Source organism: Lissotriton helveticus, chromosome 7 (assembly GCF_964261635.1).
Source record: "Lissotriton helveticus chromosome 7, aLisHel1.1, whole genome shotgun sequence".
Taxonomy (NCBI): Eukaryota; Metazoa; Chordata; class Amphibia; order Caudata; family Salamandridae; genus Lissotriton; species Lissotriton helveticus.
The window spans coordinates 1,850,535,581-1,850,750,556 of NC_136068.1; the positions used below are offsets into that span (position 1 = coordinate 1,850,535,581).

Genomic DNA, 214,976 nt, shown 5'->3' on the forward strand with positions numbered 1-214,976 from the left:
ATGGTTGATTCTGCTAAATCGCTAGGCATTACCTTGGACAAATACCTTAATATGCAAGCTCACATCAGTGCTACTATTAGGATTGCCAACATTTGTCTTAACACCAATAAGAAAATCAAACCTTTACTTCCGCCAGAAGAGTTACAGCCTGTAGTACAATCCCTGATGATCTCACATCTTGAATATGGTTTGGTGACCCTTGCGGGGCTTCCTAAAGCGAGCTTGGCCCCTCTCAGAGCAACGTTCAATGCATCAGCTAGGCTTATCACAGGCTCAAAAAACACAATCACATCACACCTGACCTTGTGCAGCTTAACTGGCTGTCTATTGAAGCCAGGATTTGTTTTAAAATAGCTTGCCTCACACATTAAGCCCTGCATTACACCACTCCGGCCTATCTGGTAAACAAGCTTGTTCTTTCTGGCTCCGGTCGGAACTTAAGAAGTATGTCCACACTACTCTTGAAACCTCCTAAAATCAAAAGGAAAAGTACTAACAAACGTGCTTTCTCTGGCCTTGTGCCTAGAATTTGGAATGCTCTTCCAAGGAGATTATAGTCAATCCTTCCACAGTTTCTTTGAAGAAAGAGGCCGAATGACTTTTCCTGAGTGAAGATTACCAGCATCATCCAGTCCCTTTGTTGACAGATTTGACATTTATCCCAACATATCTTTGACTGTTTATTTTTGATTGGTTGGTAAATTGTTATTTTACATTAGGGCCCTTCTGGAACTATACTAGAAGAATACATCTTGGGCCGATTACAGATTTGTCATTTATTTTACTATGTTGTGACGAGCCAATCTATGATCGTTTTGCTGAATGTTACAGGAAGTATATTGCACTCTATGAGAAACTGAACTAGCAGGGCCCACTACCCTGTACCTAAAGTTGATTGTTTACTCCTGTTTGTTTTACAGTTTTGACCTCCATTGTAGTGAGTTTATTCATGTTTTTTCCTCAGTGTACAGAGCTCTGATACCCGCAAGGGGCATGTTTGACTTTATAAAACTTTTCAAATTAATAATGAAATAGGTGACGGTTATTTTATTTTATTTTATTGCTTCAGTCATATGGCAACCAGGTTTAGGCAGTGACATGTTTTTTTCTTCTTTTTATTTTTATGGCAAATACTTGCTTTGCAATATATAACCATTGCATTAGATAGCCAAGACCAGACCTATTTTCGTTGCCAAGGTGTATTAAGTGTATTTTGGCGTTGAGTGAAAGCCACTTGAAATCTCTGAAAATAGGTGTTTTCATGTATTTTTGTTTATTAAGTAGGTGTACAGCTGCATTTAGACTGACCTTCCCAAGTGTCAGAGGAGTGTTGTTGAGGTCCTCTCGTAGAGTATTGCAGCAGTTGGGATTTACTAAAACCGCGGCTTCTAGCACATGTGTATTCATTAGTCGGTGTACCTGTGTACCTGCATGCCAAGTAGTCTGCAGGCATGTTTTTTTAAGTTTTGCATAGCACATTTTCGACATGAAGGAATTAGAGCACTTTACAAGAGCATCAGTTAGATTACAGAAGGACCATAAACAATCAATGGCCTGCCCCTAAACACTCTGGGGTCGGAGACCCCTAGTTGTTAATATATTGCTAAACCAGACAGAGGGTACTCTACAGCCTTCTATCTGTGTGTGCTGATCACAGTCACTCCTTTCAAAAGTAAAAACTTTAAAACACAGTATGTGTATGCATGAAACCCCAGTGCTATCCTCACACCTCACTGAACCTTTCTCCTGTGAAAAAAGGGGAGGGAAGGTTGGCAGAGCCTCACGGGAGCAACACCCGGGGGAGGATATGGCAGACTTGTACTCGCCTGGATCCTCACGTTCTCATCATCAGCTACTGCCAACCAAAAAAGAATGGGGATAAAGGCTGTGCAAAGAAAAAACAATTATGTGTTCCAAGTGTTAGTGACCCACTGCGATATGCCAAACCTCCTGTGCTCGAGATCTGGACCCACCACCTTAAAAAGAGCTGAGCTATACTGGCAACTACAACTTTATTCCCTGCTGTATGCCTGCTCTAATTAAAAACAATCTGTTTTTTATCCCCATTCTTTTTTGGTGAATAATTAGGGATCTCACACACTATGATAAATGTTTTAAAAGAAGGTCGACATGTTTCAGCCATTAATTGCCTGGTGAGGTCAAGTGGGCTTTCTTCAGGACCAAGTGAAGAGTGTAGAGACCAAGGGCGTCTCTGTGAAAGTGATCTCCGATGAACAGAATTGACTAATCGACGAAGAAGTGGAAAGATGGATATATTAATCCATCTTCTGATGAGGTCTCGTAGGTACCTGTAATACACAATTAACAGACATACAAATTTATTTTTAACATTAACTCGAATCCAGACCTAATAAAAGACTAATACCTGGCTGTACGAGTTTTTTTTAATTGACATACCCCATCCATCACTGATCACTACTGCGGTAACCAGGGGTAAACCTCCGGCTGGAGGATGCATAACCACTAACCCAATGATTATACAAACATGTGTCTAACAAGTGGAGAATCAAGATATACCGCTTCAACGCAAGATCTGACACGTGCATGAGGGTTTTTAATTGGGACACATTGGTACGCAACCTGCATACCCAGGTTATGCAGGACAAGTGATTCATCCCTATCTGATTTTTTGAGCATTTGAACTAGACAACATAGCGGGTACCGACGGAGGAGAAACAACATTAGCACCACCTGACCTGCATAAAGAACAACATTTTCTACCAGTCTGTTATTTATATTTTCGGAGCAATTGTTGGCTTTAAATTCCGCTGGCGCGTGCAGTCTGTGCAGTCCAGCCCCAGGAGTGCAGATTCACAGGTGGTCACTAGATTCATTCCTGCTGGACTGTGACCAGTTTGCAGATTCACACCAGAATACCTAAAATACACTTTTAAACCCTGCTCTCAAAATCAGGCTCACACATTATACGGCCTCATTAGAAGGGCCAAGTTACATATCCGGTAAATTCACACCCCTACAATTAGCATTACCGGGCTCCCCTTAAATGTGTGAGTGTAGGATTAGCAGGTATTCTCAGTGGAACCCTGAAGTTCTACTGACAAATGGGGAATTACTGGTTGACTCTGCAATGCCATGTGCAAGTCATCCAGTAATTCTGTATTCCGTCCTACATTTCTTTAGGGTGTTCAGCTCTTTTGAGCATCTAAATACTTTTGCGCAAACAAGACCCTTCCGCAGGGTCACAAGATCCCTGCACCCCCTGGTGATTCATAATAAGGCCCATGAGGGGAAAATCACACAACACGGGCACATATATCTGAATTGTAAGGCACCGAGGCGCCATCTTCATTATTCTCTGCGTCACTTGCTATGTTTGTAGATTATGTGATGAAAATTAGCATTTTAATGAACACGAATGAATAAATAAATCTGTATGTTTTGTGTTTTGATGCTTTTATTTGGACATTATCTCTGAGGTCGACACGGGCCCCTTCTCCAGACCCACAGGACCCGGCGCAGCCTTAAAATATGATGCACAGAAGTTATCTGGTATTTATTTTGCTGTGTTTTGAAGCAAACAAGCTGGTACCTGAACAAGGCTATTGGGTATTGATTCTGCTAGAAGAATGTCCATCCAGCCTGGTGACGTTTGCCAAGTGGAAAAGCAGGGGTTAAGGCAGATGTCACTGAATTTGAGTCTGGACAAATTAACACCTCGAGGTGCTGCACCCAACACCTCCGTGACTTTTACACTGGAGGGGACACATGCTTTCCTAGTATTTTATTCCCACCCAAGGGATTGACGCCCACCCTGCTGCGGTTTCCTTGATGCTGAAGTCTTCGACTCCAGCTTCACACCCTGGAGATGGAGGTCTCCGCGTCCTTCTGGCAGATCCAGTAGGCACTGTTGATGCATCGTGAGGATTCAATGGAGCCGCTGTTCACCGATCCACACCAGTCTCCATCAGCAGAGCCCAAGACACTGAACCTGCAGAAACAAGGACATTAACATGAGGCGGAGGCTGTCAATCATAGTAATATAGCCTCTCATTATAGAACATGGGGCTCACAGACATAAAATGTAAAAATCCTTTATTGACTAATTTTATAACAAAAAGCTGCCGCCTGTGTATGTTTCAAGATATCTAAAGATGGGCGCGTGTTCCCCTAAACTGGGGGACATCGGCACATAGAAGCCAGGGATCAGCAACCAGCTTCAACCAGTTACACTATCATGGCAGGACAGATTGCTCCATGTTGGTGGGATCCTGATTTATTTACACAAGTCATTGTTATGTGGTGTGTTAGTGCGAGTAGTTGTATTATTATTAAAGGCTACAAGACCCACAATGCACTTATTTATGAAATGGAAGCTCTGGCAGCCATAGACCACCTGCCCCCCCTGCACATTAATGGCTAGCCCTTGGACCACCAGTGTCATTATGTATACCCTGTTACAGCCACGTGCACCTTCACTTACAGCGGCGGCTGGTCAGCTCCAGAGTGGATTGAATCTGCTCAGACTTAATGACGAACAAGAAAAAGAGGCAACCTTGTCTTCCCCGGGGTCTATTAGGAGCAGGGGCGAACCTCTCCATTTTACTGCCGCCTCTTTTCTAAAATCACTTTGTTAATGTGGTACAACTTTAAACATCACAACACAACATCACAACACAATGCGTCCAAACTCAAGCCCATGCAAACTCAAACCACCTCAGGCAGATTATAAGCGGCAGTTTAAATTAAACACAACAATACAATAAACTAATTGGCTCAGGAACAGCCAGGTGACATGTCATTAGATGAGGGGCATTAACTGCAGTAATGACACAGAGACAGATCACCAATCATGGCCTGAAACAACACTAGTGCAACTGCTGCAGATCACCACCGACCCACAAGCAGACACAGGGCTCACTCTGTGAAAGAATGAGTGCAGGTGCCAAAAGCGGTGCCATAAGCTCATGTTAGCGCCTGAATACCAAGGCTGCATAATCTTCAATCCACCTCAGGCCTCTTTAATCCACTACCAGACACCCCCTTCCACTACCTCACTCTTGCAGATTCCTACTGTCTCTCACTGGCAATGTTTTTTCTGACTTTCTGTTCTTCCTTCTAGCTCCTTTGAGTGTTTTTTCTCTCTTGCTCTCTGGAAATGTTGGATCAGGATAAATAAGTGCCAGTCCCTAGAAAGGAGTGTTGGTGGCTCACACCAGCAGCCACTGGCTCAAATTAACCACAGAGCACACAGGAGCTCTGGAAACAGGTGTCATATGCCATGTGTCAGGTGTGTACAAGGGAAACAACACTGAAGGACCGTCAGTCTCATCACCTGCAGCCAACCAACCAGATCAGACACCACGGTTCCCACAGCCCTACACTCCAGACCAATCAATTGCAGCTCCTGTCCTTCTTGGTACCCCCTACTGAGTAACATCCGGCCAACAAGAAGCATTTCATGATTGAGAAGAACAGTAATCCCAAGCCTCACTCAGTCATACTTCCGTCAGACCTCAGAGTTTCTGCCACACCTCATATGGGAAACGTTGTAATCCTTACTACTCCAACAACACCTGGCAAGACCACATCATGCACCTCATAGTCCTGGAGTAGCTTCATCATCTCCTTCAGTTACTCACCATCTGGAATCCACAGTGCACTTAAGCTCTTATGATGATTGGTTTGAGGGAAGGAGTAATTTATTGCATACAATAAAACCCAACACCTGCATGTAATACATTGCACCTACAATAGGCTCTTGGGGAATAATATGCAGATGTTGGTGCTGCCCACATTGAAACCGCATGTCACGGTAAATACCTATTTCCCTTATAAAAATCTGGGAAGCTGGACCTTTCAAGAATTAACAAAGGGGTCAGGAGTTTATCCTACCTGGTGACTGTCAGTAGGGTCTAGTGGACTTATGATCTTGGAAATGCTCCTTTTGTTTGTCCTTGTTGGATATTTATGAAGTGACTTCGCCCATGCATTGGGCCGTCCTTGCACCTTCTTCTTGCTAACTGCAAGGTAAGCCTGTTCGGCCTCCCACTGACTCCCCCAGAGGACACCATGAGAGCTTTACTATGGGTGGGGGTCTCAATTCGTGCAATTCTTCAATCTGGCTCCTAAATCGCTGACACAACGAGGGATTATTTGTGCAGTGGGGGTGGAGGAATCAACGTACAAGGAAGCCCACTTCTGTCCATCTTGCTCAAAGCTAATGTAACGTTCCTACGTTCCTAGACTAAAATATGCATTGCTAATTATACAATATAAGCATATTATAAACCACTGAGGTGAGATTTATTACCACGACACAAAGGTATGTTCTATGCATTTCACTGCGACTTTGGATTGATATTCCGATGCCAAAACCTACCAATAGAATTTAGTGTGCCACATAGATATCTGTCATTAAACCTTAGAATACTTACGGGTCATTGATCTAGAGGTTCTCCTGTTCTTTTAAGGGGCTCTAGTGGTGGATTTTAAAATGCCCCTGGGGAGCAGGGGTAGTTTAAAGACAGATGCCTCAGTGCTGGATCCAGCTTCACTGTCATGGAGGCAGCCTCCTCCTGTGTCATTGGGACAGGCAGAGAGGGTGACAAAGATACCCCTTTGTTTGCTCCACAGCAGTCACTATGGTTTATGGGGCCTCTCTCCTCCCACAAGTGGCATGGAAGGGGTAGAAGGGGTGCTTTGAAATCCAAAAGGTAGTGGTAGTTAAGAGTGCAAGGTGCAGGAAATGTACCAGTCCTTGTATAAAAATGTACTTATTGCAGACTGCATGAACGATGGGTTCAAACTGATAACTTCAAATTCTGCTTAGATTGCTAGACATTTCTTCTCTTCATATAGTTAATCTGATATAAGCCCCAATCTTTCAGGCTCCAACAATGCAAATCCACAATAAATTCTTAAGGGTAAACATCCGTTTTTTAATTCATCAATTACTTATTCATTGATAAATATAAATACCCCATTGATACATGAAAGACACTTCATTTCTATTCATTTCATCAATAACATAGTAAAACGGCACATTAAGAAAGACAAGTGATTACAGTGTGACATAACATGCAAAGAGTAACATTCAAGGTGTACTTATTAAACAGTGATTTTGTGTGAAGATGAACAAGGAAAAAAACAAATGTAGTTGGCCAGTTTTAAACTTTCATCTATATACATTCCAGTAGTTTGATTTATTGTTTTGAAACCGGAAGCACTCTACTGGTCCCATCATTAAAAAAGCGTCGACGTTCCGACGCTCTGGACGCCTTAGTTGTCGGGTCTTCTTCAGGACATAGAATAGAGGTGTAGTGCCACAAGGAAAGAATCTTTCTAAACTTGGACCTGCAATGCAGTAGTGTTGATAGATTTAATCACAAGTATCAGATTAACTATATGAAGAGAAGAAATGTCTAGCAATCTAAGCAGAATTTGAAGTTATCAGTTTGAATATGACAGAACCGTTGTTGATATTACATTGTATTGCCCAGGTTCTGAGGGATACTGGGTTACCCCATGGTGATTTGCAATGCATGAACGATGGGGTCTTTTGTTGCTTGTGGGTATTTTGCAGACTACGAAAACATTTACCACCCTGAAATGCACAAGTTGTACAATAGTGTGCATTAAACTCCAGTTACAATGTTAAAAATGCATCTGGTAAACATACAGCTATTCATTCAGAGTAGATCCATTGACCCAGGTCCAGTGTCTTCCTGTGGGCGTGATGAAAAGACCAATCCAAGTCTGGGTGGTCAATCCAGATGTGAGATAATCCTAGACACAATAAAGACAAATATAAGTTAGGTACAAGCTGCACAGTCACCTTTCCCTCCTCATGGACACAGCTGCGTCAATGCGACAGGATTCATGGAAATTAGTGAATACATTAAAAAATAGAAATTGATGCTCTTGTGCAGAGATCTACAGTGTGTAACCCCCAGCCCCAGGAGCATCCTTCTTAGGTTGTTGTGGTACAAGAGAGGGGACGAATATCTCCTCCTACAAGTCAAGAATAGACAGATAAGTCCATGGATGATGAAGAACTTGTAACCGCTTCTAACTTTCATTTTACAGATTGCAATAAGTTGTAATACTCCAGCCAAGCACGCAAGGACTCCAACTCCAAAAATGTGGGCTAGAAACACGGCATATGGTCAGCGAAAACACTAGCAAACCTACCTGTGCAATGCAAATATGTAAATTGTATTTGTATTATTTGTTCCAACTGTAATTTTGCGTATACTATATTGACAAGTTTATCTTTCTTTTCTTAAAGAAATAAATGTGCTTTCACATTTTACAGAAAAGTTGACTGATCATACATTCATACATAAAATCTTTATTTGGATTGTATAAATCCATAAGAGCATCAACCATCTCACAGATCGGAATTTTATTGCACATGAAAACATTATTCGATAAATATTGTAATTTATTAAGATACCTATGCAGACAATATCAGTGCATCATTTAAAATCTTACCACAATTATACAATAATTTCGCCCTCCTGCTTGAAAGTGAAACTTATGAACAAACCCTTTTTAAATATCCCTGATTACTTCATCTCAAAGCTCTTGCTGAAAAGCTGTTATGTGCACATATGAAGCTACGAAAAACCCGTTTGTATCTCTTTCTAAGTGCTAAGCACATCCTTAGAAAATTAAGGACTAGCCAGCAAACTTCTTTGCTTTCCATACCCTAGGCCTGCCAAATGAATTCTAACGTTCTATAGTAAAATATGAGGTAAAAATCATCGCCATGGTGCCTCATACAAAGGGCAGGACAGGATCAAATGGCATGTGCTCTGTGTGAATGATTGATCACACACAAGGAGGTAGATCAAGGGACCAACTACTGTGGATGGGACAGGCTACCAACAAAGGAATTGTGTAAAATCTAAAAAAGGAGAGATGTGTTATCCAAATTAAATAAGGTTCAATCTCATGATTAATTTCTTGCCAGGGCTGACATACTTTGCACTTTCCTTAACCTAGTGTCAATACAATAACCTAAGAATTACGTTTTACTATCTCTTTGGCGTTCACAATAATAGGAGATGGATTTACTTACAATTCTTTGATGCCTAACACTTAAAAAGTCTTCTTTGCATTTGACAACCAAACGATCTCCCTCACCCTTGATAGCCCCGAGCACTCCTTAACCCATCACAATAAGGGAGAAAGATTCAGGAGATCCGTGAAGTATGAGAGTCAAGCTCTTCATGGCATGATACCTTTGCTGTGCCTTGGGGGACCTGTAGTAGTCTCCTCAAAAAAGACTTTCCCATCAAACGGTTTACATTTGTACATCCCCATAGCCAGCTCCAGATGATTCTGCTGAAACACCTTTTGTTTTATTGAGATGAATGAGCTCTTTAATTGGTTTGTGTTCTAGTTTCTGAGAGAATCTGAACATTGCTTCAGCATCACTTCTGAAATGATTTGCCCTGACAGTTAGTAGCTGTGTTCATGACTGAGCCAAGCTAAATAAAATTCCCAAATAATTAAAAGTCCGAACGTTCTCTACTATTGTACTTCCCATTGTATAAGTTTTAGGTTTTTGTATTTTGTTTTCTTTATAGTTAATAGTTAATTTTAAGGTCTAAAGTGGACATATAAGTTACAAAGCCATCCAGTAATATTTGCAAGCTGTTTGCTGTTTTTAACACGGCATCGACTGCATATAAGAAAATGGGTATTTGATAGACCCCCCCATAACAGGGATATCTTGTACTAAACCGGCTAAATGTTTGGCAATGCCATGTATATATATATAGCAGGAGAAGGATTGGAGCAAGAGTCCTTCCCTGCCTGACTCCTCGTGTAGATTTTATCGGGGACGTTAGTTCACCCTGGGGACCATAGCGCACTTTCACACTTAAATGCTGATGGAAACGCTTAAGTTGCAGTAAAACATTATTCTCTACCCCCATCTCCTTCATCAGTGACCTTAGCTTGGCGTGATTTACCACGTCGAGGGCCGTAGATAAATCAATAAAGGCTATGCGCAGAGCTCCTATTTTAGCTGAGATATATTACCTGCAACCAAGTACAGGTTTAGACATTAGTCCATTGTACTTACTCCTGGTCTAAAACCAAATTGCGAGTTTGAAAATATATATGGTTTCCAGGCGCTCTAACATGACTCTGCCCTGGATTTCCACGCTTGAGTCAATTAACGAAATAGGCCTGAAGCATATTGGGGAATCCCTATCTCCTTTTTTCATAAATTGCGTCAATTGTGGCCATGTTCAATGATTCAGGCGTAAAACCTCTAGCAACATTTCCAAAAACATTGGCTACAAGAGGAGCCCTCAATTCTTTGTTCGGTTTAAAAACATTAGCTAGAACGCCATCAGGTCCTGGCGCTTTCCCCACTATACATTTTGTTATTGCTTCCTCCACTTCCTTGTCCTCGAAACATAAACAATCATACAGAAATCAGGCTCCATACTGTACTGTATTTTTTATTTACCGTATCGGTATCTTGTGGGGGTAATATCTGAGGGGGTGGATACTGGAAGAAAAATGGACACAAAATGCGCCCCCCATTTATCTGCAGGTATTACTACTTTGATTTTGGGTGCATTAGTAAATATGCTTATTTACTATTTTACAAAAGAGTCTATTATGATTTAATAAGCTGGCATTCTGTATGTCATTGCATGCTCCCGTTCTAATTTCTCTTTTCCTCTCTTCCAACTTTTCTTTTTATTGACATCTGGGGAGGATGTTTGCAAAGGGGGTTTGAATTTTCTATGGGCTGCTGACTAAACCTGACGTGAATTGTAGTTCCTGCTTAGTCTGGGTAGATACATCTAAAGACCATTACACATTTTTTAATACTTCCTTAACTTTTTTTCAATTGGCTTTTTCCCCTGTTTCTAAATTTAAGTGTCCATTTTCTTTTTTTTATATTTTTCTTGAATATTTTTGAACCCTTTTTAAACAAGGCAATATATACACTGATAGCAACACAAGATTATGATACTTTTCAAACAAAATTAATAACAATTAATAGGCCACACACATAGAACAAGAAAACATTGTCAAGCTTTTAAATGGGCAGAGTTTCCCAGACAATAAATCAATGTTCATACAACTTAACATTTTCCTTAATATGCCAACCCAAACAAGTAGGATCAATTTGTAAAGCCTCGCATAATTAAACTATTTTATTAGATCCATTCTGATATTGGAGTCCAAATTTTCGCTCCCATGACTCTTTTCCTTCTCCCTTTAGTTTTATGAATTGATAATTCGAGATTGTACATGGCTAAAAGTCTTGAGCGCCAGTTTATAAAAGTGGGTGGATCAGGACTGATCCAATCATTAGTGATACAAGCGCGTACCACCGCCATACTAATAAATAAAAAAGAAGTTATAGCTCTAGATCTTATATTAGCCACCCTATCCAACCCTACCCCAATAAGTACTAATTTGACCGTTATTTTTCACACGGGATCCCATTATTAAACCCAAGAATGTCTCAATTTCCTTGAAAAATTCCCCTAATTTAGGACATGAAAAAAACATATGGATTGAGTCTGCTGCTGATAAGCCATACCTATTGCATTTGTTTCCAACTGTTGCCCTCCATCTAGCAATCTTCCTTGGTGTATAATATAAATCATAAAGGGTCATAAAATTTTGACTGCGGATTCTTTCCGTAATTAAAACGTCGTTATCAAGCTCAAGAGATTCTTTTATATTAATATCCTCAACACCCAATTTATTGTTCCATTTTATTTTCCAAAAATCCAAATCATCCGGAAATATTTCCACTAATTGTTGATAGAATTGACCAATTGGTGTTTTTTTCATCATTTTTTCAATCATAGGAATCTTGACAAACTGTTGTCCATTTCTTGACCCCAGCCAAGCCAAAAAGCTACGGATTTGAAGATATTTAAAGAATTCATGTTTACCTAATCAATATTTCTCCTGTAGGTCTGAAAATGCTAGTAGTTGGCCCTTATCACTTATATCCCCTAAGCATCGTATTCCTTTTAAGCCCCATCTGATTGACACTTGATCCAAAAAAATTATAGGTAGCAGCCCAGAATCCGAAAAGGGAGTGTAGGCATTCAAATTTAAAATTCAAATCTTATGTTTAATTTGTTTCTAAACGACATAGGCTGCCTTAAGTATCTTACATTTTGTTTTTTTAAATAACTGGGCTCGATTACTTTAACTAAGCACCCATTAATCTAATCCCCCAGCCCAAATTCGTAAATTGATGGTCTATGACATTGCAGAAGCTCGGCTTTAGCCCCAGCTACCAAAGGACTGTTGTATTGCATCATAGCTGCCCAATAATACATCATGAAATGTGGGATACCCCAGCCCCCATGGTGTCTAGGTAACACCATCGTCTTGAATGCCCTTCTCTGTCTTCGGTACCCCCACAAAATCTCGAACAAATCCTCTCTAATTTATTAAAATACGAGGAAGAAAACTCTAAAGGGATTGTTCTAAACATATATAAAAATGTTGGTAGGACCAGCATTTTTAATACGTTACATCTCCCATGGAGGGATAGATGAAGGTGATCCAACCTTTCCAAAGTTGCATTCACCTTCTCCATCACTGAGTTGATATTAATATCTGGAATCTTTTCCACCGAAGTTGTAATTTTTATTCCCAGATATGTTACTTCTGGAACAATTGCGATGTTTACCGGGGGGTCAGTACCTGAATAGAGAATTTGAGTTTTCTCTATATTTAATTTATAACTGGAAAAACAACTGAACTTAATGGCCAATGACTTCATTGCAGGAAGAGTGGTAACAATATCACTTGTGACTACGGCTATATCGTCGGCATAAGCCAATACTCTACACTCAATATTTTGAAGGCAGACTGGCTCAATAATTATATGCTGGTTTAATTTATTCCCCAAAAATCAATATATAATGCAAATGAAAGAGGGGAGCACGGGCACCCTTGCCCTGTGCCCCTGCTGATATTAAATGACCCGGACTCCTGTCTGGATATTCATATAGTGGCTACTGGGCGTATATAAAGAGTCTTAACTGCTTGACAAAGCTGAGGGCAGAATCCTTTCAATCACAAAACATCTCGCATATATGGCCAGGAGACCCTGTCAAATTCCTTCTCGGCATCCAACAGGATCACCCCCTATAATAATTCCGTTGCCTGAGCCCAGTCCAGAAAGGCTATTACCCGTCTCACATGATCAACAGTATCCCTTCCTGGGATAAACCCATGCTGAAAATTAGAGACTAAAGCAGAAATGACCAATACCAAATCCTGAGCAATAATTTTAGAAAAGATCTTACTGTCTGAGTTGATCAATGAGATTGGTCTGTATGATGATGGAAGCAACTCAGGTTTGTCTTTTTAAAAACAGTTCCACCTTGCGCAGCAAGAAACAAAGTCATAAGTTCTGGTGTTAAAACTTGGCAGAATGTCTTATAAAGTTCAAGGGAGATGCAATCCGGGCCTACAGCTTTTCCTGTTGTGAGTGACATTATTGCTCCCTCCACTTCCTCCCAAGTTATATATGCTGCTGATTCCTCATTTTGGTCTTGTGTGAGTTTTTTTAGTTGCAATGTTAGAACTGAATTCCTTCATTTTCTCTTCTGTATTTATTGTTTCATCTTCTGTGTATAAGTTGTGATAACATTTGCAAAACACATTCAGCACTTCGCCTGAGGTATCCTGTATCTGGCCGAGAGGGTCCTGAAACCTATTGATTTTATTAGCAATTTCCTTCTGCTGTAATCTTTTCGCTAAGATCCTACCAGAGTTTTCACCCGCTTCATAAATTTGAGACCTAGGCGTAGCCAATTTTGTGGCTATTTTCATAGCAAAATGTTGATATATATTCATTTTTGGATTGCAATGGCCTTTAAAGTTTTTTCCGTATTTTGTTGCCTGATTACTTACCCCATAAGTTCTATTCCTGATAGCCTTAACTGACTCATCCCATCCTGAATTTCTACCCGGATTTTGCGCTGCTTAGCTATAGAATAGCATAATGTTTCACCCCGGACCCCGGCCTTAAATGTATCCCAGACAATAGAATCCGTAGAGGTTCCACGATTATTTGAAAAAAAATTCCTCAATCCAATTACGCATATGCTCACAATATACAGGATCCAGTAGGAATCTGTGCTCAAAGGTCCATGCCTTTGACTGGGGCCTAGAGCTAATGTCAAGTTCTAATACAACCGGATAATGATCTGAAATGATCCTGGGTTTAATCTCAATCATAGCACTTGCTACCTTTTCAGCTGATATGAAGAAGTAATCCAAGCGCACATGTTTTCTATGGGGAGCCGAATAAAAAAAGTAGCACCAGGAACACCTTTTTTTATGAGCGCACCATACATCAGCCAACCCAAGTTCTTTAACTAGGCCTTGAGTGACTTTAAAAACTGTAGTTTTTTCCCCTCATATAAACAATCACTAGTAATATCAAATCCACCCTCCAAATGAAGATTAAAATCTCCACAAAGTTTTAAAAGGATTGGCCACGCCGCTAATTTAATGCTTAAGTAATACATCAACTCCGGATCATCCAGATTGGGACCATATATGGAAGATATCGTCATTAGGGAGCCATTAAAAAATATTTCAACAATAACCCAGCACCCCCAGACATCGTCCTTTACCCGTTTACAGACAACCAGGCCATATCTCATCAAAAAAGCAACTCCTCTTGTGATTGAACTCTGTCTAGTGCAGCCAAGTATTTCCATGTCCAAGTCATTCACCTACTTTCGATTGTTCCACATGATATGAGTTTCTTGTACACAAAGCAGATCCACCCGCATCACCTGCATAGTTTGAGCCACCAACCCCCTTTTCCTTTTATCGTTTAAGCCACAAATATTAGAAGAACAAATATATAATAACCAGTCATTGTTATACAGTTGAGTTAGTCATTCCTTGTCTGCTCTGCCCATACCCTAAGCTACGTTTCATAAATAAATAAAACATTGTCCCTGACATGAAAATAAGTACAATAACTTTGATGCCTAATAAACAACACAAACCAAACGTGCCTTCCCTCACCCCCACTCTTGCCCACCCAAGACAGCCAAACCCCTCCACCTCCCCCACCAAATGAGGCATAAAGGCTGAGTAAGTCCTCTTGTGATGGAAAGTGGATTAGGAAGACTCCCACAAACCCTCTATGAGAAAAAAAAACACAGCAGGGTGATACCCCCTGGACCATTAGAATGGGGGCACCCAAAATACTTAAGAGCACTCTTATACTCTTATTACTAGATTCATTTTATATTGTACTCAGAAATTCCTTTGCTGCTATTTCAGAAACAAAAAATTGTGTTGTGTCCTTATCGATAATTTTTCATTTAGCCGGATTGAGCAGAAAGGCCTATGCCCCTTTAGCCTGAAAGAGTGGAATCATTTGGTACAAATACCATCTCTTTTGCACTGTGGCCTGACAGAAATCCTGTGGTGAACAAAACATTCACAACCCTTGCCCCTTCTTTTCCTGTCCGGCCTTGCTAATTCAAATATAGATTCCCGAAGCAAAAAATTGTTAAGACAAATTAGTATGGCCTTAGACTTTTCATTTGGCCCCCTGTTCCACCTCGTAGATGAAATGGGAAAATATGTGCTCTCTGAAGTTCTACTTCCCACTTCCAATGCTTAAGTTCGGGGAACGCTTCTGAAAACAGTTTGATGACAAACTGCCTAATATCTTTGCCTTCCCTCCCTTCTGGTATCCCCAAAATGCATAAATTGTTCCTTCTAGAACGGTTCTCCAAATAAATGAGCTTCCAGTTTGTGTTGTCTTTTAAAGTGTGCAGAGATGCTATCGTTGCTTTCTGCTGCACTCTTTCATCTTCCATCGCTGAGATCCTTGCCTCAGCTTCCCCAATCCTTGTGGAGATCTCTTTGCAAGTCTTTGCAACTCGATGCATAGTGTTTTGTAGTTTGCGAACAGCACCCTGAGTACGTAATCCCTCCGCCTTAGTCTCTTCCTGGTGCGCCATTATAACTTGATATATGGTACTGAGGGTAATCTTACTGGCTGACATTGTGCCAGCCCCAGCAGTTTCTCCAGAATTGTTACCAGAACCTCCATGTTCGCCAAGCTGTGGGGAAAACGAGTAATCCCAAACTAGTGATCCAAATTTGTCTGAAGTTTCTTTCGATAGAGGATTGGCAGTGTCCCTTAATTTGCGCACGGTCACCTTATCAATGGATGCGTCCAAACTCATTTCCTCATCATCCTGCTGGTAATTACTAGTGTCGCTCTTATCATCTGCCCAATCCCCCCCTAAACTCTCATTCTCAGAAGAGTTAGAAGGGTCCGACAATGAATAGAACTCCCCCCCCCGAACCCCCAGAATCCAAATCTTTAATTAGGTTTTTATCAGGATTTTCCATATTTTGAAAGTCCCCACCCTCCTGGTAACTGTTTGCAAGATTCTGGTTATCAATACTATGGTTTTTATGCTCTAGGATCGGGGCGTCTCCCTGGGATTGAGCAGGCAACATTACTGCTGGTATAGGATAGGGCTGATTACATGCCTTGAGTATCTCAGGTACTTCTCCCAGCTCTTTTTTATTATCCAAAACAATGTTGCCTGATGAGGGTGCTTCTCTCTGAGACGGAGTAGCTTGATAAACAGCAGCCCCCCCTAGCCACGGCATCATTACACCGCAAATTCTCACTTGCACCCCCAGCGTTGAGTATTAAGACACCGTCTTTATTAATTGTCGAAATTGCTGACCCAGGTAAGGTTGGTGATATTTGTCAGTTTCTGCCCTGATACTACTGCAGATACTTTGTTGCAAGCAGCTGTCATTGCAGGAGCCCCTGGAGAAACACTTATGTCAGAATCAGCCGCACTCTTACCTCTACCCAATTGTTTCTTAAAAATCCCGGGAACTGTTTGAAGCTTACGAGTGGTGCTGCCTCCCTTCTGAACAGAGCCGGGAGAGGAGCCATCAATCTCACAGCGCGCTTCGACGTCACTGCCTCGCCCGGCAATCTCGTTTCCACTCTCAGCAGGGGAGGAGGCTGGGGAAGCCAGGACCATGGATGCAGCCGCAGCGCCCCCCCCCCGGGAATTGACGCCTTTGTTGGTAATCTTTGGAGCCATTAAAATCCCTGTGTACCGCGCAGAGGATTCGGCCAGCCACCAACGCCGATGCCACGGGTAACGTGATCCTGGATTCCACTGAAGCCGCAGAGTAGAACTCCACTGTCCACTCCGATCAAACTGCGAAGCACAAGGTAATTTGAAAAACAGGTATTGCCACAGCCACAGCATTACCCGATCAGTCTAGCATAATATTCCTTTCTCAGGAGATAAGCAGGGGGGAGTCTCTCGGAGGAGCATCCACAACCAACACACTTGATCGCGGCAGCGACCGCCATCTTGCCTCTACAAAAACTGAGTTTCAGGCTCCATAGTGTACTGTATTGCTATTAACCATATCGGTATTTGTGGGGGTAATATCTGAGGGTGTGGATACTGGAAGAAAAATGGACACGAAATGCGCCACCCATTTATCTGCCGGTATAACTACTTTGATTTTGGGTGCATTAGTGAATATAAAATATGGCTTATTTACTATTTTCCAAAACAGTCTATTATGTCTTAAGCTGGCATTCTGTATGTCATTGCGTGCTCCCATTCTACTTTACCTTTTCCTCTCTTCTAACTTTTCTTTTTATTGCCATCTGGCGAGGATGTTTGCAAAGGGGTTTTTAATTTTCTATGGGCTGCTGACTAACCCTGACACGAATTGTAGCTCCTTCTTGGACTAGATGGATACATCAAAAGACCATTACACATTTTTTATTTCTTCCTTAACTTTTATTCAATTGGCTTTTCCCCCATTTCTAAATTTAAGTTTCCTAAACAGTTTTTGATGCACACCCTGGATGCCTGCATCTTTGACACCCTTTGCAGGCCTGAGCTGCTGAAACTCTGCAAAGAGCAGTGACTGAAAGCAGACAAGAAGACTATCATACTAGATCTGCAGGTCGCCCTCAGGGGCTTTGAGAAGGGGCAAAGATGGCAAGCTACCTCGGAGGAGAATACGGGGGAAAACAAGTGGGAGGAAGGAGCACTGACAGAGGATGAGGAGTGGGAGGACCCAGATCAGCTCCACGGAAAGTCTCAATCTCCCCCAGCAGATGATATGGATGCCCCTTATGCTCAGGATTGAGTAGGGTGCAGTGTATCTGAAAGAGGCCTGTCCCACAGGAGCTGGAGGACAGGAAAGTGGAGAGGAAGCTTACAATGGAGCTAGCCAACTTGAAACTAGAGAAGGAGAAAGCTGAGGCTGATAGAGCCTTAGAGGAGACAAGGCTGGACGTGGAGGAAAGGAGGATGGCCCATGAGCTCAATCTCAAAATGCTGGATTTAAGAGCTATTTACAACAAGGGGTGGTGAGGGACAGAGTCTCTGAATTAAGCAGAATACTCTCACCCAGTCAAGAGATCAGGGCTAGATCCAACACCGTTTTTTAGCTCATTGCACCATCCCAGTTTCAGAACCTGGCTGTATGCAAATTAGTCTGTTCCTGTCCCAGTGCATGATGTATGCATGGATTTAAGAGCTAAGCAGATTAATTCCAGCACTAATGGTTGCAGCATACCTGCAGTGTTCACTGGAGAATGAAGGGTTTGTATCTCAAAAGATTTTGTACCGAGTTATGGGGTGGAGGATGACATTGATAAGTGACTCACAGCCTATGAAGTGACTCCAAGGATGTACAAGGCCCCTGAGAATTCCAGAGGGTTGGGAGGGGTAGCTTGTGGAGGTACATACTCACAGTGGGGAAGGACACACTCCTGATATTAGAGGTACAGGACCAGACACAATACACTCTCATGAAGGCCATGCTTGTCAGTAAGTTTGGGTTGACCCCTGAGAGATCAAGACAGAATTTCAGGGCCGGTCACAAACTTCCCACACAGACCTAGGTGGATTCTCTTGATTATTCCAGCAAGGCACTGAAGGGCTGGGTTAGGGTCAGAAAGTTAAAAGATTACAATGGTCTGTACAACCGAATTATGAGGGAACACATGCTTGATATTTGTTTTCTAGAGCTGCACCAACTCCTGGTTTGTAGCAAGGAAGCTTGCTGAGGAGATGGACATCTGGATCAGCACCAGAGAGTCCAAGAAGGTATCTGGTGGGGAGATTCCCAAAATTTTGGTCCGGGTTCCCACCAGACTAAGGAGAGGAGACAAGGCATTGGCGCTGCTGCAAGGATTGAGTGCATCACATCGCCAACTGTGCAGCACATTGACTCCATCTTCAATGTATCACACAATTTGCATGGTTCAGAGCCAGCGCATCACCTCCATCCTAAGGATCAATGATGACACATCGCCTCCTCTGCCCCTCCCATCGCCCTCGACGTTGATGCAAACAAGGTACTTTGCAGCAGACCAAGGCTGGTTCCTGTATTTGACTGGCCCTCCATCGTGGTCGACCTGAACATTTGGACTTGACCCGGTGTAGCTCAACCAGACAGCCCCACTTAATGCTGTAAGCTTTAAAGCACTACATCTTAGTTTATTCTTAAACAATTCATACCTCTGGTTCTACTTATCAGCTTTTTGTCCATGTGGTCTTGTTTTATTCCTAACATTATTCTCTATTTTCCTAAACTCGTGTGGAGTCTTTTTGTGGTGTTTATACTGTGTTACTGTTTGGAGTGTTGTAAAAATACTTTAGAAATTGCCTCTTAAGTTGAGCCTCACTGCTCTGTGCCCAGCTACCAGAGCATGAGCACATGTTAATTTAGGGTTTGTTTCTGAATTAACCTGACTAGAACTGTGGTCCCTGCTTGGACCGGTACATACCTCTGCCAACCAGAAATGCAATTTCTAACAGATAGTTTCTATGATGAAGAGATAACGTTCACATAACAGCTATCTTAAAAGAATAACACCTTTACAGCTCTGTGTGATCAATGTTAAGCCGTTATCAGTGCTGTCTTACGAATTCTGCCTTGTCCTTTATGGCTTATGTTTTGGTAGCTCTGTCTTTGCTGTATCACATAAGTCTCTTTTTGGGGGGGGGGATATTTTTATTAGATTTTCTGTAACAGTACAGCAAGATGATAGACCAAAGATAGATTAGATATTGGGGAGCAATTGGACTTCTGATCACAATATACATCAACTCAATTCGCGGCCAAAAACGTATCATTAAGATGCAACAAGTCCATAGTTCATTAGTACCTGAGTCATCACTCAATACGAGTCTGTGTGTTTCTGAACTGCTCAATGCCACTTCCTAGGTCAATTCCACGGTGGCGTAGCCAGGGATCTGATACTCTGGTGAATTCCCTTGGGCACTCTCTTGCCTTACATGTGTTTTTCTCACCGGCCGTTTAGTGATCCATCCAGGCTTTCCATTCTTGGAGCTTTGGGGGACTAGACACACCCCAATGTTGTACTATGTCTTGCTTACCCACCACTAGGCCTATAATGCTAAACAGAAGTTTTGTCTTGAGAAGGTCTACTTCCATGGGGAGGCTCAACAATATATATTTGGGATCCATCAGTATTGTTTACTGGGTATCGTATTGAGTTTGTGTGCAAAATCGGTCCAGTGTTAGTGGATGCTAGGGTATTCCCATATTGTGTGTATATATATATAACCCATGCTTCACCCCACAGTAAAGGCAACTAGCGGAATCACTCCTACAGAAGCTATGCAGACGAGCCCCCTTATAGCAGACATTATGGAGAATTTTGAATTGGATCAGTCAAAGTTGTGCTTTAAGTGCAACCTCCCTACGGTGCATAAGGGCAGCATTTCAGTCAAGGTAATCGAATACTACACTTTGTTTTCCCAGCGCTATCTTAAGTTCATTCATTGGACTGTTAAGAGCAATCGTTCAATAAGTCCAATAACACCAATTTTTCTGGGATTTCCCCCATGAGACGTTTCCTTTCTACTGGGGCATATTATCACATATTTTCAATGTTCAGTTTCTCTGTCACACATGCATGGTGCAGCTTTAGATATTTGTAGTGCTGTGTGGTACTGAGTTGATACACTCCCTGAAGGGAGCTGAAAGGGATAAGGACACCACCTTCTATAGTGTCTCCCTGTTTGGCTGCATTTGGAGCTGTTCTGGGTAGAGGATAGGCGTCCGTGCATGTGATATACCGAGAAATACTGGATGCCCTGTCAATAATTACCTAACAAAACTACGCAGATCCGTGTGCGTGTCAGATTTAAAGAAGGATTTGGATACCTTTCAGTGCACTACTTTGATCATTACTGACAATTCCCATACCACCTACAGGACGGAATTATAACCGGCGCAGAGGTTTACTGTGAAGTTATCGCAACAAAGCAGCCCTGAGGAAGTCGTGAGGTTACTCCCGGACGAGGAAACACGTGTTGGCTGCATCAACGAAGAACAAAATGAAATCACAAGAAATTGAATAGTGTCATGAATATTTATGATACAATTAACAATAAGATAACTCGATGTATGCGTGCTTAAGCTTGCTGTTGTCAGCTGAAGGTATTTGTTGCACTGTGTCGTACTGAGTTGATACACCCCCTGAAGGGAGCTGAAAGGGATAAGGGCACCACCTTCTATAGTGTCTCCCTGTTTGGAGATCCCCTGGGTATACCAGGCACTGAAACCCTGACATTTCCTGAATTTCTTCAGGCATGTTCCTTCTCAGAGGGAGTCTCCCAAGTGATCCGGGTGTTCCATCTCATCCCTCCTAGCTTCTATCATACCTGTGTTGCTGGTATTAACTTTGTTACCCTATCCCACCCCACAGAAATAATGTATGCAAGTGTGTGTTTGGAATTAAGTCTGTTCAAGGGTATATCTGGGGTGATCTTCAAGCATGTGGCTCCATTCATTAATTACAACTAAGTGGGCAACCAGTAGTATGCCTTCATGTCGGGTAGTGCTATTCCCTCATTATACTGGTTTCTTTGTAGGGTCTGCAACGCCACCCTCGGGTGCCCTCAGTTTCAAAGGAATGTCCAAACTACTACTTTAGTTTTAGCAAATATTTCACATGGGATTTTATGGTAAGTATTTTGAAATGTATAGAGGAATTTCAGCAGTGTTATAATTTAAACATTGCTGTCTTGCCCAAGATCGCCAGGGACCTCCATCTCTCGATGTCTTCATGGAACTTTTTTAGGATTCTGTCGAGTTCTAAGCTTTCATCTCTATTTATGGTCATATATAGGGAAACCCCCAACACCTGTCTCAGGATATCTTGGGAATCAAAGTGTCTACCCGCCGGATATCAACTAGACTTATCTCAAATGAGCGTTTGTGTGCCCCGTATGTATGAAATATGTGAAAGAGCATAGGGAGAGCCCACAGGGGTATTTTGACATACAACAAGATGTTGTTAGAGTATAGGGAGATTTGTTTGTCTCCCAAGTTGTCTTCTTTTACCTGGAAGCCTGTGAGTTCAGGGTGGGTACATATAATGCATGCAAATGGTTCCAGCAATAGTGCAATTGATAGCGGGGGCAGAGAACATCCCTGGCATGCTCCTCCCTTGATAGGGAATATTGAGGATAATTCTATATTCACCCACACTTAGACAACAGGTCTGTGTATAATAGGGCTATCCATACTTGAAATTTAGGACCAAAAGTATATTTCACTAGGACTTGTCTTAGTGGACTGCATAAAATTCCTCCTTAGCATCTAAGGACAGTAGCATATGAGGATCCTCCCTATTTTGAATAGTCTCTAGCCAATTATATAATCCATAGAGGTTGAACCTTGTCTTCCTCTTGAGCATGAAGCCCGACTGGTCATAGTGAATTAGGTTGGTGATAGCCTTCAATATTTTCATGGCCAGGATTGAGGCTAATATTTTTGTCTTAGGATTTAGGATGGAAATCGGGCTGTAGGAGCTGCATTCTGTCTTGAGCTTTCTGGGTTGATGTATTACCATGTTCCAAAATGTGCAAGGGTCCCTTCTTGTCTGCACCACCGTGTATAGTTTGAGATTGTTTGGACTCAGTAACCCAACATTTTTCTTAAAGACTTCTGCCTGTATGCCATTAGGTTAGGGCCCAGGGTTTTTCTGGGTTTTAGGTTTCCTATGGATGTCTGCACTTTAAGTCTAATATCTTCTTCCACGGCATGGCAATCCTCAACCATGAGGAAAGAGTTGGGTATCTCCTCTGGAAATGTGTCTATTTGTGGGGTGCCTGCAATGGATGTGCCTTAAAAAGGGCTGAATAATATCAGGCAAACTCATGTGCGTTTTCCCTTGCATTTACAAACAGATTATGGATTCTACCCATTGTACCTTTCCCACTCATCGTCTCAACATACAGATGCCTCTGCAAAGCTAGGATAGCTGCTTTAGCCTACTGATGTGCCAAAGCCTGATACTCTCTGCGGAGTGCGTGATAAGGAAGGCTCCACAGGTGGCTGCTGTTGACCATCTAGTTGCTCCAGTCTTCCTTGTTGCTCACTCATGTGGCTGGATTCCCTCCCTTTTTGGAGGCGATTATGTTTTTTGCTCTATCTCGCAACACCGCTTTATAGGCTGCTGCTGAGGACATGGAGTCCTTATTTTCTGTAAAATAAAGTTATGTATCAACTTTTATCTCCCAGGCCACCTGTTCGTCTCGCAGATCCCATGCATTGAGTCTCCTCCCGTCCCTGTTCTATGCAAGTGTGACCCAAGGGTAATCAATAATGGTGAGTGAGTGGAGAGACCTGGGGCCAGATAATCTGCTTTAGCTATCTTTTCTACATCCCCAGCTGGGTCAAGGATGTTGTCAATCCTAGAGAACACTTTATGCGCCCAGAGTAATTAGAATAGGTTTGGGCTACCGTATAGTGACATCGCCAATGGTCTGACAGTCCCAGGGTCTTCATAAATTGTGCAAGTGTTGTGTCTCCCCTTGTAATCAGACCAGAGCCAGTGCAATCTAAAGTGGGGCCTACGACATTATTAAAGTCATCCCTTATAACATGTCGGAGAGATCCAGCTTCTAATAATAATTCTGCCACACTTTCCAGTGTCCACTTCTGCAGCCTTGAAGGTGCGTAAACAGTGCTATGTCTTTTTGCCTCCATAGATTCTTGACCGCTACAAACATGTTATTAGGGTCTACCCAGGTCTTTTATAGCCTAAATGGTAGAGTGTTCTTAATAAGTAGCGCTATACCTTATAGCCTGACATGAAGCCTGCATGCACCTCTCCCCAGGAACCCACAATTTGTGCCCAATAATGTGTCTCCTGTAAAAGAAGTATGTGAGGTTTCAACCATTTGACATATGTGGCCAATAATTCCCTTTTAATCCTGCTACCCAGCCCATTAATGTTCCATGACAGTATTGAGTATTGATCCAAATCCATTTTGTCAGCTCTGTTACTGTGTTGATGTGCCTGTTTGCGTTACTCCCCTGTACCATTGGTCAATCCCCTCTTCCCAACCATTAAACTAAACCCCAACCCCTAACCGCTCCCTTTCCCCCATGCACTTACCGCATTCCGTCAACATGAGAACTGTGTCGCAGGTAGGTTAGAGAGGTATGTCGCCCACCCTTTCCCTAGTCCTAAGCAGAACCCTCCCTTAAAAGTCTAGTAACCTCCCACTCTAGTTAAGTCTGAGGGGGAAAGAAAATCTAATAGTGAAGAAAAGTTAACTGCAACATGTCTCTATATTGGGAGCGTGACAAAAAGATGAAGCAGTGCCATCACCTCCACCCAGTCTCCCCCAGGCCTGTATGCCCGGTTAGTTTGCTCTCTCATCTCGATGTATGACAGTTGTTGTCTCTGAAGTCTTGACAATCAACGGATCTGCCTCCATGTTTGCTACAGATTTCAACAGTGGGTGATCCGACACAGAGTCATAGCATGAACTTCATCAGATAGGGCTGTAGTGGTGTCACCTTTGCGTTCCTCATGCACTTCCTTTCTCGCTCACCCTATCGCATCACTCTCCATGTCTGAAGACCTTCCGGGTGTGGAGAAATGTCATTTAGATGGGAGGAGGGTAGGCTTCCTTCTATTACTGGTCGCCTTCTGCTCCCTCTCTGCGGTTTGGGGCACGCGCTTTGTTGCTTTGAGCTGGGGTGACTGACCCCAATCGCTCCTTCCGGTCACGAAGGGGGCGCTCCTCAATCCAGGTCCGGGACTCCTCTTGTGTTTGGAAAAAGGTGGTTTTACCCTGAAACATGACCTTGAGTTTGGCAGGGAAAAGAAGCATATATTGCATATTTATCGCACAGCGTTTTGTTTTGACGGAGTCAAAGATGCGCCTCTGTTTCTGTACCTTGCAGGAGTAATCGGGAAAGACCATTATTTTGGCTTGATCATAGCAAATTTCACCCATTCTCCTAACTTCGCTCAGTTTCAATTCTGTATCCTGATAATTGAGGAAATGTGCAAAGATGGGGCGTGGATGCGCACCCGTGGGCGGCTTGACATTAACGAGCCTAAGTGCATGTGAAGAAGGGCACTGCAGGGAGCGAATCCCTCTGTCACCATTCCAGGAAGGACCTTGTGTCTGAGCCCTCTGCTCCTTCAGAAAAGAAAATGAAACACAAGTTATTTGTTAGTGCACGGTTCACAGCATAGTTCACCCTCCAGGCCATGTCATTCAGAGTTGTTCGTAGGTCAGTGACGTCTTTTCAAAGGGTGTTTGTCATAGCTTCTACTGTATATATACTGCCTTCTGCTTGTGTCACCCTCAGAAACCTTCTTGAGGTCTTGGAGCATCAGGGTAACCTCCGAACATACTTCAGCTATGCGCCCCTCAAGGGTCATTGTCGAGGCATGGATTGCTTGGAGGAGCGCTGCACTATCACACTAACTGAGACGTCTCCTCACCATCTGGTTGTTTAAGGGACCATCACTTCTGTATATCTGTCCATCTTGCCTCGTTTCTGCTATCTGGATTCTTTATCTTTAGCCATGATGTAATCATATTGGATGCTAAAAGAGGTGGAAGTTTGTCTGACTTCTCCAGTCGTCCAGGGAAAGGTCCAGGTATCACCCCCCAGGGCTTCACATGAGGGTCTCCAACAGAGCCCCCTTCAAAATGTGCCCATGGTGCAAGGCACTGATTCAGAAGATCTGACCAGTTGTTATGACCAGGTAAGGCAGAGCGAGGCCAAGGCGCAGGATGTAGGTCTCCACCACACAGTACTTCTTATGGTCTCTACATCAGCCCCTGTATTCAGTTCACGGGAACACCTTGTCTCTCCTCCCAAGCTCGGGGGACATCAGGAGCACCGACCGTCCCTCTGGACCCATCTGAGGGGAGCATGTTATAAACAGGGCTCTTGAGCAGGTACTCAGCAGTAGTCCCCATCCGGCGGGCCCCACTAAAGCTTTTAGTAAAAACAAGCACCTAAAAGATTAAAGCTTTAACCCCTGACATATAGTTGCATAAGACTGAGTTAAAGTTGAAAAATATGGCTGACCGCGAACGAGTGTGCTTCTGATACAAGGAGTGGATTGGGTCTGGTCAGCATTTACCTCCAGACTTAGAAGAGATTCTGAGAAAAAGTGTATGAGAGTGTAACGTTCAGCTGGGCAAGGCTGCAGGAGGTGTCCTGGAAGGAGAGTCGTCTTCAGTTGGCCTTGAGTCCAAGTCACAGTGAATATTTACACATTCGGACTTAGACTCTGAAATGGAAGTCAGAAATCTCCAGCAAGATGAAGCAGAGGGCTGTAGCCAAAGGCAGCTTCGGGGGGGTTGGCTACACCTTTGTTGAAAGGACCGTTGAAAAGGTTTTGCTGCTGCAGAGAACATAGCAGAAGAAGCTGCAAAGTCAATCTGATCAGCACGATTCTTCGGGTGGATACACGAGCAGGTTGGTCCCGGTCTCCTCTTGGTTCTCAGAGCAGTTTCTGTTGAACATATTTTTTACCAAAATGTTTCCAAGCCCACAGTTTGGAGATTTGGCCATCTTGGTACCTTTAGCACCACAACCAAGGGTGCACGATTGATGGGACATCTCTTGGGGTTGAAGACTCACTCAGACCGGGTCCAGGTGAGGTTCAAGACAGTAGACACTTTTATGTTCCTGTGGCTCTAAGCGGGAAGCCAGAAAATCAGCTCTTGGAATCACTTCTGGAAATCCTGGGTGAGGTGAAGATGCAGGAATTGGCTCTGAGGTTTCAAGACAGGCTCCAGACAGCAAAGCAGTCCTTCCAGGTACAGCAGCAGTCTGGCAGAGTGCACAGCAGGTCACAGCAACAGGCAGTCCTCTGAGAGTCCTTCCACAGGTCCAGTAGTCGTTTTTAACAATGGGTTTAAAGGTTCAATTTTTGTACCCCGTGGCTTTCTTATACAAGGGGGAAGAAGCTTCTGGAAAGGTTCTTTGAAGTACATGGAATTTCCTGACTTCCCTGCCCTGGCTCCAAGCTGGCTGTAGTGACAATGCAGAATTGTTAGGCCCTACAGGCTATTCAGGTGAAATTAGGGCTGTGCTCAGGCCTGCACTCCCATTCAGCCCTCAGATGTCCCATTGAGGCACACCTAATCCCTCTATTGTGTGGCTGACTTGGGGGAGTCGTGAAGTCTAACTGTCAGTTACAGCCGGTCATTTGACACAAGACAGGCTACAAGGAAGGAAAATGTCAAACTTCTAAAAGTGGTATTTTCTGAATTGAAATAAAAAAAACAATGTTACCATTAAATAGGGGTTTTCATTAAAGTTCCAAATACACCAAACATGGTATAGCGACCTGCTCCCAATTAGAAAAATTCCAGCATATTAAATGAATTAAGAAATCCCTAATGTAATCCTATGGGAGGGGTGGCCTCACAGTACTGAAAAGTAAATGTGAGAGTTTTTCACTACCAGGACTTTTAAAACTTAAAAGTACACGTCCAACCATTTAATTAATTACACAGCCCCTGCCCTGTGGGCTTCCTAGGGCCTTCCTTGGGGGAATGTATATGTAACAAAAGGAAAGTTCAAGGCTTGACAAGGGGGAGTTAAACACCAAGTTGATATTGTAAACTACATTCAGGATATAATGTCAGGCCTGGGACGTGTTTTTGGGGGTTACTTAAGTGGGTGGCACACTAAGTGCTGCAGATCCACTGGTAGCATATAATTTACAGGCCCTGGGTATAAGGCATACCACTCTACAAGGGTCTCATAAGTAAATTAAATATGTGAATTAGACACATATCAAATATGTTATGAGCTTATCTTTTAGGTGAGTGAGCATAATCACGTCATCACCTGTTACCTGTGGGAAAGTGCAGAGAGTCCTAAGCCCCAAAAGAATTCAGCAGAAAATGGAGTTAACTAGGCAAAATAATGAGAAAATCATATAGTTTATAATAATGTGGCGAATTAAATGCACAAATTGTAATAGACATCCACAATTACTCATACGAGGCCTCAAATGGCTGAAGCAACATTGCCTGAAAGGTTGACATGACTAAAGAATCATTAACATGCATAAAATATTTTTTTCCTTGACCTTTCCATGAACATGATTTTCATAATGAATAATTGTTGCTTAAATGCTTTCATCTAATTTTGCAAATGTTTCTTCTTACACAATGATTGCTGGTAACAATTAAATCTGTTTTGTTATTTTGAATGATTTAGAGGTGAAACTCCCTCAAGAGTAAGTCGTTTTTAAACAAGAAAGTGTATTACGAATATACAAGATGTTACTGCTAGATGATAAGAAATATATTACATTGAAAGCTACAGTGTAGAAGCAATTGTGTTTTCTATAAGAAGAGGAGTAATCCTGTTCCAAGAAAAATTATTGGCCGGCTGGAAAAATAAGAAAATTACAAGGTTCAACAATGATAAAATGCGTAGTCCTAGAGCAGACCCAGACTTAGAAGTTGGAAAATGTTATTCATGCTCGATTAATTAAAATCATTACATGTCAAGACCATTTAATAAAATAAAGATAAAATCATGAATGGTACAGCCAGCGGCCTATTATAAGAATTTTCAAAAGAGAGTGCAAATTAATTCCACTGATATAATAATTGGCAAGGATACTGGGCAAATAAGATTTAGCACTGTGAGCTTTAGAACAATGCTGTCAAAAGTTACAAGGATAAGAGTATAACGAGCAGTTTGCCTAGTGTTATTTTCATGATCCTCCTGCTGTTTGGGCCCCAACTGCACACAACTGGCTGCCACTGAATGCCACTGTCAAGCTTTTAAAATAACAGTGTCCGAGGTTGCAGGGGTAAGAGTTTGAAGTGCACTGTGCCTGCTACAAGCTTATAAGTCCTCCTGCTGTTTGAGCAGAATCTGCAGATGACTGGTCTCCGGGGCATTTTAAGTGCAATGTGTCAGATACTAGCTTATTGGTTCCCTACTCTTTGGGAACCAGCTGCACACAACTGGTATCCACGAGATGTTGGGAGAAAAGCTGGTAAGATTTCCCTGCACTCAGAGTTTCAAGGTTTCCTTTGGTGAGTGGTGGTTCCAAGCGGGTGTTTGCCAAGTTCAGGGCCTTGTAACCATGTGATACTCTTCACATGAAGCATGAAATAATCAGTTCTGGATTGACACAACTCCTATAGGCTAATGGCGGAGTGCGAGATCAATGTAGAATGGACAGTCACTGTTGTTGCTGCTTCAGCTAGTGAGAGGCAAATAAGGCTGGTGAATTTACCCAATCTGGCTAGGATCTGGGGAGTGTTTTTAATAAAGCACAGATCTGATGCTTCCCTGCAGCACTTAAAGGCTTTCAGGCGAAACAAGTGAAAGAGCAGGCGGTGTAGTTTCTCGGCCAGTTTGGAACAGCACAATAGATGAAGCCAAGATTCTTTGCGATATTCGCATACCTTGCAATAGGAATTGCTTCCTCTTGATTGGCCCAGGCAGGGTTAAACTCTGCGATTGGCAACGCAATTAACTTCATAAAGAGAATTTTCTTGCGAGCGTGGGAGGAGAGTGCAATTACAAATATTTCTGTTCCTTCCCTGTTTTTTATGATTTGTCCAGTGCCTCTGTGAACGGATTATACCGAAGACTTCCAATGTTTTGTTCAAAAGAGGTTAAAAGCACTTTCCTATTCACAACTTTTTTCCAGGCTGAGAATGGGATGTCTTGCATGTGCAGGCTTTCTGTCTTGACCTTCAAGGATCTTATTGCAGTTGCTAACTGTAATTGCCACAGGGATCCTATTTCATCAAAGATTGCTCTCAGGTGGTATTTGAGGGAAGACTCAGGGGCCCACAGGACCCTGAGATAATTTATGAGGTCCTCCTGTCCAGCGAGGTCAGGTCTCTCAAGGCCCAATTCGAAACTCTGCCTCGATCTGCTGCTCTGTTGAGGAACAAGTAGAGTTGTCTTGTGAGCCTTAATCTGGGACTCTTAATCTGGGAGTTTGTTACCAGACTCCGACTTCTATCATCAAGGCACCTCCCAGACACTCTCTGCAGAGACTTCTACTACCAGATCCTTGTGCCATTTTGTAAAATATTGTTTTGAGACTCCGCTGAGTTTCTTGAACCTCTCTTTATGAGCAGTTCTGCTCTGTTATATTTCTTGATTTATTGAGCTGACTTTTGATGCTTGAGCTTTATGCTATCTCACTCTCATGAAATGGAACTCTATATGGGTTCTGACTGACACTTTTTCCCTGAGTTGGATTAGGAATTATTCCCTTTATGTAATGTGCTAAATACATTTTATTATGATTTGTATTGTCTAATTTTGATTAGTGATTTCTGTTCATATTTGATAATTGAGATTAATAAGAATTAAATTCTGACCTTAATAAAGATGATTTACTAAATATTGGATTAAAAAACCGTTAAGCTCATACTAACTCTCTTAATTGACTGAAAATAGACTAATGATTGTCATTATAATGCGATGGACAACTCCTGATCTTCTCTAAAATAACAGCAAAGATCCATGGCCTCAGTAACAAAGAGCAGCTGGGGTTAGCATGATGCTGGTAAACAAAGCTTTTTACTTGGAAACAATCCCTGCTGCTCCAGCACACCCATGAATGGAAATCTTTTTCCATCACAGAACAGAAGGGCCTCCTTCATCTCATTAGTCAAGTAAGACATCAAGCTAAACTGTTTAGGTTTGTTGAATTATCTTATTAAAGCTCACATTTAATGTTACAATATCAGCAATTTCTCCCTCCCCTCTCTTCACTTGTCTTCTCGTGATGTGTTTAACCACTCTATACTCTTTCAATTATGTCTAACCTGCATTCCTTCCCTTCTTCCATGTTAACAGCGTTAACAGCTGTGCCTTGTCCTGTATAACTGATGCCTTTCCAGATCTGCCTGTTCCTGTGTCACAGATGCCTTACCAGCTCTGCCTGCTCCATTATCACTGGTGCCTTACCAGCCCTGACTACTCCTGCATCGCTGATGCTTTACCAGCGCTGCCTGCACCATTATCACTGGTGCCTTACCAGCCCTGACTACTCCTGCATCACTGATGCCTTACCAGCGCTGCCTGCTCCTGTAGGACTGAAGGTTTACCCCCTTGCTTGATCCTGTATCACCGATGCCTTCCCAGCTCTGCCTGTTCCTTAATCACTGTTGCCTTACCAGCTCTGTCTGCTTTTGTATCACTGATGTCTTACCAGCTCTGCCTGCTCCATTATCACTGATGCCTTACCAGCGCTGCCTGCTCTTGTATCACTAATGCCTTACCAGCTCTGCCTGCTCCATTATCACTGATTTTTAAAAAAAATATTTTTTTATTTAAGTGGTTTTATATAGCGCTAGCCAGACTGGGGGGTAGCAGAGCGCTTCACATCAGCAGAGCATAATGCAATAATGCAGGACAGACGTAATGACAATGATTGACTTGAAGGACTTGAAAACACCGCATCCAGGAGGGGTGAGGAGTCAATTGCAGGGCTCCAGCTGTCTCCATCTGTTCGCTAGGGCTCGATCGAGGAAGAGGGTTTTGAGCTGATTTTTTAATTACGGAAAGAAGGAGTAGTATTGATTTGAGGGGGAACACAGTTCCAGATTTTGGGCGCGTTACTAGCGAAGGACCTAGCCGCGGTTTTTTGTTTTGGAGATTTTAACGGGATGAGAAGTAGGTTGTCAGAGCTTCTGAGAGTTCTGTTCTGGCCTGCTTTTTTGAGTTTAGCCGCCAGATATTCAGGTTTGCCTGTGTGAAGTGCTTTATGGGTGAGGCAGGCTGTTCTGAAGTTTGCCCGCAATTCTATTGGTAGCCACTTGAGATCTTTGAGTGCAGGAGAGATGTGATCACATTTCTTTATTCCCATGACCATTCTGGCAGCCGCATTGAGGGTTGTTTTCAGAGGGACATGATGTGTTTTCGCTATTCCGGAGAGGACTGCGTTCCCATAGTCCAGTCTAGACAGCACCAATGCCTGGGTGGCTTGTTTAAGATCTTTGGGCGGAAAAAAAGGTTCGGAAGCGTCAGGTTAAGGAAAGCGCTCTTCACCGAGACCTTAATATGTTTGGTCATGTCGAGTTTTGAGTCTAGGCTGATGCCTAAAGATTTGACAGAATCAGCCAGGTTGAGGTTCCCATTGAGAACATCAAAAGCTTTTAACCACTGTAACATTTGTGGGTTCTCATCTTTGTTTGAAATGAGGAGTAATTAAGTTTTGTCCGGGTTCAGTTTTAAGTGGTTACTAGTCAGCCAAAGTTGCACTTCTCTTAGTGTTTCGTTGAGTTTTGAATGTCTTTGGCCGAGGAGATTTCCAAATAAATTTGAGGATCATCAGCATACAAGTGAAAAGGGATGTTGACTTTTCTGAGTAGGGAGGTGAGGGGTTCCATGTAAATGTTGAAGAGTTAAGGGGAGAGCACTGATCCTTGGGGTACTCCCCTATTGACGGGGTGAAGGTCGGACTCAAAAGTTTTGATTTTGATTCTCTGGAAGCGGTTGTGGAGGAAAGAAGCAAACCATTTGAGGACCACCTCGTCCAGACTGGCCCTGTCTTCGAGAGCCTGGAGGAGAAGTTTGTGGTCAACTGTGTCGAATGCTGCCAATAGGTCTAGGAGAATGAGGAGGCAACATTGATCAGAGTCCAATGATTTGTGGATATCATCGATTATGTTGAGGATCGCGGTTTCAGTGCTGCAACCTTTCCTGAATCCCGACTGATGGGAGTCCAGAAGGTTGGTATTGTCCAGGTGTTGGGTTAGATATTGGTGTACACATTTTTCTAGGATTTTGGAGAGTAGGGGAAGGTTGGAGACGGGTCTGAAGTTGTTCAGGTCGTTGATGTCAAGGCCTGGTTTTTTCAGCAGTGGGGTTACTTGACCCACTTTCAGACAATCCGGAATGACTCCGGTTTTTAGGGAGCTGTTAATAATCCTACACCAGAGTGGGGCTAGGTGGAGTTTCAGCTTTTTAGTGAGTTGAACAGGTAAAGGGTCTAGGGCATGGGATGACGGTTTGGAGGTGGAGATAAGTTTAGTTATCTCTTCCTAAGGGATGGGCTGGAAGAGTGACCAGGGTTTAGTAGTGAGAGAGGGAGCGCTACAAAACACCCCACCCGGGCTGCTACCGGAAAGGGGGGCGCAATTGGTGTCGCGAGAACGCTGGATCTTGGAGATCTTATCATTGAAGAAGTTGGCGAAGTTGTCGCACTGTTCTTTGGATGTAGGCCCTTGGGACGAATCAGGTTTGGAGGTTTGGCGTCTGATGATATTAAAGAGCTCCTTGGGTCTTTTCTTGGCGCTATCCAGTGCGGAGCGAAAGTACATGGATTTTTTGTTTTTGATATGACTGTTGTATTTCTTCCGGAAAGCTCTAAGTTGGTCAGGATGAACGGTAGTGGGCATGGTCCTCCATTCTCTTTCTGTGGCTCTTAGTTGCCTTCTTTCATCGTTGATGTCTGAGTCGAACCAAGAACTGGACGGAATAGGATGATTTTTTGTTTGTTTCAGGGGTGCAAGTTGGTCGAGCAAGGTTACCATATTCGAGTTATAAAGCAAGGTGAGATCAGTTGTGGAGAGCTCATTGTCGCTAGGGAGGAGCACATTTAGCCTCTCTACCATGACATCTAGGGGAATCTGGGAGATATTTTTAGACCATTTGGGGGTTCATGAACAGGGGGAAGGGTTAAGATTTTTTGGTTGATGTGGAATAAGATCAGACCAGTCAACTGGAAGAATGTTGTCGATCGTGATTGCGTCACGGTGGGCGATGATGGCGTCTAAGGTTGCTCCTTTGTTGTGAGTTTCTTTCGAACAGTGTTGGGAAAGGTTGTTGTCACAGAGGAGGGTATTGAGAGATTGAATTAGAGAGTTGTTGGTTTCATTCCAGCGCTAGTTAAGATCACCCAGGATTAGAGAGTAAGTGTATTTTAGTGTGCAATGGGCAATCAAGTCGGATAAGTGTTCACCAAATGTGGGTGCGTTGCCTGGAGGATGATAGAGAAGACGACAGCTAAAGGGCTGTTGTCCTTAGTCTTAATGGTGACAGAAAGACATTCAAAGGAGCTGTACTGGCAGGAGTCAGTTACAGTGATGTCTATGTCGTCCTTGTGGATGATGGCTACACCTCCACCGGGTTGATCTTTTCTATCTTTGTTGATGATGGCTAAACCTGGGGGTACGAGCATATCCAGACAGGGAGGGGAAATCTCATTTAGCCATGTCTCCGTGATGAAAGCAATGTCTAGATCATGCGAGAAGATGACTTCTGCCAGTTCCGTTGCATATTTGGGAGCAGATCTACAGTTAATGAGCAGGCAGTTAGTGGATAGTTTATTTTTACTAGGATACTTTCCTGATGGGGCCCTGGGTATGGAGGAGAGGGAAGGCGGGGGTCTTGAGGCTTTTAAGGGGGGGTAATCTCTTCTGAAGCCTCTGATCACTTGGATATTGGATTTAGGGGAGGCTGTGGGGGGAGAATCGAAAGTAGCGGCTAAGTCCGCTGCTTCTTCCGCTGACATTGCTGCTATGGTACTGGATGGTCTTTTAGTCTGGGTTTTCCCGTCCTTACTAGGGAGAATCTGAAGCCTGGACACAGGGGAATTGATTCTAGTGCAGGTCTGTGGCGGGATCTCAGCGTCGGTTTTTGTAGGCCTCTTGAGCCGGTTTTAGAAGGTGAAGGAGGGCTCGGAGTGGGGTTTTAGGAAGTTGGAGTTGGACGGTGAGGAGGGCCTGGTATGGGATTGCTGGGGCATTCGAGCCTTGTCTAGGTTGCATAAGATTTCGTCAAGGCCTCTGAATATTATTTCCAGCTGACATAACCTCGACAGACCGAATATCGAGTAGAAAAAATATCGATGATTAAATATCGACTACATTAATATCGAATACCTATACTTAAACAAGAAAATACATAAATATCGATTCCACAATATCGATAGTAAAACATATCGACTACAACAATATCGACCATCAATAATATCGCATGTAAAAAATATCGACTCACAAACCTTGACAAGAAACACAGCCAAAATATCAACCACCACAATATAGAATACAAAAATATCGGAAATTAAATAAAATTGACTTTACAAAATACAGGCTAAATTCAATTTCTGGTAAATATAACATGTTTTACACATCATAAATAAACTTAAAATAATTTAAATAATTAATACAGCATAAAAAATATTGCAACAATTTCTAAATAAACATTTACATCAAACACATAATTTTAATCACATAAACTATATTGCAAATATTAAAACATTGCTACATACACATTATAAAGATTGTTTCACATTAAAACACAAAAAAAACTTCCACCTTAAAAAAGAAGTAATTGGCATCAGGCATGCAAGGAAACCAACTGACAAAACAATTAAAACACCAATAAACTTCCAGAATCAATGTAACTCACGCTATAAAAAGAAGAATCAAACCACCTGAAATTCCACAGCAAACCAGCAACGAAAAGGAGGGGAAAACTCTTGCTGAGAGAAAACGAATTCACTTCATCAGAAAATCATCTACACCTATCTAAAGTAAGTACTACCAGTTTAATATATTTAAAAACGTAAATCTAAAAGTTCTAACCTGTATTAGAAAACAAATACCTAGAACAACTCTTTTAATTTTACTCTATTTCCTTCAGAGAGACATAAAAGAAAGAAGACCTGCACAACATCTGTACTTTAAAGAAAAATTTTAAAAAGTAAGTATATAATTTAGAAAATGACTGAAAACCCTAATAAACGCAACTAAAGAGTAATAAAAACTAGCTAGCAGGGCACAACAAAACAATCAAAAATATTTTTAAAATATGCTAACACATTTTATTCGTCTCCACAGATACTGATGAAATACACAGAAAAGAAAACGTAAAATAAAATAAACACCTCAATTCAACAAAGAAAGAAACTGGTAAATAATCAATGTACAAAACAGTGATTTTTTTATACAACATGCATAATTTAAATACTTTCCTAATATTGTAATGTTTAATGTCTTCTAGCTTCAAAAACAAAGCATGGCTGAAGAAGCTAAATTTGTGTGTTCTCAGAAAGGGAAAATGCTTCTTTGCTACATGGGATATGTTTATACTCAAGAGAAACAGAAAGATATGCAAGTATTTTGGAAATGCACTAAATACTATTCTTCAAAATGTTATGTTAGAGCTATAACTGAGGAAACTACTGTGACTTATACCAAGGAACATAACCACCCACCCAATGTAACAGAAATTGGGATTAGAGAAATGCTTGATTCCCTTAAAGAAGCGAGTACTAGTACTGATCGAACAACAACTGCTATTCTAAAACAGCATTTAAGTGTTCTGTCCCAACATGCCTCTAGGCAATTACCATCTATAGATTCAGTAAAAAGAACAATAGCTAGACAAAAAAGAGCTACATCAGCTACTCCTCCTACACCTACAACTTTTGAACAAGTACAAATTTCCCCTGAACTCTGTGTAACTCACAGTAATGACCCATTTATCCTATATGACAACAAATCTAAAGATAAAAGAGTAATAATATTTACTACTGTAGACACCATGACTAAATTACACCAATGCAGAACTTGGATGATAGACGGTACTTTTACAGTATGTCCTAAACCTTTTTACCAATTATATACCATCCATGGGCAATATCAAAATGCTAATATTCCATTCCTATATGCCCTTCTACCAAACAAACAGCAATCTACCTACCAAGAATTCCTAACCCAAGTCAAACAGCTAACTAATGACTATTTTCCTGAAAATATTATCATTGATTTTGAAAAAGCAATGATAAACAGTATCCTTAAAACATACCCTCACACAGCAATACAAGGTTGCTATTATCATTTTAATCAATGTATATGGCGCCATCACCAAAAATCTACATTACGGGCCCGTTACGATGTCGGGCGGATTGCCTCCGCCAGGCTGGCGGTGGCCATCGCCGGCCTGGCGGAGGCAATCCGCCCGACACTGTATCCTGAATTCCCCCCACCATATTAGTATGGCCGGGGGACCGCGGCGGACGAATAGACCGTCCGCCTTTTTTCCGCCCCTGTCGCCTTGTGACCGCGGTGGAAAGGGCTTAATATGGTGGCGGTGTCCAATGGACACCGCCAGCCATATTATGATGTGTGGGTATAGGTGCCTTTCCTCGGTGGCGATGCCTCCACGGAAAGGCAGGTGGTCTCTGCTTTGGGGGGCCCCTGCGGGCCCCCGTGGTGAAGGCCGAGGTGGTGGGTACAAAGGGGGGGTACCTGTGGTACCCCCCCCAGCATTCGCATACACAAAGCAGCAGGCACCGCGCAGTGCCTGCCGCTTTGTGTATGCAAATGCGTGCATTCATTTTTAAGATTGTGGCGGGCGATGCAGTGAGCACCGCCCGCCACAATGTTAAATATGAGGGATGCGCCCGCCACTGTGGCGGGCACATCCTAAAGCACATATCGGGACCCCCGCCCTTTAGGCGGGCAGTCACGTTTACCGCAAGGGTGGCGCCATCATAATGACCCCCTAAGTGTCCAATATGCCACAGACAGCACCTTTGCTTACCAAATTAAAAAAACTAATTTCCCAGGCCTATGTTCCTGTGACAGAGGGTGCAGAACACTATAATATGCTCATAGACAGCCCCTATTATAAAAGAAACGAAGAAAGACTGAGCCCTATGCTTGACTAATTTGAAGATACATGGGTAGGAAGGCTACATAGATCTGGACATAGAAGACAACCTAAATATCAAATTCCCTGGTGGAATGTCTACCTTAGCACCCTAAATAAGAAAGCCAAAACAAACAATGCAGTTGAAGGATGGCATAATACCTTCCAAGCAACCACAGGCAGAGGGACACCTACCCTTCACAAATTACTACAATCACTACAAAAAGAGCAGAGTTACCAAGAGCTCAGAATGGAGCAATTAATAACCCTGATTGGACCTAAGTTAACTAAGCAAACAAAAAAAATGTATAACACACTCCAAAGCCAAGTTACCCTTTACCAAACTACCAGAGGACTAGAATATCTCTCAATGATAGCTAAAATGATTCTCTAAAATATATCATAAATTAACATCAAACAATTAACATTTCTAAATATGTGTTCCTTCTTTTTTTGTATGTAACAATTTTTAATTAAATTATCAAACACATTTTAAATACATATATTAAATGTATTATGATATTTATTTTCAAACTGTTACATATAAATTAGCAATATAACAAATAAAAACAACTTTCCCACACACAAATATTTTGGAAATACTTACAGTTTCTGTAGCTGCTTGCAAAGTAATCCAATGATGACAAATCCATACCAAAGTGTTAAAAATATCCATACAATCCAAGGAAACCCCCCAAAAAATGAAAAAATACAAGCAAATCCAAGTCCTCTCCAAAGTAATCCACTCGATATACCCTTCAAAACCCGAAAATATGTATTTATAATAAAAAAAATGCTCCAGGAAAACCCGAAGAACAATGTATATGTGCAAAAACGTGAGTATATCATACTCATCACAATACTTTAAAAAAAAAATGTTGGCTCCTCCAAACACGTAAACATCTTCGACAACCTGAAAAATAGAAAAAAACATACCCACCCACACAAATACACCCATACACATATCTAAATACATTTTAGTACTCTAAACGTATGTATGTAATAACTATAAAACATATTTCAACACCTCACACACCTAGACTTCAAACGCGGGAAAAACAAAATATTGTAAACTCTACCTATCACCTAAAACACAGCGTACAATCGATAATATAATCTAACGAAACCTAAATACACCACACATACACTCAAAATAACTTTATTAAGTATGAAAATAATTTAAAATCAAACTTACCCCCTCAGACGCGATGCAGCATCCAAACGCAAGCTCAAATAAGGTACCAAATAACACAAAATAACACTACGCGGTCATAAAATAGTCCCTGTATATTAGAAAAGTCTATATTTTTCTATTTCTTAACACTTAAAAATTAAAAAAGAAGTGTTACATTATATGTTAATGTTCATATATTTTTTTTATTAATGATAAAATGTTATTGTCTAAAAAAAAATTTACACTGTTATTTGACTAAGTAATGAAGGGAAAATATCATTTATATGTACAGTTTATAATTAATTTAAATGTTGAAATTACTTCTACAATTAAGTTTGTGTTAAACAATATTTTTTACAATATGTACATGTTATTAATAAACTAACATATGCATTTAAATATGATTTTGATTATTTACCTCTGTAAAAATTAATATTATTAATATTTTCAATATTAATTTTATTACTTTCTAGGTTAACCTATTACCATTTCTTAAACAACAAAAATTTTACTATTTTATATATTTTTTTAAAATGTACCTATCAATGTTCTCTACTTTAAATGACAAAAAGTAGTATGTACAACAAATATTAAAATTATTTTCATCACGTATATCCTTATACTATTTCTATTTTGTGTTTCATATACAATAAATATATTTTCAAATATGTTAAGTCTTTAAGTATGTTTGTGATGTAAAAATAGATTTACACATATAAGAATAAACATAACAATTATTTGAATTAAATGTATCTTTTTTTCTCCAGCAAATATATACTTTCTATATGTATTTTGAATAAAGACTTTTTACTTATAAAATTATACTTCTAATAAATGATATTTCCTCTACTTTCCATTTCTTTACAACTTAAATACACTATTTATATTTATCTCACAAACCATCTGTGTATGTACTTTCTTAAATATGCTTTTAAAATATAATATGAAAATGATTTTAATTATTTACGAACACGTTTTTAAAATGATTAAATATTGTGATATATTTTTAAATGTATTAGTTGTCTAACAATATTTAAACTTACAACTGTAGTTATTATATTTTTGAAATTACTATTCCCACTCCACCAAGTTTAAATTTAGGGAATGTGCTGGACATTAAACCCATTTAATCTACTATTCCCACTCCACCAAGTATAAACTCAGAGAAGGGGCTGGACATTAAACCCATTTAATTTACTATTCCCACTCCACCAAGTAAAAACTCAGGGCAGGTGCTGGACATTAATCCCATTTAATTTACTATTCCCACTCCACCAAGTATAAACTCTGAGAAGGTGCTGGACTTTAATCCCATATAATTTACTATTCCCACTCCACCAAGTATAAACTCAGGGAAGGGGCTGGACATTAAACCAATTTAATTTACTATTCCCACTCCACCAAGTATAAACTCTGGGAAGGTGCTGGACATTAAACCCATTTAATTTACTATTCCCACTCCACCAAGTATAAACTCTGAGAAGGTGATGGACTTTAATCCCATATAATTTACTATTCCCACTCCACCAAGTATAAACTCTGAGAAGGTGGTGGACATTAAACCCAGTTAATTTACTATTCCCACTCCACCAAGTATAAACTCAGGCAAGGGGCTGGACATTAAACCCATTTAATTTACTATTCCCACGCCACCAAGTATAAACTCAGGGAAGGTGCAGGACATTAAACCCATTTTAATTACTATTCCCACTCCACCAGGTATAAACTCTGTGAAGGTGCTGGACTATATTCCCATATAATTTTCTATTCCCACTCCACCAAGTATAAACTCAGGGAAGGAGCTGGACATTAAACCCATTTAATCTACTATTTCCACTTCACCAAGTATAAACTCAGGGAAGGTGCTGGACATTAAACCCATTTAATTTACTATTCGCACTCCACCAAGTATAATCTCTGAGAAGGTGCTGGACATTAAACCCATTTAATTTACTATTCCCACTCCACCAAGTATAAACTCAGGGCAGGTGCTGGACATTAAACCCATTTAATTTACTATTCCCACTCCACCAAGTATAAACTCAGGGAAGGTGCTGGACATTAAACTCATTTAATTTACTATTCCCACTCCACCAAGTACAAACTCAAAGAAGGTGCTGGACATTAAACTCATTTAATTTACTATTCCCACTCCACCAAGTATAAACTCTGAGAAGGTGCTGGACATTAAACCCATTTAATTTACTATTCCAACTCCACCAAGTATAAACTCTGAGTAGGTGCTGGACTATAATCCCCTATATTATACTATTCCCACTCCACCAAGTATAAACTCAGGGAAGGAGCTGGACTTTAATCCCATATAATTTACCATTCCCACTCCACCAAGTATAAACTCTGAGAAGGTGCTGGACATTAAACCCATTTAATTTACTATTCCCACTCCACCAAGTATAAACTCAAGGAAGGTGCTGGACATTAAACCCATTTAATTTACTATTCCCACTCCACCAAGTATAAACTCTGAGAAGGTGCTGGACATTAAACCCATTTAATTTACTATTCCCACTCCACCAAGTATAGACTCAGGGAAGGTGCTGGACATTAAACCCATTTAATTTACTATTCCCACTCCACCAAGTATAAACTCGGAGAAGGTGCTGGATATTAAACCCATTTAATTTACTATTCCCACTCCACCAAGTATAAACTCAGGGCAGGTGCTGGACATTACACCCATGTAATTTACTATTCCCACTCCACCAAGTATAAACTCAGGGAAGGTGCTGGACATTAAACTCATTTAATTTACTATTCCCACTCCACCAAGTATAAACTCAAGGAAGGTTCTGGACATTAAACTCATTTAATTTACTATTCCCACTCCACCAAGTATAAACTCAGGGAAGGTGCTGGACTATAATCCCCTATAATATACTATTCCCACTCCACCAAGTATAAACTCAGGGAACGAGCTGGACTTTAATCCCATATAATTTACCATTACCATTCCACCAAGTATAAACTCTGAGAAGGTGCTGGACATTAAACCCATTTAATTTACTATTCCCACTCCACCAAGTATAAACTCAGGGAAGGTGCTGAACTATAATCCCCTATAATATACTATTCCCACTCCACCAAGTATAAATTCAGGGAACGAGCTGGACTTTAATCCCATTTAATTTACCATTCCCACTCCACCAAGTATAAACTCTGAGAAGGTGCTGGACATTAAACCCATTTAATTTACTATTCCCACTCCACCAAGTATAAACTCAGGGAAGGTGCTGGACATTAAACTCATTTAATTTACTATTCACACTCCACCAAGTATAAACTCAAAGAAGGTGCTGGACATTAAACTCATTTAATTTGCTATTCCCACTATACCAAGTATAAACTCTGAGAAGGTGCTGGACATTAAACCCATTCAATTTACTATTCCCACTCCACCAAGTATAAACTCTGAGAAGGTGCTGGACTATAATCCCCTATAATATACTATTCCCACTCCACCAAGTATAAACTCAGGGAAGGAGCTGGACTTTACTCCCATATAATTTACCATTCCCACTCCACCAAGTATAAACTCTGAGAAGGTGCTGGACATTAAACCCATTTAATTTACTATTCCCACTCCACCAAGTATAAACTCAAGGAAGGTGCTGGACATTAAACCCATTTAATTTACTATTCACACTCCACCAAGTATAAACTCTGAGAAGGTGCTGGACATTAAACCCATTTAATTTACTATTCCCACTCCACGAAGTATAGACCCAGGGAAGGTGCTGGGCATTAAACCCATTTAATTTACTATTCCCACTCCACCAAGTATAAACTCGGAGAAGTGCTGGATGTTAAACCCATTTACTTTACTATTCCCACACCACCAAGTATAAACTCAGGGCAGGTGCTTGGCATTAAACACAAGTAGTTTACTATTCCCACTCCACCAAGTATAAACTCAGGGAAGGTGCTGGACATTAAACTCATTTAATTTACTATTCCCACTCCACCAAGTATAAACTCAGGGAAGGAGCTGGACATTAAACCAATTTAATCTACTATTTCCACTTCACCAAGTATAAACTCAGGGAAGGTGCTGGACATTAAACCCATTTAATTTACTATTCGCACTCCACCAAGTATAATCTCTGAGAAGGTGCTGGACATTAAACCCATTTAATTTACTATTCCCACTCCACCAAGTATAAACTCAGGGCAGGTGCTGGACAATAAGCCCATTTAATTTACTATTCCCACTCCACCAAGTATAAACTCAGGGAAGGTGCTGGACATTAAACTCATTTAATTTACTATTCCCACTCCACCAAGTACAAACTCAAAGAAGGTGCTGGACATTAAACTCATTTAATTTACTATTCCCACTCCACCAAGTATAAACTCTGAGAAGGTGCTGGACATTAAACCCATTTAATTTACTATTCCAACTCCACCAAGTATAAACTCTGAGTAGGTGCTGGACTATAATCCCCTATATTATACTATTCCCACTCCACCAAGTATAAACTCAGGGAAGGAGCTGGACTTTAATCCCATATAATTTACCATTCCCACTCCACCAAGTATAAACTCTGAGAAGGTGCTGGACATTAAACCCATTTAATTTACTATTCCCACTCCACCAAGTATAAACTCAAGGAAGGTGCTGGACATTAAACCCATTTAATTTACTATTCCCACTCCACCAAGTATAAACTCTGAGAAGGTGCTGGACATTAAACCCATTTAATTTACTATTCCCACTCCACCAAGTATAGACTCAGGGAAGGTGCTGGACATTAAACCCATTTAATTTACTATTCCCACTCCACCAAGTATAAACTCGGAGAAGGTGCTGGATATTAAACCCATTTAATTTACTATTCCCACTCCACCAAGTATAAACTCAGGGCAGGTGCTGGACATTACACCCATGTAATTTACTATTCCCACTCCACCAAGTATAAACTCAGGGAAGGTGCTGGACATTAAACTCATTTAATTTACTATTCCCACTCCACCAAGTATAAACTCAAGGAAGGTTCTGGACATTAAACTCATTTAATTTACTATTCCCACTCCACCAAGTATAAACTCAGGGAAGGTGCTGGACTATAATCCCCTATAATATACTATTCCCACTCCACCAAGTATAAACTCAGGGAACGAGCTGGACTTTAATCCCATATAATTTACCATTCCCATTCCACCAAGTATAAACTCTGAGAAGGTGCTGGACATTAAACCCATTTAATTTACTAATCCCACTCCACCAAGTATAAACTCTGAGAAGGTGCTGGACATTAAACCCATTTAATTTACTATTCCCACTCCACCAAGTATAAACTCAGGGAAGGTGCTGAACTATAATCCCCTATAATATACTATTCCCACTCCACCAAGTATAAATTCAGGGAACGAGCTGGACTTTAATCCCATTTAATTTACCATTCCCACTCCACCAAGTATAAACTCTGAGAAGGTGCTGGACATTAAACCCATTTAATTTACTATTCCCACTCCACCAAGTATAAACTCAGGGAAGGTGCTGGACATTAAACTCATTTAATTTACTATTCCCACTCCACCAAGTATAAACTCAAAGAAGGTGCTGGACATTAAACTCATTTAATTTGCTATTCCCACTATACCAAGTATAAACTCTGAGAAGGTGCTGGACATTAAACCCATTCAATTTACTATTCCCACTCCACCAAGTATAAACTCTGAGAAGGTGCTGGACTATAATCCCCTATAATATACTATTCCCACTCCACCAAGTATAAACTCAGGGAAGGAGCTGGACTTTACTCCCATATAATTTACCATTCCCACTCCACCAAGTATAAACTCTGAGAAGGTGCTGGACATTAAACCCATTTAATTTACTATTCCCACTCCACCAAGTATAAACTCAAGGAAGGTGCTGGACATTAAACCCATTTAATTTACTATTCACACTCCACCAAGTATAAACTCTGAGAAGGTGCTGGACATTAAACCCATTTAATTTACTATTCCCACTCCACGAAGTATAGACCCAGGGAAGGTGCTGGGCATTAAACCCATTTAATTTACTATTCCCACTCCACCAAGTATAAACTCGGAGAAGTGCTGGATGTTAAACCCATTTACTTTACTATTCCCACTCCACCAAGTATAAACTCAGGGCAGGTGCTGGGCATTAAACACAGGTAGTTTACTATTCCCACTCCACCAAGTATAAACTCAGGGAAGGTGCTGGACATTAAACTCATTTAATTTACTATTCCTACTCCGCCAAGTATAATCTCAAGGAAGGTGCTGGACATTAAACTCATTTAATTTACTATTCCCACTCCACCAAGTATAAACTCAGGGAAGGTGCTGGACAATAAACCCATTTAATTTACTATTCCCACTCCACCAAGTATAAACTCCGAGAAGGTGCAGGACATTAAACCCATTTAATTTACTATTCCCACTCCACCAAGTATAAACTCAGGGCAGGTGGTGGACATTAAACCCATGTAATTTACTATTCCCACTCCACCAAGTATAAACTCAGGTGAGGTGCTGGACATTAAACTCATTTAATTTACTATTCCCACTCCACCAAGTATAAACTGAAGGAAGGTGCTGGACATTAAACTCATTTAATTTACTATTCCCACTTCACCAAGTATAAACTCTGAGAAGGTGCAGGAAATTAAACCCATTTAATTTACTAATCCCACTCCACCAAGTATAAACTCTGAGAAGGTGCTGGACATTAAACCCATTTAATTTACTATTCCCACTCCTACAAGTATATACTCAAGGGAGGTGCTGGACATTAAACCCATTTAATTTACTATTCCCACTCCACCAAGTATAAACTCAGGGAAGGTGCTGGACATTAAACTCATTTAATTTACTATTCCCACTCCACCAAGTATAAACTCAAAGAAGGTGCTGGACAATAAACTCATTTAATTTGCTATTCCCACTATACCAAGTATAAACTCTGAGAATGTGCTGTACATTAAACCCATTCAAATTACTATTCCCACTCCACCAAGTATAAACTCGGAGAAGGTGCTGGACTATAATCCCCTATAATATACTATTCCCACTCCACCAAGTATAAACTCAGGGAAGGAGCTGGACTTTAATCCCATATAATTTACCATTCCCACTCCACCAAGTATAAACTCTGAGAAGGTGCTGGACATTAAACCCATTTAATTTACTATTCCCTCTCTACCAAGTATAAACTCAAGGAAGGTGCTGGACATTAAACCCATTTAATTTACTATTCCCACTCCACGAAGTATAGACTCAGGGAAGGTGCTGGGCATTAAACCCATTTAATTTACTATTTCCACTCCACCAAGTATAAACTCGGAGAAGGTGCTGGATGTTAAACCCATTTAATTTACTATTCCCACTCCACCAAGTATAAACTCAGGGCAGGTGCTGGACATTAAACCCAAGTAATTTACTATTCCCACTCCACCAAGTATAAACTCAAAGAAGGTGCTGGACATTAAACTCATTTAATTTGCTATTCCCACTATACCAAGTATAAACTCTGAGAAGGTGCTGGACATTAAACCCATTCAATTTACTATTCCCACTCCACCAAGTATAAACTCTGAGAAGGTGCTGGACTATAATCCCCTATAATATACTATTCCCACTCCACCAAGTATAAACTCAGGGAAGGAGCTGGACTTTACTCCCATATAATTTACCATTCCCACTCCACCAAGTATAAACTCTGAGAAGGTGCTGGACATTAAACCCATTTAATTTACTATTCCCACTCCACCAAGTATAAACTCAAGGAAGGTGCTGGACATTAAACCCATTTAATTTACTATTCACACTCCACCAAGTATAAACTCTGAGAAGGTGCTGGACATTAAACCCATTTAATTTACTATTCCCACTCCACGAAGTATAGACCCAGGGAAGGCGCTGGGCATTAAACCCATTTAATTTACTATTCCCACTCCACCAAGTATAAACTCGGAGAAGTGCTGGATGTTAAACCCATTTACTTTACTATTCCCACACCACCAAGTATAAACTCAGGGCAGGTGCTTGGCATTAAACACAAGTAGTTTACTATTCCCACTCCACCAAGTATAAACTCAGGGAAGGTGCTGGACATTAAACTCATTTAATTTACTATTCCCACTCCACCAAGTATAAACTCAGGGAAGGAGCTGGACATTAAACCAATTTAATCTACTATTTCCACTTCACCAAGTATAAACTCAGGGAAGGTGCTGGACATTAAACCCATTTAATTTACTATTCGCACTCCACCAAGTATAATCTCTGAGAAGGTGCTGGACATTAAACCCATTTAATTTACTATTCCCACTCCACCAAGTATAAACTCAGGGCAGGTGCTGGACAATAAGCCCATTTAATTTACTATTCCCACTCCACCAAGTATAAACTCAGGGAAGGTGCTGGACATTAAACTCATTTAATTTACTATTCCCACTCCACCAAGTACAAACTCAAAGAAGGTGCTGGACATTAAACTCATTTAATTTACTATTCCCACTCCACCAAGTATAAACTCTGAGAAGGTGCTGGACATTAAACCCATTTAATTTACTATTCCAACTCCACCAAGTATAAACTCTGAGTAGGTGCTGGACTATAATCCCCTATATTATACTATTCCCACTCCACCAAGTATAAACTCAGGGAAGGAGCTGGACTTTAATCCCATATAATTTACCATTCCCACTCCACCAAGTATAAACTCTGAGAAGGTGCTGGACATTAAACCCATTTAATTTACTATTCCCACTCCACCAAGTATAAACTCAAGGAAGGTGCTGGACATTAAACCCATTTAATTTACTATTCCCACTCCACCAAGTATAAACTCTGAGAAGGTGCTGGACATTAAACCCATTTAATTTACTATTCCCACTCCACCAAGTATAGACTCAGGGAAGGTGCTGGACATTAAACCCATTTAATTTACTATTCCCACTCCACCAAGTATAAACTCGGAGAAGGTGCTGGATATTAAACCCATTTAATTTACTATTCCCACTCCACCAAGTATAAACTCAGGGCAGGTGCTGGACATTACACCCATGTAATTTACTATTCCCACTCCACCAAGTATAAACTCAGGGAAGGTGCTGGACATTAAACTCATTTAATTTACTATTCCCACTCCACCAAGTATAAACTCAAGGAAGGTTCTGGACATTAAACTCATTTAATTTACTATTCCCACTCCACCAAGTATAAACTCAGGGAAGGTGCTGGACTATAATCCCCTATAATATACTATTCCCACTCCACCAAGTATAAACTCAGGGAACGAGCTGGACTTTAATCCCATATAATTTACCATTCCCATTCCACCAAGTATAAACTCTGAGAAGGTGCTGGACATTAAACCCATTTAATTTACTAATCCCACTCCACCAAGTATAAACTCTGAGAAGGTGCTGGACATTAAACCCATTTAATTTACTATTCCCACTCCACCAAGTATAAACTCAGGGAAGGTGCTGAACTATAATCCCCTATAATATACTATTCCCACTCCACCAAGTATAAATTCAGGGAACGAGCTGGACTTTAATCCCATTTAATTTACCATTCCCACTCCACCAAGTATAAACTCTGAGAAGGTGCTGGACATTAAACCCATTTAATTTACTATTCCCACTCCACCAAGTATAAACTCAGGGAAGGTGCTGGACATTAAACTCATTTAATTTACTATTCCCACTCCACCAAGTATAAACTCAAAGAAGGTGCTGGACATTAAACTCATTTAATTTGCTATTCCCACTATACCAAGTATAAACTCTGAGAAGGTGCTGGACATTAAACCCATTCAATTTACTATTCCCACTCCACCAAGTATAAACTCTGAGAAGGTGCTGGACTATAATCCCCTATAATATACTATTCCCACTCCACCAAGTATAAACTCAGGGAAGGAGCTGGACTTTACTCCCATATAATTTACCATTCCCACTCCACCAAGTATAAACTCTGAGAAGGTGCTGGACATTAAACCCATTTAATTTACTATTCCCACTCCACCAAGTATAAACTCAAGGAAGGTGCTGGACATTAAACCCATTTAATTTACTATTCACACTCCACCAAGTATAAACTCTGAGAAGGTGCTGGACATTAAACCCATTTAATTTACTATTCCCACTCCACGAAGTATAGACCCAGGGAAGGTGCTGGGCATTAAACCCATTTAATTTACTATTCCCACTCCACCAAGTATAAACTCGGAGAAGTGCTGGATGTTAAACCCATTTAGTTTACTATTCCCACTCCACCAAGTATAAACTCAGGGCAGGTGCTGGGCATTAAACACAGGTAGTTTACTATTCCCACTCCACCAAGTATAAACTCAGGGAAGGTGCTGGACATTAAACTCATTTAATTTACTATTCCTACTCCGCCAAGTATAATCTCAAGGAAGGTGCTGGACATTAAACTCATTTAATTTACTATTCCCACTCCACCAAGTATAAACTCAGGGAAGGTGCTGGACAATAAACCCATTTAATTTACTATTCCCACTCCACCAAGTATAAACTCCGAGAAGGTGCAGGACATTAAACCCATTTAATTTACTATTCCCACTCCACCAAGTATAAACTCAGGGCAGGTGGTGGACATTAAACCCATGTAATTTACTATTCCCACTCCACCAAGTATAAACTCAGGTGAGGTGCTGGACATTAAACTCATTTAATTTACTATTCCCACTCCACCAAGTATAAACTGAAGGAAGGTGCTGGACATTAAACTCATTTAATTTACTATTCCCACTTCACCAAGTATAAACTCTGAGAAGGTGCAGGAAATTAAACCCATTTAATTTACTAATCCCACTCCACCAAGTATAAACTCTGAGAAGGTGCTGGACATTAAACCCATTTAATTTACTATTCCCACTCCTACAAGTATATACTCAAGGGAGGTGCTGGACATTAAACCCATTTAATTTACTATTCCCACTCCACCAAGTATAAACTCAGGGAAGGTGCTGGACATTAAACTCATTTAATTTACTATTCCCACTCCACCAAGTATAAACTCAAAGAAGGTGCTGGACAATAAACTCATTTAATTTGCTATTCCCACTATACCAAGTATAAACTCTGAGAATGTGCTGTACATTAAACCCATTCAAATTACTATTCCCACTCCACCAAGTATAAACTCGGAGAAGGTGCTGGACTATAATCCCCTATAATATACTATTCCCACTCCACCAAGTATAAACTCAGGGAAGGAGCTGGACTTTAATCCCATATAATTTACCATTCCCACTCCACCAAGTATAAACTCTGAGAAGGTGCTGGACATTAAACCCATTTAATTTACTATTCCCTCTCTACCAAGTATAAACTCAAGGAAGGTGCTGGACATTAAACCCATTTAATTTACTATTCCCACTCCACGAAGTATAGACTCAGGGAAGGTGCTGGGCATTAAACCCATTTAATTTACTATTTCCACTCCACCAAGTATAAACTCGGAGAAGGTGCTGGATGTTAAACCCATTTAATTTACTATTCCCACTCCACCAAGTATAAACTCAGGGCAGGTGCTGGACATTAAACCCAAGTAATTTACTATTCCCACTCCACCAAGTATAAACTCAGGGAAGGTGCTGGACATTAAACTCATTTAATTTACTATTCCCACTCCACCAAGTATAAACTCTGAGAAGGTGCTGGAAATTAAATCCATTTAATTTACTAATCCCACTCCACCAAGTATAAACTCTGAGAAGGTGCTGGACATTAAACCCATTTAATTTACTATTCCCACTCCACCAAGTATAAACTCAGGGCAAGTGCTGGACTATAATCCCCTATAATATACCATTCCCACTCCACCAAGTATAAACTCTGAGAAGGTGCTGGACATTAAACCCATTTAATTTACTATTCCCACTCCTACAAGTATAAACTCAAGGAAGGTGCTGGACATTAAACCCATTTAATTTACTATTCCCACTCCACCAAGTATAAACTCAGGGAAGGTGCTGGACATTAAACTCATTTAATTTACTATTCCCACTCCACCAAGTATAAACTCAAAGAAGGTGCTGGACAATAAACTCATTTAATTTGCTATTCCCACTATACCAAGTATAAACTCTGAGAAGGTGCTGTACATTAAACCCATTCAAATTACTATTCCCACTCCACCAAGTATAAACTCGGAGAAGGTGCTGGACTATAATCCCTTATAATATACTATTCCCACTCCACCAAGTATAAAATCAGGGAAGGAGCTGGACTTTAATCCCATATAATTTACCATTCCCACTCCACCAAGTATAAACTCTGAGAAGGTGCTGGACATTAAACCCATTTAATTTACTATTCCCTCTCTACCAAGTATAAACTCAAGGAAGGTGCTGGACATTAAACCCATTTAATTTACTATTCCCACTCCACGAAGTATAGACTCAGGGAAGGTGCTGGGCATTAAACCCATTTCATTTACTATTTCCACTCCACCAAGTATAAACTCGGAGAAGGTGCTGGATGTTAAACCCATTTAATTTACTATTCCCACTCCACCAAGTATAAACTCAGGGCAGGTGCTGGACATTAAACCCAAGTAATTTACTATTCCCACTCCAACAAGTATAAACTCAGGGAAGGTGCTGGACATTAAACTCATTTAATTTACTATTCCCACTCCACCAAGTATAAACTCTAGGAAGGTGCTGGACATTAAACTCATTTAATTTACTATTCCCACTCCACCAAGTATAAACTCAGGGAAGGTGCTGGACATTAAACCCATTTAATTTACTATTCCCTCTCTACCAAGTATAAACTCAAGGAAGGTGCTGGACATTAAACCCATTTAATTTACTATTCCCACTCCACGAAGTATAGACTCAGGGAAGGTGCTGGGCATTAAACCCATTTCATTTACTATTTCCACTCCACCAAGTATAAACTCGGAGAAGGTGCTGGATGTTAAACCCATTTAATTTACTATTCCCACTCCACCAAGTATAAACTCAGGGCAGGTGCTGGACATTAAACCCAAGTAATTTACTATTCCCACTCCACCAAGTATAAACTCAGGGAAGGTGCTGGACATTAAACTCATTTAATTTACTATTCCCACTCCACCAAGTATAAACTCTAGGAAGGTGCTGGACATTAAACTCATTTAATTTACTATTCCCACTCCACCAAGTATAAACTCAGGGAAGGTGCTGGACATTAAACCCATTTAATTTACTATTCCCACTCCACCAAGTATAAACTCTGAGAAGGTGCAGGACATTAAACCCATTTAATTTACTATTCCCACTCCACCAAGTATAAACTTAGGGAAGGTGCTGGACATTAAACTCATTTAATTTACTATTCCCACTCCACCAAGTATAAACTCAAAGAAGGTGCTGGACAATAAACTCATTTAATTTGCTATTCCCACTATACCAAGTATAAACTCTGAGAAGGTGCTGTACATTAAACCCATTCAATTTACTATTCCCACTCCACCAAGTATAAACTCGGAGAAGGTGCTGGACTATAATCCCCTATAATATACTATTCCCACTCCACCAAGTATAAACTCAGGGAAGGAGCTGGACTTTAATCCCATGTAATTTACCATTCCCACTCCACCAAGTATAAACTCTGAGAAGGTGCTGGATATTAAACCCATTTAATTTACTATTCCCTCTCTACCAAGTATAAACTCAAGGAAGGTGCTGGACATTAAACCCATTTAATTTACTATTCCCACTCCACCAAGTATAAACTCTGAGAAGGTGCTGGACATTAAACCCATTTAATTTACTATTCCCACTCCACGAAGTATAGACTCAGGGAAGGTGCTGGGCATTAAACCCATTTAATTTACTATTCCCACTCCACCAAGTATAAACTCGGAGAAGGTGCTGGATGTTAAACCCATTTAATTTACTATTCCCACTCCACCAAGTATAAGCTCAGGGCAGGTGCTGGACATTAAACCCAAGTAATTTACTATTCCCACTCCACCAAGTATAAACTCAGGGAAGGTGCTGGACATTAAACTCATTTAATTTACTATTCCCACTCCACCAAGTATAAACTCAAGGAAGGTGCTGGACATTAAACTCATTTAATTTACTATACCCACTCCACCAAGTATAAACTCAGGGAAGGTGCTGGACATTAAACCCATTTAATTTACTATTCCCACTCCACCAAGTATAAACTCAGGGAACGAGCTGGACTTTAATCCCATATAATTTACCATTCCCACTCCACCAAGTATAAACTCTGAGAAGGAGCTGGACATTAAACCCATTTAATTTACTATTCCCACTCCACCAAGTATAAACTCAAGGAAGGTGCTGGACATTAAACCCATTTAATTTACTATTCTCACTCCACCAAGTATAAACTCTGAGAAGGTGCTGGACATTAAACCCATTTAATTTACTATTCCCACTCCACCAAGTATAAACTCGGAGAAGGTGCTGGATATTAAACCCATTTAATTTACTATTCCCACTCCACCAAGTATAGACTCAGGGAAGGTGCTGGACATTAAACCCATTTAATTTACTATTCTCACTCCACCAAGTATAAACTCGGAGAAGGTGCTGGATATTAAACCCATTTTTTACTATTCCCACTCCACCAAGTATAAACTCAGGGAAGGTGCTGGACATTAAACCCATATATATAATCTTTCTTTATTCGGTTAATCACAGGGAAAACCATAAAAGATACAATCAGCAAATTCAATAGTACACAGTAAAAAACATTTCGAATAACAGTTAAGGTATGATGATAACAAGGAAATACATTTATTTTAAAAGTTTTAAAAGTTTTTTCTTTCTCTAGTGCATGTTGTTAAAGGTTTTTTCTGTGATTCATAATAGATTTTAAAAAATTTAAGACTAGGTAGCAAATTTCTTCAGACTCCAATGATTGTAGTCGATAAAAGGCCAGTTGGCACTGTCTGAGGCCCCACCGCCTGCATATCGGGAGAATCCAACGTTTTCTGTGGGGGTGGTAAAACTTACAGAACAGGACAGCGTGAATATTCGATTGAGTTGAAATCCCGTCGCAGGGGCATAGGGGCAAGTTTTTTTCCCAAGCTTTGTTTGTGGGAAAAGCTACCAGTCTGTGAAAAAGATTCAATCTGAACCTAGTCAGTAACATCCTCTCGTAAGTTTTGCTCTGTAGGGTAAGGTAGGGTTGAATGCCAAAGGTTTGCTGGATTATATTTGCGTGAATTACTGAGGGTTTAGCAGCGTCAGTTGACAATCTTAATGCTTCCAGATGACGTAAAGCGAGTTCCGTGAGTTCCTTTTTTGGAAGGGAGACAATTGACTCTGGTTGGAGAAAGTAATTTTCAAGCCCAAGGTCTGTAAGAAAATTTTTAATGTACTAGAGCCACTTCAGTCTAGAGGCGAGGTCAAGTGACATTGTATCGGCCACTATCGACTGAGATAATGTATTCACGTCCGAAACCCAGATACGCCTCCACAAGAGCAAAGGCTGAATTTTAATAAGATCCTGAAGATACGGTAGTCCCAGTTCCATATGAGAGGCGTAGATTGATGTGCCTTTTGGGGTCGCTAGGAGGAATCTTATGAATTCATTTTCAATTTTCTGCAAGGATTCGACGTTTGTGTGGCCCCAGACTCCTGCTCCGTAAAGAGCGATGGCCTGGCACTTGGCTTTGTAAATTCTCAGCAATTCTACTGGACGTCTCCTTCCCAGTTTTCGTGAGAAAGACTGCAAGGCTGCTGTAGAACGTTTAAAAAGATGACATCTGGAGTCCACCGCTGGTTTCCATGATAGCTTGTCATCTATCATCACCCCCAGATATGGATATTGTGTTGTGGTCTCAAGGGGTTGCTTGTCTAGGAAGATGTTTTTTGTGCCTTTCTTCACTCCCCCCGTGATCATTACAAACATTTTTTTTACGTTCACCTTGAGATCCAGAGCGTTCATGAAGGAGGTGTATCTATTGAGTGAGAGCTGGAGTTCGCGCGGAGTTCGGGCCAAAATGACAGCGTCGTCCGCGTAGAGGAGTGCTGGGATTGGTCTCTGTTTCATTTTTGGGAGGTCCTGGGCCCCCCTCAGCATCTCTTTCTCCAGGCCGTTGGTATAAAGCGAGAAGAGGAAGGGGGCCAGAACGCATCCCTGCCTAACTCCTCGCTCCACGTCGAAGGGCGCCGTCAACTCGCCGTTTTTTCCAAAGCGAACTCTCGCCGAGGCTCCAGAATAGAGCTCTCTTAGGAGATCCAGCAGAGCGGCGTCTATCTCCATTTTTCTTAAGACTGTCCATAGTTTGGAGTGTGAGACACAGTCGAAAGCGGCAGAGAGGTCTACATAGACCATATATACCGTGGATTTCTTGGCATGCATGTATTTTGCCATTATAAGGCTAAGATTGAGTGCCTGCTCTACTGTTCCAAGGCCTGCTCTGAAGCCGAATTGGAGATCTGATATGATTTCTTTTTCCTCACACCACAGTTGGAGTCTCTCCAGCATGACCCTTCCCACCACTTTGCCGATGGAGTCCAGGAGGGAAATAGGTCGATAACATTTTACATCCTGGCGGTCCCCTTTCTTGAAAATGGGGACCATAATTGATCTGGTCCAGGAGTCTAGGATTCCTTCACTGGCTGCAGCTGCACAAACTCTTGTTAGGATAGGTGCCCAAAGATCTTGATTGGATTTAAAAAGGTCGACAGGGACGCCATCGGGACCCGGGGCTTTTCCGGTCTTGCTTCTTTCCAGGGCCACCAAGATTTCCGAAATATCAAAGGATATTGGGATAGGGTATTGTACCTTGTTGGAAGAGTTCGTTGGAAGGTCTATGATTCCTTGATTTTTGAATATATTTCCGAAATGGGAGATCCAAGTTCCCTCGTCTATAGCTACCTCTATCTTGGGTGAGTTGTTCGCTGAGAGGTATGGGGATCTCACCGTTCTCCAGAAATCCTTGCTGCACTTTGATAAGGAACTCCTGTCAAGATCTTTCCATAGTTTCTCTTTCAGTTGTTGGACTCTAAGGGTACGATCCCTTTTGTACTGTCTTCTCAGAAGCTGAATCAGACCGACGTCTCTTGGTTTTTTCGAAGGGCAGATTTTAGATCAATTAGGGCCTTTGTGCAGTTGTGATCAAACCAACCTTTTTTCCCTGAAAGCTTATTTGTGATTTTTCCCGTAAGCAGCTCTTTAGCTACTGCCAAGATTTCTCCAAAGTTTGACAGGACTTCTGCGTGGTTTAGTGTTGGGTCCAGGCAGTTAATAATGTTCGGGTATGTTTGGTTGACTATTTTTTTTTGTAAGTTTTTGGGGGTCAATCTTTTCCCACTTTATGGTATAGCCGTTTTGTTTTCCTAATTGCAGTCTTTCTTGAGTGAGGGCTTTTGCTATATTCGTGACCTTTGATTTATGCTCTATACGGTAGAGTTCTAGCTTTAATGCATAGTGGTCGCTTAGTATATTTGGCATTACTTGGAAGTCTGCAGCCTTTGTAGCGAGGCCCTGGGATAGCAGGATATAGTCCACTGTTGTCTGATGGCCTCTGCCCACATAGGTTGCATCGAGTTGGAGTTCCTTCGCCTTTAGGGAATTAGCGATCACTAAATCAAATTCTGACAGGATATTATTCATAGTATTGCCAGAATTATTGTGGGCAAAGTGGGCTAATGGAGCTTCTTGTTCGTCCACAAACCCACAGCATTTGGAGACTGCCATTGAACATGGATGGAGATTAAAGTCCCCTCCCCAGAGTAAGTGGATCATTTTGGAGTTAGTCTCCCTCTGTAGTAGGGATCGCAATTTCTCCTGCAAGTTTTCAACAAAGATTAGGAAGTCGTGTTCCGTTAGGTTGTTGTATGAATTCACGAGCACTATAGTATCTTCGTTTGCAAGGGAGAGAAATAGTATCTGGCAATTGGAGTCAGTAAAAAATGTTGTCACTTTTAGGCGAGATATGCTGTTAGCTATATAGATTGTAAGTCCTCCTTTGGGTCTGCCCATTGCACTGCGGCTAGCTGGGGAAAAGTAGGTTTTATACCCTAACAGATGGAGCTCTGAGGTTGTCCAAGTCTCTTGAAGGCAAATAATTTTGCCTTGTTCGAGAAAATTCACTGCTAAGGGGTCGCCAATCTTGGAACGTAGACCCGCCACGTTCCAGAATAGGAAGGGTATTGTGTGATAGCTATCTTTTGGAATTGGAGTTTGTACAATCACCTCAGGGTTATTAGATAGCGGAGGGGGGGGGTGGGGAATTGGGAAAAGTGTGATCGGTGTCCCTTGGTGGTCAATCAACCATTTCCAGGGGACTAAATCGATTTGCTAGTGGGATGTTATGCCAAGGGTCCCATCTGGGCGGTTCTCTACGGGTCACCCTTTGCTGGTATCCCCATTCTCCCCAGTTTGAGCCCTGGTGGCGTGGGTTTACTACATGCCATGGATTCTCCTGCTCTCGGAAACGAGAGGGGCCATATTGCCTATTCTCATATGCTAAGGGTTGGCGCTGGGGTCGATCGGCCCAGGGAAAAACAGGGTCCTCAAAAAAATTGTTGTTTATGGGTTGGAGGATGGGGTAGAAAAAGGAGAGTGGTTTTATACTAATTCCACCAGTGACGTTGGGTTGGTCCCAGGAGATAATATATTCCGCTACCCAGGGGTCCTCGAATGTTATAATGATACAGTCCCCTGGAAACTGTTTTTTACCTTTCCCTACCCAAGGGGTCCTGCGTAAAGAGGAAATCCTTCCGTGGCAGTTAGTTGGCATGGGCCGATTTGTCTGTAGCCAATGGTGGACTTTATTTTTTAGGGACCATGGGGGTTCTGCCGTATTGGGCACTACTTCGGGTACACCAACCATGACTGCAACGTAGGGAGCGGCCTCGGGGGGGAGATCAGAGTGAGCTCTGATTTCTCCTGGCCCTCTTAAGGGGTTTCTTTGGGTTGGTTGAAAAGTAGAATTTTGTGCCGGGGTCTTGGGAGGAGCAGTTTTTCTTGGTGCTGGTTGTAAGGATAGATTAGTGGACGCCACATTATTAACTTGTTTTGTTATAGTTGGGGCTGTGGAAGTGGAGATTGAGGTATTTAAAGGCAGTGTAATGGGGAGTGTTGGGGTAGAGGGTAGTGTTGTCGATGTGGTGACCTGTGGTACAATGGTTTGCGGAGTTGTGGATTTTGCAGTGAGAGTCACAGGGTTCGGGAGGGAATTAAGAAAAGGGTTGGTGCCTCCTTTCTTTTGTTGGAGATGCCCCTGGTTATGTTGTGAAGGGGAGGTAAGCTTCAGGATCTGGGATTCTATCCTTGCTAGTTTTTGCTCTAACGGCAGTAAAAGTTGTTTAAAAAGATCAGCTAGCTTATTTATAAGAACAGAATTGTCATTTTCTTCCAGGCCCTTGTCTGCAGAAGGTTGAGTTGGTGAGACGAGTGATATGGGAGTGGCGTCTTTCAGTTGATCGCTATGTACTATTGCTGTGATCAGTTGTTGCTGTAATGGTGGTGGTACAATAGGTGGGGAGGGAGTTTTCGATATGACAGGATTTAATATATTGGATTTGTTTTTGCTTATTGCTCCTTCTCTCCTTCCTCTTTCTTGAATATCTTCCGGAGGTAATATTTGAGTGGGGGATTGTGGGGGGAGCTCAGGAGTTTTTTCGAGGTCAGAGCCTAAGGGGGAGTCTGCAAGCTCAGATACAGATAAGTCTACGTTGTTTGGTAGGCTGCGTCTCCCCTCGGTCGCAATCCCTGGGACTTTTTTATTGATGGTCGGCACAGGAGTTTTTGCATGTGCTAGATTTCCCAGGGAAGATCTTTTTGCGAATTCTAGATCTAGTGAGACTCTGTTTTCCATGAGGGAGATGCTTTGGTCAATGAAGGAGTTCGCTTTAGTAATAAAATCGTCCATAGGACCCAGTATATTTCCAACGCTCCCTGGTGCTACGGTCTTCTTTCCTCTTGTGACTACCATTGTGTTAGAGTGGAAGTCAGTATAGTGTTTCCCAGGTTGGCAGTAATTAATAAGATGCAAATAAAGGAATATAAAAATAAAAACAAATACAGTAGATACTTGCAAGGGGAGTGGCCCAGTCCAGTCCCTCCGGTCCTCGAACGGCCTCAAACGGCCCGCTCTTTGCCCGGTCTTCGCCCCGGCCTGCGACCCGCGCGCGTCCCGCGAGGCGCGTTCCGGGGGTCAGGCTAAGTAGAATGACCGGTTGTGGCGGCGTGGCACTGGGAGGGGGCGCGGCTCTCACGGGAAGAGGACCAGCTGGGGATGGTGTATGCTGGTCCTCGCAGTCCCGGGGCCGGCGCCTCACCCTCCTCTGCGGCCACGAGGTGTCTTCAGGTCACAGCCGGTCCAGCAGCAGAGCAGGGGGGTTGTTCAGCGACTCCAGTCGCGCTGACACGCAAACAGGGAACAAAGCAAAGCAAAGCCGGGCAGTCAATTAACGAGTGGCACCCGCAAAGCGGGTGCCGCGAGAAGTTAAGGGCTTGGCTGGAGGCGCGGCACTGGGAGGGGGCGCGGCTCTCACGGGAAGAGGACCAGCTGGGGATGGTGTATGCTGGTCCTCGCAGTCCCGGGGCCGGCGCCTCACCCTCCTCTGCGGCCACGAGGTGTTTTCAGGTCACAGCCGGTCCAGCAGCAGAGCAGAGGGGTTGTTCAGCGACTCCAGTCGCGCTGACACGCAAACAGGGAACAAAGCAAAGCAAAGCCGGGCAGTCAATTAACGAGTGGCACCCGCGAAGCGGGTGCCGCGAGAAGTTAAGGGCTTGGCTGGAGGCGCGGCACTGGGAGGGGGCGCGGCTCTCACGGGAAGAGGACCAGCTGGGGATGGTGTATGCTGGTCCTCGCAGTCCCGGGGCCGGCGCCTCACCCTCCTCTGCGGCCACGAGGTGTCTTCAGGTCACAGCCGGTCCAGCAGCAGAGCAGGGGGGTTGTTCAGCGACTCCAGTCGCGCTGACACGCAAACAGGGAACAAAGCAAAGCAAAGCCGGGCAGTCAATTAACGAGTGGCACCCGCGAAGCGGGTGCCGCGAGAAGTTAAGGGCTTGGCTGGAGGCGCGGCACTGGGAGGGGGCGCGGCTCTCACGGGAAGAGGACCAGCTGGGGATGGTGTATGCTGGTCCTCGCAGTCCCGGGGCCGGCGCCTCACCCTCCTCTGCGGCCACGAGGTGTCTTCAGGTCACAGCCGGTCCAGCAGCAGAGCAGGGGGGTTGTTCAGCGACTCCAGTCGCGCTGACACGCAAACAGGGAACAAAGCAAAGCAAAGCCGGGCAGTCAATTAACGAGTGGCACCCGCGAAGCGGGTGCCGCGAGAAGTTAAGGGCTTGGCTGGAGGCGCGGCACTGGGAGGGGGCGCGGCTCTCACGGGAAGAGGACCAGCTGGGGATGGTGTATGCTGGTCCTCGCAGTCCCGGGGCCGGCGCCTCACCCTCCTCTGCGGCCACGAGGTGTCTTCAGGTCACAGCCGGTCCAGCAGCAGAGCAGGGGGGTTGTTCAGCGACTCCAGTCGCGCTGACACGCAAACAGGGAACAAAGCAAAGCAAAGCCGGGCAGTCAATTAACGAGTGGCACCCGCGAAGCGGGTGCCGCGAGAAGTTAAGGGCTTGGCTGGAGGCGCGGCACTGGGAGGGGGCGCGGCTCTCACGGGAAGAGGACCAGCTGGGGATGGTGTATGCTGGTCCTCGCAGTCCCGGGGCCGGCGCCTCACCCTCCTCTGCGGCCACGAGGTGTCTTCAGGTCACAGCCGGTCCAGCAGCAGAGCAGGGGGGTTGTTCAGCGACTCCAGTCACGCTGACACGCAAACAGGGAACAAAGCAAAGCAAAGCCGGGCAGTCAATTAACGAGTGGTGCTGGACATTAAACCCATTTAATTTACTATTCCCACTCCACCAAGTATAAACTCAGGGAACGAGCTGGACTTTAATCCCATATAATTTACCATTCCCACTCCACCAAGTATAAACTCTGAGAAGGAGCTGGACATTAAACCCATTTAATTTACTATTCCCACTCCACCAAGTATAAACTCAAGGAAGGTGCTGGACATTAAACCCATTTAATTTACTATTCTCACTCCACCAAGTATAAACTCTGAGAAGGTGCTGGACATTAAACCCATTTAATTTACTATTCCCACTCCACCAAGTATAAACTCGGAGAAGGTGCTGGATATTAAACCCATTTAATTTACTATTCCCACTCCACCAAGTATAGACTCAGGGAAGGTGCTGGACATTAAACCCATTTAATTTACTATTCTCACTCCACCAAGTATAAACTCGGAGAAGGTGCTGGATATTAAACCCATTTTTTACTATTCCCACTCCACCAAGTATAAACTCAGGGAAGGTGCTGGACATTAAACCTATGTAATTTACTATTCCCACTCCACCAAGTATAAACTCAGGGAAGGTGCTGGACTTTAATCCCATTTAATTTACTATTCCCACTCCACCAAGTATAAACTCCAAAATGGTACTTAACATTGATCCCATATATATACTACTCACACTCAAATAAGCATATACTCTAACAATATGCTTCATAATAAACCAATACATTCAACAATAATAAATTGTCCATACCTTTCTAAAATGAATATACATTTTACATCAATTTTTTTGGCATTTTAAATTATTATTATTTGTTTTTTTCTATTTTACTTCCTTGAATATAAATATTATTGTAAATCAATTTTAAATAATTTCACAATAATGTGTCATTGTTATTAACACATCTATTAAATAAATTAGAGCATTGTTATTTTTTAACCCCACAAATTTATTAATATTTAAATTTAATTTTTTAAAAAAAATATTTCAAAAACAAAATCCAAATTTTAATAGTAAACACATTTTTTTTTTTTTTCCTAATTTTCTAATTCTACATTTATTTTTGAATAAATTTCGTTTAATTTCTCAAAAAAATGTCTAATTCATTTAAAAAATATATTATTTTATTTTATTCACATATTCAAAAACATTTTGCAATTTATTTCAAAATTTACGTTAAATATTTTAAAACACTTCCAACCATATTCCCCTAAAAACCCACAACCTAACCATAAATAAACGAATTTTTAAATAACATTTTAATTTAAAAAAAAAATTTAATTTTAAAAGTTATAATATATTTTCCAAAATAATTTTTATTTATTTTAAAAATCCACAACCCATACCCAAAATTTCTAACATTTTTTCAAAAATTTAAACTTTCAAATAACTTTACACATTTCTAAATTTTTTAAAATTTAAAAAAAATTAAATAATATATATTTTAAAACACTTCCCACCCTATTTCCCTAAAAACCCACAACCCACCCCTAAAAAATAACAATTTATATCAAATTTTCAAGTTTTTTTAGAAATTTTACACACATTTTAAGTTTTTTTGAATAATACAAATTTAAAATATATATATTTTAAAACACTTCCCACCCTATTCCCCTAATATTTATTTATATATATTTTTTAAAAATAGATAATTTTTTACATTTATAAACAATTTATAAAATTATTATATACAAATACATTATTAATTCTACATTATAAACATGCTATATATAACAAATAGATATTCTAACACTCTATATTTTAACATTCAATATTCTGACACTCTATATTTTGACTTTCGATATTTTTCACTAACACTAAGAAACAATATTTTTAACAATCGATATAACCTACTCGATATTTTTTACTTCGATATTTGTTTTTTAAACTTAAAAATCAATAAAACTTACCTTGATATTACTCACCTCGATATTACTGCTATCTCGATATTCTGCAGTTGATATTATGTCCAGTCGAAATAAAAAACTCGATATTAAGACTGCACACCCTCTCTAATAAGGTCAGCCGGTGCATTATGGTTTCCGGGGCAGGGGCAGGGGGCATGCAGTTGTGGGTATGGTCCGCCCTTGAGGAGGGGGGCGAGATCGCATTGAGGGGTCCAATGCTAATTGGGTCGCCCAGACTGCCACTATCCACGACCCTCAGTGAGGGGTTGAGTCCAGAGCTCTTCCTTTGAGGTTCTACAGGATTGAAAATGGGGTCAGTGGACCAGACTCTTGGGATGGTGATGGGGTGTAGAGGTGGTGTGAGTCTGAGGAGGTGAAGGGGACCGATCCACCTTGAAAGATTGATGGTCGTGGTTAATATGAACGGAGGAGTGAGAGGAGCGTCTAGTAGGGGAGCTGAATGGTCTCACCAGGGGGGAGGGAATGGGTATTTGCGTTCCCTGATGTGGAAGGGTGACCGGGGAAGGGGGTTGGGGTGGGGCAAATTGAAGGGAGTGCAGATGGGAGGAACGGAGAGCAAGGAAGAGGGAGTCAAAGGCCTCAAGGTTCTCGTTATTAGCTTGTATCAACACTGTACCATTTGAGTAGATGGTCACTGTTGTGCTCCTGTTTCTAGATATCTGATTGGGGAGAGCGGTCGTCAATTTACAGCTATGTGTGGTGGTCGTCATTTTATATATGTAAGTTGCGATATTAGTGTAGTGATCCAGTACTCAGGTCTGTCCGTGTACAAGATGAAATCCATCTTTACCTGTCCTTTGGAGGTGCAGTAGTAGGTGTCCACAAATAGTGATTCAGAGTGTTGTCTGATTAGATTGTGTTTGCGGTGTCTCACCAGCTCTGCCTGTTCCTGTATCACATGTTGCCTTACCAGCTCTGTCTGCTCTTGTATCACTGTTGCCTTACCAGCTCGTCCTTGTCCTCTATCACTCCCAGGCGGGAGCCCCTGGAGGAGCAGTCTTCATGGCTTGCGCTCCAATTCTTCTGATCTGTTATTTCTGGGAAGTAATAGCACTTCTGCCCATGCTGCTGCCAGTACAGAGGACACGTTGGCATAGGATGAGCTCGAGCTAGAAAAAGAAATTAAATGAATCGTTACTGGGGATTATTGATAAAAAAAATGAACAGCTTGTCCTAGGTTTTCAAAAGTATTATTTGCTCAATGGTGAAATCTTTGTGTGTGTCTGGCTTGTGGGTCACAAGTTACTGGCAGTACTGATTGGGGCTTTTCTTCCTTCTGAAGCCAGTGCATGTAGAACTGTGAAATGCTGTTTACAGTACTTATAACCAGAAAACATTTATAAAAAAAGGTTTAAAAACGAGCTCTTGACTCTGATCTGACCCAGCGCAGTGATGATGATGGGGCCCAAGAGAACCAACAATGATTACTCTGAAAGACAGAAGTTACCTTTCACCCTTCGAAGTGTCTCTGAGAAATATGAACTTTTATATTCTATTTAGTTTGGATTAACATAGTCGCATGTGTAAATAGTTTGGGGTCCATTATGATATCGGGTGGATTGCCTCCGCCAGGCTGGCGGTAGCCACCGCCAGCCTGGCGGAGGCAATCCGCCCGATATCATAACCAGATTTCCCCCTGCCATATTAGGATGGCGGGGGGACCACGGCGGACGGAAAGACCGTCCACCGCTTTTCCGCTCCGGTCGCCTTGCAGCCGTGGCGGAAAAGGAATAATATGGTGGCGGTGTCTAATAGACACCGTCAGCCATATTATGATGTCTGGTTTTCAGTGCCTTTCCGCGGCGGCGATGCCGCCACGGAAAGGCATGCGGTCTTCACTCTGGGGACACTGCCGGTCCCCAGAGTGAAGTACAGGTGGGGGTGCACATGGGGGGTACCTGTGGTACCCCTCTTCATTGTCATTTACAAAGCGGCAGGCACCGCGCGGTGCCTGCCGCTTTGTAAATGACAATGTAAAAGTGCATTTTCAGCATTGTGGCGGGCAGTGCAGAGAGCACCGCCCACCACAATGCTGAAAATACAGGATGTGCCCGCCACTGTAGCGGGCACATCCTAATAGCACCCCCGGGACCCCCGCACTTATGGCGGGCGGTCCCGATTTACAATGGGATGACAGGCGGGCAAAGTCCGCCCGTCATCCTAGTGAGGCCCTTTGTTCCAAATGTGTGAAATATACATCCTGCTTTGTTGCCAACCGAGACAGAGTCATAGAAATACGTTGGTTCCAGAATCTTTGAAGTTCTAATAGAAACAGAAGAAAGACAAGCAATAAACAGGCTCATCACAGAGTCTCTCAGACACCCACTTTCATTCGCCATATGTGTGATACCCGCACAGCAAGAATCTAGCTGCAAGTCAGAGGAGGTATTCTGCAAACCATAACTATGGCAAAATGTTACATCTCTGGCCGGCGTTTTTACAATTACCTTAATCACTGCTGTAATTCACAAGTGGCAGCAGCGGTACTGATCACTCTGTAGGTAAAGTGTTAGGGAAGGGTGAGATTCATTAGGCTGTTTGGAAGGAGTAGGGCGGAATAAATGTTGATGTTATGTTATGTTATGTTATTTTATTGGCATTCAGGTGCACTGTAAAGTCTGTCATCGGCAATGAGCCAATTAATCGAAAACATATATTACCGGTACTTTACATATTATCCGTCAAATTCTAAAATATAATTGAAATACTCTATGATTGGGCAAAATTGATGTATTGACGCGCATATAAAGTAAGAGAAGAATATCTGTGGTGCCAGAGATAAGTGAGTCAATCTGGTCACACAAGCAAGATAAATATAGAGAAACAGAGCCAGATGGATATGATTTTGCTGCGTGAAAAGCGACCACATCACACCCTAAACCAATATCCTGGAAAAAGTTGAGAAAATGCTCTTCTGCATTGGGTTTTTCTGACAATAGGGTTAATAGTTTGAGAAAAAAGGATTACGAGATTCCTTGCAGTTACATTTGCCAGTGGCAAAATGCCCAAACTGAACTCTGGATAGAGTGTTTATGGAACTGTGGCTCAAGAGTGCCTATATAGACTTCAAACTGGGAGCTGTATTAAGAGGTTCTCTGTGAGGTATGCAAGGGAGGTTGTGTTCTCTAAGATCCGAAATGTATCTATGGTTTTCTAGACAGAACCCAATAAATTTGCCCACAGACAATCGCAGTGTCCCAAATTGTGCAGCTGCTTGGAATGATTCTTTTGCCCTGCAAGTAGGATTGTAGCTAGATCAACATTGCTGCAACCATCCCTGTTTATCTTACTCTGTTTTGATTGTGTACTTGTGTCTAAAAAAGAAAGGTCAACCTTTCATCATTTGTGAACTTCAGCCTAAAACAAGACATTTTATTGCTAAAGTTATTTCATTTGCTGCATGACTTTGGCACGAACAGCTCATATGTAGGGACTTTGAACTCTCATTTCTGGTACCTATGGATTTGCTTTGCATTATGAATATTTGCAATCTCTACATTGTGTTTCTATTTGCCTAATATAATTTGTTTTCTAGGTCGAGCATAAGCATACGACCTCTTGTATACTTTATTAGATCGAGCATAAGCGTACGACCTCTTGTATACTTTATTAGATCGAGCATAAGCGTACGACCTCTTGTATACTTTATTAGGTCGAGCATAAGCGTAGGACCTCTTGTATACTTTATTAGGTCAAGCATAAGCGTAGGACCTCTTGTATACTTTATTAGGTCAAGCATAAGCGTAGGACCTCTTGTATACTTTATTAGGTCAAGCATAAGCGTAGGACCTCTTGTATACTTTATTAGGTCAAGCATAAGCGTACGACCTCTTGTATACTTTAGTATACATACATCTCATTTGTCTGTTTTAATGCCCTTTTAAAATCCCTGCTTACTAGTGGTTAGTCCTGCCTTTTTGTCCCTCCTTTTTCCTCCAAGGAACAGGGACTTAGTACAGAATCATTACGTTTTGTTCTGTTGATGTTTTGCAATTTTATATGATCTGTCGTGGAGGGACTATGTTATTACGTTTTCAACCTTGTGTTATTCTCAGGGTGCTCAGACATAGCTGTTTACATTTTATTTTAGCATTCAACCTTCCAGTTCCTTCGATGTGGCTGGCATTCTTTTGTATTCTTCCTGAAGGCAGCTCCCTGGCTGTCTTGGAATGCGAGCAATTAATTATTTTCTATTTGCTTACTGTCACTATTGTGGCACTCGTGCTTTAGCTGTAAACATTGTAAGCTAAAGCGCGGGTTCCGCGATTGGTAACAAAGTAAAGAAATTGAAAAAAAGTTGTTTTCTATTTCTTTACTTTTTAAGCAATCGCGGCACCCGCACTTTAGCTTACAATGTTTACAGCTAAAGCTCGAGTGCCACAAAGGCTTAGCACCGATGGGAAATTAATGTATGATTAAAATGTTACTTTTATCTTTAGCCATGGACCTCACGCGCGCCTGATGATTTATCTGGCATGTTATGAGCCAGCCAGCATGTCAGGAATGAGATGAGGGAATTTTTTGCATTGAGTGGCATTAAATGCATGGAGGCAGAGAACTTTGGGACATGCCTGTGAATGCATTAGGAAAAGGCAAGTTTGGATAATGCCTTCAGTGTGCAAACATTAATGGCCGTCTTAAATCTTTATAGGAGTTGAGCCTTCGAGTGAGCCTAACGGTAAAGCACTGGTTTCACGTTAATTTTGTGGGTAAGCTAGAGTAAAGCAGGAGGCAAGGGAAGAGTTGCACTGTTTGTACAGGGAGAATGGACACGAGATTGGACTCTGCAGCCATTAGTTTTGCCGGCAACACCGATTTGCTTATGTGAGGCATGGACGAATGTCAGGTGTAAATTATTGCAAATGTAATGTTAATGCCTGCCACTTTTTTCCATACAGTCAGACCTCAATACCCTTCCCTGTGAAATCCTGCCAGCCACAAAAGGCTGTCTATCATTTTATCTGTTACAATTAGATTTCTGTACTGTGTAAATTGAACTTTTTATGTGACTGACAAGAAGCACACAATTCCGCTGATAAATGTAACGCCTTTTTTATTTAGTTTGTTGCCCACAAAACAGCCTTACCTTCAAATTTGAACTTGGTTATTAGCCACGGAGAGTCCATCTATTTCAACATAGTTGGAAGCCTTAGTAAAAAATCTGTGCGTTGGTATGACTAAACTTGGAATAAGGTGCATGTGAGGAGGAGACCGGAATAGACGAGAACTGTACCTTGCGCTGCCCTAAAGACGGACTGCAACAACCACGCTCCTTTGCTGTCTCTCCTCAGGCACTCGGAAACGGTGAAGGTGGTGACCCGGAAGAGGAGAAGGAACAACCCGGAAACAGTAAGGCAGGATGAATGGGAGACGCCTACAAAGAGGCGAGGGCGTAGAAAACGGTCGTCCACGCTGAAGACGGAGGAAGGAGTTTACAGACGGAGACGGAGAGGGAAGACGCGGGACCCGTAGAAGAGGCAGGAGCCCTTGAAGACGGCACGGACCCGGTTCAGGAAGACGCGGGACCCGAGGAAACCCAGACAGCCCACGAACAGGACGTCGACGAAGACAGCTGGTGTGAGGACTGGTGGTGTCCGGTGGATGCTGGAGAGCGGTCGTGACTCTAGGAAGAGTTACGGCGGGGTCGGTGAGTGACATCGGCTCTAGGGAACTGTAGCGGGTAGCGGGTGGAAAGGATACGGGGAGGGATTGTTTATTTAGTTTGTTTATCAGTATCGGCGCGCATTGTATATATCTTGTGCAATAAGCGGACCACGATTTGCTACATAGTCTGGTTACACGCACGGCGCACTGCTGTTACTTATTTTTTTTCTTCATAACGAGCCAACTGTGAGCACTGCTATCGTTTTGCCCTAGGCACTGTAAACTGTGGAGCATTACTATTGTTTCACCCTAGGCACTGTAAACTGGCACTGTAAACTGTGTAGCATTACTATCGTTTTACCCTAGGCACTATAAACTTTTGCCCCATAGCCTAACTCTACCTCGGACTTTTTCTATGGTTTGCGTGCTCCGTCACCTTCCTACTGATTGACTGTAAACACTAAGGTGTGGTGAAGGGAAATACCTTCTTTCTGGTTTATTATTATCATTCTCACGGTTCCCTCATTTATTCCCACCCTTCTCTTATGAGCCACCGGGGAGACCAACCACGTCCTGAAGACAAGGCGAAGACCAAGCGAGACCCTTCATTCCCTGACACTTCCGCGGAGACATCAGAAAAAGAAGAAGAAGAAGAAAAGTATGAAGAGCCTTTACCAATCCCTGTCACATCGTCATTTGTTTTCAATAAACCTTCTTCCTTTAAACCACCACTACCGCCTCCACGCCTGTTTATCAAACCCGCCCTCTTACGGTGCAACATTATAATTTGTTGATTTAAATGGATCACATCTTGGGGATGGGATGAGCCCATTACCATATTCAGTCTTCTGGGCGCTGAATGTGAATCAAGCTGGCACCCAGTCAACACTCCTTTGGAGCAAGGCCCATATCAGTGTAAATCCCCATTACATTCGCCACTAATCAGCACACCTCCTAGAAGTGTGGACAGCGCTGCCACAGATCGAATGGGAACTCGAGCTGACCTCTCCCTTTTCCAAACTGGGACAGGTCCAGTGCACATCAACCAGGAGAGGGACACAAGGCAATGGGTGGCAGGGGAAGCTTGCACGTCCGCTGTATCCTACAGGCCTATTCACGAGAAGCTATCATTTTCTGGTATAGTCTCGAAGCCCAGCATTCACTTGAAAGTACAGAATACCTCATGTACAATGGAAAAATAAACAAAATAGATCGAAAAGGGGCAAATACTTCAATTGGTTTGGTTTGTTTTTAACATGGCTTGTAATGAAAGAATGAATGGAGTGGTGCACCACAGACAATAATCTGTTCACTATTGTCCAGATAATGAGTCCAGCCAAGTATCCATCTTAGACAACAGTTTTATTTAGTTGGTACAAAAGAGTATCATCCAGCCAACACGTTTCGTTCAGATCGGTTGATTGAACTTCATCAGGGCTGTGGAAAATTCATACATAAAAACATAAATATACACATAATGGACACATTTACACATGACCAACAAAAAATCTGTTTTACACTCAATTTACAGAATGTGCAATCACAAAAATACATTTAAAACTGACAAACCTCACAACATAAATATATTTTTATACATTTTTGACACACTTACTCGAAGAAAAGGCACATATAAATAAACAATACTGATGTGGGGAAACAAAATGTTAATGTTCTCTGGGATTAACCCTTTGAAAAACGTGCATACCACGAAACATACAAATACCAACACATTGAAAGGATTTTTACAAGTGTATTGAGACTGTACTTCAAACATAAACCCACTTATTGGGCACTGTGCAAAAGCCAAGTAAGAGGAGCATAGGTGTCAGAAGAAAGGGATTGTGCATTAGAATAAGCGATAGAGGAAACTGAAAAGGAAAACTAATAATATCAGACGTGAAGACAGTGTGAAGGGTAACTATAGCATCTGGACAGTAATGAACAGATTACTGTCTGTGGTGCACCACTCCATTAATTCTAATATGTTGTTCTGCATTTGCAGTTGCATCTAAACATGGTGGGTGCAGGAGTGTTTGTGCACTAATCATTGTTATAAAAAGGACACGGGAGAGCTTTCCGCTCCAAGTTGAAGATGAACAGTTCAACTGATGCCTCCATGCTTTACTGGTACTACAGTCCTTGGTACTCTTTGAGAATTCCAAGTGCAGTACTGCATGTGATGTTTGGAGTTTTTATTCTAGCTTGACATTTTCTTTCTTCAAAGGATGGACACTTAGTCCAGGTTGGGATTCACTTTGTCTCGAATCTGGTTCACTTTCTCAGGTTCTGTGGTTCTGAGACCTTTGAGCACTCTAGTACAGGTTCTTTTAGGTTCTCTTTCTCCGGTTCTAGACTTCTTTCTTCAGTCTTTTGCTCTGGTTGTGGGCCTCTGTTTTCTCTGTTCTGGACTCTCAGTCCCATTTTTTTAAATGTTATTTTATTTTCTGGTTCTGGAATTTTTTTTTCTCAGTTTTCTGGGTTCTCAGACCCCGTTGCTGGATCATCTTCCCGGTTCTTGACTCACTGAGACCTTTCCTCCTGCTTCTGGGACATTTGTCCCCTCTTGGTTCTGGGACATTTGTCCCCTCCAGGTCCTGGGACCTCCTTTGTCTTCTCCCGGTACTGGTTCTGAGACCTTTGTCCCCTTCAGGTTCGGGGCCCTTTGTCCCCTCCAGGTCCTGGGACCTCCTTTGTCCTTTCCCGGTCCTGTCACCTCCTGGTACTGGGGCCTTTGTCCCTTCCCTGTCCGGGGACCTCCTTTGTCCTCTCCCGTACTGGTTCTGAGACCTTTGTCCCCTTCAGGTTCAGGGGCCCTTGTCCCCTCCCAGTCCTGGGACCTTCTTTGTCTGCTCCCGGTCCTGTCACCTCCTGGTTCTGGGGCCTTTGTCCCCTCCCGATTCTGGGGTCTTTACCCACCTTCTGCTTCTCTGTCTTGGTAAGGGGTTCATTGACCAGCTTCCAGATGTTGGACGTTTGTCCCTGTTCTGGAATCTCTGACCTGCTTCTGGTCGCCGTCACGGTCATGGGCTCTATGCTCCTTTCAACAACCTTCATCCACTCCTTGTTCTGGGATGACCTTTGTCCCCTCTTGGACAACCTTAGTACATTTCTTTAACTGGGATGACCTTTGTCCCCTCCTTTTTCTGGGGAGACATTTGTCCCTTCTTGGACCTGCTAAGCCCTGCTTGTGGGCTCTTTACCTCACTTCTAGTTTTGGGACATATGTGCCGCTTTTACTTTTGAGTTGTGGTTCTGAGTTAACTGCCCTAGTAGTGAATTATTTTCTATGGTACTGTACTATCTTTGTTCTGAGCTCACAATCACTGTCCCTGAGAATAATTATACGCTGTTGTTGAAAATGACGCGCTGATAATGGCGATGGGCTTTGCTGCTGGAAGTATCTGCATCCTTTGGTCTTAGATCAGACTCTCTGACACGTTACTAGACTTTTCTCGGATCCTAGTTATAATGAGAAAAATCCACTAGGTGACATCCTGTCACACTGTTACGAATGTAAAGTTTTCAAAACATGTTTACAACTGTCGATGACTGATCGTCCATTAGTATACCTTCTTTAGGAAGTGTTGCTTCAAACTGTGGCTGCGATGAGGACAATTCGCAGACTTCTCTGATGTCGGGAGTGCTTCTAAAGAGTTATACTTCTCATCTCGTTGTGTGGTCAAACTGTTACGATCCATTAAATAACGCTGGGCCTGAACCCTGCCCTCGATTAGCACTTTTCAAGTGCTAATCCTCAGAGAACATAACCGCTTCACTCGTGCATCCAACCTTTTCTGCCACACATAAGTTTAAATGACACTGAGGCTGGTACTTGACGTGAAGTATACTTGCGAGTGGTTTCTTCTTGTTTCTTCAGTTACTCGTTTCCTAAGCACATGTTTATGGCAGCATATAGGTGGTTAGATGGGGGTTCTTGCTGTGAGGCACTGCCAGAGATAAGTAATTTACTCACAGTTGGAGGATTTCTTGTTTTCTTTTGTTAGTTTTTCCTCATTTTTCCAGTTTCTTGTTTTGACCATATTGTTGGTAGCAGATGGGTTTCTCCATTTCTTTTTCTTAATTTATTTATGTTTAGTTTCCTTTAGTTTTTCAGGTTTTTTCCTTCTTGTGGCCACGTTGCTGGCAGCAGATGGTTGAGTTGCCTTGGGTTCTTAGTGCGAGGTGCTGCTCAAAGCTGTGATGGTTTCTTCTCTGGTCTGGTCAGCTAAATTGTCGCAAAATTGTTGTAGATGAATCTCAAGACACTTCTAGTTAAGTTACATATAGATTTATTGTAGGACACAGCTGAGCGCACACCTCGCCAGCGGGCCAGACCATCAACCAACAAGAGTAGAACACTCCGGTACAAGTTAGAACACACATAGGTATTCTGTGAGGCTAAGGAGGTAAGAACACAAAGGAATGGCTAACGACCACTGTCAGCCATGTTACATGAAGAACTGATTTACAACAGTAAAGCATAAAGTGAGACCTGTACAGCTTTCAGTTAGGGATGATTTGAAGATGTTACTAGATAAACTGGTCAAAGAAGAAGTCATAGAACAAACAAATTCATCTGAATGGGTTTCAGCAATTGTTATTATTAAAAGAAGGAGTGCTGACATTTGTCTCTGTGCTGACTTGAGATCATAAAAAAAAATATCATTCTTGACTGTTGTCCTTTACCTAAAATTCAGGAAATGTTGTCAACAACCTCTGGTTCAAAATATTTTTCATTAATAGATCTCAAGTCAGCCTACCAGCAGGTGAAACTTTCAGAGGAATCAAGGGATTATACCACTTTGTGGCTCTTAGTTCATGATGTTAACTTTCAGCAGCTAATGGATGTCATTTTCAAAGCTGTTAAGGGAGTTGAAAAGTTCCAAGATGACATACTGATACAGCTAGCACTGTTGAAGAACACAATGACATATTGGATACTGTTCTTGGTTTGTTAAGGAAAACATGAATGACAGTTTCTCGGAACAAATGCAAGTTCCTAAAGACAGAGATTGATTATTTGGGTCATGTTTTGAGTCAAAATGGAAAAGGTGACTTCCAAGTGAAGGGAGCAGCAGGTGGAAGAAATGGGGAGTAGCGGCCCAAGTCCTTCCATCCTGGTGAAGTGGAATACTGCCCCGCAGTCAGGCTCTAAGTCCGGGTTGAAGAGACCATCGGCGAGTGGAGGTAGAGCTGCTCTGGGCCTTGGAGTGCGGTGAGAGCCGAGGTGAGGCACCGGAGTATTTGTTGACAGTCCCAGCACCTGCGCAGCCCGTGCGGTGTGAATGTCAGCTGTGGAGGGACCGGAGAAATCAAGACATGGCGTAAAGCTGTCGGCCGCACAGATAGGTATAGTAGACGAAAGGGAGGCAGAGCTGTTGCTTTCCCCGAGACACTGATAAGGCCTAGTGTGCCCCCCCAGCATGTCCACAAAGATAAAATCACGTACCGTGCTGAAGTGCCACATGCGCGGGCGTACCAGGTGGCCAGCGTGGCCGTAGTGAGGAGAAGGCCCGCTGACAATGGAGAGTAAAGGCGGAGTGTGTCCTCAAGCATGGCCGGCAAAGAGAATGGAGAATTGCTGCATGAACTCAAGCCGCTTGGACGACCAGCTAGGGTGACCAACTGGCATGGGTGCAAATTCAGGACGGTGAGTGTTAAAATTCAGGAAAAAGGGTCAAAATTCAGGACAAAAATTCAGGACAGGAGGTCAAAATTCAGGACAAAACTTCAGGACAAAAGGTAAGTTTTACAGACACATCAGAGGAGGTAGCGCAAAGTATATAAGTAAGCCCATCCATATCCAAACATAATCAACCATTTACAAACCTATACATTATGTATCTTTCCATCCATCATTTCACTCATCTATCCCTCCATCCACACTTTCACTCATCCATCCATTATCCATCCATCCTTTCACCCTATCCATCCGTACACTCACCCATCCACTGTTCCACCCATCCATCCAGCCATTTACCCATCCAGCCATCCTTTCACTTACTCATCCATCCACTCAGTCACTCATCCTTCCACCCATTCACCCTTTCCGTCATCCATCCATCCTCTTTCTCTCTCCATCAACCCTTTCACTTAGCCATTCTTCCTTCCATCCATCCACCCACCCACCCACCCATCCATCTACTCATCCACTCATGAATCCATCCATGGACCCTATCACTCACCCATCCTTTCTCTCATCCATCTACTCCTTCACTCATCTATCCATCCATTTGTCCATCTACCCTCCCTTTCACTCTCTCATCCATCCTTACATCCACTCTTTCACTCATCCGTCCATCCATTCACCCTTTCACCTATCAATTCATCAATCATTTCTCTCATCCATCCACCTATTCACTCGCCCATCATCCACCCTTTTCACTCATCCATCCATCCATCCACCCTTTTACCCACCCATCTACTCTTCCACCCATACATCCATCAATTTACCTTTTCTCTCATCCGTCCTTCCACTCAGTCATCCATCCATCCTCCCATCATCCATCCATTCACCCTTTCAGTAATCCATTCAGCCATCCGCCCATCCCTTCACTTACTCACTTGCCCACCTTTTCATATTAATTATGAGCTGAGCCTTTGTCTGCAGAGTTGCAGACAGAAGAGGCCCATCAAGAACTTCACCCTTGCTGTAGTTCCTAAAGCAAGGGGTGGGGTGGGGGAGGGTTCACTATGCCCCTGCACATAGGCAATCTGAAAAGTGGAAGGCATGAGTCATGCATGATGCACAGTGCCAGGCCATGAGGTGACTGTGACATGGTGTTGTTACCAGGACTTTAAGTGGGATGAAATAACTGGGGTGGGGGGGAGGCTCTCCAAAGGGGGTGTTTGATGTAATTAAGGGCGTGGCTCAAAACATCTAAGCCAAAAATCTGTGCCTAGCATAGTGTGCCGTCAGATGGTATTTTGCCTCTTCTGTCATTGTATCCAGATATATAACACACCAAGAAATGTTACATCTACAAGCCAGAACTATTGGCTTTGTCAATGGTTGTTAGTTGCATAAAATAAAAACAGCAGCAATCATGGCTTCCTTGAATATAATATTGAAAATGCATCTGTTCTAAAATGATGAGACTGAAAGAGCTCTAGCTCTTTCTTTTAATCTTCTTTCACCAGCTTCTTTTCTTTACCTGGATTCACATGTAGCAGCATTAGTGTTTTTGCACATTTCTTTCATCTGACAGAATGCGCTGCCCTAGACCGAGGCTGGGGGGGGGCTCACCTCATGCTTTTCAATTACGTGCAAAAGGTTCCTGTAACTTCTTTGTGCCTTAATCTGTAAATCTATTGTCAAGGCATCCCTCCTATTTAGTCATTTATGTGCCATACAGCCTACATTGAATAATACCCTATTATTATGAGGTATAGTGTATATATATTGAGAGATATATATCCCAACTACAGTAATGTAACTGCTTTGTTGTGGTATAACTCTTGATTCAGTTCTACTTTGTGATGAGAGCCTTAGAATAAGAACGCCTCTCAGATAGAAACCTAATGCATGTGGAGCAATACACGTGTATGTGAGCGTGTGGTATCCACATGTGAAACATTTCCAAGCCATACTTTGGCTTTCACATTATTACCAAAACGAGCAGTGTCAAAGGCAATAGATTTGGCTTTTATGGGCTGCAATCACTCAGGTACACCACTCATCTTCCTCTCATAAAGACAGGCCACCCACTTAACAGGTTGTTCACCCTACACTAACTGAGACACACTACCTACCCAGAACTCACAAAGGTGCACCATCCCGCTGGACTGAAATGACAAGCAGTGCACCCTGCACAAGCACTCCTCTCATCCTGCGCTATCACAGACATCACCTTACTCTGAACCCACCCCAGTACAGGCCTCACTCTGCATACCTAGTGCACACGGGTATCTCTGCATACATACTGGAAGGAATGCACCTCAAGCACGTTGTTCCCGAGGCACGATGCACTCACACTCGATGTTCAGAAGTACAGTGGCTGGGTATCCTAAAGCTGTTCTCATTGGCCCTGAAGCGCATCAGGGCCAATAAGAACACTCCGGTAGTGTACCAGAGAGCTCTAGGATTGGCTGATGGTATTTAACCCGATCCTAGATAGCTTTGTTTGCTGTGCACAGCAAAGATTGGAGCAACACTTGGTTATAGAAAAGGGACATGATTTGCTGTCACCCAAAAGCAGGTAAAATTACGGACAAATGGCGCCCGTTAAAGAAACCTTTACGGACAACGGACAGATGGCCGAAATTACGGACTGTCCGTGAAATTTACGGACGGTTGGTCACCCTACGACCAGCAGCATTCAAGGAAGTGTGCACTGATAGAACTGTTTCCATTCAGCCCCTACACTGCCCGTGTTGGAGTAAAGACTTACCGGGAGATGAAAGGAGGTTCTGCTGCCCAGACGGAAGTTCTCCTGCAGTGTGCATGCCTTTGGCGGCCTTCCCTGATGGTGCCCTACCCGTTGCCGGAGGACTAAAGGAGCAGTCCTGAATGGACCCTGCTGTCATCCGGTAATACATTCTACTGGCGAGGGAGAGGCCAGGTTTGCCCATGCTGCAAGGTGCCAGCAGCACCGGGCCTAGCTTCACAGGACCTGTTAAGGCCCTGCACAGAGTGAGAAAGTGCCTTGAAACCATAAAAAAAGTAGCTTCAAAAGACATTGAATGGAACAAAACTGAAGCGTGAACCGCAACGAGAAAAGGAGCAGTGGCCTCTAGTGGCTGTTTGGTGGGACGCTTTTAGGAAGAAAAGAGGATGTTTCTTCTGGACTGGCCTGAAGCAAATGGAAGACTGCTGTAGCCTATGATCAAGACAAGGAGAGAGGCAGCCACATCCCTGCTTCTCCAAAAGAAAAAAGATAAGAATAGTGGAGAAGCACTAGTACAATGACCATAGATAAACACTGGTGCAATGAATAGAAGACTGCATTACAGGCAACATAACATGAATGTGAAGGAAGAGGACGTTGTGTCAAGATAAGATAAATGGGCAGCCAGTGAATTGAGTACCGCAATTAACTAGATTCGACCCCCACTGCGTCCACGGGTAGTCTACCCTTTAAACATTGTACAGTGCTGATCAAGAGAGGCAGCATGGCCTGCCACGTGGAGGAATGTAGTGGCGGTCTAGTGTTCCGTCTCCGGAACAGGAAGTGCGGGAACGGGAAGCGGAAGACGGCCATCTTGTCAGAGGCGCCGACCGCTGGGGATAACGGTCACAGCTCTCGGCGCTCCGGTTAATAAAGAAGTTAAGCAAACTTCTTGCGTCAGTGTGGTGCTTTAACAACGTTACAATGGCGACGAGAGTTGGTCCCTAGACCCCACACACACACCGACGACGCAGAACGGCAACGCCGGCGAGGTGAACCGCCGCCGGCACCTGGAGCGTGGCAGAGGACCTGAGGGTCACCTGAAATAGAGCACGAAAACACGCCAGTGCTCCTGAAACAAATAAAAAGAGGAATAACGGACCAGAAGTAAGCCAAGGGGCATCACACCGCTGGGAGAGGCTGGGGGAAGTCAACTTCTAGTGCAGTGCAGCGTACTGGGCACAGGCAGGAGACATAGAGCCATGTAGTGGTTCACCCCACCCCTAGCTGTTGCGACGGTGTGCCCGGCAACCTGGCGGAGCAGCGGTCGGGCGAAGAGGTGCCTGGCTCGACGAACCCACCCAAGGGGAACAGCCTACAGGCGTTACCAGGTCCCTCTGAGAGAGAGGGGAGAAGATAGCGACAGTGATCGCGGTGAGGGGGACACAGCAGAGCAGCATACGCCGGGGAGCCCACCTGGTCGGACGATCCCAGTTCCTGCGAACCAGAGAGGTGCACCCAAGATGGCTGCCCAGTCATCCTCCCTCACTCAATTGGTGCCATTCCTGATAAAGTGCGGAGAACCGGAGATGCAATGGGAAGACTGGAAAAGATACTTCCTGAACTACCTTGATGCCCTGGAAGAGGAAGGTGATACCCCGTTCTCGAGTAAGAGGAGAAAAAAAATACTATTACACAACTTGGGCCCGGAAGGGATCAGAGTATATGATACCATAGTCAAAGGCGTGAGGGGCGCCACGGATACAGATGTCTTCAGCCACGCCGTTGCGGACCTTGACGCACATTACAGGCCGGTGGTGTGCGTCACGATAGACAGATACAACTTCTTTCAAAGGAAGCAAAAGAGCGGAGAGACGGTGGACGAGTACGTCGTAGCCTTGCAAAAGTTAGCCCTCACGTGCAAGTTTGACACGCTACACGACGACCTAATTAGAGACCAAATTATCATGCACACGTCCAGCACCCACGTCCAAGAGAAACTGTGGGTAAATGGAGACGCTCCCCTCAAAGAGATATGGGCGATGGTCAAGAAGGCGGAATTGTCAAGAAGTTGTGCGCAAGCGGCCAAGAAGGAAGCAGGGGGGACGCAAACAGTATGCAAGATAATGACGCCGTCGAGAGGAGAACGACCGAGGCAGAGAGACCTGCAAAGGAATCAAGAAGGTAGGAGACCCAACAACAACAACAACCAGATGGACAATAGGACGAATAAAGGGGGTCGGCCGAGCTGCTACAGGTGTGGCAGTACTTCACATCTGGGTAACGACAAAATGGGCCCTGGGTTCAGGGCCAAATGCTCGTATTGCAGTGTTTTCGGGCACTATGAGAAGGTGTGCCGCCGGAAGCCCAAAGGAGCGATGGTCAGATATGTGGACCAAGAGCGACAAGATGAGGCAGGCGACCAAGAAGACACTGAAGACCAGGAAGAGTTCCTCTATACTGATGTCCAGGTATTGGAAATGGAAGGATCGGAAACGGACAAACCCAGACTGAATATGCATATCGGTGGGATACCCATGGAAATGATCGCGGACAGCGGGGCTCCCATCTCCATCACACAGAGACAAATATGGGAGGAAAGGTTCGCATCTAAGATTGAGGAGAAACTGCAACCGATGGACTTAAGACCTGTCACATATACTGGACAAAGAATTCCCATGTTGGGGTACTGCCCCCTCCTGTTCGAGTTCAGGGGTCGCCACGCAAATTGCAAGTTGTACATTGCTGAGAAAGGCCCCTCAGTGCTGAGCTGGAAGGACCAAGGAGCGTTGGGTATACAACTCTACCTGGGGGGCATTGAAAAAATCCTACTAATGGACATGGAAGGGAAGGACGACGTGGAGTCATGGCAGAGAGCATACCCCAAAGTATTCAATGGACAAATTGGAGAACTGGCAAAATACAAGCACCTCATAAAGCTAAAAGAAGGAGCGAAACCCGTGGTACACAAGGTGAGGAACATCCCGTTCCGATGTAGGGAAGCAGTGCAAACGGAGCTGGACAGGCTAGAAAAAGAGGGAGTGATCAGAGCCATAGAGAGTGCGGAATGGCTTTCACCTCTGGTGGTAGCCCAGAAGCCCAATGGTAAAGTACGACTGTGTGTTGGTCTCAGAGAACTGAACAAAAACATTGTAATTGACAAATTTCCCCTGCCCCGCATAACTGAGATGCTAGCAAAGACTAAGGACATCAAGTGGTTCTCCACAGTGGACTTGTCGTCAGCATACCACCAAGTAAGACTACATCCATCTAGCAGCCATCTCACGTCTTTCATCACGCCCTACGGCTGCTACGAATTCGTGAGAATGCCGTTTGGCCTAGCATCAGCAGCTGCGGTCTTTCAGAAGATGATGCACAGACTACTGAAGAACGTGGAAGACGTACAGTTCTTTCAAGACGACATCCTGGTAATGGGTCGAACCAAACAGGACCACAACGAGAAACTCCACAAAGTTCTACGAACATTGCAGGACAATGGTCTAAATGCGGAATGGTCTAAGTGCAAGTTTGGAGTGCAGTCCGTCACGTACCTAGGTCATGAGGTGAGCGAGAAGGGGATAATGCCAAAAAGAGCCAACATGAAAGCCATTCTGGAAGTCCCCACTCCGAGCAAGAAAGAAGATGTTCGGTCATTCCTGGGAATGGCCGAGTATTACAGTAAATTCATTCCCCACTTTGCCACGAAAACGCATCTCCTACGCCAGTTACTGAAGGAAAAGAACAAATTCCTATGGAGCCAGGATGAACAGGCGGAATTTTAGGCCCTTAAACTAGAGATGAGTGCTACCATTCCCCTGAAGGGATTTGACCCAAGTGCGGAATTTATCCTCACGACGGATGCCAGTGACCGTGGCCTAGGGGCGGTTCTGATGCAGCAGTCGGAGAATGGTGAAACATCGACGATCAGCTTTGCCTCAAGGTCACTTGCACCCAACGAAGAAAGGTTTAGTGTCATTGAGAAAGAGATGCTGGCCGTGGTTTGGGCGATGGAAAGATTTAGGCAGTACTTGTGGGGAGCGAAATTCCTGGTGAGAACGGACCACAAACCCTTGGTCCGAGTGCTGACTTCCAGTGGCCATGCTCACGCGACCCCTAGAATTGCGAAAATGACACTTAGGCTGTTGGACTTCGTGTACGAAGTGGAACACATTCCGGGGCCGCAGAACAAAGTAGCGGACTTCCTCAGCAGAGCAGCAGCCATGGAAGAGGCGGATAGCCGTGAGGAACAAAGATGGGAAGGATATGTGGTGGCCACCATCCAGGATACTGAGAAAGTGATCAGTGCCCAGGAGTGGGAAGAAGCATACAAGGAAGACGTCGACCTGAAGGCCATAAAAGGGTATGTGGTCCAAGGGTGGCCGGAAAAGAGACACCTCAAAGAAGAACTGAAGAGGTACTGGGAAGTAAGGGATGAACTATCACTGGCGGAGAACCCGACATTCCTGCTCAGAGGCGACAAGGTGATCCCACCACAAGGCATACTGGATCATTTGATGACTTTATTGCACGAGGGGCACCAGGGCATCACAAAGACCCAGGCCCTCGCCAGGCAGGCATACTGGTGGCCAGCCATTGATGCGCAGATAGAACGATATGTGCGGCAGTGCGAGTCATGTGCCAAGGCTGACAAATCACAGAGCATGTTAAGACCAACCCTGGGAAAATTCCCAGTATCAGATGGACCATGGGAAATGGTATCAGTTGACATAATGGGCCCCATCCTCAACAAAGCAGGAACACAGAAGTATGCCGTAGTTCTCATCGACAAGTACTCCAAGTGGCCAGAGATAGAGGTGATGGAGAACGTGGACACGGAGGCAGTGGTGAGCTTCTTACGTGCCACGTTTATCAGAGAAGGAATCCCTAAAATCATCACTTGTGATAATGGGCCGCAATTCACCTCGGCGAAATGGGGTGCCTTCACAGCCAGGAACGGAATAGAGGTAAAACATACGCCCATTTACCATCCCGCTGGAAACGGTCAGGTGGAGCGCTTCAATCGAGTGATCATGGGCACCATTCAAGCAGCCAATAATGATGGACTGGACTGGGAGAAGGAATTGGAGAAGATGATCGGGGCCTATCGGATCACCCCGGGGAGCACGGGATACAGCCCATTTAAGGTGTTGAGAGGAAGAGAAGCTTTCACGAAGGTCACCGGCCGTGGTCAGAAGAAATCTAGAGAAAGCACAGGAAGTATACACGACACACTTTAACAAGAGACGCAACGTCCAAGGAGTAGAACTGGAGAAGGGAGACTGGGTGAGAGTGAAACTGGCCATCCTCAAGAAGAAAGGAGAAAGCAAATTTTCACCACCCTTGCAAGTGCTGGAGCCTTACGCCCGGTCTGCCCTGCTCAGTGACGGGAAAATATGGTCACAGGACAGAATGGCCAAATGCAGCAAGATCTTAAAGTGGGGAGATGAGACAGAAGAAGGGGCAGAGTATGTAGGAGATGAAGGCGAAAGAGAACGTAGTGGAAGGCGTAACGTGAATGTAGAAGAAGGAGTGCAGCAAGTGGAAGACAGCGAAGGAGAAGACAGTACGAGTGAAGGTATGAAGAGCGGGTGCAAGGAAGAACGCAGTGAGGACGTGATGGACAGAGAAAGAGAATGCGCAGGGAGAGAGTCGGACAGAAGGGAACCGGACGAAGAAGGAAGTATTGAAGTGGTGAGAACCAGAGTTGGAAGGACTGTAAAGATACCAGAGAAGTTCAAGGACTATGATATGAACTGGAAGTAAGGACTGTGTTGCTCAATGTTTTGTTATTGCATAAAGGGGGGAGATATGTAGTGGCGGTCTAGTGTTCCGTCTCCGGAACAGGAAGTGCGGGAACGGGAAGCGGAAGGCGGCCATCTTGTCAGAGGCGCCGACCGCTGGGGATAACGGTCACAGCTCCCGGCGCTCCGGTTAATAAAGAAGTTAAGCAAACTTCTTGCGTCAGTGTGGTGCTTTAACAACGTTACAAGGAAGTGGACCGCAGTACAGAAATAGCGACTGCAAACCCCCTTTGTCAAGGGAGGAGGACACTGGAACAAATGGAACCCAGAGGACAAAGGCTGCCAGGACCTGGGAGAAGGAAGGCAGTGACACCTAGTGGCCACAGGTGGTCATTTGCAACAGCAAGAACACCAGAAGAACATGGGTGGTACAGGACAACAGCCCAAAGCAGCAAGTCTCCGAGGAACCAAACAAAGCGCACAGGTTGCGTGCCCGAAGGCAAAAGGATGCCACCGCAAGCAGGGGCGGATTGGCAATGCGGGCATTTGGGCATGGGCCGAAGGGCCGGTGTCTTCTTGCCCTCTGTGGGCCGTTTTTTTTCTCCCCTTTCCCAGCCGCACAGTGAAGCTGCATTCATTTCTCTGTCTCTGTGGACTAGGAAAGGAGAGAAAAAAAAACAGCCCACAGAGGGCATGAAGACAGAGACAGAAAAAATTAATGCAGCTTCACTGTGCGGCTGCAGTGATGATCTGCTGTGGCCTCTCCTTCACCCCCTGCCCAGCAATCACGCTGAGGGTGGCTGGGGAGGGGGTGATTGCAAAAATCGGCCTCCCTTGGGGCCAGGTGTTGCTCAGGCCTTTGAGCCATTTTCACCTCGGCCCCCCAGGGGCCCACGCAGCACATACACAGTGTTAGTTTTAACACCTCGCCCACAGCCCTTCACATTCAGGGCATAGTGGGCAAGGAAGAATGGGTCTCGCTGTGGGGGCCAGGTGAGGTTCGGAACTTGCACCATCTTCACCTCAGCCTCCCCCTGGCTACCATGGATGACCCAGCAGCTGTGTTTTGTGCACCCCTGCCAGGACATTGCCCTGAGGCCTAGAGGGCTGGGGAGGGCTGATCAATTTACTAATTGCAGGGGCCTTACTGCTGTTCATGTGCTCCGGAGCTGAAGGTCTGGGGAGGGCTGAGTAGGTTAGTAATAGCAGGGGCTTCCTGCTTATTAGGTGCTCCTTCCCTGGAGGGCTCGAATAATTTTGTGACAGAAAGGGGCCTTGCTGTTTTTTTAGTTGCTCAGCATGTAGGCCATTGTCACCTTGGCCCTGTGTCCTGTGCAAGAGGAGTATCCTCTAACTTACATTCCTTGTCTGTGCCAAACATCTTAAGGATTTTGGGGGCCCTGGGCCAAACATATTTTTGGGCCCCTGTTCGGAACAGATTTGAATTTATAATCCAATTTCTGCTCTTTGAGGCCCTCTTTCAGCTGGTCACTGGACAGAGCACTACCATACTAGTCCAAATTCTTAATGTGTTTACATCTAATATTCAAGGACATTGACGTGTGTTTTCAATATTACAACCCAGTAGCAGCTCACTAAAATTACTGAAAATATTCTGTTACATCCTCCCATTTCTCATATGTGATGGCCTGTTTGATCTCAAAGACATTTTTTTATGGATGTTGCATGAAACAAACACATTTTTCTGCAAAATCTCTGTGATAGGTTCTTACTCATCGCCCATATTAAAAATAAATTTGAAAAAATGGTATTTAAAACAATCTGTTTAAGGAGTATGCACGGTCATTAGGGCAAGATTCTCTGCAGAACAGAGCTGGCTCTATCAGGGGGCTCCCTGAAAGGCTGGGGCCCTGGGCCAGAGCCCACATTGCCCATGCCTTAAAACGTCTCTGGTCTGTGCATAGGCATATGTGGCCTGACCCCAGAGTTGCAGAGATCGGGATTCAAATTCGAGTCCCAGCGTCTGCTCAACAACCTGCGATTCTGGGCAGATCACTTCATCGCCCAGGCCCTTAAATAAAAAATCTGATCATGTGTACTGTAATTGGTACTCATAAATAGAACTGTGTTTTTTGTATATGGACATCACCTGCTGGTTGTGAAATACATTTATGACTAGATTGTGCAGATAAATTTTCCAGCATTCTTTACACCCCAGACTGCCTTTTCCTCGTTTGTGAATTCTGAATTTTGTTATTACATGTTCTATTGCCAGAGATTCCAGTCTTACCCTTTCTCCTTGACTTTGTGCTAGATTTCTGATTAATGTGATGATTAGAGTCAAGGACATAGCTGGTTGGGAAAGACTATCTAACGGCATTGTGCAGGGCGTTAGGACTGCAAGTAAGTATTCAGTTATCAGAACTGGTCACATAAATAGTCAGCCCCCACTTCCCTATGGATCAAATTGGTTGGGGCAGAGGTAGATAGACAGAGGAGTTTTTTAAGGAAGATATTTTCTTCCGTCTGCAAACTGCCTACGTTGGAATAACCCCACAACCCGGCCCCTTATAATGCAATCGAGACACTCCTTGCCTTATAAATCTGCATCATATCACCGATTCGTCTATCGCCGATTTTTGAGGCGAATTTAAATATTCCATAGGCACTTTTTGACATTTTAGACTTTACATTAACGAGCTCCTGGGACCAGCTACCATCCCTCGAAAAGGTCACACCCAGGTAACAGAACTTTTCAACTTGCTCCACTTTCACCCCTTCTATAAAAAATGTATGTTTTTATTAGTCCTAGCACCACAGATCATCGTATGGGTTTTACTCTTGTTAATGAATAATTTCCTTTCTTTTATAAAATGAGAAACCGGTCCATCAGGCACTGGAGTCCTATGGGGGTCCGTGATAAAAGCACAGCATCATCTGCATAAAGCAGTACTGGCACTCCTGACCCATTTACCTGAGGCGCATCAGCTTTGACTGTTTTTAAAATTATATCAACAGCATTTACAACAAGCATTTACAATGCAATAGGTTTCGCATTGACGTGAGTTTGAGCTATTGACATTGCAAATAACAATGCCTTTTTTGTTTTTTAAAACATAAATAAAAGGCATTGTTATTTACAATGTCAATAGCTCAGACTTGTGTCAATGCGAGACCTATTGCATTGCAAATGCTTGTTTTCATTGGAGTCTAAATGAGCATCTTAATCTGTAGCTGGACAATTATTCTGATCTAATTAGCTTGAGTGGGGATGGGGCAGGTGGCGGTCTGCTCTCTGGGCGAACCACAACCAGGTGTGTTCTGTGCTGGAACAGAGGCGCGTCAGCCGCTGCCCCGATAATTCAGAGGGACATAGTTATGCGTGTAGCAGGTGCAGTGACGCCGGGGCAGACTGTAGAAAGAGCCCCAGTCACCGTAAAAAGGAACCTGTTGCAGGAAGTGGAGTGAGGCGCTGCTTCTAACTTCCGGTCACACATTTCTCCGGCCCCTGTATGCCCGCCCCCCACCCTGGGGCACCCAAGGGCCGTGCGGGGGTTATGGTGCCTCTTGAAAGGTTGTTTTATATCCTATAAATATGCCTGTTTTGTTTTTACATAACCGCGTTATTGTAAATATAAAAACACTAGTCAGAGGAGCCCTCGCATTAAAATATCCCAGAACCATTTGTGGAAAAATAGATGCCCGTGATGCCTTCACCTGTGGTATTCTCCTTTGAATCGCTAAACTCGCCCCATTTAACGTAAAAGAAATACGGGAGCACAAACCTCTATCAAAGCAGGGGGGAGGTCAGATTGACATGGTGTTCATCTAACAATGTGTCCACTGTATGGTCAGGTGAAGTGTAATAAATGAGTAAAATGACAACTCAACGGGCGCCGAAAAAGTCTGCATTCTTTCAAACCCAAGAAGGCAGCGCCTGGCTCTGAGCCAAGAAAATATGGAAAACAAACAGATTTAAAAAGAAAAAAATATGAGGGGAGGCGCTGAAACTCAGTGCACAATACCGTTCACATGGAGGGGCAGAGATTAGGCCGGTTGGTTTCGGACTGTAGTTTTGGTGTCCCATGGAGATGAGGTTGGCACAGGGGATAGCGGGCGAGGCATCTAGAGTATGGCGGGAGTTCAGGAGCGCAACTAAAGCAAAGCACTATATGTGCATTGGGTTCGGGGGGGGATTTCTTCATACATGACTTATATGTAACACCGAATCACTACATCTATTTATCATTTCGATAAACTATATTTATCTGACAGGATCACAGCTCTCCGCGCACTGTGAACACCAGGTCACTTTTACCAATATAAAGCGTAACTTTTAGCCAACTCAATAGTACTTTATTAGCTGTGAAGGATGAAAGACTGAACCTACCCCGCCCGGATTCCAACCAGTGGCCGGTCATACGCAAAGACAGATGCCTCACATTAGACTCACGCCCCACCAAGCAATATGTCCCTAAGTGACCTGTGTGCTATACTGCTCGCTCGGGGAACTCTTCAAGAAGCAGGGAGAAAGCTGCGTAATTGCTGTGCAGCTAATCAAGTGCCAGTTGCCGGCAGTAGAGCCAATGGCAAGGTTAGGCCACGAAACCGAAACCACGGTTGTAGCGCAGGAGACGCCGTCGCCGTGCGCGTGCACGTTGGCTGTCCCTGCGCAAGCTGTGATGAGAAGACATGCCGAGCTGAGGTAGGGGATGTGTGTGTGTAAGCGCCGGGGGGCCAGGGGGTTCTGTATGTATGTGTGTGTGTGTGTGTGTGCATGCATGTGTGTATGCGCGGCTGCGGGGAGGGGTGGGGGGGTTCACTATATGTGTGTGTGCGTGTGTGTATGCGCGGCGGCGGGGGGGTTCTCAATGTGTGTGTGTGCGTGCGTGTGTGTATGCGCGGCGGGGTTGGGGGTTCTCTATGTGTGTGTGTGTGTGAGTGTGTGTATGCGCGGCGGCAGGGGGGGTCTGTATGTGTGTGCGTGCGTGTGTGTGAGTCTGCTTCCAAGGAGCTATGGGAGACAGGAAGCGCGCGTGACCTGATCCGTTTACGCGCGCGTGCACATCACTTGTCTCCTGTCTCCCTTGACTCCTGGAAAGCAGAAACGATTACAATAGAGTCTTGCAGCGGCGATCGCTTCGCGATCGGTTCGCAGTGCGAAACCTAAAAACGGAAAAAACCGTGACGGAAGATATTTAAAAAAAAAAAAAATCTAAAGCTGAAACAGAAGGCACTTGAAGAAATCGAGTAAAAGGTGTGGGAGAACTGTGTAATACCTACATTATTATTAAAAACAAAAGAGGGACGACTATTCTACAAACGAATACGGACAATTTAACACCTTTTCACCGACCAGCACCTGCCCCCCTGAATTTGGTAAAATGTTAGCAACTGGCCGATGTCTTTTTCTGAGAAAGGTGGCACTTCTACCTTGGAGCGAGTCGGGTAAACGACCATACAGAACCACACAAACATACAGGTGATCCCCAAGCCCGGGACGGTCACAGGCACTTTTTTTCCCATTCAGCCCAGGCTGGGGCGCAGTTTCGAGTTTCTCGCCTCTCGCTGAACCTGGGCAGCCTGCTAGGGTTTCCAGGCCTCGGAGCAGCCCTCGGGAGAGGCCGCGGAGCAGCCGCACGGCGACCTCCCTGCACTCCAGCAGCGGCGTGGCCTTGGTTTACAAGGAGGAGAGTCACTGCTGGCGACGGACCAGCTCTCGCAGAACTGTTAACTTAAACCAGAATGCAGACACTGTATATATTGTCTGCACTCTAACCGATTTTTGTCAGGAGCCAATTGCCAAACAGTGATATTAAAAACCTTTTCGATGCGCTCTCATGCTTCAACAGTCTCTTCATTTTCGGTTACACTTTCCCCTCGTCGGTGCACTTGCAGCTATCCCAGTCATTTAAATTTAGTTATGCTAGTTTGACGGAAATACGCACAATCTTTCCAGCTTTCAGCCTCGGTATTGAAGTCTGAAGCAGCCAGCGATGCATCTACGCCATGACGTACCCCCTGACCGTTATTCTACGTTAGTGTCCCAGCGGTCGACATGTCATGAACCGCGTCGTTACGTCATAACGTGCCTCGCTGGCAGTTAGTCTCAGTCATGACGTGTCACGAGCACCTTCTATCCCCGTTGATTAATATATTATAAGCTCCTGGCTGCATTTGAAATCCCCTTTAACGACCTGTTTTAGGCCGCGACTTCGCAGTTGGGACTCTAGCGTATGGCGCAACTACTTAATGTTCACTGGGAATGGCACAAGACCTCAACTGACTCCGAATACGCTCACGCTGTGCCACCAAGAAGGTAGCAACAACAGTAATGTTTAGTCATTTCGGTTATGTTTAATTCACTGTATTTTTCACTCGGCAGCCATTCAGCCAGAGCTGATATTGGAAACAAAGTCTCCGGGAACTCAATAGGGTTTTCACCTGGACTGTTTTCTACGGGCACCATCGGTATTTTAATGCCCCGGCGGCCGGCCGGTTCTCTATGTGTGTGTGTGTATGCGTGGCGGCGGCGGGGTTGGGGGGGTTCTCTATGTGTGTGTGTGTGAGTATGTGTATGCGCGGCGGCGGGGAGGGGTCTGTATGTGTGTGTGTGCGTGCGTGTGAGTCTGCTTCCAAGGAGCCATGGGAGACAGGAATCGCGCGTGACCTGATCCGTTTACGCACGCGTGCACATCACTTGTCTCCTGTCTCCCTTGACTCCTTGAAAGCAGAAACGATTACAATACAGTCTCGCAGCGACGATCGCTTCACGATCGGTTCGCAGTGCGAAACCTAAAAAGGGTGAATAGCAGGGGGTCGAGAACACAACCCTGTCTTATTCCCCGCTTTACATTAAAATTGGGGGTACACTCCCTGCTTACCCCGCAGCGCACACAGGCTTGCAGCTTTTCATAGAGGCGAGCTAAAAAGAAAATAATTGACTCTGGTGCACCGAGTTCTAACAGGACTGGCCATAAAATAGAGTGGTCGACCAAGTCAAATGCACTGCTTAAATCAGCAAAGCAAAGATATAAGGTGCCGAGCTTGGCCTTGGTGTATTTGCCAATTAGTAAATCTAGATTTAAGCATTGGTCTAATGTACCACGGCCCTTTGTAAAACCATACTGCGAGGTCGCCAGAATCCCCTTCTCGTCAGCCCACTCTTCCAACCTGATCAGCAACACTCTGCTCATAATTTTCACTGATGAGTCGAGTAAGCTGATTGGGCAGTAATTACATGCTGCTGACTTGTCCCCCTTCTTATAGATAGGCACAATAATAGAGTCTCCCCATGTTGGTGGAATCATGGTGGTTACTGCTGCATTAAAAACCAGAGTAAGTATAGGGCCCCATAACAGCGGGAGAGTCCTACAGACATCAATAGGAACCCCGTCCGGTCCCTGTGCCTTACCCCCCTTGCTGGCCTTAATACTGCATTCCACCTCGGCTAAAGTAATGTCCAATGGAACTATGGGCCATAACCTTCGGTTTACACCGTTTTGTCCAACAGCCTGAAATATAGCTGAGAAGTGAGTGACCCAGGCCTCACTGCTGACAATGGGCGCAAGGTGAGGGGCTTTATCTTCCTTAAGAAAGGGGGAGTTAACCGTAGCCCAAAACAGGCAGCAATCGGAGGTATCCGCTGCCTGCGCTAAATTATCCCAGGCTTCTTGCTGCAACTCCCTCTTCCTTTTGGAAAGAACCATTTTATAATCATATCTCAAAAGTGTTACTTTATGGTTATCCCTGGGTCTGAAAGCCAAAGCCTGATTCAATTGAGAAAGGAGGGCTGTACAAGCATGATCAAACCATCCATTTTTGTGGGCGGTTTTCCCTTTCCTGGTCCCAGTAAATATGGTACCTACAGTCTTGTTAATATTAATAAAATTATCTACAATAAAAGATGAGGCTCTCCCTGGTGTTAGGATGCCATTAATATCTGCCATGGATTTAGATATAATTAGGCTCATTATCTTCTCCGATTTTTCCCCGTTCCATCTTAACCTTGTCCCGTTTAATCAATGTGGTTCAATGTTAACTACGATTCTGAACGTCCGTAGTGTACTACGTTTCAAGATCTCAGTTTTCATTAAAATACGGTTATGGTCACTCAAGGTGGATTCCTCAATAACCGGAGTCAGACAATATGGCACAATGCTTGATGAAACCATAACATGGTCAATATGAGAATTACAGTTCCTGCCTGTATAGGTCGGAATTGTTTGGCCCTTGGCATCTTTGGCAGGCTGTAAGAGCTATAAATCATAAGTTGACAGTAAATTATTTATTGCCTCCCCATACTCATTATGTGGGAAATGTGGTATATTATCACCCCTGTTGTTTTGTATCCCACATGCCCTGGAAAGCGACATTGGGCAGATCGAAGAATTAAAATCCCCATACCAAATAAAATCAAAAGTAGTTTTTGCGTCTAATGCAAGCTTCAATACGGCACTTTCTAATTCAACTATAGCTTTGTGCCATGTGTTGTCGAAAATGTTATTGTAAAAATCAATTAAAAGCACCTCTTGGCCTTTCTTCTCGCGTATCCATAGGATTTGCGAATGTGTCCCTACAGTTAAGTGTTTAACAACGGTCAGCATTAGATTCAAAGATAATAGGTCAAGCAAACCACCGTTAGCTCTACCATACTGCGACTTTGATGCTTCTGAATGGTAGCATACAAACCCATCCAAACTCGGTTCTGTGGAACACCGGGTTTCTTGAAAACACAGGATGTCATATGATCTGTTCAAATCGGCCCACCTCAGCATTTTTTCCTTCGATGCCCCGCCGGCTATGTTCCAACTAACGATTGATATCCCCTTCATATTGCAACAATTGGACTGGTCCTGGGCAGTGAAACAATTAATACCATCCCCTCTGTGCTCTGCCTTGTCTAAACCAGCAATTGTATTATCTGCACCTGTGGATCCTTGGTCAATTGCCGTCCTCTCTATGGTAAAGACAAATTTGTGCCCACTGTCAATCATATTTAAATCAGCCTTTGGGGTTAGCTCCGGATCTATACATTTTTCGCTTAATTCGTTCACCTGGTTATTAGGAATCACACACATGGGAGACCCACAATCCTGTGTATGTCAGTCATTTGTATCTAGGGGGCTCAGGGCTTGATATCTATTCTGTACTGGAACCCCGAAGATTGGGCGATTAGTAGGTGTAAACGTAGGTGTAAAAGATCTACTTCTACGTTAAAGGGTGGTGCTTTAATATGGTGACTGTAGTAGTAGCCAGTGGGCGTACACATACACTGTTCTCATCATAGGTTAGAGAGGCCGCTCTTAACAAAACAGTTGCAACATGTTGGGGGTGTTTAAAATTAACAATGACACAATCGCCCCTGCAAGTCTTACTTGAATTGCCAATCCAATGTACCCGTCAAGTGGTAAGTATTTGATCAGAATAGGTAATTGGAAACCCACATGCTTATGCAACCAAGAAACTGTTTTGTTTTTAAGGGATTCGTGTGATTCTTGCTGAGGCTGGATCGGATTTAAATCAGAAGATGGTACATTAGTTCAAACAACTACATAGGGTGCACAGTCAGCAGGAAGATTAATAAAACGGCTTTTCTTTACTACTGTTACCCCGTCTTACTTTCTGGTACTATTATTACCTGTTCTTTCTGACGTGTTATTCGCAGGGGGTCAGGCGTAGTTTCTTTAGTTATGCTTAACCTCCCATTATGTGACTTTGGTGCATCTTTACTAACTTCAGGGCCCTTATCAACACCCCTACATCTTTCAGCCATACCAATGTGGGCATCCAGAAGTCCACCTAATCTTAACACTTCTGCTGACATCAGATCTAGTTTAACTACTAGGGGTTTAATGATATTTTCTAACTTGTCCTCTAGAATGCTGGCTAAAAATCAAATTGCTCAGAGTTTAAATTAACTGTGCCATTTTTGTCTATTAAATCCACATCAGGTGCGGTACTTTTGGGTGATATTTCAACTTTTCTTTTGTTATGGTTCCCCCCACGTTTAAGTTGCACTTTCCTACAAGTCCTCACTGCTCTAGGGGCCGGAAAGAGCAGTACTGGAGTGTCATGAGTTGAATCCAATATGTCCTGATTGGGTGCTGGTAGAATTGACACTTCCGCTGTTAAATCGACAGGGTCACATCTATCATCCAGTGGTAATGCCATCGTTGGGGTAGGGGGTGCAGAAGATAAAGCGGGAGGACTCCCCCGACCTAGCGATTTTCGCCGCTCATTGTTAATTTTATTAACTACTTTCACTAAGTAGTTATCCAGCGTGGCTTTTTGTTTGGACATGGTAGGCACTAGCAGCAGATCCCGATGTTTTTGACTATGAAGGGCTAGAGCTGCTGGATACAGTACAGGTATAGTTTATATCACCTCAGAGAGACCAATGGTGGTGCAAATCAGCCCAGTCAAAGAACAAGGTTAAAATAAATCAAAATGTCTCACTTGGCATGTGTAGGTAATCTATATAGCAACGACCAGGGGGCCAGGCCCAGCCCAGCCTTGTCCTGCCCCGGACTGCCACAGACTGTCCCGCCCTTGTCCCGGGCTTCTCCCGGCGCGCTACTGCGACGCGGGTACTGACGCGATGATTTATGCGCCTCCTGGGGCGCTTCCCCATGTGCGGCTTCCGGCCGCTAAGGCTGCTGGGAGTAGTAGTCCGCCACACGCTCTCCCCCTCACAGTGGCCGCTCTGGTGTTGTGAGAATGCGGCGGCGGGGGGTGAGCGGCAGGGCAACAGGACCGGCAAAGGGCAAGAGTTCGGCCTCGGCAGAAAGTGCACCCAAGATTGCAGGTAGGATCACAGGGTTCGTCACGTAGTTAAGCAGAGCCCCCGCTCCACCGCGACTGACGCGATGATTTATGCGCCTCCTGTCGCGCTTCCCCCGTGTGCGGCTTCCGGCCGCTAAGGCTGCTGGGAGTAGTAGTCCGCCACACGCTCTCCCCCTCACAGCGGCCGCTCTGGTTTTGCGAGAATGCGGCGGCGGGGGGATGAGCAGCAAGGCAACAGGACCGGCAAAGGGCAAGAGTTCGGCCTCGGCAGAAAGTGCCCCCAAGATTGCTGGTAGGATCACAGGGTTCGCCACGTAGTTCAGCACCAAACCAAATACAAAAATCTTAGGATATATCACATCAACCCATCTCTAAGTGGGGCACTTAGTAGTAATGTGCTATTAGAGTAAATACAGTAGAAGACGCACCAACAAGAAGAAAACAGAGGTGAAATGCCCGCAATGACATGTTGAATACACAGCTCAGAGCTTCAGCAGTTGGAACTGAGGTACTGGGATTGAGGTCTGTGGTCCATGTTGAGGAAGGCCGCAGTGATGCAGGCTCACCACGCTTTTACCTGACATGCTTCCTCGAGATCCTCAACCCACTGGCCCAGGGTGTCCTTTGGTGTACTATGAGCCAATGTGTCTGGTGAATCCTCACGGCTCCTGAGTGTTTCACTATCTCACAACAGTCCCCTTGTGGTTTCTGGTCCTCGTCTGAAGAGTCTTCCACTTCACACTGAGGCATTCAGCATCCTTTTTGTTTACAGAAGATCACAACTGCTTGAACCCTTTGATCCAAGGGATGTACTCAGTTTAGGCAAAACTACATATAGAGAACTGTCCTTGGTCAAGGCTCCCTTTAGTGGATGTCTCAGAGCTGCTTTTTAAAGTCCTGATGAAGAACAACCACATTCTTGAAGGAGCCTTATTTATTTTACTTTCAGGACATTAACGGGAAGCAAAAGTCAACCAAAAGACAAGCTGCCTGTCATTTTGAAGTGGCTGTCAGACTCATCTGAATACATCTTAGCAATCCTTGACAATGTTGCATGGTGGGAGGGTAATCACTTAGGCCCCGATTCAGAATACGGTTAGGAAAGCTCCCACTTATGGCCTCATTATGATGCGGTTAGGAAGGCCTCCTAAGGGCATTTGCTCCTTCCAAATCGGATCGGGAATATGTCTTCCCAACCGAGGCCAGATTATGATGTGGTTAGGAACATAGGCTCTCATATAAGTCAATGGGAGTCCAACCAAATCGTATCTGGAAGCATACGGATGTATCATACTCGGTTGGTTGGACTCTCCCGATCGAGTCGGTTGGGAACCATTTCCAAACTGATAAGTCGGGAAGATTTCCTGACTGCATCAGAATAAGGCCCTAAATGGTACATTAGTGGAATCAAAGGAGAGGCCAACCAAGAACTCTTTGTGAAGTTTCACCATTGTTAGGTGAGGCCCAGCACAGCTCTGGAAGAAAGTAATTTGGATTCTGCTGTTACAAATATGTCTTCGGCATGGCAGGTGCGAATGTATTTTTCCCTGTTCTCCCAGGTATTTAAGAGGTGGGATGGCTGAGCCCCCAGGAGGAGCAGCAAGTATTTTGTCACATCCCTAATGAGAAAGACAACCTTGTGGACAATCCACAGATAACTGTGTCCTCAATTAAACACCATTTACCTTTCAAATGGTCTCCCAAGAAGGCAATACACATGGAATAGGTCTCACACCTAGAAAGTTAGGGGCTGTAAGGTACCCCAGTTAAGAGGGACTGAATGTATATTAGAGTAATGTGCTGATATACTGGTTACCCACCAATGGTAAAATACATCTCTTCATTGTGAGAGGGAAAGACCCCTCTCTGAATATGGGGTGTAGCTGTTTGTGACTGTGGGTGAAGCTAAACTTCCTCACCAGCAGAGCCTGGGTGTTAGACCTAACAGCCTTAGGGTGGCCTCCCCCAAAATATGTGCCTAACTCCTCCACTTTTCAGACCTTGTTTTTGCTGGCTTGAGTTCTCTGTTCACTTTAGCACTGCTAACCAGTGCTAATGTGCTTCTGCTCTCTCCCCAAAACATGGTAATATTGGTTCATCCCCAAATGGCATATAAGTCCCTAGTAAATTGGTACCCCCTGTACCCAGGGCCTGTAAACTAAATGCAACTAATGGGCCTGCAGTGCTGATTGGCCACCCACTGAATTCGCCTTTTGACCATGTCTCATGCCTGCCACTGAAGAGTCTATATGTGCAGTTTTATTCTGCTATACTGACCTTGCAAAATAAACCCTTTACCAGTTTCAAACCTTTCTTTTTCATACATATAAGTCACTCCTAAGGTAGGCCCGGGACAACCTAGAGGTCTGGGTGCAATGAATTGAAAAGGAAGGACATGTACTTTTAAGTTTGATATGTCTTGGTAGTGAACCACTCTTAAAGTCGTCTTGCACTACTGCAAGGCCTATCTCTCCCATAGGCTAATATTGGGATTACCTTACTACAATTTATAAGTGTAATTTTCAATTGGGAAGAGATGAGAACCCCAAGTCTGGTGTCTCTGCATCCTAATTCAAAATCCTAGCTTATGGTGTAGTTAGATTTTAAATTACCATTTGGGAAATGCCACTTTAAGAAAGTTTGCACTTTCTACTTTAGCTGCCTGTCTTTGATCAGTCTGGACTGAGTGACAGATAGGTGTTGTGTATTCCCTCAAAACAGCCACATACAATGGGAGATTAGGTGTAACTTGTTGGGCCATCCCATGAGGATGGGAGGGAGGAGCTTGACCCAGCCTGACTTACACCAGAATACGCTGATTCCTGTTCCCACACAAAGGGTGGTTGCATACCCCTCTGTAGTGAGTCTGAAGCAAAGAAAGGAAATGAGTTCCTCTGTGAACTTTAAAGCCCTGTCTTTGGACTCTCCCCCACTTCAAAGTCCCTACTTGGGTATAAGTTAATGGACCTCTGATACCATCACTTTAGTACATGTCTGGACCTGTGAAGACTCTGCTGGGAAGAAGGACTGCTGCTTTTTTGGACTCATGCCTTGCTGTGGTGCTCTGCTGTCTGCTGTTGTGAGAAGGACTGTACTTGCATCACTTGAACCCAGCGTGACTCCAAGGGCTAGCTGTCTGGCCTCCTGATTTCCAGTCTCAGTTACATAACAGACTTCCAACCACCTTACAACCCAATTTCTAACACTGGTGAGGTACCTATGGTGCATTAAAAAATAGAGCGCCATTAAAAGCTGGTGATAAAGTAGTTGAGTTACACCTCACTAGCCTTATGGTAGATGACTGGCACAGTAAGGTATGGTGTGTGCTTGCCTTGTGAAAAATAATAAAAGGAATAGTAAGTGCTTCCAAGGTTCTGGTACCAGGGCTCTCCAAATTTTTTCTAAATGGACGTTAGGTGAGGATGCCTCTTCTAGAGCTCTGCCTTCATGGCGAATATGGATGGACTGGGGTTGGCAGTGGCAAGCCGGAGGTGGGAGAGAGACAAGCAACATCTATACCATACGTTATGCCTATCACTCTATACATCTTGCATATTACAAGGAACATTAATAAGATGTTTATTCTCTGTACTTAAAGGAAAGGAGGTGAGAACAGGTCATCACACATTTACTACGTACAATGCCACTGTGGGGCTCAAAGAGCTGCGTCCCACCCTTGGGGTGCCTTCCTACTAAAAGGTCTTGGATTTGTGGAAATCCTTAGTGGCCCAGGGTGCTAATTGTATTGTCCTAAGTGTATGTGCAAAGGTTGTAAGGCTTGAGATACCTGCCACAGCAAAGAGTCTGAATTAACTCGACTAGACAAAGGTTGTTGGTGATGCTGAAGCAGCATGGTCCACACCCCGGTGACAGACTGCAGCCAGATGATTGTCTGACTGACAACCATAAGTTGGAAAGAAGGAGCTGCAAGCAGGATGCCAGCAGTGGGCAGGAAAGAAATCAGTGAAGGAAGACATTGCATCACAATATTCAGAAATAGTAATATTCCTCCTATAATGTTCTAGGTGAAAACAACAGTTTATTAGTGTCAGTGTCAGGGAAATGAGGATCTCTCCTCAAGTAGATGGACTTTACCCCAATTTTTAAGATGGGTAAAGTGTTTTCTTTATTGCCTCCTGATCAAATGGAAATTGGAAAGCTATAGGCTTGCATTGTCCTTGCATCACGCCAAGACCTGGAACACCCTCCCCACCCTCCTACGGCCTACCGAAGACCTACTGGCCTTCAGAAGACTCCTCAAGACCTGGTTCTTCGAACAGTAGCAGCACCCACCCTCCCCCAGCACCTTGAGACCCTCACAGGTATGTAGTGCACTTTACAAGTGACTTGATTGATTGATTGATTGATTGACTTACTATGCCACGCAGAGCCATTTTGTGGGGTGCTGCACAGCATAGTCAATCTAAAGCATCACAAGGTAGGGCAAGATGCTGCCTTGCCTTACTTTGGCCTGGGACGGCATTCCATGGGTGGAGCATGGGTGTTTCCACTCATCCAAACATGTTTTTTTGCGCATTCCCCGGTTTACTAACATTAGTAAAGCTGGGAATGTGTTAAATGCTACCCTACCCAGGGGAGGTGTAATAAGGAGAACTATCTTTTATTTCACCTCGTTATTACTTTCTTTCCACTTGTGCTTCATTCTGAAGTGCACATAGACAGAGAGGAATGCCTCAGAGGGTCGTTTGTGCAAGTAGGTGTCCCTTCCTTCACAAAAACGATCCTTCCTGTAACGCAGTCACCCTTGCACTATGTCCCTAGGGTACCTGCTTTAGCACTAGGCTGTGCTCAGTGGGCCATCGCAGACAGAGAGAGCAGGAATGCACCATATCTTAGTAAATATGGTGCATATTCTGCTCCGTCCATTTGATGCAGCACAGTGCAACAAGTTGTTTTGCTGCGTTGCCTTTCGCCATGTATCAGTAAATGTGCTCACTAGTCTGTAATGAATTGAAGTACTGTGATGCAGAACGTACTGTATAAGAAAAGCATAAGATTCTAGGAGTTGAAGCTGAAAGAGATGCAGTGTCAGTCAACAAACCACAGTACCAGCGAAAACCAAATCTCTCCAGCCAGCATTTATACATCTGGATCTGAAGCATGAGGCTGGGAACCAACCCTCAAAAGAAAGTAGGAGTGCAGCACAACTTTCTCTCTCTAACTTGGGGACAGAAAGTGGAAGAGAGAGAAAAAATGTTCCTGTCTGTGGGGTTCTAAGCAAACTCTTATCCCAGGGTGATTGCCAGTATTGACAGCCACTTCCAGGGAAATGCAGGCTTCAGTCTCCACCAAGGACACTGTTCATCTATGCAAGCTTATTTCTGCATTATGTCCTGGCTTACTCTCATGATGTCAGGAGGTTAGATGATAGTAGGAAACAATCAGGGCAGGCTTTGTGTTTGTCTGTCATTGATGTGTAACCTACTCAGGAAAGGAGCTTCTATTAGTCAGGGCGACAAGGAGCTCTCCGACCACCTCTAAGACCTAGCCTGCCAGGCAACTGCTTCTGATCTTATAAGGGTTACAAGAGCACACAAGCTATCTCTCTCTGGTGAGCAACCTGACCCCCGGGCTCCTCTGGTTTGTCCATATCTGAATGTAATGGAGATCTTGTAGAGGCGTCAACCCTGAGCCACCACTGGCCTGTCCAGGGACAGAAAACATGCAGAATGTGAAAGTTGTGGGATAAAGATGACCAAAGTTGAGCTCCGAGATGATGGTGAGTGCCCCTCAGTTGCTAAGTTCATCATAAGACCCCACTGGACCATTTGCAAGCCACATAATCCTAAACTATGAAGTGGAAAAGATGCTTTTGTGATATTTATTCTACTTTTGAGAACATAAAGCAACATAAACCTTTGTTGAAGGAAGAATTCTGAATGTACCTGATTTATTGGTGCAGTAAAATTCTTCTCTCTGTTTCAGGCTCAACTTTAGGTACCCGTTCTCCTGGTACAACCTGAAAACTGAAGCAAGTGGAGTTAGAAGAGAAGAAACCATTAGAGTGGAATGCAAAGGGGGAGGAATGGGAGAGAGATGACGTGGTCAATCTATCAAATGGTCCTTCTACACTCCAAAAAACTGACAATCACAACACTTTGGATTGGCATGCTTACAGTTGCTCCTCATCAGAACATAAAAGTTTGGTAATAGAAGCTGAGAATGTATACAATATTAGACATGTAGTTAGTCATGGTTTGCTTGGATAGCATTGGTGCTATAGTTTTAGTGACCCTAAAACGAAAGAGTAAAAGAAGGGGAGGGGCAGGACAGGGTCTGTGCTCTAGTGGGAAAGAAGTAGGGTACCTGGAGTGGGAGTGACTGTATCTCTAGACTTTGCTGACCTCACTGGACCCCCTCTTTATGGTCATGTATCTCACTCTATGGATTCCAATAAAGAATGTTACCATGTGACTCCATGTCAGGAAAGAGTCAGTACACCACTCCTGAGGTTCATTTTAACAACAGAATGAATCTTTGGCAATATGGAATAAGTATCTCCCTCTGCTTGTGTGCAGTTGTCTGGTTCAATGACATTTCACATCATTCTTGCAATTGCAAAATTAAAAAAACATATAGCCATCTTACCACCCTGCCAAAGCCAAACCCATTGGCTTTTTTCCAATGTTTACTTATTATATGAAGAAACACACAAATGGTGATGGGAGTTAATGAATACAATCAACCAAACCACTGGCATTATCTTGGGATAGCAGTCTAATCAACTGTTCTTTATAACATGATGCTGGTGCAACAATAACAGCTTTCTCCAGACTTGTGGCACATTTCACAACTGCAGCACTGAACACTGGATAAAATGGCGGCTAATTGTATGTTGATCTTTATTTACACTATCAGGAAGATGGTATTTGTTGTCACATACATCCATGCAAATGAATGATTCCTTCAGGAGGGCCCCATTCATTGGGAGTCTCAGGGGACCTGCACCACAATCCGCAGGGGTGTGTGGACGTCATTTTGCACTAGGCCTTTGGATTAGAGTGAGCCTTCCTTTGTGGCCTACTCAGTAGCCATTGCTGGTAAAGGTGATGCCAAGCCTTGTACAAGTTGATTCAGAAGGGCCAACTTTTGTGATGCTTCTCTGTAAAACTATGCTCAGAGGCAGTTATGGAATGTAGATCAACATTGACTGGTGCAAGAGGTATGTGTGTGTGTTTGTGTGTGTGTGTGTGTGTGTGTGTGTATGGTTGTGTGTGTGTGAGGTGTGGGCATGTGTGTGTGTGTATGTGTGTTTTAAGTCTCTGGGATGGACTAATAATGCTTTGGTGGCGACTGAGTGAAGGCTACCTGGTTGTGAAGCTGAGTTTACCTTAAATATACCTCCTGTTCCTGAGAGGCGAAATAATATTATTCAATATTCTTGGGGATATTTCTGTTATTATTTGTGTATTCACCAACAAAAATGTACTCAATTATATATTTCTGTGAAATTATTCACTTACTCCAAATGCCAGATCCCACAACAGCCAGGACTAGTAGGAAACTCAGTGAGACAATTATCCACGGTGCAGGTCTCTTGAATTGGGGACTTTGCGCGTCAGCTGGAAAATACAATGAACAAATATACCATTATGCATCCTAATAATTCCCAATTCTGCACAATTTCAATCACTGTGAGTACATTTTCAAGCAATGAATATCTGGAGAGCTTCAGCTAGAGTCAGAGATCTTGGGTCACTCATCAATTTGCCACACTTGTATTACTGCTTGCCCATATGCTCTAAGGTGGTCGCAAAGGCTATATTCTCCGCTATTGTCAAATGTCTCTTAAAATTAGTCAACGGATCTTGTATTTCTTAAGTGTAAATAAAATATATTCTGATCAACTTCTTTCGTAAAACCCAGACTTCTTGCTCAGTGTCATGTTGTTCCAGGAGTTGCATATGATAATCCATCTGCTGCAAGATGTTCCAGTTCGGGCTGGACTGTTCCCACGAACGGTGATGGATTAAACCCAGATCCTTTGACTGGGTGTGAGTGTTTGATTGATTCAGATGCTCCGTCCATTACCACCCCCTTTTGTACCGCTTTAGGCCGCCATAAGTGTGGCAGGGTATGCTCAGACGTGAGTCCCTTGCTCACTTTGCCACTGGATTCAAGCAAGCCGGGCTGAAGACGGCTGGAATGCCAGAAACCGGTCCTCGGAAGCTTGTTTCCGGTCCAGGGAAGACATGGCTTGGCAGTTCGGGCTGGACTGTTCCCATGAGGCACAGGGTCAGACTGATTTGCATATAGCCATGTCTGAACTGGGGTGGCAGAGTGGGCTAAAGAACGGTGATGGATTAAACCCAGATCCTTTGACTGGGTGTGAGTGTTTGATTGATTCAGATGCTCCGTCCATTACCACCCCCTTTTGTACCGCAAGATGTTCCAGGGCACGTTTTTTCCTAGAACCCATTAAAATAATAATTTATCAAAGAGGTGCATCGCCTTTATGCCATGCTACCACTGTCAGATTTGCTTTTCCCTGCATGGCTTGATAAATCTAGAGTAACGCAACACAGCACAAATCTCCGCATTCTGTTACTCTGGCCCAGTGAAGCAGTCCAGGGGTGGAGCGTGGATGTTCCCACACATCCACCCATGAATCTTCCCAAATTCCGAGATTTACTATCACTGGTAGACCTGGGAATGCAGCTACATGCTACGCCTCCCCAGGGGGGATGTAACAAGGAGAAATATCTTTCTTTCTCCGCATTTTACCTCGTTTTATGGATGATACATTCTGCAGCACAGATAGAAGGAGGAAAATGCCTCAGAGGATTCATTTTGTGCAGGAAGGTGTTCCTTCCTGCACAAAGACAATTCTGTCTGCAATGATGGCACCCACGCTCATGGTGCAAGGGCGCCATTGTTGGCCCTAGCCTGCCAAAAGGGTGGCAGTGCAGAAGAAAAGGCAGGAATGCACCCTATTGCCTTAAATATGTCACATTCCTGCCCCTTCCCTGTCACTCATTGCAGCATAGCAAGGTGACTTGATGCTCTGCATGAATTTTTCATAAATTGTATGTTCATAAATAGGCCCCTTAGTCCCAAGTTTGCTTGTCACACCGACTCAGGCACAAGTAGATTTTCAGTCGAATCATCTCAAGCCTTGCTCAAATTTTCCACTGACCTTGTGTATTTTTATAGGGAGAAGTTCACTAACTAACACTGGAAACATTTGTGGTAAAACTCCAGGGGGCATATTATCAATCCCATATCGCCACCACAAAGTCACTTTTTGTGACGTTGTGGTGGCGATAGGGTCAGCTCCCTTTTATCAAGGCAGCATTAAGTCACGTTAAGTGGCTTAACGCTGCCTTGATAATAGTGCCCCTTTCACACTAAATTAAGCGTGAAAGAGGCGTGCAGTGGGTGTTGCGGTGGGCATTCCACCACAATACCCATTAAATTTGACGCTGCCACCTATTATCAATGGTGGCGATAATCGGTGGCAGGGCCGAACTTAAGACCAGGAAAATCCTGCTCTTAAGATGTGAAAAGAGGAGAAATGCTTTATTTCTCCTCTTTTTTGCTTTTTTCATGTGTGCTGCCATGGTTTGTTTGGTAGTGAGACAAAATATCGAAATTAAAATATCGATATACAATAATATCGATGTTTTAATTTCGATGGTATAGAATATCGATGTCCAAAATATCGACAGACAGAATATCGTTTTCTTTAAGGTTTGTATGTTACTAATATCGAAAATATCGAAATTTACTAATATCGAAATTTTGTTTAGTGTTATGTATTTTATTATTTTGTTTATATGTTTGTTAAATATGTTTTGTAATGTATGTTAGAAAATTAGTAAATTTGTTTACATTTTGCGTTTTAGTATCAGAGCGGGTTGTGGGTTTATAGGGGAATAGGGTGGGAAGTAATTTAATAATAATTAATTAATTAATATATGTTTGGAAATATTTTTAATTAATAATTAATTGGTAATTAATTCATATTAATTAGTTAATTAATTAATATATTTTAGTACATATTTTTAATTAATATTTAATTGGTAAATAATTTATATTAATTAGTTAATAACATTAATTAGAGTTAATGTTTTAATATATATATTTTTTTATTGTTAATTAATTAATTGGTAATTAAATAATATTAATTAGTAAATTAAATCAATTAGAGTTAATGTGCTAATATATTAAATTTATTGTTATTGTTAATTAATAATTAATTGGTAATTAGATATTATTAATTATTTAATTAAATTAATTAGAGTTAATGTGCTAACATATTTAATGTTTTTGTTATTGTTAATTAATAATTATTTGGTAATTAATAATTATTAAGTGATTAAATGATGTGATTTATTTATGTGTAGTGGGTTGTGTGTTTATAGGGGGATAGGGTGTGATATAATTAAATGTAATTACTTAAAGAGATTGTATTTATGTGTTGGTATTTATTGTTAATTAATTAGTAATTAATATGTGTTAATTAGTTTATTTATAATTACATCAATTTAGTAATATTAATTGTTATTAATTGATTCATAGAAATGTATATTAATTTAGTTTTTTTGTATGTGTAGTGTGTTGTGTGTTAAAGGGGGAGTCCCTACTGTTGCACCCTCTGGAGTGGGAATAGTAATTTAAACCCCTACGCTATCCAACGCTTTCCCTACTGTTGCACTCTCTGGAGTGGGAATAGTAAATTTTACCCCTACGCTATCCAACGCTTTCCCTACTGTTGCACCCTTTGGAGTGGGAATAGTAATTTTTACCCCTACGCTATCCAACGCTTTCCCTACTGTTCCACCTTTTGGAGTGGGAATAGTAATTTTACCCCTACGCTATCCAACGCTTTCCCTACTGTTGCACCCTCTGGAGTGGGAATAGTAATTTAAACCCCTACGCTATCCAACGCTTTCCCTACTGTTCCACCCTTTGGAGTGGGAATAGTAATTTTTACCCCTACGCTATCCAACGCTTTCCCTACTGTTGCACCCTCTGGAGTGGGAATAGTAATTTAAACCCCTACGCTATCCAACGCTTTCCCTACTGTTGCACCCTCTGGGGTGGGAATAGTAATTTTTACCCCTACGCTATCCAATGCTTTCCCTACTGTTGCACCCTCTGGAGTGGGAATAGTAATTTTTACCCCTACGCTATGCAATGCTTTCCCTACTGTTGCACCCTCTGGAGTGGGAATAGTAATTTAAACCCCTACGCTATCCAACGCTTTCCCTACTGTTGCACTCTCTGGAGTGTGAATAGTAATTTTTACCCCTACGCTATCCAACGCTTTCCCTACTGTTGCACCCTTTGGAGTGGGAATAGTAATTTGTACTCCTACGCTATCCAACGCTTTCCCTACTGTTCCACCCTTTGGAGTGGGAATAGTAATTTTTACCCCTACGCTATCCAACGCTTTCCCTACTGTTGCACCCTCTGGAGTGGGAATAGTAATTTAAACCCCTACGCTATCCAACGCTTTCCCTACTGTTGCACCCTCTGGGGTGGGAATAGTAATTTTTACCCCTAAGCTATCCAATGCTTTCCCTACTGTTGCACCCTATGGAGTGGGAATAGTAATTTTTACCCCTACGCTATCCAACGCTTTCCCTACTGTCGCACCCTCTGGAGTGGGAATAGTAATTTAAACCCCTACGCTATCCAACGCTTTCCCTACTGTTGCACTCTCTGGAGTGTGAATAGTAATTTTTACCCCTACGCTATCCAACGCTTTCCCTACTGTTACACCCTTTGGAGTGGGAATAGTAATTTTTACTCCTACGCTATCCAACGCTTTCCCTACTGTTCCACCCTTTGGAGTGGGAATAGTAATTTTTACCCCTACGCTATCCAACGCTTTCCCTACTGTTGCACCCTCTGGAGTGGGAATAGTAATTTAAACCCCTACGCTATCCAACGCTTTCCCTACTGTTGCACCCTCTGGGGTGGGAATAGTAATTTTTACCCCTACGCTATCCAATGCTTTCCCTACTGTTGCACCCTCTGGAGTGGGAATAGTAATTTTTACCCCTACGCTATCCAACGCTTTCCCTACTGTTGCACCCTCTGGAGTGGGAATAGTAATTTAAACCCCTACGCTATCCAACGCTTTCCCTACTGTTGCACCCTCTGGAATGGGAATAGTACATTTTACCCCTACGCTATCCAACGATTTTCCTACTGTTGCAATATGTGGAGTACGTATATATATTAATTTATATGTAGTTTTTCATTTATTTTAAATGTATATGTATTAGTTATAATTTTTTTAATGTTTTAATGTTTTTATTTAATATTTGTAAAATTATATGTATTTTTAAACTATTTTTACAGTATTATTAATACATTTAAAAAAACGATATTTTTACTTTCGATATTTTTGTACTACGATATTAAATTTTCGATATTTTGGTACTTACCTTTATGAAGATATAACTCCGATATTTTTGACTTCGATATTTTTGTATCGATATTTTTGTAGGTAGATATTCTGTCTGTCGATATTATGTCATAGATTCGGTTTGTTTATGTACAGGGAGGCTTCCCTTCCTGTACATGAATAAACCTTTTTTTTAAATGCCATTTTGTAACTTACATGTGTGCTGCATGAAGGAGCACACACGTAAGTTAGAAACTGGCATTTAAGGTTTGTTTATGTGTAGGAAGGGACACCTTCCTGTACATAAAAAAACCTCCCTGTACGCAGACACCCTTGCACTCTGGTGCAAGGGTGCCTGCATGCCATCGCAGAGGGAAACGCAAGGCTGCACTATATCCTTGATAATATGGTGCAGCCTCGCGTTTCCAAAGTGGTGGAGAGAGGCGTTAACCCAAGAAGGCTAAAGCCTCTCTCCGCCACTTCCTTGCTAATATACCCCCAGATGCTTTGCCAGTCAGAACAGTGGAAAGCTTGCAGTATTACTGTGTTGACTCCTGGTCTAATCAGTGGAACCACTTCAAAGGAATATTGCATCAGAATAAAAACAAAACCTGCAGAATCGGTATTTACTCAGAGGTTATTACTACATCCAAAAAATTGCTAGTTCGGACCAGTAATATTTTCTTAGTTATGACTAGTCTGTCAATCTGTGTGTTCAACCAGGTGCAAACAAGTTAGTCGGATATTTGTCGGCACCCTGTCCTTTTGCCGAGTCAGTTATCAAAAGCCTGAACTCTGATAAGCTTTTGTAGTGCACCAACCTTGTATGTGCATAGCAGAGACCACAAGTCAATTCGTGGAAGTCACTTTAGACATTTCAAGCTTGTCTAGAGTTCTTTTATTTAAAATTTTATTTTGGGACATTTCCTAACAAAACATAATTCCAGAACACTGAATGTTTCATCCATTGAATTTTTAGCCTAGAGGATTTTCAAGCTAGTTTTTCGAAGTTTAATTGTGTAACGCCATTCTTTAAAAATATATATTTTTTTATTGCAAATGTAATCAATAATAAATACATAAATACGAGGAGCTGCATCCATAAAACACAACCTGATAAAAAGGAGCTGGGGACCCATATCTAACCAATGGTATTGATTATCAATTTGTCCTAAATTTATCAAGACAACATTCAACATAATATGTTGCAGGTTTCATCAAAAAGCTGTTTAATAAATAAAATGACCAACCCTTATTCTTTCAAGCACATCAGGACCGCCCCCACCGTTTAATAAAGTGGCAAACATTACATTCCAACTTTCTTCAAATCATCACATACCATAAAGAAAACGTATTCAAATTAGGCTTCATCGGGATCTATCTCTATATAGCTTTTTCAATGACGGTTCCCCATTTTCTGGCTCTCCGACCTTCCCGTTTCATCGTAAATTACCTTTTCAAGTTCGAATATTGACAGCAGCCGAGCGAGCCACTGTTGACAAGAGGGAGCCATTTAATAATTTTCAATGCCCCTGTATCTACCAGCTTCAAAATATCCTGCCAATCTTGCTAATCGATCAAGCTACTGAAATCATGCCCTCGTCCATTCAACAGAAAAATTATTTGAATCTCCTCATGAAAAATATTTCTTTCATCATTCAAACACCCCCTTGCGCCCAATCCCCCTCCCCGTTGGCCCAATGAGCATTCTCCCCCCATTAAAATCCTAAAACAAGCAGGTCATCACTGGCCTGAATGATGAGAACTGTGCTCCCCTCTCCCCCCACTCAGTGCCAGTGACCAGACCATGTCCTTTCCTCGTGAGAAATCATGAACCAAGACCACCCCTTCTAATGAGAAATCTTATTCGTGGCCTCGCACCAGGTTGTGAGACCAGACCACAGACCGGCGTCTGCGAGGGATTGTTCTCTCAAGTCACCAACTTTGATGTGCAAAGTCTGACACGCTTGTAGCGAAGATGCCAATGTTCGCTATAATGCCAATGCCAATTAAACAATGGGATAACCCAGTTACGTGCAGAACCTGGGGATAGATACATCAAACATGCAGAGGTTCTGCCACAAAAACAAAGTGCAATACACTCTTCTTCTGTCCCCTTATAAGGTAGATTTCTGAACACGGTATTATGCAAGTACTCAAGCAGGAATGGTACCACTATCTGTTTATGTGATTTTTGAATAATACTATGGGGCAGATTTACAAGTACTGGAGCATCCCTACATATTAGCAAAGACGTGCCAGTTAACTTGCGTGATGGAAAAATAGCCTTGCGCCACCATGGATGTGCCGCATTTACAATGCGGTGCATCGTGGCGCAAGGATAGACAGATGCATGACGCATCTTGTCGGCATAAGGGCAGCGCATTGGTGGATTCGTGTCGCAAGTACAACGCAACTCCAGCAATGGTTAGGAATGCCTATTCCTAACATGATGAGTCATTCCTTTTGCCTGCTTCCAGCAGGCACAAGGTTTTGACGCAGTCGCGTCGTAAAAGTGACTCAGTGAAATCTTGTAGATTTCACTGCGTCACTTTTACGAGGCTTCCTTGCGAAGGAACGCTCACCCTGCATACATTATACCTGACGTAGCACAGGGCGTTACAACGTTACGCATCTCCCTAGATGCATCACATTGTAAATATGATGTAAAGTGGCACATTGTTTACGACGCCGCTGTGCCACAGAAGTGACACAATGGTGGCGTAAAGTCAGTGCAAGAGGCTTGTAAATCTGCCCCTTTGTCTGTTTACATGTGTATGTATGGTGACATGTTCCTTGTATTTGTGTAATGCCATCAATGGAATAATCACTTAAATCTCCAATGTATGTATAAATAATGATGTATGCCGTATTAAGGACACAATGTGAAGGAATTTTTTTCATACTGTTTTAAAATGTCCACCTAATGAGTATAGTACGCAAATCCCTTCTCTTTACTTTCTGGCTGCACAAATGGATTTTCTATGGTGCGATGTATACCTTTGGATGAGAACCCAGTATATCTATTTAACACTGGATTGAATGATTTCTGCACTTCAAGCTCTACAATGTATGTCATTACGATTTTTGGAACAAATGTATAATCTTGATGTCTTTTTCGTTAACATCATCTACACACTGTCTTTTATATACACTGGACCCATATGTAGCCCGCAAAGAATTTTCTCTCAGCCATGACAAGCTCATAGGAATTTGCATTCCTAACATGCTTGCCATGCACAAGGACGCAAGCTGGACTCAGTCGGTCATTGGCACAAAACTATTTCAGTGAGAGCATTGCCCCACTCAGGGAGGACGCTACTTCAATAACACCTCTGAAGAGAAATGTCTCAAATTGGCCAAATTCTTCGACGAGAAAATCCAGAAAATTCTTGCATCCCTACCCCCTGCCGACCTCAGTCTCGCTGAGGAGGACTGCACCAACTCGAACCCATCCACCACCCAACTAAATTCTCTCGCCCCGGTAACCATGGAAGAGGTTTTAAATACGCTAGCTACAATCAAAAGCGGCTCTCCTAGCGACCCGGTACCCTTACGCATCCTAAAAAAAGTGGCCCCTACGATCGTTCCTCCTTTAACTGACCTTATCAACTCCTCACTGCTCCAGGGAAAAGTCCCCCCCAGCTGGAAAAAGGCCGTTGTGAAAGCGCTCCTTAAAAAACCTTCACTTGACCCCCTGGACATGGCCAACTATAGGCCAATCTCCCTCCTCCCCGGAATAAGTAAAATCACCGAAAAGCTAGTTAACAAAAAGCTCTCGCAGTTTCTGGAGTCTAACAACTTGCTCAGAAGCTCTCAAACCGGATTCCGGCCAGGTCAAGGCACTAAAATCGCCCTGCTTGCGGCAGTGGAGGAGGCCATAATCATTTTGGACGCAGGAGGATCAGTGGCAGTGATCCTCCTGGACCTCAGTGCGGCCTTTGACACTGTCAACCACCGGGTCTTAATCCAGCGACTCAAAAACATCGGGGTGGAGGGCACCGCCCTGGCCTGGTTCACATCATTCCTAGACCATCGCTCCTTCCAGGTCTGGGAGATCGACACCCGCTCCCCCACAAATAACCTCCACTGTGGAGTGCCACAGGGCTCATCATTAAGCTCAATGTCTACATGTCCCCGTTGGAGGAGGTGGTCATCCCGTTCGGAGTGAAAATTATCAGTTACGTGGATGACCCTCAATTAGTGGTGTCTCTATCTCATCCAAACCAGGAACCCTCAAACCTTCACAGCTGCCTTTCCGAAATTCAGGGTTGGATGAACAGCTCGTCGTTTAAACTCAACGGATCAAAAACTGACATCCTACTTCTTGGCCAAAAGGGGCCCTCCCTCCCTCCTAACATCTGGCCCCCCTGTCTGGGTGAACCTCCGGTCCCCAAGACCGAGATCAAGAGCCTGGGAATCTGGTTAGAAAAAGACCTGTCCTTCAGGACCCAAGCTAAAAAAATTGCTGGGACTTGTTTCGGGCTCCTTAGATCCACCAGGAAAATTCTGCCCCTGCTCCCCCCTGGTTCCCAGAAATTGCTCATTCAAGGCCTCATCCTTTCAAGGCTGGACTATAGCAATGCCATCTATCTGGGTGCTCCCGAAACAACCCTCAACAAACTGCAAAGGATCCAGAATGCCGCGGCCCGGATACTCACCAACACTCCGGCTAGATCCTCGGCCAAACCAGCACTGAAGTATCTTCACTGGCTCCCAGTGAGAGAACGTGTCAAATTTAAGGCCCTCTGTCTGTCCCACAAACTCCTGCAGGATAAAGGCCCCCCTATCCTCAAAAAAATCATCAGGCCCTACAAAGCCACAAGATCTCTTCGCTCTGATCATGAACACCTTATCACTATTTTCAGAGTGAAGAGAGCACGCACTGGCGGACGGCGTTTTTCTGTCAACACGTCCCGCCTATGGAATGCTCTCCCCCGTAATCTAAGGATGGAACCAGATTACCTCCGGTTCAGAAAACTTCTGAAAACTGACCTGTTCCCCTGATCTCCTTTTCCTTCCCACCCCATTATGACACCCTCTGGACTGTCTTGATTTTAGCGCTGGGATGCTTACGGGTTACTACGCGCTTTACAAAACCCTTGACGCCAGAGGTGAGTTCGGGGATATTTTACCAATTCTTTTTTTTCTCCAAAATATACCTTGTCATTGTAACTTGGATTATATTTCTATCATTTTCCACAGGGTTGAAGGGAGCAAGGCTGCACCTGCACATTGCCAAGTTGTTGTTTTATATGGAGGCTAGCTACGAGCCCCTAATGATTCTTTAAAGTTTTAACCACTGAGGAATGTGAATACACAGATGACCCCGAGCGCACGACGCCGGAGGTTAGTGATGATAACTATGTGGTTCTTCAAACATTTTTCACTTCAACTGAGATGTCCATAAGCACTTATTTACTATTGGGTGAATTATGTATTTTTGTAGATTCTTTAAGAGCACGCTGTGTCTTTCGTCCTGGATTATACTTACCAGAGAGATTATATCGGAGACAGTATGAACCCCTGCACAAGGTATTGTCCATTCTTGTATATGCTTTAACATATATAATTTATTTTTATTTTCCTGCATCACCACAATAAGGTTTTTACTGTAATATATGTTTTTGATAGGAGGATTCCATCTGTATAATATATAAGCAGTTCGCTTTGCACTGTCGGCAAGGTTCACTCTCTTGGTATTCCTTTGGAACCACCACACAAGGTAATAATAGAACTAGAGACCTCACCCATATCACCACACCGATCTGCTGTCTAAACCCAGATTTTAAAGTACACTCATTTCTCCTTCTATGCAGGCAATTCACAGATATTGTTTTTAGTCCTGATGAAGAACCCATAATGATGTTTCTTTATTCTCACACAAACTAAAGGGGTTGAAACGTCAACATTTATTTATGATATCAAGCGTTGCAGCCCAACCTGACCATCACACACTAAAGGATAAATTCTATTTCATGTTGAGGGTGTTTTCATCACGAATATCACACTGTGCCTAAATGTATTATTTGCTATATGTCTTATTAGTTATGTTTCAATTGTATTGTGATGTACGTGTAAACAGTCTTTTTTTTCACTTCCCATGTGTCTCACCTATGCAAAAATCAGAGTTTGATCAGTTGTATCTTTTGTGTGTATTACGTCCAGTGCTTTATCAAAAATAAGATATTTTTCTTATAAACTTTAATAACATTTCAATTGGTGCAATTGGTTTGTTTTGCAAAAAACAGTGTTTAGACAGATCCATACAAATAAAAAAAAATTGTTTACAATTTATTGAAGGAACACCTTATGAGGGGACAGAAGAAGAGTGTATTGTAGTATGTTTTTGTGGCAGCACCTCTGCATGTTTAACGTATCTATCCCCAGGTTCTGCACGTAACTGGGTTAACCCATTGTTTGATAACGTCCTTGGGGCTAAGGCCTGGAACTTGCTTCTCTGCCATCTCTGATCCACGCATAGAGAACCTTGCTTTAGGAAATTACTGAAAACCTGGATTTTTGCAGCCCAGGATTCCCGGTGCCTCTCGTTGATTTAATCCCCCGCAATAAACCTCAGCAGATTTTAACATTACTAAATCGCTGTCCAGCGCTGGATGCTCCCTTGGAGCGATGGTCTCACTATGCAAATAATACATACAATACTATTAAAGTTTGCACTTCTCTGGATTTACTGTATTGCACTGGATGGAGCACAACAGAGGCCTCAAAGCCTCGTTCTGACGCTCATCCCTTTAACAGTAATTGGCATTTACTGACCCTATTCCAGCCATGTAGGAAGCAGGGTTGGCCCTGAGCCCTCTTCACCAGTGCTTCACATACCCAGGTGCTGCCCCACTAGCATCCTGAAGGGGGTGCTGTACAATCACTGGTGGTGACCACGTACAGGAGGCTGAATGTGGTTTAGGTACCAGGATGCCAGCCGTGTTAGATGCAAAGATGTAAGCATCGCGAGGGCAGCTCTCTGCTCTGGACAGGATGTAGGAGCGGTCAGCGTGTGCTCTTCACACACTTTGCTGTGGTTTTGGTGATTTTGGCTTGAGTTTCATTGCTGACGCAGTTACTCATTAAGCATTCACATCCCTTCCTACCACAAAGATGACAACAATAAGTGGCATTATATGTCTCAGAATGTGCTGCAAGCGATGCTAAATCTGTAAATGAAACAGCAAGGGGTGCAACTAGGCCTAAACTTGGGGGTGGGGGCTACAACTTCAAGCACCAGGGAGGAGACAAAGTGGTGTCAATTCAAGAAAACAGAGTAACAAACTGGGCACTTTATCACAGTGGGAAAAAAAGAATACAAAAGGGCCTCATTTATCAGGTTTTGGCATAGTGCAGTTCAGCAAGTCACCTTGCTCTGCTGCCCTACATCAAAGTGAAAGGGTATCAATGCACCTTATTTAATCAATATGGTGCCTTCCTGACCTTTCCCCCTGCTCTGTTGCAGTTTCGGCAGCCTAGCGCTAACACATTCTGCAGCACACATGGAAAGAGGAAAAAACAAGGAGAAAGAAAGTAATTTCTCCTTGTTGCGCCTCCCCTGGGAATGGCCTAAGGTTTTTCCGCATCCTCTTGATGACATTGTTTGGTAACTCTGGGAAGCATCAATATCCATGGGTATTGCGCGGGAACACCCAATGCAATGCCAATGGAATGCTCCCTAGTGCAGAGTAAGGCAACGTAGAGATTTGCGCTGCCTTGCCTTACTCCATATCTATGAGCCCATACAAAGCCACACAAAGGGTATTTGTGTGACCTCATGAATATGATTTTCGAGTTTGCGCCACAGGTTGCTCATAAATATGCCCCCATGTTTTTGTGTATTCCTGACAGAAGTTTTAATATATAAGACAACTTCTACAGAAACAGGAAAATATGTTTTCACAACCCCTTTTGAAACGTTTAGGAGAATTTTATCATGAAAGGACAATGTGCTCATTATAAATGCATCATTATATGTCCAGAAAGGCAACCCTGCCTTTATATTGATCAGCTCTATGGGGTCAATTACGATCCGCCCGCCACCGTAACGGTAAACGGGACTGACAGCCAGATGCGGCGGTACCGCTAGGCTCATTAGGATGCGACCGCCACCCTGGCGGTTGCATCTCGCACATTTTACATTGCAGTGGGCGGTGCTGTAAGCAGCACCCGCTGCAATGTAATATATGCATGTTGTGTATTGGCATGCACAACGTGACAGGCACCATGCGGTGCCTGTCGCCTTGTGCATGCCAATGAAGGGGGTGTTATATTCTGGTCTTCTTCTTCTCTGCTGCTCACCCTGTGTGTGTGATGTCATTAGAATGTTCATGTATGCATGGTTTGAATGTGTGGTCAGTTTGAGTGAGTGGGGCTGAGCAGCTGGATGCTGCTCCCGGCGGGGCCTTCCTTTCTACCAACTATGACTAATAAACCAACTTAAGTATACCTACGATTATTGGATCTACTTATTTTACAATGTACATTTAAGTTTGTAACAATGGCGACGAGGGAGAAAGAACTACGTGTGCAAGAACTACATTTGAAACTTGAAACATGGAACTACAAATATGATTGAAAATTAACTATGAAAAAAGCTTTAAGAAGACAAGCAACGCTTTTGATGCCCCACCGGTATCATGTTACATCTGACAGCCTACTGAAGACATCCATAAAGGTATGTTTCAAGCGTTGGACTTTGTGTGGCTTATTGTGTTTTAAAATAGCAGATTTAATTATCTGGACTGTCGGACTTTGACATAAAAAAGGAGGAGTTTCAGCGTGAAGGTGTATTTGACATTGTGGGGCTGGTATGCCTGGAAATCCATTGCCATTTGTAACATACTGTGCTTTGCCTACCATATTTCCAACAGTCGTTTTCTTCAGCTGAAGATCTGTTTCTTGGCCGGCTGAATGCTGAATGATGATGCAACAGAATACTGCCACAATATTGGTGATTCTGTAGAACGCGCCGTCATCTATGGACGCGCGTCGGCGTCATGAAGGGTCAAGTTCATGCAGTGTTTAAGCGCACGTACGTGCATCATTGGCAACAACTGTCATGGCAGGGTCAAAGAGCGTCGAGATTACGCCTGACTAACTGCCTAAGTCCTTCTTTCATTGTGCTCCTGTCTCCTCAGTTACATCGAGTGGATTTTCAGAGTGTTCTTCATGAGAAAGGTACTGTTTTAATAGACATTTTGACCGAGTTGAATTTTGAAACTGCCACAGATCGCTCACCGGAGCTGTTTTCTTTGAAAACTTCCAACATTACGTACTGCATACATTAATTCTGTTCCATATGCTCCATCTAGTGTCTATTTTTCATTATGGCATTACTACAGGAAAATTATTATCCATGCGATTTAGACACTGTGGATTCAATTATTTGAATGTCATTTACCTGCCTTGCTGAAGAAGTGGAGCTGTTTATCGTGACAACGATGACTACTTTTATTGTTTTGGTTTCTTATTTTGAATTATTTGCTAATCCCATGTGTATTTTTGATGATATGTTTATGGTAGTTTACATGTTGTGTTCAGAGAGACTGATTTAGTTTACTTTTACTGCATGGAACTGTTTATGTGCTGAGATCTTTGTTCATGTGCCTCTTTACTGTCATTTTAATGGGTTAATTTATGTTTACTGAATTGAGCTACTTATGTACTAAAACTTTTGTTCAGGTTCTCATTTGATTTCTTTAAGTGATGATTTACTATGCAAAGTCCTGGAAAGCTAGATTTTTTTTTTCTTTTATGGTAATGAACCACATATGTGCTCATTTCATTTGAGGAGTTCATTCTTTGTAGTGTTTGCTTTATTTGGTTGAGCCATATAAGTGCGCTATTTGAGTTGGGATGCTCAGTTTAATTTATTTCTTAGTAGGAGCGTGTGATTCTACTATATGTTTTGGAACTACTATTGGTAGGTGTTGAGATTTATTTTGCTGTATGTTTTTGATGAACCACTTTTTCTTAATGCTCTATTATAATAGAGGAGTTCACAATTTTACTGTGAGGAGTTGTGCAGGAGCTACATTTTTATTCTATTGTATTGAACCACTTTTAGTGCTCAAAATGTTTTGAGGTGTTCAATTCTAGTGTGAATTTTCTGAAGATTGGTTTTTCCAATTTGGATTTTTAGTGTGTATCTTTTGCCGAGCCACATAGGTGCTCATTGATTGAGGTGCTCCATCTCTTTCAAGTTAAATTAAATGGGGCTGCAGAGTCCTCAGTTCTGTTCATTCTCAGTTTTATACATGATTTATATTGTTGAACCACGTAAGTGCTCTATTCAGTTAGAGGTGTTCAGCTATACAGAGAGCCGCTGGGAGTCATGTACCTCGTGCGGAATGTTGTAATTTGAGTACATTAACTTGGGGTGTCATGTACCCCATGCACTAGGAGTTATGTGCCTTGTGCTGTGTGTTTTATTTTAAGTGTGTTTCAGGTAGCGTGTGGGGAAGTTATGTACCCCTTTGATATGTGTTTATGGGTATACCCCATGCCATTTGTTCTACCTTGTTGTGTTATATTGTAGACTGTTTTGTGCGGTGTGTTGCTTTGCTTAGAACTGCTGCGTCCTATTTTTGTTATTCTATTGGAATGCCATTTTATCTAGTTTGGTTCCCTGTCTATTGCTTTTCGTGGCAGTCTGGCCAACTGGCATGATTTGTGATTTTTAGGGTTTTGGTTTGTGATGGGGGATGGTGGTTATGTGAGGTCTAATTTGTCAGATTGTATTGTTATGTGATGTCTTTGGCATTAGTTTTATGCGAGGTGATATTATGCCTCTTTTCATGTTTTGTGCAAGAATTCCTATATTATGCTATATTGCTATTTCATAATTTTTATTTGTAGTCATTCATTTATTTGTGTTGACTGCTTATTTGAAATCCTGACCTTGTCATTGTCAGGGCATACTGTATTTATTTCCTCTTGCTTTCTTTTCTTTGTTTTAAAAGAGGGAGATGTGTTATATTCTGGTCTTCTCCTTCTCTGCTGCTCAGCCTGTGTGTGTGATGTCATTAGAATGTTCGTGTATGCATGGTTTGAATGTGTGGTCAGTTTGAGTGAGTGGGGCTGAGCAGCTGGATGCTGCTCCCGTCGGGGCCTTCCTTTCTACCAACTATGACTAATAAACCAACTTAAGTATACCTACGATTATTGGATCTACCTATTTTACAATGTACATTTAAGTTTGTAACAGGGGGTACCATGCGTACCCCCCAAGTGCAGCGACCCATCCACCCACCCCCCTGGGTCCCGTAACGGGCCCACATGCATTTTCCGCTGCCCTTTCCATGGCTGCATCACCGCCAAGGAAAGGCATTGAAAAATGTACATCATAATATGGATAGCGGTGCCTCAGATCCGCCCTTGCTGGCAATCGGAATGATTGCATACCTGCGGAAAAGCGGTAGACGGTCTTTCCATCGGCTGCGGTACCCCACCATACTAATATGGTGGGGGTGAATCCGGCACAGACTGCAGCGGATCGCCACAGCCAGGCTGGCGGTGGTGATCCACCCGCCATTATAATGGGCCCCTACGTTTTTAACCTGCTTTTTAGATCTTGTCGCATTTGGTTGTTTGTCTACACATGAATGTACAGGTCTTAGAGAACGTTGAGATGAAAGGGTTTATACCCCGGATGCTGGGTGATGGTGACTGGTAAACAATATGTTTGATTCCCATAAAATATTTTCTCCCTTCTAATAGTAATTGAGTGTCACTCTGTTGGTAATTTCACCACTTCCTAATTTCTCTACCGTGACTATCGGCTATAGTAAATAAAAATAGATTCAGTGAGGTTAGCATCTCATATGGAACTGTTGTCACATGCAATGCATTTTTGATTTATATTCAATCACCAGACCTGACATGGTGGGAAAAACAGGTAGTCGCCTTCAAATAACTTTGCAAAGAATGGTGTTCTCATATGCATGGGAAACAAGTATATCCTTTGAGTTCCTGGCTGCTGTGGAACATCTCGACTTTTTAAGTGCCCTTCCTCACCAGTGACACTGTGGAGGATGTTTTATTCCTGCAGATCGGGCTGCTCAAGAAGAGCTTCCCAGAAGCCTGAGAGTATTTGTATCTGTTTGTAATGACCATTAGTACGCATGACGTGCTGAGGTCATTACTCATAAAAGTGTAGGTAAAACGAGTCCATGGGCTCCTTTTACTTTCATTGCATCAGTTTTCTGGGGGCATATCTCAGCCCCCTGACCACTGATTTTCTTGGGAGAGGTATTGTTGGAAAGGGGATAATCTCCCCTTTCAAATGGCATCCCTCCACAGTGGAGCTCTGTTTGGGTATTGCCAGAAGAGAGGGATCCCGAAGCAGGGATCCGCCCACCATGCACCAGGGATGAGGGGCGCGACCCTGTGGGAAGAGCTTGTGCTCCCACACATCCCCCTCACAAACGTCATTATGTCATTCCCTCTAGGTGCTCACTAGACGACCGGGATTTATTTTTTTAAACAGTATTGGGGTGGGTGCTGCCCACTTGGGCAAGGCCATGTCCCCACCTCAAATATGCATGATAACAGCCTTTCCACTCCCCCGGGGTAGGATGTGGTTGATGATCCTAAATCTGCCCTCCAGATAGTGCAGAAAGTACATCAGACAATAGGAAAAAATTGATACAAAATTGTAAAGGGATGGGGGCTGCCCACCATGGGCATTGCTATGCCACCACCCCAAACAATACAGCAACAGAATTAATGCACCCCTCAGGGGGAGATGGGGGTGAGTACCCCCCTATATGCCCCCTGGGATGAAGGGGCAGAAAGCTGATGAAACACCAGCAAAACTTTGTTTAAAAAAAAAGTACAGTGGTGGCCATGGCATGCCCTCAGCCCAAAAACAATATATTGAGTGTTTTTTGGGGGGTTATTACCGCAGTATTTCTCCCCAGAGGGAAAGAAAGTCTGCTAGACACTAGGCAAAACAAATCTAATGGTCGGGACTGTCGACCTTGGGCATGGCCATGCCCCCACCTCAATAGGGCACAGACAATCTTTCGTCCCCCAGGGGCCAGGTAGGAGGTGAGGAAAATCGAATTTTGCCTTGTCATGTGTCCCTACGTGTTCCCCATTATATGTTATATGTGCATGACCGATATGCATATGTTCCCCCTTGACCGAATAAAGACGCAATTATAGTTGTGTCTAACGTTAGTATGCCAGTTTCCAGTCCTCGTGAAAGCAACGAGTATTAGGCCTATGTTGCCAACGTTTTACATTGTGCACGTTAATTCAACGAGTTGTCCCCGTTTCTAGGCCTCAAAGGGCCCGGACACCAGATTCAAGCTCCAGTCTCCTGAAATCAATCCGAGGAGCGATGCAGCCCCTCCCGTATTCCTGACCCTTCGCTTACTTTCTGCCAAGCAGCGCGGTGCCCGGCCTGGCCTGCCTGCCTGTCTGCCAAGAATATGTTATGCCTCTAGTTATCAGTTCAGCTCCCCGGCTTCACATTCCTAAGCTAACGAACCGCATAAACATCTTCAGCTATAGTCTAGTCTTCCTGTCTCCTTGCAAGAGAATTACTGAATGAGTATTCATAGAAGATTCATAGCACACGCAATACACCTAGAATATATGCATGCACCAGCCTTAGCGTCAAGTAGCCTTTGCCCTGATAACTTTTAGATTCTATCAACATGTACTCCAAACACAAGATACCAGATATACTATAGGTACATGTCGTCCTGACATCCCAGACTTTAGTCTCCTCTTCTAGTGTAGAAGTCAGAGCCCTCAGCTCTCCCCAGTTACACGTCATGGCCCGTTTGCGCGCACCAGTAGGTTAAAGGTTCCAGCTGCCCAGGTAGCCCCCTCCATGTATCCACCAATTTATGACACTTCTGTGACGTTTTCATCACATGTCTCCGTGCACGCCCTGTGCACGCCTTCTTTGTACGCCCATATGTTCTTATCTTTTGTTTGTCACTTGTTACGCCTACTGTATGCAATGCAATTATACTGTTTTCCTATATATACTGTATGATGTTAATGAGACGTTGCAGCTGCCATTCCATTCCATTGCATGCCATTTCATGGTCTTTAGGCTCGAGCCATCCGATTAAAGCCCATTCTGACTCAGATATCACGGATCCTGCCTCTTATTTATTGAGCTATCTGTTTTAGTTAATGTATAGAAAAATAGTACCGGTAATTAATTATTTGTTTACCACATAATTGGCGCCCGAATAGGTACGAGCCCCTTCCCCACGCGCCGGCGATGTAACGCAGGCCCCCTGACCCTTCTACAGCGTGACGGACCTCTACTGCGCACCGGCAGATATTTCTGCTCAAGTCTCCCTCAGGCCCACGGAGGAGACGGAGACTGCGGTCCGGCATCCAGACAAGGCGGTGAGGAAGGCGGGTCGTTCCGACCAGAGCCCAAGCCGAGAGAGCAAGGTCCGAGGTATCCGGAGGCCCACCTGTAACTGAAGCCCGAAGCCCGAGGCGCATGCGTAGTGCGTAGCAGTAACCAGACGTCGTAGCAGTCCAGTCCAGTCCGAGGCCTTCAGTTTTGCTTCCCGGTGAGTACCGTTGCTGGGGTTATCTAGACGGGTGTTCATTAATTTGTGCCCGGTCCGACGGGTTTGGGTACACAGATCCGGTCCGACGTGTTCACCTAGGTGGATACGGTATGACGTGTCTCTTTAGGAGACCGGTATGTTCTGTACTGTTTTAGCAGTGCATCCAGTAATTCTAGTAAGTCCGTTCTCGAGAAAGTCAAGTATTGTGTTTTAAATGTATCAGGTAGTATTCTGTCCGAATTGTTATTAATGTGTTCTTGATGTCGTGGTATGAATGATTGTTTTGCTGGTCATTACTGTGTTCACTGTGTATTGTGTTCAAGTTCAAGTACGATTCAAATATGCCGCTGTTTTCGAAGTTACGTCAGATAAAAACCAGAAAAGGGTTACTCGAAGAATCAGTTCCGGCCCCTCCCAGGGACAGTCCTGGACATTTCATGTATCACAAGCATGGCTTAGATGCCATACTGTATCTAGATTTATGGGTTGATTATACCAAACATCTCGAAGAGAAATATAGATGGCCTGTTTCAGGAACATGGGATGCCGAGTGCATCATGAGAGTAGAAGAAACATTATGGAAAAAGAAAGCCAGACAGTCCCAGAAGGATGCCATAGAGTTATGGCGTAAAGAATCCCATAAAAGAACAGAGAAAGAATTCAGAAAAGCAGAATTAAGTAGGGAATCCTCAGAAAAAGCCCAAGAAAGGGAATTAATCGAAGAAGGTGAACGAGTTAGAGCAGAACAGTCAGACAGACAGAGAAATGCCCTTATTAAAGGTATGTATCCTCTTCTCGCCGAGGGTTTGCCGAAGGCGACCCCGGAAGTATCTTGTAATTTACCGCCACCCTTGGTTCCGACTAAGCTGCGTCATAAACCAACTGCAGCCGAAATTTTTCTTTCTTCCTATTTAGACGACACTGTTCCCGAATATGCTAATACAGATCCTACCCCGCCAGTCCAAGTTCAAGTCCAGCCCCCTGTTAATAATGTAATTCCTGTGCCTCCAGTTGTTGGTCCCGGGAATCCTGTCCATGTGCCAGTACCCCAGGGTCAACCCACATTACGTACTCATACTGTACCAGTCACGTTACCAGCAGCCGCACATTCAGTATTAACTGACGATTCCAGTTCAGGAGGAGCAGGGGGAGGTACTCCTATCACCCCGCCTCAAACAAGGCGACGGACGCTGAGAGATGTAGCGTTACAGCGTACGCCAAAACTGGCTACGTATGACGCTCTCAGAAAGTATCTTACAGAGTGTGGACCTGATTGTAGATATGATCCAGTACCAGGCGAAGATAGCATGTTAATATATTCTATAAGTTTACGTCGAGTTGAAAGCTTCTTGGTTACCATATCGAATATGGAACAACATCTAGACAGAATATATCACTTTATTCAAACAGGGGAGAATCCAGAAAGTATTCACGAAGCTATGGCACACAGGAAAGTCGAGATTCAAGGCATGATTTTGCAATTTCTGATAAATTGTTTAATAAGAGAACAAGATTATCCTGATAAAAACAAGGAAGATATGAAAGTCCTGACAAGATGGAGTGACAATATAGCAGAAGGAAAACACAGAACACAAAATTGTATAGAATCCATGTACAAAAAGATTCGTAAAGAAATTATAAGTATACACCAAAAGGAGGAAGAAATGAGAGTAGCCGAGAAAGAGAATGACTCTTCAAACGAAGAGGTAGACAGCGAGATTCCCACTAGAATAGCGTATGTAGGTAGAACGAGACTTTCTGATAGACATTCACGCCTAGATTACAAGAAAGCTTTTCCTCCTCCCGTACCAGAACAGTTTTCTCTTGAACAAGTATTCCAGGCTACCGATAAAGTTCTGAAACTACGAATAGGTTACAGTGAGCTTAGTACCATGCATGAACAAGAACTAGCCCAATCAGCAGTCCGATGGGTTAGTGATTCTGCCACGTTTCCAGACGAAGTGGTGGCCCAAATGTTTCTGAAACTGCCCCCAGCCGAGCAGCAACTGGTGGGTATGTACATGATCCAGCACCTCATCACACTGTACGAGAGTCAGCATTCTGATCCAGGTCCCTTATATAATGTATTGAACGAGTTACTCCTAAACAGATGGAAAGGTCTAGGTACCGATTTAATTAGTGTCATTTTTTTACAGCGCCATAAATACAGAACGTTCCTGACTCCGCATATTGTTCCTGTTTCACCTCCGTTCTACATAGACAGACAGAATCCGTTGCGAGAAGTACATCCAGTTAAGGGAGCGGGGGGTAATCTCGAACGAGTATTTGTTTACACCCCGATCACGAAAATAGAACTACTAGAAATGAAAAAGTTAATACCCTGTCACGATAAAGATCCAGCAGGGTTCCATCGAGAATTAAAAGACATGCTCCGTATGGGAGAATACACGTATCCTGATATCATCAAAATGTTAAAGGTCCTGTTGCCTGCGGGCATATATGAAAAACTTAAAGAAAAGGAATGGGAGGTGGGAGAGAAAAAGATAGACTGGACCGCGTTAGAGAACGAAGATAATGTACGAGTCCCAGGTACTGGTCTTGGGGATAGAGCCAAAGAATTGCCAGAACTGTTAATACAAGTCTTGCCAAGATTACTAGCCACAAAAAAGGAAGATTGGGATGCCATCTCAGCCTCTAAACAGAAACAAGACGAAGACACTAGTGATTTTTATTCCAGATTTGAGAAATGTTTTATTATTAATAGCGGTTTGAAAACAAGTAGTGAGTCGTATCCACATCTTTTTGTTACCAAACTAGTTGAGAATTCTCTACCGCAAGTTAAAAATAGAGTATTGAAAGTCGAGAGTACTTGGCAAGCTAATACCCCGTCGCAAATGCTCCAGATGCTACAGTATCACCAGAACAGAATCAGGGAAGAGCAAGAACACGAAAGGAGACGTATGAAAGACACGAAAATGAAAGTACTAGTTGCACAGTCTGTTCAACCAGATAATCAGAAGAGGGGTCCGAATCAGACTAGTCATTCTGCAGCTCCTGTTAAAGGGACATGCAATTACTGTAAACAGCCAGGTCATTATATAAACGAATGTGCAGTTCTGAAACACAACATAGCTACAGGTAAGACGAAAGAGAGACCACGTCCTCCTAGACAAGAACATGTTCCGCAGAATGTCCAGCCACCGCAGAACGCACAACAGACAGTTACAGTACCGCAGCCTATAGCTGCCACGCAACACGTTACACAACAGATGTACCAGTACGCACAGTCAGATTATCCAGAATATCAGCAGTATTCATGAAGCAGCCTAGAGAGGGAGGTTGGCTTGCCTCTCATCGAGGTTCCTGTAGATCAAGAGGGTCCCTATGTACACAGTCAAGTATTAGGGAAAGACAGAAAGTTTCTGATTGATACAGGGGCAAGTAGGACTACCATCAGTCATGACGAGGTTCCAGGGGCTCCACTCTCAGGCTCAAGAAAAGTTTCCCTAGGATTTTCAGGAAAGCCTATTGTTAATGAAATATCGAAACCAGTTTCCCTAGAAGTTGATCCATTGTCCCGAACTACAGACTTGTTACTCACGAAATCATGTCCTGAAAATTTACTTGGTGTTAAAACATTGAAAGAATTAGGAGCGGTAATATGCTGTTCCCCAGAAGGTGTGAGATTGTTTTTACGTGATTTTAAAGGTCATTATGTGTTACGAGATTTTGATCCAAGATTACTGAAAGTACCACAGCATTTATGGGCGCAAGGTCCAACTGATGTAGGTTGTATGCACATTACACCCTATCGTGTCACTCTGAAACAAGGTGTTGTATTACCACGAATCCGACAGTATAAATTGCCACCTGAGGCTGTAGCAGCCTTATCGAAAATTATTGACGAGCTCATTGCTCAAGGAGTGGTTGTAGAAACTGACTCCAATGTATGTAATTCCCCTATCATTCCGATTCTTAAACGTACTGATCCAAATGCACCTCCAGTTTATCGATTAGTGATTGACCTTCGAGAACTTAATAAATGTATCATACCCCAGTACCCAGTGGTTCCAGATATCTCTTTCCTATTGACTGCCATTGATTCTGAAGCTACGTTCTTTACTGTTATTGATCTCAAGAACGCATTCTTTAGTGTTCCCATTCATCCAGACAGCCAGTTTCTTTTCGGATTCTGTTTAAATGGAAGAAGCTATAAATTCACACGAGCTCCTCAAGGTTTCACAGAAAGTCCTAGTATTTACAGTCAAGCACTTAAAAGACAACTAGACAGTATTCACCTGCCAACTGACACTGCCCTGCTCCAGTATGTCGATGATCTATTAATCACAGCCCGTACAGAACGTGACTGCGAACGTGCGTCACTGACAGTCTTGTATTTTCTGGCAGAGATGGGGCACAAGGTGTCCCCTTCGAAACTGCAATTCTGTGTCCAGCAAGTGGTATACCTTGGACACTTACTGTCCAAGAGGGGTAGACAGTTGACACCTGACCGTATCCAGTTAATAGCACATCTTCCACAGCCCAAGACACAGAAGGAGGTACGAGCTTTTATCGGCCTCACTTCTTACTGCAGACAATGGATTCCTCAGTATGCATATCTAGCTAAACCATTGATACAGTTAACGAAACAGGAGGCAGCCACATCGACTGTCCTCCCTTGGACTCAGGAACATACACTTGTTTTTAATGAGTTAAAGAAAGCTTTATGTAACGCACGTGTGTTAGCGACACCAAACTGCAGTAAGCCTTTTACACTTTTTGTCACTGAACGTGATGGTACAGCATTGTCTGTTCTCACGCAAGATCAAGCAGGACAACACAAGCCGTGTGCTTATTTTTCTAGCACATTAGATCCAGTAGCCCAGGCTCTGCCTGCGTGCCTCAAGTCAGTTGCAGCCACAGCTCTAGCTATCAGACAAAGTGATTCCATAGTGTTAGGACACTCCCTGACAGTACAAGTTCCACACTCCGTGGAAGTTCTTTTAAACCGAACACAGACTCAGCACTTGACAATTGCACGTTTAACAGGATATGAACTGACACTGTTTCAGCCACACATAGAAATCAGACGCTGCAACGTTTTAAATCCTGCTACACTGTTACCCTCGATTTCATCGAACCCTGCCACACATGACTGTGTGGAAGTTATTAACACCATGACAAAGCCAAGACAAGACTTGACTGACATTGCATTACCTGATCCCGACCTGACACTTTATGTGGATGGTTCATGTATGAGAACAAGTACAGGAGAACTAGTAGCCGCGTATGCAGTGACTACTGAAACTGAAGTCATAGAAACACATCGTATTGACACCCTGTCTGCTCAAGCAGCAGAGCTCATCGCTCTGACCCAAGCCTGCATACGAGCGAAGAACCTGAAAGTAAATATATATACAGATTCACGTTATGCATTCGGAGTCGTACACGACTTTGGAGTACTCTGGCAAGAAAGAGGTTTCATGACCTCTCATGGAGCCAAGATTCAGCATGGCCCCCTCATCCAAGCTCTGTTAGAAGCAATACATTTGCCGAAAGCCATTGCCATTATGAAGTGCAAAGCACATACGAAAGCTACTGACACCATTTCCCAAGGTAACGATCTAGCAGACCGAACAGCCAAGCTTACAGCTCAGACTCCAGACATTCCAGGTAACACGACAAAGACAGATATTCCAGATCAGACTACTTGTATGACAGTTAAGGACCCTACACGAGATGTACTAGACATACAGACACATGCAACTCCCGACGAAATCAAGAAATGGTCTGAACAAGGAGGGGTCCAGACAGATCAGGGATGGTTGACGAAGGGAAAAGCTACATGGTTCCTCCCCGACTCTATGGTTCAAGTCATTATTAACACCGCACATAGTCCAGCACATTTAGGAGAGAAAGCCATGTTAGACAGCATCCAGAATATTTGGTTTAACAAGCATTTACGAGCAGCAGCCAAACAGAAAGTACGTACCTGCATGATATGTTGTCAATTCAATCCAGGTAAAGGTGTTCCGGTGGAACAAGGTGGATTCCATCCTCCTGACCACCCTTTTGAAGTCCTCCAGATGGATTATATTCAGATGGATCGATGCCGAGGTTTCAAGTATGTCCTCGTAGTTGTATGCGCTTTGTCCAGATGAACGGAAGCATATCCAGTCCCAGATTACACTGCCGCGACCACTGCCAGGCAGTTGGTTCGTGAGTATTTTCCTCGCTATGGTTTGCCCAGGGTCGTGTATTCAGACAACGGCCAGCCATTCTCATCCGAACTCATGAAACAAGTATCTCTCCTGTTAGGGTACCAGTGGAAGTTCCACTGTGTGCGACACCCCGAGGCAGCTGGCCTCGTCGAGAGACATAATCAGACTCTGAAAATCCGCATTGCAAAGGTTTGCGCAGAAAAAGGCGTAGATTGGATGGTAGCTCTGCCAGTCGCCCTTTTTTACATGAGAATGGTCGCTCACTCCCGTTCTGGTCTGTCACCTTTCGAGGTTGTTTTCGGTCGTCCCCCGAACATGTGGGGTACACCAATGCCACGTAAAATAACTGATGTTGACAGTAATATGCTGACAGATTACCTGGCTTCCTTGATGTCTGCACTACTCTCTTGTCGTTCACAGGTTGCGGCTGCCTTTCCAGACAACACTCAAGTGAAACCGCACGAGGTCATACCAGGCGACCTCGTTCTCATAAGGAACTTTGATCGTTCAAGTCCGCTGGAGCCCCGCTGGAAAGAGCCGAAACTCGTTCTGATGACCACAAGGACCGCCGTCAAAGTGGAGGGCCGCAAGGGATGGATCCACTCCAGTCACGTCAAGCGTTTTCATGGACTCCGTCCAAAGACTTTTTTCAAGGACTGCCCAGATACTGACCATAAACTCCCCCTGTTAGAGAAAACTCCGCAGCAGGAGTATAAACTAAAGCTTCGGTCTAGTAAGTCAGACAGTTTAATTGTCTAAGTCCCTCTCGGGTGAAGCGGTTAGACAGGTTCCTGACATGTATGAGATAGACCCCCATAGTGAGAGAGTTAGACGAAACTCCAAGAAAATACGTTATTGTAAAAATCTGCGTAGCAGATGTATAATCACGTTATCGTTTATGTTATTTCTGAGTCTTATGGTTACATGCATAAGTTATGTTTTACATGTACATTTTCCTCCTATTGATTCACATGTACATCTTTCTTCTAATGATACAGTAGAGCACACTTTTAGTGAACTACCTCCTCACGAGTTATCCTATAGACTTGCCATGCGCAACAATACTTTTATCCGAATGTTACACTATTCGCACCAGACTAGCAATGCCACTAATTGTTGGGTGTGTGGTCGACTCCCCCCTTTCCAGACACCGAAGGGAGTTCTGCCACTCTTTCCCTATCCATTTTCACACAATGGGTCGTGTGGAGCATGGTTTACGATAACATCATCCTCAGACGATAAGTCCCTTCTGAATAGAACATGTTTCCCAGACAAGGAAGGTCTGTCCCATAGAACAGGGTTAGATCTAGAAAATGAAGTATATGATCTAGGTAATTATTCCTCGAATTTCATGGTTTTGAATGTCCAGTCTGAGACTACTCCAGACTTGCCTGCTATTACAGTCCTACCAGTCAAAGGCGAATTATGTGTCCGAAAGAATGGTTCAGTACATCTAGGACATAGTGATTGTACTACTGTGGTCGAGTATAGTGACAGTGGGAAATCTAATTTCAAAGCCTCACGTCATTCATATTTTGTATGTGGTCAGACCGCATATGTACGTCTGCCCCTAGATTGGGATGGAACATGTTACATTGCCTTCCTACTGCCACCAGTTTTTCTAGCCCCATCCGATTATCACAAGAATACACATCTAGTACACGTCAGACATAGAAGGGAGATCGAGTCCCCAATTGTCGATCAAACTGAAACTGCCCTAGAACAGTATACAGACTTCAATAAAGGTTTCTTTTTCTTCATAGGTCCTGTCCAGAATAGTAAGCTAATACGTAGGCTAACCAGAACCCTTGAAGCAGTAGTGAATGAGACTACTTCCGCTTTAGGTAACTTAACCGAAGAACAATCTGCTATGAGATTTGTTGTCCTTCAAAACCGCCTTGTCCTTGACGTCATACTGGCCGATAGGGGCGGAGCTTGTAGAGTCATCGGATCTAGTTGCTGCATTTTCATTCCTAATAACGCACCGTCTGTTTATTCAGCTATAACCAGACTTCATAAAATAGCCCATCAGTTGCACCAGAATCCAGGCACCTGGACATGGTCCGGTTGGCTCTGGAGTATAATATCTGCCTGGGGATGGAAAGTATTGTCATTTCTAGGAATAGTAGTAATGATCATATTCAGTTGTTTTCTATGTTTACAATGTGGCCCTGCGATTTGCGGCTTGTGCGCTACCTCTTGTATTCCAAGTCCTAAGTCCCGTTCCAAGAAGATTCGAGACGAGCAAATGATGCTATATGAACAGGTAGATGGTATCATGAATATTGATGTCTCCTAAAGGAAACGTAGGGAACAAGGAGGGAATGAGGAAAATCGAATTTTGCCTTGTCATGTGTCCCTACGTGTTCCCCATTATATGTTATATGTGCATGACCGATATGCATATGTTCCCCCTTGACCGAATAAAGACGCAATTATAGTTGTGTCTAACGTTAGTATGCCAGTTTCCAGTCCTCGTGAAAGCAACGAGTATTAGGCCTATGTTGCCAACGTTTTACATTGTGCACGTTAATTCAACGAGTTGTCCCCGTTTCTAGGCCTCAAAGGGCCCGGACACCAGATTCAAGCTCCAGTCTCCTGAAATCACTCCGAGGAGCGATGCAGCCCCTCCCGTATTCCTGACCCTTCGCTTACTTTCTGCCAAGCAGCGCGGTGCCCGGCCTGGCCTGCCTGCCTGTCTGCCAAGAATATGTTATGCCTCTAGTTATCAGTTCAGCTCCCCGGCTTCACATTCCTAAGCTAACGAACCGCATAAACATCTTCAGCTATAGTCTAGTCTTCCTGTCTCCTTGCAAGAGAATTACTGAATTAGTATTCATAGAAGATTCATAGCACACGCAATACATGTAGAATATATGCATGCACCAGCCTTAGTGTCAAGTAGCCTTTGCCCTGATAACTTTTAGATTCTATCAACATGTACTCCAAACACAAGATACCAGATATACTATAGGTACATGTCGTCCTGACATCCCAGACTTTAGTCTCCTCTTCTAGTGTAGAAGTCAGAGCCCTCAGCTCTCCCCAATTACACGTCATGGCCCGTTTGCGCGCACCAGTAGGTTAAAGGTTCCAGCTGCCCAGGTAGCCCCCTCCATGTATTGTGGAAAAGTAAATTTTGCCATGTTCTGTGTCCCTACGTGTTCCCCATCTTATGTTATATGTGCATGATTAATATGCATATGTATTCCCCATGATCGATTAAAGATGCAATTATAGTTGTGTCCATCTCTAGTATGCCAGTTCCCAGTTTTCGTGAATACAACGAATATCAGGCCTATGTAAAGTTACGTTGCCACGTTTTACAGTGTGCACGTTAATTCAGTAAAAAGTCCCCGTTTCTAGGCCTCAAAAGGGCCCGGACTCAGATTCAGCTCCTGTCTCCTGAACCCTCGCTGAGGAGCGATACAGCCCCCACCTGTATCCCTGACCCTTCACTTACTTCCTGCCTCACAGTGCCCGGCTCGGCCTGGCTCTGCCTCCTAGTCTGCCAAGAGTATGTTATGATTCTAGTTATCAGTCCAGCTCTCCTTCTCTGCATTCCTAAGCTACTGAATCGCATCAATAGTTTCAGTCATCGTCTAGCCTTTACGTCTCCATGTAAGAGAAATACTGTATTAATGGTCATTTAATATTCCTCAACACGCACTACATGTAGAATAATGCATGCACCAGTCTTAGAGTCTGTTAGCCTTTACCCTGATAACTTTTGGATTCTATCAGCATGTTCTCTAAACATCAGATACTAGATAGTGTTTAGGTACATGTCGCTTTGACTCTCCAGACTTTCGTCTCCCCTTCTAGTGCAGAAGTCATAGCCCCCAGTTCCTCCTAGTAACACGTCATTGTCAGTTTGCGCGCACCACTAGGTTAGAGGTCCCGGCTCCTTAGGTAGCCCCCTCCATGTTTCCGCCCCATTTATGACACATTCTGTTACGTTTGCATCACATGGCTATGTTCACGCCTCTTGTTACACCTACTTTATGCCTTATCTTTCACGACTGCTACGAACCCCGCCCACTGCTACGCCTATTGTATTGAATACCATGTATTTTGTTTAAGTATATATGCTTGTGCACTGTTATTAAAAAGTTGCTAGCCATCCCAGATCTTGCCCGTGCAGGTTGTCCTGTTCCTGTCCTTTATGCTGTATTAAAACCTGCAAACTCCAGCTACCTCGAATCTTGACTCTTATTTATTGAGCTATCTGTTAGTATAGTATCCTGAAAAATAGTACCGGTATTTAATTATTTATTTACCACATAATGGCGCCCGAATAGGTACTTGCCCTTTCCACACGCGCCGGAGAAGCCACGCAAGCCCCCTGATTCTCTGCAGCCGTGACGGAACCATACCGTGCACGTGCAGATATTTCTGCTTCAAGTATCCCTCAGGCCCACGGAGGAGACGGAGGTTGCGGTCCAGCATCCAGACGAGGCGGTGGAGGAACGCGGCGAGTCCCGACCAGAGCCCAAGCCGAGAGTCCAAGGTCCGAGGTATCCGGAGGCCCACCCGTAACAGAAGTCCGAAGTTCGTCCGTCCGTCGTCGTAGCAGTCCAGTCCAGTCCGAGGCCTTCCGTTCTTGCTGCCCGGTGAGTACCGTTGCTGGGGTAGTATCTAGACAGGGTCAATTGTATTGTCTCTGGTCCGTGGGTTTGGGTACACAGATCCAACACGAAGTGTCCACTTAGGTGGATGCGGGTCCTGACGTGTCTCTTTATGAGACCGGTAAGTTTCGTACTGTTTTAGCAGTGCATCTAGTTTCTGTTCTAGTCTGTTCTGTTCTCGAGAAATTCATGTATTCTGTTTTCTGTTTCCAGGTAGTATTTTGTCCGAACTGTTATCTTAAATGTCATTCATGTATTTCAATGTCGTGGTATGAATGTGTTGTTCTTCAGTAATTATCGTGTTCATTGTGTATTGTATTGTGTCTAGACTCCAACCCAGTCATGCCTCTGTTCTCAAAATTACGTCAGTTAAGAACTAGAAAAGGTCTGTTAGAAGAAGCAGTTCCGGTCCCGCCTAGGGACAGTCCAGGTCATTTTATGTATCAAAAGCATGGCATAAGTGCCATATTGTATCTAGATTTGTGGGTAGAGTACACCAAACAGTTAGAGGAAAAGTATAGATGGCCCGTATCAGGTACGTGGGATGCCGAGTGCATCATGCGAGTAGAAGAGGCATTATGGAAAAAGAAAGCCAGACAGTCACAGAAAGATGCCATCGAGTTATGGCGCAAAGAATCTCATAAAAGAACCGAAAAAGAAATCAGAAAGTCAGAATTAAATAGAGAATCCTCAGAAAGAGCCCAAGAAAGGGAATTAATCGAAATAGGTGAACGAGTTAAAACCGAACAGTCAGACAGACAGAGGAATGCCCTCATTAAGGGTATGTATCCTCTTCTTGCCGAGGGCTTGCCAAAAGCAACCCCGGAGGCATCCAGTAATTTTCCGCCGCCCTTAGTTCCGACCAAGCTACGTCACAAACCGACCGCAGCTGATATTTTTCTCTCGTCCTATTTGGACGACACAGTCCCAGAATATGCAAATCCTGTTTCACCAGCTCCTGTAAATCATGTAATTCATGGTCCTCCAGCCACCGGGGCACCTGTTACAGCACCTGTTACGGTACCCCCGGTCCAGCCCGTAGTACAAATTCCCGCCACATCAGTCACTTTGCCAGCACGAAGAGTATCAGTCGACGATTCCAGTTCAGGGGCCGCGGGAGGAGGTCCTCCTGGTACCCCGCCGCCAAATAGACGTCTAGGGTTAGTCGAGTTACATGAACGTGCGTTACAGCGTACGCCCAAATATCAGTCCATTGCAGAAATCAGGCGAGCTCTTACTGAATGCTGTTATGATCCAGTCCCAGGCGAGGATAGTATGGTTATATATTCCGTACGTATAAGGCAGGTGTCCGAGTATTTGGTCACCCTACCGAATATGAAAGAAGATCTAGACAGAATGTATCGTTTCATTCGTACAGGAGACGATCCAGAAAGTATTGGTGAAGTCATGTCTCTCAGGAAAGCTGAGATCCAGTTCATGTTATTAAAGTTTCTAATCAATTGTTTAATTAGGGAACAAGATTCCCCGACTAAAGATCCGAACAAAATGAAAATTCTGACAAGGTGGAGTGATAATATAGCAGAGGGTAAGCACAAGACACTCAATAGTATAGAGAGTATGTACAAGAAAATACGTAAAGAAATAATAAGGTTACACGAACAACGCAAAGAAGCTCTAGGAAGCGAGAAAGAAAATGACTCTCCTACTGAAGAAGTAGACGACGAGAATCCCGCCAGAATAGCGTATGTAGGTAAATCTAGATTTCCAGACCGACATTTACGCCTAGAACACAAGAAAGTCTTTCCTCTTCCAGCACCAGAACAAGGCTCTCTAGAACAAGTATTTCAAGCTACCGATCAAATTCTGAAATCACGAATCGGTTATAGTGAGTTAAGTACCATGCATGAACAAGAACTAGCCCGATCAGCAGTCCGATGGATTACTGATTCTACCACTTTTCCAGACGAAATAGTGGCACAAATGTTTCTGAAACTGCCCCCAGCCGAGCAGCGACTGGTGGGTATGTATATGATCCAGCACCTCATTACATTGTATGAGGGTCAACATTCTGATCCAGGTCCGTTACATGATATCCTGAACGAGTTACTCCAGTATAGATGGAAAGGTTTAGGTACAGATTTAATTACTGTCATTCTAGAACAGCGCCACAAATATAGAACGTTTCTGAATCCGCACTTTGTTCACGTCTCACCCCCAGAAAGTAAACCGTTTTACATAGACAGACAGCATCCGTTACGAGAAGTACACCCAGTTAAGACAGCGGGTGGTGAAATGCAACGAGTATTTGTTTACACCCCAGTTACCAAGATGGAACTCTTAGAAATGAAGAAGTTAATTCCCTGTCACGACAAAGATCCAGCAGGGTTCCACCGAGAATTAAAAGACATGCTCCGTATGGGAGAATACACGTATCCAGATATTATTAAAATGTTAAAGGTCCTGTTGCCCGCAGGGGTATACGAAAAACTCAAGGAAAAAGAATGGGAGGTGGGAGAGAAAAAGATCGATTGGACAGCTCTAGAAGCTGAAGATAAGATACGAGTACCAGGTACCGGTCTCGGAGACAAATGTAAAGAATTACCAGAATTATTGATACAGGTTTTGCCTAGGTTATTAGCCACTAAAAAGGAAGACTGGGATGCAATCTCAGCATGTAAACAGAAACAAGACGAAGACACTAGTGATTTTTATTCCAGATTTGAGAAATGTTTTATCATAAACAGTGGTTTAAAGACGAGTAGTGAGTCATACCCTCATCTTTTTGTTACTAAATTAGTCGAGAATTCAAGTCCACAAGTTAAGAATCGAGTTTTGAAAGTCGAAAGTACATGGCAAGCTAGTACTCCGTCCCAGATGTTACAGATGCTCCAGTACCACCAGAATAGAATCAGAGAAGAGCAAGAACACGAGAAAAGACGTATGAAAGACACGAAAATGAAAGTACTAGTTGCACAATCTGTTCCACAAGACAGTCAGAAGAGGGGTCCGAATCAAGCCAGTCATCCTGCAGCTCCCGTTAAAGGGACATGCAATTATTGTAAACAGCCAGGTCATTTCATAAACGAGTGTGCAGTTCTGAAACACAACATAGCCACTGGTAAAACTAAAGAAAGACCACGTCCGCCTAGACAAGAACAAGTTTCACAGACTTCTCAGCCACAGAATGCACAACAGACAGTTACAGCACCGCAGCCTATCGCTGCAACACAGCATGTTACACAGCAGATGTACCAGTATGCCCAGTCAGAGTATCCAGAGTATCAAGCGTATTCATGAAACAGCCTAGAGAGGGAGGTAGGCTTGCCTCTCATCGAGATTCCTGTAGATCAAGAAGGTCCCTATGTTCATAGTCAAGTATTAGGGAAAGACAGAAAGTTTTTGATTGATACAGGGGCAAGTAGGACTACTATCAGTCATGACGAGGTTCCAGGGGCTCCGCTCTCAGGCTCTAGAAATGTTTCCCTTGGATTTTCAGGAAAGCCTATTGTAAACGAGATATCAAAGCCAGTTACTCTAGAAGTAGGTCCATTGTCCCGAACTACTGATCTGTTACTTACGAAATCATGTCCAGAAAATGTGTTAGGCATTAAGACATTAAAAGAATTAGGTGCAGTTATTTGCTGCTCCCCAGAAGGAATACGTTTGTTTTTACGTGACTTTAAGGGTCACTATGTATCACGTGATTTTGATCCAAGATTACTGAATGTCCCGCAGCATCTATGGGCGCAAGGTCCAACTGATGTTGGTTTTATGCAAATCACACCCCACCGTGTGACTCTCAAACCAGGTGTAGTCTTACCACGAATCAGACAGTACAGATTGCCACCTGAGGCTGTAGCAGCCTTATCCAAAATTATTGACGAGCTCATTGCTCAAGGAGTGGTTGTAGAAACTGACTCCAATGTATGTAATTCTCCTATTATTCCAGTTATGAAACGTACTGATCCAAATGCACCTCCAGTATATCGATTAGTGATTGACCTTCGAGAACTCAATAAATGTATCATTCCCCAGTATCCAGTAGTCCCAGATATCTCATCTCTATTGACAGCTATTGATTCTGAGGCAATATTTTTTTACTGTCATAGACCTCAAGAACGCATTTTTCAGTGTCCCCATTCATCCAGACAGCCAGTACCTTTTCGGTTTCTGTTTAAATGGAAGGAGCTATAAATTCACACGAGCTCCTCAAGGTTTCACAGAAAGCCCTAGCATTTACAGTCAAGCACTTAAGAGACAACTAGACAATATTCACATGCCAACTGACACTGCCCTGCTCCAATATGTCGATGATCTACTGATCACAGCCCGATCTGAACGTGACTGCGAGCAAGCATCACTTACAATCTTGCACTTCCCAGCCGAGATGGGGCACAAGGTGTCCCCTTCGAAGCTTCAATTCTGTGTCCAGCAAGTGATCTACTTAGGCCACTTACTGTCCAAGTCGGGTAGGCAGTTGACACCCGATCGCATCCAGTTAATAGCGAGTCTTCCTCAGCCCAAGACACAGAAGGAGGTACGAGCTTTTATCGGCCTCACTTCTTACTGCAGACAATGGATTCCTCAGTATGCATTTCTAGCCAAGCCACTGATACAGTTAACGACACAGGAGGCAGCCGTATCGACTGTTCTCCCTTGGACATCTGAACATACACTTGCTTTTAATGAGTTAAAGAAAGCCTTATGTCAAGCTCCTGTTCTAGCTACACCGAACTACAGTAAGCCTTTTACACTTTTTGTCACAGAGCGCGAAGGTACAGCATTATCTGTTCTCACACAAGATCAAGCAGGACAATACAAGCCTTGTGCTTATTTTTCGAGCACATTAGATCCAGTAGCCCAGGCGTTGCCTGCGTGCCTCAAGTCAGTTGCAGCCACAGCACTAGCTATCAGACAAAGTGATTCCATAGTATTAGGGCATTCCTTGACAGTACAAGTTCCACACTCCGTGGAAGTTCTTTTAAACCGAACACAGACTCAGCACTTGACAATTGCACGTTTGACAGGTTATGAACTGACACTGTTCCAGCCACACATAGAAATCAGACGCTGCAACGTCCTAAATCCTGCTACACTGTTACCGTCAGTTATTTCAAATCCTGCCACACATGACTGTGTGGAAGTAGTTAACACTATGACTAAGCCAAGACAAGATCTGACAGATATTCCATTACCAGACCCTGACCTGACACTTTATGTGGATGGTTCATGTATGAGAACAAGTACAGGAGAACTAGTAGCCGCGTATGCAGTGACTACTGACACTGAAGTTATAGAGACACACCGTATTGACACCCTGTCCGCTCAAGCAGCAGAGCTCATCGCTCAAACGTGCCAAGAACCTGAAAGTTAACATTTACACAGATTCACGTTACGCATTCGGAGTTGTACACGACTTTGGAGTGCTCTGGCAAGAGAGAGGTTTTATGACTTCTCATGGAACCAAGATTCAGCATGGTTTCCTCATTCAAGCTCTGTTAGATGCAATACATTTACCGACAGCTATCGCTATCATGAAGTGCAAAGCACACACGAAAGTTACAGACATTATTTCCCAAGGTAATGATCTAGCAGATCGAACAGCCAAGCTTACAGCACAGACTCCAGACATACCAGTTAACAAGACACCGACATCCACTCTAGAACCGACTACATGTATGACAGTTAAGGACCCCACTCAAGATGTCATAGATATCCAGTTACATGCTACTCCTGAAGAAATCAAGAAATGGTCCGAACAAGGAGGGGTCCAGACAGATCAGGGATGGTTGACGAAGGGAAAAGCCACATGGTTTCTCCCCGACTCTATGGTTCAAGTCATTATTAATACCGCACATAGTCCTGCACATTTAGGAGAAAAAGCCATGTTAGACAGTATCCAGAACATTTGGTTCAACAAGCATTTACGAGCTGCAGCCAAGCAGAAAGTCCGTACCTGTATGATATGTTGTCAGTTCAATCCAGGTAAAAGCGTCCCGGTGGAACAAGGGGGATTTCAGCCTCCTGACCACCCTTTTGAGGTCCTCCAGATGGATTACATTCAGATGGAGCGATGTCGAGGTTTCAAGTATGTCCTTGTAGTTGTATGCGCTTTGTCCAGGTGGACAGAGGCATATCCAGTTCCAGATTATACAGCCGCGACCACTGCCAAGCAGTTGGTTCGTGAATTTTTCCCTCGTTATGGACTCCCTAGGGTCGTGTATTCAGACAACGGCCAGCCATTCTCATCTGAACTCATGAAGCATGTTTCCCTTCTGTTAGGGTACCAGTGGAAGTTTCATTGTGTACGCCATCCTGAAGCAGCAGGTCTCGTAGAGAGACATAACCAGACCCTAAAAATCCGTATTGCCAAAGTCTGTAAAGAGAAAGGTGTAGACTGGCTAGTAGCTCTGCCAGTCGCCCTATTCTATATGCGCATGGTCGCACATTCCAGATCAGGTCTGTCCCCTTATGAGGTTGTATTCGGCCGCCCCCCCGAACATGTGGGGTACACCTAGACCCCGAAGTATTACCGATGTTTCCAGTAATATGCTGACAGATTACCTAGCTTCCTTGATGTCTGCCCTACACTCTTGTCGTTCACAGGTTGCCGCTGCATTTCCCGACAATATTGAAGTCAAGCCACACGAGGTCCTTCCCGGCACTCTGGTTTTAATCAGGAATTTTGATCGTTCAAGTCCGCTGGAACCTCGCTGGAAGGAGCCCAGACTAGTCCTTCTGACCACCCGCACGGCCGTGAAGTTGGAAGGCAGAAAAGGCTGGGTGCACCTGTCTCACGTCAAGAAATTTCATGGACTAAGAACTAAAACATTCAATGATACTTCTACAGACATTTCCGATTCTAAAAATTGCCCTATTCTCAAGGACTGTCCCGCTATTGACTTTGATTCCAAGCCCTCCCTGTTAGAGAAAACTCCGCAGCAGGAGTATAAACAGAAGCTCCGGTCTAGTAAAATAAGTCAGCCAGTTTAATTGTCTAAGTCCCCCTCGGGTGAAGCGGTTAGACAGGTTTCTGACATGTATGAGATAGACCCCCATAGTGAGAGAGTTAGTCAAAACTCAATCAGATGCATCGTTTTTCTAAGTTTTATATTGTTTCTAAGTTTGATGGTTACCTGCACAAGTTATGCATTGCATTTATGTTTTTCCAATTTCTCATGTAAATAAGTTTTCTAATGCTACAGTAGAGCACACGTTTAGTGATCTGCCTCCTCACGAGCTATCCTATCGTCTTGCTATGAGAAATAATACGTTCATCAGAATGTTACATTATTCACACCAGACCAGCAATGCTACTAATTGTTGGGTGTGTGGCCGACTTCCCCCTTTCCAGACACCGAAGGGAGTTCTGCCACTCTTTCCTTATCCGTTTTCACATAATGGTTCGTGTGGAGCATGGTCCACGTTAACGTCATCCTCAACAGATATGTCCCTTCTGAATAGTACATGTTTTCCAGACAAGCAAGGTCTCTCCCACAGAACAGGGTTAGATCTAGAGAATGAAGTTTATAATTTGGGTAATTATTCATCGAATTTTATGGTCCTGAATGTTCAGTCTGATCCTACTCCAGACTTACCTGCAATTTCAGTACTACCAGTCAAAGGCGAATTATGTGTCAGAAATAATGGTTCCGCACATGTAGGACATAGTGATTGTACTACTACTGTCAAGTATAGTGACAGTGGGAAATCTATTTTTAAAGCCTCACGTCATTCATATTTTGTTTGTGGCCAGACCGCATATGTTCGTCTGCCCCTCGATTGGGATGGAACTTGTTACATTGCCTTCCTACTGCCACCAGTTTTTCTAGCCCCATCTGATTATCATAGAAACACACATCTAGTACACCTTAGACATAGAAGAGAGATCGAGTCCCCGATTGTCGATCAAACTGAAACTGCTCTAGAACAGTATACAGACTTCAATAAAGGATTCTTCTTCTTTATAGGCCCTATCCAGAATAGTAAGCTAATCCGTAGGTTAACCAGAACCCTTGAAGCAGTAGTGAATGAGACTGCCTCTGCCCTAGGTAACTTAACCGAAGAGCAATCTGCTATGAGATTTGTTGTGCTCCAAAATCGTCTCGTTCTTGACGTCATACTGGCCGATAGAGGAGGAGCATGTAGAGTCATCGGATCTAGTTGCTGCATTTTCATTCCTAATAACGCGCCGTCTGTTTATTCAGCTATAACCAGACTTCATAAAATTGCCCATCAGTTACACCAGAATCCAGGTACCTGGACATGGTCCGGTTGGTTTTGGAGTATCATATCTGCCTGGGGATGGAAAATATTGTCATTTCTAGGTATTGCAGTAGCGATCATATTCAGTTGCTGCCTCTGTATACAATGTGGCCCTGCGATTTGCGGCATTTGTGCTACCTCTTGTATTCCTAGTCCCAAGTCCCGCTCTAAGTACCGTTCCAAGACAATTCGAGACGAGCAAATGATACTGTATAAAATGATAGATGGTATCATGAATATTGATGTTTCCTGATGGAAACGTAGTGACAAGGAGGGAATGTGGAAAAGTAAATTTTGCCATGTTCTGTGTCCCTACGTGTTCCCCATCTTATGTTATATGTGCATGATTAATATGCATATGTATTCCCCATGATCGATTAAAGATGCAATTATAGTTGTGTCCATCTCTAGTATGCCAGTTCCCAGTTTTCGTGAATACAACGAATATCAGGCCTATGTAAAGTTACGTTGCCACGTTTTACAGTGTGCACGTTAATTCAGTAAAAAGTCCCCGTTTCTAGGCCTCAAAAGGGCCCGGACTCAGATTCAGCTCCTGTCTCCTGAACCCTCGCTGAGGAGCGATACAGCCCCCACCTGTATCCCTGACCCTTCACTTACTTCCTGCCTCACAGTGCCCGGCTCGGCCTGGCTCTGCCTCCTAGTCTGCCAAGAGTATGTTATGATTCTAGTTATCAGTCCAGCTCTCCTTCTCTGCATTCCTAAGCTACTGAATCGCATCAATAGTTTCAGTCATCGTCTAGCCTTTACGTCTCCATGTAAGAGAAATACTGTATTAATGGTCATTTAATATTCCTCAACACGCACTACATGTAGAATAATGCATGCACCAGTCTTAGAGTCTGTTAGCCTTTACCCTGATAACTTTTGGATTCTATCAGCATGTTCTCTAAACATCAGATACTAGATAGTGTTTAGGTACATGTCGCTCTGACTCTCCAGACTTTCGTCTCCCCTTCTAGTGCAGAAGTCATAGCCCCCAGTTCCTCCTAGTAACACGTCATTGTCAGTTTGCGCGCACCACTAGGTTAGAGGTCCCGGCTCCTTAGGTAGCCCCCTCCATGTTTCCGCCCCATTTATGACACATTCTGTTACGTTTGCATCACATGGCTATGTTCACGCCTCTTGTTACACCTACTTTATGCCTTATCTTTCGCGACTGCTACGAACCCCGCCCACTGCTACGCCTATTGTATTGAATACCATGTATTTTGTTTAAGTATATATGCTTGTGCACTGTTATTAAAAAGTTGCTAGCCATCCCAGATCTTGCCCGTGCAGGTTGTCCTGTTCCTGTCCTTTATGCTGTATTAAAACCTGCAAACTCCAGCTACCTCGAATCTTGACTCTTATTTATTGAGCTATCTGTTAGTATAGTATCCTGAAAAATAGTACCGGTATTTAATTATTTATTTACCACAGTATCCACCCATTTATGACACTTCTGTGACGTTTTCATCACATGTCTCCGTGCACGCCCTGTGCACGCCTTCTTTGTACGCCCATATGTTCTTATCTTTCGTTTGTCACTTGTTACGCCTACTGTATGCAATGCAATTATACTGTTTTCCTATATATACTGTATGATGTTAATGAGAGGTTGCAGCTGCCATTCCATTCCATTGCATGCCATTTCATGGTCTTTAGGCTCGAGCCATCCGATTAAAGCCCATTCTGACTCAGATATCACGGATCCTGCCTCTTATTTATTGAGCTATCTGTTTTAGTTAATGTATAGAAAAATAGTACCGGTAATTAATTATTTATTTACCACAGAGGTGTCTCCCACTTGGGGAGGTTGTCTCAAATATGTCCCCAGGGGTTAAGAAAGCCGACCTGACACCAGGGATTTTGCCTTTGGGGCAAAAGAAAGTGGTGCAGGTGTTGCACTCTGAGGTGTCCTATTTAAGGTGCGGGGTGACCAAAGCCAGGGTGCAACAACCACACCACTTTATGATAATTCCAGGAGTCCTGCATCAAGTCATAGTACAGCGGGTACTGCAGCATCCAAAATCCAGTTTGCCTTATGCAACAATTATGTGGGATCAAGGGAGCAAATTGGCTTGGAGGGCTACATCATTATTTTTTAGAGTCATTAATAGAACCTAATGATAGAATATTGCATTTTTTCTGATCAGTTTATGTTTAAGTAGTGCCTTTCATAAATAACTGGTTCAAGGGGCTGAGGGATTAAAACAAACCTCAGTACCCTGACTTTTTAGCAATTTGAAACGATAACGTTTGCCTTTTCTGCATTTGTCAATGGACTACATATGATAGTTGAATTTTTCCTTTCCAGATGATTTATACCCAGATGCTAAAGTGAACACCTCAACCTCAGTGCCTCAGATAGTACCTTGAATTCCAGGCTGGTAGTTTTAAATCCTAATCATGCCTTTTGAATCCACTACCACACAATTCCGGCCCCTCTATCTCTCTCTTGTAGGTTCCTCCTTTATTCATGTGTGATATTTTTGCTGTTTTTCTCTCTCTGTCTTTACCCTCTGTGCGTTTTTCATTTTCTTGGTAGATAGCTGATACAGGAAAATACGTGCCATTGGAAACCATCAGCATCACTCAGCCAATTAAGTACTGGCTGAGAGTGTTGCATCAGTTGTCATACAACATTTAAGTTTTCGGGGGTACCGCAGCAGACGGGAAGGCCGTCTGCGCGCTTTTCTGCCCGGTCGAGGAGTCGACCGGGCGGAAAAGGGTTGAATATTCAAGCAAGGATTCATATGCGCTGGCCATTGTGGTGTTCACACTGCATCAGGAAATTCAATAGTAACACCCAGAACATGAGTGCTAATTGCTATATCTTTGAAGGTTTTGTAGCCAATTAGAGATATCCAAAAGCCATCAATAAACCATAACAAAGTGGTATGCTTTTGGAAATCCAGGGTCCTAATGCAATCCTCTCCATGAAAGTTACTGCTCTAAATTACTACATCTGTAGTCCTCATGTGACTCTATGAGTGAAATTAAATGATGTTGAGTGTCCCTTCGGGTGCAATATATCTACATATGTTAGAAGAAAGATGAAAGGTGGTAAGAATGAGGGGAGTTCTCACCTCTCAGTACATCTTCACATCTGTCCTCTAGTTTCCTCTTCCCCTTAAACTGCAGAGCTGTGTATCCCTCCTCGTCCTCCGGTTTTCTTCTCCCTTGGAACTGCAGGGCTGTGTATCCCTCCTCGTCCTCTGGTTTTCTTCTCCCTTGGAACTGCAGAGCAGTGTATCCCTCCTCTTCCTCTGGATTTCTACTCCCCTTGAACTGCAGAGCTGAGTATCCCTCTTCATCCTCTGGTTTCCTCCTTCCCTTGAGCTGCAGAGCTGTGTATCCCTCCTCGTCTTCCATAGTTGAAATTATAAAACTGAACTTTTGAACAAAGGGTCTGAGCTTTGAATGGTTTCTCGCAGAGCTGCTTGGCTGCGTCCCTGCTCTCGTGCACAAGAACTACAATCTACCAGCCCTCGGATAGAAGGCGTCATATTGTGATGAGCTGCCCACAAACCACTGAACAACTATCAAAGGAACTTAAGCAATGGAGTTTTCACACATTGAATCTTCATGTTTAATGTTATGTCTGGTGTAAAATTGCAATAGGCGAGTAGCCTTGGCTACACAAGACTCCCTTTTATATCCGAAGAGTTAAAAATGGCAAGAGTGTCCTCAGTCTAAGCCTGATTTCACAATCAAACTCCTTTGATTTCAGATTGAAAAGGAAAATCCAGAGCAGAATCCCCAAGTTCATGTTCCTCCGCAGATTAAAGACTCCTTCCAGAAATCAGACGGTTTCTGTTATCTCTATATTTTACATAATGTCCTCAGTATGTTTGCTGGTGTACTGCTACTCTGTTGCTCTTTTACAAGATTTCAGTTAAACATAAATTCACTAGTATAAAACAAAGAGTGAAGGCCTGTAATTATCAGCAGAACATTTTGTATTTTCACTTCAAAAGCCATAACATCTTCTAACGCTTGTCATTACATATTGAGTGGGCAAACATCCATTACAATGCAGGCATTACAACACAAGTTCCATTGCATCCCATACCATTACAACGCTGACAAGCACCTTCCCTGAGATAAGCATCCAGCGGTGTTAGAATACTAAATTACATCGTAATGGTGCATGTGTTGTACTGGCTTGCATTGTAATAGCATATGTTGTAATGGAAGTTGCAGTTGTAAGAAATCACGTTGTAAAAGTATGCACTGTAATAGTTTGCGTTGTAACATCACAGGTCCATTGAGTGGAAATGGATAGTATTACAAATTTGGTTTAGGGCTTCCATTATCAACATTTTGAGTGCTATCGTGAGGAAGAGAAATGCGAACCTGCATCTCCATCTGTACACAAGGACAGTGATGTTAACGTGATCTTTGTGCTGCCCTTAGCCACACACACATTAATTTTGTTTAGACTTCTGTCAAAAGGGATTCCCTAATAGACATTTGTCTGATTTCTGTACTTCCACTTCATATCAGTGGGTGCACCTAGTGCAAACCACACTTTGCCCTAGAGTTACTAATGCTTTGCATGGTGCACAGACATAATATCGAGTTTTTTTAAGTTCAAAGACATTTTTGTTGATAAAAGCAAGGGTGTCAATAAAAAATACAAAACATTAATAGATATAGTACAGAAAAAATCAATCAAGACATTTCTTCAGTAATATTATAGGAAATGGGCCTGAACTTAAAGTAAGTAAAATGATATACCATAATTATTATGAAAAAATAGAAAAATATTAAAAAGTTCAAGAACGTTTAGGGTAATCAAAGAGGTTTTGAATCTTCTTGTTAATTAGGCTGCAACCGAAAACAGCGACTGGCACAAACATCAAGATACATCGTAACAGGGGACCATAAATCTAGACGTTTCGCTGCCACTCAACTCTATCAAACGCTTGTTCAGCATCCAAATGTTTTAAAATGGGAGGATTTGGATAAAACATTAATAAGGAGTCTTGTATTATCAGTTACAAATCGCCCTTTAACAAACCCGGATTGTTCCTTACCTAACAAGTCTGGTAAATAGGAATCCAATTGTATCGCTAATGCTTTGGCAAAAAATGTGTAATCAATATTAACCAAGGAGATGGGCCTATAATTTTTGCAAAGTTTAGAGTCCTTTCCTTCTTTGGGTATAAGGCATATATGTGTGCTTCAGAAAAGGAGCCCGAGGTACTACCCAATGTGGTAAAAGAGTCTATAAGGGAATACAACTTGGGCAATACCAGTTTGGAAAAAGTGAGGTAAAATTCAACCGTGAAGCCGTCTGGTCCTGGTTCTTTGTCTTTTTTGAGGTGTCGGAGGGCTTTGAATATTGCCTGCTGTGTTAACTCTAATTCTAAAGAAGAGAGATCAGGAGGAAAATGTTGGGGTTTGTGAATGCTAGAGAAAAAATGCAGTAAGGATTGGGTAGTGGGTTAGGTTTCAGAGGTATATAATGTTTTATAAAAAAGAGAAAATTCATTTAAAATGTCAGCGTCCTTATATTTCAAATCAAAATTGGCGTCATAAATAGACTCAATATTAACTTATTATGTTGAACTTTTAAATAATAAGCCAAAATTTGCCCCGCTTTATTTTTACCCCCATAAAATTTCACACCAGATTTTAATAAAAACTCAGAATCATCTTCTGTAGATTTTTTGTTGAATTGCATCTCGGCATTAACGAAGACTGTTAGACAATCCTTGGAGTGTGAGGTATAATACGAGTGTTCCAACCTCTTAATCCTCCGAAGGAGGTCCTCAGTGGATTTACGAGCAATTTTTAATTTTTTAGCAACAAAGCCAATTATGAAGTCTCTTTCTGCGGCTTTAAAAGCATCCCATTAGGTGGAGGAGGGTATGGAGAGAGTTTCATTTGTCTCAAAGAACTCGTCAAAGAAACTGGTAAAGGAAGCAGTGAACCTTGGATCTAAAGGAAGAGCGTTTTTAAAACGCCATCTCTTAGGACCTGTAGATTTCGGTAACATATCAATACTCATTGAGACGGGGGCATGATCTGACAGTAGAATTGGGCCAATTTCTGTATTTGTAAGAGTTTGTGCAATATTATGAGAGACAAAAATATAGTCAATGCTTGATTGAGAATGGTGGGATGAGGAGTAAAAGGTAAATTCCTTAGGTGTCGGGTTACAGAGACACCAGGCATCAATAAATGTATGTTGTGTGACTGCCTGAACAAAGAACTTGTGGGATTTATGAGGAACAAATGTGACTTTGTAATTACTGTCAATGAAAGGATCAAATGGTTGATTACAATCTCCCGCTAGGATAAAATTATCATCCATACACTGAGTGATATGTTTGGTGAAAGTAGTCCAAAAAGTAGGTTCACCACCTGTTGGAGCATACACATTCAGAAGAGAGATTGGAACATCCTTGAGAGATAATTTAACATTTAACCATCTACCATTCGTATCTGATTCTTGAGATAGCAAAGAGTATGTAAGGGATTTACAACATAATATCATCACTCCATTAAGTTTGCCATCACCTGGAGAAAAGAAAACTTCACCTACCCAACCTCTCTTTAGTTTTAATGATTCAGTGTCTGAAAGGTGAGTTTCTTGTAGGACTGCAAAATCAACATTTAGGGGCCCATTAGGATGTCGTGCGGATTGCCCCCACCAGGCTGGCGGTAGCCACCACCGGCCTGGCAGGGGCAATCCGCCCGACATCCTCAACTGAATGCCCCCCGCCATATTATTATGGCAGGGGGGACCGCGGCGGACGGAAAGACCGTCCACCGCTTTTCCGCCACGGTCGCCTTCCGTAGATGCGAAGGTTATTCTGTCTGTTACAATTTTCGAGATCCTCCTGAAGTGTAGCAACTTGAGAATTTAACTTTAACACATGACTCTTTTAATGAAGAAACTGTATTCTCGACTGTGGAGACCCTCGTGTCTAGTTTAGACCAATTATCTGTTAAGATTTGTAACGGAGAGCCCTAATTTCCTCGAGCAGTAACTCCAGAGACACCGGCGAACTGACTTAGGTGGTGAGGGAGGGCCTTTTTTAAGCCACTTAGTAACAGATTTCCTACAAGTAGCAGAAGAAGGCTCCATAGTTGTAGTTGAGTGCTGTGGCGCGGATAAAAGAGAATCCTCAAATTTAGAAAATTCAGTGAAAATTTTTGAATTTTTTAAAAATGTATGTTGCTTGGATGAAGAGGGATGAATAGCCTCTGTTATGCCCATGGAACACTGACTCAACACTTCCACTTTCGAATAACAGTACGAAAATGAAGAAAAATATTTTCTAAGAAATCTCACTGAGGATCACAAAATGGCTTCAAGGTGCTTTTTTTTTACTGATCCCTCAATAGGCCTTTGACAACGATGAAAAACATCATACCTCAGTGCCCTGAGAAGAAAATATATAAATCAGCACAACTATTAATCCTCACCCCAGGATTACATCTATGCCACACACGAAGAGAAACTGAAGTATTCCGTGTAAAGGATCATCGTGGGTCGCAAAATGGATGCCAATCACATTCTCCCAGAACCTTCGGAAATCTACCATGCAATACGTTGTGGCATCACATCCCCATGCCCTGGAGAGGAACCATGTGCCAATTGTATGTTGGGGTGTGGTGGGGCAAGAAAAAATAATCTATAAATACAGTAATTTTTAGCAATTATTAATTATTTTTAATTACATTTTGCGTTTTAGTTCTGTTGCAGGTTGTGGGTTTATAGGGGAATAGTGTGGGATGTAATTTAACTGTAATTAAGTAAATATTACTTTGTATTTATTAGCATTAATAAGTAATTTATTGTTAATTAATTATTAATTGGTAAGCAATTTTTAATAATTGATTAATTGATAATTATATTAATTGTACTCTTATATTATTGGAGTGGGTTGTGGGTTTATAGGAAGATAGGGTGGGAAGTAATTTAATTGTAATTAAGTAATTATTAATTTTTATTTTTGGGTATTGATAATTAAAGTGTTGTTGATTAATTATTAATTGTTAATTCGTGTTTAAGAATTATTATTAATTGGTATTGATAAATAATGGATTGTTAATTATTTATTAATTGTTAATGACATTTTATTAATTTATTAATTGATAGAATTATAAGCGGAGTGCTTTTTTTGTAAAATTATGTTTTTTCCCTCTTTTGCCTCGTTTTCACCCTTCTCCACACGATGCCAACCCTGGGTTTTCAAAACCTCATATGCTGTAAAAAGGGTAATAAGGTGAAGGCTCCCTAAACAGCGCCTTTGGATTATGCTGAGAGACCTCCTCCTTCATTCAACCACAGACCCTTTCCCATGTCCTCCTGCGCACACAGAGAAGACTATAACCAGACGAGGCTGGTGAAGGCTTAATCATTGGACCATTTTTCAAATGATCCCATTACCCACCACACCGGGACAAAAAGGTAGTCCAAAATTCATCTCTGTTTCCCCTGATCTGAAATATCCAACTTAGCAATATATCTCATCAATTTCAACCAACCATCCTCCATTGGGGGAGTCGGAAATATCCATAGTTTACAGATCTGCCTGCGTGCCAAAAGTACGGCATAAAATACCAGCTTTGCGCTGTCTTTGGTAACTATGCAATGCAGATCCAATCTTCCAAATATATGCTTTAACCTATATAATTAATTTTTATTTCCCTGCATCACCACAAAAAGTTTTTGACTGTTATATATATTTTTGATAGGAGGATTCCATCTGTGTAATATATAAGCAGTTCGCCTTGCACTCGCCGCAAGGTTCGCTCTCTTAGTATTCCTTTGGAACCACCACACAAGGTGAGAATAGAACTAGAGTCCTCACCCATATCCCCACAGTAATCTGCTGTCTAAACCCAGATTTTAAAGCACACTCATTTCTCCTCCTATGCAGGCAATTCATAGATATTGTTTTTAGTCCTGATGAAGATCCCATAATGATGTTTCGTTATTCTCACACAAACTAAAGGGGTTGAAACGTCAGCATTTGTATATGATATCAAGAGTTGCAGCCCAACCTGACCATCACACACTAAAGGATAAACTCTAGGTCATGTTTAAGGTTTTTACATCACGAATATCACACAGTGCCTAAATGTATTATTTGTTATATGTGGTATTAGTTATGTTTCAATTGTATTGTGATGTATGTGTAAACAGTCTTTTTTCACTTCCCCTGTGTCTCACCTATGCAAAAAGCAGAGTTTGATCATATGTATCATTGTGTGTATACGTCCTGTGCTTTATCAAAAATAAGATATTTTTCTTATAAACTTTAATCACATTTCAATTGGTGCAATTGGTTTGTTTTGCAAAAAAACTGTGTTTAGACAGATCCATTCAAAGATTTTTTTTGTTTACCATTTATTGAAGGCCCACCTTATGAGGTTACAGAAGAAGAGTGTATTGTAGTTTGTTTTTGAGGCAGAACCTCTGCATGTTTAATGTTTCTATCCTCAGGTTCTGCACGTAACTGGGTTACCCCATTGTTTAATAACGTCTTTGGGGCTAAGGCCTGGAACTTGCTTCCCTGCCATCTTAGATCCACGCATACAGAACCTTGCTTAAGGAAATTACTGAAATCCGGGATTTTTGCAGCAAAGAATTCCCTGTGCCTCTCGTTGATTTTATCCTCCCCAATAAACCTCAGCAAATTTTAACATTTCTAAATCTCTGCCCAGCGCTGGATGCTCCCTTGGAGCGAGAGGCGCATTATGCAAATAATACATACAATACTATTAAAGTTTGCACTTCTCTGGATTTACTGTATTGCACAGGATGGAGCACAACAGAGGCCTCAAAGCCTTGTTCTGACTCTCATTCCTTGAACTGTGATTGGCATTTACTGACCCTATTCCAGCCATGTAGGAAGCAGGGTTGGCTCTGAGCCCTTTTCACCAGTGTGTCACATACACTGTTGCTGCCCCACTAGCATCCTGAAGGGGGTGCTGAACTATCACTGGTGGTGACCACGTACAGGAGGCTGAATGTGGTTTAGGTACCAGGATGCCAGCCGTGTTAGATGCAAAGATATAGGCATCGCGTGGGCAGCTCTCCGCTCTAGACAGGATGAAGGAGCGGTCAGCGTGTGCTCTTCACACACAATTTGCTGTGGTTTTGGTGATTTTGGCTTGAGTTCCGTTGCTGACGCAGTTACTCAATAAGCATTCACAACCCTTCTTACCACAAAGATGACTACAATAAGTGGCATTATTTGTCTCAGAATGTGCTACAAGCAATGCTAAATCTGTAAATGAAACAGCAAGGGGTGCAACTAGGCCTAAACTTGGGGGTGGGGGGCTACAACTTCAAGCACCAGGGAGGAGACAAAGTGGTGCCAATTCAAGAAAACAGAGTGACAAACACTGTATTTTATCATATTGGGAAAAATATAATACAACAAGGGCCTCATTTATCAGGTTTTGGCATATAGCAGTTCAGCAAGTCACCTTGCATCAAAGTGAAAGGGTATCAATGCACCGTATTTATTCAATATGGTGCCTTCCTGTCCTTTCCCCCTGCTCTGTTGCAGTTTCGGCAGCCTAGCGTTAACACATTCTGCAGCCAGATGGAAAGAGGAAAAAACAAGGAGAAAGAAAGTAATCTCTCCTTGTTGCGCCTCCATTGGGAAGGCATAAGGTTTTTCCGCATCCTCTTGTTGTCATTGTTTGGTAACTCTGGGAAGCATCAATATCCATGGGTATTACGAGGGAACACCCACTGCAATGCCAATGGAATGCTCCCAGGTGCAGAGTAAGGCAACATAGAGATTTGCTCTGCCTTGCCTTACTCCATATCTATGAGCCCATACAAAGCCACACAAAGTGTCTTTGTGTGACCTCATAAATATGATTTTCCAGTTTGCGTCACAGGCGGCTCAAAAATATGCCCTCATGTTTTTGTGTATTCCTGACAGAAGTGTTAATATATAAGAAAACTTCTACAGAAACAGGAAAATATGTTTTCACAACCCTTTTAAAACTTTTAAGAGAATTTAATCGTGAAAGGACAATGTCCTCATTAAAAATGCATTATTATATGTCCAGAAAGGCAACCCTGCCTCTATATTGATAAACTCAATGGGGTCTATTACGATCCGCCCGCCACCGTAACGGTAAACGGGAGGACCAACAGCCAGATGCAGTGGTCCTGCTAGGCTCATCAGGATGCAACCGCCACCCTGGCGGTTGCATCCCGCACATTATACATTGCAGTGGGTGGTGCTGTAAGCAACACCCGCTGCAATGTAAAATATGCATGTTGTGCATTGACATGCACAATGTGACAGGCACCATGCAGTGCCTGTCACCTTGTGCATGCCAATGAAGGGGGTACCATGCGTACCCCCAAGTGCAGCGACCCATCCCCCCAACCCCCTGGGGCCCGTAACGGGCCCCCATGCATTTTCCGCTGCCCTTTCCATGGCGGTATCGCCGCCATGGAAATGCATTGAAAAATGCACAAAAATGCACATAATAATATGGATGGCCACCATGTTGTGCCTCAGATCAGCACTGCAGGCAATCGGAACAATTGCCTACCTGCGGAAAAGTGGTGGACGGTACCCCCGCCATACTAATATGGTGGGGGTGAATCAGGCACAGATGGCGGAGGATCGCCACCGCCAGGCCGGCGGTGATTATCCGCCCGCCATTATAATAGGCCCCTAAGTTTTTAACCTGTTTTTTGATGTTGCCATCTATGGTTGTTTGGCTAAACATGAATGTACAGGTCTTAGAGAATGTTGAGATGAAAGGGTTTATACCCCTGATGGTGGGTTGATGGTGACTGGCAAACAATATGTTTGATTCCAATAAAATATTTTCTCCCTTCTAATAGTAATTGAGTGTCACTCTGTTGGTAATTTCACCACTTCCTAATTTCTCTACCATGAGTATCTGCTATAGTAAATAAAAATAGAATCAGTGAGGTTAGCACCTCATATGGAACTGTTGTCACATGCAATGCATTTTTGATTTCTAGTCAGTCACCAGGCCTGACGTAATGGGAAAAACAGGTAGTTGCCTTCAAATAACTTTGCAAAGAATGGTGTTCTCATATGCATGGGATACAAGTATATCCTTCGAGTTCCTGGCTGCTGTGGAATATCTCGACTTTTTAAGTGCCCTTCCTCACCTGTGACACTGTGGAGGATGTTTTATGTCTGCAAATCGGGCTGCTCAAGAAGAGCTTCCCAGCAGCCTAAGAGTATTTTTTTCCATTTGTAATGACTATTAGTACGCAGGACGTGCTGAGGTCATTACTCAATTCAATTATAAACTTTATTCGGTTAATCAATGATAACCATGAAAGTACACACAAAAAAATCATTAAGAAGAAGTATCATACATAAAATGCATCATAAAAAACCATTTTAAAAAACGGGTCTTCTCACAGGTAAATGACAATTGTTAGCTTTAAAATTCTTACATACAAATTGATTTTCGTAGTCTAAAAACATTTTTAAAAAATTCAAAAATAGATGCCACAGTTAGTACCGTACCGTACTGAGAACTCTAAAAAGAATATTTAACCTGAACCGTGTCAGGACAAACCTCTCATAATTACTCATATATAGGGTTAAATATGGCTGTAGTTTGTCCTGAGTCAATATCAATTGATGTGAGCATACAGACTTTTTCTTTATTTCCTCACTAGCTCTTTTATATTCCAGATACTTCATACATTGTTTTTTCAATATCGTCCTTGGAATATTGCACATTGAGAGAGGATCATCATAGTATTTCTGGCAGTCCATTTTTACAAAGAAATCTTTTACATAGGCAAGCCATTTAATCCTACTCACATGTTCTCGACTTAAAACATCCATCAAGATAGTGCTATTCAATACACACTCGTCGGTAGTCCAGACCCTATGCCACAGAAGTATAGGCTGGGCTTTAATTATATCTTCAATGTATGGCTGGCCGAGTTCCGTGTGGCAAATGTAACTTGAGACACTCTCAGGTACAGCTAAGATGTATCTCAGGAACGTATTTTCCACTAGTTGGATGGATTTTATGTCGGCATATCCCCAGATTCCTGAGCCATATACAGCAATTGATATACAAGTAGCATTAAAACATTTTAAGAGTTCCCTGATTGGCTTTTTCCCCATTTTCCTTGTAAAGTTTTTCAAGGCCATTATTGATTTAGAAAACAAAAGGCTTCTTGCTTTTTAGCACTCGCCCATGTGCCATACTCATGGAACAAAATGCCTAAATAGGGAATGGTAGGAGTGGAATCCAAGGGACTATCATTAATGTACATAAGTTTTCTCCGTCTGCTATTGCCAGGGCCACAATTCATTGAGAACGTTTTTGTGCAGTTAATTTTCAGATCTAATTTTAACATAAAAGTGTTAAAGGATGTAATCAGGCCCTGTAGGGCGAGGGGGGTCGGTGCCATTATGACCGCATCGTCTGCATATAATAAATGCAGGGATTGATCTTTTATCTACCATAGGCATATCCCTGCACTCTTGCAGCAAGGTTCTTTCAAGGTCATTAATGTAAACTAAGAATAAAAAGGGGGCCAAACGTACCCCTGGCGACCTATCCCAAAAGATTTGGTGCACTCTCCGTTCTTTCCATAGTGAACAGATGCAGTGGCACCTGAATACAATTCCCTTAGAAAACAGATAATGGTTTCTTCCACCCCCAAACTTTCTAATATCCCCCATAATTTACTGTGAAAAACGCAATCAACCGCTGACGTTAAGTCAACAAATGTAAAATATATGCGTTGCCCCCTTGCCCTGGTATATTTTTGTTGTAAAATAAATAAATGTAGGCCCTGCTCTATCGTTCCTACCCCTTTCTGGAAGCCATATTGCAAATCGCTGATTATCATATTCTCTTCTGCCCAGCTTTGGAGTCTCCCTAAAATAACTCTCCCAAGGATTTTTATGGATGAATCTAATAGGGAAATGGGTCGGTAGCATGCACAGTTTTGCCTGTCTCCCTTCTTGAATATAGGCACAATTACGGAAGTAAACCATGAGGCATTTAAACCCCTCTCGGAAGTAGCATTAAAAACTTGTACTAAAATAGGCCCACGGAGCTCAATATTATTTTTCAACAAATCTGCTGGAATGCCATCAGGGCCTGCAGCTTTTCCTCCCCGAGTTGCTTTAAGGCTCATCATTAGTTCTTTCAGGGTGACATCCAGTTTCATGTCCTTAGCCCTCTCTTCCCTAGGAGTATGAGATAGCGTTTGATATTCCCCTTTTGAGATTCTATATACAGCTGGGAGAAATGGTTTACCCATTCGTCCTCTGTTATTGCTATTTCTATGCGTGCCTTAGTATTATCATAGAGGAAAGGGGCGTTCACCGCTTTCCAAAAAGCAGATGGATCTCTACTATGCGAGGCCTCGCACAGTGACTCCCAGGCGTCCCTTTTTATTGCAGCCTTCCATCTTTTCAACGCCTCACTATAAGTTTTTGCAACCCTCAAACCAGTAGGAGGTCGTGGGGAATCCCATGTAGGGCATTCTTAAGTTCCGAAAGTGCCTTTGTGTATGCTGAGTCAAATCAACTCCTATTTGTTTCTCTACGATTTTTTAGTTCAACCCATAAACTATCCTTGGTACAGGATGCAATGAGATAAAAATGTTTAATTATGCTCTGGCTGTCTGCATGCCCATCCAGACATAACCGTTTTGTCTTCCAAGCATCACGTCTGAAACCGATAGTCTGGGTAACTGCTCTCTATCTAAGTCCCGAAATGGGTTTACCATCTCCATGACCAATGGTCGATGATCGCTGAACGCGATATTAAGGGTCTTACAGGTTTTGATCTGGCGTCCATACCTAACAGAAAATAAGATAAAATCAATTGTTGTGGACGCACCCCTGCCAATAAAAGTCGGGACAAAAGGAGACTCTATTTGGCTAATTTCATTCGCGTAACCCAGATCACAGGAAAACATAATTTCGTTTAACAAATCCCCACATACAGTGTGTTCGAAGTGTGTTAGGGTAGTATCCTGGTCCAACATAATGCCACAAATGCCTTGTCGACCCCTCTAAAGAGGGCACAATTAAAATCCCCCCCAAATAACCAATACTTCTTTCATGTTTATATCCATTTCATGTTTTAAATCAGCACCCAGCATTTTTATCGTTGCTGCAATATCAGTAACTGGTATTAATAAGGCCGCCTTATTAATACCTATCTTCACCAGCTGATAATAACTATTGTGGGATAATAATTGTGCTTTCTCATATTTAAGCTGGTTAGAAAGGTATATACACAAACCTCCCTTAGCCCTGCCATGTGATCCCCCCACTGCTGGTGTAAACATGGTTTTATATCCACAAAGATGTAAGGGCTCTGTTACCCATGTCTCCTGTAGTCCTAGGACATCATACCTATTTATGATATTATCCCATGAGATATTATTTATTTTAGATGTTAAGCCTGCCACGTTCCAGAACATGAAGCAGCATACTTCCCCATTATCAATAGTGCTGATAGAATTCCCGGCAACATTACCTGCAGCGGGCACCCCGGCCCTGGCCATGTCGCCCACTGCAACTGTGTTTCTAGGTATTCCACATTCTCCGGCGTTAGCTGTCACAATTTCAGATATGTGATTGGCTGATTCCCCCTCTAGCAGGAGGCCTCTCTCTAGGGGGTCCTGTTCAACATAATATAACTCAGCCATCCCCTCACAGGGCACGCTCACTGCCGTCTGTACCCTATCAGTCAGACTTTCTAGTGGAATTTGTTTTCCGTTGAAGATGGGGATATCTCTAGCAAGTCAGTCAACAGCTTCTAGGCCTGAGAGCATATCAAACCGATTAAATGTTGGAATATTATAACCGTTTAAACTAGGACCTGCTGATCTACCTAAACAGGGATTTCCTATTTGACGTCTTTCAAAAGACATGTGTGGGGGTCTGGGATAAAAATAACCTAGGTCCCACGTGGATATACCTCCATCTCCTCTTTGAGGGTGCCAACTTTGGAGATAAGGAATCACACGTTTGTCCTTAAAGTTAACAATAACCAAATCCCCTGATACATCCTTTGACCTATGTCCCAACCGCCCCACCCTCCTGACATGGAGAATTTCCCCATCAATGCTAGGCGGAAGTGGTCTATTTTTACATAGCCAAAAAACGACTTTCTTTTTTAGCTCTTGATACCCTTCTACTGTCCCATTTGCTAGTTCAGGCACCCCTGACAGGACACTCACATAAGGCGCTGCCTCTGGCGGTAGATCAATACGAGGTTGAGGTCTATTAGGCCTACCCAGATTCATACATTCCTTGTCTGTACTTATCACCTTGTTTATCTGCCCTACATTGCCTGTCTCAATATGTGATAAGGTACTTCTAGGGATTAGTAATGGATCCTGTGTATTTGGTAATGGTGATATCAGGGGTTCCGGCTCACTTGGGATGTTAATTTTCACCGCCTCATTCATTTTGCCCGTCTTATTCTGAATAGGGATCTGAATTTGTGGGTGATCCACCAATTTCTTAATAAGTACGGTGTTTGACTTAATTGCTTCCTCTATGGCCCCACTTTCTCCCCTATTCTCTTCACTCTTTCAATCAAGGGTAAAATCAGAGATTTCACTAATAATTCGATTTTACCCAGTAGATCTTGGGGTTGAGTTTGAAGGGGCATTTGTGGAAATAAGTCAGCCATGGTTTTTTTGGGGGGCTCGGGTGCTTGTCTTAGGAGGACTTATATGTATTTTTGCGGGTTTCGCAGATCTTCCCCTATGCCTAACCCCCCCATGTTTCCTTTTAGAAGATGAGCCCTGACCATGCGGAATAGATTGCAAGCTGTCTTTAACTATTGGAATTGGTGATGAGCCTAAAGCACTCTCTTCTGATATAATTTCCAGACAAGGCTCAATGCTTAAATCTTCCTGTGTAGATTCCCTACTCAGGGCCCTAGTGGATCCATGGTCCGTCTGGGGCGAAGTACTAAGAATATCACTTGAATCCTTTTCGACCCCTGGTGCTGGTGGTGTCAGTGCTAATTCGATTAATCCCAAGGAGGAGCGTTTATTACATATAGTTTCTAATGATAGGCGGCGGTAAAAGTGTAGGTAGAACAAGTCCATGGGCTTCTTTTACTTTCACTGAATCAGCTTTCTGGGGGCATATCTCAGCCCCCTGACCACTGATTTTCTTGGGAGAGGTATCATTGGAAAGGGGATAGTCTCCCCTTTCCAATGACTTCCCTCCACAGTGGAGCTCTGCTTGGGTTTTGCCAGAAGAGAGGAATCCCCAAGCAGGGAACCGCCCACTAGGCACCAGGGATGAGGGGCACAACCCTGTGGGAAGAGCTTGTGCTCCCACACATCCCCCTCAAAAACGTCAGTATGTCGTTCCCTCTGGGTGCTCACTAGACGCCAAGGGTTTATTTTTTTAAAACAGTATTTGTGTGGGTGCCGCCCACTTGGGCAAGGCCATGTCCCCACCCCAAATATTCATGACAACAGCCTTTCCACTCCCCTGGGGGAGGATGTGGTTGATGATCCTAAATCTGCCCTCCAGCAGGCGCAGAAAGTAAATCAGACAATAGGAAAGCATTGATACAAAATTGTATAGAGATGGGGCTAACCATCATGGGCATTGCTATGACACCACCCCAAACAATACAGCAACATCATTAATGCCCCCCTCAGGGGGGAGATTGGGGGGAGATTACCCCCCAATATGTCCCCTGGGATGAAGGGGCAGAAAGTTGACGAAACACCAGGAAAACGTTGTTTAAAAAAAAAGTACAGTGGTGGCCATGGCATGCCCATACCCCAAAAACAATATGTTGAGTGTTTTTTGGGGTGTTATTACCGCAGTATTTTTCCCCAGAGGGGAAGAAAGTCTGCTAGACACCAGGCAAAACAAACCTAAACGTGGCGACTGCCGACCTTGGGCATGGCCATGCCCCCACCTCAAAAGGGCACAGACAATCTTTCGTCCCCCAGGGGCCAGGTAGGAGGTGTCTCCCACTTGGGGAGGTTGTCCCAAATATGTTAAGAAAGTCGACCTGACACCAGGGATTTTGCCTTTAGGGCAAAAGAAAGTGTTTCAGGTGTTGCACTCTTATGTGTACCATTTAAGGTGCGGAGTGGCCAAAGCCAGGGTGCAACACCCACACCACTTTCTGATAATTCCAGGAGTCCTGCATCAAGTCATAGTACAGCGGGTCCTGCAGCATTCAAAATCCAGTTTGCCTTATGCAACAATTATGTAGGATCAAGGGAGCTTGGAGGGTTACATCATTATTTATTAGAGTCATTAATAGAACCTAATGACAGAATATTGCATTTTTTCTGATCAGTTTATGTTTAAGTAGTGCCTTTCATACATAACTGGTTCAAGGGGCTGAGGGAATAAAACTTTTTAGCAATTTGAAACTATAACGTTCACCTTTTCTGCATTTTTCAATGGACTACATATGATAGTTGAATTTTTCCTTTCCAGATAATTTATACCCAGATGCTAAAGTGAACACTTAACAAATTTGCTTATTAGCCAAATAACTGAGGCTTCAGAGGGGGCTTGAGAAGCAATAATAAACATAAAACCTCGTGTGGCTTTAAAATAACTCAGGAAGACCTGCAAAAAGCTTTGGGTGAGGTTGCTCTTGACGCCCCAGCCCAGTGTACACATTGCTAAAATGTCTTATGTGGTCTGGAAGCTGCAGCAGCCCAGGCGCAGTGGAAGGGGGGGTTGGGCTGAAGCTCTTTTAGCCCTATGGGAGTAGTGCCCTAAGCTCTGCTCAGAAGCCAGTGAGCGCTGCAGGTAAACCTCAGTGCCTCAGATAGTACCTTGAATTCCAAGGCTGATGGTTTTAAATCCTAATCATGCCTTTTGAATCCACTACCACACAATTCCTGCCCCTCCATCTCTCTCTTGTAGATTCCTCCTTTATTCATGTGTGATATTTTTTCTGTTTTTCTCTCTCTGTCTTTACCCTCTGTGTGTTTTTCATTTTCTTGGTAGATATCTGATGCAGAAAAATACAGGCCATTGGAAACCATCAGCATCGCTCAAATTAAGTGCTGGCTGAGAGTGTCGCATCAGTTGTCATAAGACATTTAACTTTTTGGGGGTACCGCAGCAGACGTGAAGATCGTACGCGCGCTTTTCCGCCAGGTCGAGGAGTCGACCCGGCGGAAAAGGGTTGAATATGGTGGCGGTGTCTGCTAGACATATCCTTGTCATTCCTGGCTCCGCTGATGTGTGAGCGGACGCGGACGCGAGACCTACCTGAGTGCTTCATGGCGCTTTGCTGACCTGACGCGCGCTGTATTAGCAATTTGGCGGCGTTTTTAAAAAAATACCCTTTTGGATATTTGTTTTATTTTTTATTTCCTTACTCCCTGGTTTTAACCTATAGCGCCCTTACTTGCACTATAATTGTGTAGTCCACCGCGCTTTGCGGGTCCCGGTTCCTGTGGGCTGGTTGTAGGAGCCCAGTGCTTCTGTGGCGGCCATATTGGGTGAGGGGCGCGGGCTGCACGGTCTAGTGGCTCAGGCGACGGACTATTCATAAGGGAGGTAATCAGGGGGCTCGTTCTTGTCATTCCTGGCTCCGCTGATGTGCGAGCGGACGCGGACGCGAGACCTACCTGAGCGTTTCATAGCGCTTTGCTGACCTGACGCGCGCTGTATTAGCAATTTGGCGGCGTTTTTTTTAAAATACCCTTTTGGATATTTGTTTCATTTTTTATTTCCTTACTCCCTGGTTTTAACCTATAGCGCTCTTACTTGCACTATAATTGTGTAGTCCACCGCGCTTTGCGGGTCCCGGTTCCTGTGGGCTGGTTGTAGGAGCCCAGTGCTTCTGTGGCGGCCATATTGGGTGAGGGGCACGGGCTGCACGGTCTAGTGGCTCAGGCGACGGACTCCTCATAAGGGAGTCATGCTTACGTGCAGCGGTCATGCGCAGCGGATACGCCGGATCACCGCTGGAGTCACGCCAGAGTCCAGCCCGTCTGCGCCCGTCAGCGTCCCGGAGGCGAGCGGGTCGGCGGGCTGGGCTCAGCCACCGGGCGTTTTAGCTCCAGGGCACCCCCAGCTCCGATATACACCATGTGAGCTACGCTCACTACGCCCATTTCAACCTCCATCGGGTAAGTGCTGCACTGTTTTCCCTGGCCGTTACAGGGGTAAGTGCTGTTGCCCCGGGTGTGGATGGCGCCCTAGCTGTGCCGTGTTTCTGCCCCCCAACAAAAAGATCGACCATGCTGGGCACCTTTGCATGCTGCTTAACACTAGATCTGTGGCCAGACATGCGCAGGATATTTATGATCTCCTAGACCTGGAAAAGCCTCTTTGCCTCATGTTAACTGAGACTTGGCTGGGGGAATTTTCTAATCCTGATGTGGCTGCTGCCATTCCCTCTGGCTATAATGTCTTTAGGCAGGATAGACTCAAGGGTAGGGGTGGGGGAGTGGCTCTGGTGGTGAAGGAAAGTGTGGCCTGTTCAATTCTGCCTGTAGATGACATCTGCGGCTCTGAGTCCCTTGCCTTCTCCATCACCTTGGCACCCCACCAATCCTTCAAAGGTCTGTTGGTTTACAGACCACCCGGTCCATCTGGTACCTTCTTCGAAGAGTTTGAGTCCGTCCTATCAGGGCTGGTTCTGAAAACAGAACAGTGTATTGTCGCTGGAGATTTTAACTTCCGCATGGATGACCTATTAGACCCGGATACCACCACATTTTTGGAGGCCACTGCCCCCCTGGGCTTGATCCCGTTTCTTTTGGGACCCACTCATGACAAGGGACACACCCTGGACCAGGTTTTTTCGACATCCCCTTTGGAGGTTAAGGAGATAATTCCGGTGCTGTGGTCAGACCACAGGCTAGTCAAATTCTTGGTTAAAGGCATAATGAGACCCGCCAATTCCGTATCTCAGCAACAGTGTCGCGCCCTCCGGGCTTATCATTCCGTGACCCCGGCGATGCTCGCTCAGGCGGCGCTGGATCATCCGTGCCCCTTCTCAGGAGATCTGGAGAAGGACCTGGAAGCTCTGCAGGCCTGGCTGTTGGACAGGCTTAACGACCTTGCCCCAGTGATGGCCCCCCGCTTAACACCGAAACGGGTTTCGGCCCCTTGGTTCACTGCGGCATTGTCGACCGCCCGACAGTCTTGTAAGGTGACGGAAAGAGCTTGGCGCTCTCAATATGATCCTGAGGCAAAACTGCTCTACTAGACAGCGGTTAAGGCATATCAGCGGGACATTCGCCTTGGAAAAAAGGTTTATCTTGCTGGGAGAATAGAGGCTGCCTCTAACTCCTGTAAGGAAATCTTTTCCATAGTGAGAGAATTTACAGCTCCCCCCTCCAATGCTTCCCAAGACATGCCCCCTAAGTCCTGGGCTGCGGATCTTGCTAACTTTTTCACCAGCAAGATAAAGCTCATCCAGGACTCTTTTCATCTGGTGGCGCCTGTAGGGTCAATTTGCACCGAGGATGGCTCGCGTCTGGCGGTTTCATTAGGCCCGACGCTGGCAATCTTCCCCCCCATTTTAGCCTCTGCTTCCTTAGGGCTTATGGGCACGCTTAAATCTGGATCGCCCTTGGACCCCTGCCCGGCTAAGTTTCTATCAAAAATGGCGGAAGCCTTAAATCCACTGGTCAATCCACTTCTGAACCTTTCGTTGAGCCAGGGTCTGGTTCCGCAAGCATGGAAGCAGGCAATGGTCATCCCCCTGCTGAAGAAGCCTGGCCTCGACCCTGAGGCTTTGGTCAATTATAGACCGATCTCTCTCTTGCCAGCCCTTATGAAAATCTTGGAGAAGCACATACATACGGTGCTCTCCAGTTTTCTGGAATCGCACGAGATCCTGCATGCCACTCAATTGGGTTTTCGCCCTAACCTCAGCACAGAGACAGCGCTCCTGGAGGTGTCGGAAGACATTAAAGGGGTACTAGACTCTGGGGGCAAGGCCATGCTGGTCATGTTGGACTTGTCGGCGGCCTTTGACACCGTCCCCCGCGATGGCCTTCTCTCTAGACTCTATGAGATTGGCCTAAGGTGGACGGTGCTCAGCTGGTTCTCATCATTTCTAGCTGACCGCCGACAAACGGTCTGGGCCTCCCCGGACTCTGCTGTGATGCCGCCATTGGGTGTCGGGGTCCCGCAGGGCTCTATTTTGAGCCCGACCCTCTTTAACATCTTTTTGACCCCTTTGGCGGCATTGGCGGAGTCTTTCGGGGCCCGGATCATGTCCTATGCTGACGAGACACAGCTCCTCTTCTCTTGTAAGAGTGGAGGAGATTTTAATGGAGAGAGCATCCGGGATTGCCTTGAGGCTGTCTTTAGATGGTTTCATTTGAGTGGCCTCAAGTGCAATTCTGAGAAGTCTGAAGTTCTCTTCTTTGGGTGTGCGTCGGACCCTGACTGGCAAATCTGGTGGCCTACCAACATGTTTCCACCATCCCGTCCATCTTTAGTTGCTAAGAACCTGGGAGTCAAGATGGACAAGGGCCTGACGATGAGAGCCCAGATCTTGGGGGTGACGGGCACCTGCTTTGGCCTCCTCAAGGTGCGGAGGAAGTTTCTACCCCTTTTATCGGAAGAACATCGGAAACTGACCGTGCAGGCTCTGATCGGGTCCAGGCTGGCCTATGCTAATGTCCTCTACCTGGGCCTGCCAGATTATCTGTTGCAGCGGCTCCAGGTTGCGCAGAACGCTGCGGCGAGAGCCATCTATGGCTTAAATAGGCGAGCTAGGGTTGCGGGTCTCTTGCAGGCCTTACATTGGCTGCCTATCCGTAAGCGTATCATCTTTAAAGCGCTGACTCTGGCCTATAAAGCCCTTAATGCCGGGGGCGCGAAGTACCTCCAAAGGATACTGGCCTTTTATCATCCGGCCCGCGCTCTCAGATCGGAGTCACAGTTCTTGGCGGTGGTGCCACGTGTGAAAAGAGCTCGCATTGGAGGTCGCTCCTTTGGATTGCTGGCACCACAGCTGTGGAACTCTCTGCCGCTGACACTTCGGGGCGCCACTAGCCTACTTGCTTTTAGGAAGGGTCTAAAGACCTGGTTGTTTACTTTATAGGCTTAGTTTCCTTCTTTTTACTGAACTCCCCTTTTTTGTTTTACTGCTGTGTTATGTTATCTCGTCGTAGGTCTCGCTGCTAAAGCGCCGGGATACTCTTTTTGAGTCGCCGCGCGCTATATAAAAAATAAATATAACATAACATAACATAACAATGCATGCAGGAAGTAGCCTTCCCCTGGTGGCATGCCGCCACGGATAGGCATGCGGTTTCCACAACGGGTCCCCAGGATGTTGGAGAGTGGGTGGGGGCACATGGTGGGTGCTTATGGTACCCCCTGCATTTGCGTGTACAACGTGGCAGGCACCACGCGGTGCCTGCCAAGTTGTGCATGCAAATGAACAAATCCCTTTTTTGAATTGCGGAGGGTGCTGCTGACAGCACGGCCTGCCGCAATGTAAAAAATGTGGTATGTGCCAGCCAGTGTGGCGGGCGTATACTAATTGTGTATGCTCGACCGCTGCACACAAAGCAGGCTGCCCATTTCACAATGCGATCCGCCCACCATCGTAATAGACCTCAAAATGTCAATAATACCAACATTTATTGATAAAGTTTAGGAGATGTTACATTCGGAACCAGATTTCAAATGTAACTTTTCTCAACAAAAAAATCTCTGGTCTCATATTAGCATTCCAAGGTCATTAAACTCATAATATCACTGTCAAGTAAAACAGTAATCAGCTAAAAATCAGCAAAGAAATCGAATTGGTCTGATTGCCTTATCAGTGAATATGAATCCTCACTTTAATAGTCCCCTTTTGTGTACAAAGAGGTGTAGATCCTTTGGAAATCCTCCTGTTTATCCTCATCTCTAACTAATGGTGTCCTACTTGCTGTTACAATTTCCTTAATACATTCTCTCTCTTTTGACTTGAGTAGCCGAAAGGGTCTCCGACTAAGGGGCATATTATCAAGACTCAGCGATAAAGTTATCGCAGCTTTATTGTCAGGAAACTGACGCTAAAGTGGCAATAAGGGGCTTGATAATATGCCCTTGTGAATTGCCATAGAAGCCCAGTGTAGATGTATAACATCTAACGTGGATTTCTATTGGAATTCTATAGAGCATATTATCAAGCCCCTTATTGCCACTTTAGCTGCAGTTTCCTGCCGATAAAGCGGAGATAATTTTATCGCCCAGTCTTGATAATATGCCCCTATGTTCCTGTCACAGCCCAATGCATTGTCAATGAAAAGTTCAAAATGAACCATAATGTTCATGCCAGAAAAGAGGATTATATTTAAACGGCTGTGGGCAAGCGTCAGGCAGTACCATCTGAAGACAGGTGGAGGAGACATTGTGATATAGATGTGATTTATTGGACTACCGTGTTACTGTTGGACTGGCTGGCCTAGTGGCATGAGTTTGGCCTACGTGAATGGTGTTGTCTCATTCACAGTGCGAGATATTCTTAAGAATAAATAGCCAAATGCTCTTTATTGACTTTTGGAAGGATTCTTAGTTGGGCAGAAAGGGTACTCCATCACCAAAGCAACAGAGAACTCTCTCTGCCAAACTGAAGGTCCACCGACTTATTTAGAGATGAGTGGACCTTCATTATATCGACAACGGAGACTACTGCGTCACCACTATACCTGATAGAGTAAGGGCTGTTGGAGGTTTGCCCACCCAATTTAGAGTGGGTGAACGCATTGCCAGTTCACTCAAAATTGGACTCTGCTTTACTTACACCATGGGAACTCTTGTTGTCAGCCATTCTGAACCCTTCTGATACAAAAGTGAGATTTACGTAGCAAAGGCTGCTTTCCTGCTGTAAGGCCTGTTGCAAATTTACACCTGACACAATTTAAAACATTAATATTTAGGGTCTGAAATTTGTATTGCCTGATTCCCATTGATAGTTGTTGAGTGGTTTGTGGGTAGTTCGTCACCATACAACACCTTCCATATGAGGGATGGTGGTTTATATGTCTTGAGGACTAATGGACATTGAAAAATAAATTTTAAAAACCACACTCATCATGGGGGAGGCGGTGTAGTGAGGAGCAAGAGCCCAGCCACCTAAGTGTACACCTTTGTCATCCTTGTTACTTTGATAATGGGCCATGGTATGTAAATGTCAAAAATATTGAAAATAATCTTCCTCTGCTCACTTCAGTTACAGTTTTGTGTAGGGTTATATTTAATTACTGTACTACAGTTACATGAGTATACATAACAAAGAGTAGTCCTGTAACAGCAACATGCACACCACTGCCATAAAAACAGTTATGTACAAGCACAAATTGTTCTCCCCATTTAAACACACACCATTGTGGTGTTCACTGCATCAGGAAATTCAATAGTAGCACCTAGAACATGAGTGCTAATTGCCATATCTTTAAAGGTTTTGAAGGTTTTGTAGCCCATTAGGGATATTCAAAAGCCATAAAATAAACCATAACAAAGCGGTACGCGTTTGGAAATCATGGGTCCTAATGCAATCCTCTCCATGGAAGTTACTGCTCTAAATTGGTTTCCTTGATAGGAATAAACATCTGTAGTCCTCATGTGACTCTTTGAGTGAAAAAAAAAATGATGTTGCATGTCCCTTCGGGTGCAATATATCTACATATGTTAGAAGAAAGATGAAAGGTGACAAGAATACGGGAAGTTCTCACCTCTCAGTACATCTTCACATCTGTCCTCTGGTTTCCTCCTCTCCTTAAACTGCAGAGCTGTGCATCCATCCTCGTCCTTTGGTGTTGTTCTCCCTTGGAACTGCAGAGCTGTGTATCCCTCCTCTTCCTCTGGTTTTCTCCTCCCCTTGAGCTGCAGAGCTGTGTGTCCCTCTTCATCCTCTGTCTTCCTCCTTCCCTTGAGCTGCAGAGCTGAGTATCCCTCTTCATCCTCTGGTTTCCTCCTTCCCTTGAGCTGCAGAGTGGTGTATCCCTCCTCATCTTCCATAGTTGAACTTATAAACCTGGACTTCTGAACAGAGGGTCTGAGCTTGAGATGTTTCTCGTGCAGCTGCTTGGCTGCGTCACTGCTCTCTATACCGTGCACAAGAACTAGAAACCACCAGCCCTCAGATAGATGGTGTCATATTGTGACGAGCTGCCCACAAACCACTGAACAACTATCGAAGGAACTCAAGCAATGAATGTTTCACACCTTGAATCTTCATGTTTTATGTTATGTCTGGTGTAAAATTGCAATAGGCCTGACCAAAGGCGAGTAGCCTTGGCTACACAAGACTCCCTTTTATATCAGAAGTGCCCACAGTGTAAGTAAGGCAGAGCCTGATTTTGCAACTAAAGGCAAATTAAACTCCTTTGATTTCAGATTGAAATGGAAAATCCAGAGCAGAATCCCACAGTTCATGTTCCTCCAACGCCACTGATTAAAGACTCCTTCCAGAAATCAGATGGTTTCTGTTACCACTATATTGTACATAATGTCCTCGGTATTTTTGCTGGTGTTCTGCTACTTTGTTGCTCTTTCACAAGATTTCACTTAAACATAAATTCACCTGTATAAAATCAAGACTAAAGTCCTGTAATTATCAGCAGAACATTTTGAGTTTTCACTTCAAAAGCCATAACATCTTCTAACGCTTGTCAATACTTATTGAGTGGGAGAAATGACAATGCAGGCATTTCAACGCAATGTCTTTACAGTGCAGCAAATACAACGCAAGTTCAATTACAACCCATGCCGTTACAACGCTGACCAGCACCTTCCCCTGAGATGAGCACCCAGCGGTGTTAGAATACTAAATTGCATTGTAATGGTGCATGCGTTGTACTGGCTTGCATTGTAATAGCATATGTTGTTATGGAAGTTGCAGTTGTAAAAACCATGTTGTAAAAGTATGCACTGTAATAGTTTGCGTTGTAAAATCATACATCCATCGAGATGAAATGGGAAGTATTACAAATTTGGTTAGGGGCTTCCATAATCAACATTTTGAGTGCTATATTGAGGAAGTGAAATGCAGTCCTGGGTAAGAAAATATGAGAACCTGCATCTGTATCTGTACACAAGGACAGTGATGTTAACGTGATCTTGGTACTGCCCTTAGCCACACACTCATTTATTTTGTTTAGAATTCTGTAGGAATGGATTCCCTAATAGAAATATGTCTGATTTTCTGTACTTCCACTTCATATCAGTAGGGTTTACCGAGTGTAAACACACGTTAAGCTAGAGTTACTAATGCTTTGCACGGTGCACAGACATAATATTGAGTTTTTAATAGCGACCTACATCAATATTGAGTTTTAAATATCGTGGGGACCGAATATTGACATTAAGAATATTGACGACCAGAATATCGACCTGAAGGTAAGAAATATTGTTTTTGTTAATATCAAAGTTAGTAGTATCGATAGCAAAAATATTGATGTTAATAATATCGATATTTATATTAGTGTTATGTATTTTAGGTGCAGATGTATCAAAATACCTATTTGCGATTCTCAAATAGCGATTTTTTGAGAATCGCTATTTGAGAATTGCAAAATGGTATGAATCTTTAAAATCGCAATTTTTTTGTGATTTCCTAAAATTCCTTATTTGCGAATAGCAAATTGCGAATTCGCAAATAAGGAATAATTTCCCAGTCATTTCTATGGGCCAGGAAGCCCATAGGAATGAATGTGAAGTTATTCTCAATTTGCGATTCACAATTTGCTAATCGCAAATTGAGAATAATTTCAAGGGTGCAAGGGTGTCTTAAGATCACCCTGCTGCACCCCTGCAATTTACATGTGTGCACATATGGCGCATATACATGCCCTAAGGGCATGTATGAGCGCCACATGGCACCTTTACAAATGCCAAAAAGTGCATTTGTAAAAGAAATCGCAAATTACAACCAACTACAAGTTGGTGGTAATTTGCGATTTCTTAGTGTAAAATCGCAAAACCTGAATGCTACATACATAGCATTTAAGGAATCGCAATTTGCGATTTCTTAAATGCTGACGCAAAATTAAGGAATCGCAAAATTTGCGATTCCTTAAGTTTGCAATGCGATTTCAATGATACATCGCATTTTCAGATTTTTTTTGTCACAAATGCTGCTATTTTGCGGATCTCAACGTTTGCGAAAAAAACACGTTTGATACATCTGCCTGAAAAAACTATTTCATGTGTATGTGTTCTATATTTTTTCTTAAGTATTGTACCGTTTTTTAAAATATATGTATATATTTTTTCGAAGTTAGTCATTTAAAAAAAAGTAAATTATGCATTTTAGTACCGTAGCGGTTTGTGGGTTTATAGAGGAATAGGGTGGAAAGCAATTTCATTATATTAAATTAAATAAAACATTTTAGCAATTATTAATTATTTTTATTTACATTTTGCATTTTAAGTTTGTAGTGAGTTGTGGGTTTGTAGGGAATAGGGTGGGATGTAATTAAATTGTAATTAAGAAAATATATATATTTTTTTGTTGGTATTAGTAAGTAAAGTATTTTTAATTAATTATTCATTGGTAATCAATTGTATTAATTGATCATTATATTAATTGTATTAATATATCATTGGAGTGGGTTGTGGGTTTATAGGGGAATAGTGTGAGAAGTAATTTAATTGTAATTAAGTAATTATTCATTTTTATTTTAGGGTATTGACAATTTATTGATAACGTTATTATTAATAAATGGTTTATTAATCATTAATAATTGGTATTGATAATTAATGTATGTATTAATTAAATATTAACTGTTATTTAATTATTAATTATTAATTATTTTTATTAATTTATTATTTGATAGAATGTTATGCGGAGTGTTTTGGTTGTAAAGGCAGGTGAAGGCTTAATCATTAGGCCATTTTTCAAATTACATCATAGCTATTTTTCCCCTGATCCGAAATATCCAACGTAGCAATATATCGTATCGATTTCAACCAACCTTCCTCCGCTGAAGGAGTTGGAGATACCCATAGTTTACAGATCTCCCTGCGTGCCAAAAGTATGGCATAAAATACCAGCTTTGCGCTGTCTTTGGTAACAATGTATTGCAGATCCAATCTACCAAATATAATCAATACAGCGCTTACCTTGATCTGCAAATTTAAGACACTGGACAGGCAATTACTCACGCCCTCCCAAAAGGACTGAATCTTAGGGCAGTGTATAACCATGTGTAGATCATCTTCATTCGGACTGTCACTCTTAGGACACGACACCACTCCACGGTTGCCCAAATTTGGATAACCTTCCTGGGGTCCAGTAAGCCCTATGCATAGTAAAAAAAAATGGTTCCTCCTCAGATATGCAGGTTTGACTATTTCATAAAGCATACACATTGATACTTGCCATTGGTCTTCCAGTGCGGTTTCTGGAAAGGATCCTCCCCACAGATCCTCCGGTAAAGTAAAAGAGCCATCTTCCATCTCAAGCATCAGCCAATACCACATTGCAATTTCCTTCTTGAACACAATGCTGGAGAGGAGCTTTTCCTCAAGTTCATTAGGACCTCCTATTTTTTCAACCAACGCCAAATTCCAATATTGGATCTGGAGGATTTTAAATCTTGAAAACTAAGAACCTATCACCTGCTCGCACCAACCCCATGAAAAAACTGACCATCTGACAATAACTGCTTCCACCTTAGTATACCCGTCTCATTTTAAGGTAAAGCCAGTACAGCCTTCGTCCATTCCGGAGAGCCTGGTGCATCCCATATCGGGACCAACTGGCTAAAGGAGGGCATTTTTAGGCCCTTATAATTTTGTACACATTTCCGCCATGTCCTTAAAAATTTTCAATCTAACTTTCTTATAATATTTCTGATCAGTATATTTATACATAAACCCCCTATCTGCCCCCTTTTCTTTTTTCAACATTTCTTTAAACATCCTGCCTATCTCTGAACTCTTGGGGGTATCCATTAACATTATACAATTTTTTAAATATACCTGGCTAGCGGCTCAATATACAGATCAAACAAAAGTGGGGACAGGTGGCACCTAACTTCCTTAGCGGCTCCATTCTTTTCCCTAACTCCCATTGTCTGTTGGAGGTTACTGTCGACAAATCCAATCTTATTTTGATTTTTACTCCATCCACTTGTAATGTTTTATTCTTCTGGGCCTTAGCAAAAATCTTCTCTTTCAGAGTATAAGTGAGGAAATTAACTAAAATTCTTTTAGGTTTGGTTCGATTTGTATTTATCCTAAACGGATCTCTATGGATCATTTGAATGTCCCTAGCAATTTCTTCCCCGGTTTCCTCCAATTGAAGCTCTCTTCTCAACATCTGAACCACATAACTTTCAACGTCTCCTCCTTTTTTGCCCCCAGGGACTTTCCTCCTTTGGAAATTCTCCAACCGTTCCACTCTTTCATCTTGCTCCCTCTCCTTTGCTCTGAGATCTTCAATCTCCTTCCTGTTAACCTGCACTTCCTCCTTGAGGTCTCTAACTTCAGCTTCTACTCAAATCATCTATCTTTTTCTCTAACACTTCACACGCAGTCCTGATTTCTTTCTGATTTACCTCTGAAGTAACAAATCTATTTTGAATCTATAAAGTGAGGGTAGTAAGCAACACGCTCAGGGAGGGATCTCCACTCCCAGTGTTTACCCCCCGCTACCCATCTCTTCTTGCCCTACTCTGGTATACCTCCCAAGCACTAACTCACTCTGCCCGTCTACAGAATTTAAAGATTTCCCTCCTTTGTCCGGGAAGTGACTTAACTGAAGACCCTAAACTAACATCTGGGCCATTTGAAAATACCTCACCCAGCGGCGATGCAGCTGCATCCCCCATCTCCACAGATAACACTTGAAAACAATTTGGGCTTAGATGTGCGGACCAAACTCCCAAATTTAAAACACTCTCAGCGCTCCCCCGCATGTTAGTTGATCATTTTTCCTTTGCTTTTGTTAATTATGTTGGAGCTCAACTTCCGCCATCATAGGGTTACTCCTTAACATCAAGGTTTTCGGAAGTACTTTGAAATAAGTCCTGAGAGATGGGGTCACCTTTACTTTATGCTCCAAAGAGCCCTCTCTTGCCAATTTTTTATGTACTGTGTTCTCCTTACTTGACAGTCTGCCCCTAGACTTCACCTCCTCATTCTTTTTACGCACTTAGGTGGGAAACCCACCAACTCGGGGAATTCCACCGCGCCCCCTCTCACCACACTTCTCAGAATGTACCTTGAAATTCCTCTAGAGCTGCCCGACAGTCTCACCAGCACTGCAGCCCCACTCCGTCCTCTCAATTTACTTTTTACTTTTGTCAGACCTCTGGCCCTTACCATTGACCTCCTGCTCCTGAGCCGGTTGAGAAAAGGGGTGTAACTGTGCCTCTGCTGTTTCCAAAATTGGGGACTGCTCCACAATGTTTACCAATGCTGTCCTCGCTGCCCTCACTCTTCCTGCTGCTTTTTCCTCTGCTTCCCCGGAAGAGAACGCTAGCGGAAGCACGCCACCCCCGGAGTAGCTCCAGCTCCACTCTCCGCCACAGCTGTCTGCCATGATTGCAATCTCCACTTCCCGCCTCCTCACTCCACGCCGGGCTTCAGCTACAGGGTTCCCGGCCTCCGCACAGAGCCGAGAATCAAGTAAATTCTGCTGAAGTAATATACTTACTTCTATGCTTTTGAATTAGATTTCCATAATCGCAACTGCCAAACCGCTAACCAAAAACTCCACCGCATGCATCCAGAACACCCGTGACTCACCGCTAGCCAGCCGCCATGTTTCCCCAACTTGTTTCTGTATTTCCTGCGTTGTTGGGTCCTATGCGGAGTGGGTTGTGTGTTTATTGGAGAATAGGGTGGGACGTAATTTAATGTTATTAAAGTAATTTTTTTTATTTATTAGTATTTTTAACTAATTTATTGGGAAAGTATTAATAAATCATTATTTAATTACAAAAATTATTTAATTTATAAGTATGTTATTTTTAACCCCACGGTACCCAACGCTTTACCTACTGTTGCACTCTTTGGAGTGGGAATAGTCATTTTACCCCTACACTATCCAACACTTTCCCTACTGTTGCACTCACTGGAGTGGTAATGGTTATGTTTACCCCTACGCTATCCAACACTTTCCCCACTGTTGCACACACTGGAGTGGGAATAGTAATTTTTACCGCTACGCTATCCAACACTTTCCCTACTGTTGCACTCTTTGGAGTGGGAATAGTAATTTTTACCCCAACGCTATCCAACACTGTCCCTACTGGTGCACTCTTTGGAGTGAGAATAGTAATTTTTACCCCTACACTATCCAACAGTTTCCCTACAGTTGCAATCTTTGGAGTGGGAATAGTAATTTTTGGCATTGAGAAAAGAAAACCATTTAGGGTGATTAGTACAGCGGGCGGATCGCCACCACCCATATGGCGGTGGCGATCCCCCCGCCAAAAGTCAACGCCTGCATGACTTTTACCCCCGACACATTAAGATGGCAGGGGGACCCTGGTGGACGGGAAGACCGTCTACCGGTTTTCTGCCAGTCTGCAATCTGCCCGATTGCCTACCGGGCGAAAAAACACAGCAATATGGTGGCCGAGAAATGCCTTTCCATGGCAGTGACTCCGCTATGGAAAGGCATGGGGCTTTTTCTTTGGGGGCCCATTGCAGTCCCCCAGGGTGTTACGAGTGTGGGGGTATCACATAAGGGGTACCTATGGTACTCCGCTGCATTTGCATCCACAAGGTGGCAGCCACCGCAGGGGGCCTGCCACGTTGTGCATGCAAATGCGAGACATGCTCATATTGCATTGTGGAGGGTGCTGCTTCCAGCACCGCCTGCCACAATGCAATGTATGTGGGATGCCACTGCCACAGTGGCAGTGGCATCCTAATTTCAAATATTTCAAAACAACTTTAATCGATCACAAGTATCATAAAAGCGTTACAGAACCATCAAGTACAGAAAATGCCAGTACCTTAAAAATGTTAAAAATATTAGGAGGTTAAAACAGAGAATAAAAACATGATTTTTCAAAAATGGAGCTATGTCATAAGTAAATAGAGGACACATTTACTATTATTATAAAATATCCTAGACATAGCACTAAGAAACGATTAATATCAAGGAATGGAGATGCATCTGCACAGCGAATTATTGTTCAGCCACTTTGAACCCACTGCCTTGTTGGGGGTTTTTGAACAGATGATCCATGCACAACCCAAATATTTAGCAACTCCGCACATGAACAGAGACCTTGAGGCATCAGTCCAAAAAATGCGAAGCGCCACCAGGTAGTTCTAGGTTCCCTTTTGGGTATAGATTGGTTTAAGCCATTTTGTCCTAGCCTGACTCTAGGCAGGGCATACAAAAAAAAGATGGGTTACCGTTTCTTGTTGAACTTCACAGCACGGACACTGGGTCGGAGTTTGTTTTGTTGGATCCCGTTGAGCAAGTGTGGAATTTAGATTTAAGGAGCCAAAACGGAACTGCATATAGAGAATCCTATCTCTAGGAAGCCTAATGAAATCTAAATATGGTTCCTGCTAACTAACATGTTTATGGTGGAGAAATTCGTCAGTTAGTCTACCAAGCCTGGAGTGGTGTACCAGCTGGTGATTTACCCAGTTCCAGTAGATCTTTTTTAACTCCACCTTAGTCGGGGGGCCTGGTTCTCCCATGATTCGACTAAGCCTAGTTTACACAATAGGTCTTTCAGATCCCTTAGCCATTTTACCCTCTTATTGGAGTCCAGGGCGATCAACTCGGAAAGGCCAGCCGCATAATGCGTCAATTCAGGGGTGCGTCTTACTCTTGCCCAGTACAATTGGGGACGTAGTCTGGCCTACTCACTAAATGCGCGTCTTCCCCTGTCGAGAAATAATGGCTTCAGTGGTGTATAGATAGGGGCGGAGACCAAGTCTCTCAAAAAATGTGTTCTCTGATCTTTGGATCTCTGCTATTTTTTCAAAGCCCCAGAGCTCGGCGCCATAAATTGCCGAGCTCACCGCCTTGCCCTCATAAACCACTAGAGCCGGGGCGATCGGTCTGGACAGGGAAGAACGTTGCTCTCTTGAGATGGCTCCCACCACCCGTTTATGATTTAGTAACATCTTGCTCAGATGCGACCCCCAAGCCATTCTATCTGAAAGCCTAACCCCCAAGTAGTCAAAAGAATGGACTCGCATTAAGGGAGAACCATTCAGTGAGAGTTTAGGTCTAAAGTTGCTTCCAGGGTTAAAAGCCATGAACTTAGTCTTAGCGATATTTATGGTGAGGCCCCTCAGTGTGCAGAAAAGTTGGAAATGGGTAAGAAGTTTTTGGAGGACCATCGGAGTTTTAGATAATAGAAGGGTGTCATCGGCAAAGAGGTGGGTAGCAATTTTTTCCCCCGCCAGGGTTGGTGCATCAGCTGGAACTTGGCTCAGAAACTCAACCACACCGTTCACATAAAGTGAAAAATGGGTGGGAGCCAGCACACAGCCCTGGCGGACACCCCTATTTACCAGTATCTTCTCCGTGGTTTGCCCTTGGTCCCCCATCTAACTCGAGCAAAGGTGTCCTCATGGAGGCGTATTAAAAGAGAAAAAATATAGGGGGGAATACCCAAATCATGGAGCACTGTCCATAGCTTTAGGCGTGGGACCAAATCGAAGGCCATCTTGAGATCGATGAACGCAAGATATAGGCTACCCTTGCCAATGACTACCACCTTCCAATAAAGGAGAAGTAGTCTAAAGACTTGGTCATATGTGCTAGTGGCTTTCCTAAAGCCAGCTTGGCAGTTTGAGAGAATTTCCTCCTCCTCCATCCAAAGCTGTATCCTATTCAGGAGGGTTCCACCTACCACTTTCTGCATGCAATCTAATAGGCTAATGGGCCTATAGTTAGCAGGGTCTTGACGGTCGCCTTTTTTATAGATGGGTATCACCTCTGCTTCTTTACATGAGTATGTGACTTCCACTCCGTCCATTATGCTATTAATCAGAAGTAAAATATATCTGGCCCACTTATGAGGCTCCAATAAAAAAAGGTCGCCCGGGATACCATCTGGGCCTGCCGCTTTTTCTGGAGTCTGACTGACTGACTGACTATACTTATAAAGCGCACTATTGCCGAGGCGTCTTGGCGCTATGTTAGAAAAAACTTGGTCATGAAGGCATCTTAACTGTTACTGGGGAAAGAGCCATGTTTTGATTTCTTTTCTGAATACATGTCTATTAGATAGACTTCTGAGATGAAATGGAAGTGTATTTCCGAGTTTGGATGCCAGGAATGAAAAGTGCTTGCCTCCGCAACGTGCTCTTTTTACTTTTTGAATTTGTGCAAGTCCCAGGTACGAGGATCTCAATGTCCTAGTGGGGATGTAGTGCGCAAAAAGAGATTGTACATCTTTCGCACCCTCTCCGAACAAGGCTTTATGAACTAAGCAGAGTGACTTGAATTCTATTCATCTGCGTACAGGGAGCCAGTGAAGGTTGCTGATGGCTTTTGATGTGGGGTGATGTCTAGGAAGCTCAAGCAGTACTCTGGCTGCTCCATTCTGAATAGCCTGAAGCTTATCTAATTGCACAACACCCATTCCTAAGTAAAGGGTGTTGCAGTAGTCAATTCTGGACAGGATGGTAGAAACAACCACCGTTTTCCTTAGGGCAAAAGGAATATACGGGAGAATCTTTCTCAGTCCTCTCAGGGTGAAAGAACATGCGGACGTGACCTGATTAATTTGTGGGGCCCAGGTCAGATTTTTATCAACCATTACTCCCAGATTCCTAGCTTTTGAAACCGGTATCGGAGGTGGTCCAGCGGCATTCGGCCATCATGACTTGCTCCAGATTTGTTCTTTTGTGCCAAATTCCCGGACTTCTGTTTTTCCCGTGTTTAATTTTAGAAAATTCACATTCATCCAGCTCATCAGGGATGAAATGCAGTTGCAGAAGTCTGTGGCCCGGGTGTCTGCTGACTCAGCTACAGATACTATAAGCTGCGTATCATCAGCATAAGACACCAACTTGAAGCCATGGCTCTTTATCATCCTGGCCAATGGAGCCACATATACGTTAAATAATGTTGGCTATAAAGCCGATCCCTGCGGGACTCCACCCGGAAGAGTAAATTCTTCTGATCTTAGGCCATTCCAACAGATCAGTTGTTTTCTGTCTGACAGAAAAAATGATAGAAGAGAGAGTGCAGTGCCCTTGATACCAACCTCCTGCAGCCTTTGATTAAGCACGGTATGGTTAACAGTATCAAAGGCTGCGGTTAGGTCAAGCAGGACTAATATAGCCCTACCCCCTTGATCTGTTACCTTACGTATTTCTTCTGTTGCCATAATTAGAGCAGTCTCTGTGGAATGTTTGGCGCGGAAACCATGTTGAGTGATATCTAACAGGTCGTTTGTTTCCAGGAATGACAGTAGTTCCAAGTTCATACATTTTTCCAATACTTTCGCTGCACAAAGCAAACAGGAGATAGGTCTGTAGTTCATCTCAACCTGTGGATCCAATTTAGGTTTTTTCAAAAAGTGGGCGTATACATGCTTTCTTCCATGCCTTTGGAAAAAGTCCATCAGACAGAATTTTATTGATTAGTGGACATAAGGCAGAGCTGATAACTTCTGATGACATATGCACTATGTATGGCGGACAGGGATCCAAAGGGGAGCCAGATTTAACGCTTAACACCAGTTCCTCTACCCTTTTTTCTGAAATTGGTGAGAAAGATAACAAGCCTTCATGTTCCATCTTACATTCTGGTTGCGCTACATTTATTTGTTCTATATTATGTATTGATTTTTCTAGGCTATCAAACACTGCTTGCACTTTTTGTTTTGGAAGAAAGTGGCTATTTTATCTACAAATTTTTGTTCTGGCCTGAACATTATGTCGCGTGGACATCTCATCAAAGCGTTTACAGTGTTAAATAATTCTTTAGATGATTTTGTAGCTTCTTGAATTTTAATTGCATAATATGCAGCCTTTGCCTGTATAATTGCGGCCATATATTCTTCAAGGACTGCCCAGTAATCCTTTTTCTGATCGGTGTTATATTGGGATCTCAAGATTCGCTCCTTTTGTCTGCATTTGATCTTTATCAGTTTTAGGTTGGGTGAGTACCATGGCGATGAAGCCTTTTTGATTATGGATTTCTTAATTACCTCGGGTGCCACCCTATCTGCAGCTGTATATAACCAGTTATAGAAATCCTCAGTGGATTGGTTTAGGTCGTTAGGTATTCCTGGTCTTTCTGTGAGTGCTGATATATATTGTGACTCATTTATTGATTTCCATGTCCTGTATTTGTTGTCTAGAGGACGAGAAGTACGTCTTCTAGTAGATATTGTTGGTAATATGTCGAAATAGACAGCAGAGTGATCAGTCCACGGCAGCATACAGATTTTCCTAATTGATATGCCAGAATTGTTGGTACATATCCCGTCTAACGTGTGTCCTGCTATATGTGTCGGCTCATTAATTATCTGAATAAAATCAAGGCTGGCTAACTTATCTAGCAAACAATTGGTGTCAGGATTATTTTTGTCTTCCAAATGGAAGTTGAAGTCCCCCAAGATTATAAAATGCTTGGTGTCTAAACAGGCTTCCATATAATTGAAAAAAGCTTTTAGGAAGCCTGCTTTAGGTCCAGGTGGTCTATAGATTGGTAGACCTGGTAATATTTCTACTTTATTCCGTTTTATGGAAAAAGAAATAGCTTCCGTATCGGTTAGGAGCTCAGAGCCGATTGTGACCGAATAGTCCGAGCGGTATATTATGGCAATTCCTCCGCCCTTAGCTCCTGTTCGGTCTTGGTTAATGACCAGATATCCTGCTGGGATTGTTACCTGCCAGTCAGGATCGCTATTCTCATTTGCCCAGGTTTCAGTAAGAAAGACCAAATCTGGTTCTTCCAGTTGAATCATGCATTCAAGCTGGAATTTGTGTCTTACCATAGATCTGGTATTAAGTAAAAAGAGTTTTATTAACCTGGACATCAGTATCAAGGAGGGAATGTAATGACCGTGCATTCCATCCACATGTATTTAGCATGCAGTGTGCTTTTTAGACCTAATGCCATAGTGTGTGGAACACATACTTGATTGTTGAGGCAGTGTAATTGCTCTCTTGTGTAGACGTGCTTAGTTGTTCGCACAGGGGTTATGGCCCTGGGCACGTCTCTGGAGCAGATGGGCGCAGACGGGCTTGCCTTTGGCGCGCCGCCGGCGCGCCCGCTGCACTCGTCCGCTGCGTGGACGATGCACCCGTCCAGATATAGGAAGTGATGTGGGGAGGGAGGGAACCACGGTAGCACCAGCAACAACTAGAGCGCTACTCTTCTAGCGGGTCCGCTTCCTGGACCCAGCGTTAGCGCTGAAGTTGGTAGGAGTATGCTGAGCAGCCTAAGATGCTTTCTAATAAAAACAAGTGCCAGCTAAAGTTTTAAAAATTATTTACGTGAGCCTAATCCCAGCCATTCACCACCATTCACATGCGTTCTCTAACATCAGAGCAGGCAGCGTTATGGCCCTGATATAGGAAGTTATGTGGGGAGGGAGGGAACCACGGTAGCACCAGCAACAACTAGAGCGCTACTCTTCTAGTGGGTCTGCTTCCTGGACACCGCGATTAGCGCTGAAGTTGGTAGGAGTATGCTCAGCAGCCTAAGATGCTTTCCAATAAAAACAAGTACCAGGTAAAGTTTTAAAAATTATTTACGTGAGCCTAATCCCAGCCGTTCACCAGCATTCACATGCGTCCTCAAACCTGGAGTGATACTATTGATGGCGGACACGACCTTGTTCCGACTAAATGAGTTTAAGGCATTGAAGGGAGTTATGGCCTGGGTATCATACTGGTTAGCTGTCTCCCCCTCAGCTTCTTCAGAGTAAAGGTGAGCAAAATGATCCCACCAAGCCTGGCTCCCAATGTGATTTGTGATCGGGGGATTATCACTCCTTTCCCTCTTCCTGATAAGGTCCCAGAAGGAAGCAGAGTTTTTCTTACTTGACGCCTCCTTTAGATCCTCCCAGTGGGCATACTCCCAGTCTCGCTTAGCTTGGTTTAGGGATAGTTTATAGGCCTTTCTCGCAGTTTTGATCAAGGGAGAGTTTTTGGCTTTTACAGCTGCTATTAGGACTTGCCTTTTCTCCTTACAGGTCGATGAGAACCATAGATTGGAGTCCCCTTGTTGACTCGCGCCTTGGCCTTTGCGTGAGCTTCCTGCAAACTGGGCGCCAATCATGCAGATGGTATCTTGGTGGATTAGGGGAATCTTCTCCTGCTCCTGCGTTACTTCTATAGCTTCCTCCAGGTCTCCTGTCTTTGTGGCCACAATAGTGGAAATGTGCGCTATCTTTAGGTCATCCCCACACCATCTTAGACCACCTTAGGCACCTACCGCAGTTAGATAGAATTACCTCCTTAGAAGGGGGTAGGGCCATCGGGCTAGAATTAGGTTTGACCTTGCTGCCCATCGGTTCTTCATTTTTAATGTTAGGGGGTTATGGTCACTATCCATGGTGTGACCCACCTCCAAATCAATGACATCTACCCAGAGGCGTAAGTCGACCAGAATGAAGTCCATTTTCGACGGGAATGCTAATGTATTAAATGTATTAGCCCCCCGCGGATCTGAGGGGGTTCTGCCGTTAGCAGCCCTAAGGCCAAATTCTAGGGTTATAGCATTTACTTGGGTTATGACCTCGGACCATCTTTTAACCTGCGGCAATGCTAGGGGGGGCACACCCCATTTGCAGTCCTCTTCCATTGTATTCAAGAGATCTTCTTGACTCAGTGGCTCGAAAGTGCAGTTGAAGTCTCTAGCTACGACAATTTTGGCAGAAGGGGGGCATTTAGATAGAAGTTCATCCAGCTTGCTCAAGATTGCCGAAGACTTGCCACCCACAGTCCCCCTTATATAAACATTAAAGAGTTCCAAGGACTCAACAGCCTTAGGACCCTTTAAGGTAAACCACAAGATATCATGGCTCTCACAGTCGTGCAAGGAGACGGACCATCCCAAGTCTATTCTAATCCAGGCTAATAGGCCCCACCAAGGCCTACCTTTGCCGCTAGTGGTAGCAGGGGTAGGGAATGTGGAGTAGCCAGAGTTAAATAACGCCCCCACACTCCAGGTCTCCTGAAACAGACATACATCGTGGGTTCCCACAAACCCATTCCATGATGGTATAGACATATTTTTCTTTAGGCCGGCTATATTCCAAGAAAAAATAGTCTGGGTTTCCGCGCCTGTGAGTTGGGGGGAAGGATATCAGCTTTATTAACCGTGTTTTGAGGTGTAGACAGAGGGGGAGCCACAGGATGGTCATGGTGCTGCAAAAATGAGAAGCCATAACATAAGGGACGGCTACTGCTTACAGTTGGCTCGAGGGAATTGTAATAGAGTCAATCGTTAGCGTCTAGCTCAGACAAAGCCCCTCTACTGCCTAATCGGTTTTCCTTCTCTGCACTGAGAACAGATACAATGGGGTTGCGCCTCAGCTGGATCCGCGAGGAGTCTGGAGATGAAGACCTAAACTCGAGAGCTACCAAGTTGTTAACCAGTGTAGCATCGACCAGAGTTAACTCAATGTTATCTAGAGGGGAGTTGGGAGTGGAACATCTCCTGGCTTTGATAATGTCTTCCCTAATGATGGAACGGCACCCTCGCACATGTCAGATCCAGTTGATCGATTTATTAATTAATGAGTCAGTGGGTTCGTGTCTTCTGGGGTCGGGGATTTTGGGGACATTGACCATTAAAAACTATGTTGGAAAATGTACTCTCAGCCCTGAAGTTCTTTGGGCCTGAGGTGGGCGTTACGGTCGGAAGGGGACCCGTGCTCTGTGGTGTATGCCGTGAGCTTAGAGAAATAACTGGAGGGCTTGACCTAACACCCCTCTCAGGGCCATTGTATGTGCCATTAAGTGAGCAGTTTCGTGCACCCCCGAACCCCCTAGGTGGTTCTAGCGTGCCCCCCATTGTGCCCAATGTGTTAGTTTTATGGTTATTCTGCAAGTATGGGGAAAAAGCTCGAACAGAGTATGGGATCTGGCCACCACCAATGGGATTGAATTTCTGACTGGATAGAGAGGGAGTGAAAGCAAGGAAATCCATCATCATGGTTCTCAACCTACCTAGCTCCCCTCTAAGTTCCCCTATGACTGCTACTGTGAAACAGGTGCGGTATTACTAGCCTTTTGGGTTTTGCAACCAGGGAGTTAAGTGTGGCTTCTACCTCTTTTGCATTGAGGTCGTCTGAAAGAATAACTTCACATTCCTGGATGACACTATTTATCCTATCCATTACGCAATTAGTGCGGCATTTTTAGTTGTTTTCCTTAGCCTCTTTTTCTTACTTTGAGCTACTGGTGGGTCATTGGTACCCCCCCCCCCGCTCCCTCCATTGCTTTCCTCTTCCCCATTAATATTATTTGTCTTCTCCCTTTCGGGGCACCTAACTAAACTAAGAGCCGTTACGCTGAAGGTGAAACAGTGTAAGCTCCCCAGCGAAACTCTTTAGCGATGGTCCCCCTCAAGGTGTGGGCAGGCTAAACAATTTAAACAGTCACGGAAGGATACAGCAAAACATCAATACCAAAACAAATGAATGAAAGGGACCTGGCCCAGCCCAGCCTCGTTCGATCTCGGAAGGGCTCAGACGGGCCCGCGCTTCGTCCGGCACGCGCCTGCGCGCGTCGCGCGAAGCCGGAGGCGCGAGCTGCTTTCAAGTCCGGCGGCAGTGGGGAGGAGTGGCTCGGCACGCCCACAGAGAGTCCCGGTGTATCCTATGGCCGGTAGGTTCTCCACGCTTTCCCCCTCTGAAACAAAGCGTCTCCCGCGAAGCATCTCCCGCGAAGCGGGAGGCGCGAGCTGCTTTCAGGTCCGGCGGCAGTGGGGAGGAGTGGCTAGGCACGCCCAAAGAGAGTCCTGGTGTATCCTATGGCGGTAGGTTCTCCGCGCTTTCCCTCTCTGAAAACAAAGCGTCTCCCGCAAAGCGGGAGGCGCGAGCTGCTTTAAGGTCCGGCGGCAGTGGGGAGGAGTTGCTAGGCACGCCCACAGAGAGTCCTGGTGTATCCTATGGCCGGTAGGTTCTCCGCGCTTCCCCCTCTGAAACGAAGCGTCTGCTGCGAAGCGGGAGGCGCGAGCTGCTTTGAGGTCCGGCGGCAGTGGGTAGGAGTGGCTAGGCACACCCACAGAGAGTCCTGGTGTATCCTATGGCCGGTAGGTTCTCCGCGCTTCCCCCTCTGAAACGAAGCGTCTGCTGCGAAGCGGGAGGCGCGAGCTGCTTTGAGGTCCGGCGGCAGTGGGTAGGAGTGGCTAGGCACACCCACAGAGAGTCCTGGTGTATCCTATGGCCGGTAGGTTCCCCGTGCTTTCCCCCTCTAAAACAAAGCGTCTCCCGCGAAGCGGGAGGCGCCAGCTGCTTTCAGGTCCGGCGGCAGTGGGGAGGAGTGGCTAGGCACAGAGAGTCCTGGTGTATCCTATGGCCGGTAGGTTCACCGCGGTTTCCCCCTCTTAAACGAAGCGCCTCCAAGAAGATTCAGTAAGTTGAGGATGACATGTGCCCCAGGGGTCAAAGGTAATTGCTGGTGCAGGTTCGCCGCACCACTGGCGTCCGGTCCCAGCAACGCTATGGAAGGGGGGTGGACGGAAGTCTGCCTGCCATCCTAGTAGGCCCCTAGGTTTGGGGCACTACAAGTAAAGTTTGCAATTATCTGGAGCCTTTGAAGGAAGTGTTCATAAAGAATGGTTTGGATTCCATCTTTTCAGGAATTATAATATGGGTAATTGTACTTTAGTAGTTTAACTTTGTGGTGGAATATACACCAGGAATAAGGAATTTTAAGGCAGATTGTAAGTCTCAGTTGGTATCTCATAACGTTTGAAAAAAACAAGCCATAGTTTGAATAATAATATTCAACATGTTCCCATGTACATACTAATCTAAGCAATACACTACAAGTGATTGCCTATGATGTATTTGGTGGTATTTTACCTTTTCTCCAGCCAATGAGGGTAAATATGCACAGACGTAACAGACTTTTGCATATATAGCCTGAGTATATTCCTGAACTAATCTAGAACAAACGTTTGTTGGATAATCTTTGCTTGTGTGACTCACAAATGATGCCTTCTCTTCCACCTTATCATACTGTATGTGCAGGTGTAATAAGAGCAATAGTAGAAGTAATATTCTCTTTCAAGGGAGTGAGATAAATCACTAATACAACTGTTAGAACTACTACTGAAAATGTAATACCCATAACAAGCTTGCATCTAGCCCTGTTTAGGACACACATGTTTGTCTGCAGTCAGATCATTAGACACAAATATAGCATCAATAATTTAACAGTCTGTTTCCTGACTATCCTTTAAGCAGCTTCCTGTATTTTCTTTTGCAGTTAGTTGACTTAGCTTATTTATAGCAGACTTCATATAGCCATCCCCAGCCCTACTCCTCCTTCTTTTAAATGTGTTATGGCTACTCTTCTACAGCAGCCTTGGGAAAAGGAAATCTTTTTTCATTTAATAATGTCAATTTGTACATCAGTAGCTTTGCACTTTTCTCATTCAATATTGTTACTCAATTCTTTTGTTTCTTCTCAGAATTGTTTTACATAACAGCTTGCTCAAATGTTTCTTTAGTGGGATGTCATAGGGTTCAACAGTCTCATCCCAGGTCAAGTACATCTGTTATTGGTGTGTTTAACACTTGATTAATGTAATATGTCCATGCATGTGCAGAATACATCTTACAAGGATCTTTTTGATCTTCTTCGTGTTTCTTGATTTTCGTCTTTTGTGTCACTTATACCACTCAATTTTGTTCCTCAATGATTGTTGATGGTATGCGTTCAATGGACACACTTGACTTAATTTGCTTTTAAACAGATTTTTTGCTCATTTAGCATTGTAAGGGATTCTTCTTGAACCAGTAATGGCCCCTTTGTCTGGATCTTCTCTTTGTTCTGGTGTTGTCTCAGCTACGGTCTCAGGTTGGGATCTTGTCTATTCTTCTTCTTCTCCAGAAACTTCAATGGCACAGGAAACTGGATTGGTGAGACTGCCTGTAGTTCTTCACCCCTTTCTCCTTGTTGCTGTTGTGTCTCTTACAGTACTACTCTTTGCTCTTGTCCAGCTTCTGGTGATTCTGTTCCCAGTACTCTTGGTTATGGTCAAAGAACCCTATTTCTTCATATGGTTGCTTATTCTCTGAATGTGTGATGCATGCTCCCAGTTTGGTATCCTGGCACACTTAACAGCAGTGTTCATGAAAGGGGCCTTGCCATTTCAGTTGCAGACAAGTCTTCAGCATGTGCTTCTTCATCAGCACCCAGTCGCCTGGACTGAGGTCATGGCACTATTACTGATATGGAGTTTGCGTACCATCTTCAAACTGGTGAGAAACAGATCACACCACATCAGCCCATCCTTTGCAGTAATCAAGCATTATGTCATCTGTGATGTTGAAAAGTGCATTTGCAGGTACAAGTCAAAATCTCATGAAGGGACAACCCTGTTTTCCTGTCAGGAGTTACCTTAAAGGCTCATCAATACCAATGGCAAATCATTTGGCAATTCAGTGATGTGGAGGAACACATTTTTGCCAATCCGGACTGTATGGTTCCTTTTAGCTGTTTAACAATCCTAGAGGATTCTGGTCGACAACTGCAGTGTAAACTCTGCTCGATCTGTAATGCTGCGCAAAGTATTCTTAGGATCTCATTGTTGAAATGAGATTCACAACCTTACTCTAGAGAAACTGGTAATCTAAACCTTGATATAAACACATGTAATAGCAGTTCTGCTAGAGTGAGAAAATGCACACTATAACCAGGAAAAATAATAACACACTTATCTATCCCGATTTCTTGGACTTTGACAAGCTCAATAACAACTTCAACAGCTCAGCATCATTCACGTATGAACATTTGCACAATTAACCATAGACAATACCAGAACACAAGGCATAAAACTTCAACACAATACCACTTGCTCATCATAGAAAATAGTGACCCACAACCCTATTGATACCTCCACCACTGCAAATGCCCTCAAAACCGCTGTACTTCTTCAACCTTCAAAGTTGACCCATGGACTTTAGAGACATGGTGAATTCTACACTCGGGCAAATTAATTAAATTGTCTCCTTTTATCCTGTGACAGTAACAGTCACTCTGCTACCACTTGCCGGAGCAGGGATTCTTGTATCGCAGTCACTGAGTAAAATTAATAAATAACCCCTGCCATTTGGCATATGGACTTTTGTTAGTCGACAAGGAGAGGCAGCAATGAGCTATCACTTACATCATTTACGTCAATTGGGACTTTACAGAAATTGATAGAGATTTGGTGTGAGTTTAGAAGGTTTATTGGCAAATCAATTAAAATCAATTCATTGGTTCAATAGGTATTTGAGTTTTAGTCGTTATTGTTACAGACTCAAATGATCAAGAAGTCAATATTTCAATTTATGACAAAATAGTACATTAGTGAGAATTACAAATAGAATAGTATTCAGCAAGTGTGTTCCATAAAGGAAATCCCTAATCTAAATTAATATAGTCTGGCAATAAAAGGGCTTTCAATTTCTGCAAACAAGGAGTTGTCAGTTCAGAAACCCAAATGAAGTACTCTGATGAGAGGGGAGGCGCTAGACGGCGCACAGCAAGATGGCCGCACTGCTGTGAGGCTCTGCTCGACTGAGACCGCCCAACATCCACCACATCACGCGTCGCTGTCGCTGCCTGAAGCACTGGGGGGATTTGTAAAATCCTGCTGCACCCGTCGCTGTGATTCCTGCCCCATAACTCCCTACCGGTGCCGAGGGAAACACGAACTTTGACCTGTACCACACTGCACAACTAGAAGATGGCGGCAGTGGGAGTTGGGTAGGCCGCTAGATGAGGAGGCTGTCTGGGCCTTGGCCTGTGCAGTGAAGAGGCGGTGGTGGTCTGCGGTTGGCGCTTACGGCGTCCCTCTGCCTGAGGGACCCTCCGGTGCCGTGTGTGGACCTGCGGCCGGTGTTGCTGGGAAAATTGGCGGCTGTGGCTGGCGTGTGGTGGCGGCCGGACTCTGCGGCCCGCGCATGGGCCCGCCTCGTGTTGAGGCAGGAGCGGCTGTGGCGCGACCCCTGCGGGGACGACTGAAGCGGTTGCAGGTCTGGAGCCCGCCCGGCAGAGCGAGGGACCCACGGCGAGTCCAGAGGCCATCTGGAGGCTGCTGCCGGTGAGCTTAGGCATTGCACGCCTGAGAGGGAGCGGAGCGGGCCCCTTGGCTCTGGTGCCAGCGCCCATCAGTGCTGGATGCGGTGAGTGGTCTGGGGCCCGGACTGCGGAGGCAGGACTGGGCCTGGGGCTGGGGTCGTGCTCGGCTTGCTGTGTCTGGTGCGGGGCCTGGCGCTGGGGCGGGGGGAGCTCTCACTGGCCTGTGGCGTTGTCCCTTCAACTCGGGCCCTCCTGTGGGTGATCTGGGCCTGTGGGTCCTGTCGTCGATGTGAATCCTGGGCCCACCTGCGAGGAGGAGACGGTACTGCCTGCTGTGGTAACATTGCACAATCACTGTGACTGACGACCGGCCCTGGGGCTTCATTTTGTTCTTGCCTAGACTCTCCTGGTGGGAGCCCCACGGGGATTTTGATCTATAGTGCACTGGAGTTGTGGCCTGATTTATCGCTTTCCCTATATTGTGGGTGTCTGCGCCTACACAGTCTGGACTCTTCGTCATTGTCAAATCACGTCGCGTTTTGGGCACTACCATCTCCGGATCTGTTACTGGTGAACTCTCTATCAGTGCCCTAGCTGGACGGCTGCACCATCTGTCTACAGGGGGCGAGCAGAAACTTCACAAAGTGCACACAGGTTTGGGTGAGGGGGCCATACCCGTCTTCTGTACTGTTGCTGCTAGCCTGCTCTCAGTAGAACAGACAAGAGCTAGACGAAGCTTGCCTTCGAGACACGGAAGGTGCCTAAAATGCCACAGAAGGCAACCTCGGATTCGGAGGCGGACACTGTTGTGGAGGGTACTTCTACACTGGAGGCGACCTTGGTGGCTATGCAGCGATTCCTACAGTCCATCGAGGGGTCAATGGCTGCCGTTAATAACAGGCTGGATTATATGCCCTCCCAATTGGAGAAACAGAACGCACGAATGGGGGAGGTGGAGCAGAGGGTCCCGGCGGCTGAGGATGGCCTGACTTCGTTCACGGGCAATGCGTTGATTATGGAAATGGTTCTGTCCCTTATTCAGGTCAAAAATTAGGATTTGGAGGCGCGGTCCCGGCGCAACAACATTCGCGTCACGGGGCTGCCAGAATCCACAAATGTGGGCAGAATGGAAGCCTATATGGAGCACCTCATGAAGGACATCTTTGGCACGGAACATCTGTCATCTATGTTTATTGTGGAAAGGGCCCATCGATCCCTGGCTGCGCGGCCCGTCCTGGGAGCTCCACCTTGTCCCATTATAGCTCGGATTTTGAACTACAGAGACCGGGATGCCATTTTGTGCTTTTCCAGGGAGAAGGGCACCATTGAACATCAAGGGAATACTTTGGCGTTTTTTCCTGACTTTACCGTGGCTGTACAGGCGGCACCCAGAGAGTTTGGCATTGTGAAGCAGTTTCTAAGGAATGAGTGAGTCCCATGCACCATGCTATATCCAGCGCGCAGAGACTCTGCTGCAGTGCCTGATGAGGAGGAGTTGGACGGCTCTGGACACTGAGGGACTTACACAGGGTTGGTGTGGTCTTTCTGGACTGAGAGACTCCTGGTGTGCCTTGAACTAAGTTCCTGTTAGAACTTGTGTTTGTTTTTGAGGTCTGCTACATCTGTGTTTTTTGTGGGGCTCGGGCCCCCACGAATGCCCCCGTTGTACGGTGGCTAGTATAACTGGGATCCTTCTTGATGTCCCTTTGCTTGGTCATGTATTCACGTTGCCTTGTAGCTCTTTGCCAATACATACTGTTGGGTGCGATAAGCAGGTGTTGGGGAGGTCGTCATTAGATGACTGTATGCGTGACGTGTGATGTACTGATTTGTTTGGAATGCTTGGTCGGCTCCTACTCTGTGGGAGTGTTTTGCCTCTACGCCCCCACATATGGGTGCACCCCAACATTGGTTTGATGGGATGGGTGGGAGGGGGGAGGTTGTTGAGGTATTGGGGGAGCTTTGGCATGTTGGGGGAGCTGAAGTGGGTGGGGGGACTGGGGGAACTGGGGAGGATTGGAGGGCATGGTTGTTTGGGGGGAGGGGGATGGTGGTTTGGCAAAGTTTTCTATTTCAAGTGATATTGTGTGGGGGAGGGTGGTGGGGGTTTGGTTTGCTGCTGTTTGTCTGTGCAGTACTAGGGGGTGTGCTGGTGCTCTTCCATCTTGCGTGTCCACGAGTGGGTTCACTGTTTTCTTATGTCGTCAAATCATTACCACTGATTGATACTGGATAAGGGGGGTAAAATTACTTGCATTACTTGGGGTGCCGCTCGCTGCAGCAGCTACTACTTGTGTTTCCCTGAGGGCATTTGGACTTTCTTGGAGCTTGTTGCCTTATTGTGGGTCCCTGGTGTTGGAGCTGAACGGGGACTGAGCCAGGAGAAGTGCCGACTGGAGCGGGTGTCGGGGACTGCGAGTACAAGCATTCCACGGTGTCATCAGCTAGTGCCTCTTCCCCCAATTAGCCCGCCTACCTGCTCGTAGCTCGCAGCTACTTAACATCTCGTGGCGCCCGCATCGCAGGTCCTGCTCGCTGCTGCAGCTACTACTTGTGTTTCCCTGAGGGCGTTTGGACTTTCTTGGAGCTTGTTGCCTTATTGTGGGTCCCTGGTGTTGGAGCTGAACGGGGACTGAGCCACGAGAAGTGCCGACTGAAGCGGGTGTCGGGGACTGCGAGGACCAGCATTCCACAGTGTCATCAGCTGGTGCCTCTTCCCCCAATTAGCCCGCCTACCTCCCTACTTTATGAGGCTCCTCCCACACAACGCGGGACGCGCCCGGGCCAAGCCCGGGCCCGTTTTAGCCCGTTAAAGACCGGGAGAGACCGGACCGGGCCACCGCCCTTGGCTCTATTTTCATTTTCCCTGGACATGCAAAAACTGTGGTAGGAGCTGGGCTTAAAGGAAATCCTTGTTGTTACTTTGCCCCACACTAACTGTACTATGTCAAGGCGAGAAACTAGGAGTAAAGCTTTGTCCTCAGCCACCCATACAGTTGGTACAATGGATAATTTTATAATTAGAGCTAGTTTGCTCTTATCTCATGAAATTACAACTCTAGAGCGGAGAATTTTCAAGGGAATAGATATGGCCAAACGATCTTCCTTGGGTGCTATAGCAAATGCTAGAACACTTGATAGACGGCTGGTTCCTGAAGATGCCGATATAACTCTACCTAATTTGCCAAACTCTGGGACTAGTGACACATCCAATAGAGATTCCTTTCTGGCTATCCCCGAGCTTCCGGTAATACCTAGTGCCTCTCCCAAGTCATTAGTTGACAGACGGGATAAGTCTAACGATCGCCAGCATAGAGGGAACCGGGAGGGGGCAGTCCCAAAAAGGAAGCGTGGGCCACAAGCATCTGGGGAGAAAAAGGCGAAGGTTGCCAAACACTTAAGCCACCCAGTTAATAAGACTGGGGGCACTAGTAAGGAGCCCGCTCCCGCCACTTTTAATTCCATCCTTCCCCCGGCCCCAAATCCATTCACGGTGCCAACAAGTAATACCAACTTTAGTGGCCTACCGGCGCCCGGTGCAGATACTGCAAATTCTAATCTAGGCACCTTACTTAAGTCTTTGCTTAGCTCAATAGAAGAAAGGCTCACCCAAATTGAAGCAAGGCTGACAAAAATAGAAGCAACTACTGGGGCTGCTGTAGATTACATAAAAACTGTTAGACCCACTCAAGGGAGCCCGGATAGGAACAATGGAGTCACCTGTATAGTTAATATTCCTATAACTAATGCCCCTTCTACGCTAACTTCCTCATCCACTGTGCTGGGCACTTTGAACAAGAAGAGTATTCCCCCTCCTGTTAGTGCTCTAACGGTGACTAACAAGGCAATCACGCCCGGTGGCAGCCAAATACCGGATGTACAACTTTGACTAAAAACTTGGCAATTGATCTGCCCCCCGATGCGGCCCCTCTAGTGGTGGTTTTAACAGGTGTCCCTGAGCTTGTTCCTCCTACTAGAGAGTCATTCGCTTCATTGAAAAACAAAGTTGTATGTTGGCTGAATAAGTACAGACCCCTCCCTCGACAAATTTCTAGTGAAATTTTACTGGTAAGGAGGGTACCCTGGGTGGGCAGGACTCAAAAAACCATTAGCGGTGACTGTGTCCTGGTAAATTTCAGGGACCCAAGGATGGTCTCCCATATTTGTACCTGGCCAACTGCTAACCCCGAGACGTTAATTCACGCTATGCCATTGTCTGCTTTTTATCCCTCTGATAAAGTGTGTTCAAGGGGGGGACGCGATGACGGCTGGACTAGAGTGGTCCCTAGGGGGCAGCACAGGGGGATTGGAATGAATATCATAACGCCCACTGGGCTACTCAATTCCTGGACTATAATAGGTTCAGCTGCCTGGATTCGGTAGACTGACAACAAATAGAGCGGGGGCTAGTAGGGGGACGTCATGTAAGTAATGGATTAGCCCGGAACTCAACTCATGTTAGGAGGATTATTGCCCTTTGGGGGAAATAGGGTCTCAGGAATTTATCTCTGAGGAGGTCAGTTACCCAAGGTCTCTTAAATGCTCTTATGGTATAAGTGATGGTGACTACGTACCCGTAGGTTTAAACACCTTAAATATTTCATTGCTGAGCCCTCTGACAGGAGAAAAAAGCCCCTTGAATAGGAGTACTATGTCTGTCCAGACTCTGGTTCCTTGTCTAACCTGTCCTGGAACATTGCAGGTCTACGTAGCAAAATGGCATGTCCTGATTGGGGTTCATTTATAGACAAAAGAGATGTGTGCCTGTTCCAGGAAACATGGGCCAGGGATGATGCATTACGCAGTGAATTTGCCACATACTCTGTCCCTGCCAAGTGGGGGGGAAGGGGTGCCCATCCGGGGGATTAACCATTTGGGTGGGTTCCCATTTAGGGTGCAAGGCTAGGACATTGAATATGCCATCTGAGGACATTCAATGTGTCCTTTTAGAGTGGCCGAACACTGCTAAACTAGCTTCGGTAAATCTGTATTCCAGACCTGTGAATCCAACAAAGGAGTCTCGAACTATTGATGAGCTTTACTCATTCTTTAGTTCCATCCCGCAAGGTGTCCTGTTCGTGGTTGGGGGCGACTTAAATTCCCATTTTGAGCCGCTTCCGTCTTTGATGGACGGGGTGTCCATGGAAGAGGACGACCAGTGGGAAATTCCACCGGTAGCGGGCCCATCACCCAGTGCTTGGACACCATTAGCGGTCCAAATTATGGCTCTGACTCTTAACTTTTCTATCAGGGCATGTATTGGACGCTCAAAATCAGATATTCCACCTAAACCCACATTTAATAGACTCGGGCAAGAGTCACGTCTGGACTACATTTTTGTTGAGACGCGAGCATGGGACAAGGTCATCGACTTTGTGGTTGCTGAAAGAACTGAGAGTGACCATAATGCGTTGATCTTGGAATTTTCTATGCCAGGGGTACCTAATACTGACCAGATGGCTAACACCCCCCTTGATTCCAAGGCGGTCTTATCTAACGACAGAAGAAGGGTCAGATGGGCAAAAATAGTAGAAATCCTGAAGACATGGCTGAGCTTTTTGGTGGAGAAGCGTGGCTCAGTGGTTAGAGGCGGCAGACCTGGAAGCTGAGATCGACCGCGGACCAGGGTTCGATTCCCCGCCTCGGCGGGTCTCAGGCTCAAAATTCCACGGACTCGACAATTCTCGCTCTGGTGCCTACTCAACTCACGGGGTCACACTCTGCAACTCTGGGCAATAGCTTGCTTAATCTCCACTACGGCCCCTCGCGGCGGGATGCCTGGCTTTCACCTTGTGGACACCCTGCCGGGGTTTCTCACAGGGGAATACCAGGACGGGTTCCCTAAGCAAGCGCCGGGACGCTTACGGGCAGCTGTGCGCTTTACAAGTCCAGCACATTTACATTTACATTTTTGCCCAGATCGCCCTGGTACTCAAAGCCATGGCCACTCTAATCTCCCAAACCCACCACACTGATACCTATAAAGAACTGGGGAACCTCTATTCGGAATTGACACATAAAGTGGCGGCGGTGCTAAACCCCATAGTGCCCAAACGGATATCTAAGGGGAACAGAGCGTCATGGTTCAATTCGGCCTGTAGTAAGGCAAAACTAGACCTTCTGGTGGCCATAAAAACAACATAGTAATAGGGCACTGATCAAAGTAAAGAGAACTGAGTATAAACGACTAACTCAGTGCGCCAATATGCAATGGGACCAAAACAACGGGACCAATATGTTGGTGGACTTAAAATCCAGAGACTCACGGAAATTCTGGCTGATTGTAAAAACGGTGTCTGGGGATCCACCACCGGCAGTTGAAGCTAACATTGCTGCCATTGTGTGGAAGGACTATTTTCGTGCTCTATATGAAAGAGCCAATATTGATCAAGATGGGGCAGTAGAGGGTGCTTTTCCTTGTTCTACTTCCCAGTATGACCGGGACGACTTCTTAGAGGAGGAGGTTACCACAGTAATCTTGAAACTCGCAGCAGAAAAGGCACCAGGCTTGGATAAACTCCTTGGAGATCTGAACCCAAGGCATGGGTCCCTTATCTGACGGTCATTTTTAATGCAGTTCTGGGGGGGATGGCGGTGCCCGGTACTTGGCTGGGGGCAGAGATTGTCCCCATTTTTAAAAAGGGCTCACCTCTGCTTCTGGCCAACTACCGGCCCATCAGCCTCATAGATGTACCGCAAAAGATTTTAGCGAGCCTGATCTTAAACCGCCTACTGGACTGGATTGAAGAGCATGCAGCTCTGAGCCCGTACCAGGCAGGCTTCAGGAAAAATATATCAACCATAGACCAGATTTTTCGTTTGACCCTGTTATGTTGGAAAACGGTGAAGATTGAAGGGGGTAGCCTTTATACCGTGTTTATAGACCTCCGTGCGGCTTTCGATCTAGTCCCGCGGGGGAAACTGTGGTCCGTGTTGTCTGACCTGGGCATCCCTCCCTACCTCCTAAACATAATCAGGCGGCTCCATGCTGATAATCTTGCACAGGTGAGGTGCGGCAAGAACGTCGCACTTTCGAATAGATTCCCCGTTGACAGGGGGGTGAAACAGGGTTGTGTCTTGGCACCGACCCTGTTCTGCCTCTATGTCAATGGGCTAATCGGCCACCTGAATGCGGTGACAGGTAGTGACGCCCCAAAGCTTGCAGGCAGCAGGGTGCCAGCGATTATGTTTGCGGATGACACCCTGCTGCTGTCTAAATCCCCTATGGGGATTCAACGTGTTCTCGACGGTTTTGGGGCATTCTGTCATGAGCATGGCCTGGAGATTAATGCTCTTAAGACCAAGTTCATGATTTTTAACCCTCCACCAACAACACGCCCAAACCCTAGTATAGGCTTGACCAGATTAGAAAGGGTTCATACCTTTGAAAACCTGGGGCTGACAATTAATGAAAATAGGACCTGGACCCATCACGTAATCAGATCCCAACTTAAATTGGCCCAAGTAGCGGGGGTATAATCAGGCTGGCAAACAACAATAAATCTACAGTTAAACCGATCGGCCCACCACTTGAAATATATAGACTCCAGGCCAGGGGTGCGGTAACGTACGGTGGAGAACTCTGGGGTCACGTGAGTAGACACGAGTTGGATGTTACTGAAAATACATTTCTTAGGCAACTCTTAGCCCTACCCCAAAGTACACCTCTTATGCTTCTGAGGCTTGATCTTGGTCTCAGACCGCTTGATGAGGACTTGGGCCTCAAACCTTTAGCTTATTGGCAGAGGCTCTGGACAACTCCAGAGCTTCGTAATTATAGGACGGAGCTACGGGAAATCCTAAGCCTTCCAAATGCGGGGAAAATGCCGTGGCTCATCTATGTAAGAAGTGAACTTGGGAAACTGGGGCTCCATTCACTGTGGTCCGAGCCGGAGTCTGCCTGCTCCAGGGTTACACGTAGGAATCTAGCAAAACTGTATTATGAACATAAACTTATGGTTTCCATACAGAATGCGCAGATCGGCACCCTTACAGAAATATTTTTAAGGATCAAGGATGTTTCTCAATTTGAGTACGTTTTAGATGACATGTATCCCAGTGCTACTAGGAAACTGTTTTTGCAGTGGAGGTATGGAACACTTCCAACCAGGAGTTTTACAAGCAAATGGAGTTCTTCTACTCCGAAAAATTGTCCTGGCTGTGACAGTGTCGTGAAAAACGATTTGCACATATTGTTTTTCTGTCCAGCTTACTCCAAATCCAGAAGACTCTGGATCGTACCATACTGTACAAATTTGGGTTTTAAAAATTGTATGCAGGCGTACAGAATTTTTAAAACAGATTTAGCAAGTGTGACTGTCTTTGCTGTTGCCAAATTCTTGCAAGCCATGTGGCGTAAGCGAAGGATTTAAATACAATTTGAATGAAAAATCATTTGCTTTTATTATCACCTGTAGAGATTTTGCTACCCGATTATCCTAGTTACGAGAGATTTATACATTTATAAACTGTCTAGTATCTATATTGCGTTGTGCATGGGACACTGCCATCTTACTTCCTTGCTCCTAATGTCTGACTGTATTTATAACCAATTGATATGTTTGTTTTAACCTGTATGTATATTTATACAATATCTTTTACGGCAAACTTTGCCGAAATAAAGGAATACAAACAAACTTGGAATGTCCGGGGGTTGAATAATCCCAAAAAGACGAGACAGGTGCTGGCTTATTTGGACCGGCACAATGTGAAGCTGGCATTTTTACAGGCGATTCACCTCACTGACCGCACCGTGGAGTGTGTGGCAAAAAAATGGGCTGGTGTGAGGATTGCTTCGTCCTACTCATCGTATGCAAGGGGTGTCATGGTATTGGTTAAGAGGGGTGTGCCGTTTGAGATCACGCATGAGGACATTGATAGGGACGGCAGATATATCATTGTCCAGGGGAGATTATATGGAACACTGATTACATTGGTTAATGTGTACGGCCCCAACATCGATGATCCAGAGTTTTACACTCTATTATGGAACAAGATATATGCCCTGCCGGTCTCTGCCATTCTCTGTGGGGTGGAATTGAATGTTTTCCTGGATGAGACTCTGGATAGACAATTGCGCACCAATGCGCACATCAAGAGGGCTGCACAGGCTGTGCGTGATGATATGTGTGATCTGGGGCTTGTGGATGTGTGGCGGCTGCAGCACCCTGGGGTGAGGAAGGGGACTTGCTATACATACGCTCATGACACTTGGTCCCGTTTGGATTATTGGGTGGCAACGCGTGACGTCGCAACATGGGTGTCCAGGGTCTCGCACTTGCCGCGTACCTTATTGGACCATGTGCCAGTCCTGCTCCTACTTATGCCCCGGCACCATTTCGATAGAAGTTGCAACCTACAGCCCTGTTAGATCCCGTATTTAAGGTAGGTGTACGAGAGGCTGTTGAACACTTTTTTGATGAAAATGCAGGGTCAGTGAGTGTGTCCTCTGGAGTTGCGGGACTCTATGGTACAGTTGGAGCGTGAATTGGTGCGCTTGGAGCGACAGTATGAGGAGACCCCCACTGCTGTGACCTTGGCTGCCATGCGCACACATGTCACAGAGTATAAGGACTTGGCTGACCAGGAAGTGCATCATTTATCGCGCCGCTGCAAGGCTAGGTATTACGGTGAAGGGGGTAGGCCCAGGCGCGCGTTGGCTGAACGAATTATGGAACCTTGGGCTAAATATTGTGGTGTCCAACTGCTCGCGGAGGGCGATCGTTCCATCTCTGATACTGTTGATATTTTGGGGAGCTTTGTTACCTACTATAAGACCATGTACGGCCGTAGACCGACAGCTAATGAGGTGGAAATAGCGCAGTACTTAGATGATGTTGCGTTAGTATGGTTGTCTAAGGGACAACAAGATTTTTTGATGCACCATATCACGGAAACAGAAATTAAGGATGCCATCGCCGCGCTGCCTAATGGTAAAGCGGCGGCAACAGATGGTCTGCCGTCCGAATTTTATAAAGAGTACGCCGATTTGTTAATACCACTCCTGGCAGCTATGTATGCGGATGCGTTTGACCAGCAGCGATTGCCGGATACGCTCAGGGAGGCATTGATTGTCGTATTATTGAAGCCGGGCAAACCACCCGACAAATGCGAGTCGTATAGACCACTCTCGCTCATGAACACTGATGTCAAAATACTTGCTAAGATTCTCGCCACACGCCTGCGTCTTTTACTCAATGTTATGGTCCTCCCGGATCAGTCGGGATTTATCCCCACACGATCTACGGCACATAACTTGAGGACGTTGTTTGCGGTCCTGCATCTATTGCAACCGGAACTTCCAGCAGTGGAGGTGCTGTTGAACGCCGCAAAGGCATTCGATTTGATTGCGTGGACTTACATGTTCGCCGTAATACATCGTATGGGAGTGCCTTATTTCTTCACCAGCCTGAAAAAGTTTCTATATACGGACCCGGTGGCACGGGTGTGAGTAAATGGTCATATATCAGAGGTTTTTCCGGTCCAAAGAGGTACTCGACAGGGGTGTCCCCTCTCCCCCTTAATATTCGCGCTTGTTTTAGAACCTCTTGCGTGTGTGCTGAGGCAGAGGCACGCTGCCTCCGCGTTAGCCTTCCATCAACGGCCGCTAGCCGTGTCAATGTATGCGGATGATATGGTCCTGTATGTTAGAGAACCGGCGCGGTATCTTGAACAACTCATCAGGGAGTATATCCGTTTCAAGTGGTTCTCGGGCTTGGCCATCAATTGGAATAAATCTATCATCTTACCTCTCACCCAGAGCACGGTGCCATTCACGTTGAACTACTCGTTAGAATGGGCTTCTGAACTCGTGCGGTACCTTGGCATCTGGGTGCATCAGGACCCGCAGGAAATTCTCAGGGCCAACTACGGTGTGGCAGTGTCCAAGCTCGAAGACAAAGTGGCTAGATGGGTGCGGCTGCCCCTGACATTTGCGGACAGGGTCGCTTTAATTAAAAAATTACCAACATTTTTATGTTTATTCGTTAATGTCCCTCTTCTTTTAAAATGACATTTTTTTGTCTCGTTGCGCTCACTTCTGATCACTCTCGCCTGGGGTGGCAAGAAGCCCCATGCAGGATGGGAGACATTGATCAAGCCATATGCCTTGGGTGGGTTTTCGGTGCCCGATATGCAGTTATATTATGTCTGTGCTCAAGCACACTTTGCATATTATTGGCAGAATGCTCCACCATATAGGCCACATGTCGCTGTTGAAGCAGGTGCGTGTGCCCTATTCCCCTGCAGGCGATGATGGTCAACACACATACGGTATATGAACGTGGGGAAATTGACAGCTAAGGCTTGGGCTGAACTTGGAAGGAGAGCGCAGTGAATGCCACGCTATGCTCCTGTGATGCCTTTATTGCATCACGCAGCTCTGTCAGTGACGAGTGAAACGGGGGCGCTCAGGGTCATGCATACCGCCGGGGTGCGGGTGATGGGAGACGTGTTCGCGGGAGGGACATTCATTTCATTACCCGCCTTCCTACCCGATGGAGTAAATGAGGCGATGCCCACGTTTATCTATGCTAGGCTTCTGGCAGCATTACGCAGTTTGTATCCAAGCTTCCAGGAGGAAACGGCAGCGCTGGGGGCGCTGCAGTTAGTGTACACGGCGACAACTAACACCAAGCTGGTCTCCCGTCTTTACCATGCCTCACAAGTTGACGAAGGTGCGGCGCCACACAACTCTGGAGATAGGTGGGATGCATGTCTGCTGCAACAGTTGATGGATGAGGAGTGGGAGGAAAGCTGCCGGATGACTGGGAGTTTTGCCGTGAATGGCAATTTTAAGCTTATCATTATGAGTTCCTACACCAAATGTACTATACCCCGTCACAGTTACATAAGTTTGGCTTACGAGATTCTGACTGCTGCAGGCGTTGTGGTGCGGATGAGGCTGATTTTGCACACTTAGCGTGGAGCTGCCTCAGAATTAGTAAGTTCTGGGATGAGATACTTCTGTCCTTGACCAGCATGACCGGTGTGCAGCTTGAGCGAGATATGCGATTGTGTCTGTTGGGCATTGTGTCCAGGGTTCCTACTGGAGTTCGCAAATTAGTGGTTTTGTCCTTGCAATTAGCTAAACGTCAAGTGGCCCTGTGCTGGGATGGTCGGCAGGCTCCCACGTTGGCACAATGGCTATGTGATATGGCTTACTGTCATGATCAACTCACTTGCTATGCGGAGAGTCTGCCAGTGGCATCCCGCCCCCGGGACATCTGGGGCCCTATACGGCATATGTACTGGCACACTCTGAAGATGACTAACCGTGATATGTAGTGTGTAATATGTATGTATTGTTTAGCCTCTCTATGCTGCGGCTTTTCACTTCTAGCTAATGTACGTACATAGACAATGAATGGGCGATGGCTCTGGTTGGAGGACACTGGCCGCTCTGACTGTCTTTGATATTACATGTGTAATGCTCTTGCCCACCCTGGACATTTTTATTGATAATGTTACCTGTCTATGATTGCTGTAATAATTGACGTGCAAATGTGGGGAGTGTCTCCTGGAGAGACATACGAGCACCCCTATCGCTGTACTATGTTCTTCTTTTGAATGCTGAAAACTTGAGAAATAAAAAAAAAAAAGGATTCTGATGAGAGAAATAATAATACACAGGCATCAAGCCTTACCCCCCAAGCAATGGAGATTAGCAGAAGCTGAAAGGGTGTTCTCTGTTCAAAGTCAGCAGGCATCTCTAAGATCTGACTCCTAAGTACTGCAGCAAGATCTCTGAGGTCTCCCTTAGTGAGTGCGCATAGAAAACAAGTAAAGCTAACTGATCTGAGGGACACATATCAATATAATTATTCAAAACTTTAATGGCAATAATTCTGTCATTCCCACTCTTGTGAACCAATGTTTCCAGCAAAATCTGAGAGCAGGTAAACTCCCTAATTCCGGCAGAGACTTGGGAGGTCCGACTGCGTACTTATCGCACCGCAAGCGACACTAGATACTCTCCAGTGTCTGCCCCCGGCTGAGAATTGTTGTTGATTGCAGCTTACCCCAATGGGGGTCAATGACCCAACTTCAGGTACATCACTGTAGGTTTTAGGTTTAGTTAATCAGGGTCACACTACCAGACAACCAAACATTCTCTAGATAGCTTTTAGTATTCTGTTCCTGATGAATTGCCATTTGACCTTAGGACTATACAGGCAAGAAACATGTTGACCATATAAATTGTGCCACTCCTGTAGATTATTTCAGCAGTTAATTGGGTTGGAGGTCTCGCTGAGTAAAGTATTTCTCTGGAGAACTTCCATAGCCCAATTTAATCCACCAGCTAGAGCACGCATTTTTTCACATCCATCTACACACAGTGAAAAGTTGACACTAATATGGACAACAGCAATTAAAGTTAATTTATTTCATTATAATTTATTAATTCAAGTTGACCTGAATGTTATTACCTACTACAAATTTTGTGTTATGGTTTGAGGAACCGCGGGTCACGCCCGTCTGCGACACGCCCGTGACCAGCACCAGGAACCCTGGTCCTTCAAACAGCCAGTGCTATGACTCAGCAAGACTCCAGGCACTCAACCTTGGAAGAATCAACAACTGCCAGTTGTCAATGCTGAACACCACCCAAGGACAGTTCTCCTGCCCACACTGTCACTGCACCTTCACACACCTCCGGACACCCACCGACACCACCAACCGACTGGACGCCAGTGCACTCAAATCCCTGAGCTGCATCCTCCACAACATTTGCGCCTTGCACAAACGAGCAATAGACATCTGGGACCTCCTCAGCACCCTCTCACCCAACGTCACCTTCCTCACAGAAACCTGGACCAATGACAGTTCTGCACCCAACTTCACAACCTCCGTCCCCGACGAATCAGAAAAAGGACTGCGACAACCACCATGGAGGAGGACTCACCATCGTCCGCAAAAGCTCCCTCTGACTCACCACATCCAGCACGAATAACTCCTGTATTTCCATATCCAGATCGACCCCAGAATGACACTACGTGGCACCCTCGCCTACAGACATCCTGGACTGTGTGGCACGTTTACTACCACTATTGCAGACCTTATCACACCCCACACCATCGCATCCATGGACTACATATTCCTCAGTGACCTGAACTTCCAACTCAACAGCCCGAGCGACCCCAACTCCACTGCCCTCCTGGGCAACCTCGCCAACATCGGACTAAGAAAGATTGTCACCAACCCCACCCACAAGGAAGGACATACCCTCAAACCCATCTTTGCTGGAGGACACAACATTCACTGCAGTCACACCAGGCAACCCACTTGGACGGAAAACCACTGCGTCCACTTCTCCTTCTCCAAACCCACCGCACACATGTCCACACCTCGCCCCCGCACAGGGACTGGTGCAGGATCACCGAGGAGCACCTCAACTCCGCCCTCAACTGCGCTCTTCCCCCACCACAACCAACGCCAACTCTGTGGTCAATGCACTCCCCAGATGGATCAGTGACTGCTCAGACACTCTTGCCCCCCTTCCAGACCTCCGACAGACAACGCACCATGAAATCCACCTGGTTTACCCCCGACCTCCGAGAATCCAAGCTCATGTGTCAACAAGTCCGACTTTAGAAAGCTTGGAGGAACAGCAAGACCGCCATGGCAAAACATCACCAACTCATGAGAACCACGAAGAAGAACTTCATCCAGAACAGAATACTTACCAACTCCCGCAACTCTAAGGAACTCTTCAGCATTATCAAAAAGTTCACCAAACCCCCCAGTGAATCCTCCGACCTCTGCAACAAACTCGGCTTCTACTTCCATCTCAAGATCAGAGTTCGCTACAGTAACTTCGACAAGCAGAACCTAGACACTAACCCTTCACTTCCAATCGACAATGCAACCCAGCCTACTATCACTGCCTGGACCCCTGACACCAAAGAAGACACCACCAAGACCATGAGAAGTTTACACTCAGGAGCACCTGTTGACGCTGCACGCCTGCATCTTCCACAGAGCCCCCTCTACCATTGCACCCAAACTACGATGTATCATCAACTCCTCCTACCCAACAGGCACTATCCCCGGTGTCTGAAAACGTGCAGAGGTCAAGCTCCTCCTCAAGAAGTCCACTACAGGTCCGACAGATCTCAAAAGCTACCACCCATCTCCAACCAACCTGCCAATGGCATTGCCAATGCTTATTTTATGACGCTGACAAAACAGTTGAAGCTGGCTCCAGAGTTGTGCCACATTTCACAACATCAGCACTGAACAATGGATTGAGTGCACTGGTGGGTGGATAATTATGTGTTGATCTCCAAATAGCCTATCTGGAAAGCTGTTATTTAATGTCACACACATCCATGCAAATCAGTGATTGGTGCAGAAGTGTAAACCAAGCCCCTGCAGGCCCTTGGACACAGGGGGTGGGGGGCTAGCATCAGGAGGCCCCATTCTGCCTAGGGGCTTTGAATGTCTGTGAGATATGGGAGTCTCAGGGGACTCTCATCAAAATCTGCGGGGTGTATCATTTCGCATTAAGCCACTGGATTAATGGGATCCTTTCTTGTTGCCTGCTCAGAAAACATTGCTGGTAAAGGTGAAAGCAAGTCTTGCACAAATTGGTTCAGAAGTGACAAATGTTGGTTTCCTTATCTGTAAAAATATTTTCAGTCCTAGTTAAGGAAGGTAGATCAACATTGAATGGTGGGAGGGGTGTGCACAAGCATGCGTGCTTGTGTTGTGTGCGTGTGGGTAGGAGTGTTCCCATTCTTATATATATGGGTCTGTGTGTGCACAGGTGTGTGTGTGTGTGTGTGTGTGTTTGTGTGTGTGGTGTGTAGTTGTGTTTTGGGTCTTGGAAAGGATTAATAATGCATTGGTCGTGGCAAAGAGAAGGCTACGTGATCGTGTAGCTGAGTTATTATAAATTCACCTTGTGGTCCTGATAAGGGAAATTAAATCATTCGATAATCTTGGGGTTATTACGCATTTATTCAGCAACAAATATCTACTGAGAGATATATTTCTGTGAAATTATTCACTTACGCCAAAAGCCATATCCCACCAGAGCCAGACCAAAGAAGGGCATCCAGGACCATCAGCAAGACAATTATCCACAGAGCAGGTCTCTGGAAAATTGAATGAAGTAATATTCCAAGCAAGGTAGATCTGGAGAGCTTCAGCTGCAGTCAGATATGTTGGGTCACTCATCGGTTTGTCACACATGTATTACCTCTTACCATATCTGTCGAGCTGACCATGAAGTCTAAATTCTGCACTATCAATCATCTCTTAAAATTAGTCTACACTCAGGGATTTCAAAGGTTCAAATAAACTATACTCTGAGCAACTGGTGCTCCTAAAAATCAAACTCTTTTTTGAATGCTTTATCATTTCCAGAGCTGCATATGATCATCCATGGACTGCAGGTTTCGTGTACTGTTCATTCCATCCAAAGTTTGTGCTAGAATACATAGAAAAATACCGTATTATTGTTAGAATAAACCAAAGGGTCCATCTAGATTTGAGACTAGAAACAATGCTTAGATTCCTCAAGTCTATTTAAAAGTAACCGACCAATGAATTTGGCTTTGGAAACTAATAGGGATATCAGTTTTTTGGGACTGCCTTATCCCCCTTTTTAGGTCTCGCTGGTGTTAGCAGCGCATAGCGCTGCCCCAGCGAAAGACTTATTGTTGTGGGTTTCCTGGGAATGGCTGAGAGGGGGTGGTTACGCGCATTACCTCGGCGATTTTGCCTCGAGGACGCGCTTCTGCTGGCGGGCTGACTCTCCTGGGCGCTCGCGCTCACACACGCGCTCACACACACACGCGCTTACACACACACGCGCTTACACACACACACGCGCTTACACACACACACACGTGCACACACACGCAGGCACACACACGCAGGCACACGCACGCGCACACATCCCCTCTACACTCCCCCCCCACTCACCGGGTTCTTTCCTTGTGTTCCTCTCTCCCTCTGCAGCGGCGCAGCAGGCGGGGCTCTCCACGAGCACGGGAGCCCCGCTAGCTCGCATGCTCACTTCTGGCTGGCTTCACAGGAGCACGTGGTAGGCTCCCGTCTGTTTCCTGCCTTTTTTGTGGCCCCACCCCCGTCCCAACACAGGTTGCCTGGCTTCCTGTTCGAGCTTGGCTGCGGCGGTGAGTTTCGAAATACCTGGCTATTTTATTTAATACAATGCCCGTAATGCTTGTTTTAGAGGTAGTCGTACACTTTAAAATTGTTTTTTCAGGCGAATATGATTGTTAACATCCTAGTTCATACTATTGCAGGTTACGCCATTAGGAAACCCAATCGAATCAGAGACGTCATTTTTGGTTGTGAGATTAAAAATAAAAGAAGTTAAATGTTTAGAAACTGTGCTACTTTGGAAAATGCCTGGGTTGGTATATATTTCATGCGTTTTTCGAGGCTGCAACTGCCTGAGGTCTTGCATACACGCCCCTCGCCCAGCAGATGATGCTGTTTTGCATTGAACTGACTGTTTTCTTGGAATAAGAGGTGTAACAGCATGGCCAGCTGTGAAAAGAAGCGAGGCAGGATATTTTGTAATTATTGGAAGGCTGAAGGGCTGCGACGAAACTCAGCGAAATCCTCTTTTTCTGTTCTAAGATCAGGGCTTTAAGTGGACCGTGTCCTGTCATTCCAAAACGAATGTGCTGGGACGGGTCCCTAACAGGCTCTCCATTGTTGCCCTCTCACTTAGGGTGCAAAAAAAAATCTTGTCTGCAGCAATGCCACCTTTCACTGCCTTTCATTTCTCCGTCAAAAAGACTCATCGTTTTTTCACTGTCTCATAATTTCAGAACTGAAGCGCTTTCAATATTATGTACAACAAAGCCATAGTTCTTGCTTATTTAGCTTTTGCAACTAACAACCATTGACAACGCCAAGAGTCCTGGTTTGTTTTAGGTGTAAAATGTTACTTGTATTATAAAAGTGGGTGCACTGACAAACAGCAAAATACCAGTACACACTATACGTGTTAATAAACCACGCCCTAATTACAAAGAACACAACCCCTTTTCGAGACACCAAATTTTTTCAGCCCACTTAAAGCCCCGTCTAAGAAACGTATGGAACGAAGCAGCATCATTCATTAAAGCATCATCAATATCACTTTGCGGCATGTATAGATGTGGTTAGTTTACAGATCGAACCTAGCGAAAAAGCGGAGGAGGGCCGTACATGGTCTGAGGAAAAGATAGTCAATGAGTGAGTGGAGGCGAAGCTGGCTTTCGTGAGACAAGTTAAACTATTTACTATCTTGTGATGTATTGAAGTATGCACAGAAACAAGTACATCTATGCATATTAGGACGGAGATATGCAAAGTATATGTATGTGATGGCAGAAAATGAGGATACAGTGTATAGAGATTGATAGATACATTGTTTGTGATACCACAGATGCCTAGATACCATATAAATGTGATTCTTCAAGGAAGTTGGAGATGAGGAACCCACCACCTTCGCACAAGCCACTGGGGGGGGCCCTCGGGATATACCACAGGTGTGGGTGTGCATATGTCGTAGGAAGGAAGATCTGTGTGACAGTAGGCTAGTTTAATAACTTTTTTTTTCTGAAACTAAAGTATCCGGCCAATCATATATATCACACTGGATGTGCAAATGCGAGCCTGGCTAAAGGTCAAACCATGAACTGAGAGAAGCGCAAACGACGTTCTTTAAGAGTTTTTGGAAGCATGTGAAGAGCTTGGGCTGGGAATTGCTTCTCCCATAGTGTGTCACGTGACGTACGAATCCCGTCTTCCCATTGACAGTCGCAGTGGCATGGGCTCAACCAAGCATTTGCAATGCAGTAGGTATCGCAATTGTGAGATTTTGAGCTATTGGTATTGTCAAGCGTCAAACTGGGGGATCACCTCTCCCCAGTACAGCCTGTGCAGTGTGGGGTTCCTCAGGGCTCGTCCCTGAGCCCCACGCTCTTCAATATATACGTAACACCTTTGGCCAGGCTTGTTAGATCCTTTGGTATGGAAGTCGTATCCTACGCGGACGACACCCAGATCATGGTCTCCATCTCACACAACGCTGACATCTCTGCCCTGAATTTTAAGACCTGTATGAAGGCAGTTGCGCTGTGGATGGTAAGAAACTACCTCAAACTGAATGGGGAGAAAACCGAGGTCATCATCTTCGGAGGAAAGCAGGACACCTGGTCCTCGGACTGGTGGCCATCGGAGCTTGGGGCATGCCCTACTCCCACGCATTCAGCTCGAAACCTGGGTGTTATCTTTGACTCCTCGCTCTCCTTTGATAAACAGGTCAGTAGGACAGCCTCAACCTGCTGTGGGGTCCTACGGGTCCTTAGAAAAATTGTTCACTACCTTTCAATGGAAGCTCGTAAACAGGTCACGGTAGCCCTCATAACCTCCCGCTTGGACTATTGCAATGTCCTTTACCTGGGAATTGCCAAGCAACTGGTTCAACGGCTCCAAATTGTACAGAACTCGGCCGCAAGGTTTGTAGTTGATGCGCCCAGGCGCTCATCAGGCACAGCCATTAGAAAAAATCTCCATTGGCTCCCTGTACAATCTAGAATTGACTTTAAGGCATTGTGCCTCACCCATCGTGCTGTGCATGGGCTTGGGGCAAAAGATCTTGGCTCCCTTGTGTCCCTCTATGTCCCGGGTAGAGATCTTCGATCTGCAAACAAAAACCTCCTCGCAGTTCCCAGAATCTGGAAGGTTAGATAGGGTGGGAGGGCCGTCTTTGCCCTGGTCCCAAGGTTGTGGAACACCCTCCCTGTCGAACTTAGGGATCAACCTTCGCATCCCCTCTTCCGGAAGGCCTTGAAGACCTGGCTATTCAGGAAAGCTTACCACTAGGCATCATCTCCCTCACACATCAGACTGTTTGTTACCATCCTCAGCGCCTTGACGCCCTTGGGCAAAGTAGCGCTATACAAGAACCAAGTCAGTCAGTCAGTCAGTAAATGACAATACCTTTTATTTATGTGTTTAAAAAACAACACATAAATAAAAGCCATTGTCATTTACAATGCCAATAGGTCAAAGTTTCTAAAATGCGAGACCTATTGCATTACAAATGCTTGTTGTAGATGGGTGCAATTACTTTCCTCTTCTAATCAATCGGGACCCCGTTGGGTCCAGGTGCCTTCGATCTTTGACACTGGTTGTGAGCATACTGTGTTTCTTCCAGACTAAAAAGAATCCCATCTCCTGAGCTAGATGATGACAGTAGGGGTGGTTGGGCGCTTAGGTCATGTGCGTTACCAAAAAAACCTTCAGGTAAGAAAGGCCACCAGAAATAAAAACACATGCCTCTTCGTTTCTGTTTTTGCGGCTGAGCCGTCGTCACTAGTATCTGGGGGGCTCCAGCACCTCCCGCACCCTTAGGGGCTTATTTTCAAGCCCCTTGCGCCACTTTTTTGCGGTATTTTAAACATGGGAAAAATGACATAAAAATGGCGCACGGTGCTTGTAAATAAGCCCCTCAGTTCCTGTGCCACAGTCAGGGTGCGAAGGGTAGATACCCTGTCCCTCGTTGCTGTTGGTTACGCGGCCCTCGGCACGAGGCCTTTGAGGTGTCATGTGCGTAAGGCGACATTTGACAAATAAACAGACACAGATTCATCCACCCCTCAGACGGCCCTATTATCCTATAATTACACACACACACCATGTATAGGAAACAGAAGTGGCCGTTCACCAGTGCTCGACTGATGCAAGTGCTGTATCATTAGATGCCAGGAGGAGGCGCTGTTCTACCACTTGTGGCCACCGCTTCTCTAATAGCAGCAGACCGGGTATTAGATGTGGGGCCAGAAAGATGAAGAGAGATCTTTGTGTGGACATTTCCCCACTTCACACCGGATGTGGGCCTCATGCCGGGCTGTGGTTTTGGTCATTTTGACGTGAGTTCTCTACATGGCTTTTACATGCATTGAGAGTTAAAAAAATACACAGCGCGTTCTGCAGAAAGATGAGAGACGGAGTAAGTCGCATTACTTCTCTCAAAATGTACTATACATTGTGCCTCTTTTGTCAAACTGCATCTACTTAGTCCAGTGCTGAGGAAAATCTTTCTTTACTGTAGTAGTATATTTATTAAATAAAACTGTAGATTAAAAATCACAAAGTGCTGGCAATTTCCCAGGTCCATGTGCAATGTACTGCTCCAGTCCAGGTTTTTTCTTCGAGTTTTGGGACTTGTAGACCTGTTTTGAAATCAAGACTACAAGTCCCATAGTTAAAAGAACATGTTCTAAGCTTTAGAAGTGAGAGAGAGTGAGCCCAGGTCACTGGCCAGCTATCCAAGCTCTGTTTGAAAGTGAATCTCTGACGAAAATGATCTCAGTTCTGATGGGATTAAATTGTAACTCTTTTGCTGCTATCCAGAGTGGGACTACCATCAACAGAGGGGCCATATTGGAGCTGGAGCCAGTGGGCATGGTTAAGACATGGAGACTTGACTAATAGCTGGGTGTCATCAGCAGACATGTAAAACTGTGTGCCCATGTTGTAGAGGCGATGGTCCAGTGGTACATATAGATATGACATTCAATTAGCAAATGTGGTGTATGGCTTATTCTGAGGAAGAGAATGGTTTGATGGTGCTTGATCAGGTAAGCAGGTGATACACTTGATGACCTTGATTGTCTTGGCTCCACTTTGAATCTATCCAAAAGCAGGGCTTCAACTCCCCTGCTGTCAATCATCCTGCAGAGTGTGCTCAGTACTGAGGTCTCCACTAGCTCCACTCTGGGGCCTGGACCCATATCACAGATACGTTGCACTGCCGGGGTCTGCGCTGTGGCGCCCCATTCACTGGGTGCACAGGTCATCTATTTACAGGTTTGCTCTATGACAATGAATGTGCTGTCCCCAGCACAGATGTAAATGTAAACCTGCTTTGGGGCATTGAATTACTGAAGCAGCTAGTTCACCCTTCACTCTGCCAATGGCAACCCAGCATACATATGAAGGAGGGGCAGAGAGCCCTCTGCGGGTGGGTGCAGTGAGTGATTACTCCTGCCTAAAGGGGGGCTTGGGGCATGAATAGGGCCATTTTATTTTTACTAAGGAGCTCCTTTGGGGGGCCTTTTGATGGTGTGCCACACCCTCCTGATGGCCTTTGTGCCCACATCTGTAGTACAGTGTAGGTGCATTAGAAATTCCCCCATGCAGTAGGCAACATGTGCGTTGGAGCGATGTGTATTACAGAAGGGGCGGCACGAGTGTCTGTAGTCCCTTCTTCAGTTCCAAGGTCTGTGGAGGACCAAAAACAGGCACACGTGCCTGTTACACCTCACAGGTACTGTTGGTAGTATGGGCCCTAGTCTGAAAACAGCAAGTAGTGGCTTGAGTATGTTATTCAACACATTTTTATAAAATAGAGATAGGCTGGAAGCTTTTGGGATCATCTTATGGAAGGGTGGACTTTTTCATCAAGGGTTTGGTCATTGCAGATTTATACACATCTGGTACTATTCCATGAGTAAAGGATTGATTACATTGAGTAATCAAATTGTAAGCCAATAGAGTACAATCTGATTAATAATCATTGTGGGAATAGATCTGAAAGCGAGCCAGAGGGTCTGGCGATGGGGATGGCTGCGTCTTCCTCGAACATCGAAACCTTCTGATGCAGTAAGATCCTTTACTAGGAAACTATTGAAGAAATTGGAGACTTCCCCAATCTGTGATCTAATCCTAGCTGTTTTTGTAATAAAAAAGGAAGATAGAGTAGTGGCACAGGGATCTTGGGAAGGAGTGTCCTGGCTGATTGGTCTGAGGCACCACTTCATCGTCAATGATTCTGAACAGTTGTTTATTTTGTTTGAAGTGTGAGTAATGCATTTTGAAAAATAATACTATTTTTCTAATCATTTCTGATGTTTATATTTCATAAGGATTTATATATTATTATTAGGGGTGGGCGAAGCACTACGCTACGCTCGCGGAGTTTGCGAAGTTTTCGCAACTTTGCACTACGCGAGCTGCACGTAGCACAGTGCGAACATGCGTAGTGCAGCGTAGCGTAGTGCAGCGGTCATTTTTTTCTTGTTCGCGGTCCTGAACGTCATGTTCGCGACCGCGAGCAAGCAAAATGACATCCCGGCGAGATATTCTCAACGCGAGGAGGTCAGGTTTCTCATTGTGAGTGGTTGCGCATGCTCGCGACCGCTCTCAATGAGAAACTACCTGTTCGCGTTGAGAAAGCTGCCGCTCGAGTAATAATCTACTCGAGCAGCAGAAAACTACAGCTCGCACTGTGCAAGATGCCGTTTTCAATGCTTGCACAGTGCCGGATGCTTGTCCGCACTGTGCAATCATTGAAAACGCATCTTGCACAGTGCGAACATGCTACTACGCAGCTCGCGTAGTGCTACGTGAAGTTCGCGTAGTGCGAAGTGCACTTCGCGTAGCTTCGCGTAGCGCTACTTCGCGAACTACGCCCACCCCTAATTTATTATTTAGCGTAGGAACAAATATTCACTGCCTCTTTGCCTTGTGGGTTTCCAGAGAGTGAGTTCTAAAGTGGACCATGAGTTGGCCCTAATACTGGAATTAGTAGATTGATATGAAGTCTCCGAGGCAGTATGATATCAAATGTATGTGTTACATTTTGGTTGAAAGTGACCTGAAGGCCACTGTAGCCCATACGCTATAGAAACCAAATGACTGGGAGTCTTGGAATTTTCATAAAGTACATACTTTCCACTGAGGCTGGAAGAGCACACTGTGTGACTGAAACCAAGCTATACTTGGCTGATAAGCTTCAACCAGGCCAAATCGGTCCTAGGTTGCTTGTGATTTGGTTCAGGGAGAACCAGGCCTGTCAGTTGGGGCTGGACTGTTGCCATTGGAGAAGGGTCAAGAATGATCTGCATATGGGTGGGTCCAAGCTGAGGTGGAATGGTGTGAATGAATGAATGAATGAATGCGCATTTATATAGCGCATGGCTACCCGGGGGCATCCCAGCGCATCTAGAAAACCCAGTCATTCCTCACTCTTAAGGATACAGGAAGGTCTTCAGCAGTTTCCTGAAGCTGAGATAGTTGGATTCCAACCGAATGGTGTCAGGGAGCTGGTTCCAGGATGTTGCAGCATGTAGAGAGAAACGTCGGCCACCCAATGCGTGCCTGTTTGATCCTAGGGACTATCAGACATTTTTTATGGTTCGATCTAAGAGTCCGGGTGATCAGATGGAGTTGAAACCTAGACTGGATCAAGGCCGGTCCGTTGTCCGAAATGGACTTATAAACAGTGCACATGGCCTTAAACCAGATCCTTTTTTGCACTGGCAACCAGTGCAACTGATGAATAGCTGATTTGGCCGAACGCCGCTTAGGAACAACCATTAACAGACGAGCGGCACAGTTCTGAACAATCTGTATGATTTTATTAGTTCCCTGAGGAGCACCCAGATAGACTGCATTCGCGTAATCAAGATGCGATAAAATAAGTGATTGAACCAGCAGACGCCTGGCTTCAAAAGGGAGGAGACTCAGGATCTTCCTTATCAGTCTAATCAGACCATAACAGGTGGCAGCCATCTTGCGAGATTGTACCAGAAAACTTAGATTGGGATCTAGCCAAACTCCCAGACTCTTAATTTGGTTTTTTTTGGGATGGGGGCGGGCCAAGGCAACTAGGCCACCAATGATCTAGGTTATTGGGGGCCATATGTCCTAGCATCATGATTTCAGTTTTAGCTCTATTAAGTTTTAGAAAGGACGCCTCCATCCATTCAAGTACTTTGCTTAGACAAGGCGAAAGGTTATTGCCGTTAGCGTCATGCCTGGAAAGGGAGACTGCCAGCTGGGTATCATCGGCGTAAGTGACTAACTGGACCCCCCAGGTAAGAACCACCTTAGCCAACGGTCTCATGTAGATGTTGAACATGGGAGGGCTTAATGAGGATCCCTGGGGTACGCCGTACTGCGGGGGAATCTGTTTAGAAGTTGCCTCATCTTCAAAGACAGCAAAGGTTCTGTCAGTGAGAAAGGACTGTAGCCATTTAAGGGCCATACCTGATACCCCCACGTCACTCAGTGAATCATAATGGAGTGATTTACCGTGTCGAAAGCTGCGCTGAGGTCTAGCAGAATAATAGCAGCGCAGCTTCCGGAGTCCACGATTTTCCTGGCTTCTTCCACTACGGCAATGAGGGCAGTCTCTGTGCCCTGCTTGCATCTAAGCCCGCCTGGGTGGGATGTAGGGCCTTATTGTTCTGCAGAAAAGTTGATAATAAAGAATTAACATGCTTTTTGGCCAGTTTGCCTATACCCGGGAGCAGAATGATGGGACGATATTTAGCCCAGTCCCCCGGGTCTAAATTTGGTTTCTTTAAGAGTGCCTTCACTCTTGCCTGTTTCCATGAAGGCGGGACCAACCTGGCTGCCAGAGAGGAATTAATTACGTCAGAATAACTGGGGAGACAGTCTGCGAAACAATTTTAAGGATGGTGGGGGGGCAGCATTTGCCTGGGAACCAGATTTAAGATTTCCCAGCAAACGCTGCAGAGTGGACAAATCGAGTGGGGCAAATTCCTCCAATCCAGCATCCATGTCAGAGCCGGGGGAAGGTAATTTAGGTTCAACATGCTGAAACAGCGAGTAGATGTTGGCAACTTTAGTGAATGCTCATCACAGCGTTTCTGTGCATTCAATGGCTCAATAAGAGGGCCCGGAGGGGTAACTAGTGATTTGAAAATTTTGAAAATTTCCCTCGGGGAGTTGGAGGCAGAGGCTATCTTATCCTGATAATAACTGGATTGTGCAGTTTTTATTTTATTTTTATAAGTCCTCAATGCAGATCTATAATTGCCTTTACTAACCTCAGAGAAGCCCCTCCTCCATTTCCTTTCAAACTGCTTGCACGCTTGCTTAAGCGATCTTAATTCAAGAGTATACCACGCCTTTTATTATTGCCGATGTGATGACAGAGTTCTGTTTTAGGAAGGGTGAGGTCCACAGAGGACTCCAGCCAGTTATTAAACAAAGCGTTCGCAATTATAGGGTTAGAACAGAATGCCGGGGTGGAAATATTAAGGTTCGTAACCCATTCTTCCACTGGGAGTTTTGACCAAATGCGACTCAGTTTTTTTGTTTTGACGACCGGGTGTGCCGGATCAGGAGGGGACCAAATAAAGGATAAAAGAACATGGTCTGACCAAGTGACGATAATGGAGTCCTTTAAACTGATATTCTCAAGATTAGTAAAAAAGTGATCGAGCAGATGACCCGCACTGTGAGTAGGGCCAGTAACAATTTGTTTTAGATGAAGCACATCTAGACCTGCCAAAAGGTCTTGAGAAGCAGGAGTATCAGGTTCATCAAGGTGAATATTAAAATCACCTAAAATAGAAAAATTAGGAGTAAGACTGGCGCAGTTTATAGCAATGTTAGGGAGATCATTGCAAAAATTTGCATTGCTCCCAGTGGACGATATATAAGAATCCCAGACAGAGTACAGGTGGGAGAGAAACTAATAGAAAAAGAGACACTCTCACACTCTGAAATAGAACAGCTAGTTGACCTGCAGCTGTAGGTGTTTTTACGTATAATAGCAATTCCCCCCACGACCACTATCCCGATCTTGTCTAAGGATAGCGTAGTTTGGAGGTAGCGCCCGAACCATGTCGGGATCCGATGATGCATTTGTCCATGTTTCAGTGAGAAAGAGGGCATCAGGGCATCTTTCTTCTAGAAGCAGGCATAATTCACTCGCATGTTTAGGAAGGGAGCGTCAGTTCAGAAGCGCTAGGGAATAGGAGGTATAAATTCAAACTTACAGAGTGGGCAATGGCTTTGGGCCTTATCGAAGGACATGATATGTGAGCAACTAATAATTTCCTCCCCCCTAAGCCCCAGGAGCTGCTCTTTGTTATAACTATACTTCCCGATGGGGCTATGTACATGGGTTCTGGTCCCTGGGCTCGTCCGGGCGCAGACGGGCTTTCCTTTGGCGCTCCTTCGGCACGTTGACGGTGCGTCCGCTGTTCGCGCCGCTGCGCGGAGGCATGCCCGTCTTCCTTTATACTGGCGCAGAGCGCTTCCCAAAGACTAGCCCGCTACCCTGAGTATCTCCTCAAGATGGCCGCTCGCTTAATCCGGCAGCCTCCATGGGCGAGTATCAGCTCTGCGCCTACTCGGCTGAGTGAGGGGTAAATGCGGCGGTAAGTTAAAAAGATAGCAAATTGCCAAATGAAATTTTAAGTTAAAAAGTACAGGGTACACAACAACACAGCTCCGGGCTTCCGCCTCAGGAGTGAATCTAGGTCTAGCGTGTGCTAAATAATGATGGACTGGGATACTGCTTGAGTGATTACGAGTGGCTGAAATAAATGCAAGTATTCTACCCATCAATTTTTTATACTTTATTGTACATTAATTTGAAGCAAGTATATGTTTCTGCATGATATTCCTTTTCTTAGCCATGTTTTTTATTGTATAGGTTTGTGCTGTTTCTTAAACTCGTGCTGTTCCTCTCATTATAAAGTGCCCATTTATAATTGTATCTTGCATGGCTATTTATTGACAAAACAGAGTAAAGTATGCAAAATGTAGGTTTCTATGTGTACTTCTAGATGACCTTTCAGTTGTCCTAATGTTGGAGTAGGCATAGCATAAATGTGCAAAACACTTTTTGCAGGAGGGTTCTAGATGATGAGCAGTCTCTTGCCCTGCTCCCTCATGACATGTGGGTGTATAGACGTTAGAAATGGAGGTCTTCAGTTGGCAGACGTAGGTACATTTGTCCAAATAGTGATCCTTACTTCTAGTTAGGGTAAGGGGGATACACTCCTAAAATAATCCCTGTTCACCTCCTTGGTAGCTTGGCACAAGCAAACAGGCTTATCTCAAAGGCAGTGTGCAAAGCATTTGTGAACACATACAGTAATACAGTGAAAACACTACAATAATAAGACTTTCAAATGGTAGAAATAGTTCGGTTCAATGCAAGTTGTAAATGCAACACTTTTCTCAAAAGTACATGGGATGCGTCACGCAAAACAAACAAAATAGTTGCTGGGAATGTGGTGCATTGGTTCCTTACATGCAGGGAAGGTGATGCATCAGTTCCTTGCTTTGAGGGAGGTGATGCGTCAGTTCCTTACTACAGCGCAGGGGAGGTGATGCGTCATTTTCTTGCTTCATGGGGAGTTGATGCGTCTGTTTCTTACTGCGTCCCCCAACGATGCAACAGTCTTAGCTCATCGATGCGATGTGTCAATTCGGTACGATGCGTGGCTTCATGCAGATCTGGTACGATCCATGGCTTTGTGCAGATCCGGTACGATGTGTGGCTTCGTGCAGCCACACAGCAGCTGCACAGCAGGTTTGCGTCGGCATCCGAGCATTGATCTCGAACTTTTGAGATCCTTACACCCGATGCGTCGTACAGCGATTTCTCTAGGCACAGCAAGCGCTGCAACGGTTTCTTCAGCGATGCATAGGAAAACAGGTGCGGATGCGACACGCTTCTACGATGTTGCGTTGATTTTCCAGCTCCCAGCGACAAACAGTCTCTAGTGGTCCTAAACAGCAGCAGGCACCTCTTTGCAGGTTGGAATTCCCAGCAAGAAAATTCAGGTGAGCTGTTGGTGAAGTCTTTGTGGCCCTGAGACTTCAGTTTCAATCCCTTGGAGATCTTTTCTTCAAGCAGGTGACAAAGCAAACAGCAAAGTCCCTTTTCTCCTTTCCTTGGCAGCAAGCAGGCACTGCAGGCCAACCCCAGACAGTAACCAGTACAGGGGCAGTATTCCTCCTCAGCTCATCCAGCTCTTCTCCTTGGCAAAGGTTCCTCTTGATTTCCCAGAAGTGATCTAAAAGTCTGGGGTCTGGGCCCCTCTTTTTATACACCAACATCCTTTGTTCTCTGAAGGCAGAGAGTGTCTGTACCCAGCTAAAACCAGTTCTGTGGGGAACTTTGCAAGTGCACAACAACCTCCATTGTCAGTATGAGCCCTGGCTCCAGAAACGCCACAGGGGGGCGGAGCCGTCATTATGGAAGGCAGGCAAAGCCCTATTCAGATGAATGTGCTACACCTCCCACCACTCCAAATGCAGACCAGGCCTATTCAGCCCAGCCCTGACTCATCAGACTTCTGGAGCCTCTGCCCCTCTCCAGCCCCTGTCATCCAAAAGCCAGACATGCAATACACAAACCTAGTAGAGGCACACTGGATGGTTAGGCAAGAAAATCCCTACTTTCTAAAAGTGGTGTTTTCAAACACAGAATGTAAAAATGACCCTCACTAAAAGATGCACTTTAACATTCTGAGTTCAGGCATACTAAACTTTACCTTTCTATCTTGTTCCCAGGGTCAGTTATGTTTATAAGATGTTATAAACAAACTCCCCATTCTCTCCTATGGGAACAGATAGCCCTGCAATAGTGAAAACTAAAATTGGCAGTATTTCACAATCAGGACATGCCACACACATCATGTCCCACCTTTTACATACAATGCACCCTGCCCACAGGGGTACATCAGGCCTACATTAGAGGTGACTAATATTTAGAAATG

At 44.1% G+C, this 214,976-nt stretch overlaps 1 pseudogene; it reads right to left on the reverse strand.

The window, feature by feature from the left end:
* Positions 1-3,834: 3,834 nt before the first annotated feature.
* Positions 3,835-142,681, reverse strand: LOC144769746 (killer cell lectin-like receptor subfamily B member 1B allele C; annotated as a pseudogene).
* Between the last annotated feature and the right edge of the window lie 72,295 nt (positions 142,682-214,976).